The sequence below is a fragment of the Rhinichthys klamathensis genome, unplaced genomic scaffold (assembly GCF_029890125.1).
Source record: "Rhinichthys klamathensis goyatoka isolate OS25496 unplaced genomic scaffold, OSU_Roscu_1.1 h1tg000090l_1, whole genome shotgun sequence".
Classification (NCBI taxonomy): Eukaryota; Metazoa; Chordata; class Actinopteri; order Cypriniformes; family Leuciscidae; genus Rhinichthys; species Rhinichthys klamathensis.
In genome coordinates this window covers 4887540-5126775 of record NW_026606629.1, presented here as the reverse complement: position 1 = coordinate 5126775, position 239236 = coordinate 4887540, and the positions used below count along the sequence as shown (strand labels likewise).

Sequence of the window (239236 nt, the reverse complement as noted above, 5' to 3'; positions counted from 1 at the left end):
ATTACAGTCTTCGGCATTTTATGGAAGGGGAAAACCCTACTAACAGTGACGGTGTTGAGTGTTGTGAAACAATGTCAGACAACATTGTATTGGATTACCCTGTTGAATCAGAATTTGTACAGGCTCTTAAAGGTATAGTTCACTTCAAAATGATAAATTCTGTCATCATATACTCACCCTCAAGTTGTTTCAAACCTGTATGAATTTCTTTCTTCTGCTGAACACAAAGGAAGATATTTTGAAGAATGTCAGTAACCAAACAGTTAACTGAACCCATTGACTTCCATAGTATTTTTTTTTCCTACTACTGTTTGGTTACTGACATTCTTCAAAATATCTTCCTTTGTGTTCAGCAGAAGAAATAAATTCATACAGGTTTGAAACAACTTGAAGGTGAGTATATGATGACAGAATTCTCAGTTTGAAGTGAACTATCCCTTTAAAGAAGCACAAAGTAAGACTCTATGGGCCCTATCTTGCACTCGGCGCAAATGACTTTGTACACTGACGCATGTATCATTCCTATTTTGCACCCACGCAAAGCGGGCTTTTCCCTCCACAGACACACGTCGGTTAACTAAGAAATACACTTGCGCTCCCCGGGGCGGTTCAGCGCAAAAAGGAGGCGTGTTCCCGGCGCAAACTTTCCCTCATGCTATTTTGCTGTTCTCTTACGAGATTATCTCTCGTACTGCGTAATAGCTTACGCTAGGGGAAAAACTCTTTTCCGCGAGATATTGAAGCCAAAAATTATCCTTAATTTTTTATTAATGTAAAATGCTTTGCAGCAGCAAGCAGACATAGGCGAAACAGCTCGCGCGCATATTGGTTGCTCTGCAGCAAATGCAGCAGCCTATCGAGAGAGACTCTGCGTGACGTAATGACCAATGGGGGCAATTCGCGCCCATATCGTCACGTCCCGCCAGAAGGGGCGTGGTCTCACCCTATAAATATGCTCGTTAGGCTGATACAAGCTGATTTTTACCTCTTCAGCGAAGCACACGCATCGCTGGATCCGGAGTGAGAAGCCGCGCCGTCGAAGCAAGCCTTTCAGCGGGACGAGCTCTGGAGTCGCTGGCCTCGCCGCCTTCAACTGCCGTACCTGCTGCGCTTTCCGGCGTTCTATATCCTTTCATACTCTGTGTGTATTTACTCTGTTGAGAGTGTTTGCTTGCTTACTTGACGCGACTCACACTTCTCTCACAAAAAGAGCTGCGTCTTTTTAAAGATGCCTTCCTGTGGCTCGTGCCGCGCCCCGCTCAGCGATGGAGACCGGCACGTCATCTGTGTTTCCTGCCTGGGTGAGGATCACGCGGCTCTCGCGCTCGCTGACGGCGGATGCCCTCATTGCGAGCTTTTGCCCATGGTGACTCTGAGGACTCGCCTGGCATCATTCTCCGAGCCTTCACCGCAGCCCGCCGTGGTGCCGCGCCGCAAGAAGCGCCGCGCCCAGCGCGCTCCCGAGCTTTCTCCAGCCCGCCAAAGCTCTCCGGTTCGCCCGCCAGCTTCGCCGGCTTCGCTCGAGTCGCTCACTGACGGACAACGGCCGCCGCCGCGTCCATCCACGAGTTTGACGAACCCACCGAGGCGTGTTCTCTTCTGGCATCCGACAGCGAGGATTGGGCGAGCTCCGTGGATCTCCCCTCCGCTAGCGTTTCCCGCCAGACCACTGGTAAGAGAGCCGGCATTGAGACTGAGCTGATGCGTCTGCTCTCTCAGGCCGTGGAAAGCATCGGCCTCGATTGGGAGGCGCCCGCGCAGCCGCCGCGCAACAGAATGGACGGACGCTTTCTCGGAAATGACGAGGCTCCGACGAAATCGCGGCCCGCGCCCTTCCTCCCGGAACTTCACGAGGAAGTGACTAAATCGTGAAACGCCCCCTTCTCCGCCAGGCTGCGTACCTCTGCCTCTGCTGCTTTCTCCTCGGTGGATGGCGCGAAGGACAGAGGATACCTTTCTGTTCCTCCTGTGGAACCAGCTGTAGCGTCTCATCTCTGCCCGCCCTCCGCTGGACGGCGCGCTTACACGACGCTACCTTCTAAAGCCTGCCGAGTGACGTCAACCATGCACGGTCGCGCTTACACCGCCGCCGGGCAAGCAGTTTCAGCGCTGCACACTATGGCTATCCTGCAGATCTTCCAAGCCGACCTTCTCCTTAAATTGGACGAGGAAGGACCCGGAGCGATCTGCGTGGCGGACCTGAGAAGCGCTACAGACCTCGCTCTTCGCGCTACTAAAGCCGCTGCACAAGCCATAGGACGAAACATGGCCTCTCTCACCGTGGCTGAGAGACACTTATGGCTGACGCTGTCCGAGATGACGGAAGCCGAGCGCTCTGTGTTCCTCGACCCGCCCATTTCACAAGCGGGCCTTTTCGGATCTGCCGTCAAAGATTTCGCGGACAGATTCATGGAGGTGCAAAAGACTTCGCAGGCCATGAAGCACTTCCTTCCGAAGCGCTCGAGCTCCGCTGCAGGCCACTCAAAAAAGCCGTCTGCTCGCAGTTCTCAGCCGCAGCCTGCACCGCCCGCCGCCGCCGCCGCCGCTTCACAGCGCCGCCACGCCCGAGACCAAAGACCGCGCTCTCGCTCTGCTGGACGCCGCCCCCCTCAGCGCGGGCCCCGGCCGAGGATTGAGATCAAGCCCGAGGCCTCAAAATCTTCCTAGCCATTCTAGGAAAGCGACGGTGTTCAGATCCCGCTGCGGCCGGATTTCCACCAAAACTTCTCGCTCGGTCAGTTCCAAACATCGCGACTGTCCCAGTGTATTTCGCAGTGAGCCAGCCGGTGTCTCAGCCCGTTTGCCTGCGCACAAAAGCCGTTTTTACGGCTACCCAGATAAATCCAATAAAGAGTGCATTTTCTGGTGTTCCGGCCACGGCCGATGGTGTTATAAGTGTTGTAAGAATGCCCACCCAGTGCCCATTCCCACACACAGACACAGCCCGCCACGGTGCAGGGCTAGCACAAATAAAATTGACTCCGGTCGATTGTGCAAACAATGTAGTAAACGCGCCCATGTCACCATGCCCGCTCACACTACATGCTGCGTGTCACTTGGTTTCTGTAAAAACGAAACCAACACACATTCAGTCGGCCATGAACGACAGTGTTTTCATTGTAATAAATGTGCCCGCAGCCCCGCGCCCACATTTTCTCACAGACACGCCGATTCCTACGGGATCTCCCCCGCTCGCTTTTTCTGCACAATCTGCCATAAAAAAGCTGAGCGCGGTCAGGCCGCCCGCTGTGATCAGCGCGCCCCCCGCCTCGAACGCTGTAAACACGGTGTTGTGTTCCCAGTATGCCCGTTTTGCCGCCACCAGAGCCCGGATTTCATTCTGCCCCTAGCTATTCACGCAGATGCGTGGTCAAAGCTTCCCGGGGTATCAGAATGGGTGCTGAACACTATAAAGAGAGGCTATTCGCTACAATTCGTTATCCGTTATACGGCGCGTGTCGAAACTACGGTGAAAAACGAAGTGTCTCATCTACTTCGTGCCGAGATAGCGAAACTACTGAGCAAAGGGGCTATAGAACCTTTATCTCAGGCTCAGAGCGAAGGGGGCCTATACAGCAGATATTTTCTGGTGCCGAAAAAGGATGGGGGTCTCAGACCCATTTTAGATCTACGACAGCTTAACAGAGTGCTTGTCAAACGCCAGTTCAGAATGCTTACGACCAGGAAAATCCTCGCGCAAGTGCGCCACGGGGACTGGTTTATGTCGATAGATCTGAAAGACGCCTATTTCCAAATACAAATAGCGTCCCATCACAGGCGATTCTTGAGATTCGCCTTCGAGGGCCAGGCATATCAATACACAGTCCTGCCGTTCGGCCTGTCCCTAGCACCTCGTACATTTACGAAGTGCATGGACGCGGCGCTCGCACCCCTGAGACTTCAGGGCATGCGAGTCCTGAACTACTTGGACGATTGGCTGATTCTAGCTCGATCACGATCGGAGCTCATAGAACACAGGGCCGCATTACTCGAGCACCTCGAGGAGCTGGGCCTCACAGTCAATTGGGCGAAGAGCTCACTGTCTCCCAGTCAGAAAATTTCCTTTCTGGGAACCGTGTTGGACTCGCTGTCCATGACAGCACGCCTGTCACCAGAGCGCGTGCTAAATATTCAGCGCGGCGTGAAATCCTTCCGCCACGGCGCGATAGTTCCGCTCAAAAGGTTTCAGAAAATGCTGGGGCTGATGGCCTCAGCAGCCTCTGTACTCCAGTTGGGCTTGCTCCGCATGCACCCACTGCAGATGTGGCTGAAAGCGCGGGTTCCACCCAGGGCATGGACAGCGGGTCTGTTTCGCCTCAGGGTCGACCTTCAGTGTGTTTCAGCTCTGGAACCTTGGAAAATAACCGACTGGTATCAGTCAGGTGTGAGTCTGGGGACCGCTTCGAGTGTGAAGGTGGTGTCTACGGACGCCTCCACCTCGGGGTGGGGAGCGCTGCTCGAGGGCAGACCGCTAGCTGGCCTGTGGTCAGAACGGGAAAAGCTCCTTCACATAAACTGCTTGGAGATGATAGCAGTCGACAAAGCGCTACGGCGTTTTTGTCCCCAGGTAACAGGCCACCACGTCTTGGTCCGGTCGGACAACATGTCAGTGGTGGCATACATAAATCGCCAGGGCGGCGTCAGGTCACGAAACCTTCACAGGCTGACGGAACGCCTCCTGGTCTGGGCTCAGCACAACCTGCTCTCACTGAGAGCAGCGCACGTGCCTGGTCACCTGAATGTGGGACCAGACAGACTGTCCAGGAACAATGTTCCAGCAGGGGAATGGTCGCTGCACCCGCAGACGGTCCAGCTGCTGTGGAAAACGTTCGGCAGAGCACAGATGGACCTATTCGCGTCCCACGAAAACGCTCATTGCCCGGAGTTTTTCTCGAAAAGCAAGGACGCGCTGGCTCATGTTATGCCCCGCTGCCCCCTATATGCTTTTCCTCCTGTCTCGCTCCTGCCTCAGGTGTTGGAACGAATCAGGGAGAACGGATGCCCAGTGCTGCTCGTAGCTCCGCTCTGGACAAACCAGACGTGGTTCCCTGCCCTGATGCAGCTGACCAGCACTGCCCCATGGCCTGTACCATTGAGGAGAGACCTCCTCTCTCAGGCGGAGGGCTCGATTTGGCACCCTCGCCCGGAGTTGTGGTCCCTGCACGCATGGCCCATCAACGGGTACCCGCTAGCCTCCCAGGAGTGTTAAACACGATCGCGCAGGCTAGAGCTCCGTCTACCAGGCGGCTCTACTCCTCGAAATGGTCTGTTTTCTCTGCATGGTGTCAAGCCCAGAGCTTTTCACCTGTGGAATGCGGGGTTTCGGAAGTGCTTTCCTTCCTTCAAGAGCTACTGGATAAGGGCAGGACCCCATCCACGCTCAAAGTATATGTGGCGGCCATAGCAACGTTTGCAAAACCGGTGTCTGGCCAGTCGCTGGGGAAAAACGACTTAGTCGTGCGTTTCCTTAGGCGAGCTCGGAGGCTGAACCCTCCCAGGCCCCCTTCAGTCCCGACGTGGGACCTTTCCACGGTCCTGGAGGCCATGAAAGGCGCCCCGTTCGAGCCAATCCAGCTGGTGGACATGAAACACCTGTCGTTCAAAACAGTGTTTCTCATGGCTCTCGCTTCAGTGAAGCGCATAGGGGACTTACAGGCGCTTTCAGTAAGCGCGTCGTGTATGGAGTTTGGGCCTAATGACTCGAAGGTCATTCTCAAACCAAAGCACGGGTATGTCCCGAAATCCCTCAATACACCGTTCAGGGCCCAGGTAATTTCCCTGTCCGCCCTTCCGGTTCTCAGTGAGGAGGAGGATGCGAGTCTCCTTTGCCCCGTCAGGGCATTGAGAGCTTATGTGTCACGCTCGTCTGTTTTCAGACAGACGGAGCAGCTTTTTGTTTTGTTTGGCGGGCGTTCCAAGGGACTCGCCGCCTCAAAACAGAGCCTATCCAGATGGATAGTGGATGCCACTGCGCTCGCTTACTCTGCGAAGGGCCTACAGTGCCCCTTGGGTGTCAGGGCGCACTCCACGAGAGGCGTGGCCTCTTCGTGGGCATGGTTGAGCGGGGTTTCCCTGCAAGATATCTGTACGGCCGCAGGCTGGGCCTCGCCGTCTACATTTATAAAATACTATAACCTGGAGGTACCCGCCTTACAAGCTAAGCTTTTGGCGGTCTAAAATTCAGTGCTATCTGCCCCGCTGTGCGGCCCAGATGCTGAGTTTACTGCAGCCCCATGAGTGTTGACACACGTATGGCCACCCAGATCAGGCTGAAAGCTTTCACCCTGGCTGCGCGTTTTATTGTCATATAATAGCCCCGCTGGGTGCTTTTTTATAGGGAATGACGCTTCCAGCCTCTCTTCCTCCACTCTATGTGAGTTTATGGTGATTATGCACTACATGAGCCCTGGGCTTCGGCCCCCGGGACTTTGGTGTTGGATCCCTGTACGCACGGCGTGTTGCATTGTGTTCCCCTAGCGTAAGCTATTACGCAGTACGAGAGATACTCTCGTAAGAGAACGTACTCGGTTACTAACGTAACCTCGGTTCTCTCTAGAGAGGGAACGAGTACTGCGTATCTTGCCGTGCTTGGAATACGCTCTGGTTCGCTTCAGTGATAAAAACCAGCTTGTATCAGCCTAACGAGCATATTTATAGGGTGAGACCACGCCCCTTCTGGCGGGACGTGACGATATGGGCGCGAATTGCCCCCATTGGTCATTACGTCACGCAGAGTCTCTCTCGATAGGCTGCTGCATTTGCTGCAGAGCAACCAATAGGCGCGCGAGCTGTTTCGCCTATGTCTGCTTGCTGCTGCAAAGCGTTTTACATTAATAAAAAATTAAGGATAATTTTTGGCTTCAATATCTCGCGGAAAAGAGTTTTTCCCCTAGCGTAAGCTATTACGCAGTACTCGTTCCCTCTCTAGAGAGAACCGAGGTTACGTTAGTAACCGAGTACGTTCTATGTAACAAATGCGCCACTGACCAGAAAAAAATAGTCTAAAGTCAGTGGCGCGTTGCGCGTTGTTCATTATGCTATTTTAAGGGCGCATGCTTGGCCATAATCAATGTAGCGTGTGCACAACGCGCATACACTTTGATTCTCTCATCTAAGCAGCAGTTTTCATTTTTGCAAATCATACATTATTACGATAGATAGATAGATAGATAGATAGATAGATAGATAGATAGATAGATAGATAGATAGATAGATAGATAGATAGATAGACAGACAGACAGACAGACAGATAGATAGATAGATAGATAGATAGATAGATAGATAGATAGATAGATAGATAGATAGATAGATAGATAGATAGATAGATAGATAGATAGATAGATAGATAGATAGATAGATAGATAGATAGATAGATAGGCAATTTATTATAAAAGCATACATGTAGCTTACACATTTACCCAAATTATCATACGCCTGTTTAACAGAAGTTAATTTGGGTGGGTTTCTACATCCCCAATGTCACTTCTCTGTGGTTTTACGGCCCTGACGAGAACGTTGCTCTCCTCGGCTGTGAACCGCTCCTGGCGCGCGCCTGGCAAATCCGCCGTTATAATAGGAATCCGCTTTAGAACAAGCGCGCCTGCTCTTAAAGGGAATGTGAGATGACGCTCTGATTATTTCACGTTACGCCCAAACCACACCTATGAATAATGAAGCTACTTCAGACCAACCCCTTTTAGATTTGCGCCAGGCGCAAGAGGCATTTATCCCGCCGGGAAAATAGCAACAGCGCCGGGATCCGCCCACAAAGTTACTTGCGCTTTGCGCTTTGACACTTGCGTTTCAGATCGTTAAAATAGGGCCCAGTGTGTGCAGACCCTTCTCACAGAGGCAAGCAAGGAAAACCCAAATATTGTCATAGAGTTGTCAAATGATGATTGGATGAAAGACCCTGATGTTGAGCTCCCCCCAGTTGTGCTGTTGGGTAAGTACAACACAACCATGCTCTTAGTTGATCTTGAAAATGTATGATGGAAAACACAATGTTAAAGTTTTTCTAGAGTTTGAATTACAAACTTAGCTATATCAAAATGAACAAATTTCTTTCTCCCATCAATCAATACGAATAGGGAGACCAGGTATGGTTGTAACATGGGGAGAGTTGTGTAACACCACCAATTCCACCAACCAGAGTTCTATGATAATTTCAGTTTACTCACTTCCTCCCAGATCCTATATAAATGGTTGTCAAGGCTGGAAATAGGCACATGCAGATTCTATAAAAAAAATCTAAAAAATAAAAAGATTTTTGTGGTAAGAATGAAAATTTTTTGGCCAGATTTTGTTTAGCATTTAAACTTTTGCAGATAAAATAATTTAACTTGTATAAGATAGTTTCGCAGGCTAATTTCAGTATGCTAATATGGCTAGTTAAACACCCAACAAACACAGAACGTTCCCCTAATGTTAGTATTTGGTTCCCGTTTGTTTGTTTCTGTTTTTTTAGAACCAAATAATAACCCTCTAAGAACGTTCTTTCTTTTAGGTTTTATTTTTTTGCAATCATAACATTTCCAGAACGTTGCTGGGTGGTTCTTTTTAAATAACCTAAACATAACTTCGACCGAACCTAATGGTAATTTGTAGGTTATTATTTTTCAACCATAAAATAACATTTCCACAACATTGCAGGGTAGTTATTTTAAATAACCAAAAAAAAAAAAAAACAGACCATCCCCTAATGGTTATTGAGAAGCTAAAGTTCAGCTAAATGCTTTATTGTCACTCCCACATCCTAAAATTAATTAAATGAAATTAAAATAAAGTTGTATGACTCTATACATTTGTAATAATTACACATAATTGGTTTTGTAAATATTTGTAAAGTGTATAAATGCTTTTGAGTGGAATGATACTCATGTTATAATAATTCAAAAAAATGAAAAAGCAACCTTTAGGGGTCATTTGCAAACTGCTTAGACTTGGTCTCACAAATGTGTTGTCTAAGTGCTTTAAGTGAGTTATATGAAAATTCCAATTGGACTAATTTGAGACCAAAAACCATGCTTGTGTCTATGCAACTTGCCCCGGTTTGTAACAAAGGTCCCTGCTCCATATGTTAAATGTGTTTAAAAAAAAATTAAAGACCGCTGCATGAAACCAACACTGCTAGTTGCTTATCACCATGAAAATAACAAACCATTAATTTGAATTTGTCCTCATTGCATTGCTCATTGTCCTCATCAGTACAGCCATAAAATACCCAGTATGTCATCAGCTGTTTGGGAGATGTTTTAAATATAGTTACATGTGAGGTCAGCTAATGACTACTTTCACATGCACCTACACAACTGCATAAGAACTGCCTATAAAAGCAATCAAAACCTCAAAGCCATAACAAATGTTTTGACTTAATTCAAGTAATCAGCACATAATGCTAAATAAACTAATGAATTTTCATCAAGGAGAAATTGATGCCCTTTCACTTATCACTGAATTACAGTTGACAGCTCGGGGCACTTTTGGAATTAAGGTCACAAGGTAAAGCACCTGTGTGGATCAGATTCTGGGCAGCTGTGTGGCCAGTCTGATTGGAGGACAATGCTGTCACACCTCATGATTTGTTGAAACGGAGAGTTGGATTCTATTCCTGGCTTGTGTAGTGGTGATATCACCAGCAATGCTTTCCACTCAGCTGTGCATCTGGCATATTTATCGAACTCAGCCTCTGTGTTGTTGGTGAAAAAAATAATCAAGGCATCCTTGACATGCAATTGCCCTGCACTGATCACATGTCATTTGTACTAAAAATACAGGATATAGAGCAACAGTGATAATATAAATAGCCATAAAACCGGACAGGTAAGAAGTGGAAAGGGTTGTCAATATTAGCCATGCTCTCCCAAGGCGCTGTGAGTCGAAAGGCCACGTTCTTGACAGAGAGAAGGCGGTCGTCTTTAGAAAAGACCAAAGGTCATAGACAACCAGGGTTGGACTTTCTTTGTCCCCCTGTTCTCGATGACCTGTTAACTCACCACCGGAGGGACATGCAGGATGGATTCTCTGATCCAGAGCAACTGAACAAAGTGTTAGAGTTTCAGAGTGATGAACTGCTGTGGACTGCTCAGAAACGGGGTGAGTCAGGTTTGATGAATAAGATGAAGATATCAAATATAATTTTAGGGAAGACAATGAAGAATTGTTTATATTTCAGCATCATTACTTTGGTCTGAAGTGTGCAGAATGTGTAAACTCAACTTTGTGCATTCGTAATGTTTCAGAGAGGACTTTTGCTAATCAAAATAGAAAAATGCAATGATAATCATATCAGTCATGTTCTTGAGTTTCAATATCCTGCTGAAAGGCAGCATATGTTGTGAATAACACCAACCAACAAATGTTGAAGTTTGGATACTGGTTCCCAGAATTGGATTCAGGTATGCTGGTGCAATTAACTGGCTTCTTAAATAGCTTAAATAGGTTTAGTGTTTGTTTTGTCTGCGCAGGACTAGTGGGTGCAGCAAATCAATGTTGTTCACCAGAAAGTGCTAGTCAGTGATGGCATTTTGTTTTCTTCTAGTGAACAACATTGTTTTGCAGTTCAACCAGCTAGACCAGCTAAGAACCAGTTTGTACCAGCATGAAAGGCTGATCTTTTTAGAAGTCTCTTTCTGACATCACATGTAGAAATCATATTCTAAATAAACTTTATTTATAAATTCATTTTTATTTATATTCATTATATGTATTAAAGGGATAGTTCACCCAAAAAGGAAAATGTGTCATTGTTCTTTTGTCATTCGAAACCGTAATGATGAACAGATTTAATTTATGCCTTTATTTGCATATAAACATTGCTCATTGCACATATTTTGAGCATATCACATATGCAGAAGCTCAACCATACTTGGTTGATATTTTCATTAAAAAATATCTTAATTTGTGTTCCAAAGATGAACAAAAGTCTTATGGGTTTGGAATGACATGAGGGTGAGTAAATAATGAATTACCAATTAAATTTGATAGTCTAGTGACCAATAATCAGATTTAACAATTTTGGTAATAATCTGCTATTTTGACAACAACTGGATATTTATATATATATATATATATATATATATATATATATATATATATATATATATATGTGTGTGACGCATACGAGTAATACTGTAATCCAGGCTTCGACTTCGGGTCTGCTAGTAAACCCCTCACATTCCCTACACTCACTCTTGATGAGACAGGCATCTTACATGAGACACACTGACATATTGAAGCTTTTCATGCAAGGATAACAAAGTTTGCGTCTTTTAAAATAGACTATACTTGCCACGCTCTACAAGTCTTTTATCACTTAGAAAGCCCTTAACTTACGGCATTGTGCTTCACACTGTCTGTGGGCGGATGGCACATTACTGAGGTGAGGAATCTGTGTGGAGTTGACACAGGATTTCTAAGGGATTGTGGTAATCTTCTGTGCATATGGATGTCATGCACAGATCAATACTCGAGAGCCCTGATCCCATTTACTGTTTGGGTCGGTCTCCATGCAACACTCCTACTACTCATTCTGCAGATTCCAGTAAAGATTTTCCTGGTGTCCCCTCAAAATAAATGATCTCATACAACCCACAGATTATGCCATTGCAATTAAACTCTGCTTCTACTATAAATATCTAACCTGTTACGCTATAGGCACTTTTTAGCATAGACTACATGGAAGTAGCATACAATTTGATCCGTTTAACAGAGCATGTTTTAAATGTCCCTGAAAGACGGGTCTATTATTCAAATAAAACAAGTCTACAAATGGACATAGATGTTTGCAGCTCAAAGGATTTAGCATCTATCTCATACATCAACAACTAAAAATGGCGCCAGTAAGCTATGATGACCAACTGATGGAGAACAATGGCTTACTAAAAATAGAGGCAAAAAGTGCTTGAAGCCATAGGAAAACATGACTAGCACTATATAAACTCAAGTCCTTGAAAGCATAAGCCATTTGAAAAGTTAGGCGGAGATGCTAAGAACTATGTGCTTTGAGAACCTCTGTTCAACCGTGCAGCTGAATGGACGGCAGGCTCTGCTGGATGATAACTGTGAGTTAGGACAAGATCATTGGGAAAGAGCTCATTTTCGTTCCTTGTGGCTCTATAGAGCTGTAGTGAAGGGAGACTCCAGAGGGCTTCGAACCCTCCTTAAAAGGAACTATATTGATGTTGATGTGTTTTACAATGTGAGCCGGGAGGAACTCGAGTGGAAATCTCAGACAGAAACCACATTTGGACCCTCAGGTAAAAACAGTCATTTGTGGGATGGAAACTAGGTATTTTGAAAATATTGTACTTTTTTGTGTTGTGTTGTTGGATAAAACAAAGGTTGAGTTTACTCCCAGTGCAAACAAAGATTAAACATTTTATTTTGCTACTGTGGAGCATTTATAATTTCAGATTTGTTTTAGATGTATTATATCTCTATTATTTTATATTCTGAGTAGCCTATTTTAAAATCTATTATTTTAAGACTTTACTATCTTATTACTTTCATTTCATTAATTATATTTTATTATTCATTATTACTCTTAAGATATATTTTTTGGCAATTCAACGGAAGTAACTTTTATTTACTTGTTTAGAGTAGAATCTATTCTGTAATATACAACTGTTCAAAAGTTTGGTGCTGCCAGTAAGATGTTTTTTTTTTTTTGTTTTTTTTTTTTTGTTTTTTGTGAAAGAATGCTCTTATACTCACCAAGGCTGCATTTATTTGATTATTTTAATAGATTTTTAATAGAGTCCTTAAGTCCTAATTTTAACATTTTGTCTTATTTTCTGTAAGATTCAGCGTTAGCGACCTGGAGCTATATCTAACACAGATGGATCTCTACCTGTCACAATAATATAAAACTCTCCTGATATTAGAGTAACAATTACAGAAGAATAAAATAAAGCATATGTTGTTACCTTTTGGAGCTTGGAAGGGTTCAGTTTGAGCAGATCTTTTATACCATCTTCCTCGTCAGAGCTCATTTCACATTCAGCATCTGCCTCATATTCGCGATCTCAAACATTCTCAAAACTATCATTTTCAACATCTTTAAAATCAATATTTTGATCACTGACAGCTTCTTCACCAGATCCACCATCAAGTGACAGTGACACTAATATTTGATTGCGTTCAGTACTTGCTTTTTAGTTTTGTTTTTGCCTGCGGTAACTCACTTCATCATTGTGTATCAGACATTACCTTGTGGAATAATTGCACTTATTCAGTCATCAAAGATTGAATTATCGTTGTGCAGAAAAATTTATACTTGCACTGTTACACACCTTGTGTACTTTTTTTTTTTTTTTTTTAATAATGAATTGATTGAGGAATACTAAGAAAGCATATAGGCTACTTTAAAAAATGAACGAGGAGGAAGGTAGTGAATGACGTCCCGGGTCACCAAAGACCTGACGTATGCAAAAAAACATATCACAGTTGTGATTGTCTGGTAATACTTCCCATTTCAGGTCTTTGGTCTTTGGAGTACAAAAGAGAACTGACAAGCCCACTGTGTATTGCTGCTGCACAAGGTTTCCCTGAATGTCTACAGTATTTACTGGAGCACGGCGCACACCCCAACCTTCTCGCAGGAGGAAAAGCAGCACTTCATGAGGCCTGTGTAAACGCCAACACTGAATGTGTAGAGCTGCTGCTGGAACATGGAGCTAATCCTAACCAGATTACAGAGGACGGACTGACTGCCTTACATCTCTGCAGAACACCACAATCACTACGGTAGGCTATCATCATTTGAAAATTATACATAGTCTACTACAGTATAGTATTAATACACCTTATTTTTATCATTATCATGAGTATAATTCAAACGTAATAGTAGCTACTAAATTAAACAAGTATGAATATGTAGTCAAATTATGTGTTGTTTTACATTGATAACTTATATGAAACCCATATTAGTAATATTTTATCTTTAGTGCAAAATGTGCAGCAGGTTCTTCCCCCCAAAAATAATTACACATTGTTTTTGCAGTGCAAGCTGGATTATTAAAAAAGTAGGCCTATCTATAATAAATTTTAGGGAAAAACAAAATCAAAAGAAAAATCAGTTCAAGCTGCAGTGTTTGTATTCTCTCATATTGAGCATTTGCTGTACATTTTTATTGTAGTTGTGCAAAAGCCTTGGTGAGATATGGTGCCAAGGTGAACGTTCCCAGTGAGGAAGAGGAAGAAACGCCATTGCATGTGGCAGCTAGACATGGTCTGCCCCACCATGCACAGCTGTACCTACGATTCGGAACCAGTGTAAACCATAGCAGCTCTTCGGGTGAAACACCACTGGGGGTGGTTTGTGGAGTCGCACCAGAAACGACAGCCAACAGCGAAGATGAACGATACCTCGAGCTCTGTCATCTCCTCCTGGCCTATGGAGCAAACATTAATTTAGCTGATAAAGAGCGCCGCAGTCCTCTACACAAGGCAGCCCACAATGTTCAGCATAAGATGGTGGGCCTTCTTCTGAATCATGGGGCTGATATCAATGCCATTGACTACAACGGATGTTCACCGCTATCTAGAGTTCTACAGTGCTCTGTGGTTCGGCAAAAATGGGAACCTCACATGGTTGTTCAGACCTTGTTAAATCGCGGCTCCATTAAAGTCTGGCCACAAGCACTGCTGAAGGTGATCACTAATAACATTAAATAATGGCATATTTCAATACTCGACAAAAAAAAAACTTCTCATTTCATTACATAACATTTTCTTACTACTGAAAAAAGCTGATTTCAAGTCTTTTAATTTGCTGATGTCTCATGCATTTTCAATCTCTGATGAATTAATTGAATTAATTAATTTAATGTTTTGTTTTGTTTTAAGGTATTGACAGCCTGTGCAGGGGCACCTAAAACTGTGGAAATCCTGTTTAACTCATACACATTTGTTCCTGTAACATACAAATGGGTTGAGGCCATACCTGAGGATACCTTTCATGTGAGTCTCTTATCATTTCACCAGGATCTTTGCATGCATACTATATGAAACCTGTGTAAACATGATTTATAGCATAATTATTTCAAATACTGTGTAGCAAAACCAGGCTAAAGGCTTAAAGGAAAATCAAATCAGCTTTGGAATTAGTCAATGCATGTTTGCATTATTGTACCAAAGTGAAGCAAAATAAATAAATATTAATACATTAATATTAATATAATTCTTTTTTTAGCTTCACCAACCCTTTTATGAGTCTCTTTTTGCACTGGAGTATAGACCACGTAGTTTACAGCATCTGTGTCGGTCCGCACTGAGGAAACAGTTTGGGAAAAACTGCTACTCACTCATTCCCAGTCTCCCTGTGCCAAAGCCACTACAGCAGTATCTTCTTCTGGAACCGGAAGGGTACATTGACTAGACCTAGACCTTTTGGCAAATAAAACTTTAGATAACTTCTGAAGGCTTTTTTAGCGTTATAAATTAAGTAGTCTGACAAAGCTGACTTCCTTACATTTCGCTAGCAGTGAAAATACAGTGATATTTTTAGATAGGGTTTTTGTTTTTCACCTGTCATACAGTATATAGACTGATATATTAGTGTAAGTAGGGTGAATTGCCCTAAAGTGGGCAAATGTCCAGTCATATATGAGGGTAAAGTAATCATCAAACAAGAAACACCTTGTGTGAAGACCACCCAAAGGTCAGTGACATAGCTATTTTTTGGCCTAATGTGCTTATGAAATGTTAAATAGAATACCTTAAAAAATAACAAAAAAAATAATATAATTTTGTATGTATAAACTATATTTTTTACCAAATTTCCTAGTGTAAGAAATGTGGTTTTGAAAAGTGTGACAATATGATTAGCCAAATGTGGGACCGTACTTCTGTCAGTCAAAAATGAGTGGTGGGGCATGGTTTGTGGGACAAAAATGGTTATTTACAGGGTTTTAGTGTTGTTGTGCAATATTAGAATGAATTCTGACTAAAGGTTGAACCTAGCCTAAAGTTTGATCAATCTGGGTTTTTTTTTTTTTTTTTTTTTTTTTTTGGCTTTTTTGCAAGTTGCCAGATTTTATATTTTCAAATAGGCCTAGGCTATGCCTGTTGTGATTGTATCTGTTGTTAAGTAAAATTAACTAGAGAACAGTCAGGAATTCTGACTGCATTTAACTGTTTTCTATATAATAGTTGCTTAATGTCATTATAATAAATGCATCAAAACTATCATATTGTATTATTTGTCTAATGATGTTCAATAGTCCATGTTTCATCCATCCATAACCAAGAGAATTACTAACTTAAGACGATTTTACTATTCTACATGTATCAAGGTGATTGTGGCCTTTTATCATAGACTTTTCAGTGTCCCACATTAGGGACACAACAAGTCTGAAATGCCAAAAATGTCCCATATTAGGGCAATTCACCCTAGCTTTACAATACATTTTATTGTTTGAATGGCAGTGTTATGTGTATGCTATGAATTCTTATTTAGGCCTAATTTCTATAAATATGTAGTTACAGCTCATTTGATATTTTTGCATAATTATTTAATTAAGAAATATTTTTCTTGTTTGTCCTCCAATAAAATATCTTTTGTCAAGTCTCCTTCATTTCTCAGAATACCTTTATGTTTGTGCTTTGTAAGGTGCACTGAGCAGTAGCTACCCAGCAAACACAGACCTTCTAACAACGTTTTAACAACATGGCCAAAAGGTTGCTAACTACGTTGTGTGGTGAAGGTTGGTACAGCGTTGTCACAATGTTGACATTAAACCACTGTTCAGAGCCATTTGCTTAAAGTCGTCATGAAATCAAATTTTACCATTCATATTTTTATATGTAATATTGTAGTGTTTATTATAAATGATTTATCTGTGCACTTTTTTTTTTTTTTTTTAAATTCATGTACCCTTATAATCTTTAATCAAATACGTTACCCTTCCCTCTCCCCTCGAAACGACTTCTCTTCTCTTCCGGTCAAAAACTATTACTAGAGGGCGTGGCTATTGGGGTCTGCCTCGTTTCTGGCCCGCCTCTCAGAAACCTGTTAGTGTCACTGACAGCCAGCAAATATGATGTTTAGGTGCATTTTTGATTGCGCTCCTCACGTCCTCTTTCCTATCCCTAAACAACCTTGTCTGCGTGCCCGCTGGCTCAAATTCCTGCATTTCGAAGGAGGAGGAATAACGGCGAGTTCGCATCTGTGTGCAAGGCATATCACTGAACAATGTTTTAAGAATTTGGTACGATATAAAATGGGATGCTCTCAAGGGTGAACTTGACGATCAGCTGCCTCATCTTGGTTCGCGGGAGGCATGGGGTGATTCCTTCTGGAAAATTTGGCTGCTCATCCTCGTTCTCATCGTCGGGTTCCTAAATTAAAAATTCTTCATGGGAGGGTAACGGTGGTGAGTCCGGTGGCAAAAAAAAAAATGACAAAAAGACACCATAGACATGACGGGGCGCGGGACAGGTTCGTATAGACGTGACGGGTCGCGGGACAGGCTCGTATAGACGTGACGGGATGCGGGACAGGCTCGCCTAGATCTGACGGGTCGCTGGACAGGTGACAGGTCGAGTGACAGGCGCATATAGCGGTGACAGGTTGAGTGACAGGTCTCAGTGGCAGCTGCCCCTGCCACGGAAAGATTTTACCCCCTCTCAGGTGAGTAATCCTGAAAAATGCAGGGAAACAACAAGTGTAATAATTTAACAACATACACAAATTGCACAAATGGCAAATAAACATTGGGTGCTCATAAAAATAGGTATATTCACTATTTAAAGAACAATCTCGATGAGGCCAGTGCTAAGAGAGCTGGGGTGGGTATTGGCCACCCAGATGATTGTTTTGCAATCAGTAGTGTGATTGTATCTGAGAGAGAGCTGTCTCAGGGGCTCAGTCTGTAGGCTACTCTGTACCTGCGGCTAAAATACAACAAAACAAGCATAATTTCTTCTTAATTTTTGACACAATATGGGACATCTGATTACCACAGCACTTGCTTACATCAGTTAATAGTTCATAAACTGTTGCTTCAACTGATCTCTAACTTCTTTAACTTCAGTAAACACACAGAAACGAACCGATCAACTGCACAAACCTCTGCTCGTGCTCAGCCATGAACTGTTGTCGAAAGCTGATGACGTAACATGCAGGTAGGCACGCCCTCACGTGATGTTAATTGGTCGATTGATAAATTTAAATCTGATTGGCTAAAGAGTATGACTGATCCGTTTAGGAGAGGTATGGGATCAAAATCCCGCCAAATGTATTGCGGCCACGGATCAATAAATAATAACCGTGATTCAAAAATGTAAAAACACATGTAAAAATATATTGCACAAACTGAAAAAAAGAATGCAAAATGATCAGAAAAGCAAAAAACATGGTCACGGATCAAAATATAATAAGCGTGAATCAAAAAATAACAAGCGTGAATCAAAACTTTAAACACATTAAAAAATATTTTGCACAAAACTTACATTTTTGTTCATGTTTTTCACTTGTTTTTCAAATGTTGCAGTTCGAGTTTCATGTAAATTAGGGCAGGCTTAAGCGTCACCATTGGTCCATAATTCTAGATTGACAGCTCCTCCTCTAGCCACTCAATCAAAGAGAGGGGTTGACGTCACTCCAATGCGACTCATGCTACTGATGTTCACCAAGGGGGTAATCCACCAGCCGGAAACTGAAGTCTCCCTGTGGGCCGCCATTGGTTAGCAAGCCTTCACCTGCTGTTAGCATTCCATTGACTCCCATTCATTTTGGCGTCACTTTGACAGCGAATAACTTTACATCTTAGGCGTTTAAAGACTCCATTTGTCCATTGTTTATTTCTAAAGAAACACGACAATGTATAAAAGGCTCCAATACCTTGTATCTTACGTTATGGCCCCGTAGAAGCAGTTTTTGTAAAAATAGGCTAACGATTGCGTCATAACACGCGACTCTCTGTCGCACAGTACAGAAATTACCGTATAGATAGAAGGAGAAGCTCGCTCGCAATCGGGGGGATGTGGAGGCATAAAGTCAAGGGAGAAGCCCATAGAGAGTCATAAAGTTGATCCTCCTGCTAGCTCATGGACAGCTAATACTCACAATCTCCGGCTCTGCAAGTTTCGGAAGGGAATAATTCAGATTCCTCTTGGCACAGCTACTAGAAGACGTACAACTGTCAGACAGGTTGCTCACGTCACATCTACGTCGTCAAGCTCAGTTTGAGCATGTGCAGTGCGCTTGGCAATCAGGAAGTGAGTGCTTCTAATTGACTTCACTTTTCTCCGTTGAAGTCTATGGAGTCGCTGTGTCCATTTCTTTTACTGTCTATGATGTTCACTCGTAGCTACAGGTGAAGATAACCATCAGCTCAGCTGGCAAAAATCTTTCTGTGGCAGGACACCATTAAACTATATGTGTCTGCAACTCGACCTGTTACCGGTACATATACCAGGCGATCCGTTATCGTTAAATTCGTCATCCTAACGACGACGACCTGTCACAGTTGTGCCTGTCTGACGATCCATCATATTCACCTTTAATGTCCTGGCCTTACTTCTGGACCTGGCACTGCGAGCGTCGATCTCCTCCGAGCCACACAACAGTGTTTCATCAAAGAATTCCCGATTTGAACGAGCAGTTTGAATGAATGATTCACTCATAAAGACAATAACTTGCCACCACCTACTGGCCGTTTTACTTTTATATTTAATCTATAACATGGAAGGGCAATGTCGGTCCTCCTGGGTGCAGAGTTTAGCTCCTCCAACCCTAATCAAACACACCTGAACCAGCTAATCATCATCTCTAGGATTATTAATACTGCTAGAGTTGACGCTAAACTCTGCAGGACACTCCAGAAATGACGTTGCCTATCCCTGATCTTTTCAATAATTTTCATGTTGCTGTATTAAAAATGTAAGCTATATAAAACATTAATCAAAGTAATATGCAAATATGTAGCTATGTAAATGAACACAATAAGTATGTAATAAATCATTGCATATCAAATCCACCTGGTTTCTGTAATCTCCTCTGCACACTATCATTTTCATTAATCTTTTGTCAAATGGTAGCCTATATCTAGTCTTAGAATTAATTTACCAGGCTACATATATGATCGCTTAACAACAACAATTAAGAAAACATTTGAGGATGGCGTAGGCTATTTAACGGTAACGGGTCGCCAGGTAGGCTGTGTAAGTGATGGCCAAATTGTCTGAATTTACAAGGTCATTATCAATTTAATTGTATAGCTATTTTGAAGGACTTTTATTTTGATACGGCCTTAATGTGTGCCATCATGGGTGTTTAAAGCGCGCTCTGTTTCCGCTATGTGTATGTCCGCACACTTCTGTGAAGGACGCAGCTTGTATACACGAAGGTTTTTCTCTCCCCATGAAGTTTTTGTGCATCCCACTTGAGGGTTATAAGGTAACTAAGTTTAATGTTTATCATTTGTAATTGTATCGTTTTATTGTGATGTTGGTTAACAGGTTTGAGTGATACAGTGTTTGTTTGTATTTTTTGTTTTGCTGTAGCTCTTACGGTGTCTTCATGAGTGTCACGAATAAAAAACTAATGGAAACATCAGTTTAAGGAGTACTTGATCATCATTTCAAGTGGGGTAGCTACAGTAAGAGCTTGGCCATTTCGTCGTTCGAGTCTGCTGTGTTAATGACTGGTGTCCATGCCGACGGGTCTGTGAGAAGTGGATGTTCACGGGCAGCAGGTCGATTTCCGATGGTCAAATGTGGTTCGTTTATGGATAACTACGGCTGAAAACGAGGATTAAACTTACACTACGGATTGAGAAAGACTGTGTTCTTCTTCAGGTGACATTTATCCTTTGACGCACTTCTACAGCAGTAAAAGGACATTAAGCTTAAAACAGAGGTTTGAAATGTTTAAAGCATTTTTGAAAGACCAAATAATTTGTGTTTGAAGAAGTGATATATATACGAGTTTTGAAAGGAAATATTTGTCTTTACAAAGGGTTGTTTTAAAAACAAAAAACACTTGATATTAATGTTTGAGGCTACATTTCTGTTTGGGAATTTGAATAACTTTTTAACTGTGCTGAACATTTTTATTACTGCGTGTGTTAATCTGGTCATTTTAAAATGATTGAGTCAAATTGTTCCTTTGATAATGTTGAATGTGAAGGGTTGATTAATAGTCTCCAACACGATATTGAAACCCTTAATAATGAGTATCAAACATCAACAGAGGGTTTAAAGCGACAACAGATAATAGAGACAATTGAGGCTAAAGAACAATCTTTGAGTGAACTTAAAAGTAAACTCCGAGAAGATTTAGCAAAATCTCAAGGTCCCCGACGTTCTGTTCACCCACGAAATCCCACAGAAAAAATGCTTGCATTTCAAAAGGATGAAATTCAGAAGAAAGAAAGAAAGATAATTTCCATGTACGAACAATGGAAAATGTCGGCACGAAAGGCTAGAGATCAACTCAAGTCTGATATTACTGAGAGCCAGCTAGCAACTCTTATTGATACCTTGGAAGAGGAAAAGGAGAAAGTTATGTGTATCTATGTTGAAGTTCGAAATTATGTCACGCCATCTACTGAATTGAGACGTCGTATTGATGCTTGTGAGGCGGTGACAACAGAAATAATTAAGGTTGCTTATGAAAGAATTTCAGGGATTGATGAATTCGATGTAGAACAAGTAAAACATCGCTTAAAAGATTTACTTGAATCTAGCCATGCTCATTCTATTTATGGCTCCACTGTTTCTCGAATTAGCCATAAGTCTAGTGCTCAATTAAGTCATCGTACTGCATCTTCATGTGTAGCATCAAAACATGCTGAAGCAGCCGCAGAATTGGCGGCTAAGGAAGTAGATGACAAAATGTTAATGGAGGAAAATAAACGGAAGGAGAAAATTCAAGAATTGCAAGAAAGAACCTTAGATGCTCAAAAACGTGAACTAGAGCAGTTACAGGCAGAAAAGGATTTAGAAGTAGCACAGGCAAGGTTCGAGGCCTATAATCGGATAGCAGTCCAAGAAGTTGCTGATCCTTTAACAAACCATGTTATCAGAGAACAACATTGCCTACCTCCAAGCCTTTCTAGCCAACCTGCTAATCATACACCTCCATCTCTAAATGAACTGCCTTTTCTTGTTCAAGCCTTACAAGACAGTATAAATTTGAACAGATTGCCAGCTCCAGAGCCCTTTGTGTTTAATGGTGATCCCATTCAGTATGTTGAGTGGAAGGCTTCCTTCATGTCCTTGATTGATCGAAAGAGTATATCTGCTGCTGACAAACTGTATTATCTGAGAAGGTATGTGGGTGGATCGGCACGCAAAACCTTGGATGGTACCTTTTACAGGAGTGACGACGAAGCTTATAAGGATGCCTGGAGTAAATTGGATCAAAGGTATGGTCAACCATTTGTGATTCAACGTGCCTTTCGCCAGAAGCTTGCAAATTGGCCAAAAATTCAATCAAAGGATGCTATTGGACTTAGAGAATTCTCTGATTTTCTTAATGCCTGCCAAGATGCCATACCTCATGTTGCAAGTCTACAAATCTTAAATGACTGTGACGAAAACCAAAAGTTAGTTCAAAAACTACCTGAATGGGCTGCTTCACGTTGGAATCGACAAGTTACACAAGCCTTGAGAGACAATAATGATTTTCCTGACTTTAAGACCTTTACAGCATTCGTTTCATTAGAAGCAGAGGTTGGTTGTAATCCAGTCACGTCATCTTATGCTCTCAGTTTAACATCGGTTAACAAACAAAATCTCAGAGAGTCTAAAGGAAATAAGGCTAATGTCCTTAATACTCAGACTGATTTGGGTTTTAATAGACCAAAGATCATCAAGGAAACTGTCAAACCTTACTGTGTATTTTGTCAAGATCCTAAACATCAGCTCTATGATTGTTCCAAACTGATGACCAAGACGCTAGCAGAACGACGGGCATACATAAAGGAAAATAATCTTTGTTATGGATGTTTGAAAACTGGCCATAGAGCAAGAGACTGTCGTCATCGTCATTCTTGTAACTCATGTAAAAGGAAACATCCTACTTGCCTTCATGATGATAACTTCACCAAAAGAGAAAGGCTAGTTCCATTAACGGCATCTGCTCCAAGGTCAGAAGATGAGTCAACAGCTGTTCTGTCTCTGAGTGTGGCCGGAAAGGGATCATCTTATACATCGATGGTTGTGCCAGTATGGTTATCAAGCAACAATGCAAGTACGGAAAAACTAGTCTATGCCTTGCTCGATTCACAGAGTGATACAACCTTTATCGACCAAGAAGTAAGCAATGTCTTGCAAGTTGATAAACTTCCTGTCAAGTTAAAACTGACCACCATGACTGGAAAGGATACCATAGTGAAGAGTGAAAGGATTTCAGGACTTCGTGTAAGGGGTTATAGTTCTGCCACTTATATTGAACTCCCCCCTGTCTATACTAAAGACTGTATTCCTGTCAACCATGCGCATATACCTACGTGTGAAACCGCTAAACTTTGGAATCATCTTTCTGCAATTGTTGAAGAGATACCCTCTTTGAAGGACTGTGAAGCTGGTCTTTTGATTGGCTATAATTGTGCTAGAGCACTGGCACCAAGACAAGTGATTTTAGGAGAGAACGATGAACCTTATGCTGTCAAGACTGATTTGGGTTGGAGCATTGTTGGACCTTCATTACCCAGGCTTGACTCTTCAGGTATCACTAGTCTCTGTCATAGACTTTCTGTTAAAGAAATTCCTCCGTTGACTCCAGAAGATGCCATACGCATTTTAGAATCTGATTTTAAGGATGCTAATGATGATGATAAAACTCTTTCCCGAGATGACATCACCTTTTTGAACAAGTTAAGTGATGGTATAAGCAGAAATAGTTCTGGACACTATGAAATGCCTCTACCTTTTAAAGAGAGACCTAATTTGGCAGACAACAGACAACTTGCTCTTGTGAGACTTAACCATCTAAAGAGAAAATTGTTAAAGGACCAAAGGTACAAAGAGCATTATGTGAAATTTATGGAGGAGGTCATTGACAGAGGAGAGGCAGAGGAAGTTAAGGATGGAGGGAGTGAAGGTGGAAAATGGTATGTTCCTCATCACAGTGTTTATCACCCGAAAAAAACAGACAAGCTGAGAGTTGTTTTCGATTGTTCTGCGAGGTATGACGGAATGAGTTTAAAGGATCATCTCCTTTAAGGACCCGATTTGATGAACAATTTGATCGGTGTTCTTCTCAGATTTCGCCAGCACCCTGTTGCCTTAATATGTGATATTGAGAAAATGTTTCATCAGTTCCACGTGCCCGAAGCAGACAGAGACTTTCTGCGTTTCTTGTGGTGGAAAAATGGAGACTTGAAAGAACAACCTTGAGAGTACAGAATGACAGTTCATCTCTTTGGAGCGTCTTCATCTCCAGGATGTGTGAACTATGGATTGAAGCATTTGGCTGAAGGTAACAAGGATCAGTACCCTTTGGGATTTCAGTTTGTAATGAATGATTTCTATGTGGATGATGGTGTTACAAGTGTACAAACAACAGAGGATGCAATTCAACTTGCTCAAGAAGCACGGGACCTTTGTGCCATTGGTGGCCTTAGACTTCACAAATTTGTGTCCAATTATAATGCTGTGCTGGAAAGTATTCCTCCCTCAGAACGAGCAATAAATGTAAAAGAACCTGATCTCTCATTTGATTCCTTGACAGAGTGAACATTGGGGATTCAGTGGAACATGGAACTTGATTGTTTTAAGTTTGATATTTCTCTCAAGGAACAGCCAGCAACTCGACGTGGAATCTTATCTACGATTGCATCATTGTATGACCCATTAGGTTTCTTAGCTCCATTCATTCTTCATGGAAAGAAAATACTTCAGGAAGTATGCAGGCATGGTATAGGTTGGGATGAGACACTGAGAAATGAGTTGCAGCCAAGTTGGGAGTGCTGGAGAAGAGATTTGGTCAACTTGAAGAAAGTGAATATTCCCCGCACATATGCTCCTCCTGGGTTTGGAAAGGTAAAGGAAGTAGAGCTGCATCATTTTTCAGATGCTAGTACCAGTGGCTATGGACAGTGCTCATATCTGAGATTGAAAAATGAAAGGGAAGATGTCCATGTTGCTCTTGTCATGGGGAAGTCTCGTGTATCTCCTTTAAAGATTACAACTATTCCAAGGTTGGAGTTGACGGCTGCAGTAGTTTCAGTGAATGTCAGTAAAATCCTTAAGCAAGAACTTCGGTATACTGACATCACAGAGTTTTTCTGGACTGACTCCAAGGTTGTTCTAGGATACATTAATAATGAGGCCAGACGATTTCATACGTTTGTTGCTAACAGAGTTCAAAGGATTCATTTGAGTACAGTTACACAGCAATGGCGGTTTGTTCCAACAAAGGAGAATCCTGCGGATCATGTCTCAAGAGGTCTTACCGTTGATGAAATGATTTCATCTGACTGGTTCACAGGGCCAAGGTTCCTATGGAATAAGGAAATGGTTATTCCTGCCAATGAGATTCCAGAATTACAACCAAGTGACTCAGAAGTCAGATGTTTTCAAACACTTAACACAAAGGTAGCAGAACAGGAAATTATTGTAAATCGCCTGTCGAAGTTCTCATTTTGGTCTCGGGTAATAGGAGCAATTGCACGCATTCAACGATGGATTCGTAAGGATAAGTCAAACAGACTTTCTACGGTTGAAGAAAGAGAAAAGGCAGAGTGCCTCATAATCAAACTTCTGCAAAGACATGTGTTTGAAATTGAATTGAAGGCATTAGGTAAAGGTATCCAATTGTCATCACACAGTGAATTGTACAACCTTGATCCATTTCTTGATGGTGATGGTGTGCTTAAGGTGGGAGGAAGACTTCGCAATTCTTCTCTTTGTAGTCGACTCAAACATCCTACAATTATCCCTAAAGACCATCACGTTACTAAGATGATCATTGCTGACTGCCATGAAAGAGTTAAACATCAAGGCAAAGGATTTACCATCAATGAAATTCGTTCAAAGGGGTTTTGGATCCCAGGCATCAATCGTGTTGTAGCATCTCATGTGCGTAATTGTGTTACCTGTAGAAAACACAGGCGTCCACTAGAAGAGCAAAAGATGGCTGACTTGCCTTCAGAGAGAGTGAATCCCTCTCCACCATTCACTTACTGTGGTATGAATTGTTTTGGCCCATTTTCTGTGAAACAAGGACGAAAGGTGCAGAAAAGATATGGATTGATCCTTACCTGTCTGTCTTCCCGTGCCATTCACATTGAGATGCTTGATTCAATGTCAACAGATTCCTTCATTAACAGCTTCCGCTGTTTTATTGCAATACGTGGGGCTGTGCGGCAGATTAGATCTGATCAGGGGGGTAACTTTGTGGGGGCTAAGAATGAGTTGGCTGAAGCACTCAAAGAACTTGACACGGAGAAGTTGAATAACTTCTTGGCTTCAAATCAGTGCGACTTTGTTATGAATGCACCAGGCGCAAGTCATGCAGGAGGTGTATGGGAGCGACAGATCAGGACTGTCAGAAGTGTCCTCCAGTCTACACTTTTAATTGCCTCTGAAAGGATTGACGATTCATCTTTAAGAGCGTTCCTTTACGAAGCCATGTCAATTGTAAACAGCCGTCCACTTTCTCACCATGAAATCCACCATTGCCTTACCTCCGCCAGGCAAGTTCACTAGAGATCTTTATGCCAGAAAAAGGTGGCGCCATGTCCAATATCTTGCTGAACAATTCTGGAGTCGCTGGCGCAAAGACTATCTCTCAAATATTGCAGTTAGACAGCGTTGGCACACCCCTAGGAGAAATCTGTTAATAGGGGACGTGGTGATCGTCAAGGACAATGATCTACCTAGACATAAATGGTCATTAGGTAGGATTGCAGAAACGACTATAGACTCGGATGGACTTGTGCGGAGAGTTAGGGTTTATCTTGGGGATAAAAATTTGGGAAAGAAAGGAGAACGTCTAGGGAAGCCTTCTGTTATTGAACGTCCCGTTCAGAAGTTGGTTTTACTGTTGGAGACTTGTTAAAGTTTTTTTTTTTTTTGATGTTTGTTTGTTTCTTTTTTTTTTTTTTGGGTTGTATTGTTTGAAGTGTCATTGTAATTTTGAAATCATTCGTTTATTATAACTCATGATTTGGTGGGAGTGTAAGTGATGGCCAAATTGTCTGAATTTACAAGGTCATTATCAATTTAATTGTATAGCTATTTTGAAGGACTTTTATTTTGATACGGCCTTAATGTGTGCCATCATGGTTGTTTAAAGCGCGCTCTGTTTCCGCTATGTGTATGTGCGCACACTTCTGTGAAGGACGCAGCTTGTATACACGAAGGTTTTCTCTCCCCATGAAGTTTTTGTGCATCCCACTTGAGGGTTATAAGGTAACTAAGTTTAATGTTTATCATTTGTAATTGTATCGTTTTATTGTGATGTTGGTTAACAGGTTTGAGTGATACAGTGTTTGTTTGTATTTTTTGTTTTGCTGTAGCTCTTACGGTGTCTTCATGAGTGTCACGAATAAAAAAACTAATGGAAACATCAGTTTAAGGAGTACTTGATCATCATTTCAAGTGGGGTAGCTACAGGCTGTGCGGTTGTTGTTTTTTTACAAAGGCTACATGTTCATTTTAAATTTTAGTTGTTGTTGTTGTTCTTTGTTTTACATACTCTGAACTGTACCACAAATGCCTTGTATTTGTCTTGTACTTTTTGCGCCTTGTCTGTAATGGAACTAAATAATATATATATATATATATATATATATATATATATATATATATATATATAAGGTAGGCTGTGTGTATTGTTGACAGGTCAAAGTCCTAAAGTCTTCAGACGGTTACAATGGCCGTTTTTAACTTAATTTTTGCAAAGAAATGTAGTGTTTCAAAACTGCAGGATGTTTCACTTAGAGCTGCCTTAGCATATTAACATCATTAGCCAAGTAATATTGTTTAACACCAATTACCAGTGTGCACATTAAAATTCTCATGTAGGCTATCTGAAAGAAGAGGAATTTAATTAATTGTATATGTCCAGATTTCAGATAGCTTTACTGCTTAAAAGTCCTTCCCCGTATGAGTGAAAATCCATAGCATGAGTCGCATTGGAGTGACGTCAACTCCCCTCTTCGATTGATTGGCTAGAGGAGGAGCTGTCAATCTAGAACTATGGTCCAATGGTGACGCTTAAGCCCGTCCTAATTTACATGAAACTCGAACTGCAACATTTGGAAGAGCAAGCGCAGAACACGGAAAGAAGAGCGAAAAACATGAACATAAATAAGTTTCATAAAAAAAGAAATAAGTTTCGTGCAAAATATTTTTTAATGTGTTTAAAGTTTTTATTCATGCTTGTTATTTTTTGATTATGCTTATTATATTTTGATCCGTGACCACGTTGTTTGCTTTTCTGATCATTTTGCATTATTTTTTTCAGTTTGTGCATTATATTTTTACATGTGTTTTGACATTTTTGAATCACGCTTATTATTTTTTGATCCATGGCTGCAATACATTTGGCGGGATTTTGATCCCATAGGAGAGCGCTGCCAGGAAAGTCTCAAACACACACACACACACACACACACACACACACACACACACACACACACACACACACACACACACACACACACACACACACACACACACACACACACACACACACACACAGACAAATCCAAGGTGATTCACACGTGAATGACAATTTGCACATTCACATTCAAGAATAAACTCGTAAATTTTAAACATTCAAAGTTTTTTTGTGCACAGTTGTATATGAAATGTGTTTTGCATTTGTGAAATGTATTTTATGAATATATCATTTTATTTTGGGCATGTGAATAGATTGTTGTGAATATATACATTTTTAACGCACTTTAATTGTTTGTTTTTTTGTGCACGTGACTTTTGTTTCATGCATGTGAAATTGTCTACGCATGTGTTTTGCGTGAATTAATAATGAGACTGATCTGCTTTCATAAAATGGATTAGTTCACCTCAAAATGAAAATTTCCTGATAATTGACTCACCCCAATGCCATCCAAGATGTTCATGTCTTTCTTTCTTCAGTGGAAAAGAAATTAAGTTTCTTGAGGAAAACATTTCAGGATTTTTCTCCACACAATGGACTTCAATTGCAACCAACGTTTTGAAGTCCAAATCAATGCAGTTTCAAAAGACTATGAAGTGCTTCAAACGGCTCTGCGCGTTCCCAGCTGAGCTTATCTAGCGAAACGATCGGTCATTTTCTAAAAAAAAAAAAAATAAACATTTATATACTTTTTAACCACAATACGCTGATTTCACGCTGCCGCCATTTCGCCATTTTGAAATCGAAAGCGAGGCTCCGGTGGGAAGAACCCCGGAAGTACAGTTAGACAACAATGCTTGGACTACCAACCTGAAGCTGCTGCCGCGATTTACACTTTTGGATGTTAATATCCAATATAGGGTATGTATATAGTTCGTTCCTGCTTCTTTTTTTACGTTCTGAATTATATATAAAAAAAAATGTTTTATTTATAAATTAATTTCACTGTATATAGTCTAAAGTATTAAAGAAATGTATGTACATTTTTAGAATAACTAATTTCTACATTAAACACAAAAATACGCCATCGCATTCGCGACTCTCCTATGATTAAAAGCGACACTTCTGGTTTTCTTCCCACCGGAGGGATTTCAAAATGGCGGCTGCGTGAAATCCATAGACAGCAAAGAACGTAGCCGTTTCTCAATGTCAAGGAAGGATCCTCGGAAGCCGGAATTTCGAGGATGCTACGTCATCGACATCCGTCGAAGGACTGTTCCAATGTCGAGGATCCTCAGAATTTCAACCAAGGACTGAGTCCTTCGTTTGGAAAATATCCCATACACAGGAAAGGATGCATATGTGTAGACTTCGCGCTCTTCGCGCTCTCAAATCGCCCACAATCCTATGCGCGTAGCTTTGCTATCTTGTTAAAAAAAATACACAATGTCGGACGTTAGCGGAGTCGGGGCCAGTGGCGGTTCTAGCCCATTTCAACTGGGGGGGGCCAAGCTGGGGCCAGTTGTACTGTTAGAGGGGCCAGTTACATTTAGACCTTATTGTTGTCATATCATTTTCTGCACTGCTGCAGGCATTAACAGGCAAAATACCGTGTTTATACTCATTTTATATTTTTTATATTATATTTATATATACTCCATTATATTTTTACATTTGCATTACATATTCAGTATTAGTCAGAGTACGGTAACTGTAATAGACATGATGTCCTTCTTTCTCTTCATTTTGAGAACTATAGAGCAAAAGCAATGGGGACCAAGAAGCTTATTAATTCATTTACTGAAAATAACTGACTTGATATGTCTAACCGTTTACAGGGTTCCTGCACACTTTTTAAAGTCAAATTTAAGGCTTTTTAAGACCTAAAGAAATCAAAATTAATACCGTACATTAGGGGTGTGCAATATTGACAAAAATATATTTCAATATTTTCAACATTTTGTTAATAATTAGATAATATTTTACTGATTGTGTTTTTGTGCTGGTGCCATGGCTGGTTTAGACCTGTTGTTGACAGCAGCTGACTCACGAAGATATTAATATTTTTCATATTCTATGCAGTGGTCAGTTCACAGCAGTGACAGAAATACATTTTTTAATTAAGAGGCAATATTTGCCACCTTAAATTGATTTCCAGGGGCATTTTCACCTATATATGGACATTTTTTCTAAACTTATTTAGAGTTATGCATCACCTTTTATGTCAAATACTAACATTCAAATTATACAGTAATTATACTTATTTATACAATAATACTTAATTATGCAATAATTATACAGTACCACTGTTACCAGTCAAATTAATTAATCCAATCAAAATCCATCTTTGCAGTGCAGAGGTGACACAGAAGTGGCATTAATATATTTACACTCCATTTACAATAGCATAAATAAAGCTATGAGATTTTTTTTAAATCAATATTTAAAAATGAAATTATTTCTAATTTTAACGTTTTAATTAAAGGATACTTTAAATATGAAACTAAAACCGCCAGTAGGCGGCGGCAAGTCCCTGTAAGAGGGATTCATTCATTCAACCGATTTGTTCAAACGGCTGATTTATTCGGCAATATGCTTTCAAATGTAAATATTTACGTTACCAACCATTTGTTATAACCGTCCGTCATATAAGTAAAGTTTAACGTTTAAATCCCAGTACAAATTACTACCGTATTAATATTAAAAATTATACAAATATGTACTAATTTAATACGTTATTGATGGCTAACTGAACCGGACCTGTCATTTTAACAATTGTTAGCTTGTTTGCCGTCACCGCCATTTCTTTTATAAATAACTACTTAAGTTGTACAAAGTAATGTAACGTTCATATGATACCATTCGGAGCGTAATTCATAGCTTTCTCGTCTTTTTTAGCAGGGACCAACGGACCTTTTCACTGACGTAATGACGCAGTGACGTGCACTTGCTAGTAGCCTGTTCACTGATCTATATAGATGTTATTCGATCTGCGTCATCAATGTTTGCGGCGGCCATATTGTTGACATAGAAACCACGGCAACTGTCAGTCTGTCAATTGACAAGCGAGGCAGCGTCGGTATTATCCATGGTATTATCACTGTATTTTTTATTTTTAAACAGCGTGATGGTGTGTTGTGTAATACACGGCTGTTCTAACAACAGCAATAAGAACCCCGGAGTTAGTTTTTATGATTGTGATAAGTTACCGACTGTCAGAAAGCGTGAAGGGAAGGAGACAGAGTTGAGCCAGCGCAGGAGAGGCTAGCTAGGATAAATAGGCTAAACTTTCAGCCAACTCCCCATAGAAAAGTCTGTTCCCATCATTTTACCACAGGTTTCACACATAATCCGTGTGCAATGCGTGTGCGGTGTGTATACAGTACAGAAGCAGGACGCGCAATACTTTATATGCTGCGTTTGCAGTGCGTAACTGATCCGCGGCTGTACCACAAACACCCCGGTACTCACTATTTTTATTTTAACACATACTCACTATTTCAACAACGTAAGCCAATTATTCCATGCATTACTTCTATATAAGTTGCTCAAGCAAATGTTGGTAAAATATGTAACCATGTACTTATATTAAAATCGCAAACATTTTAAATGAAAACTTAAAATTGACAAAAACAACCGACTCTCATGCCTTTTCTTTTGCATTTACATTTTAATACAACAAATCTTGCATGTCACAAAGAATTTGTTTTTCCACCTCCACGAATGAGACGAGTGTCGTTCATTATGTTGCCTTGTTGAGGTCATGAGGTGCATTGTAGTTTGTACGGATAGCCTACTGTATGAACGAGATCGTTATAAATATCCGGATAAGTTACGGCTGGCAAAGGTGGCAATAAGGACGGATCTTTACTTAAGCTTGATTGGTGTGGACCCACATCAAATAATAGCATTATCTTCTCTTGATACCGACGAGATGAAGCCAGGCTACTGCTCCCCTCAACTCAAATCTGCGCGCGGTTAGGGGCAGCAGGACAGATGTCATGTCAACAATATGGCCACGGTTAGCTACTTCCGGTGTTTGCGAATAAGGTCAATGACCATAGACAGTAAAAGAAATGGACAGAGCGATCTCATTGGAACTCAGTTGAGACAGTTGAAGCCCACTTTTAGCGATTTTTGAGAACTTCCGTTCCTGACGCGCAGACTCAGACCGACTCAAACTAAGCTTGATGACGTGAGCAACCTGACTGACAGACGTTACTCTTATAGTAGCTGTGCGTGAAAACTGCCAACGTTAATCTTGCAGAGACGGGGAACTTGAGCAAAGAGTTCTTTGGCGTGAGTGAGCAGGAGTAAGAATTCCGTTGCTTTTATGGACTCATTATCTATGGGCTTCTCCCTTGACGGGACGTCCCCTGCGAGCTTCTCCTCCTGTCTGTACGGTAACTTCTGTACAGCGCGACAGAGAGTCGAGTGGTTATGACGCAATCGTTAGCCTATTTTTACTAAATCTGTTTCTACGGGGCCATAGTGTAACATAGAAGGTAATGGAGCCCTTTATACATTGTCGTGTTTCTTTAGAAATAAATAATGGACAAATGGAGTCTTTAAACGCCTCAGATGTAAAGTTATTCGCTGTCAAAGTGACGCAAAAATGAATGGGAGTCAATGGAAATGCTAACGCAAGTGAAGTTCTGCTACAACATGGCGGCACCCGGCCGGCTTCAACTTCCGGTCGATGGATTACCCCCTTGTCAATGACTGGATAGCTCATGACGTCATAAAGAGTGAAGCCACCGCGCCGCCATATTGGTATTCCCTAGTGAGCTCACGCGTTCTATTGAATCAATAGGAAATTGTATGATATGGGTATTTGTTTAAAGTCAGAAATTATTCCTGCTTACTAAAAATTAAGTATATGTGAATTATGTACATCTCTTTCTGATTGTGTTTTACAGATAGATCAGTAGTCTGTATAAGTATTTGATTAGTTAGCAAGAACATGTTCAGGAAATGCATAATACAAATGGGTTAATGTACGCCTGTTTCACCTCTTATTTACACTGCACACGTCTGCCGCGCGTTTACAGCTGCGACACGGCTACCGGAGCTGATCGCGCCCACAGATCGGCAAATCACGTGGAAATGCTCCTGGTGTGAGTTGACACCACGTGAAGGACGGAATAAAACATTGTCGGAGCCGTAATGCGCCGCAGATGTGTGCAGTGTAAATAAGGGGTTACAGATAGGCCTACTCCGTTTGCAGTGCTGCCAGTGCATATTATTTACCATACCCATGTTAACAGGTTGGAGCTTCCACTGCACGCGGATGCCCGTCAATAGGCTACATTCCAGGTGCGGAGCGTGCAGATATCGTTTGGATTTTGTTCGGTGGATAGAGACTAAATACAGCAGTGCAGAGATCGTTCCCGGTTCCCGCACCGAGTCTATTTCTGCTGTGCTGCAGGCGCTGAATTAAAGTGACAGCGCATGGTTCGTGGTCAAACTGAACACGGATTGACATGAAAATATAGTAAATTAATGCATTTAATTAAATTAATAAGAAGTAATGCATTGAATAATACGTTCTTTAAGTTTATTGGGTTTAAACTTGAATGTACGTCTGTGAAAGAATGCATATGCTATACACTTTTTTTTATAATTTTTTAAAAATATATATATAAAAGACGCTGATAATAAGAATAATGATCTGAAATAAAAAATAGAGAATAAATGTTGTTTGTGGATTGTGGTACAGACGTAGATCAGTTGCACGCTGCAAACAGCATGTGCGTGCTGCTCCTGCACCGCATAGGCTACGCGTTAGTAACGGTAAATGGACTCTGCACAAAGCTCTTTTGAAGCTGTCAAATGGGGTCGCTATTGGACACTTAATTGTGATTATTGCTGCTCTGAGGTTACTTATCGGCTAACGTTACTGTTGAATGTTTTATCGTTTGTTTGTTTTTAAGAAGAAAACAACCTGCCTCGGAGAAAACAACACGGAAATAGCGACAATTGTGCATATAAATTACTACTTATGGGCTTAAATTACAACCTGTGGGCAGTTTTTCTAGATTCTTTTGTGAACTTCGTTTTACATTTGTATGCTGCACAGCGGGTCATCTTAAAAGTGCCGTCTGAGCTACCAATCTCTGTATAACGGTCGTTGGAGCCCTCTGCTGGTAGGGAATCGTAAGATGGCCGCTCGAACACTTCCGGTGGCTTCACTGCCTGGTGGCAGTTTAGAACGTCATGAGCTATCCAGTCATTATATAGATCAGTGAGCCTGTTCCATTTACGTGTTCTCCGAATGCTAAAGGAGGAGCCTCGCCTAGCCTCTGAAGGAAATGACTTGGAGGACGAGTCCTGCCAAGGAAGTATATCCTTGACATTGAGAAACACCTCGTATATTGACAAGAAGTGAAAGCCAATAGAACGTTCCATTGCAACACCAGCGCCCAGCAGCAGCCCTACGCGTCCGCCATTTTGGGGTGAAAGCGACTCGGCAGTCATATATTATACATATATTTAGTCCAGTGCAGAGGTCATTTTTAGATTGAAATAATTAGGTGATTATTTTAACTCACAACAGTTAAAGCTCCAGTCCGTAACTTTTTTAAGTTAAAAATAATCCAAAATAATTATATAAAAAAAAAACTTATTCTGCCAGTGGTCAAAACTATCTGCTCTCTGCTAGATTCAAAACGGTTAGCTTGTAATAATGATTTTAATTCCAGTGGTACTGGTGGGTTTCCGCGGGAAATTCGAGCATGTCTTTGCGTCATGACGTCACACCCGTACACATAAAGAAGGAGTTTCGGCTAGCCGGCTATACTGCGCGTGACGAGATGTTTAGATGTATAGGCTTTTCTCACAGCACTTTACATAATTAAACTTATGGCATCCAGAAAGATCCAAACAACAATCATCAGTGTCAACTGGAGATTCAGCAGTTATAAAACCCCAAAGACTCGTACTTCGGATTTAAGGTGGCTAGAGAAAGAGAAAGAAACCGTCTCATGCGAACACAAGGATTTAAACATCGGCGGGGCTTTTGAAAAGTGCGTGAACTCCGTGTTTTGAAGGGGTTCAAAACGGAAGAAGAGACGGCTTTTTTCTGCTGAACAAGTAAGACATTTCAATAGTTCAATCGTGTAACAGTACGTTCTTAATTCACACAGTTATGGAGTTTCCTTTGTTGTGCCTTTCTCGTTTTGCTATTATGGAGAATATGAATTCTGAACTACAAAGGTAACCATAAAACACATTAAATTTAACATTAGTCACGCAATGCTGATGTTGTTAACATGAACAATTTGAGAACAAAGTAGGCTATAATTTGCACGGTTGCTGTAAATCGCGTTGATTAAATCTAACGAAGCTTATCATGTCGAATGCTTTTTCCCCCTTAGTTGGTCAGAACAAAAATGGATTTTGTTCAGAAGACATTTTCTTATGAAAATTCTTATGTTGGTCAAACTTTCAAAAAGTGAATCTGTGATTCTGTATGACAGTATCCACACAGCGCGGTGACTGACAGCAGCACTCGCCTCAAAGCACTGCACTGTAAAAAAATTAAGGTTGTCTCAACTAATTATTATTTAGTAACTAGTTCCACAGAATTTTTACGTTCACTCAATTTCTCTCTTCAAAGTGTTGCTTCAATTATTATTTTTTAGTTGGCCTAAACTTGACTCCAAATTAAAAAAGTATGTTTGCTCAACTAGTTTTATAGTTCATTCAACTAAAATGTTTTAGTTGGTCCAAACTTGACTCCAACTTAAAAAAGTATGTTTGCTCAACTAGTTTTATAGTTCATTCAACTAAAATGTTTTAATCAGGATTTTTATTATTTGCTGTATTCAATTTTATACTGAGGTTAACAAAATCGTGGTGTGTATTAATCACATAAAAACACAAATGAAAACACATATTAGCCTTTATTTCACAACAATCTGCACAGACTAAACATACAGGCAAAAGTGCTCAGTTGACAAACATTAAATTCAATACTGCCAATTCCATTTCAAACATTTATGGAACTAAAAAACATTTACTAATCTTTCCCTAAACTGAGAATAAAGCACATTTTAAATTGTAGTAAAAACTACAAACTCTACAAGTAATTAATACATAAAATAATTAGTGCTGTCAAGTTGATTAATCACATCTAACATAAAAGTTTGTGTTTATATATATTTATAATTATATTTTGATATATATTATATGTGTGCACATGTGGGTATATGTAAGGACATCTGCCTTTACAAGTACATGAACTTTAATGACATCCCATTATTAATCTGTAGGGTTTAACATGGAGTTGGCCACCCTTTGCCACTATAACAGCTTCAACTCTTCTGGAAAGGCTTTCCACAAGGTGTAGGAGTGTGTTTATAGGAATTTTGACCATTCTTTTAGAAGCGCATTTGTGAGGTCAGGCACTGATGTTAGACCTGGATAACAGTTTTTGCTCTAAGTCATCCTATAGGTGTTCTATCGGGTTAAGGTCAGGACTCTGTGCAGTAGGCCTGTAGCGGCGCGTCGATGACGTCGACGCTTCGACGTCGACGCTTCGACGTCAAAAATTCGTCGACGTCATATTTTTTTGTCGACGCTTCTTTATTTTTTTATGTATTTATTTTTTTGCACCGTTCCCGGCGGTACAGCTCGCCACACACACGTGGGAGACCGAAACATTGCAGAATCGAGGACGAAACAGCAACCTCTTCACAGAATTCACAACAAAGCCATGCAAAAGTCCCAACAAAAGAAAAAGTCCTAAAAAAACCCAGCTCGCACTAAATCATCGAAGGTATGGGAATACTTCAAATTTAGTCCCAAACGTAAAGGTGTCGTTATTTGCGCTCTTTGTCAAATGGAGTTGACATCCCAAGTCTCCCGCATAGTGATAGCAGCTCCCTGATGACCGCAAATTAGTTAAAATCTCCCGGAATCTAGAGCTCGCGAGCTCCAAACCGTGTAGCGCGCGCAGCGAGGGAGAGAGCGAGAGACCTTGCGCGTGTGTGTGCAAATGTGCGTGTGTGCCTTATGAAGCGCATGTAAACCCCACCCCCGTCAACAAAACCGAAAAATCAGTCCGGATGATTTTATGAGCACTGAAAACATTAAAATGAGCACCACATCCAAGTGTGATAGGGCTCATTTGAGTAGCCTACCAAACATTTTACAGTGTAGATACTCTGTAAGAACCAGATCAAAATTGTTGTGCATTGAATGTGCACTCCTGCAATTTCCATGTTACAAAAAAGAATCGTTCAATTAGTCGTTAGATTAGTCGACTAATCGATAAAATAATCGACAGACTAATCGTTTAATTAATAATCGTTTACCCCAGCCCTACTGTGCAGGCCAGTCAAGTTCCTCCACACCAAACTCTTCATCCATGTCTTTATGGACCTGCTTTGTGCACTGGTGCGCAGTCTTGTTGGAACAGGAAGAGGCCATCCCCAAAGTGTTACCACAAAGTTGGGAGCATGAAATTTTTCAAAATGTCTTGGTATGCTGAAGCTTTAAGAGTTCCTTTCACTGGAACTGAAGGGGGCGAGCCCAACCCCTGAAAAACAACCCCACACCATAATCCCCCCTCCACCAAACTTTACAATCAACAGTTTGGGGATGGCCTCTTCCTGTTCCAACAAGACTGCGCACCAATGCACAAAGCAGGTCCATAAAGGCATGGATAAAGAGTTTGGTGTGGAGGAACTTGACTGGCCTGCACAGCGTCCTGCACCTCAACCCGATAGAACACCTTTGGGATGAATAAGAAACTGTTATCCAGGTCTAACATCAATGCCTGACCTCACAAATGCACTTCTAAAAGAGTGGTCAAAATTCCTATAAACATACTCCTACACCTTGTGGAAAGCCTTCCCAGAAAAGTTGAAGCTGTTATAGTGGCAAAGGGTGGCCAACTCCAAATTAAACCCTACAGATTAATAATGGGGTCATTAAAGTTCATGTGCTTGTAAAGGCAGACGTCCCAAAACTTTTGGCAATATAGTGTGTATATATATACACACACACACACACACATATACATGTATATATCATATATAAAAAAAGATAATATATATATATATATATACACACATTATACACAAACTTTTATGTTAGATGGGATTAATTGTGATTAAGTGATTTGACCACTAAAAAGAACACAACAACAACAACTGGTAACAAAATGGTGTCCGAGATTATAAAAGTATAAAGTATAAAAACCTGAACAGTATAAAGTATAAAAAGTATTGAAAAACAACAACTGAATATTTGGCATCATAACACTCAAGAGAGGTGCAGGGATGATGTCAAAACCCGAAAGTCTAATTCGACACTGGTTCCTCGTTTATTGGTGAAATAAGCTCTGTGGTAAACACAATTTGACAATACTTGAATGGATTTTCTGTTCTACAATGTAAACTACACACACATACACCCCAAACGTTTTTATCATTGTCTTAACATTGTAGAATAAAATATCTAAGTGTCATCAACTTGTTTACCACAAACCTTATTTCACTAACAAATTGAAAAAATATAAAAACATTTTTTTAAAGCATAGGAATATTTTGAGGGAACCAGTGGCGAATTAGTCTTTTGGGTTTTGATGTCATCCCTGCACCACCTCTGACCTCTAAAGAAGACTGTATTTGAGCGGAACACTTCTCACTGTCGAGACCCAGAAATACCTTTTGCACTGCTTCAAAAAGGTACTTCCACTGTTTGGGGTAATCAATATATAGAGTGTAAAGCAGTCCAAAAAGCACTCCAAAGGCAGTTGGTACATCTGAAACGTTTAGTAGAACTTCCTCCACCACCACTGAATCCAGGCCTCCAGCATCAATGACTGTCTCAAGGAGACCAATTTGCATCCCTCTGGTCTGCCTCTCCACATCATCGCCTCTCTGGTTTGAACCACATAGGATAGATGAATAAATGGGAGGGAAAAAGATAAATTGTTATAAGAGATAATAAAAACAACTGTTCATCAAAACTACTTGAACTTATTTTTCAATGAATTTTCAACAGCTAAATGTTAAATTTATAACTGAAATATACTTTGGCTATACAATAAAGCGTTTAAAAAATGTAAGAACTCTAATCCAAGGTTATGTGATCACTAATATAAATCAATTACCAGTGCACGAATTTGAGTACACAAAATAATAGTATCAGCTGATTCACGACCTAGGCAGCTTATCGAGACACCCACTGATAACGGCTTTATGAAATGCCGTCCTCGAGGGGTCAAAACGCTGTTTCAAAATGAGCGCCATTTTATCGTAGATGGACCGTTAGATATTCAGGTTTATGTCGGTCTCTCCACGAGACAATTGCAAAAGTTTTCACAATCTTAACCTTATTCATCACGCTTAAGTTACCCTAAAATAGCGTATTAATGTGTTTAACATTACACGTTTCATAGATTTCAATAACTCGTCGCATCCATAAAAGTGGGCCTAACGTGACATTAGGCTAAAATGATGAGAGAAAGACCGCGTTCTCTTCATATCAACTCTTCACGTTACGGAAACACAAAAAATATCATAAAACATCCCGAAATTAAAGCTATTACACATTATAGTAGTACATTCGACATGTTTTAGGATTTAAACGAGGTAATATACCACGTTCCCTTAGCTAAACGTAGCAGCTACGTTATATGGCAGCCTTCCCCTCGGACATAACGTTAGGCTTAACGTTACGGTTTAAAATGTAACTTACGCTTATAAATATCTACACAAAAACAATTAATATGTTTACGTTGTACGAATATGGTGTACATAATACGTTTTTGTCGATAAACTTGAACATATTCTATAATTTAACATATTCTGTGCCGATTGAACTTGACATAGCAGCTAGGCCTAACGTTACACTTAAGTTAACTTTCTCTCGGACATAACTAATAAAAACATTTCTAAATCCGTCTCAGGACGTAACAACAAAAAACCATCACATATGTTGTACATTTTTGTCGTTATTAGGTTTAAAATCGATCATTTATTCAGAGCCACTTACCTTGAGTTAAGAACGTCTTTGCCAATGTCTCCCTCACCCGCAGTAGCTACCCGGTCCGCAGCCGAGCCACTGCCTTGTAAAACCCGCGAAGTCAAATGCTGTATCCTTCCGCAAAATCAAGCGAGCCATAATCCAGATCCTTCCATTCTCTATAAATGTAGCGATGCGCTTTTATTTTGTGTTTATTACCAAAAATAGACGGCTTAAATTCAAGATTTAAAAAATAAAGGTTTTATATATTAAAGTGTTGTATAGGATCCATCCGCTCTCATAGTGCAGGAACGAAACCTCGACAATTTGATAAATGTTGTTTTGATATATCAAATGTTTATTAAATATTTATAAATGTTCATTTTAACAACAAAACAACAAATATGTTCTGTTTTACGCATTAAAATATTGTATAGCATAGCTGGCCTTATACTTAGCAAATATTGGCTAGATTTGTGTTTATTAGTCCATGCAGTCAACATTAGCCATCCTAAAGTTGACTGGATGTGAAAATATCCCTTCATTTAATTTTTTTTCAAATATATTTTTGTAGACTTAATATAATATGTCTTCTTAACTAATCCCAAGCATGAATATTGGTTCAACTTAAATATTTTTGCTCTTCCAACATTTTATTAATTGGCGTTTTTACAGTGTGTGTTCATCCGCGCTGTTTCATGCCGATTTACAACCCACGTAAAGATGATAATTCCGCGAATCACTGCAGTTACAGATTTCGAACAGAGAGATGGCGACAAAGAGGAAAAGATACGGACTGCAGCTTTAAGTTTGTGAGTTTTATTTCTCCAAATAAAATCAAGGAATAAAGTATTAATGTCATTGGCCATGGATTCATTAACAAAAATAGAAAGTGAAGGGTAAACAAAGCGAGACAGACCCTCGGCTTTTGATAAAAGCACTCTACCATATATCGTTAACTCTCTTTGAAGCCAGAGGTTAAATATATTCTTAGTTTTTTTAATTCTCTCATTAAACTTCAAATGTTGTCTGGCTGAAAGATTCCTGGATATATAAATACCTAAATATTTCACTACATTCTTTACAGGAACACTTCCTATCGAAGTATCTTCACAATCATGCACAGGCAATAATTCACATTTAGATATATTAAGCTTTAAACCTGAGGCTGCAGAAAACTTTTCGACTAGCTCAATAGCTTTTGGTAGCTGATCTTTATCTTTAAGGAAAAGCGTATCTTTAAGCCAGTAGCGAAATTTTAATTTCCCTATCAAATATGGAGATGCCTTTAAAATCAGGATCGCATACAATGTTCCTGGATAACAACTCAACAACTAAAATAAAAAGAAAGGGCGAAATAGGGCAACCTTGTCTAACACCCCGCTTTATATCAAATCTAGGAGATGTGTTGAAATTTACTATCACAGAGCTATTAATTCCTTTACAAAACATATCAATCATCTCTACAAATGTCGTTCCAAAACCAAACAACTTGAGACATTTTATAAGAAAACCATGTTCAATGGTGTCGAAGGCTTTATAAAAGTCTAAAAAAAGGATGAAAGCTTTAGAGTGTATTGAGTCTGCATAGTCCAATAGATCTAATACAAGTCTAACATTGTTACTAATATGCCGTCCCTTAATAAAACCTGACTGAGGTTCAGCAACAATATGATCAAGTCCGGTCTTTAATCTGCTTGCAAAAACTAAGGCCAAGATTTTATAATCAATAGTCAATAGAGTAATGGGCCGCCAATTATCTATTAGTAAAACATCTTTATCAGGTTTTGGTATTAAGGAGATAACCCCCTGTTTCATCGATGTGCTCATTTCTCTCTGACTGGTGCATTCTTTATACATGTAGAATAAAAGATTTTGAATAAGGTCCCAGAAATTAATATAAAATTCAACTGAAAGGCCATCTATACCGGGTGCTTTCCCTTTTTTCATAGAAAAAAGTGCTGTTTTAATTTCATTTAACGTAATCTCTGAGTCACAAAGTGTTTTAAAGTCATCCTTAATAGCAGGCACATCCTTCATTGATTTAGAGATGAAATTTTCACATTTGCAATCATCAAATTTGGAAGCGTAAAGGGCACTGTAAAATGAAGAGACAAAGTTGGAAATCTCTGTTGTATCTGAGCATTGAGTTCCATTAATATCAAGAACATCCAGTGATTTCCTCCTTACATTTCTTTTTTTCCAGAGCAAAAAAGTAACTGGAGTTGGTTTCTCCTTCCTCCAGCCATTTTGCTCTAGACCTTATAAATGCGCCTTTAGCTAAATCCTCATACATTTGATCTATTTTTAGTTGTATCTCCTTTAACTCCATTTCTTCCTCAGAAGATACAGTACTTTTAGTTAAAAGGATGTTAATTCTATTAAATAATTCTGATTATTTTTGATTCCTAAGGAATTTAAGTTCTTTACTTCTCTAATAGCAGCGCATCTAGCCATATATTTAACGTATTCCCATTTTTGCTTGAATTTGCATTTTGTATTATCTTTAAATATTTCTTCAATTATTTTTTTTTATACTATCATTGAAGTTGACGTCCTGGAGAAGAGAGTTATTGAATTTCCAGTAACCTCTTAAGTTTGCAGTTTCCTGTGAATCACCCAATTTCAGAATAATTTGTTTATGATCTGATAAAGGGACAGAAGAAAGAGACACGTTTTTAAGAAGATGAAGAGCATTTGTTGAAATTAAAAAAGATCAATTCTAGATTTACACGACAAACTTCTGTTAGACCAAGTAAAATTCAACATATCAGGATTCAAAAAGCGCCATGCATCAGTCAGAGACAAGTCACAACAAAGTTTTAAAATCAGATTGTTACTTTGTAAAGTAATCTTGGGAGGATACCTGTCTTTTGCATCATCAGCACATTCATTAAAGTCACCACCTAAAATTAAGAGGGAGTTTGAATACTTCTGTAAGAGTTCATTTAATTTTGAGACTATGTGGGAGAAAAGCCCTTTGTTTCGAGAGCGTGAGTTGTGACCATAAACATTGCACACAATAAGGATTGCATTATCCTGCCTAATAACAATAGTTAACCATCTGCCATCATCAGAAGATACCACCTCTAGAATATCTCCTTTAAATCTATGTAGAAAGATAGAGACCCCAGCTGAGTGATTGGTGCCATGACTACAGTAAATTCCATTTCCCCATTGCCCTTTCCAAAACGTAATATCCGATTCACAGGAATGTGTTTCTTGAAGTAGAATCAAATCAGCCTCACTTCTTTTACAAAATAAAAAAATAGCTTTCCTTTTTACAGAGTCCCGTATACCCCTGGTATTCAATGACATCACAGTAAGAGAATTTAACTTAACATCCATCAAATAAATTAGAAAAACAGAAAAACAAAAAAAACTATAAGACACAAACTAAAACAAGCTCTCAACTAGTAACAAGAAATGTAAGAAGTGTTTAAGTAACCGTTGAAGAAGGATTGATACACAACCATTAACATTATGGTGAACAAATAGCGACTAAATAAATGTATATTAAGGCACCATATATTTGATTTGGTATAATAAACAGAATTACAAACTATCCTTAACATAGCCATTTATATAATACTTTTATCAACTTAGTTTAATTATATATATGAACTTAAGGTATTACTTTTAAAGATACTAACTCCTTTAGGAGAACATATTGTATAAGGTTAATTAGAAAATTTCAGAACCAAACATTAGGACCAAATAATCACAAATAACTATATTAGCCAGCCACTAGCCCATATTTGGGTGAGAACCTTTAATTCGTTTCAGGACAAAAACAAAATACTCTTTTACTTTCCTTTAGTTATTTTCTATCCCTTTTTTATATACATACCGACGTTAATGTTTCTTGAACCAAAGGAGGACCCATTATTAGTTCTGCCGGTTTGCAGCTCCGGTGACAGTAAGACCGTTAGATTCACTCTGGGATCATTCACAGGGGATGAGAAATCATCATAGCCTACAACTTCTCGTCCATCAAATGTCAGTTTAGAAAGTATTAATCAATGTCTGCGTAGTTGATCTTTTTCCCATCAATTAGAGCGAGGGGGCCAAGGAAAGAAGCTTTTTTCCCCTCCTCTCTTGCTTTTTTAACTAGGGGCCAGAGCTTCTCTCTGGCAATTCTGTCCTCCGGAGACAAAGCCTCAGTAAGCCGCAGTTTTTTGTCACGTAGGAACCGGCTCCCTTTGGCGCTCTTCCAGACAGCATCACGGATGCGGCGAAGTGCAAATAGAATAATGACAGATCTGTGGGGACCATCCTGTTTTTTAGGGCCGACACTATGGGCAATGTCGATCCCCTCCTCCAGGTATTCCTGTAGCCCAGGTGCAACTTTTCCAATCACGGTAATCACCACCCTTCTCACATCCTCGTTGGCCTCCTCTTTCAGCCCGTGCAGCTTTAGCGCCCATCTCCAGCTATAACGCTTACCCCAGATTTCCACCAACTGCAGAACGTCTGCGGAACGGCTCCGCTGCGTGTCGGATCCGTGCTCCGCCGTCCTTCAATATACCTACCAGATACGGATTTGTTGCGGAACGGCTGCGGCCATGACTGACAGCTGAAGTCACGAGGACATACGATATCTCGCGAATTTACGTTTGATCGCGCGATATAACAGGATTTAGTTTCTATAAACAGAACCACAAAACCAGCAACAGTTTGTTTCCATCCAGAGGAGTACAGGGGAAACAACTCTGTGCTGACCTGCTGATCTCCTTTTTTTTGTGGAGATTATTGGGATTCTAGTACAATATTTATAATTATATAATCGACTTATAAAATGCTAAATGTTTATTTTGGGTTCCTTCTTGAATGAATTGGGAAAGTAGTAGGCTGTGTAAATAAATTTAACTATTGTTCTTGTTGGAAAAGGAAAAAGTATATTTTTATTTTGAAAATTACCGGATGTTTTATTTTGTTTCTGTGCTCGACTTCCTGCGGCGCTCTCCGGCATCTGGCAAAAATAGAAACTTTGCGTATATGCTCCGGAGGGCTGCGGTCGCCGGAGCTGGGACAGAGTCGGAACGCAGCCGTTCCGCAGTCAGTGAAAATACACACATTGACTTGAATGGAAACCTATTGACTCCGCCGCCGTTCCGGAGCAGATCCGCAGCCGTTCCGCAGTTGGTGGAAATGGGGGGTTACAGTCGGCGACTCCTTCCCTCAGGATTCGGTTTTCTTTTTTCAGATGTTCAATCTCTTGCTTCGTGTTTTTCAGTACTTCTTTATGTTGCTCAATGTCCACCACAAGTTGTTGAACAGTAAATGAGAGTTTCTCAATTTGCTTAGAGGTTTCAGTTGTTGTCAGTTCGATGACCGAAATTTTATGGAAAGAGTTGTCAATTTTTTGCCCTAGTTCACCACAACTTTTGGCTAAATCTTGGATAGCAGCCAAAATGTCCGCATGGCCATTCTCTTCGCCGTCACCGTTACCAGTTCGCGCTTCTTCTTCTTTGTGACAGGTTTCTTAGAGATATGAGGTGAGGTGGAAAGAATGTCACCTGTGTCAACGTCAAGTTTATTCGATACATTGTCTTTACCCGAGTCTTCCATTGGAACTTCTGTGGTGCTGACGTTAGAGTTGTCTTCCATTGCTTTCACTCTCTGGCGTGTGTTCCCGTATTGACAAAACTTTAGCCTAACGCTTACCGCCAGTTGTGACTTTTCCCTTTTGCCGGTTCTCCTTTTTTAATGTAGGCTATATGAGCATATTTTCACAACACTGCTGCCTCGTAGCACCAAAAATGGTTTCCCTTACTTTCAAGCCATCATTACACCGGTTTCAAGTCAAAGTAATTAGGTTGTGATATCAAAAACCTCCACTTTTCTGACAGAAGAGTTCAAAACAGCCTCCTCAGACAAGCGCCATCTTGGCTCCCATCGTCATTTCTCTTCTATGCAAAAGAGAGTCGCGTGTTATGACGCAATCGTTGGCGTATTTTTACAAAAACTGCTTCTACGGGGCCACAACGTAAGATACAAGGTAATGGAGCATTTTATACATTGTCGTGTTTCTTTAGAAATAAATAATGGACAAATGGAGTCTTTAAACGTCTCAGATGTAAAGTTATTCGCTGTCAAAGTGACGCAAAAATGAATGGGAGTCAATGGAATGCTAACAGCAGGTGAAGGCTTGTTAGCCAATGGCGGCGCCCGGGGAGACTTCAGTTTCCGGCTGGTGGATTACCCCCTTGGTGAAATCAGCGTATTGTTCATCTTGTGCTGGTCTGCGACGCGCCAGGGATTACGTCATCACGTTGGAAACCACGTCATCTATCTAAGTCCCTCCCCTTCCGGTCGACTGCCATGGGACCTGAAAAATATTGTATGGTAGTCAATGGCGAGAGACAACAAATATTTCGATCTCGTTTGAATTGTGCCCTGAATTACACATATGATGTTTGTCAATTTAAAAGATACATTTTAAAGTCAAGAAAGTCGCAGTTTGCTGTAAAACTGTTGAGGTATAAGACTACAAACCCAAAAGGCCACATTTTCTCTCAATGAATGAAGCTAACTTTACTGAAGCTAACGTCTGTCATTTTTTCTATAGTCTTCTTACGTTATAATCGTAACGTTACGCCGTCATGCCTGAGTGTTCTGTACCAGACTGCACACATACAAGTAGGGGTGGGAGAAAAAATCGATCCATCGATGCATCGCGATTCTCTCTCCAACGATTCTGGATCGATTTCTGAGAATTCCAGAATCGATTCTGAGCTTAGTTTAACCAGATGTGCGATGACGTTGAGTTTGCTTTAGAAACACCCGTATTCTGCTTGCTTCCAATTCCTCACACACATGCACCACTCGAACCTTCCATAAAATAATCTTTCATAAAGTTCGGAAAGGTTGAAGCGAATTACAAGGACATTCACAGGCTTCATTGCACAGGATACGCTGTGAGAGACGCACGCTTTCTTTGATGTTACACTTGAAGTGTGCTGTCTCGCCCGTCGGTATTTTCCTTACAAATGCATACGAAGTCATCATTTATGTGGTTTGGAATGCAGTGGACTTATATATTTAAAATATGAACCTCACCAACAGAAGGCTGCTTTCAATTTCAAATGCTGACGCGCGCTTTGTTTGTGAGACTGCTCACGCATGCGGCTGTGCGACTCCGTGTAGTGGTTTAATGTACTTGTGCAAAATAAACGTAAACACAGCCAGTTATGTCTTAAGGGGTTAAACGGACAGGACACACCGCATTACTTCTTTTATTTCAAAAGAGATGCGTGCGTGAATGCAGCTTAATAGATCTCCCGCAGTCTATGATGTCATTGTAAAAAACAACAGTAAAGATGAAGAAATATCACTCACAGTTCTTGAATGGAAAACGTTCAGATAATCTATAGGCTACTGAAAGCACTTTTTGTTTGTTTGTTATATTTTTCTATGCTCCTCTTTATTATTTGTTATATTAGTTATATAAGTTTAAAATTCTTAACATACAACTGTTTTAATAAAAAAAAATTAATTTGTAAAAAAAAAATTAAAGTACCTAATTACTTATGTAAACTAATGAATTAATAAGAGGCGGAAAGGTAGATAAAGAATCGTTCTGGAATCGGATCGTGACTCCCAGAATCGGAATCGGATCAGATCGTGAGGTGACCAAAGATTACCACCCCTACATACAAGCAGCGGATCTTGCTCGTTGTTTCGCTTCCCGGGAAATGTAGTTCATTGGGCGATTTCCACATAAATGTTACTCTTCTGTTTTTATGACAAACTGCGACTTTCTTGACTTTAATAATTATCTTTTAAATTGACAAACATCATATGTGTAATTCAGAGCACAGTTGACGGAATAAAAAGATAAGTTGTCTCTCGCCGCCATTGACTACCATATTTTTTCTGAAATAGAGCCGGAAGCGGAGGGGAGGGGCTTAGGCTCTCTATTTGTCTGTGTACTCCGGTTAAAAAAGGCAGGGAAGGGCGAAAGACTTAATCGAATCTCTTAATTAGTGTATGAATTGCATCGAAGATCACTTCTTTTGTTATTCCGTCGGTTTGTTTAATTTTGTCTTTTTCCTTTGCTCTCATTTTCTTGGGATTCGGGCTGGGCAGAGGTGTATGGTCACATCTTGTTTTGGCAGTTTCTATCATCATATCTTCGATTTCTTCATCACATGCCTTAGCGAGAGCATTGAAGTTGTAGTCATGGTCATGATCCACGGTATCTGCTTGATTGGTGTTGTTAGCCATCGTAAATGTTTTTTTTTTTTTTTTTTTAGAGGTAACAGTTTTCAATCTAATTTTCCTCAGAGCCTGCATAAGCGTGACCGCTCACCCCACCATCTCCCCTATCCTGGAGAGAGTGAAGTACTAAGTGCTAATGTTGATTTCTGTCTAGATAAACATTTTGCAAAAGAAAACCTCAAAAAGGTTAATTATAGGTTAATTATAGATAAAGTAAGAGAGAAACACTTGTTCACCTGTCATTTTCCTCAGCTGTAGGCAAAGGCAAGCACACATTTCAAATCAGTGCTTTTCCCGGGAGACTAGCGCTAAATGAATCCCCTATCTTAGCGCCATCTACTGTTTTAGAAGAGGAAGTTGCTCAACTGTAGCCTGACGTCGTCATACTCAGATTCTAATCAGAATGTCAAGTCAAGTCATCCTCATTTATATATAGCGCTTTCAACAATGTAGATCGTTTCAAAGCAGCTTTACAGAGATAAACTTAATATAATTTAAGGTAACAGAGATTGGTTTGGTCTTAGCGGTTCTTGAATAATGTTATTTTCCAGCTAAAGTTAGTTTTGATTGATTCACTTCCGTTGAAATGATCATTTGTTATTAAATTAGGGGCCGCTAAGATGACACCGTTCTCTAAACAGACTTTAAACGTGAACCTGTGATAAATGCTGATGGCGTTCACATGCGTATTAAGAATTGATTCTATAGTTATGTGCGTTTGAATATATGTAAATATATGCAATATGTGCAGAGAATGTGAGTCTGATACTGCCCAAGGGGGTAATCCATCAGCCGGAAGTTGAAGCTGCCTCTGGGGGCCGCCATTGTAGCTGGCTATCACCTGCTGTTAGCATCCCATTGACTCCCATTCATTTTGGCGTCACTTTGACAGCGAATAACTTTACATCTGAGGCGTCCAAAGACTCCATTTGTCCATTATTTATTTCTAAAGAAACACGACAATGTATAAAAGGCTCCATTACTTTGTATCTTACGTTATGGCCCCGTAGAAGCCATTCTTGTAAAAATAGGCTAACGATTGCGTCATAACCACGGGACGCTCTGTCGCACAGTAGAGAAATTACCGTAAAGACAGAAGTAGAAGCTCGTAGGGAATCGTTTACTGTCTATGAGGCAATCGGGTGGACCTGGAGGCATAAAGTCAAGGGAGAAGCCCATAGATAGAGAGTTCATAAAAGCAACGGGACAAAATATTTCAACAACAGATTTGTTTCAGATTTCAATTCAGATTTGTCCCGGCACAGCTACTAGAAGGTCAGAACGGTTGCTCACGTGACAACTACGTCGTCAAGCTCAGTTTGAGCCTGCGCAGAACGCTTGGCTATCAGGAAGTGAGGGCTTCAACTCTCTCCGTTGAAATCAACGGGGTCGCTGTGTCCATTTCTTTTACTGTCTATGATACTGCCCTGCCCCATTGGGCCAGTAGCACCTCATTGCAGTACACGAGATCCAGGGGGCGGAGTTGGATCCAGATCTAAGGGGTGGAGATGGGTATGGGGTGGGGTTAGGGATCAGGGGGTGGAGATGGGTAGGTTTAGGTGTGTTCTGCAGTGAGGACCATCTCCATTGGGCTGTGACTATGGGGCGTGTTTCAACCGAACCAGGAAAAAAATTCCTCTGCACTCAATATACCGAATCCCGTAGGAAGGACGGCAAAAACATTTTTCCGATCGACAAATGCCTTGATCGCGGTTCTCTGTTCCTCTTTTAAAATGAATGCGCTGTCTAGATCTTCTATAACAGACGCGACGGCTGAATCTACACATCTAAATTCTCCAGCGACAGAGCCATTCTTTGTTGTAAACGAATTCAACCCAAGCGCTCTTTGGTGACGTGGATGATTACGTGCCTGTTGATCATCTGTCCATCATCATATAGCCTAAAGCCCGCCCTGAATATTTGATTGGTCCGAACAGCTTTGGTTCGGGCATACTTGCTTCACAACGGATCAAGTCCAGACCGAACTTCCCATCCTCAAATGTTGTGGGCGGAGCTAAGTTCGGCTGGCATCCAGGCTAGCTCAACTGCATTTGTGAGAAAATCTGCCTGGACACATATAAGAGAAAATCGAGCCGAGAGATCTCATAAAAAGCCAAGTGTCTCACTATCATAACAGACGCATTTGTATGCATAGATTTTGTTCAAATGTTACATGCAATTTGTAGGATGGTTTGTATTTATTTGTGAAATATTATCTAGGCTCATTTATTTATATTTGAAAAACACAATGCATGTTACTCCACTGCATTTTCTCTCAAATTGGACTTTGTTCTTGCACATTGCTTTCTGTTTGTTTGCGAGTTAAGTTTTCCTTTGCTAATAAGCAGATCGAGTTTGTTTGCGAGTCAAGTTTTCCTCTGCAAAGCAGATCGAGTTTGTTTGCAAAATCCTGGATTTGTTTGTTTAATTATGGCACAATATTAACTCCATATAGGCTAACCAGAAAAGCGCTATATAATTGTAACAAATTATTATTATTATTATTATTAGAATAAGCTTTTTCTAGAAAGAATGTATCTTGTTGCCTACATTAAGCTTTAAGTTATATCTCAAGAGTATCCTAGTAATTTTCTTAATATGTAGAACATTTTGGCAAAATAAACAAATGTGAGTGCGAAATATTTCTGTCGGGGATTTGTCATTGTGTCGCAACGCTTCCATATAATCCATAATGCATGCAGCATCCATATCGATTATGTTTTAAGTTTAATAATGTGTTCGTAATGCAATATATAGCTTTATAGATACTTAAAGTAAGAAGTGTTTTTTATTTATTTATCTTATGTCCACATTTCACGCAGACTGAGTGCGCATGTTTGTCTCATGGTCCAGTGAAATACTCGCTGTGTGCCACCTGGGAGCGGTAAACGCGCTATTGAATTGAATGAACGACGGTGACGCAAAAGCTTCACGAACGAACAAGATCAGACAGACTCTGGCATGTCATTGTTAGCTGTTCCTGTCACCCTTACCGGGGTCGTTTGTTCATCCCAGCTTTAAAAAGTTATTCGCAGTCATTGTGTGCCGACCGTGTACGTGGGCGTAAAGTGCAGAAGAGAAAACGGGAGGCATGTGAAGTTACTGTCTGACACTTTCACCAGTGATGAAGAATTCAGTGGAAGATGAGTGCGCTGATTCAGGAGCGGAGACCGGAGGGTGAGCTATAATAAAGAACTTATTTTGTTAAGATAATTAAATAACGTACTGCGAATATCCAAAATGCACTAGCTTAGACGCCGATGTGATACAAACATCAATGCGCTTAGAAGAAAGAATCTGATTCATTTAAAGTGAGTCATTTGACGAGGATTCTGATTCATTATCCACGCAAGTCATTTAATAAAAAAAATATTTGACAAGACGCCTTATTGAAGTTTTCTTGTTTCGTTTCTAACTTACCTCTTTTGCCCCATTTCTCATTTAACCATCTGTTGTTTGGCATTAACACCTTCTGGCGCAGAGATTTACTGATGAAAAGTAGCTGGAAAGCTAATGAGTTCAGCTGTTGTTGCATGCTTCTAGGCTGATTAGCCCAAGAGAGTGACAGAAGTATCCATACTAATCACATAGCTCTCACATCAGCTCTCTACCTGAGATTTAACTCTTTTATTATTTCAAAGTCATGTGTGATCTGTACCATCATTCTGTGCTTTCAGCTGTGAACGATGAAAAGATGCATCCTGGTTTGTTTTTAGGTATGTCACATCATAATGGCTGTGTTGTAGGTGTAGGTACTGCTTTAGTAGGACTGTAGTCTTGGCACATTGATTAAATCCTACATTCTGGAGTACATGTGACTGTGTATATAATCTGTTTTAGAATATTATTTCTTTAGATATGCTAGAATAATTTGTTCAGAAGAAAATGGCCTCAGCACCTTTCTAATGATTTCAGTGACAGCCTTCCAGTCTTCAATTAGCTGATGCATTTATCCAAAGCCACTTACAGTACACAGGAGCAACCTTGGGTTTAAGTTCAAATGTTGATAGCTTATCCATCATTGAGTTAGAACCACAACATTTCAGTTAAAAAGTTATTTTTTACCACTGAGATTGATCATCTAGTTCTAGATCTATTCTAGATCAAACTTATCCTTTAAATGGACAAAAATGTCTGAAAGAAATTTATCTGACCTAAAAATGCGTTGTATCTCTCGATGATCCGGTAAAAATATGAAGGATTTGTTCCCATTTGTAAATACCGTATAGCCTATTGAATATCTCCCACGTAGTGGTTTTCAGATTAGGTTTACGTGGGAGTTTTATTGCTAATTGTTGTGTGCCTCATATTCTCATTTAGTTTGTTTCCAAAACAGTAACTGACTGTAAACTGCATGAATGGCAGTAGATCAGAGAATTAAAAAAAATGCTTTCTAATGATGCTCAAGAGTTCATTGTTGAAGTGTGAGACTAATAAAAATCAACAGAAAATTCACCACCTCTGTCACCTACATTAAGATTTTCATTGTATACAGCACTCATTGATTCAGGGTTAGCAAATGTAAAACACATTTGATTCACTATAATGACAATATCGGCCACATTTAGAGGCTTTTATGATACTTTTCTTTGTATTAAATATTACATAGAAACACAAAAGTGCATTTGCTGTTGAATGCCAAGTATAGACCATGGTATGTACAATACAGTTTAAAAGTTTTTGAAAGAAGTCTCTTTTGCTATCATCATTCTATCATTCTAATATGCTTATATGATGCTCAAGAAACATTTCTTATTATTATCAATTTTGAAAACAGTTACCAGAGAAACAGGAAAGACAGCAAGAGAGAGATAGGAAAGGAACAAGATTGACCAGAGAGCGATAAAAGAAAAGAAAAAGCATGTACATGAAAAAAAAAAACTCTAGGTCAATAGCTTGTACTATGAACTATTTTAAACAGGTCTCACTCTTTGTTTGTTTTTAACCTTTCTCTGCAACCGTTGAGCTGGGAGCATAGAAGGTTTTTGACACAAAGCAGCTAAAGACACAATCTTTGATCATAACTTTTGCATATATGTGTGTGTACTGTATACACTAGAGGATCTACTACACACACTATATACCATGACACCCAGGATTGTTTGTCCAGATGTAGGACCTTCCTTTGAAACCTTGGGATCCTAAATCACTCTAGCAGTCTCTAACAAAAGTCTCTTTCTGTTTCTCTCTCCTTTCTGTCATTCACTCTCTTCTCAGGTCTGACTACAGTCTTATGTCATCAGCAAGCAGTGAGTACATGTCATTTGTTGGTACATTCCCCTTGCAATTCAGATTAACTTTCTAATAAAACATGTCTTAATCAAACACATACACACACATTTTCAAGTCATATCTGACTGATTGTCTTGTTGTCTTGTTCTCACTGGGGTGTTTTTAAGGGACTATTATTTGCACAGCTATTTCTGAAAAGCACATTAGAAATTACAAGTGGAAGATTTCAGTTAGTTAAAACACTTGACAATTGTTGCCATGACAGTGAGATTAGTTTGTTCTCGAAATCACAGCTTCAAGTGTTTCGCAGCTCTAACACCTCCGCTTGTTTGTGTGTGAGTGCCTGCTTGTGTGTGTGTCTGTGGCTGACCTTTCCATGTGGCTGTGTTGGGCCCAGTCTGTTTCCCTATGGAGGGATTAATGTCCAATATTAGCCCATTAATCTGGGCAGCAGGAAACACTCCTCCCAGTGACAATGCAGGAAGAACTCTCTCACTCACCCACTCACATATAGACACACTCACCTACTCACACACGCATACACACTCTAAAACCTAGAGCCCATCAAGGACACCGCATAATAGACTGTGTATAATTTACTAAAGAATGAAGAAAAGTGGTTCAGTGGGGAATCAGGGACAGAAAATGAAGAAAACAGAATGAGACTGTTTGAGAAATAAGGAGAGAGGGGGAGAAAGAGAGGGTCTGTCTCTCTCTCTCTCTCTCTCTCTCTCTCTCTCTCTCTCACACACACTCACACACACACACACACACACACACACACTCATATATATACGACAGGGTGCAATTTATAATGTTATTAGAGTCATTTTGAATTCATATTCCATTGTCTTTTTCTTTATCAAAACACCTCCACATGGAAGGGAAATGTTTTTCACTTTTTTCCACCACATTTCCCTTTATTGTTTCTGCATTCTCTCTCTTTTTCAACAGTATGACAATATATTTCTTGAAATGCTGCCATGAATAACTGCATACTGGTGCATCATCAGTCATGTCAGCATTTCGTCGCTTCTGCAGCTCATCAGATTTTGTCTGGAACCATGTGCACAACACTTTCCTCTCTATATCTTTGTTTTGTCACATCACTAACAACTTCAATGCACTGCATAAACAGAATCTGGAGGCGAATGCATATTCTCTGAAATCTGTGTTCCCTCTTTATATCTCTGTACATTTACTTTTCTACACTGAAAAAAAGAGAAATGCTTCATGTGGTTACATCTAAATTAATTGACTTTAATTCAAATCAAAAATATTATTTAACATCAATCAGTCAACCTAAATGCATTATGTTACACCAACAAGATTAAATATAAGGGGCAGATAAGAGAGAAATAGCCACAATTGCAGGTCACCACTTTTACAGTGTAGGAACGGCACCAGATTGTGGTGTATATTAGGGATGGTTAAGCTGGTGCTAAACTTATTTAATGGTGTTGCTTAAGTCTCACACAGCCAAACAGATTAAATTCCATTATAGACTCAACTGAGATTACAGATGGTTTAAAGTGATCAAGCTCAAGTTCTTGATACTAGCTGAACGCAGAGCTGCGTCTCATAGTCAGGAAAGATACACAGAAATTTACAGACCAGCTTTCCCTTATTTAGACATATGCTAACATGAGAATATGCTGCTGTATTTCAACCCTGTTACAGTAAGTTTGGAATTTATTAATAATATGAAAAGATAACTTAGTAAATTATGGTAGTATCACTGCCTTGTAATAATTCACAAATTATATAAAAAAAAAAAAAAAAAACTAATAACATTAATGTCACAATCCTCAGTCACCAGACCAGTCCCCTTCCTCCTGGCTCACACCTGCACACACCTCACAATCATTCACACCTGCCATTAATCACCATCAGCTCCACTCTATTTAAGCCTGCTCCACACGCTCATCAGTGTCTGGTCTCGTTGTTCAACACTGTCCATCGAACTGTGACTTATCACTCTCATCACAATCTGCAATCCTGAGACTCACCTGCTAACTTCCTGTGTGTTATTCAATAAACTCTATTCAGATTTTACCTGTGTCTGTATTCTTCTGTTCCGTGACAGAAGACCAGACCTTAAAATGGATTTGCTGATGTGGCTCGTGAGGTTTTTTTTAACTGAAAAATCTTTGACGACAAGACCCTGCCAGACACCTCTGGGCTGAACTGGAGGGGTGCTATCATCCGGTGTCTGGAGAGTGTTTACCCCCGGTCCAGAACACAGCCGTGCCCAGAGTCCATTCCACCACCATCGACCACGTAGGAATCATGTGAGCCCCTCGCAGATGGAGAGCTACCACCCTCCGCGACGCGTTAGCCAGTGCCCGAAGATAAGAGGTCAGCGGCTTTAAGAATGTCTAGCCTTCATCTGCTTCCATCACCACCCTGCTCAGCCAGTCCTCCAGCCCCGCCTCTGCTGGAGGTTGTCAGCCCTTTGTCATCTCCTGTAATGCCAAGCACTCACGTTGAGCTTCAGGTCCTACAACCACTATCAGTGCCTGAGCGGATAGATCCAGTGGCTCCGCCTCCAGCCTCAGGTCATCTCGCTCCGCCTCGGCCCATCAACCTGTGTCGGCTCCACCTTGGCTCCTCCCACCTTCGACTCCACCAGACACCCTCGGCCTTTCAACTCCACTGGGTTGCCTCGTCCCACCGGCTCCCCCTTGATCAGTCGTCACACCACCTCCGCCACGGACTTGCGGATCTTCCGCTACGCTCCATTCCTCCACCCCTATGGCTGCAGCAGGCTCCTCCTTCCCTTCGGTTACGCCTCGGTCCTCCATCACACCGGTATCACCTCAGTCCTCGGGCAGTCTGGCTCCTCCTCAGACAATTGTCGCCGCGGCATCGCCTTGGACTCCTGTGCCAGAGATGTCGCTCTTCTCCATTGGCTCTCCGTCTGCGCCCTGGGATCCATCGGCTCCCCCTCTGTAGGTCGTCCCCCAGTTGATGTCAGCCTCCACCTTGGCTCCTCTCTCCCTCAACTCCACCGTGGGGTGTCGGCTCTGTGTCTGTGCCTTCTGACGGATACCAACATTGCCGCCGGGGTCTCGTCGTCCGTCTGTCACCATTCTTCCGCCGCCTGCTAACACCATCCCTTCGCCTGCTCCTCTTACCATCTCCATGCCCCCCTCCTAAGCCTCCGTCTTCACCTCTTCAAGCCGTGGGGTCACTCCTTCTGGGAGGAAGGAGTACTGTCACAATCCTCAGTCACCTGACCAGTCACCTTGCACTACATTTCCCATAATCCCTCCTGGCTCACACTTGCACACACTTCACAATCATGCGCACCTGCCATCAATCACCTTCATCAGCTCCAATCTATTTAAGCCTGCTCCACACACACATCAGCATCTGGTCTCATAGTTCAACACTGAACCTCTAAGCTCTACCTTACTTACCTGTGGATTACTTACCTGTGCATTGAACTGTCCCGCCCTTCGTCTTCAGTCTTCTTGTGTGTCATTGACTATGTTTACATGTAGCCAATAACCCGTTCAAAACCGGGATATTAGCAATAACCCGGTCGCGCACGGCCATGTAAACACCGGCAAAAACCCGAATATGCTCATATCCCGGATTTTTAAAACCGGGATATGATCCCTGGGGTACCCCTTTTCTAACCCGAATTTTTGGTCATGTAAACGCGCATCGGCATATCCCCATAGTGATTTGTGTTCTGCGCATGTTCTATTTGCAAGGAATCTTGGTCTTTTGAGTAGAGGAACTTCTCAGCGCATACAAAAACCCGCGTGCAGTATACCGGAAGTAAACATGGCGAGACGCAGCACAGCATACTATTGGAGCGAGGTCAGTACCAGCACCAAAGCGCAAAGAAAGGCGATCGCTATCTGCCCCGAACTATTCATTATCCGCGTGTTGCTGCTATTGTTGTTGTCTTTGGATACAGGAAGAAGAATCGGAAATGACGCATAGTGCGTCTTAAGGTTGTCCCAGAGCCATAAGCCGCTTTCCGACCAAGTAGTTACAGGAACTTAGTTATAGGAACTGTCCACTTCTAAATAGTTCTAAGAACTACTGTACCCAAACTCGGTTTTGCTGTTTGCGTTCGCACTGGCCAAGTGGCCATAGGAACTGGTAGGAGGGGTAAGGGAGTGACGCAAGCACGGCGGCGGCGGCGCCACATACAACAACAAACCAGCGTGGAGGAGGCTATCGGAATGTTCCTGTTCTGCCTTGCCGGGACCTTAATAACGCAGTACGAACGGCGGCGTAAAAAGATCTTGAGTTCTGTACAGAGAAACACAGAAGACGAAGGCTCCAGCGTAATATGATCTTAAGTAATATGATGGAAGAAGATAGAAGAGCAGAGCGCAGGAGGCAAACAAAACGACGGGTAAGTTTAGCAAGCATTAGCAATTAGCTGGTTGAATGCGTTATGTTTGTCTTAAGTTATGAGTTAGCATAGCCTACATAGGCGAATTGCAACAGACAGTGAAGAAAATGTGTTGACAGTGGGCGTGACTTATAAGTTGAACCAATCAACGTAGACCTAGGGAAAGGGAACTAAAAAAGTCCTCGCTCTAGACTAGGTACTGAAAGTGTTATAGGAACTACGGTCTGAGGAACTAAAAAATCCCCAACTTAGTCCGGTCGGAACACGCGAAAAAAAGGGTTATAGGAACGTTAGGTTCTAGGAACTGCAAAAGTCTCTCCGGTCGGAAAGCAGCTAAAGAGAGAAAGAGTTGCGACACTCCCATAGACCGCCATAGGAACTTTGGAATGCGGAAGTAACGCGTGTCGTGGAGCAGCCAATAGTTCCAAACACGCATTGAACCCCATTCATTTTCAGTGCTTCGGAAGTACGCTCGCTGATAAATTAATGAAATTACTGTATTTTTTTACTTTTACACACATTAGCCGACCTCTCGTGAATCTAGTCTGTAGAATATAATATTTTTAATAATATTTTATATGTATGTATATATATATATATATATATATATATATATATATAGCCTATATATAATATTATACATACACACACACACACACACACAATTCATTTATTTAAATGGGTTAGGGTTATGCATATACACTCACCGGCCACTTTATTAGGTACCCCATGCTAGTAACGGGTTGGACCCCCTTTTGCCTTCAGAACTGCCTCAATTCTTCGTGGCATAGATTCAACAAGGTGCTGGAAGCATTCCTCAGGGAGTTTGGTCCATATTGACATGATGGCATCACACAGTTGCCGCAGATTTGTCGGCTGCACATCCATGATGCGAATCTCCCGTTCCACCACATCCCAAAGATGCTCTATTGGGTTGAGATCTGGTGACTGTGGAGGCCATTTTAGTACAGTGAACTCATTGTCATGTTCAAGAAACCAATTTGAAATGATTAGAGCTTTGTGACATGGTGGAAGTAGCCATCAGAGGATGGGTACATGGTGGCCATAAAGGGATGGACATGGTCAGAAACAATGCTCAGGTAGGCCGTGGCATTTAAACCATGCCCAATTGGCACTAAGGGGCCTAAAGTGTGCCAGGAAAACATCCCCCACACCATTACACCACCACCACCAGCCTGCACAGTGGTAACAAGGCATGATGGTTCCATGTTCTCATTCTGTTTACGCCAAATTCTGACTCTAACATCTGAATGTCTCAACAGAAATCGAGACTCATCAGACCAGGCAACATTTTTCCAGTCTTCAACTGTTCAATTTTGGTGAGCTCTTGCAAATTGTAGCCTCTTTTTCCTATTTGTAGTGGAGATGAGTGGTACCCGGTGGAGTCTTCTGCTGTTGTAGCCCATCCGCCTCAAGGTTGTGCGTGTTGTGGCTTCACAAATGCTTTGCTGCATACCTCGGTTGTAACGAGTGGTTATTTCAGTCACTGTTGCCCTTCTATCAGCTCGAACCAGTCTGGCCATTCTCCTCTGACCTCTGGCATCAACAAGGCATTTCCGCCCACAGAACTGCCGCTCACTGGATGTTTTTTCTTTTTCGGACCATTCTCTGTAAACCCTAGAGATGGTTGTGCGTGAAAATCCCAGTAGATTAGCAGTTTCTGAAATACTCAGACCAGCCCTTCTGGCACCAACAATCATGCCACGTTCAAAGTCACTCAAATCACCTTTCTTCCCCATACTGATGCTCGGTTTGAACTGCAGGAGATTGTCTTGACCATGTCTACATGCCTAAATGCACGTAGTTGCCGCCATGTGATTGGCTGCTTAGAAATTAAGTGTTAACGAGCAGTTGGACAGGTGTACCTAATAAAGTGGCCGGTGAGTGTATGTGCTTATATGTATTTAGGAACATATCTCTCCGGTTTAATTTTATGAAGAATATTTTTCGGTTGAATATTTACCGAACATTGCTGTATATAGTCGTTGCTTTCTACGTTATGTGAGCAGTCTATTTCCCTCCTAAATCATTCATTTGTACATGCACAGCCTAATTATTTATATTTTATGTTGGTTGGAGTTCTGAACGGACTGCAGACCTCTTTGCGTGATCACGAAGGTAGGCTAATGGCTGAATCGGAATTTATAAGCAAGATCACGGGAATCAATAGCCTAATACAGCCCAGTTGTGCTAAAATAAATATCATGAGACGTCCATCATCAGATGAATGACATGGAAAAGTTAAGTTAGAGCCGCTAAAGCTAGTGCTATACTATGCGAACATGAACACCTAAGCTTTTCCCTCCAAAATTATAGCCTAAAACTTATCTAAGTTGTCACCCTGCCTCTCCAAATGCAAAACTGACATTAACAAAATGCAATAACAGCTTAAAAAGTACTTAGGTGTGTGTTTTATTTTATATCTACCGTTTAATAATGCAATCGCTGCCGTCTGTCCATAGAAGAACATGACAGCCCGCGTATGTTTTGGAACTATTGGGGCTTACATGAACCACGTGACAGCCGTCGCGGCGACATCAAAGCGTGTCGCAACTTTCTGGGTTGTCCGTACGTCGCCGTTTACATCGGGATATTGCAATTCCACAGGAGAAACTCTCTGCTCACGCATGTAAACGGGTTATTCCTAATGTTTCAGAAACCCGAATAGTGACCTTAACCCGACCATAACCCGAAAATTGGCTGCATGTAAACGTAGTAAATGTCTGCCAGTCTTCAGTCCACCAGCCACTTCTCTTCTCTACCTGCAACAGATAAGACTTATCACTCGCATGCCAGTATCACCATCATGATCTGTAATCCAGAGATTCACCTGCTAACTTCCTATGTGTTATTCAATAAACTCTATTCAGATTTTACCTGTCTGCATTCTTCTGTTCTGTGACAATTAGGCTTCTCTTGATGCATTTCACTAGATGTTTCTGCTAATCCTCATACGTTGAAAAATATTTAGGGTTGTTACAGATTGCAATAACCTCAATGTGTGCCGATATTTTTGGAGAAAAAACCCCCCAATAGTGTAACCATTATAATATACTGATAGTGTTCAAAACATGTCAGAATGATCAAAACATTAATTTAAAAGGGGTAAATATCACAGCATAACTTAACATTTGTAAAAAAAAAAAAAATAATAATAATTCCGTATAAGCCATTAACGTGATAAATGGGTACTTGCAAACTGGAATATGAACAAATAAACCAATGAAAAAACAACACTTAAAAAATAAAATTACTTTTATTTTAACATTTCCTTTGAGTTAAATCTATAAAACAATTTGAAGTAGTTCAATATCTGTGATTTCTTAATTGCATTAGTAATAAGTCAAAGGATACCGTTTCCTGAGAATCAACCGTGTGTCTGCGGGGCAAAGTGCCATATCATTCACATTTAATTTCTTCCAGCTGAAAGCTTTTGGCAATTGAAATTATTAACTGGATCACATTAGGTCTGTCGTGAGACTGTCTGCATATGTGTATTCAATCTAGAGGTCATATAGTAGAAAAAATATTGTATGGTTGTAAGTCTGAGCAAGTACCTTTGCTTAGCGAATATATAGGCTACTGCTTAGTTTTTCTACACTGATTAATTGAAAGGATCCTTCATTGAATGATGTGTGTCAGTTACACCTGCAAGAGTGCAGTGCAACTAGAGAAGTGTGTTTACTTGCGTGAGTGTGTTTTTGTGTGTACGTGTGTAAGAGCATAGCGTTCCCTCGGCCTCTGGTGCCCCCAACCTTAAACAACAAACAAACTGGGACGAGTCCCATGAGTCAGGAGACATAGTTGGGGGGGGGGGGAGTGGAGGAAAAGAAAGAGGCAGGTGTCCATGCCCTGCCACTTTCTGCTATATATACTGAGAAAAATGTTTGATTCTGTGTTTGTTAGAGTAGCTATAAACAATAACTGTGTTCTCATAATAACAACACAAAGATATATCTTGCTGCTATAGATTATAGCAGCCAGACGGATGGATATATCAATACAAGGGTTTGCTACATTATGCAGCATTTCTTAGAATGTTGAGAGATCATGTTTTTACATCACGGCATACTATTACAATTGTTTCCTATGAGATTTTCTCTAATTCCTGCTCATGAATATTGAGGTTTGATTTCTGCAATCATAAAATGTCATTGCAGAAATCAAACAATGTCACATATGCCTTTATCACTTTGTTAACTGGGTCTTTTATGAACTTTTGTGCTCAAGGATATTTGTGAGTGTGTGTGCTAGGTCTGGTCAAAGGTTCAGTGGAAAGGCAAACCTTTTTCAGAAGTCCTACAGGGAGCCAAAGCATTTCTCCAGGGTTACTAACCATCCACTAATGCAACTAATGAGGCTGTACTGTTCACTATACAGCCTGATTACAGAACATGAGCACATGGATGAAAAGATTTCATTCAGTCTTGAGAGCCCATCCATTTTTTTTTCATTTCCCGCAGTGCTTTCCTTTATAGAAGTCAAAGTTGAAGTAAGTTTGCCAGAACAAAGCAGAACATGTAACACACAAATACACCTCATATAAATAAAGGCAAGAACTAGTGTGTGGTAGGCATGGTAGCAGTGCACAAACTGAGGGAAGTCTGGGGAAGCATATATCCCAAATAAGGGATAAATGACTTACCATATACTTATTTCCCTAAATATTTTTGCAGTAGAAAACATAATGACAACATTAATTTGCTTTAACCCTCTGGGGTCCTTCATTTCAGGGTCACACTCAGGGTCTTCGGGACCAAATGGTCCGGAAGGGTTTAATTCATATTTATTAAAAGAAAATCATACATATTTTTTTTACTTGTTTTTTATAAAAAAAAATCTTTTATTTTTTGGTGTTTTGAGAAAATTTTATGATTTATAATTAATATTTATGCAATAATTATGACCCATTTTTTCCCATTGAATATAATATAATTTTTTTATAAATATGTTTTTTTTTTTGTTTTTTTTTTAAGCTGTTTTTCATTTTAGAGTCAAGCCTAGGCCTCATGAAAACAATTTTTGAAATGAGATGGATGCCATCTGCTGGACACACTGAGCATTTTTATCACGCAATAGCACATTTTTACCACTAGTGGATTTACAGCTCTCTGTAGAAAGGGTTCAGAATTCTTGTGAGTTTTGCACATCTTTGACAATTTTTTTCAGGTTGTTGATTTTAAAATATAATAACAGATTCTCAAAGACTATTTTTTGTCTTTTTTTTTGTTTGTTTGTTTGGTTTAAATGGTAATTTGAACTGCCAGTTTTACTTTATAATACAGTCAAACCTGAACATTGCATTAGAAAGAGAACAAATGGAAGCATTTTGTTACCCAATGTTTAATTCTAACTTAATTCTAACTTAATAAAAATTCAATTCTTTCAGTCTTAACATATTTTTATTAATCTTTCACAGTAAACATTTTGAATTTAATGAACAGTATTCAATGAACAGTAACTGAAAATTTAATGAACAAAATCAGTGAACGGTAACTGAAAATTCAATGAACAAAATCAATGAACAGTAACTGGTAACATCAAATAATGATCAAAAAACTAAAATAAGTAGTAATAGCAAAAGTATAATAATTATCAAACAGTAAATTAAAGAAATAAAAAAGTATATTTACATATAAAAGTATATAAAAACTATATTTACAGTAACTGGTAACTTCAAATAATGATCAAAAAAACTAAAATAAGTAGTAATAGCAAAAGTATAATAATTATCAAACAATAAATTAAACAGGTGCTGCAATAGGCCTGGAGGTTACTAGGGGAGAATTCCATCCTTTGATCTAATCTCTCTCTCTCTCTCTCTCTCTCTCTCTCTCTCTCTCTCTCTCTCTCTCTCTCTCTCTCTCTCTCTCTCTCTCTCTCTCTCTCTCTCTCTCTCTCTCTCTCTCTCTCTCTCTCTCTCTCTCTCTCTCTCTCTCTCTCTCTCTCTGTGTGTGTGTCAACAGATGCTGTGATTGGCTTCTTGTTTTTATAAACAGGTACTGCATAGGCCTAGTTGTTACTAGGAAATAATTTCATCCTTAGAAATTACTCCAGTGTCTCCTTTATTTGATTCATTGATTTGTTTTCACATATTTTCACATTTCTCTGTTACAGTTTCACATTACCCTATGTCTGTTTGTGTGTGTGAGTTTGTCTATTTTCCAACCTTGATGGCTTACAGACTCATGCTTTCATTGCTGTGCACTTTATGTCTTACATTGATGAATAATTGCTTTTATTTCAGACATTTCCCAAAATTAGCTTTCATTTGTGTGTGTGTGTGAGTGTGTGTGTGTATGTGTGTGTGTCTGTTTTGCACTCTTGATGTTTTAGAGATTCACCCCTTCACTGTTGAGTCCTTTTTTCTGCATCCTGGCTGATTTGTAGATTGTATGCAAAAAAAAAAAAACTCTGACAATTTCCCATTCATTTCCTATGGGGGTCATTTTTGACCAAAGAGCAGAAGTGTGACGACCACTTAGCATGCTTGGATCATGACCTCAATATTTTTTGTTTGTTCACATACCTAATACCATAAAAGTCACCTAGTTTCGTAACATTCCGATGAAGCTGTGATTTTAAAAAATTCAAAACATATTTATGTTATCTGGATTTATTAGTGTGTTTGTGTATAAAAGTGTGTGTGTGTGTGTGTGTGTGTGTGTGTGTGTGTGGATGTGTCTGTTTTGCACTCTTGATGTTTTATAGATTCACCCCTTCACTGTTGTGTGCTTTTTTTCTGGATCGTGGCTGATTTGTTGATTGTACGCACAAAACAACTCTGTATTGTCACATTTTTGTCAATTTCCCATTCATTTCCTATGGCGGGTCCATTTGGACCCGAAGACCCTGAGTGTGACCATTTTTTTTACAACCACTTAGACTATTCAAATCCTGTCCCCAATTTTTTTGGGTGTTCATATACCAAGTACCAACAAAGTCACCAAATTTCGGACCATTCCGATGAAGCTATGATTTTACACATTTTTTTATTTAAATTCTGCGGGTCCATTTGGTCCGAAGAACCCCAGAGGGTTAAACAGTCGGCAAAAGGGTAAATGTAGTGAATTACACATTAATGTGATTTCAGACTGTATTTTCTGTCCCTTTTAAAACTGCACACTTTCCCTTTTGTCTATTTAACCATATTAGATTTGTATTATTAAAATATGAAAAAAATATGAAAAGCAAGAATGGTTTGAGTCCATTTTAAAGGATTGTGTTATAAATTGTGTCCTTAGTTAAAAAGGATTTTAAAAAATAACTTAACTGGATTATTATTACATTTTATTTATATATTACTTTATAAAAATAATTTAAATTGCATGAAATGAAAATTCAATCTATTTTCTAAATGTACGTTAATGGTCTTTGTGAACAATTCATCCATGCATGTTTCATTTTTTAATTAGTAATTTGACCTCGTAATGTTTAATGAATATGTTTAATCCTAACTTTATCTTCCGGTGAAACAACAGACTTATTTCTGCTGATGTATTTTGTACTTCTCCAATTTGGTCCTGTTAAACCCCACACCTTTCTTACAATTCACTGCAATCTCGCATTCAGATCTGCCTCCATCCAATTAACAACCTAAGTCCCCAACCTACATTTTTCTATAATTACAATACACAATACAGAAGAAAAGATCTGTCGCTACATTGTTTAATTGGAATTTATATTATATTGAATTAGTGCAGCAACATTTTTATGGATCATTCTCTTCCTGTCTCTCTATCCACCCACCTCTTGTTATGTCTTTTTGTTAGGTGATTTGTCCATGGGGGACCTACAAGACCCTTTCCTAGTTTCTATCCACATCATCACTGACCCCGGTCAGGCCAAAACGCTCCAGCAAGCTGCTGATCAGGTCCTCTCCTGGCTCCACCCGGAACTTACCCTCTTCAGGGTGTCAGAACGGGCAGGTGGTCTCTCTCGAAAGCCCAAGGCCCACCTACAGCGCGTCACTGAACCGCCATCACACCAGCCATCCTTGGCCGTCATCCTATTTCTACAGGATGAATATGGAGGTGAAGAGAGTCTTAAACGTCTCCACTGTCAGCTGAGATGCCCACCGTGGCGATACCACCACACAGAGCGTGTGAACGGACGAGGGCTGTTACCCCTTTCACCAGCCAGCCAGGACTTTGTTACACTGGCACCAGGCACACCGCTATGGGCACTTCGCCAGGTCCACTATGGCAAAGAGATTGTGCGTTTTACGGTCTACTGTCGCTACGAGACCTACACCGAACAGGTGCGTCTGTACAGGCTGCTCCTGCGCCGAAGGCTTGCCCAGAAGAAGGAGGATTTCTGCTTCTGTGTGGTCTACTCCAACCCTGAGACAGAAATCCAGTTGTCATTCAAGCGGGTGCCCCGAGGCCAGAGCCCCACCCCCACTGAAAATGCTGTGATGGAGATTCGAGTGAGGGATGTCGGTGAACTTGTGCCACTGCTGCCACGCCCCTGCACGCCCATCAGTGACGTCCGCTGGCAAACCAACGATTATGACGGTAACAAAATATTGCTACAGGTAAGACGGAGAGTGTATTATTGGAAAATATAACTTAAAGTAGCCTTAAAAATTTGTACGGCATGTAAATGACATCTCAGATACCATATACTGACTTCTTTCCATGAATTGTGTAAACATTTCAATTACTAAACTATGTGAGTAGAAGTGTATGGAAAATAAAGATTCCGATAGAAAGTTTATGAATCCGACAGTGACATACTAAACTCCATATATTTTACATAGCATTGTATAAACTCTTATTAATCAAGAGACTACATTAAATATTTGTTCTTTTATAAAGTATTATAATTTTTTCACACCACAGTACTGTTGAAATGAACTAGTGAATGCAAAAAGGTGATTAAAATGATAAAAAAACACTTTCCTTTATACATTTTAAATATTCATAAATTGTAACCTAAAAATGTTGATTTAAAAAAGCTCATGACATCAACTAACAGTATACCATTTGAAACCTTTTATCATTATGTTTTACTAAACATGTTTAGTTGAGGAATTCCCAGTAGTATACTACATTACCCACAATCCTATTGATCTCCACGAATCAGATAAGTCACTGTTACCATGGAAATGAGAATCATTGCAAACAGAGTTGTGGTAAGTTTTGTGAGCTGAGACTAAGCTGCCTACCTAACTTTAGTTCATATAAAATGCAGAGTTGTGAATCAGTTTTTTTTTTTTTTTTTTAGATTTAGTGAGCAGCTCATATTCTTTGCATCTCTTGCAGTGGTGTCCTAAGGGTGTTTTTGGTAGAAACCAAAAATGAAAAAAGTGAAGCAGTGTGTTCCCTCTGCTGTCTTCTCTTTCTGAGTCATTACGTAGCTACAGCAGTAAACAACTGCTGCTAGTACTTACATTGATGAAAATAATACAATGTGAATGCCAACCAGAGGGGCTTGAAATTGAAATCAACAAAGCAATCAAACTGGGCATTAGTGTTTAAATATGCACAGATTATAGTGTAATTTAGTATGCTGCAGTTGCATACAGGAAAAAATTATATGCAAAACTTAAATGCTGATGTGTATCCTAGTTGAGATCCAAACACCTCCAGCCTCTTGTGTGTGGACTGGATTCAATGTAAAAGTACTAAACAAACCTAAAGACAGCTTAACACACAAACAGATACAGGTCAATTTTGCCTGACCTGGATTAGCTGCGATCAAAGCAGGTTTGGCTCTCACTCTACAGCTTTTTTACTAATCAACCCCTGCTGGTGCCAAATGGCACAGGGAGGATTTCACACATAATACACATTATCGCTCAAATGAATAAGCAAAAATGTAACTGAGTCTATATACAGACATATAGACAACGTCTCCCACTTAATTCAGTCTCCTCTATATAGTATATAGACTAGTAGCAAATTCAGCTATGCCATCACAATAATTAATTAATCATAGAAATTTACTGTTACTGAATTTTGAGCAAATAAATATTACAGAAGACTTTTTCAAAATAAATCTTACCAAACCCAAACTTTTGAACAGTAGTGTAAATGCATTAAAATACTGTAATTTTTACACTTCAAAACACATGTATTTTGATACTTTACTTTGCCAGTGACCATTTTGTTTACTCACCAAAAACATTTGGTGCTCAGTGAATGTTAATTTGACCCTACAGGAACCCATGAGGAATCCCCAGAGTGAAAAGGAACATAAACTATTCCAAGAGGAAGATATAGCACATACAAATTGTAATTGAATAGAATGACAAAGAGAGAAAAGTATGAATGTGGAGAACGTGGGAAATGTGTGAGTGGAACAGTGAGAAAAAGGGGCACAAAGAGGCTCAAAGATGGATGGAAAACCAAAAAACCTAGAGGAAAATGATCGAGGGAGAGGTAGAGGGATGGAGGGAATGTGCAGTGAGGTGTGAAGCAGAAAACAGTGGAACTTTGTTACTCTCATGCGCACACACTCAAAAATGCTTAAAGAGAAATTTTCCTCTTTTCCTCTCTTACTCTTTCTCTCTCTCACTCCACAGGTGTACAGTTACTTTATCGAAGCCACATTGTGTTTTTTTTGGCAGTTGCAGGAACATGGCTCATTTTCCCAAGCTATTTTTATTTAATGCCAAACTATTATGACGTTACTTAGAAGTTTTAAAGATTTAAAGCAGCTGATAATCAACTTGTTTTGCTTTAGGACCCAGATTTTATTTTTATATAGATTGTCAAGTGGCAACAATTTATAACACAAAAGTAAAAAAATATTGAGATTTATTATATTGCGATGCACTGAATAGGCTCATCAACATTTAAAATTATTAACAGAACACAACACAAACCATATTTATCCTTCAAATTATTTATTTTTATTTTACAGTGTCTTTTGCTCTCCAAAGCTGTATTTATTTGATCATAAATACAGTAAAACATTAATATTGTGTAATATTATTACATTTTAAAATATCTGATTTTGTATTTAGGGATATTTGAGTATATCTATACCTTAGTGCCTACTAATTGCAAATAACACTCTCAATTTGACTTTGTCAGGTGCAGGGTTCACGGTATTACCGCAAACATACCATTGCAAAGTTTTATCACCTTCCTCCTGAAGATCCTCCGGTCACCTCCCTTCCTCCACCAGAGCCGCCCCCTCCTCCTCCTCCACCATACGGTCGCGGCCCTGCCTCCTACCGGAATCGGCGCTACCACCGGAACTCCTCGCGTTTGCGGACCCAGACCCTTCCGTCTCCTGTCACACACGCCTCCAGGACGTCTCCACCTACTCTGTGTGATCAGGAGGGCCGCATGGAGAAGCTCCAGAGGGATGTGGAACTCTTTCGGGCTGGATGGACAGGCCACCGCACACAGTCCCTCTTTTCTCTGCCTACAGATGAGCCCCGCTCCTCGTGTGCCTCCCCGTCAAGCTTCCGTCCTCGCTGCTTCTCTTCCATGGCTGCTCCAATTTTCCGTGTCAATGTCGATACGCTAGTGGGAGCTGAAGAGACAGATGTGGACACAGGACAAACCATCAGCGCCAGCTCTGTGGACCTGTCGGTGGTCTCAGGTTATTCCCATCCACAGCTGAGGCCCCATCTAAAGGCCCCAGCACCACGGCCCAAGTCAGCTCCTCCAACAGATGGAGGTCTTGACTTTGCTGAACTGATCTATAATAACACCTCCTTCTCTGTAAGACAGACTTCTGTGCCGTTTAGAACACAGAGTGTCTCTGCAAAATCCACACCTTGTGTAGTACACAAACCACAGCTGAAGAATGTGTGGGTCTCACAGCCAGATGCGCTGCAGGACAGAGGACAGCAGAACGGCAATGGTATTGCAACAATAGATGACTGTAGTCAAGAAGGCACTGCGGAGGATGAGCAAGAATTTTACATCTGACACGTGCAGGACAGTCATCTCATTAAGATATATGCAGACATTTGGGTAAAAAGAGGGTGATTTTGATGTCTTTTATAATTGTTAGCAGTTGAGTATTTAAATGTGGAAAACCCTAAAAAATAAAAAGATCTGTCATCATTTACTCATCCGCATGTCGTTCCAAACCCATAATACTTTGGGTCATCTTCGAAACACAAAGTAAGATATTTTTAATGAAACCTGAGAGGTTTCTGTCCCTTTCATTGAAAGTCCAGGAGACTAAAACTTAATTAAAAAGAGAATTGAACAGTTTAATCCAAATCTTTTGAAAAGATACAATCACTTTATATGAACAGATTAAATTTAAGCTTTTGTCCCAGTGGAGAGATATTTATGATGACGAATAAATGATGACAGAATTTTGGGGTGAACTATCCCTTTTAAAAGTTTTGATGTTGTTGTAGCAAATATGTTTTATTATCAACATGCCATGCTTAACAATGTGCATTCATAATGAATGACTTTACTTGTTGTATGCGGTGATATTCTGTAGTGTTTCATAATAGTTATATAATAACAAAAGATCAATTGCTGATGTCAGAGAACTCAATAAAGAATATAACTCTACCACCTAGTGGTTGAACATGGCAACTACACAGGTGCTAGACACTTGTATTATGCCACATCACAACTTTATTAGAGAAAAATATGTATTTCTCTACAATTTGTAGAGTTTCACTATTTGTTATATAAGAGTTTAGGAAAATTGTTTTGTTTCTGGCCTGAATGTAATGCTTTACATTATCACATATTTTAAATTATATGTACATACTTTGTTTTAAATATCAGTGACCGAGATTTTATTAGAATGACTTCTGTGCAAAATATCAATGATTATGTGGATAGACAAGAAAATAATCAAGGAATTCATTAATGTTTGCGTTTACAAATATAAAGTAATTATATTATTTTTCAGTTCATGGTGTGAATTACTTGCTATTGATGTGATGTAATAAAACCAAATAATTATTATGTTTATTATAGGGCTTAGCAGCTGTTTCCAGGAGAGAAAAAAAATAAAAAATAAATTGTGGGAAGTTCTTCTCATACTTCTACTACGATTGGTCACTGGGTCTTGTTATAAATTGTTTTAAAATTCTTTATCTAAATGTATTGCATGTTATGTTGCCAATATGTGCACCTGGTCAAACACAGGAAACAAGATTTATACTTCATGGAACTGTGTATGCCTGTTAATCATTATAAGCTATTATGATCTGATTCTGAAATACTGGTGTTCTGCATTAGGTTATTGAGCCATGAAAAAAAAAGTGACTAATTTCTCACGTAGTGTCTCTTTTATTTCAACCACCCTCTGTACATTTTTTCTGAAAACAAAACAATAACATTAACACCAGTCACCTAACTGAATTTCCGTCTCAAAATTATTTCAAAACATGGTTCAATGTAGGGTCAAAGATGTTTTCAACAGTCAAGGCATTCATGTTTCAGTAGATTCATGTATCCTGTTGATGCTCGTGCACATATACATATATACACATACAGGACAGACATGCCTGGGCTCCGTCCTTGTGAGTTGCCCCTCTGTCAGTGCCAGAACACCCCCTCCCCCAACTAATTCCGTGAGCGTACCTGGCACATCGCTACGTCGATACAGGCTCTCAGTGCTAGCGCGCTCCGGCACTGGACTGGGATTCTGTTAATCCGGTCCAGCAGCCACAGAGCTATGGAAATAGGGCAGGAGAGGTGAACGACAGAGAGCACTCACCAAATATCACAGAGCTTTAGTTCCAACACACAAATCTCGGACAGACCATGCTAGAACATAAATCAGCTCTAATAAAGTCAGTTCCTGTGAAGCAGTTGTAAATTAAACATGCGGGGTTTCAATGACAGAATAATCAGTCAAGAATAATTATAATCATCATCATCATCATTATTATTACTACTACTATTAACCTATAACATATATTAATATTACTACTATGACTAATAACCTATTACCTACTATATACAGGTCCTTCTCAAAAAATTAGCATATTGTGATAAAGTTAATTATTTTCCATAATGTAATGATAAAAATTAAACTTTCTTATATTTTAGATTCATTGCACACCAACTGAAATATTTCAGGTCTCTAAAAAATCTAAAAAAAATTAGCATATCATGAAAAGGTTCTCTAAACGAGCTATTAACCTAATCATCTGAATCAACTAATTAACTCTAAACACCTGCAAAAGATTCCTGAGGCTTTTAAAAACTCCCAGCCTGTTTCATTACTCAAGACGGCAATCAAGGGTAAGACTGCCGACCTGACTGCTGTCCAGAAGGCCATCATTGACACCCTCAAGCAAGAGGGTAAGACACAGAAAGAAATTTCTGAACAAATAGGCTGTTCCCAGAGTGCTGTATCAAGGCACCTCAGTGGGAAGTCTGTGGGAAGGAAAAAGTGTGGCAAAAAACGCTGTACAACGAGAAGAGGTGACCGGCGGACCCTGAGGAAGATTGTGAAGAAGGACCGATTCCAGACCTTGGGGGACCTGCGGAAGCAGTGGACTGAGTCTGGAGTAGAAACATCCAGAGCCACCGTGCACAGGTGTGTGCAGGAAATGGGCTACAGGTGCCGCATTCCCCAGGTCAAGCCACTTTTGAACCAGAAACAGCGGCAGAAGCGCCTGACCTGGGCTACAGAGAAGCAGCACTGGACTGTTGCTCAGTGGCCCAAAGTACTTTTTTCGGATGAAAGCAAATTTTGCATGTCATTCGGAAATCACGGTGCCAGAGTCTGGAGGAAGACTGGGGAGAAGGAAATGCCAAAATGCCTGAAGTCCAGTGTCAAGTACCCACAGTCAGTGATGGTCTGGGGTGCCATGTCAGCTGCTGGTGTTGGTCCACTGTGTTTTATCAAGGGCAGGGTCAATGCAGTTAACTATCAGGAGATTTTGGAGCACTTCATGCTTCCATCTGATTTCATTTTTCAGCACGACCTGGCACCTGCTCACAGTGCCAAAACCACTGGTAAATGGTTTACTGACCATGGTATTACTGTGCTCAATTGGCCTGCCAACTCTCCTGACCTGAACCCCATAGAGAATCTGTGGGATATTGTGAAGAGAAAGTTGAGAGACACAAGACCCAACACTCTGGATGAGCTTAAGGCCGCTATCAAAGCATCCTGGGCCTCCATAACACCTCAGCAGTGCCACAGGCTGATTGCCTCCATGCCACGCCGCATTGAAGCAGTCATTTCTGCAAAAGGATTCCCGACCAAGTATTGACTATTGAGTGCATAACTGAACATTATTATTTGAAGGTTGACTTTTTTTGTATTAAAAACACTTCTTTTATTGGTCTGATGAAATATGCTATTTTTTTTAGATAGGAATTTTGGGTTTTCATGAGCTGTATGCCAAAATCATCAGTATTAAAACAATAAAAGACCTGAAATATTTCAGTTGGTGTGCAATGAATCTAAAATATATGAAAGTTTAATTTTTATCATTACATTATGGAAAATAATGAACTTTATCACAATATGCAAATTTTTTGAGAAGGACCTGTATATATAAATATCATAATTATTATTATCATTATTATTAAGAAGTATTGATCACATAATAATAATAATGATTGATACACCGCGGAACTTTTGGCCACTAGTGGCGCTCGACCTGTAACTTTCACGTCTAGCGTCCCTAGAGGCCACAAGCTCCGCAGCACTGTCGCAAAAGTCAACCGGTCAGCCCATAGACAGTGGGTCAGCCTCCCGTGTCTTTAGATTGTGTGTGCTTGCAGTGTTTGAGGCGGGCAGCCTTGCCGCGCTCGATTCCCTTATAGCAGTCTGCTGAGAGAGAGCGAGCGGGGCGAGCCCCGTGGGGCTTAGTGCTAACATGTCTGTGAGTGAATAAGGGGGTAATCCATCGAGCGGAAGTTGAAGCCGGCCGGGTGCCGCCATGTTGTAGCAGAACTTCACTTGCGTTAGCATTTCCATTGACTCCCATTCATTTTTGCGTCACTTTGACAGCGAATAACTTTACATCTGAGGCGTTTAAAGACTCCATTTGTCCATTATTTATTTCTAAAGAAACACGACAATGTATAAAGGGCTCCATTACCTTCTATGTTACATTATGGCCCCGTAGAAACAGATTTAGTAAAAATAGGCCAACGATTGCGTCATAACCACTCGACTCTCTGTCGCGCTGTACAGAAATTACCGTACAGACAGGAGGAGAAGCTCGCAGAAAATCGGGGGGACGTCCCGTCAAGGGAGAAGCCCATAGATAATGAGTCCATAAAAGCAACGGAATACTTACTCCTGCTCACTCACAATAAAGGACTCTTTGCTCAAGTTCCCCGTCTCTGCAAAATTAACGTTGGCAATTTTCACACACAGCTACTAGAAGATTAACGTCTGTCAGACAGGTTGCTCACGTCATCAAGCTTAGTTTGAGTCGGTTTGAGTCTGCGCGTCAGGAACGGAAGTGCTCAAAAATCGCTAAAAATGGGCTTCAACTGTCTCAACTGAGTTCCAATGAGATGGCTCTGTCCACTTCTTATACTGTCTATGGAGTGAATGTGGGCGCGGGACGGCGGGCACATTTACTGCACTAAAAACACCGTCGGCCTGAGCTGACTGTAACTTATGTGTGTTGGTTTCGTTTTACAGAAACCGTGGGACATGTTGTGTGTAGTGTTTGTGGGCACTGAGTCGTGGGCACGTTCACTACATTTAATGTACATTTGACATGAGTCGACTTTTTTTGTGCGAGCCCTGCACTGTGGCGGGCTGTGTTTGTGTGTAGAAATGAACAATGGGCTGTGGGCATTTTATTACACTCATAACACCATCGGCTGTGGCCGGAATACCAGAAAATACTACACTACTTATATGATTTATCTGTCTGGGTCACCTTGGAAACGGCATTTGTGTGCAGGCAAGCGTCAGCATCGGTCGGGCACCCCTCCTCCTCCTGTAGCTCACGCCAGCGAGCGAACGCTGGACCAATGGTGATCCTCGTCCTGGCTTTTCATTTGTCACTATGCCTTTTTCTTTTTTTTAGTGTCCTCTGACAAAACCTTTGCCTTCTTCCTTGTAGCTGTTGGTTCGGCCATGACGAAAACATACAGACGGCAATCAAACGCGAGTTGAGCACTCACGTCAGAATCTGAGGAAGTTGTGGGTGGTGGGGGAAGTGACGTACGGCATACGTCACTTCCCCCACCCCATAAAAGCGGTTGAATTTTGTAGTTCTTTTTGTGCTCGGGTTCCTACCCGAAACCCGAAGTTACATAGTGCTAGGAAAAGCGATACAGACACCTTCAGGCTACGGCAGACGTGTCATTCAACCTATTGTAAGTCGATGTACCATCTCAATGGGTTTTGGTAATATATTATAAAGGTTGAAAAGTTCCACAGTGTGCCTTTAACACTTGTATTAATATTTTGCTCTGAGAATAATAATAATAATGCATATTATTAATAGCTAATATTAGTAGTAGTAGTTTGCTCACCCTACAATATATATATATATATATATATATATATATATATATATATATATGTGTGTGTATTCATATAAATATATTACTATTTAATAACAGTGAGAATAATAATAATAATTATTATTATTATAATTAGTAGTAGTAGTAGCAGTGCTCAAATAATCATTTTATCATAACAATATTGTCAGGCCTCGTTCTACAGGGGTTCTTGCAAAAGCAAAGGCAGCCTTAGTTGATACTGTAATAATATCATATTGGCCCAGTCCCGAATGGCACCCTAAACATTCATGGTCTTCATATATGAGTCCGCGCTTTTGTGACGTAATGGCACTTTGGCTGGATCCCAAATGGCACACTTCATGTGGACTCGCGGTCTTGTGGGCTTAAATTGTGCGTGCTCGCCAAGTGTACGAGTCCGTAGGGTGTCCCATTCGGCATTTCAGCGCTCAGAAGTGTGCTCGCGAGCGCTGCCTTTGTGCCCTCAATGCAGACTTCGGCGAAACCCGCACTTTCGCACCCTCCACACGAGTTACCTACCCAGGGATCATTGCGAAGTTGCGAATGCCCAATCAGGTAATTGAGGGGAGGAGTTTCGTGGCTGTTTGACTTTCGGTGGCATGATGTCATCAAGCCTGTCCCAAAATACACTCTTGCGTGTCCTCATGGACTCGAGGCCAGCGCCCCTTAGGTCTGCACTTCCTGACGTCACCAAGTGTGAACTCGAAGGAGGTCCACAAGGCCGGAGTGTGCCATTTGGGATCTAGCCTTTGACTGTCGGGAAGAAGTGTGCTGCGGAGCTCGCTTCGGTCCGGGCTCTCGAGGCAAGTATGACTGTCCTCTCCGTTGTGTCTATTGTGGGTCTTCAGATGGCTGTAGAGGCTAAACCGCAATCCGCTTACTTTGGTGCAGTGTGGGCAGAGGAGAGTGGTGAGCATTGGTGGTGGTTGAGCCTTTTTGTCTTTCTACTGCATTATTCTAGTGGTGATGCTGGTCATGTTGGCTTCCTCCAAGACGCTGATGTTGGTGTCTGTCCTCCCAGCTGATCCTCAGAATCTTTCGTAAGGATCTTTGATGGTATTGTTTCATGGCTCTCAGGTGCCTGCTGTAGGTGGTCCATGACTCGGCTCCATACAGCAGGGTTGGGAGGACAGCGGCTCTGTAGACCAGGAGTTTTGTTTGGATTGTTAGGTCTCGGACTTCAAAGACTCTTTTCCTGAGTCTGGTTTAGGCTCCACTGACACAACTCAGGTGATTGTTAACCTCAGAGTCTATGTCAGCTTTTGAGGAAAGAAGGCTGCCGAGGTAGGGGAAGTGGTCCACATTTTCAAGAGTGGTGTTGTCCACTTTTATGATAGGCTGGGTAGCTGGCTGGTTGGGTGGAGATTCATATAGGACCTGGGTCTTCTTGATGTTTAATTTTAGGCACAGAGCTCTGTATGCCTTGGCAAAGGTATCCAGGATCCCCTAAATGTCTTCTGTGGAGTGTGCTATGATAACGTTATCGTCTGCGTACTGAAGCTCTGTGACGTGGTGTAGTTGACTTTGCTCTAGGGCTGCAACTAACGATTATTTTGATAATCGATTAATCGGACGATTATTTTTTCGATTAATCGGATAGAAATTAAATTAGATTTTTTTTTATTATAACTAAATAAAACCGTAAATCAGGGTATTTATGTGTAAAAGTGTACTTTAAAAAGTGCAAAAGCCACACATTGAGTTTTACTAATATCAATATTTGCATTGTTTTTAATGATAATTGCTGATGGCAAGTTGACAAACATGATTATTGTTAAAAAAAATGATATCCAACATATTAAGTTTTAACACAATTTTTGTTAAAACAAATTTACACAGACATGTTGTTCAGATGTGAATATCTGAACTAAAAACACACTAAAAACATCTAAAATATATAATTCATTTAATTTTTATTTAAAATTAATTATATATAAGGAATATAAGGATAAAGAATATAATATATATTATATATAATATATAAAAGAATATAATATAAGGATAAATTGATTAAATAAATATAGAAAGACTGAAAACAATTGTGTGAACGTAGAGCCGCAGTAGATCGCATTTGAAAAACAATTAAAACTTAGTAGACAAATGCTATAAAAAGAGAACGGAATGGAGGTAACGTTACCCAGCAAGCTAACAGGCTTGAGTAAAGGACAGGAGAAATTATGCATTAGTGCACAAGCATTCGCTGAAAACCACTGAGTACAGTGACTAAAAAACAATATTTTACTGCTGCTGTTATTAACTGCCTTTGTATTTAGTGCTTCACTTTGTAAACACCGTTTTAATTTAACCTATTTCTGCGGTAGCGCTATTTTAATCCATCACTTACGTTGCGAGCGAACTGATTGCGCAACCTGATGCTCGAGACAAAATACAGACATCCCAAGATCCTGGAAGTCCCGGGAGTCTCTCGCATATTGATTGCGGCTCCCTGATGCCCGCGAATTAGTTCAAACTCCCGAAATCTAGAGCGCGCAAGCAAGAGCGCGCATGCGAGACAGAAGAGACTGCTCGACAGAGCGCCTGAGGGAGAGAGACCTTGCGTGTGTGTGCGTACCAGTAAACGCTCCCCGTGACGTAAGCAGACCAACTAATCGATAATGACATTCGTTGACAACGATTTTCATAATCGATTATCATCGATTTTATCGATTAGTTGTTGCAGCCCTACTTTGCTCTTGGCCTTGAACCTGTTAAAGTTGAAGAGTCTGCCTTCAGTTCTGTAGATGACTGGAATCCCCTCTTCACCAATGAAGTGGAGTATGGCTGCAATGAAGATAGCAAATAGTGTGGGTGCGATGATTTTATCCCTGTTTGACCCCCGTTTCCAACGTGAAAGGCTCGGATTTGGAGCTGCCGTTGCTGAGTACTGTGACTGACATGACGTCCTGTGGAAGCCTCAGTATTCTGATATACTTGTCATGACAGCCGTACCTTGATAGTATGCTCCACAGAGCTTGGCGGTCTACCGTGTCAAAAGCCTTTATCAGCTCTATAAAGGCCATATACAAAGGCTGCCTTTCTTCACTGCATTTTCCCTGTAGTTGCCGTTCTGTGAATATCATGTCTGCTGTACCTCTGGATGGGCAGAAGCCACACTGTAATTCTGGGAGTAATCCCTCAGACAGTGATAGCAGTCAGTTTGCAAGGACTCTTTTTTTGACAGGATCGAAATGCCCCTGTAATTTCCACATTCAGCCTTGTTCGCCTTCTTGAATATGGTCACTATTAAAGTGTCCCTGAGCTCTGAGGAAAGTTCTTCTTTTTCCCAGACCTTGAGGAGTAGGATATTCAATGGGCTAGGACCTCAATATATTGCAGATATGCTCACTGAATATAAATCTAACAGATCACTCAGATCATTAGGATCACATCAGCTAGAAATACCAAGGGTTCACTCTAAACATGGAGGGGCGGTTTCCCGGACAGAGATTAAGCCTAGTCCTAGAATAAAATGCCCCTTTAAACCAGATTAACAGAAATCTGCTTTCTCTGTCATGGCTTTAAATAGTCCTAGATTTAGTTTAGTCCAGAGTTTAATAAACTGATTTCCTGAAGGAAGACTACAGTTACTCCAGGACTAAATTGAGTCTTAAATTGAACCTACCAAGAGGCAGGTTTAACTTCAGATTAACTTTGTGTTTCAAAGAAGACACCTGCATTACTTGCATACACACATACATACATACAGTACATATATTAATATGTCATTTAAACATGTAATTTTGTTTTAACACCATTGTATCGGGTTTCTTGTTCAAATGTGACTAGTTCATGTTAAACTGACTTGAAATGGTCACTCTTTGACTTCACTTGATGTTTTCATTTTGAAATCTGTTTCAATCTAGTAACCCAGTCATACAGGATATTGACTTCCCATCATGCTTTGCACAGGGCTAAAATGTAAATTTTGAAATAAATTGATATTTTATGCAATTGTTTTAGTAAGATGAGAAAACGGAGAGACTTGTTAATGTTTAATGTTCTATTATTATGTTGATATTTAAACGTTTATGTTATGTTAGTATTTTGGGGGGTTACCATTGTGGTGAATTGTTGAGCCTGTGCTTGGACCGAGGACCTGATACCAAGAATTCTAGTTGTATAATTAATAAAGCAACCATGGTAGTACTCTAGTTGAAAGTATTGCTTCTAGACTGTCAAATTTGAACACCACATGTGTAAAGAGATGTTTTAGTAAGTTTGTTATGTACACCACAGGAATAAACAAGAAGCATTAATTATAGAGTTGTTTGAATAATTCATTTTAAATGAAAACCATTCATTGTTAAAGAACACCATTGATTCTAGTTGTACATCGTTGATGTTATATGTATATATATATATATATATATATATATATATATATATATATATATACAAACAAACAGATTTCCCGGCATTTCTTTCCTTTTATTCCATAGCTGGTGTGTGCAGATTATTTAGCTTGCTTAAAAATAATTGTCTCTTGTTAGTAAATGTTTTTTGATTGCAGTCTTTTTCTGATGCCATTGTTTTCCTTGGATTTGCTTCTCAGTTCCATGCAATTTTAAGCTTTTCTTGGTTCATTAGGCAACCTCTGTCATGCTAATTCAGATTAGCACAGTTGGTTTTAATTTAATCTGATTTATTTTAGTTCAGGACTCCATAGTCCAAGTGTAACTAATCTGTACTTAATCTGTGTTACAGAAAGCCATTTTTTAAGACACGATTAACTATTCTAGATTAAGGCCTACTCCAGGCTTAATTTAAACCCTGTCCGGGAAACCGCCCCGGAGAGTCTGCTTTTAGCTATTATGCCAGCCGCAGCTGGAACCAGCTTCCAGAGGAGATCAGATGTGCTCCTACAGTAATCACATTCAAATCCAGACTCAAAACACATCTGTTTAGCTGTGCATTTACTGAATGAGCACTGTGCCACTGTTCGTCCGGCTATTTTTACTGTATTTTATTTTATTTTTTATTCTAAACTGTTTTAATTATTCTTATTTCTTTTGATTATTTAAATGTCTTCTATGTAAAGCACTTTGAATTACTATTGTGTATGAAATGTGCTAAATATATATTAGCCAGCAGCCATATCACCCTGTAGCCCAAGACTGGTTGCCCACTGAAGCTAAGCTAAGTACCTCTCCCTGATACTTCGTCAACTCTGCACAAAAAACTACTACTACTGCAGGCGTGCAGGTCACGTTGGTTCTATTGACGGAAATGACAGGGAGAGGGAGAGGGAGAGGGAGAGGGGGGAGAGGACTTTTCACGAGTGAAGATATTACAGCGCCGAGTCGAAGTGCTCCCAATAAGTGCTATTCCGCCATACATTATAGTTATCCATTTTACCCGCTTATAAAAAGCGCCACATTTTATTTAGTGTCACCATACTTGGTCGTGTAACTACTCGTGTAACTATATTTAAATAGAGAAAACGTGGATGTGTTTGGTCGCTTCTAACTTCATCTCTGTTTGGCCCATATTCAATGAATGGGGCTAAGCTAACTGCTCTCAAAGTTCTCCGCCCGAAAGAGCGATTCAGTGCACGCACTGAGACGAGAGAGGTATGTATCAACTAGTCTTAGATAAGAGAATAACATAGTTTAATATGAAAAAACGGTGGAGTATCCCTTTAATGATGGTGAGGTTGTACTGAGCAGACTTGCTGAGAAGCATTACTCCATCAGAGTTGATGTTCCCGATGCCTTCCTTTCCTACAGTTCCCTTCCAGAGCTGTTGATCCCGGACAACCCTGTCAGAATAAGTTTATCTTCCCTGGGGATTCTTGACAGTGTCTCGTCTAAAGGCCAATTTATACTTCTGCGTCGGGTGCGCGCAGTAGGTACGGCGTAGCATACGCACAGACGCGTACCATACGCCGTACCCTTCGCCGTAACCTGACAGATCACCTCCTCAAAAATGTAACTACAGGTCGCGACGACGCGGACCGCAAGATCTGTGATTGGTCGGCTTGGGAGCATCGCGTTTCCTCCTATGTATTTCCGGCGTGTTCTTCTGCACCGCCCGCCATTTTTAAATTCTAAGTACAGCGAAACTGTAAAAAAAAAAAAAAAAAAAAAAAACCTTTTCCACCTCGATAAGCTCCAACTCCAACATGATCTGCTCTCTTTCAGTCGACATTGCTTGTAGTAACCTAAACTCAAAACAGCCGCGAGGAATCTTCTTCTTCTTGCCGCGAGGAATCTAAACACAGTGGAACATTAAAACCCTCCACCGCCAACTAGCGTTTCGGCGCTGTACTGCAGAGCAACGCAGACCTAAACGCAGAAGTATAAATGCTCATGACGGCGTCGCCTACGTGCGTAGCGTATGCCGTACACTACGGCGTACACTCGACGCAGAAGTATAAATTGGCCTTAAGCAGGTGTAGAAGGTCTCTTTTACTTACTCTTTAGAGTCTAAAATAGGGGCATAGGTGCTCACAACTGTTGCTATCTGGTTGCTGGCAAGCACCAGACGGATGGTCATGAGACGCTCACTAATTCACTAGTTCATAGAGGTGGCTGATGATAAGCTGGTTCCTAATAGCAAATCCAACACCATTTGATCCTGGGCTCATCAGAAACTTTTCCTTTCCAGAAGAAAGTGTAGTCACCATTCTCCTCTTTTAGTTGTCCTTTGTCTGCTGGTTTCAGAAAGGACGGCTAGGTCAATCCGGTATTTTCTTAGCAATGATTGCAGTTCTCCTCTACAGGCTATCTCTGGTTGCACTATCCATCAATGTGCGCACATTCCATGCTCCAAAGTTCATAATTCTGTGTTTCTGACTGCGGTGATCCCTCTGGACGTGGTAATCCAGTCAGGAAGTTTGAAGCAGGCTATTTTTAGGGCACCTTTTCGAGCCCCTTCCCCATGTGGGGTGAGCAGAGTGTATCCTCTAGAGGGTTGCTCAGTTGTGGGTGGAGCTGTGGTTGCAGCGCCATTGACAAAACAGATTTGGCAAACTCTCCAGTGCATATTTGCGTTTGCAATCTGGAGAATGTCAAATGTTTCGTACTTCTAATCTGTGTCAATAATCACATGTTGTCTGAGTAAGTACTAAATTTTTATTTACTTTGCCACCTTTAAAAAAGTATGTAATATAGGCTAATGTAGTATGAATATGGGTAGTATGAATGAAATTGGAACGTACTACGGGCCCTATTTTAACGATCTGAAACGCAAGTATCAAACACGAAACGCCAGTAACTTTGTGGGCGGATCTTGGGCGCTGTTGCTATTATACCGGCGAGATAAATTACTAAAAATTACTAAATTACGCAAATCTAAAATTGGTTGGTCTGAAGTAGCTACATTACTCATAGGTGTGGTTTGTACGGTGGCCGAGAGAGCTCAACGCGCTGCAACTGAAGAAAACGCATGCAAAAAAAAACAAAAAAAACATGCAAATAAAATAAAACGCATGCAAATAGAAAAAAAACGCATGCAAATAGAAAAAAATGCGTGCAAATAAAAAAAACACCTGCAAATTAAGAAAACATCTTCATCAGTTTCACAACACACGTGTGCTCCAAATACTCACAACACCACCAAATACATAAACGCGCTGCAAATAACACAGAGCACAACGGAAACGTTTCCAGGGGAACCAAATAAGTGACGAACCCGGCTGGGACGTGCCGGCATAGATATCCATAAATCTATGCGTGCTGGTGCTTACAGCTTAAAATTATACTTTATTTATTTGTTTATTTATTTATTTGTTTGTGCAAAACATACAGAGATTACATTTTTTATGACATACAACTTGTATACAATGTACAAAATGTATTAACAATATGTTCAATGTCATCAGAATACAAATGAGAAAAGAACAATGAGCTGGAGACTAAAATAAATAAATAAAAAAGATAAAGAAGAAAAACATGAAGGAAAGATATTTATCTATACATCAGTTACACTGTACAAATTGTTTCATGTTATTACATTTTCATAAAGAAAAGTTTCGTAAGAAATGTTAGGTAATGTAGGGTCAAAATTTTTAAAGTTGAGACACAGATATATAACGCATATTTTAAAAGCTTTTTTTGTAAACTAAATATAAAAATGTATTTGCATCCGTTATGTTAACAGCATCATATTTCTGTCGTAAGACCAGCTGATGGACACCGTGCTGCGTTGTCATGGGAACATCCCACGTTGTCTTTAGTTGCTCCCTTCATCAAGTGCGTTCCACACGGCTGCCTAACAGCACACTAGAGCCTTGCTCACTCCAAAAGGGCTCTGCAATCTGCCCTTCGAAGGTAGTATGGCATAGGGAAGCTCACGAGCAATAAGCACGTCTCAGCCGGGTTCGTCACTTATTTGGTTCCCCTGGAAACATTTCCGTTGTGGTCTGTGTTCTTTGCAGCGCGTTTTCTGTATTTGGTTGTGTTGTGAACTTTTGCAGCGCGTTTCCTTATTTGGAGCACACGTGTGTTGTGAAACTGATGAAGATGTTTTTTTTTTATTTGCTGGTATTTTTTTCTATTTGCACACGTGTTTTTCTATTTGCATGTGTTTTTTTCTATTTGCACGCGTTTTTCTCTATTTGCATGTGTTTGCTTCAGTTGCAGCGCGTTGAGCTGTCTCGGCCACCGTAGGTTTGGGTGCAATGTGCAATAAATCAATCAGAGCGTCATCTCACATTCCCTTTAAAAGCAGGCGCGCTTGTTCCATGGCGGATTGCTATTATAATGGCGGATTTGCCAGGCGCACGCCAGGAGCGGTTCACATCCAAGGAGACCAACGTTCTTGTCAGGGCCGTAAAAGACAGAGAAGTGACATTGTATGGGGATGGGAGAAACCCACCCAAATTAGCTTCGGTTAAACAGGCGTATAATAATTTGGGTAAATGTGTAAGCTAGATTTATGCCTATTTTTTCATATCTTCATGGACACCACAATTATTTCCCTCGTGTGGTAATATTTTTCCTTGTAATTATGTATGGTTTGCAAAAATGGGAACTGCTGCATCTGTGTAGGTGAGAGAAGCAAAGTGTATGCGCATTGTGCACACGCTAAATTATGGCCAAGCATGCACCCTTAAAATAGCATCTGAATAGACTAGGTTTTTCCTGGTCTGTGGCGAATTGTTTTCTGAAACTGCAAAATATCATATGGGAACGTTTGTGCCAGAATACGCCTCCTCTTTTCGCTGAACTGCCCCCGGGAGCGCAAGTTCATTCCCTAATTTACCATTGTGCTTCTGTGGAGGGAAAAGTCCACTATGCGTTGGGTGCAAAATAGGAATGATACATGCGTCGGTGTACAAAGTCAATTGCGCTGGGTGCAAGATAGGGCCCTACATCTGCCATGTTGTTATGGTCATGTGACCTACTTCAGCTTCAGTTGTGTTGCTTCCCTGCCATTCATAAATTCCCTCCTGTGGCCTCATGGGATAGAAAGTGTCCTGCAGAATCTCGGCGGAAGTAGTATGTCATCTGGGGACTTTTTGCCTTCTGTTTTTCTAATATGCATTGATTATAACAAATTTTTGAGATTGCGATGAACTGAGATGAGTAAGAGAGAATTTTTTGTGATTATAAGGGAGTGATTTCTAGACTATATAATTCGTAAAAAAAAATAGTTTTTCATACTGCTAAGAGGGCCAACAGCCAATTACACGCTACAAAGTTTTGGAAGTGACAACCACATATAAATGTGGGATTCACTCTCGAAATTGCAATGATTGACACACAGCATGGGACAAAAATGTGTTTAAAAAAAGAGATAAGAAAACCTATACGCATTAAGAGCACTAATTTCAGAAGCATCCTCAGTGATTTGATTCTGGAACCTTTATTTGATTTGATTCTAGATTCTAGAATATATTAATAAGTAAATATGGCTAAATGCAAACACATAATTGTGGAAATGTTACCTGTGTATCTCCCACTTGCCCCTGCCTCTATATCTATTTATAATCCTTCTCCACTACATACTTAATTGTGATAATGTAATGCTGAATTCAGTATGTCCAGGCAGCAAATGTCACACACTGATGTTACTCCCACTTAGGATTGCCCGGTTGTATTTTTTTTCCATAAAGGATTAAAGATGGTGTCAAATTGTAATGTTTTAGACTTTTTTTTTATGTTTTAATGTTTTAGTCCATCAATAGCCTATTTGGCCCATGATCAACCTTCTGTATTCAAAAAATGTTTTCATAGCAAATTTTAAATATCTGACCGTCAAGATGAAAGAGGAGTTGTTTACTTTGGCCGCCATTCCTTTGGGTGCATTGTCCTTGCTCAAGTGACCGTGACTTTCCCATCATCATTTCCCATCTTAAAAATTCAAATTCCATGGACGGAATGCTGGAATTAAAGAATCTGTCTTCTCCACTGACTGCTGCCAAGTTAGCTCTACTAATTAACATGCCTTCTGATGGGCACGATCCAAATACCTGATGCTTTCTAATCATTTCCCGGTTGCAATTTACCATGGGAAATATGCGTCTTCAATCTATTAGGGTCATTTATGGAAACTCCAATTAGATCTGACTTTGACAATGTGAAAATACAATAGTTAAATATAACAATTTCTTAATTTTATAAAGCAAACAGGACTGGTTTTAAATGTTTCACAGTGGCTCTGTTCAAAAGATATGGTAAGATTTTCTTTTTTTCTTGAAAGAAATTAATACTTATATTTAGCATTAAACTGATCAAAAAAAGTGACAGTAAAGATTTTTACATTGTTCAAATAAATGTTCTTTTAAACTTTCTCCATCAAATAATCCTGAAAAAAATATGTATCTCGGTTACCACAGGATATTAAGAAGCACAAAAATGTTCAATTGTGATAATAAGAAAGATTTCATGAGCACCAATTAGAATGATTTCTGAAGGTTCATGTGACACTGTTTTACTGTATTTTTGATCCAATAAACACTTGGTGAGCATAACATTTCAAAAACATAAAAAAATCTTACCAACCCCAAACAATCCAAAATAAGTAAGAAGTGTTGGTTACACTTTATTTTTAATGTGTTCCTGTTACAGTGCAATTACACATTTAAGTACTGAGTATCATTATTTAACTTTGAGAAAATGTTCCTCTGCTTGGAGTCGGGGTCCTGATCAGCCGGTCGGGGTTGTATTCGCTATAACAACCGCTTCGCTCTACATTATCCCTTACATAGGCTATACTTACTATATATAGGGTTAGGATGATGGTTTTGTTTAGAGGTAGTTGCATGTAATTATGCCTAATTTATATTAATTACTATAGTAAATACATGTAACGTGTAACAAGGACACATTAAAATAAAGTGTTACCGAAGTGTTTAAAAACAAATGGCCAAGCACATGCAGATGTTAACAGTAAACCTCACAACGTGCATTACACGAGAATATTAAATATTCAATTGCATCCCATGCGAAAATGCTGATGCAGCATGTTTGCCATTGCCATGTGTTCCTCTGCAGCTGGGATGGCATTTGTCACTCCATCAAAAGAATAAGCTGCTTGTGTAATGACTTCCTCTCTAACTAATATGTGTGTGTGCGCGCGCGCGCGCGCATTCTTTTCGAGTGGGGATTTGCTGGTCGGGCGCATGCCTCCCTCTGCCTGGCTCCTTATAGTGCCTGGCGGGAGGCAGGAATTCTGACCGAGTGGTACGGACATCGCCGCCAGAGACCACAAACACGGAGCTCTCCCTTTAAACAAGGTCTCATGATCGACAACTCTTTCAATCAGTTGTCCTGGCGTGGAGGATCAGGGCGATCGCACGTCTTCCTTCACTTATAGAGCAAAGCGCGTGAGTGACAGTGACAGTGGAACTGAACATCAGCATCTGACACTCAAAGAATCCACAGACGACGAGCAAGAGTAAGAAGTTTTATTAAATATTTTAGTTCAGTTATATACTTTACTTTTAATTAAATATATTTTGATAAATCAATCTATTTAAATGTAATAAAGATTTCTGTTCAGATGTTTAATTGAACTATTTCTGTATTGTGGTTGACGCTTTGCAATTTTGAGTTTTAATGTATATGAATGCTCTTGACTTAAAGGGACTTAAAGTTAAAGTTCACCCAAATATGCCAATTTCCATCATTTACTCACCCTCATTTGGGTGAGTAAGTTGAAATGACATTTACTCACCCAACTTCCAAACCTGACATCAGATAAAGATATTTTGAGAAATGTCTCAGTATCTTTTTTTCCATAAAATGGAAATCTCACCAAAACCAACATTCTTCAAAATATCTTCTTTTGTGTTCTGCAGAAGAAAGTCATGTTTTGGAATGGCATGAGGGTGAGTAAAATATGGCAGAATGTAAGATTAACCAAACTCCTACTGAGAAGTGGGTGATAGTAGAAATGTATTTTTCATTAATCAGTCATCATCATAAAAAAAAAACACTTGAAAAATCATTGAACAGCTCTTTCAGCTAACAACCAGACTGAAATATACCAAATTATTTCAACAAATTATACATTTTGCTGTTTGGTAACTTGTTTGTTTTTTTAATGCATGTGGCAATATCTATTTTAACTGGTTTTATGCTCACAGATATGATTTGCTTCTGAATCAAGGTTTACAACAATGTATACATTTATATAAAATAGATTTGTAACTTTGTCCAGTATAGGCCTATGTTACAGAATACATGATTGTATTCTTTGGATGTCCTGTAAAATGCCTTCACTGTAAAAAAAAAAAAAAAAAAGATCAATACGTTATAAGAATATGTTTTTACATTATTTTAACTCAAAATGAATTAAACAATTAAAAAATATATAGAAGTTATGCAAGATTCAACTAAATTTTTTTAAAGTTTAATGCAATTTAAGTTGAAATGACTTAAACATCCAAGTTGATTGTACTTAAAAATGTAAGGCTTTTTTTGTACAGTGTTCCTGTTGGTTTTATGTTTGCAGATTTTGACCTGTTGATCATGCATCAGCTGTCTGTGATTTCCCTGTTGGCCTGTCTGTGGCTGGTGAAGCGCTGCCATGGCAACAGTAGTTTGGGCAACAGCCTCAATGATCTACACACTCAGTTTGGTGTCAGCCTCTACCAAACGCTCACAGAGATAGAGAACAACTCCAACCTGATCGTGTCTCCAGCCAGCGTCTCATTGTGTTTGGGACTTCTGCAACTAGGTGCCAGGGGCAACACTTTAGCACAGCTTGAGGGAACTCTGGGATATGATGTCAATGGTAAGAGTAAACTATAGCAACACACTTGTAATTAACAGCTAGTGCAAAATCTAAATCAGCAATGCCTGACAACCTGCCTACCTTTGTCCAATACTTGAAGAGGAAACATATGATGAAACAATGGTCTTCTTGTAGATGCTCGTGTACAGGACATTTTGTCTCGGCCACAAGGAGACCTGGGTAATTCCAGTGATGGGGTGCGCCTTCAGCTTGCCAATGCCTTATTTGTCCAGAGTGGTGTGAAACTCCTGCCAGAATTTACCCAGCATGCCTTGGGATGGGGTAATAGTAGTCTACTGAGTGTAAACTTCAGTAATCCCAACTACACTCATAGTCGGCTACAGCAATGGGCACGTTACCAGAGTAAAGGTGAGTGCCGTGACCCTAAAACCACTAGGATCATCATGATTTATATTTAAAATGTCTTTAAGTGATGAATAAGGCATATAAAAAGATTTAGGATCTTTGTATATGAATTAATATATATATATATATATATATATATATATATATATATATATATTGTTAATTATATAGTTATGTAAATATATTATGCAAAATTAAATACTGATTTGAATTTAAATACAATTATGACTTAAAAATATATAAATTATGTAAAATTAAATTTTGATTTGAATTTAAATATAAGTATATATAAAAATATAAATTAGCAAATATTTGTTATGTAAACGTAAATATCGATTAGTTTAAATATAAGTATGAATTAGAAAATATAATTATGCTATATAGTATGTAAAATTCGATTTTGATTAGAACTGAAATATAATTATGATTTTAAAATATAATAATGTAGAAATAAATTATCTCAAATTACATACTGATTTGAATTTAAATATACGTATGAATTAATGTAAATGTATTTGATGTAAAAGTAAATATTGATTTGAATTTAAATGATTACATTTTCAATAATAATTAATTATGACTTTAAAAATATAATTATGTAAATATATTTGATGTGAAATTAAATATTTATTTGAATTTAAATGATTAATTATCATGAATCATTAAATTGACTTTCTAATATAATTATGTAAATGTATATTATGTACAACTAAATATTGATTTCCATTTCAATAGTTTTATTACACATGACACAAGTATAGTTTTTTAAATGATGTAATTATTATGATTTCTAAAGCGGATGACCATCTCCAGACAAGAGCGGAGCAGCTTGGGTCCGGTGAGGCCCAGGAAGAGGCCTCCGGGAGAGACAGTTTGCTGCACATTGCTCTTCTGAGCACGGTGGTGTTCCATGGTGCCTGGCAGAAACAATTTCTCTTCACTGAGACTCAGAACTTGCCCTTCACCCTCTCAGACGGCAGCACAGTCAAAGTGCCCATGATGTACCAGTCAACCGAAGTCAATTTTGGTAAGGGAAGGAACAAAACAAACACCAGTTAGATGGAAGCCTATCAGAATTATATTGGAGGTTTTACCTGTTCACCTGTCTCAGGGCATTTCCGACTGCCTTCAGAGCAGGAATACACTGTGCTGGAGCTGCCATACCTGGATCGCTCCCTCAGGCTTCTGGTGGCGTTACCTGGTGACCGGAAAACCCCTCTGTCACAGCTGGAAAAGCAGCTCACGGCCCGTGCTGTGGGACTGTGGGATACTGGATTAAGGCGCACTAAGATGGATATATTTCTGCCCAGGTAACGTTAAAAAATATTTGATGCAGTTGGGATTCAAAGTGAATAATATTATTTATATCCAGGTCTTGTGTGTATTTCAGGTTTAAGATGCAGAGCAGGTTCAATCTGAAGCCTGTTCTTCAATCTCTCGGTATCTCTGATGTCTTCAGTCCCTCAGCTGCTGATTTTAGAGGCATCTCAGGTAGGAAAGTGGGACTGAAAACAGTTTAAACCCATCACAGATGCTGAGAATATCACAGATATCTTCAGTTGAAATCAGTGATTGCAAGTTTTTCTCACTCTGTGAAGATTAAACCTGTTTAATATGTCTACAGATGGGGAAGGGCTTTTTGTATCAGAGGCTTTCCATGAGGCAAGAATAGAGGTGACAGAGGAAGGGACAAAAGCAGCTTCAGCAACTGGTATGTGATATTTTGCTTGCTGAAAAGGATTAGTAGGGAATTAAAAATAATATAAATGTTTAGGAATACCTCTAGATATCAAGTACTGTCTGTTTAATGTTAATTAAGACTGATCCGATCCTACGTTGACATGCCAGCATCATATTATAGAATTGGAAACATTGCGGTTTTTAATAGAAGTCATGTTACACCTGGAAAGTCACGATAAAGTGGAAGTAGTGTCAGATCTTTTCTTCTGTATTGTGACGTACATCCAAGAGTAACGGATTTTTGGGTGAAAAAATGTATGACAGGGACTTGCTTCTATGGTTTTACTGCACTAAATATTTAGAGAAGTCTTGCATACGTCACCAGAGAGAAGTCATTTGTTTCCCCTGAAGATTGAGTTAAGGCATTTTGATGAAAAATTCCAAAGTCCAAATTTAAATAAAAAAAGAAACATACACCGTGAGATCATACACAATGAGATCAATGACATGCATTTAGAAAATAGGGTGAATTTTCCCTTAAGATGTAATGTCTGTTTTACAGTGGGTACTCAACCAGAATAATACTTTTACCGCCGCCGCTCCCGCGGCGGTAAAATTCGGGTGTGTATTTGCTGCCTTTTACCGCTAAGAGGCGCTACAATCACAGACTGTGAAAAGTGTCAGTTTATTCTCTCTATTGCGTAATCGCCGCAGTGCCGCGGCTCATTCAGAGCAATTGAAAGCTCGTAAGTAACAGATGAATTCAAGTGAAACATTGTTTAAACGAATTCATAATCACACTACTGAAATTAAATTGAATAAATAGTGAAAACCTTTCAACATAAAACATTGCAACAGAAAAACATATTAGGCTATACCTGAGGGTTTGGAATAGCACAAGACAAAATTTAGTAGCTTTCAGACGGTAGCTCAGTGGTTAACGCAACAACATAAACCTCACGGAGCTTTAAGTGATCCGAGATCGAATCTCACTACAGCGTATGCTGTTGGCCGACTTCGTTTATGTGTTACCGTTCTTAATGCTTACACATGGATAATTGTTTATTAGTGAGTTCATTAACTGTTTATTTATTTAAAGTCAAGCGTTTTTGTTTAATATTATTAATGGCACACTACAACATGAATTTGCTACATTTGCTACATGTATATACTCAACAAAGCTACTCCCTGGGGTGAGTGTGTGTACCTGCTTGAGAATCAGTTGTAGTCAACAGATGGGATATAGTTGAACAGTCTGATCAAGCTGTGAATCCACTGGGAAATAATGACAGAACTTTCTTTCTGCATCTTTCTTTTTAGCGATGGTGCTACTGAAAAGATCCCGTTCAGCAGTTTTTAAAGCAGATCGACCATTTCTCTTTATCTTGCGACAGATCAATACAGGTAAATACTAGAAACTGTAATTAGTATTCATGGCATTTTTTTCATATTCTATAAACAATACAGTAAAAGCAGTAATATTGTGGAAATATTATAATTTAAAATACATTTCTATTTGAATATATTTTAAAATGTTATTTATTCCTGTGATGGCAAAGCTGAATTTTCAACTCCAGTCTTTAGTGTCACGTGATCCTTCTGAAATCATTCTAATGCCAATTTAGTGCTCAAGAAACATTTCTTATTAAAAAAATAATTGTAATATATTTTTCATAATTCTTCGATGAATAGTATAACAGCATTTATATTTGTAACATTATAAATGTATTTAGGTTAATGAGTCCTTGATGAATAAAAGTATTAATTTCTTTCATAACAAATCTTACTGTTTTGAAAATTCATTTGTGGGCTTTTATTCCACAGGTTCGTTGCTGTTTATAGGTCGGGTTCTGAATCCAGCTGAGATGTCTTGAGAAGATCCATGCAATCACAACTACTTCAAATTATGAACACACACTCACACTTGGCAAAATCATAAAAAAAATTATATTAACATGACTCCACACACCCCTCCTCCTTCATGGTTGGGTGGTGAGAGGAATATTTGAGGACCATTAGGAGGGTCCACTGACACTTCAGGAAGAGGGATGAGACTTTTGTACATATTTGTAAATAAAATTTTATTACATCAGGGTTTTTTGCACTTCACAGCGTCTACTGTCATTTTTCCCCCTCTGCCCTCAATACATTTCCTAATTTCTGATGGAAATGTTTGGTTACCATTACTAATTTCATAATTGCAGGGTTTTTTTCTTTTTTTTTTCACACATACTGAAAAATGTAAAAAGGCTATTGGATCACAATGTGGCATTTAAGATGCAAAAATATAACATAAAAATAACTAAATCCTAATAGGATTGCAAATTCACATGTGAGTTAAATTTCAGGAATAAAGCTCTGACCATCAAGATAACAGTCCATGTTTAACTTTCCCCACCAGCGTTTTTGAAAAAAGTTGCCAGCCACCGCCAGCATTTTTGATCATTTTTTACAAGTTTCATGGCCACCATTAGCCTGACTTCGTCATACTCATATTCTAGTCAGAAAGAATGTGAGTCTGATACATAGACTGTAAACTGATACTGCTCCATATAGGCCGGGAGCCAGGTCCACTTCTCAGGATGTTTTTTGCTACCTTATTTTCACTATTATTTCCTATTATGTTATACCTTGGGCCATCACAAGTTGATAATGACCACCCCCAACTCGGCCCGTTTGGTCTCAGGGGCCAAAAAACACCCTTTTTGGGGAAATATTTTGGCGGAATGATGTAATTGTGAATATTAAGGTACTGCAGCTACATAAATGGTCATATAACCCCCAAATTTTGCATGGTGTATCCTGACACATAGGGTAAACTAGCAGAAAAAGATTCTGGGGATTGCTGCTTTTTTGCTGTCAAATATCACCCTCAACATACCCCAAAAGACAAAAAAAATGTCTGTCCGCCTGACAAATTGTCATCACAAGTGACCATTTTCAAGCATTTTATTATACATATCACTGCCCCAAATGTACATGAAAAACTTCCCAAGTTTATAAGCTTCAATTTAAGTCCAAGATGACCTTTCTATCTAGAGGATTGCAGCTGGTATAACCAAAGTTCTCCACTGTACCTCCAATCGGAGAAAATGGAACTTTCAAGCATTATCATTCCATAGGGAATTAAAGGTACAATATGCAGGATTTTATAGTGAAAAAAAGGTAGCAAAAAACATCCTGAGGAGTGGACCTGGCTCCCGGCCTAATAGGGCTTTGATTATGAGGCGTCTCTTCTCTTAACCTACAGTCTATGCTCTGAACCGAACCAGAAAAAAAAAAAACTCTGCACTCAATTGGATAGACCTACAACCAATCAGAGCAACGCAGTGTGTTAGCAACATAAGTGTTTTTTTTTTTATGAGCTACGCAAGTTGTCAACAGAACTCACCTGCACGCACGCTGGAAGAAGTAGTAAAATAATGAGTGTTGCTTCTTTTACTTGGTTCTCCATGAATGCGACCAAAGGAGAAACCACAACGACCACAGGGTTTTCATTGCGTCCCATCTTCTTAGCGACCAGCTGATAAATTAAACTTTTGCCGAATCCCGTAGGAAGGACGGCAAACACATCTTTCCGATCGACAAATGCCTTGATTGCAGTTCTCTGTTCGTCTTTTAAAATGAATGCGCTGTCGATTTCTTTTACTACAGACGCAATAGCGGAATCTATACATCTCAATTCTCCAGCTGCAGTCATCTTTCAGGAAAACCAGTTCAACCCAAGCGCTCTGATAACGTGATGATTACGTAACTGCAGATCATCTGTCCATCGTCGTATAAAGCCCGTCCTGGCAATTTGATTGGCCCGACTAATTCTGAACCGAATAATTACTCCTCAGTGGATCGAGTCCAGACCGAACTTCCCGACCAAAAAATGTTGTGGGCGGGGTTCGGGCTGGCATCCAGGCTATGTCTGGATGGCACAATGATCAAAAGATTATAGATGGAGTAAATCGAGTCCCTCGACACCCCCTAAAGCTGTAGCCTACAGTTAAAATTTCGTCCTGGGTCAAAATTTCCTTCAATAACATTCGGCAGTTTTGATTTATATGCTGTTTAATGTTGATGACAGCATAATGTTGATGACAGCAAGAAATGCGGCCGCCATCTTTAAACCGGTCAAACTCCTATTATTGCGTTGCATAGCAGCAGTTAAAGTCCCTGTAAAGGCAATTTCAAAAAAAAATTCTAAACACATTATAAATGTTAGAAATGAATTGATTAAACATATTACAAAGACTGTGAACTGTGAAGTACTGAATTGTGGAGTTAGACCGTTAAACAGTTTTTCACCATTGCTATTTTCCGGATTTTCTGGGCGGGGCTAAAACGGGGTTCGATGACGCACTGGAGCCCTTGAGCTCCTGGACACGCCCCTACTTGATGACGCACTAAAGCCGCTGAGGCTGGCCGCTCCTAACAATATTATAGAGCACATTCACATCAGTTTGCCGCTCATTCGCGAGTTACTGTCAGTACTATTATTAGTAACACAGCCTACAGATTGCTAGCTAGCTATGCCTTTGTCACGGAAATGCGTAACGTTACTACCTGGATGCGATCACCGGATCAGTACAAAACAGATCGGTGTCCTTATTTACATTTCCGAAAAACGATTACATCAAGAAGAAGTGGATTAATTTTGTGAAGAGCCACCTTGATGGAGAGCTGAGGATCACCGCCAAAACCCGCCTCTGTAAGTGATCATTTTACACAGGATAGTTTTATAAACTTTCATCAGAGACAACTGGGATTCACTGATAATCCGCTGTTACTGGTGAATGGGGCCGAACCGACTATCTCCCGCCTCGGCCTTCATCCTCCAGTCGCGCCGACAACTGGTGCCATCATCGGCAGTGCGTGCCCACCGTGCGAGCATCCATTTCGGCTGCAGAGTTGAGTGTGGCGACGGCAGCTTTCCCGCGAGTGGGCGTGGCTTCAGCACAGCCAGCGGACACGCCCCCAGCGTTTGAGAGCAGAGAATACTGCTCATTTTTTCAAGATTTTGATAGCTTATTTTATGTACTTGCTGGCTTTTTTGATAGCTTATTTTATGTACTTGCTGGCTTTTTTATCATTCAAATTTGGCTGGGTGACTAATAACACATTTTTCTGTGGTGTGACAAACTCAGAACACATACTTAATTTTGACTTTACAGGGACTTTAAAGGGGTCATATAATGCCATTTTTGTACAAGCTAATATGATTCTTTAGGGTCTAAATTAAAAGTTTGTAATATACTTTAATAAAAAATTCTCATTACTATTGTAAGAAAACTTATTTTACCTGGTCAAAAACAGCTCTGTTTTCAGCACGCCGTTTCAGTGCATATGACTTTAAATGATAATGAGCTTTGCTCACCCCGCCTCTCTGTTCTGCGCATACACCGTTTGTAACACAATAACACAATAACCACGCGTTGTTCATTATAAACGTGGGATTATGAATTATATTGAGAACGTTGTACATAGAAAACGAATCGGTTACCTAACGTAACCTCGGTTCTCTCTAGATGAGGGAACGAGTATTGCGTAAGCTAGCTTACGCTGCGGGAAAGATTAATCTTTTCTGAGAAATTGAAGCCAAAAATTATCCTATAATTTTGTATCCATTGTCAACGCAGTTCAGCTGCAGCAGAGCATGAGCAGGCTAGCTAGCAGCTCATTGGCTCGCTCACAGGGAACTGCTTAAGCCTATGAGGAGACACGAATGAACTCTCGGCCAATGAGAGTCTGACCTGCTCTCATTGCGTCAGAGCCCGCCGAAACGGGCGTGGCCAGAGAGTATAAATTCGCCTCTCAGGCTGTAAACTCTGGTTTTCATAGAATGAAGCGAGAACGCTAGTAGCACAAGCACGGCCAGGAACGCAATACTCGTTCCCTCATCTAGAGAGAACCGAGGTTACGTTAGGTAACCGATTCGTTCTCTTACGAGAGGTTCTCTCGTATTGCGTAAGCTAGCTTACGCTGCGGGAACACCTGGTCAACGCCGTGCGTGCTAAGCATCCACTATGAGTCCCAGGGGGGACCCCGGGGAACCCTTATGAGTGGGAATAAAATATATACATGTGACAAAGGCCAGCGGAGCGGGCCGGGGATTTGTGAAGTACATAAGCACATGATAAGGAGGGACAGAACGAGACCGGTCTGCGTGAATAACTCCCTATAGTGCAGCTCAACCAGAAGAGCTGTAACATACTAGACTGCTAGTAGTTTAGCCTGCAAGGCGGGAACTTTCAGATTGTAAAATCTGATAAAGGTGGAGGGGGAAGCCCATCCCGCTGCCACACAAATATCATGAATGGAAATTCCGCTGGACCAAGCCCACGATGAGGCCATGCCTCTAGTGGAATGGGCCCTGATGCCCAGAGGGCATGGCAGGTCTTTTGACGCGTATGCGGCTGCAATGGCATCAACTATCCATCTGGACAGAGACTGTTTCGAGGCGGCCAACCCCTTGGTGCGCCCACCGAACGAAACAAAAAGCTGCTCAGCTCGTCTGACCGGAGCAGTGCGAGTAAAGTATAATCTCAGGGCCCTGACTGGACACAGGAGATTAGAGTCAGATTCGCTATCGGATGCAGGCAGAGCCGATAGGGAAATAACTTGTGCCCTGAATGGGGTACCAATCGCTTTTGGGACATAACCATGTCTAGGTTTGAGAACGACTAAGGAGTCATTGGGCCCAAACTCCAGACAGGAAGCGCTACTGGACAGCGCGTGAAGGTCTCCCACACGCTTCACTGACGCGAGCGCGAGCAGGAAGATAGTCTTGAGCGAAAGGTATTTGAGCTCCACGGTGTTTAACGGTTCGAATGGGGGGGCTTTCATAGCTTCGAGAACTATGGAAAGGTCCCAAATCGGCACCGACGGGGGGCGTGAGGGGTTCATCCTTCTAGCTCCCCTGAGGAAGCGGATGACTAAGCCATCTTTGCCCAGTGACTGGCCGCGCCGGGGTTCAGCGAACGCTGCGACGGCTGCCACATACACCTTGAGAGTGGAAGGGGACCTGCCCTTATCCAGCATCTCTTGGAGAAAAACTAGCAAGGAAGGAACCTCGCATGACCGTGGGTCCAAATTTCTGTCGGTGCACCACTTAGAGAACACAGACCATTTAGACGCATAGAGCCTTCTAGTAGAAGCCGCTCTAGCCTGCATGATCGTGTTTAACACTCCTTCTGGCAAAGCAACGGGTAGTCGTTGATCACCCACGCATGAAGTGCCCAGCGCTCTGGGTGGGGATGCCAGATCGTGCCCCGAGCTTGGGAGAGGAGATCTGTTCTGACTGGAATGGGCCACGGGGCTGTCTGTGACAGCTGAGTGAGCTCCGGAAACCAAGTCTGACCTTCCCAACGCGGGGCTATGAGGAGCACCGAGTGGCGTGTTTCCCTGATTCTCTGAAGCACCTGTGGTAGCAGAGAAATCGGAGGGAATGCATAAAGCGGGCGGCTGGGCCAGGTCTGGGCTAGCGCGTCCTCGCGTTTTGAGAAAAATATTGGGCAGTGGGTGTTTTCTTCTGAGGCGAAGAGGTCCACCTCTGCTCTGCCGAATATTCGCCACAGCTTTTGGACTGTAAGAGTGTGCAGGGACCATTCGCCAGGGGGAATGGGGTTCCTGGACAGACTGTCTGGACCGTCGTTCAGATGGCCCGGCACGTGCGTCGCTCTGAGCGAGAGCAGGTGACACTGGGACCAAACTAGGATGCGTTCTGTCAGCCGGAAGAGAATTCTGGATCTGACACCGCCCTGACGGTTTAGATAGGAGACCACAGCCATATTGTCCGAACGGATCAGCACATGGTGACCGTGAATGCGCGGCAGAAAGCGCGTGAGCGCGTTCTCGACCGCCAGCATCTCCAAACAGTTTATGTGGAGGAGACTCACCTGAGCTGACCAGGGGCCGAAGGCCGGTGAGCCCTCGCAGACCGCACCCCAACCCATGTTGGATGCGTCTGTCGAAATGACTTTTCGGCGAGAAAAGGTCCCCATGGAAACGCCCCGCTGAAACCATTCTGTCATGGTCCATGGCTGCAGAGCTGTGATACAGGTCTGCGTTACCTTTATCAGCTGGCGGCCCGTGGTCCACGCGCGGTGAGACACACGGCTCTTCAACCAGAACTGAAGCGGGCGCATGTGCAGTAACCCCAGCTGGAGCACTGCGGAGGCTGAGGCCATGTAACCCAGCGCCCTCTGAAAAGTTTTCAGAGGTGTGAGTCTGTTCATCTGAAAGGATGCGGCGAGACGCTGCACACGGCGCGTGCACTGTGTAGACAGGCGAGCCGTCATCGAGACCGAGTCTAGCTCTATACCCAAGAAGGAGATAGTCTGACTGGGTTGAAGTGCGCTCTTTGTCCAGTTGACAGAGAGGCCCAAGCTTTTCAGATGGTCGAGGAGAACTGTACGATGAGACAGTAGCTCCCTCTGTGATTGTGCCAAAATCAGCCAGTCGTCCAAATAGTTCAGTATTCGCAGCCCCTGACTCCGCAGGGGGGTGAGCGCCGCATCCATGCACTTCGTAAATGTGCGGGGTGCTAGGGATAGGCCGAACGGGAGGACGGTGTATTGATAAACCTGGCCTTCGAAGGCGAAACGTAAGAATGGCCTGTGAAGGGGATTTATCTGAATCTGAAAGTAGGCATCTTTCAGATCTAGTGAAATGAACCAGTCCCCCTGGCGCACATGCACGAGGAGTTTTCTGATAGTGAGCATTTTGAACGGTCTCTTCATGAGAACTTTGTTCAGAAATCTGAGGTCTAAGATTGGTCTGAGGCCGCCGTCTTTCTTTGGAACCAGAAAATAACGGCCGAAAACCCCGACTCGCTCATAGATAGAGGGACTCTCTCTATAGCCCTTTTGCACAATAGTTTTGCTATCTCTGAACGGAGCAGAGTCACTGCTTCTGGGTTCACAATAGTCTCTAGCCGCGTTCGGAAACGTGGAGGGCGGCGGTGAAACTGTAAGCGATAGACTAGCCTTATTGTGTTTAGCACCCACCGGGAAATTCCCGGAATAGCTTCCCACGCTTTGAAGCGTAACGCTAAGGGGTGAATGGCTACATGGTCCCCGTTGCTGCACACAGCGGGCCGCGCGGGCGCGCTCATCGTGTTTATGACAGCGGGACTTACACTCAGAGATGAGTTTAAGGGCCGTGTAACAGAGTGGGCAGAGGTGGGACGCGCACACGGGCTCGTGGGCGCGCTTATGTACTCTGAAACTCGAGCGGGTAGGAACCGCTTTATGAGAGTGGGCTCTGTGAGACACACGGGAACTGAAATGCTTTTGTGTATGAGTGAACACAGTGTTGTGGGCACATTTTCTACACGTGAGGCTTTTATGCTCTTTTTGAGATTTCTCTGGGTCGCCGTGAAAACGGCGTTTGTGCTCATGCAAGCGGGAAAGGGAACCGGCTTGGTAATGGCGGGGTACACTGCTGTAGTAGCCGCGTGAGCGGGGACTAACAGAGGGCGAAACTTTGACGGCGGTCCGGCCTCGGCGGGAGAGCGCCGTCTTTTTCTCAGCTGTGCTAGGCAGACTTTGAGTGATCAGGTTTCAGCGTGATCCTGGACCGAGGCCCACGGGGAGGCGGCGGTCTGTGGCGGCTGTCGGAGCGAGAACGAGGGCGGCCGCCCTGGCGTCGCTGAGAAGTCTGACTGTGCTGAGCTGGGCGCTGGGGTGGGGCTCGTGCAGGAGGCTGGTCACGTGAGCGGCCTGCAGAGGAGCTAGCGCGACGAGGCAGAAAAAGATTCATGGCCTGGGAGGCTTTCTGCACTTCGGAGAAACGGTCAACGATACCCGTGACAGCAGATCCGAAGAGGCCGGACGGAGAGAGCGGGGCGTTGAGAAAAGCGGCGCGCTCGGAATCTCCCATGTCGGCGAGCGTGAGCCACAAATGTCTTTCAGACACGCAAATGGCGGCCATACATTTCCCCAGGGCTTGAGCAGCAGACTTTGTAGCGCGAAGGGCAATGTCCGTAGCGCTCCTCAAATCCGCGACTGAGGGGGGATTTTTTCCGCTCTCGTCCCACTCACGCAGTAAATCACCCTGTAAAATCTGGAGGACGGTCATGGAGTGAAGTGCAGAGGCTGCTTGGCCGGCGGCTGAGTAAGCGCGCGCGTGGAAGCTTCGAAGTCGCTCTGCAGGCTTTAGAAGGAAGCACAGGTGATGAGCGCCATCTCGTGGAGGGCGGGCACAGATGTGCGGCGACCAGGTCCTCTACAGGGGGAATGGAAAGATAGCCCTTTTCTGCGGCTCCGTCCACAACGCGAAGCGGGGCGGAAGAGTCGGAGCGAGTTCTGGCAGAGAGCAGGGGAATTCCAGGACTTTGTGAGTTCCGCGTGCAGTTCGGGCAAGAAGGGCGCGGCCCATTTAGTGACGGGAGTCGAGCGCTGGCGGAAATAGCTGCCGTCCATACGGTTGATGGTCTGCTCGGGGGGAGGAGACCAATCGAGCCCGAGGCGTTCGACGGCCTGTGAGAGGAGGCGCACTAATTCCTCCTCAATTCCAGCGCGGGTCCTAGAGCATTCTCGGGCCGAAGAGGCGTGAGAACCGGACCAATCCTCACTGTCTGAAGCGAGAAGCGAACATGTCTCCTTGATGTCCGCGGCGTCGTCGGAGGCGACAGAGCGGCCACTCGGCGGCAACTGTATGTCCGGAAGCGGCGGAGAAGGAGAGCGGGAGGCGACAGGCTCCGGCGGGATGAACGCTTCTGGCTGGGGTTCCGGCGGCCTTTGCGAGCGGCGTTTCTTCTTACGCGGCGAAGTCGAAGGCGGCGCGGAAGCAGCTTTTGTGGCCTGAAGTCGAGCCCGCAGGGTCGACAACGGCATCTCCTCGCAGAGATCGCAGCCGCCATCGGCGAGGGCGAGCTCGGCGTGCTCCAATCCGAGGCAGAGAGCGCAGATGACGTGGCGGTCTCCAGTCTCGAGGGGAGCGTGGCAAGAACCGCAGGAGGAAAAACGAGACATCTTTACAAAGACGCTCGGCTCTTTTAGATACACACACACACAAAACAAGAAGCTTTTGATAAAGGATATGAATCCGTCGGATGGCGCTAGCTTGCAGGACGGCTGAAGGTGGCGAAGACGGCCGGCTTCCTCAGTCTCCCAGATGCTCGCTAGAAGGTGCCTTTTCCACGACGGCGGCTTCTCTCAGGATCAGCAGATGCGTGTAGCCTCTCTGAAGAGATGAAAATCAGAGTTTACAGCCTGAGAGGCGAATTTATACTCTCTGGCCACGCCCGTTTCGGCGGGCTCTGACGCAATGAGAGCAGGTCAGACTCTCATTGGCCGAGAGTTCATTCGTGTCTCCTCATAGGCTTAAGCAGTTCCCTGTGAGCGAGCCAATGAGCTGCTAGCTAGCCTGCTCATGCTCTGCTGCAGCTGAACTGCATTGACAATGGATACAAAATTATAGGATAATTTTTGGCTTCAATTTCTCAGAAAAGATGAATCTTTCCCGCAGCGTAAGCTAGCTTACGCAATACGAGAGAACCTCTCGTAAGAGAACATGCTGTAATGTACCCTGAGTGTAAACCGACGCATTCATCGTGAAGCGTGCAGCTGGCGATTTGCAAAGATTATATAAATATTAATATAAAGATTAATAAAACGTTACACTCACTTTAGTTTTTCTGAAGGTTCAGCAGGAAGATGAATAGGTTCCGATCCTTTATTCAGGTGCAGCTTCTCAGCAAAACCAGCTTTACACTGATCCTCGTTTATAAAGCAGTCCACTGAGAAATGATTCGGCAAACATGAGAGCTGACGTTGCTCGTGGGGAATATTCCCTTCGAAAACAAACTCAGCCACTGCGTCTTCAGCGGTTCGGATTTAGGAACATTAAAATGACTGCTGTGTTCGTTATTACACCCAAGAACAGAACACCACAATCGCTTAGACGCCATTCTGCTCATAGACAGTGCTCCAGCATATCAACAATGACCGCGCCGATCCGCGCGGACTATGATTGACAGGACGAGCGAGGGCGGGTCTGTGTTGAATCACTGTCAATCAACAATCGCGGGAGGGGCGTCCGTTTTATTGACGTCACAAAAACGAACGGCTCAATTTGAGGCAGGGGAAAACATATAAGGAGATTAAAACAAAAACACTGGATGGATTTTTATCATTATATGATGGTTGTGTACAGGCACTGCCAACACACATTTCAGTACAATCAACTTGTAAAAGTGCATGTACCATTATATGACCCCTTTAAGATGCCAGAGCACTGTGCAACATATTCCTGTTCAAATCGCCGGACCATCGCAAATAGGGCTCGGGGGATTACTTTTCTCAAGTAAGATTTAACATTACCGTACTAATGGTTGTATTTTGTGAATAGAATATTACCAGAGAGAGGTGAGAAGGAGCAAGGATCTTTGATATTACTGTACTGAAATCGTAGCCAGCTAGCTAGGCTATGTTTACTGCACCGACCAGTGTTCACCCGGCTATGAACTGAGACTTGTTAAAGGGTTAGTTCACCCAAAAATGAAAATTAAGTCATTAATTACTCACCCCCATGCTGTACCAACCCCGTAAGACCTTTGTTCATCTTCGGAACACAAGTGAAGATATTTTTTATTAAATCTGAGAGCTGGATCACTGCTATAGGCTGCCAAAGGGAATGATACTTGACGGCCCAGAAAGTCATTAAAGAAAATGTTTAAATATTTCATGTGCCTACAGTGGCTCCACTATAAGTTTATCAAGCGACGAGAATACTTTTTGTGCGGAAAAACAAACAAAAATAACGACTTTATTCGACTATTCCATTGCTTCCTTGTGGGCCTAAGACGACGGTTCAAGAGATTTCCAGGACGCATGCGCGAGAACTGACATTCTTCTTCTACTACACACTACACAGCGCGCGTCTTACGCCCGTTTCACACATACTCCGTTTGCAGTGCGTATGCGGTGCGTATTTTTTTCCGTACCCATGTTAACAGGTTAGAGCTTTCACACTGCACGCGGATGCGGTCCGTCGATCCGTTCCAGTTGCGGTGCGTATACAGCAGTGCAGAGATCGTTTACGCACCGAGTCTATTTTTGCTGTGCTGCAAACGCTGAATTAAAGTGACAGCGCACGGTTCGTGGTCAAAATGAACAAAGACTGACCTGAATATGTAGTAATTTCACCATAAATGCATTTAATTCAATAAAATGTAGTAATCTCACCATAAATGTATTTAATTAAATAAAATGTAACCATAAATGCATTTAATTAAATACTACTTTGTTCACAGTCATCTTTTTACTTTAAGACCGGGGTAAAGCAAAGAAAGCTACAATTTACTTCAACAAGGCCCCATAATGAACGACACTCGTCTCATTCGTTGAGGTGGAAAAACGTCTCGGTTACGGATGTAACCCTCGTTCCCTGAGTAGGGAACGGAGACGTTCCGTCGGATGACGACGAATGGGGGTTTCGCTTAGAAAGCCAATCGACTTCGAGTACTACAAAACGAGCCAATGGCAAAGAAATGCCATGGGTCTGCGGAATTTGCATAGCGTAACTCCGCCTCACCTCGTGGGTATTTAAGGAGGACGCTGGCAGCAAATAGGCATGTTTTCTTCGCTGAGGAGCCAAGACTGAGCTCAGGCGATCCCCGCGGTACAGCGGAAGTGGCAGACAGACGGAACGTCTCCGTTCCCTACTCAGGGAACGAGGGTTACATCCGTAACCGAGACGTTCCCTTTCGTTGTCACTCCGAGTTCCGTCGGATGACGACGAATGGGGATACCAGTCTAATCACGCCACCTTCCCAGCTGTCTTCCAGTGCCCTGCGTAAATCTGAGATCCCTGTCGTGAGACTAGCACGGACGAAGGACTCCTATTTAACACAGGAATACCAAGGTACACTGGGGAGCATATCCCAGATCTTAGGGAAGTATGCAATTACTGCCAACCCAGAGGGGGGGACTTAAGAATACACATATGACCCGAGGGATGCATATGGGGAATCACTGGGGTGTCCAGCCGCAGGTGGAATATTTCAACCCCAGGGGTGGCAAGGTGGCTTGCCAAGGGAAAGACACATGCTCAGAGAGGCTTACAGTGGGAATACACATGTGGGGGTAGCTCAGGGAGGTACCATGCACACGGGAGGCACCTAGCCGACGCGCAGGCAAGAGACACTGGCGCCGACGTCAGGAGTGCTGGAGGAACTCAGGGCTTTCGGAGAAGCTCACCTGAGGAGAATATCGCACGTATCCAGTCCGTAGAGTGGAATGGCGAGCAAGCGAAGACACCTGAGCGGGTCCGGTACTAGCTGGTTGAAGCGAGTACATGAGAGGACACAGGCTCCACTCGGAGATTGTAGAATCTGGCGAATGTGTTAGGTGTCGCCCAGCCTGCAGCTCTGCAGATGTCTGTTAGCGAGGCGCCATGCGCTAGAGCCCAAGAGGATGCCACACTCCGGGTGGAGTGGGCAGTCACACCAAGGGGGCACGGTCGACCTTGCTGCTGGTATGCCAAAGCAATGGCGTCCACTATCCAGTGAGACAACCTTTGCTTGGAGAGAGCCTTTCCCTTCAGCTTCCCACCATAACAGACAAAGAGCTGGTCTGAGGTCCTGAAACACTGCGTTCTGTCTACATAGATGCGAAGAGCACGTACTGGACAGAGCAGTGCCAAGGCTGGGTCTGCCTCCTCCTGGGGCAGCGCTTGCAGGTTCACCACCTGGTCCCGAAAGGGAGTGGTAGGAACCTTGGGCACATATCCAAGCCGGGGTCTCAGGATCACGTGAGAGTACGCCGGCCCGAATTCCAGGCACGCTTCGTCAACGGAGAATGCGTGCAGGTCCCCTACCCTCTTAACGGAGGCCAATGCAGTCAGAAGTGCCGTCTTCATTGACAGGAAGTTAAGCTCGACTGACTGTAAAGGCTCAAAGGGAGCACTACGCAGGGCGGTTAAGACCACTGCGAGGTCCCAAGAGGGTACGAGAGAAGGGCGAGGAGGATTCAGTCTCCTCGCTCCTCTCAGGAACCTGACGATCAGGTCATGCTTCCCCAAAGACTTACCTTCTAAAAGGACATGCTGTGCGGCAATAGCGGCGACATAGACCTTAAGGGTGGAGGGAGACAGCCTTCGCTCCAACCCTTCTTGAAGAAAGGAAAGCACAACACTGATCGAACAACTCCGGGGCTCTTCTCGGCGAGAAGAGCACCAGCTGACAAAGAGGTTCCACTTCAACGCATAGAGGTGTCTCGTGGACGACGCTCTAGCGGAAGTGATGGTAGCCGCCACCGCTGGTGGCAGGGTACTCAAACCTGCCTCGTCCCGTCCAGGAGCCACACGTGGAGGTTCCACAGATCGGGACGAGGGTGCCATAGGGTGCCCCGTCCCTGAGAAAGGAGGTCCTTCCTCAGAGGAATCGGCCAAGGAGGTGCTGTCGCGAGGAGTACAAGTTCGGAGAACCAGGTCCGGGTGGGCCAGTACGGCGCGACCAGAGTGACCTGCTCCTCGTCCTCCCTGACCTTGCGCAGGAGTTGCGCAAGAAGGCTCACTGGGGGAAACGCATATTTGCGGCCCCGCGGCCAGCTGTGCGCCAGAGCATCCGTGCCGAGCGTGCCCTCGGTCAGGGAATAATACTGGGCGCAATGGGTCGAGTCGTGAGAGGCAAACAGATCTATCTGTGCGTCCCCGAACTGGTCCCAAATCAGCTGAACCGACTGGGGATGGAGTCGCCAATCTCCCGGGAGGGGCTGAAACCGTGAGAGCTCGTCGGCTGCACAGTTCAGAGCTCCTGGAATATAGATGGCACGAAGCGACCTCAGATGCTTCTGACTCCAAAATAGGAGGTGGCGGGCGAGTTGCGACATACGGCGAGAGCGCAGACCACCTTGACGGTTGATGTACGCTACAGTCGCGGTATTGTCTGATCGGACTAGTACATGCTGGCCCGAGAGCACGGCTCGGAAGCGGCGCAGGGCGAGCTGTACAGCCAGCAACTCGAGGCAATTGATGTGCCATAAGCGGTGGGGTCCTGTCCAGGAGCCCGCGGCAGCACGTCCATTGCACATGGCACCCCAGCCCGTGGTGGAGGCATCTGTCGTTACAACAACATGCCGGGAAGCTCGTTCCAGAGGCACTCCTGCCCGTAGAAAGCTGAGGTTCCCCCACGGGGTGAAGGTCTGACGGCAGGTCGGAGTAACTGGTACTCGGAGCGTGCCGTGTTGCCATGCCCACCTCGGGACTCGGTCGCGAAGCCAAAGCTGAAGCGGTCTCATATGAAGCAATCCGAGCGGCGTTGCCGCGGCAGCAGATGCCATATGCCCCAGGAGCCTCTGAAAAAGTTTCAGTGGAACCGCACTCTTGCCCTCGAACTGTCTCAGGCAAGTCAGCAGTGACTGCGCGCGCTCGCTCGTAAGCTGCGCGGACATGGCGACCGAGTCGATCTCCATACCGAGAAAAGAGATCCTCTGCGCGGGGCAAAGTTTGCTCTTCTCCCAGTTGACCCGAAGGCCCAAACGGGCTACATGGCGGAGTACCAAGTCCCTGTGTTCGCAAAGCTGATCTCGAGAGTGAGCTAGAATCAGCCAGTCGTCGAGATAGTTCAGAATGCGAACCCCGTGTTCCCGGAGGGGAACAAGGGCTGCCTCGACGACCTTCGTAAAGACGCGAGGGGACAGGGCTAGCCCGAATGGGAGAACTGCGTACTGATATGCCTGACCCTCGAAAGCAAACCGAAGGAACGGTCTGTGTCGAGGGAGAATGGAGACATGAAAGTAGGCGTCCTTCAGGTCGATCGCTGCAAACCAATCCTGGTGCCGCACACATTCGAAAACGCGTTTGGCGGTGAGCATCTTGAACGGCAGCCTGTGAAGGGAGCGGTTCAGAACGCGCAGGTCCAGGATTGGCCGTAACCCACCGGTTTTCTTCGGGACAATGAAATACGGGCTGTAGAAGCCGGTCTTCATTTCGGCTGGAGGGACAGTCTCGATCGCACCCTTCGCCAGCAGGGTAGCAACCTCCGCTCTCATGATAGGGGCATTGCCACCGACCAAAGTGGAGCGGACTCCCCTGAAGCGGGGAGGAGACCGCGCGAACTGAATCGCGTAGCCGAGCCTGATCGTTCGTGCGACCCAGCGGGACAGGTTGGGAAGCTCTAGCCAGGCTCCCAAGGACTGAACCAGCGGGGTCATGCGAACCACAGACTTCCCGTCGGTGGGGCAGCGAGGCGGTATGACTGACCCAGACGTGGACGGCATAGCGGCCCGATGTGGGGGTGCAGTCATGAACCGCGCCCTGACAGAGGAGACCAGGGAAGGACGAACGTTCCACGGGGGTCTGCTCTGCCAGGGGTCTGGCGACAGAGGGGGATGAGAGCGGCATGGTCCGGGGACGGCGCGCACTGTCATCCGGCTCTGGGACAGAGGAGGACGAGGGGTGCACGGCCCGGGGGCGGCGCACCGTGTCGTCCAAGAACTCTGTATGCTCAGGGATGAATGTGTCACTTCTCTCAAGATTCTCCCCCGGCCCTCCACCGGGGGAAGGAGTGGTCCTGCTACCACCTCCTGAGAAGTGTACATCATCCCTGAGCAGCCCGTCTCAGGAGCGCCGCTTGACCCGGCATTTAGCGGGGGGCGGGACTGGAGAGGGCTGGGGCGCCTTCCTACGGCCTCCTCCGCGACCGGGCCCGGGTGAAGGCTGCTGCTTGGGCCGGGCGGGAGGGGTGGGAGCCGTAGGAGGGCGCCCTCGGCGGGAAACAGACTGAGTATTCTGCCCGGTCGGCTGAGTGGAGGCAGCAGCGGGCCGTCGGGGCAGAATGTGCTTAATAGCCTCAGTCTGTTTCTGGGCAGTCGAGAACTGTTGGGCAAAATCCTCGACTGCACCGCCGAAAAGGCCATCTTGCGATATGGGGGTGTCGAGCAGCCGGGACCGCTCGGCATCCTCCACATCAGCAAGATTAAGCCAGAGGTGTCTCTCCTGGACCACGGCTGTGGACATCACCAAACCCAGGGAGCGTGCGGTCACCTTCGTCGCTCGGAGAGCAAGGTCGGTGGCGGCGCGCAGCTCATTGAAGAGCCCCGGGTCTGTCCTGCCCTCGTGCATGTCCCTGAGCATCTGGGCCTGGTAGACCTGCAGAATGGCCATGGCATGCAAAGAGGCGGCTGCCTGTCCCGCAGCTCTGTAGGACTTCGCCACTAACGCAGACGAGTACATACAGGCTTTGGATGGGTGCTTAGGCTCACCACGAGAAGAAGCGCTCTGAGGACACAGTTGCATCGCAACAAAGCGTTCAACCGGGGGGAGCCCAGTGTACCCACGGGCAGCGGCCATATCGAGGGGAGGAAAGGCGGATGAAATCAGCGAGCGGTCACGGGAAGACATGGGAGTCTTCCAGGACTTCGAGATCTCACCATGCACGTCCGGGAAGAAAGGTATCGGGGCCTGACGCGGACGGGGGTCTGCAGCCTGACCCAAATACCAGTCATCCAGCCGCGAGCGCTCGGGGCAGGGCGGAGGGTTCCACTCTAACCCGATGCTCGCGGCGGCTCGAGACAGCATGGCCGTCATCTCTGGATCAGACTCTAGCACAACTGTATTCACACCCGAAGGTGGCAGCTGTGATGAGTCTTCACTTCCAGAAGACTCAGACCCACCTTGTGATGCTGCGATAGACATCGCGTCATCCTCTGGAGCGTCAAAGGAAACCCGCGGGACACCCGAAGATGATCCCGCCGGAATCCCCCGAACACTCACGGGTTGCAGCACTGGAGAGGATGCGGCTGGGCACGGACTGATAGTCGGCGCTTTGTTCCAAACCGTCATCCTCAGATCACCCTGGCCACCAGCCGAAGTACTAGCTCTATTTCTAGAGTCAGTAGATCGGGGTGTGGATGAGGGGATGCTGCGATGGTCATGTTCCCACAGAGAGAACATGAGTCATCCACGAGTGCTGCTCTAGCGTGATTAATGCCCAAACACACTATGCACCACTCGTGCCCATCAGAGTCATCAACGAGTCTACCGCAACCAGAAGTGCACGGGCGAGGCATCTTTAAAAAGACGTGCCGCGTGCAAGCTCTTTTGTGAGAAAAAGAAACTCTGACTGTGTTGAAGCGCCCGGGGAGAAACACACTCGCTGTCGAATCACGGACAGAAAAGCAGGAAGCGCGTCCTCGCCGGAGATCGCCGTCACACCAACACCAGAGAATCTCGCTCGTCTGCAGAACTGACAGTACAGGAATGGCTTGTGGAGCGAAGGATCACCTTGGCTCCGAAGCGAAAACATGCCTATTTGCTGCCAGCGTCCTCCTTAAATACCCACGAGGTGAGGCGGAGTTACGCTATGCAAATTCCGCAGACCCATGGCATTTCTTTGCCATTGGCTCGTTTTGTAGTACTCGAAGTCGATTGGCTTTCTAAGCGAAACCCCCATTCGTCGTCATCCGACGGAACTCGGAGTGACAACGAAAGGGAACAAGTTAATTGTGACATGCAAGATGTATTGTATACAGATTTAAATTATGCAAAAGAAAAGGTATGAGTCTGCTGTTTTTGTCAATTTTAGGTTTTAATTTAAAATGTTTGCGATTTTAATATAAGTACATGGTTAAATATGTTACCACTTGCTTGAGCAACTTAATATATAATCTAGGCCTATATAAAAGTAATGCATTGAATAATACGTTGTTTAAATTGTGTTTTAAACGTGAATAGGCCTACAAAGAGAATTGCACTGGAGGCAAAAACTTTTGCTGCTGATAACTTGATTTGATTGATGATTTTTTTAAATACAAATAGAGAGTAAATGTGTTTGTGGTACAGCCGCGGATCAGTTGTGCACTGCAAACGCACGCAGCATATGTGAAAGCACTATAGCGCGTGCTGCTCCTGTACCGCATACGCACCGCAACACGCACCGCATACGCACTGCCGCATACGCACTCAACAGATGTTTTAGTTGAACAGAGTTTTGTTGAAGAAAGGTTCTAAGAAATGTGAAAGAAGAAAATAAGCTTGACCTCCTTTGTGAAAGGTTTTTGTGTAGACTCTTCCAAATCTTCCATTTTCATTTTGAAGTGTAATGGAGCTCTACTGGTTATGAAAATTAGTCACCAATATGGGGTGTCTAGTCAGGACACGGAAGGCAGGGATATTCGTTGAATGGTTTAATACTTTGAAATACAGATGCACAGGCACTATTTCTTACTAACTTTACAGTGTAGGTGTGGTTCTAAAGGAAAGGAAATAAACATCGATATTAACTAACATAAACACAATTGAGGCTAATAAGTCTCCATAGCTACTTAAATAAACAATGCTAAACATGTCCTGAAACATGAACTACAGTAATAATGATATACAAGCTACACATACAACAGAGATAAAGGCTGTCACTGACTATAAACTTTAACATAAAATACTAACATTAACTTATCTATTTTATTTAATTGTAACTTACTTGTGGTCACTGACGCACACGAACACAACCTGAAGCTTAACTTATAAAGTGAAACTAAAAACTGACGGCCATTCTCTGCAAGCCAGGGCATGTCGTAACATGTCAGAAAAGGGGGTGTGGTCTGAGCGAACACTCGCTGTACATGCTCAGTCCAGATTCACATCACTTGAGCCTTTTGCACAGCCGCCCCATAATTCACAGTGTGAATTATCTCCTGGAAAGGCTCAACTATCCACAGGAGCTGTTGTCGAGGCATTCTCCGGGATGGCTGGCAGCTCAATGAGCTTGGCCACTGGTCTGGTATAGGTCCTCTTGTCCACCTGCACCTCAGCAGTCCTCACTTCCCCATCGACACTCTTAATGGTCTTCGTGACTCGTCCCACTGGCCACAATGCCCGAGGTAACCTTTGGTCAATTACCATCACCACTGTACCAACAGTGAGGTTCTCTGTGTCCTTTACCCAATTCTGCCTTGACTGCAAGAAAGGTAAGTAGTTCCGTATGAAGTGAGTCCAAAACTGATCAGCTAACACCTGACTGTGCCGCCATCTTCTCCGACTGAGAATCTCAGACTCAGGGTACACCACTTGAGGAAGGGAAGAGTCGGGCCGCCCCATGAGGAGGTAGTTGGGGGTTACGGGATCCACATCAGCTACATCTGTCGACACATAGCCTAATGGCTTGGAGTTGAGGATTCCCTCTACCTCAATCAGAACTGTCTGCAAAACTTCTTCGGTCACTGTCTGTGCTCCCAGAGTAACGTAGAGTGCAGCCTTAATGGATCTGACTTCCCGCTCCCAGGCTCCACCAAAGTGAGGTGCATTTGGTGGGTTGAACTGGAAACGGATCTGGTGCTTAGCCAACTTGGTCTGCAGCTCTTCGCACATGGCCTCAAAACTTGCTTTGAGCTCGTGCTCCCCTCCGCGGAAGTTGGTCCCACAGTCAGAGAGAAGCTCAAAGGGAGTTCCCCGTCTAGCCACGAACCTTCTGAGTGACATAAGGAACGAGTCGGTCTCCATGTTGGGCAGCACATCTAGGTGAATGCACCTGGTGGTCATACACTTAAAAACTATTCCCCATCTCTTTTCCGTACTCCGACCTCGCTTGACCTGGAACGGGCCGAAGCAATCTACTCCTGTTGAATAAAATGGAGGCTTCAGGAGGCGGAGACGACAAGGGGGCAGATCTGCCATCTTAGGAATAACAGGCTTTCCTCTCCATTTCTGGCACTCCGGGCAGGATCTCTGATGACGCCGCACAGCTTCGCGGCCTTGGAGGATCCAAAACCTGCGCCGGAGCTCTGCAAAACCCTCTCTGATCCAGAATGGAGTAACTTGTTGTCATACTGTCGTATGATAAGTTTGGTAATATGGTGCTTAGGTTCTAGCACAATTGGGTGTATGACATCTTCTTCCAGACTTGTAGAACGGCGCAACCTACCACCTACTCGGATAAGGCCCTTAAAGACGTCGTACTCGGGAGCAAGTGACAAGAGCCGACTGCTGGATGGAAGTGCTTTCCCTGTTTTTAGGCACTTTACTTCGTCTGGAAAGCTATCATATTGCGCTCTCTGAAGGATTCGGAGTTCTGCTTCTGCGTAATCATCTGCACTGAGGGCGCTTGACTGGGAGGCCGCCGCATGCAGTGACCGACTTGTTGCCTCAAGGAGATCTCCAAAGGTAGAGTGGTCTTCAACGGCTAGGATCTCTGCAGCAGTAATGGCTGACATAATGCCACAGAACGCAGACCTCTTCATCTCTGTCTCATCTGGGACCTCCACGAAAGAAGTTGTGGCTGGCCAACTCTCACGTGGTAGCCGAAGGAAGGCAGGACCTTGGCTGAACTGGTTTGGCTTGGCTAGGTTGAATAGTGTCATCCCTCTGGTGATAGCATCTGCAGGGTTATTCTGTGTGTCCACATACCTCCATGACCGGTGATCCGTTAGCTCCTGAATCTCAGATACACGAGTCCCTACAAACACCTTGTATCTGCAGGACTCTGACTGTATCCAGGTAAGTACTGTGGTGGAGTCAGACCACAGCACTGTGTCACTCAACTGAAGGGTGAGCTCTCTCTGGATCATCAGGGCAAGCTGAGCTCCGGTAAGGGCGGTACAGAGCTCAAGCCGTGGCATTGACTGTTGTTTCTTCGGTGCCACTCTTGAGCGTGCCAGCACAAAGGCTACATGGACTTGGCCATGAGGATCCTCGCCACGTAGGTAAGCAACTGACCCATAGGCGGACTCTGATGCATCACAAAAGACGTGAAGCTCGAGGGTGATGGCAGTTACATCCAAGTCCAGTGGGAAGTAACTCCGGGAGAGACTGACCATTGGGAGCTGAGGGAGCTCTTCTTCCCATGTAGTCCAGGCTTGCAAGAGGTCGACCGGTAAGTTTGGGTCATCCCAGTCGCGATCTTTGGCCCACAGTCTCTGGACCAAAACTTTGGCCCTCGTGGTGAAGGGCAGGATATGACCTAGGGGATCATACTGGCTTGCTAGTATCTTATAGATATTTCGCATGGTCGTCTGACTTGGGGCAACCGGTCGATGCCTGTAATGGAGTGTATCTTCCATGAAGTGCCAACTGAGGCCCAGCGTCATCTCTTGAGCTTCACCATGCGTCTGAGAAACCCATCTTTCGCTGCTGTCAGACTTGGCCTCCTTAGGCAGGTTGCGAATCACCTCTGGTTGGTTACTGGCCCACTGTCGAATATCGAAGCCACCTGCAGATAGAAGGGTTCTAAGCTTTGTCACAAGGTCACTGGCTTCTACTAAGGTGGGTAGACTCTGCAGGCAGTTATCAACGTAGAAACACTGTTCTACACTGTGGCGGACATTTCCCCCTGGTTGACTTGACTCATTGACGTGTTTCTGGAGAGCAAAGATCGCGCAGCAGGGACTGCACGTCGTCCCGAACGGCAGGACCTCCCACTGGTACACTGATGGCTGTTCGTCCGTCTTTAGATCTCTCCAAAGGAACCTCAGCAAGGGCTTGTCTCTGTCCAGCAGGCGGACCTGGTGAAACATCCCTTTAATGTCTCCACTTACTGCGACTCGATGCTCTCTGAAGCGCAGGAGGACTCCAAGGAGTGAAGGTCCTAAGGCTGGACCAGGAAGGAGGTAGTTATTCAGACTTTGTCTGCCAAGCTGGAAGCTGCAGTTGAAAACAATCCGTTCCTTGCCATTGTGCCTGACCATGTGGTGGGGCAGAAACCACGACTCCTCTGATGAGTCCGCCTCGCAGTAAAGGAGTCAATCTTGGTGGCGTACCCAGCAATCTCCAGTTTCTTGATCTCCTCCTGGTAGGTAGATGCACGCAGTTGGTCTTGTACTAACCTCTTCTCTGTGTTTCGCAGGTTCTTCATCACACCTTCCTTTGAAACTTGCAGCTTCGGCATGTTTGGGACTCGTAGAAGGGGTGTAGCGTACCGATGCACTCCATCTACTTCTACACGGATGGTCTCGGCCTCTAGTAGGTCCACTGAGTACTTGTCCTGTCTGGATCTGGTCACCAATCTCTCACTTTTGAAAGGCAGTGTATCTAACTGCCACAACCGCTCAACTTGACTGAACAGCTCAACAGAAGGGGAGGAAACTGTGGTGAACAAGCACTGTGTGGTGGGAAGCTGTTGCTGCAGGGATTTTGCTGGACCCTGGAGTGTCCAACCAAGCTTGGTCTTGACTGCTGCAGGACCACCAGGGGGACCCAGATGAACTGGCTCAATTGGAACAATCAGATCAGCATTATTCGATCCAATCAGGAGGGTTGGCTGAGCTCCATCGATGGAGGGGTTTGCCAGACCTTGTAGATGCCGATATCTTCTCTGGAGCTGGGTAACTGGGTAACTGTACTGAGAAAGGCCTAAGTGTTCACCTGTGAATGCGCCTTGGATGGAGAACCTCTTTGTTGGTTGGGAGGCTGGAGTGATCGTAAAAGACACGTGAGCCTGACAGTATCTTGATGTCTTGGCGGATAGTACGGAGTGTGAGGTCTTCTGCTTGACCCTGTACTCCCAGGCGGCGTGCTGCAGATGAAAGCAGGATGGTTCTCTCAGAGCCATCATCTAACACTGCATACGTGTCGAGCACTTTATCCTGGTATTGCAAATTGACTCTGACAATCTTTAACAGCACCTGGCTATATCTATTTGGCTGATCCAGGTAATGAGTCTCTGCTGTCGACATGATGGTGGGCTCGTTCTCACTCCTCTGGTTGACTTCATGAAGAACGGAGAGGTGTTTCGACTTACAAAGGCGACACGGCTTCTTGAGGTCACAGGCAGAGGCTAGGTGAGAACGTCCACATCTCCAGCACCTCCTCTTGACTTTAATCCAATCCACCATCTCTGATTTGGTAAGCTTAGCAAAGCTCTCACATTGGCTGAGGTAGTGTTCTGCCTCGCAGTAAGGGCAGTATATCTTACCCTTCCCTTGGGTTCGAATAGAATGAGCTGCTTGAGAGGGTGTGTCGGATGGATGGTTACTGGAACTGCCTGTCCCATGCATAACAGTAGTGATCTTAACCTTGGACTTATGCTGCTTAAATTCTCTATTGTCTTTCTCACTGTGAGCTTGAAGTGAGGGCTCAATGTCCAGGCATCTGACTTCTGCCTTCAACCACTCTGAAAAGTCAGTGAGCGTTAACTTCAGTTTATCCGGGTCCTTCCTATACTGTTGACGACGAAATCTCTCTTGCTGGTGCTTGGGGAGCCTGCTTAGAAGGCGCTTCCCATTTGAGCCGCAGTGGAGTTCCTCATGGCCTTCACCTCGGAGAGCTTTCAGCATCCCGACAAGCGACTGCACTCTGATAGAGAACTCGTCAAGAGCTCTATCATCTCGGATGAGGGGTATGCATTCCATGTCCTCTATCTCCTTCAGCACAAACTGATATGGACGTCCATAGCGTTCATCCAGTGCTTTCAGAGCTTCAGAGTAGGGCATATTAGACTCTGCATGAGCTAGCACGAGGCGATGTGCATGTGGCACCTTGACATGCTTCAGCAAGATGGCATACTTGAAATGCTCGGAGTGAGAAGGATGAAGAAGTGTGCTAAGGGAAAGGCGTAGCTCCACATATTGAGCTCTATCCTCCTTGGTGAAGTCAGGAAATGTTGGGCCTTCTATATTGGGGGGTGCATGCTGATACCCGGTGGAGGGATAATGAGCCAGCATGGCTGGGTTCCCTTGGTAGAAGGGTTGGGGTACATAAGTAGGCTGATATAATGACTGGTGCACGGGTAGAGGCCTTATCTGATCGAGAGCTGGATTTACATTTAGCGATCTGGGAGGATCCACATGTGGGAGATAGATATGAGGTTCAGGTGGCACCAGATGTGGATTTCCCAACTGAGGCTCCCTACCTTTCTCGTGTTGGCTGCCGGGTGCAGCTGAGTTGGGCTTACAATTACTTGAAATGGGGTAAGACGAGAGTGAGCTATATGATGAGGCATTTCTTAGAAAACCTACTGAATGCTGTAGGCCCTGGGGTGACCCCTTGGGATGGCTGGGCTGAAGGTGAGCTGGTGAATCATGTTCAGTATCCTGCTTGATAGCCTGAACATCATAGCGTGGATCGAGCGTGTGCCTAGGAGGTTGAATGACTCGGCTAAGAGGTGGAGGAAGTGTCATTTGTTCTAGCTGATGGGTAAGGTCTGCAGCTACGCTTGGGTAATCCTCAGTTCTGTGGTGGTAAGGAGCAAGGGCTGGGGAAGGCTGTGGTTCACCTCCTCTGTCTGGGTAGAGTTGGCGTACTGGGGTCTGATGCCGTGATGACCTCCTTGACCACCGAGCTGAGGTCTGAGGGGAATGGTGCTGCAGGAAAAACTCCAAAAGCTCTGTTTGTTTCTTGGCCGTTTCACTCTGTTGCCGTGCTGTCTCCAAAGCCTGATGAACAATGGCTTCATTTGCATTCTGCATCGGTGTCATTGCGGATATGCTTTTAGCAGGACTGAGTAGCTTTCTCTCCTCTCCGTGCCTGTGCATCTGCGCTAAGCTATGCTGTTCGGTATATTCAACTAAAAAATCATCCAGATATCTTGGGCGTTGCACTGAGCGTTTGGGGCGCACAGGTGAAACAGGGAGGCTGATTCCTTCTTTACTGGTTGCCATATCGTTGACTCGATCCGGCTCGAAGGACCATAAATTGTAATGGAGCTCTACTGGTTATGAAAATTAGTCACCAATATGGGGTGTCTAGTCAGGACACGGAAGGCAGGGATATTCGTTGAATGGTTTAATACTTTAAAATACAGATGCACAGGCACTATTTCTTACTAACTTTACAGTGTAGGTGTGGTTCTAAAGGAAAGGAAATAAACATCGATATTAACTAACATAAACACAATTGAGGCTAATAAGTCTCCATAGCTACTTAAATAAACAATGCTAAACATGTCCTGAAACATGAACTACAGTAATAATGATATACAAGCTACACATACAACAGAGATAAAGGCTGTCACTGACTATAAACTTTAACATAAAATACTAACATTAACTTATCTATTTTATTTAATTGTAACTTACTGGTGGTCACTGACGCACACGAACACAACCTGAAGCTTAACTTATAAAGTGAAACTAAAAACTGACGGCCGTTCTCTGCAAGCCAGGGCATGTCGTAACATGTCAGAAAAGGGGGTGTGGTCTGAGCGAACACTCGCTGTACATGCTCAGTCCAGATTCACATCACTTGAGCCTTTTGCACATGAAGGTTTCCCAAGGACAAGGATGTGAGGAAGAAGTGGGAAGTGGCTTTGAGGAGAGAAGGATTCACTGCAAGTTTTTCATCAGTGCTTTGCTCTCAACATTTTAAGCAGGGCGATTTTGATAGGACGGGTCAGATTGTTCGACTCCGATATGTTGTTATTCCATCCGTCTTCAGCTTCCCGGTTCACCTCCAAAGAGTAGGTGTATCATCATAAGGCTATTAGCATTCATAAATGTAAATATTCTATTATCAATCACAGGGAAGGGGGATGTACTTATCCCTTTATATATGTATTGTATTATGTATTATGCTTCTTCATTTTAGTTGGAAAAGGGCAGGGCTACGTCTACCTCCAGAAGAGCTGAAGAAAGCCTGTCCGTGGCCTCTCAGGATTCCCAAGAAACGGCAACCTCACACCCACAACCTCAGCCTAATTATGTGAATATTTCTACTTTAAACATCATATCATAATGTTCCTGGACATATTAAAATCTCACTTATTTGCTGCAACTCATATTAAACACACTCACAAATAACCCCATACACACACAATTGAAGACACGATGAACATGCATTCCTGACACACACACACACACACACACACACACACACACACACACACACACACACACACACACACACACGGTGCTGGCAGTGGCTTTGACATGGGATGACTATAAGAAAGATTGTGGGCCATAAACTAGTGGTGTCAAAGTGATGTTTGTGAAGTGAAACATTACTCAAACCATGTTCATCCCTCTTTCTACTAGGATCATGGCTATGCCTTGCCTGCTTCTCCTGCCGCTCTTAAGACCAGACTCAATAAAGCCTTCACAAGAGTGGAAAGTCTGGAGCGAGAGAAGAATGCCATGGCCAGAGAAAAGAGGTCAAAGACCACAGTGAAGAGTATTTTGGGTGATTTGAGGGAAAAGAACCTCATTAATGAAGAGCTCAAAGAGAAGCTTGAATTCTACTCCGCTAAGACAAAATTAGCATTTTGAAATACATGTACATGTTATTCTTACTCTCTTTATAAAACTCCTTAGTTATTATCTTAAGGGGACTTATTCATTTTAAATCATAACATTTCAGATCTTCAGATAGACCTCATGGCAAAGCAGGGCCATGAGTACACAAAGGACTACAGAGAGTTTGCGCTCACGCTCCATCTACAGGGTCCAAAGGCACACAAATACCACATGGTGCTTTCTTGGGGTGTCTTGTTTCGCCATGATCAGAGTAATAAAACTTTTTTCTTTTGCAGGTACTTGTCGGTCATCGGATTTGTCATCAATATCGACACGTTGATGCTGATGATTCCTGAACTGCTCCAAGTTCAGCGGTATGTGCCCACCTACAGGTTCAGCCAGGATCACTTGGAGCTCTTATTTAATTCAATCAGAGCGTCAGGTAGGGTTGGTGCTCTTTAAATTACAATAAATTCTGAAAATATACCTAATGAATATCTTTATGTCTTGTGAGTAATGTATGTATTGTGTGCCTGTTTTCCATACAAGGCGACTGGAATAACAATCCATCGGCACGCCAGTTCCAGGCCATCTCCCGCCGTCTGATGGTTCGGTGTGGTGTCTCATCTGGTAAGACAGACAATGTGGCAGCCCTTAGATAACACTGTTTCCCTGTCTGCTGTGGAGATGTCCTCTGCTGAAGAGCACCCATCTCCATTCGCCAACATTTCGCCGTGTGTGTGTGTGACCACAGTTATCTCCCCACTCGGTTTGGTGGTCTGGTGGTCAATGCTCTGGTCTACATAGCAGGGTTTGTATTCCGGCAGATTCTACGAAAGGTGTCCTGTGATGTGTGCCGTGCGAGCTTGGTCAGAGATGCTGTACCATCTTCATTTGAAAAGAGCAACCACCTTCTAGCCCTGAAAAACGACGGCGGCCTAGTGATTCCATCACAAGGCACAGTGAAGGGTTTTTTTTTTTTTTATCTTTGTAAATTAAGGTTGCTTTGTTCTTATTTTCTCTGTTCTATAAAGTGTCTTTGAGTACTGTGTAAAGCACTATATAAATATAATGTATTATTTTGTTTATTATTATTATAAAGTGCTGATAGCTGCAGAGAGGGTGATCCGCCGAGCTTCAACGGTGCAAGCTCCTAAGGTGTCGACAGTCACACACATCGTCCGGCAGGAGATTGGAACGGAGGATGTTTTTCTGCTTGGGGAACACATTGAGGAGACAGTTTGGCATCGACAACCATCATTCTGATTTGTTGTCATTGGTTGTGTCTGTGTTTCTCAGGATAAGGCTGCACCACATTGCCAAACTTACCTCTCTTGAACTGCAGAAAGGGAGCACCAGAAAGAAGCTCTGCAAAACAGTCCTGTTTTAGGGTTTTTAGCTCATGTAAAGCGTGTGAGTGGGGCTGCTAAATGTCAAGGGCTGGGAGGAGATGGATGCAGAAGAACGTGGTAGTACAGTGTGTGAGACAGAGAGAGACAAATATATATAAAAAAAATCAAGTAGACTATCATTTAATCATATTGTTTCTTCAAATTATTAAAATATCTAACTTTACTCTCACTATCTGTTTCTGCTTCTCTATCATATTTATAGTGTGTGATTTGCAAAATACCCATCATAGCCTACATCACATTTCATAGGGTGACCAGACATCCCTGTTTTTGGTTGCCTGTCACTGGCTAAATACAGGAAAAAAAAACTACCTCTGTCCCCGTTTTGTATTCTAAGACACAACCGAACACTGAACATGGTAAGCTTTGCAATCCTTTTAATGACATCGTGCCACTGAGAAATTAATGACAGAAAAATGTCATTTATTTACATGACTATTCACAGTGTAAAATAGACTTTATTCAAATACATACAAAAAAGGCTTTCCACCAAAACATTCTCTTAAATAATATTTTCAATGTCACCATGTACATATATACAGCATAATAAAAATACTTTTTTTTAAAGAAGCCACAGATTTATCTATAACATTTATGATGAAGATTTGGTCCCTACAGGGTGCAGGGTTAGGAGGGTGAGAGGCACAAAGACCAAAAGAAGCTAAGGGATACTGAAAATTTGGCAGTAATGTGGGAATACATTAGCAGCAACTTCCCATGTCAATGAGTAAGTGGCTCTTGACTATCATAGATGTTTAAATAGCAACTATACATCATTTCATTATATCCTTCTGGTTGTTACTTCAGTAAATCAAATTTGGTCACTTAATGCAGAACTGTCATTTGCAATTTTCAGCAAAGATATCAAAGTTCATATACGTGTTACAGTCCTTATTCACAGAAATTTGCCATGGTTCCGTGTTCTGAAAACCATATGACATGAACCTCTTTTGCTAGAGGCAATGTTATCGAAGCCATGTGGAATAATGATGGGTGGTTTAAGAATGAAAAAAAAAAAAAAAATAAGTTCAAGTAACTTTTTTTTTATATATATAGATAAGAGCTTTTTTAGAATATCAGGCAAACAAAACTTCAGAAAGATGTTGTTCTCCTGCCAAAAGCGAAATCTTTTGCAACAACATCATTCCTGAGATTTTAGTTTATAATCAACAATGATTTTTGGAGTGTACAAGACTACATTTAATTATAAAACCTCAATGTCACTCAAACCTCCAACTTTAAAGAATTGCTTTGTAACTCGCCTTTTTATTGGTGGAGAATATTGCTGATAAAGATCTACTTTCCAGTAAATAATCTTGTCTGAAACTGAATGCAGCAGTGAGTTTCCAGACTCTATTCTTGACTGAAATTAAAATTTTGAAAACATATTGTTGATCAATGCCACGTGTCAAAATGTCACAGGGAACTGTGGGAGGAGAATACAAAAATGCAAATGAGATGAGGCAGAATCTGATGCCATTCAACCAGTTCTCTTTGGCACAATTCGATAGGAAAAAACGTCTAAGAAAAAGAAAAGGAGCAGTGCGTTTATGACCATCTGACATAGAAACATTCCCATATCCCCCCAGTCCTGAGGTTTAGAGACAACCCACCAAGTCCTCATCGATAAAATCAGCTTCAATACTGCTAAAAACTGGAGACACACGAGTCCCAAGTAACGTTACATAAATAGTGCAGATCTGTGCGCGAGTATTTCAAGTAGGGCAGATGGAGTGCTCAGAAACCGTCCAGATGATTCATGCTGTTGGCTCTTAAGTGAATCTCCTCTAAGAAGTTCTCCAGCTGCTCAATCAAGACCCTCTTCTTAAACCTGTGCACACGCACACAATGTAATTAATTAGTAATAAGATATATTAATAGAATAGAAGCATAATTATGGCTTAATGCATTGGAAGTGCATATACGTGCAGGTGCAGCAAACATGTACCGAAAGTATACTTCTTTTGATAGCACACAAACACATGCACACCAGAAGGCTTCATCCTTGTCCAGTGTCTGTACTATTTCTCTCCACAAGTTGACCAATTAAAAAAAAAATACTTTGAGGCCATCCTTAAAAATATTCTTGTTTGCCGTAACCCGACCGACCCTGTCAAATTAGGACCGACCCAATTATTTATTTATTTTCCCTTTTAGTCCGACCGACTTGCCGGTTGTAAACTTGCATTAAGACCGACCGATTTTTTTTTTTTACTCTTCAAACAACTAATACAAATGCAATAAAATAATATACATTTATTATAGTAAGTATTGTGAATATAAATTGCGTAGGCTACGTTCTTTCTTTTAAATAAAAACCCGTGGCGTCATCTATTATGATTATGTTTACACCATTGGTTTACGCATGTCACACTATGGCCTGTGCGTTCGCTTCGTTTCATTCACTGTCAATGGTTCGCGCTCGGTGATGATGGCTGCGGCGCGGCTGCTTGTGAAATACGTCTGTATGAGCCTACATTTAGTCGCTCATTATTCGAAATTCTTAATGGTTAAATAGGGAATCGATGTTAACGGCCTTTTCTCGGAGCCCGTCCAGCTCGTCATGACATGCCCACCGTGAACGCGCGTCACACAGCAACTGCAGGCTCTGACAAACAAACACACATAAGTGTGGGAAGCCAAACACACCGAAAGGGGGACGAAACGGCGCGGTGTGTTACAGAGTTCGCGCTTGCGCTGACTTGTAATCTGCGTGGCTCAATGGACAGAGACGCGCGAGCGCGACAGACTCGACAGCGCAGAGAGAAGTGTTTGCTTGCGCCAGCCAATGGTCAGAGCGGCGGGAACTAATCTCACCAGCGCCGCGCTGACCAATAAAACAGCACATCCCATACCGAAATGTACTAAATTGCACAAAAGAAAATCGACCATTCCATAATATGTCAGGACTACTTAATCGGCCTATAGTTTCCTACAATGCGCCTAGCTATTTGACCTCACTGATTTCCGTTAACAATAGCAGATGTTTATGGGTCAAATCTCTCACTCTCTCCCTGCAACTTTTTGTTACCCTCCTTTCCTGCCCCTAGGCCAGAAAGGGGGCTTGTAACAGTATGGGTCAAATGTAAACGAATGGTGCCAAACGCGCTGTTTTATTGGTCGGCGCGGCGCTGGTGAGATTAGTCATTTTAATTTATTTGTTTCCCTCTGAAAATCCACTTTCATTGAAATCTAGTGGCTCCTTTTTTTTTTTTTTTTTTATTCTGCCTATTTTTTTCCAAATGAATGCAGCTGGAATTAATGCAATAAATATGTTTTTTTTTTTTTACAAAGATTTCAAATTGTTTGTGGTCTATAACCTGTATCAAAATGAGGTTCGCAATGGTGCGCCCGAAGGCATGGGGGTTGAAGACCCAGTCAGTGACGTCACGATATGCAAATTTGTTTAAATTCATACCGACCTAATCACTATGACCAAAATTATCCTTTTTTTTTACATTGAATCTTGAAAAAAAAAATAGAGACCTACCTACCGACCCTTTATTTTTTTTTTGCTGTTACTGCAAACCAAAATATTTTTAAGGATGGCCTGAGTTTTGTCAAACTCTAGTCTAAATGACTACTAACAAAGTATATACTGTATGCATGTATATTAGATATAATATATATACACATTTACACACAGCGTTTAAGTCCATTTCTCAGATGCAAGCCATTGCTTACGCAGCACAAGTGCCCAATACTGGTGGGACCCTTGCAATGTGTTTAAATATAACGCCCTAAGCCCTTGATCACTTGCGGGTAAAATAAGTGCGAGCAAAGTGAGATGCTGTTGTGAAGTCACAGTTGTGTTGTATTGTTGTCTATAGATCTGCATGAAGTGCACATGAGTACAGTGGACTCGCTTCCCCCAGTCAGAATCGAGGGTCTGTCCAAATAAACTTCCCTCGTCCACTAGAAGTTGAACGCACTTCAAAATGGTGGCTGGGATTCCACCGAGGAGAAGTGCTTAGAGAAGTTTGCGAATGCATGTCTAAAAGTGGAGAAAAACGCAGGAAATGCATGCACCTATTGTTGCGTCTCCAGTAGTTTGTTGTTCTGTCTGTTTCTTTTTTGACTGCGAATCCAGTGCTGCCACCTTGTGGACCAACTGATTAGTGGCAAAAAAAATTCAAGGCGCATATGAACTGAGCATAGAGTGAAAATTCTGGCTCCATGCATTCTTAAAAAAAATGTACATATCATACACTGCAAGTATATCCTATTGTGTATGCATAATTTTTTTTAAAATTTGGGCTTTACTCTTCGTACAAATACCAATATGTAGTTAATCTACCTCATAATGTTGAATCTGGAGAAAGGATTTTACCTGGCAGCCTCTTTGATTATGCTTTGCAGGAAGATCAGACGTGTTTCCAAACTGCCCTGGATTTGCTTGAGGAGGTAGAAGATTTTTTCATAACCTGCGTTAAGGACGGGGGGTGGTAGAAAGGTTTGATGTATGGTGTCATGAGCAATGTCCAAAAATAATTGTAAAACCACTGGAACAAATGAATTTCCCACGACCGGTAATATTGTACAATGTATAAATAAATAGAACAAAATGGAACCCAGCTGTAATAATATTACAGATTTTCACATTTAGCAAAAGACGCCAACAGTGGATTTCACAAGACAAAGCGTTGGTGGGGGAGACCACCCCTCCTTCGCTTATTGGACGCCATCCAGGAAAGAGCATTAAGAGAGGAAATGATAGAAACACTTTAGCAGTGTTTAGTTGCAGACATCTGCACGTGTTGTTACTTACGTCTTCCAGGTTTCCGGATCTCCTTGGTGATGAGCACTCGGAGTTCAGAGTTCAGCTCCTGGCTCTCTTCGTTTCTGATTTTCTTCAGCTGGCAGGGGGAAGGGTAGCGGCACGGGGCCTCCTCTTCACCCTCACTGCCCAGAGAGAGCTCGCTCTCGCTGGACTGGCCGTTTTCCTGAACTCCGTCCTGCTGGTTCTCAATCTCATCTGACTGGAGGTGGTTCCTTTGCTCGATCGGTTCAGACTCTGGCACAGGACTCAGCTCCTTGTCCGAGTTGTTGTTGTTTGACTCGAAATGGTTGGTGATGTGGTTTTCCAATTCTGTGTAATCATTATCTGCTGCTGTGTTGGATCAGACAAGAAACATGCACAAGTAAAATTGGAGCTTCCATGTTTTAGACACCAAGGAACCAGAATTAAGTTGGATGATTGTAACACCTGCTACTAAAACTTTATTGGTTACTTACTTCTGGGTGGTGTTTTGGGAGGTGTATATGCCCGTCCCGGCCGAAGCAGTGGAGACATGCAGCGCCTGCGTTTGGGGGCCCCTACCCCAGCAGGACTACTGGACTCTCCAGGACGTTTGCCTTTGCCTTGAGTGCCAGTAACAAATTCATCTGCCTCATCCACCATCATCGCCTGACATGAAGAGAAAAAGTGCTATTTGCCTGAAAGTCAAATCTATGTAGTGCTTCTTTTTGAAAGCCTGAGATCTAAAATTACCTTCTTGTCCAATTTGAAGGGGTTACCAAAAGTGTGCAGACGTTTAGGCTGATCGGGGTCTGCCTCTCTCAGAGGGGCTGGGCAATGCTTCAAGAAGTCCTGATAGTTGCCCATCTGAGCTATAGGCACACTGTGAAGCTGATCTAGAAAAAAAATACAGATTTGAAGTTACATAAATAATGTTCAAAAATGACCATATAAATGGCATCATGAAATTAAACTTATCATATCACAGATTGAAGTTAAAGGCTTGCAGTTCTTTCAGAAATCAAACTAAATGTAATTGAGAGAATCGTCCAGACATTCAAAAAACTGCTCCACGGAAATCAATAACCATTTATGGCTGACTGTCTGAGCATTACCTTGATCTTGTCCTTTCAGAATGCAGATGCTAGAATGCAGAAGGTTCCGCCTCATGCGACTCAGCTGGTCCAGCAGATGAGCTCTTGGGATATCATAGGGGTTCCGCAATCCTTGTGGTTTTAATGCCTGTGTTGTCAAAGAGAATAATGATAAAGATGAGGGATTCGAATTGGTGATGAGGGATCTGAACTGACCATGGATAATTTGCTAAACAATACCCTGTTGAAAAGTTGGTTATGCACAAAAAATGTGATTCTAAAAAGCAAATGTTCCATATATACTCAAAACACTCACAGTCAATTCCAGCCTTTTAAACATTAATCTCACACTGACTTGATTTAAATTTAGAGAGGTCATATGTATTCTTTGTGGATCTCCTGGTCTTGAGCACATGAAAACAGTACAAAACATCTACAAAGTGTGCAGTAGTGTACATGCACGCACTTTATTCAGAGCAGCTAATTGAAAGCCGGCAAACTCCTTGGTGTTTGCCTCCATTGGCAGAGCTGGCCCATCTCCTATGATACTTTGTAGCAGCTGTGTGAAATCCTTTCTGTGGGCCAGAGAGAGGGCGGAGCTTCTGCAGCGAAGTTTAATCCCACCTTCTGGCACCACCTTTTTCCCTACTGATGCACAAACTCTGTCTGCCTCGACCTTCGTCTGTAATATACACAATTTAATAATTCATAACTTCATAAAGCACTTTAAGAACAAAGCCATTAAAAACAAGCTATATTAGTACCCACCTGCTGACTGAGCTTTTTGAGATACGACACAACACTGTAGCTGAGGCCGTACTCCATGTTGTCAGCCAACAGGTTTGGAGCTCCCATCATTCTTAGTGCTTTCCGCAGGGCCTGAAAGAATCAGGATGAAGAAAAAAAAAAGAAAGAAAATAATTTAATTTAATTACTTTTGTAATGTTAAAATGAACATGAGTGATTCCATTACTTACAGTGATGTAGTAGGGTGGCATTGTTTTAAGATAGTTTTCAAAAGATTGTCGCCACTTCGCTGGAGGCTTGAACTTATGCACAGTAATCAAGTCATCTATAAATGCATGATGAACAGTTATATAACTTAAATCCATCAACAATCGAAGAAAATACAAAAGCAAATACAGAGCGTCAAATTCTGATAAATGAGATGTTACTAATGACACTTACCAAGCAAAGGCAGCACCACAGGGTAGTTATAGGGCATGACAAACAGGTTGACACAGGTTAGAGCTGTGCTGGCCTTCAGATAGCCAAATGGCTGCCCGAGTTCCCCGTATTTAGCACTATTACACACAAAAACCTGAGAGAGAATAAAACGTCACAGCAATAAATGTTCAGCCATAGTAGAGGTGCAAGTTAGTGAATTCTGAGGGTGCTTTCACACTAGCACTTTTGGAATTATTGAAATTACTATCAGGGATTTCACTGTTCTCATCTTTGAGTTTCTTGTTTTACCAGTTTTCTTAAAGTAGACACAGAGTGTTAATTTATATGATACATATCCTAAAATAAATAAGTACACTAGATGAGGTAAAATAGTTGACAAAAAAGTTGACATTCTCTTGATTTGTGTTTATGGTGAAAGTGCAATAATTATGATGTAATGTAAAAACACTAGGGCCGGGACTTTAACGCGTTAATTAAGATTAATTAATTACAGACTTTAACGCGTTAATTAATTACACAAAAAATAACACGTTAAACACTTATTTTTGCACCGCGGAACGTTTCTCACTGGATGAGTTTCGGCGGACCGATTATACTGGAGCACCAACTAGCGTTCATGATGACTTCAGACAACAACAAACCACAGTGAACATGAACGAAGAAGCTGACGAGACCGCTTTGGTTGGCCCCGTGGATGGGACATTTTGTTATAAAAAACGAACGGATGGAAGCGTCGATAAGAGCATGGTTGTGTGCAAGCTATGCAACAAGGAATAATTAGCTATTGCTATTAGTGTAGTGTAGCAATATGCTACTGCTACACTTAATGGTCAAAATTGCACTGGTCTGCTGGACTTGGTTGAACAAAAATAAACAATATTTTGTTGCTTAAGCTTATGTATTCAGTCATTATTCAATGGTATACTAAAAATCCATGTGAAAAATTACTTCTCCCTGTTCTCAGGTCAAATATTTATGCAATTAAAATGCGATTAATTTCGATTAATTAATTACAAAGCCTCTAATTAATTAGATAAAAAAATTTAATCGAGTCCTGGCCCTAAAAAATACATTTCTCAAATGACAACAATCTTTGCGATTATAATTTTGCACAAAATAATCCTTTTCAGTTTAACCATTATGCAGCATGGTGGAACAAAAAAAAGTTACTAGACAAACAGACTAAGATGAAATAAAAGTTGACAAAATTAACTAGTTCTCACTCATTTTCCTGACTAAGCAACAGGGGTAAACAGCTGCTGCTTTGATTATGAAAATGCACCACAGTTCAGACACAAATACTATAATGTGAACAATCCAGCGAGGGTAGGGGGGAGCAATCAAACTCCAGCTCAGACCAGGCAATCGAACCAAGTGTGAAAGTACCCTGAGTGAACATACATGTTCCCCGATTAGCATGTATGGCACTAAAATATTGATTCTAGCAGTACCTGCCAGCAGGTGTGCGGTGATTTCCTCTCCAGTATATACTGAGTGAGCGGGGAAGGCTCTAGCTCGTACTTGTCAAAGGGCACTTTATCAACCACCATGGGCTCTGAATCCACACATGAAAACTTTACTTGTGGGTGAGATGCACGTGGAGGCTGCAGAGGAACACAGGCAACTGAGCAGACAGCACACTTACAAGTTTAGAAAAAAATACAGTTTTTATCATTTAACAACATACCAGCATCAAAGTTTATGTTCATGGCAAACTCAAGAGTAATAAAATGTACAATAGTCATAATAAAAATTATATTTCAATTACTTGTATACAATCATTTACATTACACTAGAAAAACCTAGAGCATATACACATTACATTAGATATAAAAAGGACTGAACAGATGGTACAGCATACACAAATTGAAACATGTTTTTCTCGTACCAAAGTAGGAGAGTTCTGGTCAGGCCAAAAGGACTCTGGGATAGGCCAATGGCCAACAGGAACACCAGTTTTAGGGTTGGGTCTGACATAGATCAACTTATGACAACTGTGCCATGATTGAGGTCCATATTTCATCTCTGCTGGACCATCTGGAATAAACAAACAGTAGTGTCATTAATAATGGCTTGGTTTAAATTTTTGTAAAGGATACACTACCGTTCAAATGTTTGGGGTACGATTTTTTTTCTTTGTTTTGGGAAAGAAATTAATACTTTTTTTCAGCAAGGAGCACTAAATTGATCAAAAGTGACAGTTAATTTTACATAGTTACAAAACATTTATATTTCACAATATTACGGTTTCATTGTATTTATGATCAATTAATAATTAGATTTATCATTAATAGGTGCTTTACTGCAATACTTCTGAAAACTACAAAAGCCTGGTCCTCCTTTACCTTCAGTAGGTGGAGGATCAGGTCCAGTCTTCTCAAAATTGATGACGACACCACTCTGGATCTTCTGCACCAGAGACTCCAGGCACTGGTTCAGCATTCTCTGGGAAAACACGCTGTACGAGCGGCCTAAACAGAGCGGGAAAACAGTTCAATTGCATCTGACGTGAGATTTAACTTGAGTGCTTAAATGTAGGGATGCACCGATATGAAAGTTTTGGCCGATACCGATAACCCATAATTCTTCACAATTGAAAGTTGATAACCGATATATTGGCAGATAAATCTAAATTGATAAAATTGTCTAAAATGTATATACTTTGATAGCCTGTATAACAAACAAAAGGCTTACCATTAAAAGCCAGGTCCCAAAGACTTCAACATAAATCAAACATATACAATACAGTAGCCTACTTTGAACCAGTGTAAGATTCCTTAACTTTTATAATTAATTTTACACTTGATTGGCCAACTTTCTTTATTAAAAAATGGTAACGCTTTATAATAAGGTTTCATTTTGTTAGCATTAGTTAACATGAACCAACAATTAATGAACAATACTTCTACAACATTTATTAATCTTAGTTAATGTTAAGCTCAACATTTTATAAAGACATTTTTAAGATCCAAAGTTATCTGTTAACATTAATTAATGCACTGTGAACTAACATGACCACAAATATTTTATTAACCAACATTAACAAAGGCTATTGCTCTCTGTTAGTTCATGTTAGTTAATCTATTGCTTAACAAATTTTTATAAAATTCCTAAATAATGCAAACAAGTCATTGGATAACACTGGGCTGCATATCAAGAAACAAAATGCATGTGCCATGGATAAATAAAATGGAATCGCCTCCGCACGGACAATAAGGAAATTACTTTAAACAAACCATATTGTTGATGAAAATAATACGAGAACAAAAAAGAGCTAGTTAATAATAACGCATCAATGTTTTTGAAAAAAAATTAGCATTTTTAATTTTAGTGTGGCGAGCAGGACGAGGCCAAAGGACGTGAGAGAACGGCGTGAGGCCGGTGGCGTGAGTGATAATGAATGACACCTGTGAGACGCACCGGTCTCACATCTCTCACGGAGGAGTGGAAGCATAAAGGAGGAGCGACGACAGTGAAGATTGAGAGAGGAACAGGCCTGAACCTGTGTTTTGATGGTGTTTTAGTATGTGACAGCAGTCGCCCGTGAGAGATGCGAGACCAGTGCGTCTCACAGGTGTCATTCATTATCACTCACCCCACCGGCCTCACGCCGTTCTCACGTCCCTCGGCCTGCTCGCCACATACAGTAATAGAAAACATCTTTAATATTAGGCTTACTGTTTCAAATTACATCATTACTGTTTGAGCTGCGCGCGCTGAAGCGAATTACCGTTAAACTGAACCGCTTTGCTAGAAGGTCAATCAACTCAATGGTTGCTGAAGAATGCAACTAAACCCAAATTGTATTACAATAGTATATACAATTATAATGATATGACAGTCCCAACCATAGCTTTTAATGTTTTGCATTGAAGCTGAAAAGGAGCACAGGCAAACTGAAGAACTTTTCTAGCAGGTTGTTAAAATCAACGAAACGCATCCTGTCAGAATCTGGTGTAACCACCATTTGCCTTACGCAGTGCAACATCTTCTTGGCATAGAGTTGATCAGGTTGTTGATTGTGGCCTGTGGAATGTTGGTCCACTCCTCTTCAATGGCTGTGCGAAGTTGCTGGATATTGGCAGGACCTGGAACACACTGTTGTATACGTCGATCCAGAGCATCCCAAACATGCTCAATGGGTGATAAGTCCGGTGAGTATGCTGACCATGCAAGAACTGGGATGTTTTCAGCTTCCAGGAATTGTGTACAGATCATTGCAACATGGGGCCGTGCATGATCATGCTGCAACATGAGGTGGTGGTCGTGGATGAATGGCACAACAATGGGCCTTAAGGATCTCGTCACTGTATCTCTGTGCATTCAAAATGCCATCAATAAAATGCACCCGTGTTCGTTGTCCATAACATACGCCTGCCCATACCATAACCCCACTGCCACTATGGGTCACTTGATCCACAACGTTGACATCAGCAAACCGCTCACCCACACGACACCATACACACTGTCTGCCATCTGCCCTGTACAGTGAAACCCGGGATTCATTCGTGAAGAGAACACCTCTCCAAAGTGCCAGACGCCATCGAATGTGAGCATTTATCCACTCAAGTCGGTTACGACGACGGACTGCAGTCAGGTCGAGAACCCGATGAGGACGACGAGCATGCAGATGAGCTTCCCTGAGACGGTTTCGGACAGTTTGTGCAGAAATTCTTTGGTTATGCAAACCGATTGTTGCAGCAGCTGTCTGGGTGGCTGGTCTCAGACGATCTTAGAGGTGAAGATGCTGGATGTGGAGGTCCTAGGCTGGTGTGGTTACACATGGTCTGCGGTGGTGAGGCCAGTTGAATGTACTGCCAAATTCTCTGAAACGCCTTTAGAGACGGCTTATGGTAGAGAAATGAACATTCAATTCACGGGCAACAGCTCTGGTGGATATTCCTGCAGTCAGCATGCCAATTGCATGCTCCCTCAAAACTTGTGACATCTGTGGCATTGTGCTGTGTGATAAAACTGCACATTTTAGAGTGGCCTTTAGCCTAAGGCAGACCTGGGCGGCAGTGGCTCAGTGGTTCATCTAGGTTGTCTGCGAACCGAAAGGTTGGTGGTTCAATCCCCGGTTCCACCTGACCAAGTGTCGAGGTGTCCATGAGACACCTAACCCCAGCTGGATGGCGCCTTGTATGGCTGACACCATTAATGAGTGTGTGAAAATGAAAATGTAAAGTGCTTTGGTGGCCATTGGGTCTGTGAAAGCACTATATAAATGCAGTCCATTTACCTGTGCAATAATCATGCTGTCTAATCAGCATCTTGATATGCCACACCTGTGAGGTGGATGGATTATCTCGGCAAAGGAGAAGTGCTTACTAACACAGATTTAGACAGATTTGTGAACAATACTTGAGAAAATAGGCCTTTTGTGTACTTAGAAAAAGTCTTAGATCGTTGAGTTCAGCTCATGAAAATTGGGGGCAAAAACAAAAGTGTTGCGTTTATCATTTTGTTCAGTATATATACATGAATATCAGATGATGTCATCACCAACGTCTCCTCACTGACGTCACTCACTTCTAAAACTTGTCTTCCGCCATCTTGAGTACCTGATTCGGCAAGATCGATACGTCAGTCGCAAAGGAACTAGAGCTTAGATTATCTGCCCGAGCCCGAACTTGGTCGGGTCGGGCCGATATTTCCCGTCACTATCCTCGGGCCGGGTCGGGCCTTGATCTAGAGACGTGCACTCCCAACGCAAAAGAGTGCGGCGCGGGACTAGATTTGATGGCCGAGTGCGGGCGCGGGTGGTAATGCACTCACTCTGTGTGTGCGGGTTGCGGAGAATAAAACGATTCGCGGGACTCCCGCAAACTAGAAAAATCTATGAATAAAACATAAAAACCAATACATTTTGGAACATTACAAAATAGAAACGATTTACAGGCCAGAGTTTCTTTTTATAACATATTTGCAGAATTGAGCGATTTAGCCAATCACAGACATATGTGTTGATTTTTTGAACGCAAAGGCCAATCAGAAGCATTTAGATTAGATAGACTCCCCTCACCGCTCAAAACGGACTTTTTGTTCAGAGCTGAATTCTGTATGCTGGAAAATCCTCTAATTATAACAAACAAAGTGTATATATTATGAAAGAATTATTGTGCAGTCAGCTTCATTGTTGATAACAAATGTGTGAGATCGCGATGAACTGATGTCAGCTTTTTAGGAATGATTAAGGGAGCGCACTTTGCGCCCATTCAGTCAAATTCCTTCAGTCATATCATGCCAAACCATGCAGGCAGTAGCCTGCTTGCTTTTATGTTATAACAGTGGTTTGTGTGTGCAAACTCTCTGTGCAGTGTTCATTTTGTCTGTGGTGAGTGGATGTAAATATATTGTTAATGAGCTAACGCTAGCTTAGGGGTGTGCGATATCACGATTTATGATCGTGGACGATTAAAATATCTCCACGATCTGCTTTTGAAGAAATGCCGTAGTATCGTGCATTATATCAGTTGCATTTCTGGCGCCTCCGTCTTAGCATAGGCTACAACGCGACGTATATTCACATCAAATGTTAGCGCAGAGGAAGGGACACTGTAGTTCACAAAAGTTAATTATTTGCATGTGCTTTAAAGCCTTGCCGCCGGTTAAACAAGTCATTCACGTGTTGATGCGCGGTTCTTACGTGCGCTTTTCTGAGCGCATACACCCGAAGCGTACATGCACTAAGCCTGTCTAACAACAGCGCCTGGTTACTGAACTAAGTTATCTTTCTAGTCTTATTGCGCTAATACTGTCAAATACACACAAGGTTTACATAAACAAAGTTGGTTATGTATAAAGTGAAACAAAGAGAAAATTGAGAGAAAATCTGCTTGTCAAATGTCAGAGGCTGGAAGTAGCTACTACGCATCAGGTATCACGTAAGGATCACACCCTAACGATGATATTTTTTGAAAGTAGCATTTCTTTTCATGGTAATCTAGGTGCGAAATGTTGTTTTCGTAGCCATTTACTGTATCCATATGAAGCTCTAAATCGTAGCAAGCTAGATAGCTAATGCTTTTCAGGTACTCAAGATGGTGGCAGTCAACTGGAAAAAGAGCAGATGACGTAAGGGGTCACGTGACTGACATTCATGAATACACAAAATAAACATTTCAACTTACAATGGCACAAAAAGCTGCGAATGCTCAAGCGAACTTGGCTGTGCTTGTCATGAAGACATAACTCCATAGACGCGCTCTTTCCACCACAACGCGCTTGTCGCGCTGAAACACTGGCGAACAAGAATTCACAACATTCTTTTACAGGCGTTATAGCGGCTGTAGACAACGCAAAACAAAAACCTGCAGCCGCGAGGGGCTAAACACTGAGAGACGGAAAACACTGTGACGCGCAGCAACTCAGTTCCACTCGACGATCTCATTTCAATCCTTTATTCGACTTCGACACATAAAAGTACAACAGGCACTGCAGTTACCATGTCATAAGAATTCCGTGGAAGTGCGCGAGTGCGAGTGCGGATGCGGTCAACAGAAAGTGTTCGCTCCCAGGCTCACCCCCTCTCTCTGTCAAAGCCATAAAACCCAGGTGATCCAGTGAAGCAAACATATAGGCCACTATCACTTCCGCCCAAACTCCGGTGGACACGCCCACCACCTACAATACGAGTGCTGTGAATATTATGAATGAGACATAGAACACATGTGAGACTTACGCTGGCTCCTACATTCCGGCCCCTAATTATTTTAACACAATAATTATACAACTGGACATTATGTAGGAGATCAACACACATTTTTTTTTTTTTTTTTAGGATAAGACAGTCCGTTTAAAAGTGTCCTTTCTTCTTTAGACCAAACGAAATAAAGAGACAGAGTCCTTTGTCTTTGTAAAGAATAATCTTCACAATCAGAGTCAGTCATGTAAAAGAAAAAAGGCCCGTATGACAGTCAAGTTTAAAGTCAAAGTCTATGAAGTGCAAAGGTCAGTTGGATATCCTCATGGCTCCTCTACTTCCTGTAAAAGACAAATCTTAGTAATAGGTCTGTCCAAATAGCTGGTCTTTGTCCTAATTCGCACTTGACGAACAAGTCCTCTTCTGTCAGAGATAGTTTGCACAATCCTTCCTGTAAGCCATGAGTTGCGAGGTGCTGAGTCGTCAACTATGAGTACAATATCTCCAGTAAGGAAGTTGCGGTTGACACCAGACCACTTCTGACGCTCCTGAAGAAGAGGCAAGTATTCCTTAATCCAACGTTTCCAAAACAAGTCAGATGTACTGAACTTGTTTCCATCTGCGACGAGCGTAGATGTCCTCCTTTTTGAACTGACCCGGTGGCAAAGATGGCATGATCTTGAGTAGCAACAGATGGTTAGGGGTTAGTGGTTCCAAGTCGTTGGGATCAGTGGATGCCTTAGTAATAGGACGGCTGTTAATAAAAGCCTCAGCTTCACAGAGAACTGTGTGAAGACTTTCCTCATCAAGGGTCTGCAACTTCAGGGTAGAATTCAGGACCTTCCTCACAGACCTTATCAACCTTTCCCACACCCCTCCATGATGTGATCCTGTGGGAGGATTGAAAACCCACTTAATTCCTTTCTGAAGGAGAGTGTTGTTGATTAAAGCAAGATTCCAACCTTCCATTGCCTCTCTCAATTCTCTCTCTGCACCGACAAAGTTGGTTCCATTGTCTGAGCGCAGCTCTAATACTTGTCCACGTCTTGCTGTAAAGCATCGAAGAGCATTAATAAAGGAATCTGTGTCCAAGGACGATGCAACTTCGATGTGGATTGCTCTTATGGAAAGGCATGTGAAGAGAACCCCATACCTCTTCAATGTACTCCTTCCTCGCTTAACTTCAAAAGGTCCGAAGTAGTCAACTCCAACCCGAGTGAATGGAGGTTCATCTGGAGAAACTCTATCGCGGGGTAAATCTGCCATCTGCTGCTGCCCTGGAGCTGCATGCAGTCGTCGACAGACAATACATTTAGACAGGGTTTTCCTTATAGCCACACTAGCCCCAAGGATCCAATATCTTTGGCGCAGGCTAGCTAGCATGTGATTACGACCACTGTGTCCCACCTCCTGATGTATGTGCTGAAGAATTGTCAGAAATGTGTAAATCTTTTGTCAATATAGCAGGATGCTTCGATTCTTCCGGCATGGCCGCTCTGCTAAGTCGTCCTCCAACTCTCAGAACACCATCTTCAAGTATTGGATTGAGCTTGTAAATGTGACTAGTTCCTTTCACACTTTCTCCCTTTTGCAAGCTGTTGAACTCTCCTGGAAACCTCCTTCTCTGACAAAACTTAATAATCTCCATCTCAGCTCTTCTGAGTTCATCAACTGAAAGAAGACCACTACCAGTTTGAGCCTTGATATTCTGCATCTCCTTTTCTATTTATTTTCCTTGTTGGTCCTTATCCAAGCCAGAATGAGCAAGAGTCATGCTCATTTGCTTCCTCTTCTGACTGAAGTACAGTAATAGACTCTTCAGCTTAAGGAACCAACCAACCATCTTCTTCAGACAGATCCAAGAGGAGAAGTAATTAGTCAAGCGAGTGACTGCATCGATCTTCTCTTCAGCCTGCACGGCATTCACAATCAAACTCATCTTGACCTCAGGGTCATCTGGCAGGATTCTCATAGAGCCATCTGGGTTTTCAGGCCACCCTTCTTCAGGCCCAACAAGGAACTTAGGTCCAGACACCCATGTGTTATCTTTCAGGAGTGATGTCACCTTTACTCCCCTGGAGGCTAAATCAGCAGGATTGCTTGTGGTGTTAACATATCTCCACTGCGATGGATTTGATACACTCAGTATCTTTGAAACCCGGTTAGCTACAAAGGTACGAAACCTTGTGGTCTCATTGCTGATGTACTTCAGTACGGAAGTACTATCAGTCCAAAAAATTGAGTCCTGAAGTTGCATCTGCAGCTCCTTCCTCCACAGCTCATCCATTCGACCTGCAACCATGGCAGCCTCCATACGAGGGATGGTGATTGGTTTTAATGGAGCCACTCTAGCTTTACCCATTATGAAAGCACAGTGAACTTGTCTGTCTATGTTGTTTAATAACAGGTAAGTCACTGTTCCGTAGCCACTCTCACATGCATCAGCAAAGTGATGCAACTGAGCAGAAATCACTTCCCCAAAATCCATTGGTTTTAGGCATCTGTCAACTTCAAACTTTTCGAGCTGCCAGAGCTCTTTCAGCCAACTTCTCCACTCCTGTGCAGACAAGTCTGGTATGAGGTCATCCCAACCAAGGTCCTTTCTGCACAAGTCTTGAAGGATCTTTTTGGCAGATAAGACCACAGGTGCCAAGATTCCTAAGGGGTCATAGATTGAACTGACCGTGGAGAGGATCCCTCTTCTGGTTAAGGGTCGATCTTTGATGAGGACTTTGAATTTAGAAGTGTCGGACTGAACACACCACTGTACGCCCAATGCTCTTTCTACAGGAAGTGAGTCATTGTCCAAATCCAAATCCTTAACCTCTTTTACTCTCTCTGTTGCTGGTATAGCTGCCAGCACGGCACGTCTGTTGCTGATCCACTTCATGAGTTGAAAGCCCCCTTTCGAACAAAGGGCACGAAGGTCTTGGTAGAGTGCTATCGCCTCCTCCTCAGAAGCCACTGATGTAAGGCAATCATCCACATAGAAATTGTGCAGGACTGTTTCTATTACTTTGGAGCTGAATTGCTCCCGATTATCTTCCGCACACTTTGAGAGCAAAGCTTGCACAACTTGGCGAAGATGTTGCTCCGAACAGATGCGCAACCATTCTGTGCTCCACCAGGCTCTGCTTATGGTCTCCATCCGGCCACCAGAGAAACCTCAACAGATCCGAATCCTCAGCTGGTACTCTGACTTGGTGAAACATAGCCTCGATGTCTGCCATGAGTACAACAGGCTCCTTTCTGAATCTGGTCATGACTCCAATTAGCATGCTGGTTAGATCGGGTCCCTGTAGGAGCTGAGCATTCAAAGATGTTCCCTGGAATGTAGCACCGCAGTCAAAAACGACCCTGATCTTTCCTTTCTTCGGGTGATATACACCATGATGTGGTATATACCATACCCTGCGGTCGCTCCGATCCAGATTCTCAGTTGGTACCTTCTCTGCATAGCCCTTGGAGATGATGTCATTCATAAATGCTGTGTAATCAGCATGAAACAGGGCATCCTTTTCAAACCTCCTTGTGAGACACATAGCACGCTGTTCAGCAACTCTTCTATTGTTTGGCATATTTACATCCTTTTTTCTTAAAGGTAAGCCAACACTATAATGGCCATCCACCAACTTAGCAGATTTTGTAACATACTCCATGAACTGACAGTCTTCTCTTGATAACCCCATCTGCTCATCCTGACTACATTCAGGAAAATCTGCCTTTAGCTGCTGTTTCCACAGATCGTTGAGGTTTGCAATAGAGATCCTATTGACAGTGACATCTGGCCGCCCACAAGAAGTTTCTCTACTTTCATAGCCCCTAAGAGGTCCATTTACAGTCCAGCCCAGCATTGTTTTGACTGCGTATGGGCCCCCCTCCATGCTGCGAACGACTTGCCATGGCTCCAGTGCTCTGGGAACGTTGGTTCCAATCAGCAGGTCTATATGTGAATCAATCTCCCTTATATGGACATGTTTCAGATGTGGCCATCGCTGGAGGTCTTTCTGGCGAGGAATGTTGCCTCGATGAACTGGCATGCTTTTCTGTGTGTAAATATCAGGCAGTTCACAAAAACAATCACTATCTAATTCAGCCACTTCTAAATCTGAAACAATATGGCTTCCAACGACCTTCTCCTGGCCCATAGTCCGAAGGAGAATACCAGTTCTTCGTCCCCTGACATTCAGCTTGTTCATCAGCCGCTCTGTACAGAATGAAGCTGAGCTCCCAGGATCCAAAAAGGCATATGTAATCAACACCTTATGCCCTTTCCTAGGTTTAACTTGAACTGGAACTATGGAGAGTGTACAGTCTTGGTCACCGACCCCAGTGAGACCACTGGATTGAACAGAGATCAGAGCACTTCCCACTGCTGTCTCAGATTCTCTTTTGGTTTGCACTAAATTAATTTCTTTCTCTTTTGGATAAATGTGGAGTACAGTAGGGTGCCTCAGACTGCATACTTTGCATGAGAGACGCTTCCTACAGTCTCGGCTCATGTGCCCAATGCACAAACAGCCAAAACACACCCCCTCTGTCTTTAAGAAAGTAATCTTCTCATTATGCATCCTCTTTTCCAACTGGCGGCACAGATCCAATGTGTGCTCACCTCCACAAAACATACAAGCCTTCATACCAGCTGAACTTCCCTCTTTTAATTTTGTTACAGGTTCAACTTTCCTTCCCACTGTTGCAATGGTGGTAGCAAAGCTACTCCCCTTGGCTCTAGAGCGAGGCTCAAACCTAGATTTCCTTACTGTTTACTGTTGTTGATGGTGTATCCTGTATATCCCCGAACAGTGGATCACTTGCGATCTTCACTTGTCTTTCAATGAAGCCAACAATTATCTGTAAATGTGGCTCTCCGGCCACTCCTTTCCTGCAACTCACAAGCCACAGTTCTCCATCTGTCCCTATGTTTGTAGGGCAACTTTTTTACGATGGTCAGCATAGTGGTAGGCATGTTCAACTCTTCCATATATCTAACATCTTCCATGGCGTTACAACATCCTCGTAGAAAAAGACTATATGCCTGTAGAGATTTCACATCTTCAGGTCTTATTGGTGTCCATGAAAGAGCCTTTTCCATGTACGCTGAAGCAATTTTCTGTGCATTACCAAAATGCTCTTGTAGCAAAGCCTTAGCCTTGGCATATCCTCTATCTTGTGCCGCATGTTGACAGCTTCTGACAAGCTCCCTTGGCTGCCCCCTGGTGTACTGTTCTAAGAAGTACAAGCAGTCTTTAGGATTGTCAGCCTTCTCTTCGATGCTGTGTTCAAAAGCCCTCATGAAGGTATGATATTGCAAAGGATCGCCGTCAAAAACCTGAATGTCTCTTTTAGGCAGAAATGAGAGATTGCTGCTGAACCAATAAAGCAGTTATTTCATTTTGTTTTTCCAAAACCGTAATTATTTGATTTTGATCACTGCTGCTTGTCACCAGTGTTGCCGATTGATGATTCCTGTGCTGAAACAGTGGACGTGACTGTACTGTATCTTGAGGTCCCATGGCTTCGGGACGTCCTGATGATGTGAGTTGAGATTGTGCTGGTTGTATAACATTTTTCACTTGAGGTTTTGTACCCAAGAAATGTGGATTGGGCTGTCCCAGTATTGGGATATTCCTATCAGGCACAAATGTTTTTGCATCAGCACTAAGTGTTTTGGTTTTCCTTTGTCCCCTTTCTAGATAAGAATTCATGCCATTGGACTTCACAGATAGATGACTTGAAACACGAGACCCTCCTGAGCCTCTCAGCACATTCACTTTAGCCACTGATGCAGCTATTTCCACTTCAAGTTCAAACTCTTCACGTTTTTTCCTTAGCTGTTCCTCTTGTTCTTCTAATGCATGTTTGTCTTTTAGTAGTCTTTGTCTTGCAATGAGAGCAGCCATATCTGCCTCGGCTTTAATGCGTGCTGATGATGTTGTTGACACACTAGACCTTGATCCAGCCGAGCTCTGCCTACCATTAGAACATTTGCTTCCTGTGTTTGACACACTATCACTAGGTTTGACTTCATCTTGTGTGACGGAGGCTTGAACATCTTGCTCAGCGTGATTTGAAACATTGGGCTCATTATCATCATGAGGTTCAACCAACTTGTGCATTGATTCCTTTTGTGATACGGGAGCATCACTTGTGACAACGTGAGCAATAGTACTGCTTGTTGGTCTCCCCAGTTCAGAAAGCCATCCTTTTGCATCCTCCATAAATCCATTGTGGCATTTTAGTACATTTACAAACCATTCATTTTGCTTTTCCTGCTCCTCTTCAGGAAGTATGGGAATCACAGACTCATGTAACGCAGTAGTTTCATCCACCATTTGACTCATTTTCTCAAGATGAGATCGCACTTGTGGGGCATTGTCATCCTTTTGCATGAGATCCTTTATTGTCTGTATTAGACCTTTAATTTTATGAAAATTTTTTCTACGTTCCTTTTGCAGTGTTTCAATTTTATTCACCAAGGCCTTGGAAGTGAGTTTGATTTCTCTCCTTTGTTCGTCCATCTCTGAACCATTGACATTTAAATTCAATTTTGATCCACTTGTTGCCATTTCCCTATGTACCACAAATCATCCAAGAACCACGCCGTTCAATCAATCAATCTTTTCTTCAATCAATCCACCGCTGCATCATAAACCACGTCCAAAGACCAACAATAAACAACACCGGCAAGCAACAATACATCCCCTATGGACAAGCGGCAGTAACCTATTCACACTGTGTTCAAACAAACAACTTACACAGCACAAATTGTCAAGTTACTACATACCGCTTCAGTTGCTGCGTTGATTGTGGCCGGGTCTTTATCCTCCGAGTGGTAACGTTAATGAATGAACCGCCATCCAATACAGCGGTGCTCCAAACATTTACGTATTTCCTCTGATATCCAAAGCGTTCCGTTGTGATCCGCGAAATCCGTGTGAACGGCTCGTTTCCGTAGAACAACACTCTGGTTTAAAACATTTCTGTTGACTAAATATAGCGGCTGTAGACAACGCAAAACAAAAACCTGCAGCCGCGAGGGGCTAAACACTGAGAGACGGAAAACACTGTGACGCGCAGCAACTCAGTTCCACTCGACGATCTCATTTCAATCCTTTATTCGACTTCGACACATAAAAGTACAACAGGCACTGCAGTTACCATGTCATAAGAATTCCGTGGAAGTGCGCGAGTGCGAGTGCGGATGCGGTCAACAGAAAGTGTTCGCTCCCAGGCTCACCCCCTCTCTCTGTCAAAGCCATAAAACCCAGGTGATCCAGTGAAGCAAACATATATGCCACTATCACTTCCGCCCAAACTCCAATTCACAATTCAAACACTATTTCATAGCACTTAAATGTCACCCAATAGGTATGATCTGACATTTACTCAGCAGGGCATGTCCAGCTCCTGAAAGAGTAGGGCTGCCCCTAACAGTCGACTAAAAGTTAGTCATCGAGAGGAGGCTTCGACTAAATTTTGATCAGTCAGTTAGTAGTAGAAAAACAACAACAAAAACTCTGCAGGAATTGGCAAAAGGAATTGTCATGCAGTGACAGATCACTAAAACGGTTTATGCGGTGATATGCCGGGCAGGAAATCCAAAGTGTGGGAACATTTCGAGAAATACCTCAAAAAGGTAACAGGACCTCAAACATGACTTGCAACATGCAAGTAGTAGCCTAATGTAAGCCACTTTACATGGCTGCTCACTCCATCGTTAACATCAACCTAGATAAATGTGCGCTAATAAGGCGAATATCCAAGTGTTTGTGTGGAGTGTAGAAGCTAAAGTAGTACCACACTTATTGCACGACATGTTTAACTTAACTTCCACGTTCATGCCATTCGAGCGCATCTTCTCAAAGGCCAGCTTCATTGTGAGCAAGACAGAGCTAACTTCTCTCCGACAATGTAGACAAACGTATGTTCCCTTCTCATAATATGAGAAGACTGAAGGTGATACACAGGGCAACTTTGAGCAATGTTGCCGTCAACGGGCAACCAGAGGAGACACAGGGCCCACGACCGATCTAAATTATCCAGATAGAAATGTATTGCCCATTTTCAATGGGAAAGTGCCCAAGCAACAATTGCTCTGCAAGATTGCCCAGCAACATTGCTCAAAAAGTTGCCCTGTGTATCATCACCTTGAGATCGGAGGAAAGAAAATAGTGACGATGAGTCAGATATAGGCTTAAATGAATGACTAAGTGTCGACAAGGAAAATCTTGTCGATGGCAGCCCTATTAAATAGTGACCCAAATCTACTTTTTCTGTAAGCCTGAAGCTATACAATTTTTTTTATCCATAACAGGGGTTTTCCTGGCTCAAAACGAGGTGGTAAAATCCTGATCATGTACGTATTTTAATAATAAGATAATTAAATTAGTATTTTTCGTAGACCATCACAGTGTTTCCCACAGTATATTTGTGAGTGGAGCTCGCTTCAAACTTAAATTGTCAATGTTTCATTACATCACTGTTGGAAAACACAGAATATATTTTTTTACCTTTATAAAAGGCATTTTCCCCCTAATTTTATTAAATGTATGCTCCATCTTTCATTTCAAATACTTAGGCTAAATTTGATCCTTTTGAATTTACATTGAACAGTTACAACTGTATGAGATTATTTTAAATATTTTTTGAATATACAAAAAAGAAATGTTGAAAAGAATGATACTTTGAAATTAAACCGCCAGTAGGTGGCGGCAGACGACCGTCTTAATGAATGAGTCAATGGCCCTGTCCCATTTCTCCCCCCTTAAAACTTCCACTTGGTTTTGAGTGCCCTCGAAAGTAAAGTCCCCTCAACGAGGGAAGTGGAGTTGAAGATCTTTCCCTATGAAATGGGACACCACTATATGCAAATTAGCGCGGCAATCCTCAATACGTCACGTGCAGCGTCAAAGTGTCTACTACTTCTACTACTATTTTCATTCATAAAATTGCCGGTTCCAGTTGTTGTGTTGCCTGTTGTGTGGGCTGTTTTCGTTTATCTACATCTGATGAATCAACAGAGAAGACATGTGGAATATAGAAGACGCATTTCCGGTAATTTTGCCATATATTTGTTTGTATCTAATCGTTTAGAAGCGCACACAAAACCCAAAGTTTGCTTGTCTAACGTTAGTTGCAATCCGTTTCCGAACGCGCGCGCGCCGCCATGGGAACCGGGGCAACGTCTCTTGCGCGGATCATTGTGCTTTTAGTAGCTGTTTTTACCACCAACGTCCCGCAATTTAGAAACCGCAGACACTGCACTTTACAACAATCACCGATTGTGCTCAGTGCTGATTCTGACGTTAGGTTTGGGTTTAGAGAGAAATGACAGCGCGCTGTGAAGGGAAGATGATGCGCTAGACGAACGCGGCTAGTTTTGAATAATTTTACCTCACATATCTTCTTTTTATAATCCTTGGAAGCCAAAATCGAAAATAAAATTAGATTTACTAACTTACCCAGATCAGATGTATATTTGATTTGCTTTTGAAGCACTCGGCAGATATCATATGAACATCGTCAGATAGCTTCGTGAAATATTTTCTAACATTAGTGTTGAAAACTCAACAGTCCATTGGATGTGCGCATCAAACTAACATATTCCAACATATTTCGACATTTTAACATGCGTATTTGCGAAAATATACTTAAAATAAAATTGTTCCTTTCCAGCGGTGTCCGCCATCTTAGTTGAAAAATTTGACCGGCTCGCTGAGTTCGCAAGGTATCCTGGGTAATTTCATCTTCCACTTCGTTTTAAGCCTGCATCGGACCGCACTATGTTTTGAGGGTTGATTTTAAGGGGAGAATAGCACTCCCCCTTGCTCTTTGGAGTATTGGGACACCCTACCCCTACACGAGAACGCGCAAAAACAAGGGTTAGGGCAGAAATCTAGGGTAAGGGGAGGTATTGGGACGCAGCCAATGAGTCATTCATTCAAACGCTGATTTATTCAGAATGAGGCAGTTTATGAATGGGTAATTGAATCTTTGACTCAACCGATTTGTTCAAAACGCTGAATCATTCAGTAATGAAACACGGCTGAGTGTTCCTGTGAGATGTGTTGGTTATGCTGTGATCTTTGTTTGGAACTATTTTTGCTGCTGAAAAAGAACAAAAACAGTCATTGGGTCAAAAATGTAAGTGACTTAATTTTAACTATTTGTTTATTGAACTTATGAAATATAGTGTCTCGTTTTCAATCGTGATGGTATTTAGGAAAACGGCACTGGTCGTGTGATGTTTCTTAAGCTGCCGTCGGCAACATTTTTTTTATCATATTCAGTGAAATCGACACTATAATCTGACAGAACAACCTAAATAAAGTGGTTTTAGAAAAAAACCCGAGCTTCTAACTCCACCTGGAGCGTGTTATTTGTTTAGCAAAAATCCACAGCTCCCGGTTCATCATGTCCAATCAGCGCAGGGGGGTGTGAGATCTGACTGTCAATCACAGATCGGGCACACGCCACCCCTCGCGCACGTTAGGGCACACGCCACCCCTCGCGCACGTTACAATCACATGCACACGCCTGAAGTTCGCGCAGTAACGAAGAGTGATGGCGGAAAATCAAGTACGCTCATTTAAGGTATAATTGACGTTAGCAATTGCAATCTATCGGTAGATTAGCCAGGACAGCATACCTCCAAATACTCCATGGTGTTGATGGATGCTGATGAGACGGGCTCTCAAGTTTTGAAGACAGGTAAGAGTGACACCCAGCCGACGGGGGGTTGGATACATTTTTGTCATTGGTTGTTGCGTTAAATCTTACCCAGATACAATAGTGCTATTTTCTGATTGGCTATTGTGTAGCTCGACGAACAACACCAGAGGAAACACGCTTGATTCATGCCGGTTCCACAGTGAGAGCGGCGCGGCCAGAGTTTTGGGCGCTGCGGCATATTAAATATATTTCAAATAGTTTTTCAGCGTGAGAAATACAATGTGTGGCGGGAGAGCGTGACAAAAGACCGAAATGAGTGACTGTCACGCTCAATGCGTGACACTTGAGAGTCCTGGCGTTCACTGAAAATCTGGTGCACACGCACTGACGAGCATGAACTGGGTGGGAGGGTATCCGTTGATAGTGGGGGAGGGGCATGAGAGTTGTAAACATTCAAAACTTTCCTAAATCCACTCAATCTGCCAGACTTGCCGACTGGAGCTTTAACTGTATAGGCCAATATAATAAATGCGCGAGCCTCAACAGCACAACTGTTACCGTCTATTATTATCATCAACTACGCTATCAATCGGCACCTACATTAAATGAAATAAAACCAGAATCATCCTCGCGTTTTCTGTGATTCCCTAGTTATTTTTTATTTTATTTTTTTGATATTGACGTTTTAATCAGGCCATGTGTCCGGTTGGGCAAATACAATTCTTTCTCTTGTCCCTTCAAAAAAACACACGGGTCGAGCCCTGGCATATGTTTTCCTTGGTTGGTTTTCCCTTAAGAGAATTACGTTGTTGAAAACGAAAGTAAAAGAGTGACGCGCGTTCATTGCGTTTTACTGTGATGTGAGTTCCGTGTCTTTATTAAACTCAACACATTATAATGATTCATCCCTCTCATCCACCCTTGATTAATTGGAATGTTATTTTTTTATTACTTGGCCCGCCCGACCCGCGGATATAATCGCAATCCACGCATCACTATCGGCAAACTATATGGTTTGATAGTGGACACAGGCTGGGAACCCGCAACAGAAGCGTCACGGTGGGTATCTGAGCATGTGACAGTGACTGCCTATCTGAGTTTTGGCACCAAATTTGACGGAGGCGGCCGCCTCATAATTCTCTATGCAGGAAAAACCCTGCATAAAAATCTTTTTCAAATTCTTATTTTAAATGCAAAGACCTCCTTTGTGATCTCAAACATACTTGATCACAAATAATTCTCGCACACACAATCCAACCAAATATTTCATGGTGGCTATATAGAACCAATAAACATTGCCAGTCTACTTAAAGGGGTAGCCTACTTCTAAGCTGAGAAAATGGGCTTTCAATAAAACTTGGCTGCCTATGCAGTAGAAATGTGAAAAAAGAAAATTGAAATCTGTGCCAGAGTCAAATTCCACCTTGCTTTAGCAGGAATTACTTCGCAATCATTTAGTTATAATGGTGTCGACTTGTATTATTCCCAGGTGCAAGAATTCAAAGAGTAAACGTTTAGCGGGAGTGAGTTACTTTTGGTTTCCAGTGAAGGATCCAGTTCGTTGTAAGGCAGTGGCTAAAGGCTGCAAAGAAACAAATATGGAGAGGATGACCAAGAACACAGTGTTTTAGGCCAAACGGAAGGGAAAACTGAAAGAAACTGCTGTTCTGTCAGTTCCACCCAACATCCCCCCCAAAGCAAAACGCTGTTGCGTACACTACAGGAAAGAAAGCTGTTGCCGTAGTGTGTGTTTTTTTAAACTATAATGCTGTTTAAAAAGTAGACATAGTACGATGCAATTTTAAGTGATGGACCTACCCTTACAATAACTGTTCTGTTAAACCCTCTGTCGATCTGACAGTCCGCGGGTGGGAGATAAAAATGCAAAAGTATAGGCTAATCTGTAGTTTTCATGAAAGCCCTGGAGCTGTCAAAAGTCTGCCGGATGAGGCGTTTTGAATTTCTCGGTCCAGGTAACAGTGAACTAATAAACATTATTCAGGGCTCGACATTAACGCTCGTCTGGGAGAAGTGGATTTTTTGAAGGGACAAGTAAAAGAGGAATCACTAAAACGAGACAATGATTCTGATTTTATTACATTTATTGTAAGTTGCAATCGATAGTGGATAATAAATGTATTACTGACGGTAACAAGGTTGCGCTGTTGAGGCTCGCGCAGGAGAAATCTTAACAAATTAGCACAGCATACACAAAAGAAACTCAGTTAACAACATACTGCCTATAAAAATTCAAAATGTGGAGTTTTTATATTTTGAACCTCTAATGACGAGTGGCGTTTTCCTGAATACCATCAGGATTGAAAATGGGACATTGATTTCCTACAACAGTTCAATAAACAGTAAAAATTAAGTCACTTACATTTTAGATGCAATATTGGCTGTTTTGTTCCGTTTCAGCAGCGAAAATAATTCCAAACAAAGATCACAGGAGAATTATAGCTCATCTCACAGTAACACTCAACCATGTTTTCATTACTGAATGATTCAGCATTTTGAACGAATCAGTTGAGTCAAAGATTCACTGACCCATTCATAAACATCTGTCTCATTCTTGAATGAATCAGCCGTTTGAACAAATCGTTTGAATGAATAAATCAATGACTCACTCATTAAGACAGTCTTTTGTTTAAAAGTAGTATCATTCTTTCCAACATTTCTTATTTGTATATTTAAAACAATTTCATAACATTATTTAATGCAATTGTAATTTTTCAGTGTAAATGATTTAATTTGATCAGCCCTACAAAGGGTCACAGCCCTATGGTGTCTTATTCTAAATAATTGAATTTATTGATCAAATTTAGGAATTTAAAATGAAAGATGAAGCATACATTTAATAAGATTGGGGGAGGGGATGCCCTTTAAAAGGAGCAGATATTACAATATGCAGATTTAAATATCTCAAAGCTGATTGAACACTGATGAGAAAATTGCTTCAGAATAATTTATATTTACAACACAAAAAAAGAAAGAAAGAAGAACTGCAGATAAGCAACTTTTTTACTCTGACACTTGAATGACAGATTTACTTGTCCGAAGGACAAGCACATGAAAAGGCTTAATGTCAAGCCCTGATTATTAATTTTTATATATACTACCAGCATTGTAACAAAAAGCAGGTGGAAAATCGACGATGTTACACTTTAATTTGAGTTCACTTTTAAAACGTGCAGTCCATTACCTTTTCTATTCTACACCTTTGTCTTTCTGTGATAAAATTTTAACTTAAATAGGTAAAACGCATACACACCCCCGGTGACCTCACACATGGGTGTAATAGGAGAAGAGTCAAGAGGAACTCCACCCAATGGTTCAGGGTCAGGAGAGGAGTGGCCTGGAATGCGGAGCACTAAAGAGAAGAGTCGCTGGTCCCATCTGAAGGGCTCTTTGGTCAGCTCACTGCCAGGCAATGGTGTTGTCAGGGGTAAATGCAACTGGAGCAGAGAAAAAGGATGAATTAATTCACATGTCAACACATAAATGGAAAAATCCCTGGGGGAACAAATTCCTGTAGGAGACACTGACTTGGATATTTCTCATTTTACAAGCTAGAGACTGTTACTTTTACAGATCTACAAGTCATACTGTTAAAGAGAACAACGGAAGATAGATATGGGAAGGAAGGAGCAAACTATATCAAGAGGAACACGTTTAAGTGGGGGGGAAAAACAAGCAGGGGATAGAAAGCACAAAAGAAAAATAGGAAACCCACGACTAGACAGGATGTTATCATGAGTCCTTAAGTCCAGCCCATACGGACATATGACCCACCTCATCTTGCACCCCAGAACTGCTGGTTAGCTTGCTGCCATCAGTTATGGCCAAAATGATAGCTGGCTCCAAGAAAAAAGGGTTTCTACCCTGCAAAACACAAGACAAAATAAAAATAATAAAAAAACCCATAAAAACTGAGCACCTGCAGTGGAGCTCATTAGACAAAGGCATAGCTTCATACACCCACTCTTTTTGATGTTAACACACTGACTTCATTATACGAATCTAAAATATGACATCTATGCACTGATAAAATAATGTATACTCAATCAGTTAAATGCTCTGCTCTTTCAATGATTACATTAAATTGTATCTTCAGCACAGTGCAGATTTTATGGATGTCATTCTTAAACAAACACGTAAACCAGAAACAAAAGAGATTCATTACAATGCAATACAATAATATAGAGAGTTTGAGTCTAAATTTACCACAGGCAGGGGAAAGATTTAATGACCCCGTTTTTCTTGTGTCATGTCACTACATGCAGCTCTATTACATGCCAATAATAAAATCAGAGACAGAATATATTGTCATAACCGAAGCATGATATGTTCTGGGTAAGAGATAGCAAACCCAAAGGTTTGCAGACCAATCAGCTGTAAGCAAAGTGACACAGCTCTGATGCAATAAAGTCACTCTCCCAGTTTCTCTTGCTCCAAATAAAAGGTCATTACATAGAAAAAATTTAAGGCAAAATCATCTGGCTTTCAGTGATGATAATAATTATTTTGTATGATTTATATAATTATTATACCCTTAATCCATTAGACATGAGAAATTTTAGTTAAACGATTACGCATTTAGTTTAAATGTTTATAAATGCATACAAAAACAAATATCAAAGCTTTAAAAAGTAAAACATGAGCTTACATGTTCATCCACTATATAAACTTGACAACTTTCCCTTGTACTGATAACGCAAAATGTTTTCTTTTAGTTGTCCTCTTTCATAGACAAGGTTCTTCTTGCTGTTTAAATACATTTATATAATTTATATTCTTCAATCTCTTAATCTTCAGTCGAAGATAAATGAATCGCGCCGACTCTTTTGTGAGAAGTAAATATTTTTAAGGCATGTGATTGGCTGTTCACTACTAATGTCACTTTCATGTGAACAAATTTCATGAACTCAGGATCAAAATCTGAGTAGAGAGGAAGTTGATGATCAGTGTCATGGTACTACAAACAAAGCTTAACCGGATAGTTTTGGTTTTGTCAACGCAAAACTAATCTCGTAACCCTGAGTTTGTTCAACTACCACAAAAAAAAACACTAAATCTGTGTGGGGAAATGTTGCATTTTCCCAGCTCAACATGCAGAAATACAAGAACTGTCCTCTAGAAAATTTCTGAGAATTTTGTGTTTACAACCAATGAATTAAAATGACACTCAACCTGGAACAATTTTAACTAGAGTACACTTTCACAGCATAATCAGGTTCCACTTCAGTTAGCCATCGCCCTTATTTGCATCCACGATGTAGTTTACTTATTACTACAGTGTGTCACCAGGGGCCCTTGGGATTGTGTTGGCACAGTGTTGGCACAGTGTGAGCCTATTGGGTGCTTGTTTAACTGTGAGATGTTGGGGATGGGCTCATGGGGTTAGGCCACAGACTTTATACCAGTCCCTGGTTTATAACATACCTGTCCATAGTTGTCTATCCCCGAAACTAATCTATTGAGATTGAGCAAATCAAAAGAGGTCCTTAAAGACTGGCCGATCGATGTCAATCCAACTGCTTGCAGGTTCCTCAGCTCGGTCATAAAAGTGGCATGACTGTCCTTCCATCCTGCCTGAAATATCAAGACACAGCAAATGATTAGTTATGCTTCTAACGAGATCCTCACATCACATCCCTTCAGGCAGACACATTTATCTGAAACTGGCTGAGGCAATAATGTAGAGTAGAGAGTCCTCTCTCTCCCTCTCTGGGTGAGAAAACTAAGTTAGTCCCCCATCTCTCTTTCCTCAAACACACAAACACACACACACACAGCTCTCTGCTGCCACACTGAACAAAATGTCGGCCATGTTTAAACACAAATTCATGCTGGGCAGAATGTTTTCACAACACAAATTTAGACGTGGTGTTTTGAAACGCAAACAGATGAAGCGAGTGATTAAAGTGTCTGGAGTGAAATAAAACAGGTTTGGAAAGAAATAAAATAGTTTGTACCTTAATTCCTGCCGGTGCTTCCTCGAAACTCACTAACATGTATCTGTCTCCCCTGCTGGCCGGATCTCTGCTCCTCAGCTGTGGAAAGTGGATGGAAACGTAGGTTTTTTATAAGTTTTCAGTAAAGTAAGAATGTGGAGCAGAGACGTGTATTCATTTACCTTCAGGAAAGTCTCAACTGCGCCCTTCGCTATGTCCAGATAGCTAGTGCCCAAGTGGGAGCGCTGGTTCATGGAGGCGGACGTGTCTATCAAAAAAAGTAACACGGGCATTGTGTTGATAATCGCCCCTTCTACATGGACCGAGTGTCAATGCAAGCGGACAAATGCCGAGAAATCTTTTGTTCGCCTCCTGTCGCTGCTGTCAGCACGCTGCTAGCCGGCTAATGCTAACTGTCTCGCGCATTCTTTCTGTCAGAGTGTAACTGTAGTTAGTGTTGAAAGATCGATGCCTTGTAAACTTGAGCAAACCTCAGACCCTGGGGGGAGAAAGGTTGTTGATTTACAAGGGAAACGGGTGTTGTTGTTGTAATTTGAAAGAAATGCCTAACTTTTATCATGGTAACTTTCTGTTTAGTTTACGTCCATGATTCTCCTCACTCTGAGATCTGCTCGCGGGCTGCAGTGGTTTTATTCTGCGTTCAGCACTTGACTCCGCCTCCAAAGCCCTGCCCGAGTAGCGTGCGTCCAAACGCCTCAGCTGATTGGCACCTGAAAATCAATCATTAGCATATTCTCAAAAAACGAAGCTCAACGGGAGCATGCGCATTTGTAAACATTTAATTTTTTTATTGCATACACATTAGATGCACTTTCAAATGCAGATACTGGATTATGCATCCAAAAAGAAAACATAAAAAAGAAAAAACTAATACAAAAATAAATATAAAGTATTTATTTTTTACAATGGTATTTATCAAATAAATACTCTGTAAAGCTCTCAAACTTTTAAAGTCTTTATAGCTTTTTTATTCAAAGAGTCTCTAAGTCTCTACTAAAAGTTAGACAGTTTATACAGTTTATATTTTTTACTTCTTTTTTAATTTCTGTAAATAATGATTTGCTGGATAAAATCAGTTTATACTCATTTATATATTCTATGTTTGTTTTTTGCTAGTAGTTGTTGGTCTTTGGAAGCCCTTGCTCTCTTTTTATACGAAGTGACAAACAGCAGGGAACTTCTTTAAAACAAAGACAACAGAAGAACACATTTATTATGTTACCAAACAATATGAGCCAGCATGTGTGCATGAATGACATGTTTATTGGTGACATAATCAGCTAAATGATTTGGGATATAAAAAACCTGGGAGAACACTTACAAGACAAAACTCATTAAAAGTAAGGGATGCAGACATTTAGTTAGGCTTTCTTGTAGAGATAAGAGAATGAACAATAGTTCTGTGGTGTCTGTATGCACATGATATAAAGCCGAACTATAAATAGAACAATTTCCACTCTGTGTTTTTATTGTTTAGATCCAAGTATTATTTAAAAATGTTGAGAAAAAAAAAGAAAACAGACTAAACTAACATAAAGGATTAAATTAATTATACACGCATTGAACAAATGTACAAGTTGCACCTTTGTACAAGATTTGGTGCAATTAAACAATGCTTATCTTGTACAAATGTCGATGTCAATGAAGTGGAAAAAAAGAATGACGTTCAACTTCCTGTTCTACACATTTGGTATTCGTCAGAGTCAACACTGCACATCGCAAACGCATACATCTGTGATTCATTCAAAAGTCGGATCGTCTGGTTACACGGGCAGAGAGAGAGAAGAACACGCTTATGTATTCAGATAACATGGCATAGAGATCGTGTTTCACTAAACAAAAAATTGTGTGAGAGGTAATCAGCTGACCTGCAGCATCCCTGCTCGTCACACTTCACCGTGCTTGCAGGTCTAATAATCGACCTGCGCTCAGCGCTCAGGCTCAGAGAGCGAGCGTGTTATGCAGCCGAGAGAGGTGGATTCAGGTGACGGAGAAACAACAGCGCCATGGCGGCAGAGATTCCCCGTCCGCAGACGCGAAAGCCCGTCCTGTTGAGTAAGATCGAGGGTTTCCAAGATGTGGTGAATACGGCTGTGATCATCCCCAAAGAGGACGGGGTTATCAGCGTATCTCAAGACAGGTCAGCAGCACGCGTATGATTAGAAACCCAAAGCAATTCCTAAAATTACAATGCAGAATACGCAAAACACGTCATGTATACAACACTCTTATAAGCAGCACTGGCACGCACAATAATACATTGTAACATAAAATACATGTGTCCTGTATGATCGATTTATTTTTTGTTTTGGTTGAATAAACGATATTCGGAGGACTAAAGAATATGCTTGTCATAGCAAATGGAGGATAATAATGAAGAGGCTGTAATATGCAAACACGTACAGCTCATTTGCTGCTGCTATCGATGATCTCCGTTTGTACGTATTTGCTGTATTGCTGATCATTCGCCTGCGGATCTTTTCTGTGTCGTGGGCGAATCAGTGTATTTGAGAGAATCTTTTAAATGAACGATTTTGTGAACCCTTTGAAGCGCGTGACTACCTTTTCCTGCCAGTTTAAAGACTGACAGAAATGATCAGAAAGCCCTAACTGAAAAAAAAAAAAAAATCGCTGTTTTGAATTACAAAAAGATTCGGAGCGACATTGAATCTCTTTCGTGAACGAACTGGCCGAACGAAACATTTTGTTTGTGAACGATTGCTCGCTGTCAGTCTAGTTTCAGGGCTATTAATAAAGTATAAAAATGATTAATGACCATATAAATGATGAATGACCATATTATGTATGATTTTTTTGGTTAATGGATTAAAGAGTTATGTGTGTGTGTGTGTGTGTGTGTGTGTATGTGCGTGTGTGTGTGTGTTTCATATTTTCTTGTATCCTTTTTTCTTTAAAAAATAACTAAACTTAAGAAACACCAATGATTTTGGCAACCCTTATCCTGGCTATGTTTTTATTTTTATTTATTTTTACTTGGCAGCCAAATTTAATTTGAAGTCTTATTGTGTCTGGCGATTAAGGTTTTAGGACTTAAATCTTAGCCAGCGACGTGTTCTTAACTGTCCGTCTGGGTAATTTGTGCAGTGTATTGCATGTCATGTTGCAAGTATAGGTTCTGCTAAATACAGGTCCTTCTCAAAAAATTAGCATATTGTGATAAAGTTCATTATTTTCCATAATGTAATGATAAAAATGAAACTTTCATATATTTTAGATTCATTGCACACCAACTGAAATATTTCAGGTCTTTTATTGTTTTAATACTGATGATTTTGGCATACAGCTCATGAAAACCCAAAATTCGTGTCTCAAAAAATTAGCATATCATGAAAAGGGTCTCTAAACGAGCTATTAACCTAATCATCTGAATCAACTAATTAACTCTAAACACCTGCAAAAGATTCCTGAGGCTTTTAAAAACTCCCAGCCTGTTTCATTACTCAAAACCGCAATCATGGGTAAGACTGCCGACCTGACTGCTGTCCAGAAGGCCATCATTGACACCCTCAAGCAAGAGGGTAAGGCAGAAAGAAATTTCTGAACAAATAGGCTGTTCCCAGAGTGCTGTATCAAGGCACCTCAGTGGGAAGTCTGTGGGAAGGAAAAAGTGTGGCAAAAAAACGCTGCACAACGAGAAGAGGTGACCGGACCCTGAGGAAGATTGTGGAGAAGGACCGATTCCAGACCTTGGGGGACCTGCGGAAGCAGTGGACTGAGTCTGGAGTAGAAACATCCAGAGCGCCCGTACACAGGCGTGTGCAGGAAATGGGCTACAGGTGCCGCATTCCCCTGGTCAAGCCACTTTTGAACCAGAAACAGCGGCAGAAGCGCCTGACCTGGGCTACAGAGAAGCAGCACTGGACTGTTGCTCAGTTTTGCATGTCATTCGGAAATCAAGGTGCCAGAGTCTGGAGGAAGACTGGGGAGAAGGAAATGCAAAAATGCCTGAAGTCCAGTGTCAAGTACCCACAGTCAGTGATGGTCTGGGGTGCCATGTCAGCTGCTGGTGTTGGTCCACTGTGTTTTATCAAGGGCAGGGTCAATGCAGCTAGCTATCAGGAGATTTTGGAGCACTGCATGCTTCCATCTGCTGAAAAGCTTTATGGAGATGAAGATTTCATTTTTCAGCACGACCTGGCACCTGCTCACAGTGCCAAAACCACTGGTAAATGGTTTACTGACCATGGTATTACTGTGCTCAATTGGCCTGCCAACTCTCCTGACCTGAACCCCATAGAGAATCTGTGGGATATTGTGAAGAGAAAGTTGAGAGACGCAAGACCCAACACTCTGGATGAGCTTAAGGCCGCTATCGAAGCATCCTGGGCCTCCATAACACCTCAGCAGTGCCACAGGCTGATTGCCTCCATGCCACGCCGCATTGAAGCAGTCATTTCTGCAAAAGGATTCCCGACCAAGTATTGACTATTGAGTGCATAACTGAACATAATTATTTGAAGGTTAACTTTTTTTTTTTGTATTAAAAACACTTCTTTTATTGGTCACATGAAATATGCTAATTTTTTGAGACAGGAATTTTGGGTTTTCATGAGCTGTATGCCAAAATCATCAGTATTAAAACAATAAAAGACCTGAAATATTTCAGTTGGTGTGCAATGAATCTAAAATATATGAAAGTTTAATTTTTATCATTACATTATGGAAAATAATGAACTTTATCACAATATGCTAATTTTTTGAGAAGGGCCTGTACATGAAATTTTATAATCAAGATTATTTATTTATTTGCTTGCTTGTTATAATTTTTAGGACAATCCGTGTGTGGCTGAAGAGGGACAGTGGTCAGTACTGGCCCAGTGTCTATCACACAATGCCTGGTGAGTCCAACACAGTTCCTGGGCAGCTTTCTGAGAGCCAAAACAGCTACATAGATCTCAACATTATGGGACATGCAACCACATAACTTCAGGAATTTTACTATCAAAGTAAAAAGGTGAAGTGAAACCAGTATGGGCATGAACTTCTGCTTGTGTTCATGTTCAGACAGCAGTTTTATTTCTCAACAATGATGTCACGGTTTTGCTTGCTTTCTACTTAACTATTGCAGACTATGGCTAAGAGGTCACTGACTCTCAGTAGAGGGTTTATGTTTATAGTTGAAAAGCGATCGATGGATTTTGTAGGATAGAAGAATCTCGTATTCATTGTCTTTCTTATGTTGCAGTGGCTTGTTCATGTATGTCATTTAACCCAGAGACAAGGAGGATCTCTGCAGGGTTGGAAAATGGCACAGTATCGGTATGTTCATTAAATATTTATTATCGTCAACCACATTATAAGTGGCACTGCTGCAGTATTCTTACACACACCTGTTTTCTATGTAGCAAAATGTCTCTAGCAGGTTGTAAGATACATTCCTAAGCTTCATTAAGCCAGGAGTTTCTCTTTCCAGGAGTTTATCCTATCAGAGGACTACAACCAGATGACTCCTGCGCGAACATATCAGGGTGAGTCACAAATCTAGTTTGTTTTCTTAACTTAATATAAATCATATGAACATGTGGAAAAAGGCCTAATTACTAAAGCGTCTGGTCATTTTGGGGATTAGCTTTTTTATTAATCATTTTAATCCTTAAATGGATAGTTCACCCAAAAATGTAAAGTCTGTCATTACTCGCCCTCATGTTGTTCCAAACCTGTATGACTTACTTTCTTCTGTGGATCCCACTGAATTTCATTGTATGACCACTTATATATATAATTTTTTTTTTTTTTTCAAAATATTTTGGTGAACTATCCTTTAAGTAAATATAACTAGTTTATTACTTGGGGTCTTTTTGGATGTTATTCTAAAACATACAGATGATTCATATTCCGGTTCCATTCTTATGACAGCAACCAAAGAACAATAGACGATTAATCCTTTAATAGCCATGTACCTAATTGTAGTCAGTTCTGTATAAACCAATATATATGCAGGGCAACTTTATTATTCAGTACGTACTCTGAACATTCAGCTCTCAATCACAGTGTGTCATTATGGCCTAGAATGACATTAGTGTGAAACAGCTAGCTAACCTTCTTTAAAACGCAAGGCATTAAGTAATGCTCTCAACACAGATAAATGAAAACATTAATGAAGTAAACGCACAGAGTGAAGTATAATAAGTGCTGTGGTTGTAGTCCGCTGGTTCATTACTGAAATTCAATCTCTGATATTATTTGACTTTCTGCTGTATTATTAATATTATATGTGAAAGCATAATTCCATGTAATTTTTTTTGAATGTGGTAAAGTGCTCCCTTCCTGCTTTGTTTATTGTGTTTTGTCTTTTGTTTGCGTTAGCTCATCAGGGTGTCGTGACTGTGGTGCTGTTCGTCTTAGAGATGGAGTGGGTTCTAAGCACAGGTCAGGACAAGAGCTTTACATGGCACTGCTCAGAGAGCGGACAGCAGCTGGGCACGTACAGGACCACAGCATGGGTGTCTGGACTACAGTATCCATTCATACGCCACTTCAGATATGAACTATCTCACAAGTTTTTATTCAGTCTTTATAAAATATGGAATCTTACTTACTATTTGCAGTTTGTGTTGTCTTCTGATGAAAGACTTGATTTGGTTGAATTTACTTTTGCTTTATTATAGGAAATAAGCTTCCTTAAATTAATGCTTGTTTTTTCTGCTTGAAATCACAACAACAAAAACACCAATTATGTGTAATTTATATTACAAATATAACTAGATAAAAAGATAGTTCACCCAAAAATGAAAATTCTGTCATCATGTACTCAGCTTCATGGTGTTCCAAAACAGTCTGTGGAACATGAGAAATGTCTCACAATGTTTTTGACCATCCCAATGAAATCAATGATAGAAGATCATTAATGGATAAGAAGAGATTCAGGAGGGGTTCTGAAATTTTATAGCGTGGGCTTCTTGACGATCTGTGTAAGATTTGATGTGGAGACCAGACATGCCTTCGTTGGAGATCTTTCCGGACAAGTGACAATCCTGAAGCTGGAGCAGGACAACTGCAGCCTTGTTACCACCTTTAAAGGCCACACAGGTGCTTCCGCAAACAGCACTTTACAAATAGACACACTTTTCACAGGTGTCAGCACAATCTTTCACCATTAGCCCAGACACATTTTTCCATTGGCTGGTCAATTGAAGTGTAGAGATTCATTCACACATCTCGAGGACTTCAAGCAAGTGAATGAAGTAAATACTTTATTGGGCTTCAAGTACAAACATAAACTAAAATATAATTATTTCCCCATTTAAGAAGCCTTCAAGTCCTCATAACCACATGATACACAAAATATACTGATCTTCATGCATGCATCCACATAATATTGTATAATGGAAAGAAGTATCCCATTACTTGCACTGTAACTAACTAACCCTGCACACTGTAAATGTACATCTTATTGAATCGTTTAACATAGACCCTGTATGTGTGCAGGCAATGTTACGTCACTGTCTTGGGATCCTGTGCAAAGGGTTTTATTCTCTGGAAGTTCTGATCATTCAATCATCATGTGGGACATTGGAGGCCGTAAAGGCACAGCCATTGAACTGCAGGGACACAAGTAGGACATGGATAAATTGTTGTCATGTATTTAAGATTTGAGACTTAAGAAAGCATGGGTGTCATGTCCTAATATTTTTGTCTGTGTGTGCGACAGTGATAAAGTGCAGGGCTTGTGTTACGCTCCTCACACTCGTCAGCTCATTTCCTGTGGCTCAGATGGAGGAATAGTTATCTGGAACATGGACGTCACACGACAAGAGGTGAGAGAGATGTAGAGCTAGAAAGTATTATCTAGGACAAAAGGGATTGTCTCTGTCAACAGGATGTGTGATATTTATGTTAGTTACATATGTCTATTTACATAGTTTCAGCATGTCCTCATCTGTTCTTTATCTCAGACCCCGGAGTGGCTTGACAGTGACTCGTGCCAGAAGTGTGAACAGCCGTTCTTCTGGAATTTCAAACAGATGTGGGACAGTAAGAAAATTGGTCTCCGGCAGGTACTGCACACAAAAACATAGATTGTACATGAAAAAAATAAGTTAAAGGGACAATGTGTAGGAATTTCTCCCATCTAGCGGTGAAAATGTATTTTGCATTCAAACGAATTGTGCTCTCCAGCGCCTCGCTTTTTCAAATGCGCGTTGCGTCTACGGTAGCCATTATGTACCAAATAGCTATGACAGGATGTCTTCTAATAGCACTTCGTCGAGTGTTCTTTCGGCTGAACAGGTTTGTTATTTCAAACAAACAGCAACTTGACAACGAACAAACGAATGTTACAGTATGAATTACTGACTGTGAAAAACATGAACTATTGTAATAAGTGGTTATGCCTTCTTTATTCGTTATATTTTCTGAAGTACGTGCATTGTTAGATATCATCATCAACTTTTAACTATAAATGTTCATCTGTCTATAAAATAAAGTACACAACCAAACAATGAAAAAAAGCTTGTAATTAAGACTGTAACATTGACTTACCAGTCGAGAAGAAAGCAGGCAACTTCAGCGTCTCTTTTGAAATCTTTCTCCTGCATTAGCTTTTTGTAATCTCCGTTCACGTTTCCTTTTACGATCTATTTTGGACTTTTCTGGCGATGAGGATTTGCAATGCAGCCTTTTAAACTTGCCGGGGCAGTGACAAGCACCTCTCACTGCTCTGCTCCTCCGCTTCTGCTGCTTTCAGTTACGTCACGCTGGCTCTGAACGAAAACGCGCTGTGAAAAAAACGCGTTGGCCTAGTACTTTTTGTCCCTCTCTGCTATTATTTGTTTTTCAAGATGGCAGAACTACATGATGGAAGCCTCCGTGGACCTACCCTTCCCATGTGTATAAAGATAATAAATTCTTCGTTTACGAGGATAAATCAGATAATTGGCAGAGGTATTTGAACACCATTGAGGACATATTTATGAATAAAAATATTGATTTTAAATAATAAAATACATAAAAAAGTACACATTGTCCCTTCAATAATAATTAAAAATATATATATTTTGTCTTATTTTACAGCAAAATCTTAAACAAAAAATCTAAACATCTTTAAAACAAGATACATTTATTTGAAAATCTAAAGACTTTTATAGAATTTGCAGTACAATAAAAAAAAATATATATATATATTTATGCTTATGTTCACCAAGGCCACATTTATTTGAATAAATTAATACAAATATAGTGAAAACAATAATATTGTGTATTTTTATTTAATTTTATATATTTTAAAATGTAATTTATTCCTGTGATGGCAACGTTTTAGCATCATTCACCAGTCTTGAGTGTCACATGATCCTTCAGAAATCATTTTAATATGCTGATTTGCTGCTCAAGAAACATTTCTTATTATTATCAATGTTGAAAACAGTTGTGCAGCTTGAAATCTTTGTAGAATCATTGATATTTTTTCAGGATTATTTGATGAATAGAAAGTTCAAAAGAACAGCATTTATTTTAAATAGAAATCTTTTGTAACAGTAAATGTCTTTACTGTCACTTCAAATTCATTTAATGCATACTTGTGTGTTTTATTTATCTCCAGTTTTATTGACCCAAAACTTTTGAACCGCAGTGTGTATTGCATTAAAGGGTTAGTTCACCCAAATATGAAAATTCTGTCAGTAATTACTCACCTTCATGTTGTTCCAACCCTGTAAGACTTTCGTTCATCTTTGGAACACAAATGAAGATATTTTTGATGAAATCTGAGAGCTGTCTCACTCCTTCATAGGCTTCTAGGCAATTTCATTCTGCCGGTCCAGAAAAGTTAGTAAAAACATCGTTAAAAACAGTGGCTCAACCTTAAGTTTATCAAGCGACGAGAATACTTTTTGTGCGCAAAAAAAAAAAATGACTGACTTTATTCAACTATTCATTTTCTTCTGTGTGGGCCTCTGACGTGAGTTCACGAAAGCACCAAGACCCATGCGCGAGAACTGAGAAGATGACGCAGATGGGTCTCAATAGTGTTTAAAATTGTTCTAAAGTGTGCATTTCCTGGATGTCCGAATCGTGAGAAGCCAACGAGAAAACGTAAAAGTGCCTTACCAATGCCGCAAAATGAATGGCTTACCTTTCACACTTTCCCATCAAATGATCGTGAGCTTATCTTCTCAGTTCTTGCGCATGGGTCGAGGCGCACTCGTGAACTCACGTCAGAGTCTCACACAGAAGAAAATAAATAGTTTAATAAAGTTGTTATTTTAGTTTTTTTGCACACAAAAAGTATCCTCGTCGCTTGATAAACTTAAGGTTGAGCCACTGTTGTCACTTGGACAATTTTAACGATGTTTTTACTATGAAGGAGTGATCCAGCTCTCGGATTTCATCAAAAACATCTTCATTTGTGTTCCGAAGATGAACGAAAGTCTCACGGGGTTGGAACAACATGAGGGTGAGTAATTACTGACAGAATTTTCATTTTTGGGTGATCTAACTCTTTAAGTTTAAAAATATGTATTAAAACAAGTTTTAAAATACAAATCTGTAATTAAGCTTAAAAATATTTTAGCATCAAATAAATCGATCTGAGGACTGTAAATGGTTTTCAGAAAATATATCTCAAATTTAGTTTTTCTGGTTTAGTTAAATGGTTGTTTGCAGTACTTTATTCAGCCAAATCTTGAATATAATTTGAAGCAGCTTAATTTTGCTCTCTTTCCCAGCATCACTGCAGGAAGTGTGGCCAAGCCGTTTGTGGAAAGTGCTCCTCTAAACGTTCCACGATTCCTCTCATGGGATTTGAGTTTGAAGTGCGGGTTTGTGACAGTTGTCACGACTCCATTACAGATGAGGAGTAAGTACAATTTTTATTGTCTTCAATGTTTTGACTATCTCAAATGATAGGATCACCCAAAGCTTTCCTCTTATCCAGACGGGCGCCCACTGCAACGTTCCATGACAGTAAGCACAGCATCATACATATGCAGTATGAACCAACCAGAGGCTGGCTGCTCACCTCCGGGACAGACAGAGTCATCAAGGTCGGTCACTGTTCTCACACAAGAGTGTGAGTGTACTGTTTGATAAATTGTGGTTGGAGATTGAAATCATTTTAAAATCTGTGGTGTGTTTACATGCAGCTATGGGACATGACTCCAGTGGTATCATGAGAATTATCTCTATCGTCTGCAAGCAAGAACTAAGAATCCGTTCTGAACCTGAACCACGGAGAACGTTCAGAGTTCAGGTCCCTTTCCATGGGCAGCTTCATCTCATGGTGGAAAAACTCAAGGATATCATGAGATTTAAATGATGGTTTAAACTGAGCATGTGCATTTGTATGTATTTGTGCATGTGGGTTATGGAAACAAACATGTAAATACTTTCCAGTCTAAAACTGTTTAGTTCTAATTGTTTATATTGACATGACCTAAATGTTATGTTGTCTGTAAAATATTCTTTCATCATCTTATGTCTTATCCCAAACACAAATGAATCCTCCTGATATTGCATCAAAGCATGCTGGAACTGTTTTTATATTCAAGTGCCTTTACCGCACATCAATCAGTGGTTTTGGCATGGGAAAATACTGTCTGCTATTGACTCTTGGTCATGATCTGTTAATCTTGACTCTTTAAATGTAAGCACTTAATTTTACTGGTATTTTTACACCAGGAAATTTAATAGGAGAATTAAGGATACACATAATCACAGATGTTGTTTATACAGGGTAAAATTCAGTAATGCTTTATTGTAATAATATTGTGTTTGGTTTGATTAAAGCTGATGTTTCATAGACATCTCATTACTGTAAGAAACATTCACTGTATTTCATTCTTTCAATGGCAATGAGAAATTGGATGTCTTTCCTCAGGCACAATTTTTGCTGTATGTTAAATCAAGCAAGGCTTCCATAATGACTTGCAAAGTGAGTGTCCTGTCCTATAGCACAATATGGACATTTGAGCATTTTTAAGAGGTCACTGTAAAGCCACAATATGTGAAACGCTACAGCTGAATGATTATGGCGAGGTTAGTGTTTTTGAAAAGGACTCATTTGACTTATATGGATACTGGTTCATTTTAAAGCAAATCATTGTAGTTTGGGGTCAGTTTTTAAAAAATGTTTTTGAAGGAAGTCTCTTATGCTCACAAAGGCTGCATTTATTCTATTTGTATATATTTTAAAAAGCAATTTATTTCTGATGGCAAAGCTGAATTTGCAGCCACTCCAGTCTTCAGTGTCACATGATCCTTCAGAAATCATTTGAATATGCTGATTTGGTATTCGTTAAAAAAAATATCAGTGTTGACAGTTGTGCTACTCAATATTTTGTGGAAACTGATGCATTTATTTTCAGGATTCTGTGAGCAAAAGAACAGCATTTATTTTTTTATTTGTAAAATTATAAATGTATTTACTGTCACTGTTGATTATTTTAATGTGTTCTTGCAGAATAAAAGTATTAATTAAAGAAAATCTTATTGACCCCAAACTTTTGAACAGTAATGTAAGTAATGGGAGTAAAGTCTTTGTTCACCTTGAATTAAAAGCCCTTATTTTTTGTCACATGATAGTCAAATTCTTTGTTTGTAATGGCTCTTTAATTCTATGAATATGAATAATTTCAAATCCTACATAAACATGATTTGATCAGTTGTTTTGATAAGAAAGTCTAATGTAAAGCTAATAACTGTTAATAAAAATGTAAATAAATCATGATTTGCCTAAAAGATTCAGACAGATTCATTGCTTTTATATTTTATTAAAAATCACAGTAATAGCCACAAATTGACTTAAAAGTATAGTAATTTTTAGTCAATAATTAGCTAGTTAATTATAAACTCATTTGTAAGTGTGTATAAGAGGCAAACACACATTTATAATATTTGTTTATATGTTCATCTTCACATTTGTTCAGTTTGAAATTTGTTTACATAGTCATCTATTTGTATGATAGTGTGAGTACGGGTTACGGGTAGTGTTGTACATCATGTTCTCAGACAGCTGTTCAGGTTTGATGTCAGTTTCTTGGCCAGCCTGTGAGGCTAATTCAAAATTTGGGGTTTTATGGAACAGCAGTTTTAGATTTATGAATCAAATAATCTGTTTTTTACAGACTGCAATAGTTGTCCAATTCATCAATCATGCAAACTCAAAACCTTGTGGTAGTTGAACTCACAGCTTTAAAATTCATGTTTGGGGTATGACTGTGTGCAATTTATGTAGAAAACACATTTGAATAATGTTAACCACAGCCATTTTACTTTTAAATCAAGAAACTCATACAACTTCCATTCCAAAAAGCAGAAGTGCATGTATTAGTTTCTAGCCTTAAATTAGTATAATAAAAATATTTAGGAGTGTATTTGTTCAGAAGAATGGACAATAAGTTTGAAATATTTTAAATATACATTTTAGGTTGTTTTGGTTAGCCTGATTTGGTATAGAAATCATGAGCTTCTCACATCTCTGCATTATTAAGAATGAATATCACAATCTCTGTGAGGAATGATTCGGCCAATAACTCAACCGCTTAACACTTGAATTTCACAGCGAGCTCCTCCAACGTGGTCATCAGCTTCTGGTCTTCAGCTGGAGAAGACCCGGAGAAGGCCAGAGGCAGATGCGTAGAAACAGCTTTTCTGTCTGCAGATGAATCCGTTTGTGGAAGAGAGGTATTAAAGAGATATTTAGTCTGCTATACATAAAGACATATTCAAAAGATGTGATGAGCAAACTAACACACACTTTCTGCTAAACAGTGCTGGGTAAAGTTATTTTTAAAAGTAATGCATTACAATATTAAGTTACTTCCTAAAAAGTAACTAATTTTGTAACTTCTCACCTGGTCTAGGCTTGCTTAATTGGTTTATAATAAGTTCTGTTTTTGGCAAAAGTAAAGGCTATTTTACACCACAAGTTATATGACGCAGGAGAAGAAAGTTCAACACTCTTTCTTCAGCAATAAAAAAAGAAGCACAAATGTGCTGTTTATCTAAAGCCATTTCGCTAATTAGTATGGTTGAATTGGATCATCAAAGGTCAGCAGCAAAGACATTGGTTAATAAAGTGAGATTAATTACATAAAGTATACCTGCGTTATTTAAAATATTTAAATACAGCAGGTTTGTTTAATATTCTGAATTTGCTTTTCACTGTTTTTATTCATTTTGAGGAATACTGAATCTGTTTTTGTACAATAACCATCATGTTTACCATCAGTAGATCCTTTTCCTATTTAGCACCTAAACTCTGGAATAGTCTTCCAAACATTGTCCGGGAAGCAGACACACTCTGTCAGTTTAAATCTAGACTAAAAACATATCTCTTTAACCTGGCATACACATAGAAAATTATACATTCCTATTATTCAAATCAGTTAAACAATTATTATGCTGCATAAATTAGGTCAGCCGGAACCGGGAACACTAGCTATAACACCCAATGTACTCGTTACATCATAAGAAGAATGGAATCTACGCTAATGTTAGTCTTTCTGCTTATTCCGAGGTTTACTGTAATCAGCTGGATCCAGGCCGTATCCAGACCCGATGGAGGACCTGCGCCTAGACACGACCACAACGCATGATGTAGTCAGCCGGATCCGGGCCGTATCCAGACCAGATGGAGGACCTGCGCCTAGATACGACCACAACGCATCCCTAAAGTGTCAGCAGAGATTGTGTCAACAAGACTCTCATCGAAGGCCTCATCGACACAACAGCCATCACCACTGATCCTCAACAAACATGTCTCCATCCCGGTGTGATGACTCTGATCTAAACCAGATGGAACTGGATACATTTTCTGATTGTTCCTAACCAATCTGATTTCTGACCTATAATGCTGCCTGAATCATAATCATACACTGTTCGTTCATTGGCTAGAGGAGAACTGGCCCCCGGCTGAGCCTGGGTTCTCCCAAGGTTTTTTTTCCCATTCTGTCACCTGGTGAGTTTTGGTTCCTTGCCACTGTCGCCTTTTTCCACCTTTGTTGCCATTGGCTTGACTTGCTTAGTTGGGGACATTACATTTGACATTTAATTTAATATTCAACAATAATATTGATCTGCCTGCATTGACACTATTATACAAGAACTGAACTGAGCTGGGCGATGACATCACGGTTTACTCCAGAGCGGCTATATATATATATATATATATATATATATATATATATATATATATATACACTCACCGGCCACTTTATAAGGTACACCTGTCCAACTGCTCGTTAACACTTAATTTCTAAGCAGCCAATCACATGGCGGCAACTCAGTGCATTTAGGCATGTAGACATGGTCAAGACAATCTCCTGCAGTTCAAACCGAGCATCAGTATGGGGAAGAAAGTTGATTTGAGTGACTTTGAACGTGGCATGATTGTTGGTGCCAGAAGGGCTGGTCTGAGTATTTCAGAAACTGCTAATCTACTGGGATTTTCACGCACAACCATCTCTAGGGTTTACAGAGAATGGTCCGAAAAAGAAAAAACATCCAGTGAGCGGCAGTTCTGTGGGCGGAAATGCCTTGTTGATGCCAGAGGTCAGAGGAGAATGGCCAGACTGGTTCGAGCTGATAGAAGGGCAACAGTGACTGAAATAACCACTCGTTACAACCGAGGTATGCAGCAAAGCATTTGTGAAGCCACAACACGCACAACCTTGAGGCGGATGGGCTACAACAGCAGAAGACTCCACCGGGTACCACTCATCTCCACTACAAATAGGAAAAAGAGGCTACAATTTGCAAGAGCTCACCAAAATTGAACAGTTGAAGACTGGAAAAATGTTGCCTGGTCTGATGAGTCTCGATTTCTGTTGAGACATTCAGATGTGGTGGAACGGGAGATTCGCATCATGGATGTGCAGCCGACAAATCTGCGGCAACTGTGTGATGCCATCATGTCAATATGGACCAAACTCCCTGAGGAATGCTTCCAGCACCTTGTTGAATCTATGCCACGAAGAATTGAGGCAGTTCTGAAGGCAAAAGGGGGTCCAACCCGTTACTAGCATGGGGTACCTAATAAAGTGGCCGGTGAGTGTATATATATATCTAAAAATGAACTAAATTAATAACTTTTTTTAAAATGAAAATGAAAAATCACTGAACTTACTTCAGCTGGACTGTGATGCTATTTTCTTTTGGGAACAAACTTTTTTGCATTATTTTCCTGTTATCTCTGTAAAGCTGCTTTGAAACAATCTGTATTGTAAAAAGCGCTATATAAATAAATGTGACTTGACTTTTTACACAGCGCACACAACGCCTCTACATTACTCACAATTTCTCTCAACATGGGCACAGGAGTGCTGTTGCTCAATAAAAAAGGGAAAACAAAGTAACCTGCGTTAATTATTTGAAAAAAATATTTTGTTGTAAATTTAAAAGTAATGCATTACTTTGCTAGTTACTTGGAAAAAGTCATCTGATTGCATAACACACGTTACATGTACTAATGCCTTACATGTACTAATGTACATGTACCAACACTGCTGCTAAATGACAAATAACTGCACACTTTATAAAGATGCTTGACCTTGGAAGAAGAGGCCACTGGGCTGTCTGCTGGCAGCATCTGATATAGCCAGCCACACCACTGTGTCAGCGCCCTGAGCTTCAGTACGGAGCTTATTCTTCATTTTCGCATGGAAATCTGGCATGGATGACTGTACCGCTGTGGACAGAACACAAACCCAAAACAATATTTTAGCGACTGAGATTGCACAATATCTTACTTTATATAACTGATGTAAACACGCTGCCCACCTGGGGTGTCTGCCCAGCCGGGGTGCATGGAAGAGAAGTGGATTTCCTTGTGCTGAGCTGCCAATTGCTCGGTCATGATCACCTGTTGCCTCTGAGAAAGGTCATAGTTTACACTAATCAACTCTAGTATTTTTACTGAAAACATCAAAACAATATTTTAAATCCTTTTTTTATTTTTTATAATATAAACTCAGAAATAACATGAGGACAGTGAATCAGGCTGCACGATGTATAAAAGCTTACACAGTGACAATAATAAATGATGGTCATTGTAACAAAAGCAGAGTGGTGATGCTGCTGGAATATGTTGTCTTGTGCCACTATTATTTTTTATTATTGATGGACTGGATTGGTTTAGGGCTGCAACTAACGATTATTTTGATAATCGATTAATCGGACGATTATTTTTCCGATTAATCGATTAATCGGATAGAAATTAAATTAGATTTTTTTTTATTATAACTAAATAAAACCGTAAATCAGGGTATTTATGTGTAAAAGTGTACTTTAAAAAGTGCAAAAGCCACACATTGAGTTTTACTAATATCAATATTTGCATTGTTTTTAATGATAATTGCTGATGGCAAGTTGACAAACATGATTATTGTTAAAAAAATGATATCCAACATATTATGTTTTAACACAATTTTTGTTAAAACAAATTTACACAGACATGTTGTTCAGATGTGAATATCTGAACTAAAAACACACTAAAAACATCTAAAATATATAATTCATTTAATTTTTATTTAAAATTAATTATATATAAGGAATATAAGGATAAAGAATATAATATATATTATATATAATATATAAAAGAATATAATATAAGGATAAATTGATTAAATAAATATAGAAAGACTGAAAACAATTGTGTGAACGTAGAGCCGCAGTAGATCGCATTTGAAAAACAATTAAAACTTAGTAGACAAATGCTATAAAAAGAGAACGGAATGGAGGTAACGTTACCCAGCAAGCTAACAGGCTTGAGTAAAGGACAGGAGAAATTATGCATTAGTGCACAAGCATTCGCTGAAAACCACTGAGTACAGTGACTAAAAAACAATATTTTACTGCTGCTGTTATTAACTGCCTTTGTATTTAGTGCTTCACTTTGTAAACACCGTTTTAATTTAACCTATTTCTGCGGTAGCGCTATTTTAATCCATCACTTACGTTGCGAGCGAACTGATTGCGCAACCTGATGCTCGAGACAAAATACAGACATCCCAAGATCCTGGAAGTCCCGGGAGTCTCTCGCATATTGATTGCGGCTCCCTGATGCCCGCGAATTAGTTCAAACTCCCGAAATCTAGAGCGCGCAAGCAAGAGCGCGCATGCGAGACAGAAGAGACTGCTCGACAGAGCGCCTGAGGGAGAGAGACCTTGCGTGTGTGTGCGTACCAGTAAACGCTCCCCGTGACGTAAGCAGACCAACTAATCGATAATGACATTCGTTGACAACGATTTTCATAATCGATTATCATCGATTTTATCGATTAGTTGTTGCAGCCCTAGATTGGTTAGCCACCAAAAGTATGATGGTTTTGTAGTCTATGGACTATGGAAGTAATAATAAGAGTAAAAAAAAAATGCAATGCAAAGTTTTTACTGAAGAAGTTTATAATTTATAGTAGTACCTTGTTCTGTGCATAAGCCATAGTCCCGTCAAAAGAGCCTTTCTCAAACTGAAGGTCCTCTACATTCAACTTCTGAACCAGCATCCCACCAGATGACACAGTGATCTGTAATAAAACAAAATGATAATTAATAAAAAAATATATATAAAATAAAAACAATAATGGTAACACTTTACAATAAGGTTTCATTGGTTAACATTAGTTAACTACATTAACATGAAATTAATTTATAAAAAGTATTTTCATAACAATGAAAATACTTTTACAGCATTTATTAAATCACAGTTAATGTTAATCTCAGCATTTACTAATACATTGTTAAGTGCAAAAGCTGTATCTGTTAAGTAAGGGATAATGTAGAGCGAGGCGGTTGTTATAGCGAATACAACCCCGACAGGCTGATCAGGTCTTGAATCAGCCTGAAGGGGTTGTATTCGCTATAACAACCGCCTCGCTCTACATTATCCCGCTTATTACATGGCTACCTACCAAATAAATCAATAATTTGACAAAAATATTGATTTAAAAAGGAGTTTATTGATTTAAAGGAGTTTATCCTCCAGAGTGAACAGAACTGTGTCCATGGCAAAACTCTGTTTTTGATGGCAACGGTGTGTTTATACTTAGCAGCGGTCTGTTATCAAGAAATAACAGACCGCATTCTACATTAGAATTCAACCAAGCCATGTAATAACATTAGTTAATGCACTGAGAACAAACAAACATTTTATTAACTAACGTCATAAAGTTTAATAAATGCTGTAAAAAGATATTGCTCATTGTTAGTTCATGTTAATGCATTAACTAATATTAACAAATGAGACCTCATTGTAAAGTGTTACCACAATAATAATAAAAAAAACATATTAAAAATAAATAAACATAATAATATATGAAAACAAGGAAATTTGAGGGGAAATTCTGAATCTATCTATATACATAAACTTGCCAATATGTCACTGCATGCAAGTCATGCAAGTTTTGTAACTAATTAAAAATAAATAAATAAACAAACATAATAATAATAAATACGTTTTGGGGAAATTCTGTTGAAACATCAACATGACATCATGACTTTGCGTAAACATACACGCCACTTTCAATTCAAGTGGCGTGTTATCTATACGCATTTTGAAATATCCGCGTGTATGTCCACGCCGAAATCTTTTGCGTGTATGTCTACGCCATTAAATGTCCGAGTGATTCCGCGTGTATGTCTACGCCGTTAAATGTCCGAGCGAAACGAAGCAAAATCTATATCTACATCTGTGGAGCGATATTTCTTTTCCTAGGATGGTAGGAGAAGACTCATAAATGGTATTAACCCCAGTGACGGGTAGGTTTAGGGACGGGGTTGGGGTAGGTCATATATTTATATATGCATAATACAGTAATATAACGTTAAGTCAAAGGCGTTGATAAACACGCTGAAAAGCGATTATGCGTGTTGATAGCACGCCAAAAATGGAAATACGAATTGGCGTGTCATACATACGCCATTTCATGAGATCAGTCTGGAAACATTCATAAAGTTGCCAACATGTCACTAAAGTCATACTTATCTGGTGTAAGTGTAAATGTGTTTGGAAACAGAGATAAATGCTGGCACTGTCTCTGTTTGCAAACGGCGTGTTTATTACTCTACTCATTAGGACGCAGGAGAACAGATGCATTTCTTCACACTCACCACTCTTGGATTCTCTGACTTCTTCAGTGTAGGAATCAGTGCTGTCGTCAGAATATAAGTCCCTGTAAAACAAACAAGATCAGTGTGCCAAATGGTCTCTTTTATCTTATCTCTAGATTTTAAGTGGTGACCCTAAAAACATTCTCTACCATAAGGGATATCCTCTGACCTTTGTAACTCAGTATTATAAATAAGTAGTAAGAGCTCATACTGTGTGGTCCCTATTGGAAAAATGTTAAGATATGATCAATATCAGATCAGAAAAAACATGAATTAACTTTCCTACCAAGTGTGTTTGTCGCAAAGTTTTTCTCCAGACCATCCTCAGTCAGTTCTCTCTGATTGACCATGCAACCCGCATTATTGATCTATGGCAATAAATCACATTTCAAGTACAATAAATCACAAGTGGAGACAGCATGACAATGTACAGATGACACATGTTTTGTTGTACACTGTAAAATGGATAGTTCAGACTAAGAGTTGCCACACCATTTTATAATAGTGCTGTAGTCGTCACATTATAATAGCAATACAGTGATTTTGCTATGCACTCAGCCTCTCGTGACTTATTGCTTTAGCTTATTATGGAATGTTGATATGTCCAAATTAAAACCATTTACCAAAGCATGTAGAATGTGTTTCTGAGAGAATCCATTGGCAAACTCCCACACTTTCCTGGGGCTGGACATGTCAACTAGGTGAACATGGACATTCTGAAAGCACACGAGACAAACTCAGACCAGAGTTCACTGCTTCCATTTCAGACGCATGTGAAATAATGATTTAAAGCATAACATTTACCTCATTTTTACTTTGCTCCACGATCTCTTTTCTTGCCTCCTCCGCACGATCTTTATTTCTGCACAACAGATGCACTGTCCCACCTGAAGAAAAACAAAATCGTTTGAAAGACCTTTGAATTGCTGCGGTTTTTAGTAGCACTACACATCATTTACCAGTAGGAGTTACTGTTGTGTCCCTTTTGTTGAACCGTCCAATTGTCATAACAAAGGTGACAGAATGTACAAGATCTTTGAGAGTAGAAGTGAATGGCAGTCGTCTTTGTTCTCACCTCTTTTTGCGATTTCGTAGGCGGTGGCTTTGCCTATGCCGCTGTTCGCTCCGGTGATGATGAACGAGCGGCCGCTCACACTCACTTCCAGATCCGCCGCGCTGAAGCGCCTCTCTGCTGCCTCATAACCGCCCCTGATGACAATAAAATGGACTTTAACTAGAGCACTGCACAAACTATCGATGGTGATATTAGGGAAATTAACCGTTTATATGTCAAAGTGATGGGCAGGCTGCGGCGAAAATAGACAGACCGATTATGACTTACTTTGTATATTCCTGAAGACCCTTCAGGAACCAAACTGTGTTTCGGTAGAGAGACATGAGTACGATCCATAGACTGTAAAAAGTACGATATCACTCGTTTCCACTCGAAAGCGGTGTCATAAACCACGAGCACGTTGGTAATCAGAGCCCCGCCCCTGTGGCGTTTAATAACACATCACATGTTGAATGTGTTGTAACGCAGGGTTGCCAATTCCGCGGTTTTCCAGCACAATATCAAACTTGACGCGAGGTTGACATTGATTGCAAAAATTATATTCCCGAATTCGCCTGAAATGCTTGTAAATATTTATATTCTACTAATGATAAAACTGTCCTATTATAAGTTTTGTGAGGGAGGGACACTAGCCGGCTTTGAGCCTCTGTGAGCTCCTTTATGAAAACAAAATATGTTAATGATTACTATAGCGATTTTCAAGTTAAAATTGTGGGAATAACAAACAGTGACTGTAAATATGTATTTTAGGTATGGGGAGTGGCATTTTCAGTTTTTATATTTGGACTAGGGTTAGTTTTGAGGTAGTTTTGATTGGCCATGGATTGGTTTTGTTACGCAGACCTGGCAACCTTGGTTGTACGGGCGGTTACAATACGCATGCGCAGTTGCGCATATTCCTCAGAGCCTGTCGTATACTTCATAAAACGATAAACGTGTCCTTTGCTCAATGAAAAAAAATAGTTTGTGTGCTTATTTGGAAAAGTTTTAAAACATAAATGATATACATAAATTATTAGATCCAAGTTCCACCACATAGTGGCGTCGTATTTTCTTTAGGCCAAGTCGTGTGTTTCAACCATAGACTGTAAAAAAAAGGTTTCAGCCTAAGTATATCTGTATACCTAAGTGCACCGGCGCGCAATTTTATATCTTGAGTTGTATATCTTTTCAGAAAACGTTGACAGTTATTAATCAAATTGATACTGGTGTGTTTTCCTATAATTTTCAGTGTCAGGATGGCCGAGTGGTCTAAGGCGCCAGACTCAAGGGTTGAAACCTTCCATACAAACATGGGTATTCTGGTCTCCGAATGGAGGCGTGGGTTCGAATCCCACTTCTGACAATGATTTTGATTACTACTGGGATAAAGGATTCCTCCATAAAATGTATTTTAAATTCATTTACATACTTAAAATGAATGCAAGTAAGCGTACATGAAATGCACAATTAATTTGTGGTTTAAACTATAACATTTAATAAAAAATATTATTTTTTATATCATTCAATTAATCAGCATTCAAGACGGAACGACAAAAAAAAACTGTTAATACATTTTCATATAGAATATAATTTAATTATATCCAAATGTGTTTTAATCATGATTTTTCATATGATACAATTTCCAATGGCCTTTCTGTGTAATTCGTTCATCAATTTGGAGAAATATGCAGGCCTGTGTGTAGTATAGGTTATTCGGTTTTAACGCCGCCTTCACACCTTCAGTCTCAACATAAATGTATTTAATTAAATACAACTTTTTTTCACAGTCATATACTTAACCGGGGTTAAGCAACAAGGACAATGAACGACACTCGTCTCATTCGTGGAGGTGAAAAAACAAGTTCTTTGTGACATGCAAGATTTTTTGTATTAAAATTAAAATGTATTGTGTTTAAATGTGCATACGTCCATTCAAGTTTGTATGTAGCTATACAAAGAGAATCGCAAAGCTGACAAAACTTTTTTTTTTTTTAAAGTTGCTGCATAACTTCTGGATTTGAAATACAAATAGTGAGTAGGCCTATGTGTTTGTGGTACAGCCGCAGATCATTGGCTATAGGCTACGCACTGCAAACGCAGCGTATGTGAAAGCACTATAGCGCGTGCTGCTCCTGCACCGCATATCCACCGCAACACACGCACCGCGCACTGTAAACGGAGTATGTGTGAAACGGGCGTAATAGCCAACAATTACACAAATACAACTCCACTTCCAATCCAGGTCACAGTGTTACCAGTGTCACAGTAATGCTCTTGTATTGAACTGCAATGGCTTCGAAGCTCCTCGAGATGGCACAATTAAGACAAACAAGGTTTATTCAATTTGTACAAACTTAGTTGGGTTCTTGGAAAAAACAAGACTATAAATCGCATGAAAGGTAATGTACAACAACGACTTAAAGTTTCACGAGTTCACACTTACATCAATTAAACAGAGTAAAGATTATGCGTATTTGGCGTGCTGTCCGGGGGGAGGGCTCCGAGCTCGGAATTTTGCCCGAACCCAGAGTACTCCCCCCGTTGTTGTAAGAGTATTAGGACTATAAGTGAGGAGATGGGGTGGTGGAGGGATGCTGTTAAACTGTCAATGAACGGAGGTAAGTTTGCTGTATATATACACAGCGCTTAACTCGTTGATTAAGCACCACTCGTGTCTAATTAGGTTTGGTTATCTGAATGTGCTCCACGTGTGTTTAATTAGGTTTAATTATCTGAACGTGCTCCTCCCGAACTTTGTTAATAAAACATCATTTAATTAATAATAATTATTTAAAACCTTGTTAGGGACACTTTTTGAAATCTTGAAAAATCAAATATGCTTTATTTAGGCTAGGCTATATATTTCACATAGGCGTTGAAACGGTAACACTTTACAGAAGATCCCATTAGTTAACATTAGTTAATTAACTACTATAACAGCAATAGCCACTTATGGTAGGCTATTTAATAATTAATGAAAATACAACTAGTTTATGTTAGCTCAGGTCCAAAATTTGATTAAAAAAAAATATTAGAAGCCTGTAAATGCTGAAATGATCATTATTATTAAACGCGTTTCCTTGTTAGTTTATGTTGTTAACTAACAACTAAAATTAACAACATTCAGCACGCCATGCATGAAATAAAGATCTTATGGGCTATGGCGTTAATTTCCACTACCAAATATAAATGTTTCTTCAAAATCATTGTTTTCTTAAATGTTTGGTGTAATAATAATGACAGCCTTATATAGACAAATAAATAAATAAACCAAAAAAGTGCACATAAATATGAATTATAAATAAAGGTAGGCTAATAGGAAACTTTAAAATGCTGGAATGTTTTAATTAAATAGACAATAAAAAGTTTAAGCTATTATAATCTGTCATTTCAACTAATATGATTCTTCTTCTGTTGTTGTTGCTCATTTCTTAATGTTTCTTTAAAATACTGTTTCAGTATAAATCTCGGCCGCGCACTCTTTATCAGCTAATTAATGATGTTGTCTCTATATACTTCCACGAACAGACAACTTTACATTTTCAATCGTTTTGGTTTCGAGGCAGATCCTGTTTGTCAACTTTACTACATGAACGAGTTTGTACTTTTTCTCACACAGAGAAAAGGGAGGAATTTAGGCGTGTCTACTTATTGGCCATGCCAGGTAAAAAGCCCAATGGATGGGAAACACGGAAGTTCACAAAAACTGACAGAGCCTTCACAATCTCAGTTGGAGATCGTGACGGTCACCTGTGATGATGCTGAGCGCATCTCGGTAAATTTTCTGTTTACAATCTCGATCTGATGGTTGGATTTGATCTCAAACAGCCTGTAAAACCGACGTTTGTTTAGCGATCGATCGACAGGCGATGATGTGAATTCAGACGCTCGCTACTTCAGACGTTTAAATAAGAATCAGGCTCCATAGTCACAATGAGTGCTCCAGTCACTGAGGGTCAAGAGCCCTCCACCTCTGATGGAAATCCAGAGGGACTCAGTGTAAAGGATGTCAATCAGATGATCATGGAGTTCATGATGTTCATGATGCAGGCGATTATCCTGTGCTATCCCGTGTACCTGACCGGCTCGCTTGGACTCAGCATCAGTTGGATTCTTCTGAGCATTCTGATGTGGACAATGTGGAAAAACAACCGCAGGTGGAAAGATCGGAGGATCGATACAGCCATTGACTTTTTGGAAAACGAGAAGGACGTGATCAACACTGAACTCAAGTCCATGAACATGCCAGCTTGGGTGCGTGGTCTTCTTGACATTTTTACTGACATGTCCTGGGATAATACTCATTTAAGTGCAGCGTGCAAAATATACATTTGTAAGTTGATTCTGAAGATGCAAACTAATGCTGGTGGGTAAATACTGTACTGTATTTGTGTATTAGCCTACTGCTTAGTATCCAAACAATACTGGATGGTATTAAACTGTCAAAGGTGTGGCTTCTTGTTGTGTTGCTTTGGGAACATCACACACAAAGATGTCAGCTTGAGCTTTTTAATTAAAATACCCAGCCCTTCATACTTTAAAACAAGAAACTGACACACCCTTTAATATGGTACTAAAGTTGAAATAAATAAATAAATACAATGGGTTATGGTGTAGAACCATTTTAGTGGACCTGTAAAGTTTCAAATTACAGTCTTTACATTGGCTACAATTACTCCAATCTAATCTTAAAGGGTAGTTTAAAGAAAAGAAAAGGAGACGTGAGGCTGTCAAATATCTGAAGAATGTTAGTGACACCATAAATCATTTATGACAAAATTTTCATTTTGGGATCTCATTCTCTACCCTATGTAACAAAATAGTAAGCCTGTCTCAGGTTGTCAGGCTGCTCTCTAAAATAACAGCGTGAAATAATAACACACCTGATCTTTACCGTTGACTTTGATATAAAAAGATTACAAAGGCACACATATCTATGATACCATAAAATAAAATAAAAAATGCCTGACTGAAGGTCTAAAAACCTGGTGTTTTCTATTTAAATAGCCCATCTGAGCATAATAAAGTTATTCATGAATATTGATCTTTTCACAAAAAAAAAAATATATTTCAGTGGCATTCAAACTTGTTTAGGAATTAATCTAATTAATATTTCATTAAAAAACTGAAAAGAAAAACAGAATTAAAGGGAATTAGTTTAATATGGTGAAAATGAATTCATATTTAAACAACTTGATCTTGAAACTGGTCTTTTAACTGAAAGTGTCCAATTATTGTGTTCCTTATTCTTTGCCCTGATAGATTGATTTTGCAGATGTTGAGAAGGCTGCTTGGATTAACAAGGTAAGATTTCTGCCGCAGAAGTTAATTTGCCCTTGACATATTTTTGCAGACCTCTAGTCTTTTTCATAAATGTGTCTGCCTGTGGGAGTTTAGACTGTACTATTTCGATATCTCTACCTTAAATGCGTGTCTCTAAATGTGCTTGTTTGTTGTAGATTCTTCAGCAGGCATGGCCGTTCTTTGGCATGTACATGGAGAAGCTTCTCATTGAAAACATTCAGCCGGCCGTAAGATCATCCAGCTCCCATCTGAAGACCTTCACCTTTACTAAAGTTCACATGGGACAGAAGGTATAATTCCACAATCTGAGGCTCTGTGTCCTTAACTGCGAATAGACCATAACTATTTCAGCAATCATTATAGAGTTTACAAGGGTGTGTTTGTGTTTCAGGCTCCAACTGTTTCTGGAGTACGAGTGTACACACATGAGCTGGAGACAAGAGAGGTCATCCTTGACTTCAACATTGTGTAAGCTATGACTTTAAATGTCATTTTGATACATGCTTACCCATATGACTGCTATAAATGAAGTTTTATGTAACAAAGTTCGGGAGGAGCACGTTCAGGTAATCAACCAATCAGCTCAAGAGGAAGCCGGTATAGATAAAGCTTTTCCTCACCTCCTGTCTCACGACAAGTGTCTCAGCATCCCTTCACCACCCCATCACCTCACACTCGGCTGGGTCTACCCCAATAGGGGGGAGTACTCTGGGTTCGGGCAAAATTCCGAGCTCGGAGCCCTCCCCCGGACAGCAAGCCAAATACGCATAAATACAACTTTAGATTTCATGTACGTGTGAACTCGTGAATGAGTGGTTTTATCACTACAGTCCATCACTTCCTGAAATGTTTTAAGACTCTCTTTTTCTTTCATCTGCTGTAGTTACGATGCTGATGTGGACATTGATGCAGATGTTAAACCAGCCATCAAAGTAGGAGTCAAAGGGCTTCAGGTTAGTGAAGGAATGTAATGAATGTTAAAATACAGTAGAACAGTAATATTGCTAAATATTATTACAACAAAAAAAATTGTTGAAATGTAATTTGTGATGCAAAGCTGAATTCTCAGCATCATTACTCCAGTCTTCAGTGTCACACGATCCTTCAGAAATCATTCTAATGTACTGATTTGCTGCTCAAGCAACATTTACTATTATTATCAATGATGAAAACAGTTGTGCTGCTCAATATCTTTGAGGAAACTGTGATAAATATTTCTCAGAATACATAGAAAGTTTAAAAGAACAGCATTTATTTAAAATAGAAATGTATTGTGACATTATAAATGTATTTACTGTCACTTTTGATCGATTAAATGTATCCTTGCTGAATAAAAGTTTTAATTTCCTTTAAAAAAAATCTTACTGACCACAAACTTTTGAATAATAGTGTACAGGAGTTTTTTTTAAGCTCATCTTGCAGAACCCTCAGCCACAATGTTCCAAAAAATGTATTATCTGTGTCCAAATGTTTGTTTTTCATCATTTGAGAGTATTTACAGGAAATGCACCAGCATCTAGGAGAGTCCACACAGCACAAGTTAATGTATAAAAGTTTGAAAATGTCTAACAACTATGAATGTGTTTATTTTTTTTTCCCTTCAGCTTCAGGGGATGCTACGTGTAATTCTCGAGCCTCTGATTGGCCAGGCACCCCTTGTAGGTGGAGTCACCATGTTTTTCATTCGCCGACCCGTGAGTATGGATATTGCAAGCAATTGGCATGTTCAAAGTAAAAAAAATAACAAAAGTGTCATGAGTTCATTAGCATAACATGAACATTTTAAATTACATTTCCAGGCTCTGCAAGTCAATTGGACTGGAATGACTAACCTTTTGGATGGTCCAGGGCTAAGGTACGTTCACAGATATTAATAGTTTTGATTGTCACTCAATAATATGTGTGTAGATCCTTAAAATGTTGAAATGTCCTTGTGCATTTGTTGTATTTATGAAAATCTGTCAGAATAATGGGATTTTTTTTTTTTTTTGTAGTTAGATACACGTTATCTTAGAAGTATTAAAGTATTATTATTGCATTATTTCATAACTAAAGCACTTTGTTAGTTGTGCTTGAAATTGTGTGTATACTTTGTGTTATCAAGCAGCCAACCCTGTAATATATAAGCATGAGCAACTCAGTCACATTAAAGCTGGAGTGGCTAAACAAAAAAAACAAAAAAAAAAAGTAAACTAGCTGGCCACCAACACTCATCCTCAAAACTGCTTCAGGACATGGAATGTTGTCATACAAGTTTATATATAGACGACTGTGTATAGCCTGAAAGCCTCCAGTGTGTGGAGGGATAAATAGGACAGGTAGTAATAATATGGATTAAAGGTGTCCTTTTTCCAAAAATGTTATTACGGATTACCTTATTGTGCTCTTTGTTCCTAGTCTGCCATAATTGTATATGTAACACATTACATGCTGTATCAAAACAACAATTTTTCATTATTAGTACAAATTGGAAAAAACAAATGTCATTTTTGCTAACTGTTAACGCATTAATCTCTATAACAATCAGAGATATGCCCATATATCCTGCAACCCAGGACAGATTTGACCTGGCTGTAAGACTCTTGCAGTCTGAGTAATCCAGCCACATTTAATTGATATGTAACGTGATATGAAGTCTTCCTCAACATCTAAATCTGAATCTCTATTTACTCTTTAGTCAAATGTCAGAATCGGCCATTGTGGACATCATCGCCTCTCTCATGGTTCTGCCCAATCGGATGTGCATCCCTTTGATTGACCAAGTCAAGGTTGACCAAATGAAGTTTCCTCTTCCTCGGGTAAGACTGGCAATGATTGGTTCCCATTACCAAAATCAGTCAAAAAGCTTTTTGTGTGTTTGTTTTCAAACTGGAGAATAAGTTACACCATGTGAACATCTTTAGGGTGTTGTACGGGTCCATGTTTTGGAGGCTCGGAATCTTGTAGCAAAGGACACGCACATGATGGGACTAGTAAAGGGCAAGTCAGATCCATATACTGTGCTGAGGGTCGGGAACAAGCAATTCAAAACAAAGACCATCAAAGAAAATTTGAATCCACGCTGGAATGAAGTTTATGAGGTAATTATTATGAGCGGTCCTTAATCTATCTGTATAATATTCAAGGTCCATTCCACCGAATGGGTGCCATGTGCTTGTGTAACTCTTCAAGTGTAAAACATCATTTTAAAACTGAATCTAATAACACTTATATTTAACCATTCAAAATATGTATTGGTCCATCTTAGGTCATTTTATTTAATTAATTTTTTTACAAGGTTTTTAAGTGGAAGATGGATGCATTTTTCTCAGTCCTGTTACCAAAACTCGTGTCTTTTAAAAAGAATGTTTAAAAACATGTCAACTAATTCCTTTTTTTTTTTTTACATCAAGGTGTTGTTTTCTAAAGACATTGTTAACGTGTGCCGTTCTAAAAGATTTTTTTTTTCCTATTAAAGGCGACTCAAGCCTCAAGTTTATAATTGTTTTTAATAATGCAATTTATTAAACAATTGGATTAATGATGGACTAAACATAATTAAAAAAATGTGTTTTAACTTTATTTTATTTTTATTTATTTTTTGAAAAAAACTATTTAGTAACAGGAATAAAAATTGGGTAGCAGGAATTAATATTGGGTAACAGGAATATGTGGCCATATGTGTATACAGGTTTGACTACACTTGTGAGGAGTTAATATGAGCCACACCTTACTGGTAAAAAGGCTTATAAATCGGTTAAATCATGTTTCTATTTAAATCTAGTGTTTTGAACAGGTGTCTGTAAGGGTTGTGGTTTTTTGTTTTGTTTAAAAAAAAATTAAGCACAGATGGGATATGGAGGCACACAACAATGCCAAAAAAAAAAAAGATTTCTGACGGATGTTAATCATATTTCATGTTAAAATGTAGCATTAAAGTGGGGGCAGGTAACATGCTACAGTTTTAAGTAGTTAATAATTCATGTTTTAAATTATATATTTGACATTTTCTGTTAGATTAAAGTGCAGGACACTTGGCTTAATAATAAAATGTATCTTAGAGTTAATTTTTATGTATATTTGTATATATAATGTCCTGGGGACAGAAATGGAACCCACACGTCATTTCAGATGGGAAATAGTAAATTTGAAGGGATCTCATTAATATTTGATTTCAATAGTTTGTCATTCATGAAGCTCCTGGACAGGAGTTGGAAGTGGAACTTTATGACGAAGACACAGACGCTGATGACTTTTTGGGCAGGTAATGATGATTATGCTCAGATGCTCATAGTCATTATTTTACCCATTTTATGTGATAGACTTTGAGATGTTGGATTGTCTGCTACAGGTTCAGTTTGGATTGCGGAGATGTGAGAAAAGACAGAGAGATAGACGAGGTGAGCTTTAGAAAGATAGAATCATAATGCTCCTTTACTGATAGTTGATTGGAATGAGATAAAAAAAAAAAGAAGATATACTTCTCTGAACATTGACAAAAAAGTACTAAAATTTACCATGATATACTGTAATCAAGTTTTTTTTTTTTTTTCACTAAGTTGTGACTTTGATTTGCAGTGGTACACTCTGGAGGACATCGAGACTGGTGAGATACATATGAAATTGCAGTGGTTTTCCTTGCTCACAAATCCAGAACTGCTGAAAGAGGTAAGCTTGTATTTATTGCATTTATAATAGTTACCTTAGTTGCCTGTATTGATTTAGATACTGCGGCAGATAGTTGAAAGATGTGCCGTGATTTCAGTGGTGTATTTAACAAAATATGTGTTATGTGAATATCTAAAGAAGCAAACTGTGTCTGGGTCAAATTTAAGTTTCTTTTCATGTTTTCTTCTAATTTGTTTATTTTCACCGTTCAGACCAGTGATGGGCTCGCTTGTGCCATGCTGGCAGTATATCTAGATAGTGCCTCCAATCTGCCTGTGAGTATACTTGCACAATGAGAGCACTTCTAAAAGACTGCCAGCCTATTATAACAAACACAGCACTTGAAAACAATTGTAATTAGGTTTTCATTTTCTTTGACTTCAGAAAGAACAACATGAATTCACCCATAATGAGAAGCATGGAAAACAACCCAAAGTGGCTCGGGTAAGAAATTGCCTCAACACAGTTTGCAGTCATTTCTTCAAAAACTTCATTTCATCCACTATTGTCTCTGACTTTATGGGGGAAGAATCTACTTTTAAGCTTCTCAGAATCAATCCAGACACAGCTTACATGGGTAAATTAACAAACTTTACAGATAGGCTTAATGCAATGATGAAAATGTTGTCATCATTTACTCACCCTTGTGTTGTTACAAACCTGTGTTGTTATTTCAGTGGAAGACAAATAGAGTTTAAAATAAATAAAGAAATAAAACTATGGTTTATTGTGGCCAGCTCCAAAAAGGTCCCATAAAAATACCATATCAAGCTTCTGAAGCCAAACAAGGAATAAACTGAAATTAAAATTCACCATTAATAAATGGATGTGAGTAAATGATAACCAAATTTTCTATTATTTTAAGCCTTTCTGAAAAGTTTGTCTATTAGGCTTACTCGTGAACTAGGTGATTTTTTTTTTCTTTTACTGTTGGTAGGTCAAAATGCTAGATATCTTGGAATTTGACTCTTATTCCTTCTCATGTGTTTGGAATGCAGCCTCCTGCCATGTTGTACTGAATAGAGAGCATTCCAGAGATTATATCATATCGTTTTAACTGTGAGCATGATAAAGTCAAGGCGCAGGTTTTCATTTCTGCTTCTGCTTCTTTCTGCTTGTAACGACCTGTTCATCTGGTTTCTACCAGTGGCTCAGCTATGAAAATGATCACGTTAACCACATATACACATCATGCAAATCAAAAGGTGAAACATTAGGACTTTTTCATGATGTGAGTTCCATAATCATAATATCACCTCATTGTCAGTGGATTACAAACCTATTATTTTGACATTTGGCCGGATCTTTTTTTAGAGTAATCTGCTGGTCAGGACATTTTCCTGTACACATTCTCTGAATTTTTTCTTCTGTCAAAAATATATATATATATTTTTTGCAGATGCCAGAACTGGTTTTGGCATGATGTGGTTTTTAATGCACAGCTTGCTAAATCATCCATAAGCTGCATTCCAGTCAGGACGTTGTTTTTTTTTGGTCTCACTGTCGACGTTTATACACTGATGCGCGTAATTGTTTGTCTATCACTTGAGTTAGTCACTCCCTGACTTAAATGAAAATCTGTGCTAGATTTGTAAAAAATCACAAACATCTGGAAAGTTTAAGGAAAAGTCATGGGAAATCACTGATGGAAAAAGCTTGGGAACCATAATGGTTACTTGGAATATACATCATCAAAATGTGTATTTCCCTAAATAAGCTTTATTTACAACTGTGTCCGTTTTTAACTTCAGCTCACCAGAAGAACTAATGATCCCAACTCATACGTGGAGTTTTCCATTAATCAGCAAAGTCAAAAAAGCAAGGTATTTAACTTATTTGGATTATATAATTCTAATGCCAATCCCCTTCAGTTTTTCCTCTTTTTTTAACATAGTGGATCAGATATTTAGAAGCTGCAGTGTTTGTATTTGTTTTGACAGATTGTGTATGCCACAAAAGACCCGACTTATGATGAATGCTTCACATTCTTTGTGCACAGTGTGAAAAACCAAGTGTTGAATGTTGAGGTAAACCAGGTCTTAAAATAATCAATTTTACAATTTTTCTTGTTCTTCCATACAAAAGGCTTGATAAATATAACAAACATCAGGAATTGATAGCATTATTATGTAGTATATAGAAAATAAATCTATATTCTAATTTGTATGTGACCTCAGGTAAAGGAACACGAGAAGAAATCCTCATTGGGCAAACTCACTCTGCCATTGGTCCGGCTGCTCAATGTGTCTGACATGACAATGGACCAGCGTTTTCAGCTTGAGCGCTCCGGAGCCAATAGCCAGATCAAGATGAAAGCTGTTCTCAGGGTGAGTGATTGAACTAAAGCAGCATTTTTTTTTTCTTCAGCACCTTTTTATTTTACAAGCTCAAACACCGTACTAAAACTTAAAATCAAACATTTAAAATTAATATATTTATTATATTGGTTACACTTAATAGTAAGGTTAAATATGTTAACATTAGTTAAAGTATTAGGTATCACAAACTAACAATGGACTTTACATCATTTATTAATCTAGGTTAATATTAAAATGTTCAACATTACAATTGAACGTGTTACCATTATATTTGTTATTCAATTCCTACAATACATTGTGGTTGGCACAAACAATGTTTATCTTTGTTGCAAGTGAACCAGTATTGGTTATTTTTTTATGTTATATATACTATATATATATATATACTATATTTACATCAAATCATTTCTTTAGAGGGAGACTCCAACCAAAAATTTTAATTCTCCTATCATTTACATATACATATTATATATGTATATATATATATATATATATATATATATATATATATTTGCATATACATATATATATATATATACAGTATGGTATATATATATATATATGTATATGTACATTTTTGGTTGGAGTCTCCCTCTAAAGAAAGGATTTGATGTAAATATAGTTCTATTGTATATATGTTTTATTGTATATTAAGAAATTAATAATGAATATACTATTTGCTGGTAAATATTTAACATGACTTCACACCTTTCGCTTCAATTAGATCCTTACGTTGGAGAAACGGGAACCAAAGGTTGTCACTCCACCAGCTCAGGATAAGGCAAAAGTCTCATCGAGCCAAACTCGCCCTGAGCCTCCAACTCCAGTTCCAGTTCAGTCCGTACAGAGCAACCTGAAAGAAAAAGTGCCCGTTTCATCTGTCCCACTCTCCAGAACACAGACTGTTCCTGCCCCTATGCCATCTACAGTCAGCTCCTCTAATGAACTGCAAGCAGAGTATCCCCCCTACCGACGAAGCACTTTCGTGAGCACAGAGGCACTGCATTCGAGCCCGTCCACCCCCAGTCAAATGCGTCGCTACGATTCCCACAGCCTGTTGTCAGAGAACTCAATAGCTTCTTCTCGCTTTGATCTAACAGACACTAGTGTCCCTTATCCTGAGTATGTATATGGTGACACTTACATTTATTTATTTATTTATTTATATTGCGCTTAATACAATACAGATATGAAGCAATGCTATGAAGTAAACTCAGTTTAACTATAAAGCAGCACAGTATCTTTATTCAGTTCAAGTCAGTTCAGTTTTGATTCAGTTTAGTTGTGCAAGTTAATCAAATTATGAAACAAGCTTATTTCAGCTATAAGTAAGTCTATAGAAGACAATAATGTAGTTATTTAGCTCAAGTCAGTTCAGTATTGATTCAGTTCAGTTCAATAACAGTTCAAATGTTTTGTTCTACAAAAATCTTCAAAATTTCACCAATGAGTTTATATGTTAATTTAAAGGGCCATCTTGAATCATCAGGGCAGCTTCGGGCAGATCCAACTCACATTGCGTTATGCCACCTTAAGGAAGCGGCTCATCGTGATGGTCAACAGCTGCAAGTGAGATGCCTATGTCTCCTTTTTTACATATATACCTTTGAATTATTTTACCACACAGCTGAAAGAATCATAAAAACTATTATCTTTCTTCATGACTCCTTAGGGATCTGTTCTCCTGCAGCGAGAATGGCTCTGACACGTACGTCCGCATGTATCTCCTGCCTGATCTGACGTGGAAACACCGCAAGCGCACTCCGGTTAAAAAGAAGACTGTGAACCCTGTCTTCAATGAGATGTTAGAGACATTTTTCATATCTTGAAAAGCAAGTATTTTCATTGTTTGAAAAGATCTCTAAAATAACTCTTCATTTCAGATTTGAGTTTGCTGTGTCACCGGAGGAAGCAAGAACCAGAAAGTTGGATGTCGCAGTAAAAAACAATAAAATGCTTCACAAAAGAGAGCGAAAGGAGATTGGAATGGTAAGTAGATAAATTACGTGGATTGACATGAATATATGAGGCAGCGATAGACTAAAAGCATTATCAGGATGTTGACATTAAAAATGTTATTTATATTTTTCAAAAGGTTTTGATTGATATGTCTGAAATGGATCTGATCAAGGGCTCCACAGAATGGTAAGGACAGCAAATGTGGTCAAGGAAATTTGTTGTGGCATTAACTTTTACCCCACAGCATTTTTTTTTTTTTTACTAAAACGGTTTAAGCATACAGATGGTTTGTGTTTATGTATAACTTTTTCTCTCAAACAGGTATGAACTCTCTCTCCCCGGGCTAAAGAAGACAAACTAGCAGAACAGAGGTCAACTAGTTGCAAAATAACTTAGAAAATGTATTATTAATCTTATAATTTTATCTTGTACCCATTGCTGAGTGCTACCCAGATGAGACAGACTGAGCACTTTGACACTGACCTTAAAGGTGATTTAAATACATAATTCCTAATTCTACACAATATTTCCTCTTTATTGCTTATGTTGACCATATGCCATACTGTAGGATACAATTTTATACATGATCTATTTTCACATTTATACTTTGAGTTTCATTCATTTTCAGTCTTTTTTATGTGATACAGTGATTCTTGACATGGCTTTCAGTCTTTTTCCATCTTTCTGTCCAAGTCTTCAAAACAGGTTTCTTCTTTATTGCTGTTAACAATACTTGTTCATTAACTTTTTTTATATATATAAATATCAGTATGAACTCATGAAATGGTAGCAAAACTTCTGGAATTCCTGAATATAGAGACAAATATGATTTAAAAGCATCTTAAAGCATGAAGTATTATCTTTGGTTGTTACAATGGAATTCAAGATTCCTAAGATCTATTTTTCCAACAATATGTCTTTCTGCACTAATAAGAAATATAATTGTATTGATTTGTTATATTTGTAACTAAGATGTGGAATAGCAAATACACGTGGATTGTGCCTATACGCTTTTTTGAATGTCAAAAGTATCAGTTGTATAAGGGTGTAAGAAATTACAATAAAACAATTTGAAGTTTTGAAGTTCTTTATTTGCAGTGCAGTTTGTTTAAATGTGCATACATATTTGTTTGTGCATATTTAGTGAAAATATCATCAGAATTAAACAACAATTTTGTAAACTTTACAGTTAAACATTTTACAGCAGAAACAACAGAAAAATATTTATTAAGGCATTATAAGGCACATTTTCCGTCATTAAAGCCCTTTCGATTTTTAATGATTCAGTAAGGAACATTATGGGAACTACAGTACAGTCATTTAAAAATCTTCTCCCTGATTGTGTCTGATGTGATCAAGCCCTCAGTTTCACTGTGTAAAATGATTGATCTTCAAATGACTAAGTGAAAGTGATTAAATATTCAGGATACGCATTATCATCACGAAATACCACAAAAATGGTAGGAGCAGCAGGGTTGTCCACAACTGTGTCGTACAGGTCACAGTTGGTATTTTTTGTAGGTGGCACAATCATCCCACCTGCTCCTTTAGTGAAGTCTCCCGCAAGGACTCTGCAGAGGTACATGTGCTTATGTCCCTGAGCATTAGGCACGGAGTATGTGTTGCTAGAAGAGTAGCTTGCATTACGTGCAAAGTAAGTGCCGTTTCCATATGCTGCAGCTGTAACAGGAAAAATTAAGAGATGACAAATACATATATACACCACTTCAAATATAATGATGGAATGCGAATATTATAATGATTGTAATAAATGATTTACCATTTTTTCCTGCATAACTGCGATTAAATCCACTCTTATTTATGTGATTGATAGTCTGCTCACTGGTTCCATGAAAGAGTTTTTCCTCATTCTTTTGATGACCATTCTTTTTTTCCATAACACTTTTGTTATTCTGGTAGTTCTTCCACATCCCAGGATTCTGGATTCGTTCAATCTATAATAAAAAAAAACGGGTGTAAAAACCAGACAAGAATCCCATAATGAATACGAGTATAAAATTGAGTTGTCTGTGAAGTTGTCATGTGTTTATTTCCTTGTCATTTACAATTTATTGCACTGCCGTTCTAATTAAAAAATTAGATCCACCGACACCCATTCTAAGAATTCTATCTTAACTGGGGTTGGAATCCTATAAAATTGAATGAACTGTTCATAAAACACTAAAAAACAATACAATAAAATGAAACGCACCTTCAAGACTTTGTTGTTTGGACAAGTGGCCTGAAAGCGCCCCAATACGTCTTTGTATTCTGTGCTGGTCGGTTGCAAATTAAACTTTTGGTACAAGTCATTAGGTGCCATGGCATCCCAATGCTGTGGGATACTTTCAGTAGCTGGAGAAAAATAACTACTCATTTAAAATTAGTTCACATCTTTTATTTACAAAGATAATAATTTACACATTTATTCACTTTAATTGAGTTTTTATATATGTATTATTTTCTTTTTTCTTATTGATAAATGATACTACACAGCAAATACCTTTCAGTCTGTCAATGCGTTGGATGTTCATCTTGTTTCCTCCAGTGGTGCTCACCGCAGGACCCTCAGGCAGTTTGACCTGGTACGTTTGGCCTTGGAAGGAAATTTTGATGTCTGGAGCTTGGCTGCCGAGGGCCTTTTCCAACTCCCAATTTGTACGTTGATCAAAACTTTTATATTGCCCACCTTGTTCATACTGCCAATCCACAAGTTCACTTGTGTAATCCATTTCTTTTTTGAGTATCTCATCCTCTTTGGCTGTTTTGAGCATTTCTTGGATTTCCTGAGTGGCTTTTAGAACATCTCGGCTGAGACCTTGTACTGTGAGTGTGGCCTGTCCTGAGGTCCCTTCTGAACCCTTATGGGCTTTGTAGTCTAACCTTATAGTCACATTCATAGTGCTTTGCAGGTCCTGGATTCGCTGTTGGTCTTTGTCTGAGAAGTTAAGTATGGCTGTGTCTGTGATAGACTGGAACACTTGTTCCTGAGTGATCATATCCTCTAAGAAATGCTTTGTTTTGTCCACTTCTGCTTGCGATGGTCCACAGATAGAAAGAAACACTGGATCTACTTGCACGCCTTCAATGACAAAGTCTTTGCCACCTTGTTGTTTCATTTCTTTCTCCCAAGATCCACTGATGAGGGATTTAGCATATGCTGCAACATTCACAAAATTGGAATACAGAAATCAGTCAAGTCGCGTTTGATATCTTTGTTGTGCATGACCTCATTAATATGCACTTCTAAACTACACAGTTTTATGAATTAAAATTGTAATGTTTTAAAGGCTACTCAAAAAATTACATGTTCTATGAAATTAGGTTGAAGTGAAAGTGATGAAATTCATACTTTTGATTTTTGACCATGTACTCTCTTTCTCTTGTTTGGCAGGTCCATTTTCTCGATACTGCATGCTTTTGAGGAATTCAGGGAGCATGGGGGCCTGGAACACAACCAATCTGACCAGCTTGAGAGTGGACTGGGGAGATTTTCCTATCATGTCCACCACACCATCCATCATGGAGTCTGCTACTTGACCTGGAGACAACCCCGCTTGTCCTAAGAAAAAGAAAGAAATGTGACTATGAACCATGTTCATGTTTTTAGTGAAAGTCATGTTTTTATTTTTTATATAAAAAATATTGTAAGAATGTGGGCTGCCAAAGTTAATGTAAGATAAAAAAAAAAAAAAACCTTGTCACCAGTTCACCACTTATTTATATATAATGCTAAACCAGAATTTGAGAAAATAATGTACTGTATGGCTGTATACTGTAATGTATTGTACAAATAATACATACAAATATGTTTTTAAAAAAACAAGTGAAGTGGAAAACTAATACAGGTATATTACTTATAGAAATTGTATTCATATGCTTTCTTTATATGTAAGGACAGTCATTGTGTGACATATAACAATATCACTTTCCCTCTCATCTGTTCTCACCTGTGCCAATAGCTGGGAATGCAATGGAGGTTAACTTTTCCTTGGCACACATTTCCAGGGCCTTTTTAACATGTTTTTGGATCATAATAGCATTGCTTTGTGCTGAAATGTGGATGATCTTTTTACACTGTAAATTCCCCGCTTGAGTCATTATCAGTCCACTGTTAGTCTTGGCCGCTGGAAAAACACATTGAACCAGAATTATAAAGCACCACCTGCTCTGTTCTGTGTGCTAAACTGTGTAAAATTTCAAGACATGTGAAAAGATTATTAAAAAGTATTATTTAATATATAATTTATTTATTAGTTAAATCTTATAAAAATATTTTAGTTTAGGAAATAAAACATGCTTCTCACCAAGCTGCTGGCACTCAGCTTCTACGTTTGGACCAGCCTTCTCCATAATAGCCTTTGAGACACCTTTACAGTTTGAGATAAAAGTTTGTTTTATTTAAATCTCAGCTCAGTTATTCCTATCTTATAAAATGAAGCAACAAGCAATTAAAGGCCAAGTGCTTGAAAAGTCATTAGTAACGTATAAAAGCATGATCAGCCCTCTACTAACTCAGAATTAGTAACTTTACCTGATTTCAGTGTGAACTCTTTATTGCTGGAGTTTACAATGACATCAGTTTTCTCTGTAGTAATATCACCATTCAGGACCTGAAGTGTTATTCCTCCCACTGTAGTCTCATGAATCCCAGATTTCGTTGTGACCTTTGAGAAGGGGCCTGTGATTTCATTGTAAAATAAAACAGAACTAAATATCATATCAAGGGGAACTGACTTTATACATCCACTAAAAATTACATTGAGACCAATTAATTATAAGTTTGAGGTAATTTGTATATGAAAAGTGAAGTTTTGGGCACCTGTGCTCTGTGGCTGTGTGAAGTTTTGAGCAGCTGTGCTCTGTGGCTGTGTGGGGTTACTCGCTGAGGCAGACTGGCCTATGAACCTTTTGCTGAACTCATCTGTGAATGCCTGTTGTGAACGACATATAGTATTACTGGGGTTAAAATAACATTATTATTGTACAAAATCTGCAAAATGCGGAATTGTGACTCCATATGGATCTAAAAAAAGGCTGATATGAGATCATATATCAGATACCTGAATGGTTTGGGTATCTTTGGGGTGAAGAGCAAATACCACTTCCTTCACGTGCTTTGAACTTCTTTTACTGCTAAACGTGAAGGCCGAGTCCAGCATTGTACAGACCACCAGTGGCTTTGGAAATCCCAGGTTTCCTGTGCCAATGGCAGAGAAAACAATGGAGCTCTGCTGACGCTGCTCTGCCTGACCCAAACACTTATCCACGATATCCTCCAGCATCTGATCAAAGAGAATAAAAAAAGTCATCAAAAGCATCAGATTTTGAATACTAATCTCTAAATCAATCAATGAGTACTACCTTTGACTCGTTCCCTTGTCCCTGATTCCAATGTGGTACAACTGCATGGAACACCAGTTTGTTCTTCAGGTTTGCACCAGCTGTTTCAAAGACTGCTCCGACGTTTGCAGAGCCTGTGACTTGCTGATTGAGCAGAACCTGAAGCTGTGGACCAGCTGCTTTGAGAAGGGCAATTGAAATAGCTCCTACACCAAGATTCAGGTCACTGCTGAGAGTGTTCACAACAACATCCATCTATACAAAAAAAGAGCATTTATTTACAAATGATTAGTTTGCTCAAATCATGCTCCAGCATTCACTTAGGAACAGGACCTAAGACCTTCTTGAACAACAACAAAAAAAAACCTTCTTATTTTAGAAAAAAACTAAATCTCTAGACATTTTGATATTTCAAATACAAAAATGCACATCAGAAAAAAACAATACACCAAATAATATTATGCATAATCTGTAAATATTTAACTCACTGTTGTATCCTCAATGTTTCCTTTCATAAGTGTGATAGTTAAGCCTTCTTTTGTCTGAAAACTTTGTGATGCCCCTTGAAAGAGCGCAGTTATCTGGTGTTGGCTTGGAGAAGAGCTTGCTTGGATTTGCTGCTGGCTGCTTGAACTGCTTCCAGCTGTTATGATTTGGGTAGGTGAACTGACCCCATAAATTTTCTTCACAGCAGCTTCTAAAGCTTGAACCGTTTTATCATTATTGTCAACTAGGTGAATCTTCCTCAGTGCAATGTCCCCTTCAACAAAATCACAGAACTCTTTTATAGCTTTCACAATGGTGCATGCACAAAGGTCCAGAGGGAAACCAAATGCACCAGAGCTAATGGCTGGGATTGCCAACGACTGGAAGCTTTCTTGATCTGCCACATTCAGACTCTTCTTCACAGCCTTCTTCAGGAGCTTTTCGGACTCCTGAGGTTTTGAAGGATTATATTGTGGTCCTATTGCTAAGATGACATGCTTGCATCGCAGCCGTCCTCCTGCATCGAGGAGAACTGCATCACCTGTTGTCAACTTCCGTCTTTTGACAAGCTTGTCGCAGGCATTCTGAAGTTTAGGACCAGCAGCATCTGAGAGTGCTTTTGCTAAACCTCCATCCAGTAGGAGGGTCTCTTTGCATGCACCGACCACTGCATCCGCTTGAAATGAACACATGTCAGCTTTGTTGACTGTAATTTCAATTCCTTCATGTGATTTATATTGATAAGCAGGCTTTATTATCTGTGATTGAACAGTGTCATGTGGGTGGTCATACTCGTCTATTAATTGGACCAAACAATTCATATTTGTCTTGGCACATGTCACACACACTGACTCTTTCTCCTTGAAGAACTTCTTTGCCCCTGGTTTAACTATTTTCATGGTGCAGTGATGCGCAGACGTAAGCAAGTCCTCAAATACAGGTACACACTCAGTCACATAAAGCTTTGGGCCACTGATCATGATGGTTTCATCTTTGAAGTCCACATTCACTTTACCTTTCACCTCTTCAAGCCAATCCTGCCTTTTGTGATCCTTGATGAATGTGACAACGGTCTTGTGAGCCTTCAGAGTTTTCTCTATGTGTGAGTTTTTCTGAACAAAATCATTTAACTCTTGTTCAACATCCTTGATAGACTCTACAAAACCAGAAACCACCACCTGGTTGATGGATGTCTGTATTGTAACATTTTTAACATAGTTTTTTATGTGAGAGACAAGGTCTTGCCAATCTGATCTTGTTAGAACACTGGGATCTTCTACGTTGAAGCTCAAATGACCCAGATCTGTCTGCAGTCGCTTCTCACCAACATCCAAGTCATTGTCTGTTTTTCCAACAAGCAAAACTCTCTTTCCATCAGATTCTAATGCTACATTAATTTCTTTGTTAAAAAACAAAACTTTGGACATTTCCTCCAGATCCTTCTTGTGTAGAAAATCTAAAACAGATTGGTGGAGCTCAATTGGTTTACGAATTAAATTAAGAACAGCCTCCAGTATATCGTTCTTTGTTTCCAGCATCTCATCTTTTAGACCGTAAAGAGTTAACTTTTGGCTGTGCGCATGGTATGTTATGTCCATTTCTGGAAATTTGTCTTGAATTTGCTGTTCCAAACCATCACAGAAAAGAAGCGTGTAAATGGATGGAGTTATTTTTATTTCATCAGTCTCACTACCCTTCTCCCTTTGGATTCTTTGGGTGACTCTCTGAACAGTTTGTCTCAGAATTCCCTCAATCCTGTCCACATCTTCTTTCAGTCCGGCTACAGCTATTGTCCCTTCATCTGTGCAGGGAACCAGTGTGACTGCCTCTCCCATCACTGTATTTTGAATTTCAGGCTGTATCTCTGTCCATGCATCCTTCTGAATGTGGAGCTCAATGGATTTAAAGTTAGACATTGCCACTGAGAACCCAGAGAGGGCATTTTCTTTCCATGTTTGAATGAGTTTTCTTGTCTGCCCGCCTCGGTTAAGTAAAGATGATGAAGGACTGATCTTTACTGCTGAGGATTGAAAATCCATCTCACAAAAATGACTGGACATAGCTTGGGTGACTAAACCCAGAGATTTTTGGTTTTCCTTAAAGTGGTGCCATATAGTCTTATCAATCTTCTCAGTAAATTCCTCTGGAAGTCTCAGAGTGGGTCTATCTTTACCATATAGAGCTGTTTGTAGTGTTTCGTAGTATGGTAGTACTCTGAAAGGCTGCTTTTTAATCTGATGTTGATGGTTGATGACTGTTTGCACATCTGAAAAAGCACACATTGTATAGTTTATGCATATGTCAAAATTAAATTCAATAAAAAGATTTTTATTGTAACCACTTCATGTACCTTCAGGATTTTTAAAAGTTATTATTGCTGACTGATACGTTTCCATTGTAACCCCATCATCCTCTACTTCTCCAAATTTTTCAAAATAGAGCATGAGGTAGTCTAAGTTGGTGTTCGGGGGTAAGCCTTCAGCTTTCACCTTTGATGTCATCTCAAGTAATCTGACTTTTATGTTTTTCCTCTTAATAATTCCATTGCTTGGGCAGGATACAATGAAGTTGTTTGCATCTATATGGAACAAAATATAAGTAACAGGAAATGTGGGTTAGAGGCAAGGTGATCAACACCCAGAACATTCCCCCCACCCCCTCCAATTTTGCATGTACATCTGAAGAGTATACTCTACTGGGAAACACAACCCATGTCTTACCCTTGCTATAAGAAAAGGTTACCACAGCACAATTGCTCTCTGGTATCATTTCAATGCTGAAGTCATTTGACTCGGCAGAAGATCCTTTCAGCACATTTTCCACCAGCATTGTCAGAAACTCTTGACCGCTGTTTTGGATGTTTTCAATTACAGCTGATCTATGGGTTGTATCTTCTTCTTTTTTCTCAGGTGGCTCAACCGTCTCTTCTTCTTCTTCTTCTTCTTCTTCTTCACAGTGGGGTTCACCTGAATATAAAAACATCATTCATCTGAAAAGTTTCACACAGTGTCTCTTCAATGGTGGTGAGTGGTGCGACTCAACGCAGCAAAAAACAATAGAATCCATTATAATCAGTGATGCTGTCTACACTGGATGCAATGTGGTGCAACATTTCTCATGAACTGATGCCCCGTTCTATTTCTGATGTGCTCCAAGCACCTATGCCATTTCTGACACAAAGAACAATTGGATTTGCAATGCTTTGTCACGTCTGGTGTAGACAGACTGCAACTTCCTGTTGCAGCACGGTGTGTTCTATACGGTGTTAGTTGTGCTGCTGATACAAATATATAATTAACTTAAGGATTTCTAAAAATAACATTTATTACGCTTGGTATCCTTCATTTGCAACTGACCATGCTAAAGCTGAATAAAATCTATTAAGTAGTATACTTATCCCTTTTTGTCCACGGCTATAGAATACTTGATTCTGATTGGTCAATCACGCCACCCAGTGATCAGATTTTCCTCATATGAACAGTCAGATAACACTAAACCCCATTCTCTGAACCACATTTTCAATAGCCTAAACCGATTTGTCAAATAAATCACTCTTTCTGTTAAACCTTAAACAAGTGCAGGCAGTTAGACACCATTTGCAAATCTCATGCACTTTTTGAAAAACATTGAAAAACACTCTCACTCACAACAACACATATCACACTGTGATGCACTTGTGTTGCAAAATGCTAAACAAGGCAGGCAAGGCAAAAGTTTAACACAACTGCAATACACTTGTCATCGTTTATACACAACGACTCAAAATTGTTCACACTTATTTCTAATGATGTGATCAAACCAACTGTACAAAATAAGTCAGTTCAGAGTGCACAGTTGCACTGAATGTTGATACGAACAATAGATGGAAACACTCTGAGACGGAGAGGAGGAAGAGTATGTGTAAGAGGTGGTGGAAAAGGAGGAAGAGGATGAGGACAAGAAAGAGCAAGGTGTGGACAGTGTTGTCAAGGCTTGAACCGGCACACCACAGGGTTTTTCCTTTCGCCTCGCAAGAGACATTATTGCCTGTAATGTGGACAAAATCCTCAGGCTGGAGCCAACACGAAGAAGAGATGCCGAGGCAGAATGAATCTCTCACTAACTTTGATTTTGCAGTTGCACAACTCTTTTGAGTGTACTGTTACATGCTTTTCATTTAGAGTTATTTAAAAAAAACTTTTTGGCTTTTGCAGTTGGACTACTATAATTTACAGTATGCAAGTGTTGAATACAGACATTCAGTTGAATCAGTACTATACAATATTCAGTACAAAATACTATACTTGCAATGCATACAGTATACAATGTATGCACCTTACTGTAAGTTACAATTACTAAACTTTTTATTAAAGTAATAGCAAAATTAATTTACTGTACTTTTTTCTGTAACTGCATGCTTTGGATGCTGTGTTCTCCATTTTTTGATGTTGTGTCTAATGAATGATCTGTAGTGTTTATATTTTGACTGGCTGTGTTTGATCTGAAAGCATTGTTTGATTTTGAGCACAGATATAATGTTTGTTTTTTTTGCCAGAAGAGTCAGATGTTCTTTGAATGTAGTTTGGTGATTTGGTATTGTGTTTAAGGTTTTTCAGAAAGTGGTTGATTGGTTTCAAGAAATGTGTTTTAGAAATTCAGAAAAACTGTAATATATAGGGTACAATGAGGCTAAAGGTGCACCGAGGCATTTGATTTTAAACTTCTTAAAAACACTACATGGCACAAAAACTTGCCGCAGAACTTTCCTAAACATCTGCATTTCACAATGTAAGTGGAAATGTGGCTGATCCTTGACGCAATCGTGGGCTGCAGTGCAAAGTTGATTATAAGCTAATTGATCTAATATTTTGTATTTTATAAAATGTTACAGATTTAAATTATAGATACAATTATTGAATCTATTTTGAGACAAAGGTCTTGTTAATGATTTCAGATTTCAGTTTTGTTAAAGGTAATTAAATCAACACTTTTTCAACAGCTGAAGAATATGTAAAAGTATGTTATTTGGGGTAAAAAAAACCCCCACCCCTGCTGTTGGGGATAAAGGCACAATCATTAACATGATAATAAATAGCTGGCTGACTTTTCCATTTGTTGACATGACATGGTTAGATAAATATGAAACCATCATATTTAAAAATATGATATTAATCAAATCATTCTGTTTCCAGAGTTAGTTCATGGGTTCTTCTCAATCAGCTCCCTAGATCAGTGACCACTGATCAGGGAGTCGGCCATTTTGAGGGCTGTCTCAATTGCAAAATCCTTCCAGTGCACTGAAACGTTCACCCCTTAAAAAGTCCCACAATGCACAGTGAAAACCAGGGAGCATCGATGCTCACTATGCTCACTTAATAGAAATTCTGAAGCATGAAACATAAATCATGTGAGGCAACTTACTACACATAATGACAAGCGATAGATGTTTTTTAAAATACAAATCATTATTTAATTATATTTCAGCATAAACATACATCGCTAGACAGGTAATGAACATAAATAAGCTAACATTTATAATTTATTTATGGTTGAAATGTTGCACGTATATGTCGTCCCAATAATTGAATGGTGTGTAAATGTTTTTAACCAGTTGTTTATGTCTATGTAATGATGTTTCTGTTTTTTATGTTAATGTGTGCCGTAACTTTGATGTAAAAACTGTCTATGTAAACTCAGCTGCCTATCTTGGCCAGGACACTCCCGTAAACGAGGTTTTAATCTCAGTGAGTCTTTAAAGTATTTATATCAATATTGGGGGCTTTATTGCACCTAAGATTTTTAAGCAAAACAAACCACTTTAATGATTTATTATGCCACAAAATGTGTTGTTCCATCAATGTTGATCAATCAATATGTATATATATATATATATATATATATATATATATATATATATATATATATATGTATTCCTTAACATTTTACTTAAGTTGTGCCTTTAACCCCATTTAACCCCATTGTATCATTGTAACGCCCCAAGTGTTCTCCTTATTTGATGGTGGCAGTCTGTGGAAGTTTTGAGTCACTCCCCCGTGTTAATTGCTAATTAGGGAAATGGAGTGTATAAGTGCTCGGAGTTTTCATTTGGTTAGCACCCTCTCTTTGTGGGATAGTTTCTCACAGGCGCAGCTCTTAGCATCTCATTGATTTTCTTTCTATACGTATCTTATATCATGTAGCTTTAATATTTTGTTGTAGTTATTTTGTTTGTTATTTCTTTGTTTCTTTATTTTCCCTAGACTTATGTTTGTTATGAGTGGTTATTGTTATATTTAAGGAAAATAATAAAAAAAATCATTCATTGAACGCTGGTGTTTGATCCCTCGTTTATGTTGCGGCTTGAAACGAGCTGGCCGCAGAAGAAAGATAACTTGTTATTCAATACATCATGTTATGTTAACAGTTTTTTTGTGTAAAGTGCTACAGAAATAAAGGTGACTTGTATGCATATTCAGTATATATTTACAAAATAAACAGAAATGCAAGAATCAAAAATGTATTTGTTTCTCAAAACATTAAGTTTGGATTTCTAAGTGAACAAATTAGGTATATTTACACTATAAACAAATACAAGAGGGTACAAATAATTTCTTTTCTGAAAACATTGAGTTTTGATTTCTAAGTGATCAATTTATGTAAGTGTTTTTTTCACACATGATCGTTGGGTGTGGGTAATTGGGAAAAGATTGTGGTATTTAATTGGCAGTGTTTAATAAATTAAACACAAGAGCTGTTAGTTTTAAGTGATCTGTCTCCTGTCTCCTTGTCTGCTTTGTTTCCAGACAAGACTTAGAGAAACCTGTTCATGCTTTCATCACCAGCAGGGTGGATTATTTTAATGGACTCCTCACTGGCCTTCCTAAAAAGACCATGAGACAGTTGCAGCTCATGCAGAACGCTGCTGCCAGGATTCTGAGCAGAAATATCACACCAGTCCTCAGGTCTTTACACTGGCTCCCAGTTACATTTAGGATTGATTTTAAAGTATTACTACTAGTATATAAATCATTCAATGGCCTAGGACCTCAATATATTGCAGATATGCTCACTGAATATAAACCCAAGATCACTCAGATCATTAGGATCACATCAGCTAGAAATACCAAGGGTTCACTCTAAACATGGAGAGTCTGCTTTTAGCTACTATGCCAGCCGCAGCTGGAACCAGCTTCCAGAAGAGATCAGATGTGCTCCTAGCCACATTCAAATCCAGACTCAAAACACATCTGTTTAGCTGTGCATTTACTGAATGAGCACTGTGCCACTGTGCGTTCGACTGATTACACTATATTTTATTTCTGCATTCTCCGTTTGATTCTAAACTACTGTATTCTTCCTTTTGATTCTAAACTGAACTCAAATGGCACTGATTGATATGATGAACTGGTGTTTTGCACTAAATCCTGTGGTGGAGTTTGAGAGGGATTGACTCATGACGGTCAATGGAACACTGTGGTGACTAGAACGGATTACTGGTCTGGATTGGTACAGAATCTGGTGGGCTCAGATACTACTGAAAATCCACAGATGAATACTGACCGTCATGGGGAAATCTCAGAGTCAAAATAAGATACACCGGTGTTTTGCCAGATGAGAAGTTTATTCTATGTATAATCTTTTTACTATTTTAATTCATTTTCCTCTAATTAATTTTATAACTGTATCATTTATCTCCTTTAATTCCTTTTATAACTGCATTAATTCCCCCTGCTTTCATTTTGTGTCTATTTTCTATGCAAAGCTCTATGAATTGCTATAGTGTGATTATTATAATTATTTTCTATGTAAAGCTTTTGAATAACTGTTTGAATTTTCCTTGCTTTTATTTTATGATTATTTCCTGTCTATGTAAATCACTTTGAATTGCCATAGTGTATGAAATGTGCTATATAAATAAACTTGCCTTGCCTTGCCTTGCCTAGAGAACGTCCTGGTTGTGTATGCAACCCCCGTTCCCTGAAGGAGGGAACGGAGGATGTAGTCGACGTCGACTGAATGGGGATCACGATTGGCCCTAGCGTGATCCCCAGTCAGTCGACGTCGACTACATCTGACGTTCTCAATTAAAAGGGAACTGTGTTTGCAAAACGTTTGTTTTACAAATGCAAACTCAGTGTAAAGCTGCAGTTTTGCAGACTTGGTCTGAAGATTAGGTATATGAGTTTTGCCAAGTGGGCCTTAAGTACTACTTTTAGTGTGAAAGCATTTTTAAAAAAAAACTGTAATATTACTGTAATATTGTTGTAGTGTTCATCTTATTGCAACTGCTAATTCTATTGAAGCTATGCTGAAGTGGACAATTTTTTTCTCAGCGGCAACTTTAAAACTGTATACAGGTGAGGTAAAATTTCAACTCAAATCAAAATTTCAACTCAACTCATTCAGATTGAATGATGAACAAACCTTGTTCCATTAACGTTTACAAAATGGTAGCACAAAAACATTTATAAGTTGTTAATGGAATTTTTCCTGAAATATTTGTAAATGTTATTACTTAGGCTACTACTTGTTTCAGAACGTTAAGAGAACAATCAAAAGTAAAGTTTCCATAGCCTAATGTTTGCAAAGTTATAAAATAGAACGTTCCTTTAATGCTTTCTGTTTATTAACCATGGATTTTTTTTTTTTTTTTTTTTTTTACTGGACAACACTCAGAAATAACGTTTGACTTAATGGGAACTTTAACCAAACGTTCTTAAAATTTTTGTTAGCTGGGACTTTTAGTCTATGGCTGGGATACATTGTGGAAGAAAGTGTTCATGCTGGCATGACCAGCAGAGGGCAGCAGAACAGGGTTTATTATGAAGTATCGGGACTTACCCGTGATTGTGCTGACCGAAGAGGTTGATTCCTAGAAAACAAAGTTTAGTTTTTACTTCATGTCAAAGTATTAGCCATTCATGTTACTCGGTTGTGATATTGAATACTCACATGAGGAACTGAAGCGTCTGATGACGGAAGACTCACAATGATTTTCACTGTTTTTTGACCAATCTTGAGCTCATGCCTTTGTTTGTTCAGAACTCGCTGTCTCACTGAGAAAAAAACATCAGAACATACATTGAGCAAGCGTAGGCTGTTTATTTTGGATCATTTTTTTTTCCAGATCAGTTTCGTTTCATGGTCTCCTCCCACGGTAACTCCACAACATCTTTCGACATAGGCCTAAGCAATATTATGAAACTTATAATATTAAACGCATCACTTTACGATTTATGCGTGATATGTAGCCTATAACAGGGAGTCAGAATTCGTAAGGAGTTTAGGCTAACTTCACCTTCCTCTGTTTTGAATCGAACAGTTGCTGTTTGTCTGTCAGAAACGCCGTATTCCACCTCACAGTCGCCTCCGTCGGATTTCTTACTCTGGAAATAGATGGTAAGTTTATTTTTTAGTTTGGGAGTGTTTGGGTCCCACTGGCCCTCCACGCAGAGAGCGTATGGGAACTCTCCAGCCATGTCCGTCTGCCCTGTGACTGAGGTGTTTGTCGAACCCAGTGTAAAAGGCTGAAACCAGAGAATGTCTAAACTTTCACTTTTGATTTCCTTGCAGCCTATGGTCATGCACGAGGCGGGGTTTTTTCCCTAACAACAAAAAAATAGTTTCAGCTTCAAGCAGAACCCCATTTAGTGGTCTCTTTTCGAAACGTGAAACCATCGCAGTTTTGGAAAAAAAACTAGGAAAATATTGCAGTAAATAAAATAAAAAGGTGAGTAAACAGATTAGCATAGGTTATTGAGTAAATCGACCTCTGTTCGCATTTAATGCATTGAAGGTCCCGCAACTCTTTTAGCTTTCGATTTCAATTCAACGAACTTTTTATGTGATGTTTGACAGTCATTGAAAGCTGTTTTGATAGAAGTTAGTCAAAACTACGATAAGATGTGTTTGTCATTTCAAAAACAAGTAGCCACTTCAGTTCTACATGGAACTTTACTTCCTGATCTATGATCAGGATTTGTTGCAGTTTGACGACGCGTTTCAGCATTATCACGGACACGGATAAAACACGGCGTTTATGCTTTAAATTGTTGATTGCAAAACCATAACTTAACTAGCTTTACTCCCTTAATTTTTAGTGTTTGTAAATCGAATTTTATCTGGTTCTTATGTTGCGGAATTGTCCAGTTCTGTTATTGTTGTGCAGTTTAAAGGGATAGTTCATAAAAATGAAGTCATCAGTGCTCGCCCTCATTCCTATCTTAAATTCTTTCTTTGTGAAACAGAATATTAGAGACTAGGTGTTAAAATATTTTCAGTTAGCATGAATCACAGTTTTTTTAAAATCTAATATTAATTCTTTTTTTCTTTTCTTTTTTTTTTGCGGTAGGCAGCTATGCCACCTATTTCTATGACTTTACTGTCAAAGATTAACTGTCACAAAAATATTGACAATAATATTTTTGGCATATCACCCATAGTAGCATTTTATTTGATTCCTAAAGGAGGCTTAATTGATCCTAAGTAGGCCTAGTATCCATTAGGATTGGTTCCAAATTATGAAAGACATTCCAATATAAATCTTGTACAAATTCCATTATGATGTTTCCACTAATGATTCTTTGGTCAGATATTTTTGTATAATTGTCAATACTTCATTTTCCCCCAAAGCCATAGTGGTCTGTGTCCCGAGGAAGCTACAAGCCATGAGTGACATACAACAGATTCCACTGGTTGCAGAGCAGGCTGCCATTCTGGGAAAATGTCAAAGTACCTTTTGCCAAGCTGTTCAGGCAAAATTTAATTGCATGGCTATTCTCCATAATATGGAAGAGGCTGGCTCCTTTGGTAGCACAGGTCATGCCTTATGTGGTGAGAAGAGGTACTCCACAAAGCTGTCCGGCGAAGTGGAAATATCAGTCTGGAAAGATGATCTTACCCGTCATAAAGTGGTTGCTGTGGTCAATGCAGCCAATGAGAAGCTAAAGCATGGAGGAGGTCTTGCACAAGCCCTGAGTGATGCTGGGGGACCAACGATTCAGAAATACAGTGAGGATATTATTAAGCAAGTAGGAAAAGTGAAAACCGGTCAGGCAGTGTTCACTCCTGCTGGAAATCTCCCTTGTGAATGTATCATACATGCTGTAGGTCCCCACGTGCCTCCAAATCCATCCCAGAAGGAGCTTGATCAAGCTGCACCCTTGTTACATAATGCTATTATTAGTATCCTACAAATAGTTGTAAATGAAAACATTCCCTCTGTTGCAATTCCTGCTCTGAGTTCTGGCCTTTTCAATTTTCCAAGAGATCTCTGTGCAGAAATTATTGTAAAGGCTATAAAGCAGTTCCATGATTATAAAGGGTTTTATGGCAAGAATGTGGAAATCCATCTGGTCAATAATGATGAACCCTCAGTCCAAGAAATGGAGAGAGCCACTAGAGCGAATTTAGATCCGGCCAACATCATTGGCTCATACAGTGGGGCCGTGCAAGGCCATAGCATGCCATCCTCTTCAAGGAACAGTTTGCAGTGTGGCAATGTAACACTGCACCTTAAAAGGGGCTTTATTGAGGAGGAAGAGGTAAGACTAATGTCAAGCACCCAACAATGCTCAGTGAGATGTTGTTAGTTGTCACAACTGTTTTATATAATTATAACAAACTGCTAACATCTCATGACTTTTAAATCTTTTAATACAAATTTGTTTGAATTGTACAACAAATTAAAATTGTGGAATTATGTGCAACTGAGTGACAGAAATATGAACATTTACTTTGCTTCAATCTCCAGGTTGATGTAATTGTCAATACAATTTCGAAAGACCGTGTTTTGTCCCATGGAGAGATTTCAAAAGCTATTTGGATGAAAGCTGGCAGAAAGATTCAAGATGAGATTAACAAAATAAAAAACTCCACAAGGTTCTCAGGTGGTGATCTCTATATGACAAGTGGAAATTATCTGAAATGTACAGCAGTATATCATACTGCATTGACAGATATGTCCCATAAGGTAGATGGCATTTACAAAATATATATATATATATATATTTATCTGTGATTCATATCTTTATGCCTGTCAATATCTGTACCCACTGTCTTATGTTGTTGTATGTAGTCTCTTCAAAATGGCGTCTCAGAATGTCTGAGGAGAGCAGCTGCTCGGGGATACAAGTCCATCTCCTTCCCAGCAATTGGTACTGGTAATCTGGGCTTTCAGAAGCGAGATGTTGCTGGAATCATGACAGAGGCTGTGGCAGAATTGGGCAAACAGAGCATCAATAAACTGGATGTATACTTTGTTGTGTTTCCAAAGGACAATGAAATGTTGGAGGTGACATATTCTAATTGTGTACTATGCTTTTCAGTGACAGAATTCTTCAATCTGCATTTGGTTACTAATATGAAAAAAGTGAATATATAAAAATTATGTGCAGCACAGTTGGTAAAATTAATCAAGCACAACTGAAATTAAGTAGAAAACTTACTTTTTCACACATTTGTTTCTTCTATAATGTTTAGGCTTTTGATAACGAGATGAAAAGGAGGAAAGGACAGGCAAAGTCCTCAGAAGCACGCATTGATGTGACAAGTGAGCAACATATATTACTGTTTTTATTTACTTTCATGTTTCTGATTTCAAAAGTGTCACACTTTGCCCAGCTACTCATGAAAACCACTGAGATAAATGTTCTTATATCACTCTCAAATGCTTTCAGGCTTTGCTTCTGCATCCAAAGAAACCACAGCAATTGAAACACCCACTGTTGAGTTCCAAAGTTCCTGCGGAGAAGCCCTGAGAGAAGCAAAAGAGTGGACAATTAATATGCTAAAGCCATCAAAAAACAAAACAATAAAGAATAACCATGTCATATATCTTGGACAAAGAGACCATGAACACCTGCTCTCTCTCCAAACAATGTTTGATGTTCACATTGAAGAGTTCTTCAGGAGTGGTAATGGCGGCATAACCATCATTGGAAGTCCTTCAAATGTCAGCTGTGTGGCAATTGAGGTGGAGTTCATGCTTTGTAAAGCCCAGGAGGACTTCGCCCGAGCTGAAGAACAAGACATTTTGTATTCTGTGGTTCGCTGGAGCTGTAAAGATGAACCTTGGATACAAACACCTGAAATCAGTGCAGTTTTGGAGAAAGCTTATCTGGCAGGGATTGAAAACCGTGCGTTCAATAACCACAAATTCAACTTGAAGGCCATGATTTTGGTTGACAACAGTGGAAGAATAAGCTCCATGAAGCGGACATGTATGTTTTTAATATTTCTATTGAATTTATTTAATACATTCAGTAATTACTTCAGTGTAGCATAACATCTGCTCACCTGATAGAGTCTTCTTTACACCACAGGCCTGTTGGCTCCTTTCAAAGGTTCATTTTATGCAAGAACTCCTGTGAGCAGAGAGTATTTTGAAAAAGAAGGAAGGAGAGCCTTGGAGGATTTTGGGCGCCGAATCATCAAGGTGAATTCGTTAACATCATACATACAATGCTACATTTTATTTTTAAGTGTTTATCAATCTTTTATAGGCCATGCAATTTTCTCTTGCTTTTTTTTCATCTTCATTCAACAACAACATACAAAGGCAGCAATGAGGAAGTTTAGCATCTAATAGCATGTGGTTGCACTGGTTGTTGCAGGTGGAGAAGCTAGAGAACATCGTGCTGAAGCAGCTGTTCGACAGGAATGAGCAGAGAGTGAAAGACAAACCCAAGTGCCTCTACCAGCGTGTGCCAGCTCAGTTCTGTGATCTCATCTGCAGAGTTGGCTTTCAGAAAGAGTTCGCCCCTCCTGCAGGTAACACAAATGTGAAGACATTCAGAATAATAATTAGGGTTTTGTATTCTTCTCTGAAGGCATTTCTTGTAAAAGTGAATTTACTATGTGTTTTTAAGGTACAGATGATGTTTTGATGTTTGGCATCAGGTTACAATATCTTCATTAAAGATGTTTTCCTTCATTTCTAGAGCAAAGGTATGGCAGTGGAATATACTTCAGCAGTACAGTGGACGGAGCCCTGAGGCTGTGGAAGGAACAGGAACATGAGCAGTACATCTACATCATTCAGGCCCAGGTCCTCACTGGGAGATGCACGATTGGTTCTCCAGATTTAATTTTGCCCCCTGCCATGAAGGGAGACCCTTTGGATCGTTATGATAGCGTGTCTGACAGGGCACAGACTTGTGTCATCTTCAGCGGTCAACAAGCTCTTCCTGAATACCTGATCATATGTGACAAATCCACCGCTGTGTAGCTGCTCACAGCAATATGCAATTACAATGCACATAAAAAATAATTATGGCAAATCTGGCCACACAAGAAATACAGAACTTTACAACTAAAAAATAAAGGTCTTCATAAACATTAGTCTAAATCATATTACTAGATTATTGATTGTAATATTTGCCAGTGAAAATTATTATTATTATTTTGATGTTCCCTAACCTGCTTTGAGAACTACTGCCTTTTTCTTTCAGATAGCCTCTTAAGGTCTTTTTGAAAATATGCATTTATTAATATTAACAGGTGTTAGGTGAAGAAAAATAGATTTCTTGTGATAAGTTCATCAGTTGAACAGAAAATAATGCAAATGAGGGTAAATAATTTAGGTGGTGGGTTTACAGTTTCAAAGTATATGCTGAAATTCATGAATGAATTAATGCAAAACAAATGATCTCTGACTGTTTATTTGATCAATAATCAAGACATTCTTATTCATGTATGTGATCTGCACAACTGAGTTATATCGAAAGCTTTGACTTAAATAAATGCCAAATTTCAACCAAAATTCTCTCTTGTGATGACTTTTCTGTACAGCAATGAGCTATATATAATGCATCTTTCCTTAGATTTAGATAAGAAAATATTTATTACAGAAATATAACAAGACCATAGCGAGACATTTTTTAACATTTGTAGTGTACGAGTTGCTCTACATATAAAAAGATGAAATACATCAGGGTCAAATTAAGATTTTAACAGCACATTGAGGTTAAATTCAATACTGATGTCACCATTCTACTTTATTTAAATGAAAAAAAAAACACCATTTGAATACAAATCAAATTTCCATTCTACTAAGAAAAAAATATAAAATAGTTTTTTTTTTTACATTTCTTAGGGAAACATAGCTTGATTCATATTTAGATTCAGATTATTTTTCAGTTCCACACAGTATGTCATGATAAAATATTTTCACATTTAAGATCATTGTTTCAGAAGGAAGCTGATGTTAAAGGACTAACACGTCACAACATCTTAAATTCACCACAATCACCAGACACATGAAGACTGAATGAAAGAAAATATCTTGCTTGTCACAAGGCCTTGAGCCAAAGTGTCTAAAAACACAGTCACATTACAGTATATTTCCAGAAGAAAGTTATTGCTGAAGTCTGACCCTATTTGGAAGTCGGTGGGTGAGATTCTGGACAGAATATTCGAAACAAGTACACGTTCACATTTAATTCACATGGAGACCACTCTATGCTATTAAGAACATGATTGTGCTACCGCACAAAGAATAAACAATTTGACATCAATAGCCTTGTCTATACATGGCATGATGGCCATCATAACAAACTATCAAGTAAAGGTACAGCCATCCTCACATCTTTACGTGTCAAAGTTAACTGCAACTTGAGAAGAAAAAAACACATTGACATCACTTCCAGAAATTAAGAAATTAACCGTTTAAAGGGTTAAAACACTCACTCTAATGTTGCTGTGAGGTATTATAGAAATATTACTAAACTGTCAGTTTGGTAGACACATCTGTCTCTCATGCCTTTAAAATGGCCCATTACTGAACCAGCACATGCTGATCTGTGGTCAGAACATGCTATTTCAACACTTCTCATGAGGATGGATAATCCAAACACACTCACACACTCATTCATCCACACAGATCATTCTGACTCTGAGATTTCCATGCCGTCCACCAGCATTGTGTGAATGATGCCATCTCGTCTCTTTCCGCTGCTCACAGCCTTGATGCAGCAGTCGTGGTCACCCAGAGAGAAGTGCGTCTCTGTGCCGTCCTCAACAAACTCACCCTGAGGAGCAGGAAAGATCAATGTTTTTCTCTTCAATGAATGCTAGTTATGGTAGTTACGTATGTTGAATAACCGGTACGCTCAGTAGGGCTGTGACCGTCTACTTTGACAGTGTCAAACATCAGTCACTGTGAAAAAATCGAAACTATCTACATTTTTACATTCTCTTTACCCTGTTGATGTCAGGGGAATTAATCGAACCTGTATTAGATAGTTGTGCAGTACTGTAATTTTAGAGTGAGAGAAAATAAATCCTAGACTACTCTGCTGATTTTACTACAAATAAGTTGCACAAGTAAGCTGATTCAATCTGATGGGATTGTTTTTCCACCAGTGTACCAAAACTGCAATATATGATGTGTTGTTGATCTGAGACTGAATTAAAGGCTGATCAGCTGCTGTTTACTGTAGTCATATCCACTTTAAAGAGCAAGACCTTTATTGACAGGTGCTAAAGTGCCCCTATTATGGTTTTTCGAATATATTCTCTTTCATGCACTGTAGCTGTTTGTGAATGTAAACGTTCTACAAAGTTGTAAAGTCGAAAGTGTATGATAAATAAAGTTATTGTCTCCCAAAAAGAAAGAAATACTTTAATGTATTTGCTAAAACTAAGACTAGGGTTGGGGTTGTTATTATTTACAAAATTATTTAATAATAATAATAATAAAATAATATTAACACTTTACAATAAGGTTTCATGAACTAGCAAAGAACAACATTTTTTACAGCTTTTATAGTCTAGGTTAATATTAAGTTATAAATATAATATTGTTCATTGTTAACTTATGATTGTTCATAACACATTATGTTATTTTATACAACTTGAAATGTGAAAAGTTAAAATAAGCAGAAAAATTAACAGTAGAAATTAACATTAACCTAGATTATTAAATGCTTTAAAAATATTTTTCATTGCTAGTTACCTAATTGTTAAAGTGTTACCAAAATAATATAAATAACAGCTTAAAAATAAATGAAAATAAATAAAGCAACTGCTGGACTTACAGCTGTTTCCATTTTCTGTCCATTGCACCATATATCCATGGTATCTTTTTCTGTTGATGGAAGAGTTTATAAGTGATGAATTAGCAGGTTGCAGGATGAGTGATCAAGATAAAAAAAACAGCAATATGAATAGGCCTACTGCTTCACCATACTTTCAGTCTTCATACTAGCCTCACTGACTATTTAGTGAGACTGTTGCTGCGTTCCAATTCGCCTACTTATATGCCCTAAAAGTATGTACTGTTTTTATGAAGAAGAAGTACATAGTTTTAAGTGTGTATCAGAATAGGCAAGCTTTGGGACATACTACTAGTCATAATAGTCCGTGAGGCAAACCCCCACATTTCAGAAATTTGTCTCATAAGAGGGCACCAATGCTACTCTTTTTTATTCAACAGAGGGATGTCCCTGGACCACAAAAATGCATGATAGCAATTCTTAGTGGGTAGCTTAAGGGAAAAAAAAAATCACCAATTTTATGTTTGACCCCCCAAACATTTGGCAAATTCCATTTACGGTCGGTTATTTCTATAATTCATTATTTTTGGTACCAAACCATTCATACTTGGTGATATCTAGGTTGGAATTTTGTCGAAATTTTAACTTGTTTAAAAAATATTGTTATTGTGATTTTTTTTTTTTTGCAGAAAACATAGTGGTGTACAGCTTTAACTCATTGTTTTAAACTTAAGACCAGTCTGTAAATGCCTCCGTTTAACAGGTAAGAATGAATTTTGCAATGAGGGCGTGGCTATCGAACAAACGCTCTCTGGCTATTCAGCGACTCGCAAGCTCGTTTAGAGCGGGGACCAAGAGTCCCCACAGAACCTTTCTGAGGATGCTAGGCCTCATGGCCTCTGCTTCAAGTACGTCCGCAGAGTATGCTACACATACTGCAGTACTGGCTAAAACCACAGGTTTCCCCCCAATCATGGCGCTCAAGCCATCTCTATATCAGGGTAAACAATGACTGCACCAGAGCCCTGGTCGAAACCCAGTCTCTTGGAGTCAGGGGTGAGCTTGGACCAGCACGGAGGGACGGTTTCATATCAACTGCCTAGAATTGCCGGTGGTTTTAAAACCTTTCTACCACGTTTGTCAGGTCACCATGTCCTGGTCCACATGGACAACACAACAGTAGTATCCTATATAAACTGCCAGGGGGGGGGCTCAGGTTGAGACGACTGTACGAACTGGCCAGAAGTCTCTTCTTATGGGCAGAAAACAACCTGTGCTCGCTGAGAGCAACGCATGTTCCACGGAAACTGAACCAGGAAGCAGATATGCTGTCCCGGGGCAATGCGTCCCCAGGGGAATGGACCCTCCATCCCCAAACAGTTCAAATTATCTGGAGTGTTTTTTTAGGAGGGCAGAGGTCAAATTCTTTGCCTCCAAAGACAACTCTCACTGCCCAATATTTTTCTCGAAAAGCAGGAATGCGCTGGCCCACGAATGGCCCAGCCTTCCCCTGTATGCCTTTCCTCCAGTCTTGCTCCTCCCTCAGGTCATAAAGAGGATCAGGGAGGGCAGACACTCAGTCCTACTAGTGGCCCCTCTCTGGCGGACCCAACCTTGGTTCCCCGAGTTGATACTGCTGCTCACAGCAGCCCCATGGCCAATACCCCTGAGGAAAGACCTAGGCGAACAGGAAGATTTGGCACCCCCCGTCCCAAACTATGGGCCCTCAATGTGTGGCCCCTCGACGGGAGCTAGTGGAGCTCCCAGCGAGTGTCCTGAGCACAATCAATGAGGCTAGAGCTCCGTCCACAAAGACGCCTCTATGCTCTTAAGTGGTCTGTGTTCTCTGGCTGGTGCTCAGCAAGAAACCAGGACCCAAGCCTATGTGAAGTGTCACCAGGACCCAAACCTATGTGAGGTGTCACTGATACTTTTCTCCAAACTCATTCAACCCTGTTTAAAGCACAAGTGATCACTCTCTCTGCTCTTCCTACATCGGAAGATGAGCAGCAATTACACCTACTCTGCCCGGTACAGACGCTCCGCTCAGTACAAACAGTCAGAGCAGCTCTTTATGAGCTTCGGTGGTCGCACAGTGCTTGATCACAAAGCAAAGATTATGCCGATGGCTGGTGGATGCTATGGCTTTAGCATATGCCTCTATGGGTCTGCAATGCCCCATAGGCATCACAGCTCCCTCCACTAGAGGCATGGCCTCCTCCTGGGCATGGTCCAGTGGAGTATCTATTGGCGATATACACTCACCGGCCACTTTATTAGGTACCCCATGCTAGTAACGGGTTGGACCCCCTTTTGCCTTCAGAACTGCCTCAATTCTTCGTGGCATAGATTCAACAAGGTGCTGGAAGCATTCCTCAGGGAGTTTGGTCCATATTGACATGATGGCATCACACAGTTGCCGCAGATTTGTCGGCTGCACATCCATGATGCGAATCTCCCGTTCCACCACATCCCAAAGATGCTCTATTGGGTTGAGATCTGGTGACTGTGGAGGCCATTTTAGTACAGTGAACTCATTGTCATGTTCAAGAAACCAATTTGAAATGATTAGAGCTTTGTGACATGGTGGAAGTAGCCATCAGAGGATGGGTACATGGTGGCCATAAAGGGATGGACATGGTCAGAAACAATGCTCCGGTAGGCCGTGGCATTTAAACGATGCCCAATTGGCACTAAGGGGCCTAAAGTGTGCCAGGAAAACATCCCCCACACCATTACACCACCACCACCAGCCTGCACAGTGGTAACAAGGCATGATGGTTCCATGTTCTCATTCTGTTTACGCCAAATTCTGACTCTAACATCTGAATGTCTCAACAGAAATCGAGACTCATCAGACCAGGCAACATTTTTCCAGTCTTCAACTGTTCAATTTTGGTGAGCTCTTGCAAATTGTAGCCTCTTTTTCCTATTTGTAGTGGAGATGAGTGGTACCCGGTGGAGTCTTCTGCTGTTGTAGCCCATCCGCCTCAAGGTTGTGCGTGTTGTGGCTTCACAAATGCTTTGCTGCATACCTCGGTTGTAACGAGTGGTTATTTCAGTCACTGTTGCCCTTCTATCAGCTCGAACCAGTCTGGCCATTCTCCTCTGACCTCTGGCATCAACAAGGCATTTCCGCCCACAGAACTGCCGCTCACTGGATGTTTTTTCTTTTTCGGACCATTCTCTGTAAACCCTAGAGATGGTTGTGCGTGAAAATCCCAGTAGATTAGCAGTTTCTGAAATACTCAGACCAGCCCTTCTGGCACCAACAATCATGCCACGTTCAAAGTCACTCAAATCAACTTTCTTCCCCATACTGATGCTCGGTTTGAACTGCAGGAGATTGTCTTGACCATGTCTACATGCCTAAATGCACTGAGTTGCCGCCATGTGATTGGCTGCTTAGAAATTAAGTGTTAACGAGCAGTTGGACAGGTGTACCTAATAAAGTGGCCGGTGAGTGTATGTATAGTGGCCGGCTGGTCCTCGCAGTCCATCTATGCCAGGTTTTATAACTTGGAAGTCCCTGCACTGCAGGCACATATCCTTTCTGTGTGATGAAGTCAGCCTCAGTGAGCCAGGCCCATCATAATTAGGGCTTTTGCCCGTTCAACACGTCATGCCAAAAGGCCCTTGCTTCGGACCCTTATGCAAGCATCCTGACATCAGAAGATGTCGTTGCTCTTATCATAGCACAGCTTGATTGGGTTGGTTCCCCATAGTGTATAGCTACGCAATACATATGACCGTTCGAAGGGAGATATATTGAACCATATTTGCACAAAATATTATTTTGTGTTAATATAATTCCAAAATTGTGTTATATTTTCCTTATTTTGTTGTATATTTTCTGTCCTAAAGAGCATATATATTTTATTTTATTTTTAATTTCACAGTGATATCTTATCATAAAAGAGAAGATCTAAAGCAATAGATATGTCAATAAAACATGTTTATCAATGTTGAGATTTAGTTTGCATAATTAGAATTTTTCAGCACAATTAAATGTAAAATTGGTATTTTTCATACCTTAAGACTTAAGCTACCTACATGGCACTGCTATCATGCATTTTTGTGGTCAGGGGGCATGCCTGTTTTGAAAAATAACCATTAGAATTGGTGCCCTTTTTGATACCAATTTTCTCCCCGCCTCACGGACTATAATTGTGTCTTTAACAGACAGCTCTGTCGCTTAGTTATGTGTATCCTTTCAATTATCTTGTCACAGTTAAAATTCTCCACATTCAATTTAATTTAATTACCTACTGTTTCGGAGAGAAATGTAGTAGCACTTTGATCTGCTTGATCATGTTTTTTTTTATGCGGAGACTCTCCTCATGTGTTTGCAATTTGAATAATGATGCATTTAAAAGTTAATGACCAAACGTATATTTGCAAGAGTTTACAATGCTTTTGCAAATTAAATATAATGTAGACAACATTGAATAAATATTTACCTCTCTAACCGTCTGACTCGCACATATGCAATGTTTGTAGTTTTTTAACACTTATTCAACACTTTATTCGTGTTTGTAGTTCTAATAGAATCTGGATCTGCACATTGGATTCTAACCGGTAAAAGTCAACCATCCGGGTATCTTTGGAATACTCATTTCAATTCTCATTTCAAATACTATTTAGGACGGATAGTGTGCGAATAGGAACGCAGCATGTGACTTCCTGTAAATCTAGAACCTCAGCCTTATTTTATGAATTTTTGTTACATTCTTGTGTCTTGTGCTGAGCCTTTCTTTTTGACACTTGACTTGTCCTATTAACTAGCTTATTTGTCAGATATTTTCATACAATACCTGTGCATCATTGTTGTTTAAAAGCACAAGCCAAATTATCGCAAGTAATGATTAACCTTAATAACATTATATTATATGGTGATAACATGCAGTTGGGAGGATCTGAAAAATGAAGAGTTCTTAATATCAGCCTGTGCTAGTTTTCAAACAGTCCTGGCCCAACATTTGTTGCTACTCCCTGGATGAGCCATATAAACATATAAATCAAAGGTCTGGAAAGTCCCTTGGAAGTTTCTCTTCCACAGTTAAGGCCATCTGCTCACTAGCGCCCCCATCAGGGTCACAAGACTGTTTGAGAATGTTTGTGTTTTTATTATTAGAAGTGCCTCCTATTGTTAAAGGGATACTCCACTTTTTTTGGAAATAGGCTCATTTTACAACTCCCCCAGAGTTAAACTGTTGAGTTTTACCGTTTTTGAATCCATTCAGCCGATCTCCGGTTCTGGCGGTACCACTTTTAGCATAGCTTAGCATACATCATTGAAGTGGACAAGACCATTAGCATTTCTAAAAAAAAAAAAGACCAAAGAGTTTTGATATTTTTCCTATTTAAAACTTGACTCTTCTGTAGTTACATCGTGCACTAAGACCGACGGAAAATGTAAAGTTGCGATTTTCTAGGCTGATATGGCTAGGAACTATACTCTCATTCCTGCGTAATAATCAAGAAACTTCACTGCCGTACCATGAGTGCAGCAGGCGTAATGATATGACGCAGCGCCTGAAAATAGGCCACCTTCCGTCAACACAACGGAACTATTTTCAGGCGCTGCGTCATATCATTACGCCTGCTGCTCTCATGGTACGGCAGTGAAGTTTCTTGATTATTACGCAGGAATGAGAGTATAGTTCCTAGCCATATCAGCCTAGAAAATCGCAACTTTACATTTTCCGTCGGTCTTAGTGCACGATGTAACTACAGAAGAGTCAAGTTTTAAATAGGAAAAATATCGAAACTCTTTGGTCATTTGTTTTTTAGAAATGCTAATGGTCTTGTCCACTCCAATGATGTATGCTAAGCTATGCTAAAAGTGGTACCGCCAGAACCGGAGATCGGCTGAATGGATTCAAAACCGGTAAAACTCAACAGTTTAACTCTGGGGGAGTTGTAAAATGAGCCTATTTCCAAAAAAAGTGGAGTATCCCTTTAAGAACTAATTAGTTAAAGCGATTTGCAATCTTTTTTTAAACCTTTATTTAACCTAAAGTTAATCACTGCTGCTGTGCGGCCGGTCACAGAGGCTAAGTGAGGAAAGGCTTTCAGCATTTCAGAGATCAGCTGTACTTTAGGGGCAAAATAGAGGATTGCTTTACACACTGTGTTTATCGTTAACAAGTTGTCAGCTTATTTCTATTAAAATTAATACTTGCTTTTGGATGCTACATTCTAGTAAAATACAGGAGTGGAGGAAACAAGAGGGACAAACTTCAGATCACAGATAAATCAAACTCCATATTTTTTTGAGGAACCTTTGATCAGGTATTTCTTACCCAGAACCACCCTGCAGTCGATGCCATCCAGGTTAAGGAGCCATGTGCTGGTAACTTTGGAGCGATTCTCCATGTACTTCTTCAGGCTCTGTCCGTTGATCTCTAGAGTGTACTCGTATGCAAAGCCACTCACTGCGTCTATGTTAATAGTGGCCTTCGTGTCTGTGCCACCCACATGAAAAGCCTCCTTTCCAACCAGTTTGAACATCCAATCTCTACGTATGACTTCCTGTGAAAGTCACGAACAAACCGGTGAGACACCTGCACTTATTTTCTAATCATCATTATAAAATACACGTCACATATTTCTGTATAATCATCACCATCTTCTAGTGACAAATAAAATCCATAATCACACAACTCTCTGGAATACAGATTCTTAACTGCATTATTGATCACATAATTGTCCCTGGTAACCACTTTTCTACATAGATTTTCATCAATTATTTAGAGTGCTCTAGTTTGTTTGCGAGAAAATTTATGGTAAAACTATATCAGGTTTTACAATCAATCTTTGCTAAAAACTCAAAAACTGTATTTGGTTTAACTTTATAAAAAAATGTATAAGAGTGGTAACGGAGTAAAAAAAGTTTTTCACAGGGTCAAAACCAGCACAATCTAATAAAACATGCGGGTTTTGACAGAAAGAACATGTTGGCGGATCTTCTCCTAATATTATGTCATCCTGGTATGGCCTATTCGGCAACGGGTATAAACAATCTGGCTTAGTGTGCACTAGAACAGTAGTGTACACTGTCGTTCAGAGGTTTGGTTTAAAAATTTGTCCTGAAAACATGGTTTACATGGTTAAAATGGTTTACACAAAAATATTAACTGATATAAATATTATGATAATAATAAGAAATGTTTCTTGAGCAGCAAATCAGCATATAAGAATGATTTCTGAAGGAGCATGTGACATTAAAGACTGGAGGTATGGAAAGCTGAATTGTCAGGATCATCACAGGAATAAATTACATTTCAAAAATATTCAAATATAAAAATGTAATTTTAAATTGGAAATTGTATTATTATTTCATTATTATTCATCAATTATTTTAAAATATTTTTTTATTTTATAATTATTAATTGGCAACTGATCAGTGTTGCCAGATGTACGATAATTATCGTATTTGTACGATCAATAATGAAAATCCCATAATGTACGATAATTTCAGAATTGTGTGACACTTCAAATGATGGTCGTTGTAATCATAGAGCTTCTATACTCATTGATCTAGCTGTGGATTCTACGTCTACCGTGAGAAGAACGTAAACGTGGTGTTACGCATGTCTTCCATCTCATCTCACGTTATGTCTTCTCGGCCAATCATCGTGGAGAATGACTCTCTCATGAGCACAAGTTAATGTTCTTTTTGTATATTGTAAATAAAGTTGTATATCATTAACATGTCATCTCAGTATGTTTTGCAAGAAGAAGAAAAAAGTTAAAAAAAGTAAGTTAACGTTCCTTCCCCGGCGCTTAGGTCAGTTTTTTCCAAGCTGAGGTCGATATTTTAGCAATAAAGTAATTTTCATGTTGTTTCAAAAGTTTGTTGGTGGATAAATAGCTGTATTCTGTACGTTTGACTCATGTACGATAGTTTTCTTCCAAATACTATAATTTTGAGCTTCTGGTACGATACTTGGACATTTCCAATCACTACAACACTGCAACTGATTTTCTACATAGATTTTCAAAATAGCAACACACTAACTGCAACTTTTTTCATCCAATTTGTGTCCATCCTTGGTTTGTTTCCGTTTAATAATTATTTTGTAATAACAAGTTTTCATTTTGTAATTTGTCATTAGTGGATTCTACAAGTACTACTACTGAAATGTTACACGTATTGTCCTCCTGATTGTCAGCTATGTGTATTAAAAGATTTTTACCTTTCCATCAATGTAAATAACCCGTTTTCCTGTGGTTGTGCCATGTTCAAATTCAATCCTGTGCACACCATCACACAAAGCCACTTCCCACACAGCTACAAGATCTCCAGACATCCTCCAGAACCTAACAGAGGTATAGATATGAGTGAATCGCTCATTAGATCACATGGATAGTAACATTAGTAATAGAATAGTCAACACGAGAATGGACTGAAATGAACAGAGAACAGAGAATATGAGAAACGTTACAGAGTAATTGCAGATGTAAGTTAACGTTACACGATAGAGGAAATACATAAAGAGAAACTGGCTTATATAAAAATACAATAACATTACGTATTTGATATAAATAAATAAGTGTGTGCAATGATTAGCTAATGTTTGACTTGATTTACTGCGATAAATCTGTTGCAAATGTAACTACAAATCAGCACTGGATTTTGAGCGACATAAAAAGTCTTGTTTCATACCCAATAAACGCTAAACATTACGTATAATAAAGAATAAACTCTAACAGCAACAATCGCGTTGTTAAACGGCCTTACGTAGAGAAATGAAATAATTGTGGTCTGAAAATAATTTGGTTAACGTTAACGTTACATGACTTACTATTCTTTGGTAAGAACATTTAAAAACCTTGACTAAACGTGATCTGTGATAGCTGTCGGTCGTTTAAAACACAGATTCAGAGCAGTAAAGACAGTAATTAATACATAACGTTAGTTACCGATCCCTGTCACAGCAGAAATAAACCGTTTCTCTGTATATTTGACAAGACAGCCGATTTTAACACAACTGTCGCCCACAGCATCAAAACACTAGCTAGCTCCAAATTAGCCAACAACAAATCTGCTCCAGCTAACAACAGTAACTATAGCAACAGCTTATTCTCCTTCTGTCCGCGGTTCTGTGAGTTTAAACGCCACCATTGACTTTACTGACATCTATTGGCAGTAACTTACTGTACTTCGTTAAGATGCACGATGTGACGCTGCTGCCACTGGAATGCCACACATTGTCCAGCACACAAATGTGAACATACATTTCTTTTCGGGGTTTCACATGTACAATGAATATCTACAAAGCCAATTTATCTCTGGACTGTGCGCGATCTTAGCACCCATAAACCACAGGAAATGAGTGTAGCGCCATCTGGTGGAGATGGACAACTAAAAATTTCACATATTTTGGTTTTGTCACAAAGAAACCACATGATGCGCCATGGTCAAAAATGTCCTCAGTGGTTATTACCTCAACTTACTGTAGATATGACGCTATAAGGGACAAAAAATAAACCAAATGCTCAAATACCATAACACATAAGTATACAGGATAATAATTATTATAGTTATGTTCAGGTATATTCAGATGCATCCAAAAATATAGACAACAAGGTTGTGGCATTCACAGTTCCAGAATTCATTGTCAAAATCAATAAAATAATTTCAGATAATTGATCAGTAGCCTATATACGGAGGAAATGATTGCAATCCTAATGGTAGTACAGTGGGTTGAGGAGACTAGACCACTGAGACCACTGAGGATTCAGATGATGGGATTAGAAGTGAATTTCTGCTGGGTACCAGCTCATGTAGGAGTAATATATTATATATTACTCCTACATGAGCTGGTACCCAGCAGAAATTCACTTCTAATCCCATCATCCACTTCTAATCCCATCATCTGCTTCTTCTTGCTTGTTTATGGCGGTTGGCATACAACTTTTTGGTGCATTACCGCCACCTGCTAGTTAGGAGTGTGGGTCAAGGTGGCATCATCCATTGTACTATTACTCCTATATATATATATATATATATAGGAGTAATAGTACAATGGATGATGCCACCTTGACCCACACTCCTAACTAGCAGGTGGCGGTAATGCACCAAAAAGTTGTATGCCAACCGCCATAAACAAGCAAGAAGAAGAAGAACCACATGACGCACCGATGACGCAAAGCTTTCGCGACGCGACACAGAGATCCTTCGGCGACATTGAGGATCATCAGACTCGCTGGAGTTTCTGAAGTTTCGCGATGTCGTTGCGGTTATTTCGGCTGGTTGTGCCCTCGGGTGCAGCAGCTTGGAAAGCAGTATCGCCTGTGTCGACGGTAAGATTGAAAAAACAGCCTCTACACTCCAGAACGAAAGGTTCATCTATTCTGTCGGGCCTCATGTAGTTCAGACTGAAGGACAACAGCAGAACTACAGTTGTGGAAATCACTACTTACTGTCAAATTAATGCATCTATTCATATGTTTATTAAATCAATGCAACTTCAGACATGACCAATATTTAACAATGGATCTCCGTGTGCGACTGACACTAGTTCTGTCAAAACATAATTGTTGTATAGTTTTCTATTAAAGAAACGTGTCAGCAGTAATTAATCGCTTGAATCCATATGTAGATAGATACTTCAACTGATCAGGACAACATATGTACTTGCTGTCAGACTACATCACCTTAATGGTAGGAAACATAACAGGATATTTTGATGCCCTCCAGGCTCAAATCCACACAAGTGCTGTCAGTAACCTGCGGTATGGATGGTGGGCTTATACTCTGGGGGAGAGGACAACCTCCCGCTTCAAGGAAAACAGCAAGATCATTTCCATTGATGGCAACTTGGCATCTGGAAAGGGAGCACTTGCACAAAAATTGGCTGATAAACTGGGTAAGACAATTTCTGGCTCCCTCGTTTTTTAAAACTACACACACACACACACACACTGGGATGTACTGTAATATAATATTTTCTATTCTATTCTTTATTATTCCTATTTCCTAGAAGTATTTGTTCAGTTTTCAATGTTTCTCTCATTAGGGATGCTGTACATGCCAGAGCCAGACACACACTATGTTGACAAAATGACAAAGGAGAAAGTTCCTCTAGATCAGGCTTTTAATGGAAACTGCAGTTTGGAGAAGTTCTACTTGGAGCCCAAAGCGAGTGACGGTAACTCTTACCGCCTGCAGTCTTGGATGTACCTCATGAGGCTGCTGCAGTACTCTGATGCTATTGAACACCTGCTCTCTACAGGTAACCAAAGCTGTTGATATTGTGATTAAAAATTAAAACCCTACAGCATGAATGGATTTTCCTATATAAAAGTTTAGGACATTTATGTCATTCTCTCTTCTCTGTTTCCCTTGCTCAGGACAGGGAGTTGTTCTGGAACGATCTCCATTTAGTGACATGGTTTTTTTGGAGGCCATGTTCAAAGAAGGCTACATCCGCAAGCAGTGTGAGTGATTATGTCTGAAATTCATATGATAAAGTATTAGAATGCAGGCAAAATGCTGTTGGTGACTGAAGTCGTATTGCAACTGATAATATATCAAAGCTGTTTTTTGTTGATTGAAATGAATGTATGTGTTGGTTGCTATTCTGCAGGTGTGGACCACTATAATGAGATTAAGAATATCAGTATCTGTGAGTTTCTGCCCCCTCATCTGGTCATCTATGTCGACTCACCTGCTGAAGAGGTCCAGAAGAATCTCAAGGCATCAGGAAAGGTGTGTGTGAGAGAGGATCACGTTGGTCCAAATAATTAATATTTTGATTATAATGTGTAAAAATGACACGCTGACAAAGATTTTCATTATCACACAAAATAATTGATTACAAAATGATTAAATTATGGCTGGGTTTAATGTATAGTTTTGTTTTAATTTTGCGTAATATTTTTAAAATTCCATGTTTTTCTGCATGGAGGCTTTTATTTAAGGAGAATATATTTCAGGAGATTTTGATTAATTCAGGAAGCGCTGATTATACAGTGATGACTGAGTGACTAACATCACATCAGTGAATTAAAATTTTCATTGCCTTATACAGTCATACCTCCAGAATGTTCCTTTAAGCTACCTGAAGAGCATTGAGACTGCATACAAGAAGACCTTCCTTCCTAAAATCAGGTCAGCACCTAATATTCATTATATGTATTAATGTAAATAAATGTTATAATTAATATAAGTACTGTAATTATTTGTAATTGTATAAAAACATTAATAATATTATATAAATAAATGATCACACTTAACTAACAATTAACCACTCAATAAACTACTAATACTGCTTATTAATAGTTTTAGTTTTGAAAAACTGCCTCTCATTTTCAGTGAAGAGGCAGAGGTTCTTGTCTATGACGCAACCCAAGCCCAGGACATTGAGAGGGTAAGGTTCAAACCTGTATGTGGAGCACATTGTGGCAGGCAAATGTCACTGCTCTATGACTCTACTTTACCTTTGCAGGTTGCAGAGGATATTGAATACTTCAAGTTTGAGAAGGGCCCTTGGCTGGAGCAAGATGATGTCACTTTCCACCATATGCGAATGCTGTAAGTGCTTTATTTACATTTCACTCATGTTTTTTTTTTTTTTTTCTTCCATAGACTTTTGCTAGTATTGGCTGTAATTATTATCTTTCCAGCTTGGCCACATCCTTGAGCACATTGAATAAATGTATTCTTTTCCCTTATTCACTAGGGTGGAAGACAAGCAGAGGGTAGCCACCCTGACCTGCGTCCCCATATATCTCCCAGAGGTCACAATCGGTGCTCATGAGTTTGATGCTGCCTACTATGCTTTCAAATCGGTATGTGCCCCCCACTGAAACTGTAACAGTAAACGTAAAAGACCGTTTTGCCAAACAAAAGAATTTTGAACAATGTTGGTATTCAAACGGTTGACTTTCGTAGTATTTTTATTTTTTTTCATGCTATGGAAGTCAATGGGGCCCATTAACTGTTTGGTTACCCATATTTTTCAAAACATCTTCTTTTGTGTTCAGCACAAGAAAGAAATTCATACAGGTTAGGAACGACTTGAGTAATGACAGAATTCAAATTTTTTGGAGAACTCTCCTATTAAGACCTAATTATGGCCATGTGCAGCTATGCATATCTTGCTTAAACTATTAGCAATTCCAAAATGCTTATTTTTTATTAGTAGTGACGGTTAATATTGACTAGATTCCTCGATTAAATTCGAGTACTTGTTTAAAAAATTACCCGTGTCGAGTAATCGGTAATTACCCTTCACCATACCTATAGATTGGCATGGGTTACTACTTTCCATAAGATCATCTCTCAATGCAAATCAAACCAGCTATTAGGCTAACTGAAATAAATCCATGCCAATCTCTAGGCATGGTGAAGGGTGTGTGATGATGTGGGGCTATTTTAATTCCGAAGGCCAAGGGAACTTTATCAGGATGAATAGTATCCTGGATCCATGAAATAACTGGCCTTTTAAAATAAAAATATGCCTGCCTCTATGGGAATTTAACATAGGGGTGTCCTGACTTATGAACCCTGTATTTTAAAGGGGTCATATAATGCCATTTTTGTACAAGCTAATGTGATTCTTTAGAGTCTAAATTAAAAGTTTGTAATATACTTTAATTAAAAATTCTCATTATTATTGTAAGAAAACACTTATTTTACCTGGTCAAAAACAGCTCTGTTTTCAGCACGCCGTTTCAGTGCATATGACTTTAAATGATAATGAGCTTTGCTCACCCCGCCTCTCTGTTCTGTGCATACACCGTTTGTAACACAATAACACAATAACCATAACGCGTTGTTCAGTATAAACGTGGGATTATGAATTATATTGAGAACGTCATACATAGAAAACATGCCGTAATGTACCCTGAGTGTAAACCTTAGACGCATTCATTGTGAAGCGTGCAGCTAGCGATTTGCAAAGATTAAAGGTGCTCTAAGCGATGTCACGCGTTTTTTAGGGCAAAATTTTTTTTGTCACATACAGCAAACATCTCCTCACTAACCGCTGGCTGCCTGTCCCCTGAACACACTGTAAAGAAACGCGATCTCTGTAGACAGCCCAGGCTCCACAAACAGCAACAAAAGCAAACTGCAGCGACCCGCTCCCTGAAACATAATAAACTATTCCAGCCAATGACCGACAAGAAGGGTTTGGGGGTGTGGTTTGGGGGGTTAGTGTGCGGATGAGGAGGAGGGAGGGTCTAGCTAGCCTCCGTTTTGTTTGACAATAGTTCGAACGTCAACAAGAAGTGACGTCACCCAGGATCGCTTAGAGAACCTTTAATATAAATATTAATATAAAGTTTAATAAAACGTTACACTCACTTCCGTTCTTCTGGAGATTCAGCAGGAACACGAATAGCTGGTACCGATCCTTTTTTCATGAGCAGCTTCTTAGCAAATCCAGCTTTATACTGATCCTCGTTTATAAAGCAGTCTGGTGTGTGAAATGATTCGCGAAAACTTGAGAACATTGACGTTGCTCGTGGGGAATATTCCCTTCGAAAACAAAACTCAGCCACTGCGTCTTCAGCGGTTCGGATTTAGGAACTTTAAAATGACTGCTGTGTTCGTTATTACACCCAAAAACAGAACACCACAATCGCTTAGACGCCATTCTGCTCATAGACAGTGCTCCAGCATATCAACAATGACCGCGCCGGTCCGGTCCGCGCGGACTATGATTGACAGCTCCTTCACGAGCGAGGGCGGGTCTGTTGAAACGCTCCTGTCAATCAACAATCGCGGGAGGGGCGTGCGAGCTTGTGACGTCACAGGCTCGAACGGCTCAATTTGAGGCAGGGGAAAACATATAAGGAGATTAAAACAAAACCACTGGATGGATTTTTATCATTATATGATGGTTGTGTACAGGCACTGCCAACACACATTTCACTACAATCAACTTGTAAAAGTGCATGTACCATTATATGACCCCTTTAAGGAAGAACATTTATTTATTTACGATACATTATTCATTCACAAAGAAAATTTGTGTCCTTAAAGGATGGATTTTTCCTCATTTTTTTTTACTTAAGGCATTAAGATCAATTTCCAAAAGATGATTTTTTTTTCTCTCTTTTCAGTCAACTTTAGCATGGGTGTACTGTATTCACTTATGCTAAACACTGTAATTAATCGTCTCAAACTCCATCTCTGCATATGGTGTGAGTTTAGGTTGCTTATAACGCTCATCTTGGATTTCATCAGATTTGTAAGATAAATAATTTATAAATCTACATCAATATTTTTCCAAATATGCAAAATGTTCATTGCGTTTCAAAATAAGTTTAAACCCTCGCTCTGAGTTTGCATGTTTTGATGTCCACACATTCTTGTTCAAGAAATTACAGTGACTATCGTTCTATCGTAAAGAACTGGCCAAATATTAAAGATGAAGTTAACATTAATTAAATGTCGTTTGACCAATATTAAACAAGGATTTGATCATGCTGTAAAGTGTAACAACACCAGGCCCCCTTTGCAGGCATTTGTTATGATGTATAATGTGCATAAGATAATTGTTTATATTATGTATTTTAAGTGTCGTTCTATAAAACCATATGATTATTTGCTTTTGATACTTTATTTGAACCAATTATGATTGCCTCTTTGTTATTATATAATGTATGAATTAAGTCATTTTTTTGTTTAGGTTTATTTTTATTACAAAAAAAAAAAAAACTCTATTAATCATCAAAATAATTGATCAATTACTAAAATAATCGTTAGCGACAGCCCTAATATTAAGTCTATTTATTAAATAGAGTATGAAAGCAGTGATGCTTTAGGTGCCTCGCTGATGATAGATCTACCTTAAATGATGTTCCTGTCAGATACATTTGTGTACACGTAATTGCATATGTCCAGGAGCCCAAACAGTGTCCCTTCAAATGCCTGCACAATGATTGAGTGTTTTCACAGAGCAGGAGTGTCACCTGAGGACATTCAGTGATGTCGGTGGCATTACAAAATCAGTAGACAGATAGACTTCTGGAGTGGGTGACAGAAGCACTTTGTATGGCCATTAGTGATTCCTGGCAATATTATATTGATCTTTGGGAGCGCTGTGTTCAGCCATCAGATTTTTCATCTGCTCATCTGATCACCACCTTGTCAGTGTTCGCGCTAAAACATATGGAGCTTTACCTTAGCCCAGAGAACATGTGGAAGTGGAGCTCATGAATATAGATTAAATATCTAGTCTTTTACTCTCTATTATTTTCAGTGCATTTCTTTAAAGGTCACAGTAAAATGTTGCCATTGCACACCAGGGCTTTAAAGAATCTAACATGTGATATGAAAATCTCTCCTTAGCTCCCAGGAAAGCAGTACGCTGAAGGCTATAATGAAGACGTTGGTGACAAAGGCATCTGGCTGAAGTGAGAAACGCCAGTGTCGCTGGAGGGAAGGACATCTGAAAGACAGATTCCTTGGGGTATTTCAACCATTTGTCCATGTCCCGTGGAGAAAGATGTATTCTGCTCTTCTGCAGCTGAGGATATCATTGTACATTGCTATTAAAACATTTATTGTATATGTTAAAAAACGGTTTTCTTTCATTTCGAGTCAGTGTTGTTCGTGGCTGGATCTTTTTGAGTTAAACTCAAGTTCTGGTTCCAAGGTCATGGTCCAAGGAGGCCCCTGGGCATGACTTTGCGCCCACTTATACGTTCCCGCTCTATGCACCAAGGGGTCCAGGGCCCCTGGTGGTTTGTTTCTGGCTATACAAATATAGGGGCGCAGGACAGGTCAAACTGAATGTGCTTAGGACACTGGTGATCATCTTCCTTTGGCAGTTTCAGGCCATGTTGCTTTAGAGGCCCCTGGCAATCAGAGGCCATTAAAACTAGATATGAGACTAAAGTACAGTTAAGTCACGTATTATTATTTTTATATATCGTAAAAAAAAACCAAAATTTATGCAATGAATGTGTTGAATCTAACTGAGGTAGTAGGGAAGGGAAAAATCAATCTGCCGGCCGATATCTTATTTTGTTTCATTGCGGTGAGACAGTGACTAAACACCCCAATTAAAATACTTTTTGTTTGAAATAGCACAGTGCAAACTGGCCGCAGCTCATTAGACACCTGAAACCAGTCGTTTCTCGTCACTCAGATGAGATGAGAGGAGATGATATGAGTCTGCTGCCGGTAAGAGAGCGGCCGCGGGTCCAGGAATAGACCCGCTGCTCATTTGTTCCTGAGCGCATCTCATATTACTATCATTTCTCATATTCTGCCCTTTATGGGTGATTATTCACCAAAATCTGCAATGACGCTGAAATAAAAGTGGCTGTTTGGACAACGCCGGCCTTCAGATTCCCTTAGCTTTCATCAATTTTTACACTCCACTGAGTCCCTCTATAAAAGGGAATGGGATTCCATAATTTTAGATTAATTTAATACTTTGGGAGAATCTGTTTTCCTATTAAGCTGAAAATATTTGAGTGGAGAAAATGAAGAAAAAGACCTACAAGTTCCAAAATTAGTCCCAAAAGGAGATCCAACTGGACTGTAAGTACAAGTTTATTTAATTTTAAAATGGCTAAGAATATCATTGAGGTGTGGTTGTGTTCGCCGCCATAATTTCCCATTTGTTGTTTGTTGTTAATCAGCTTGGCGTATTAAATGTCATTGCAAGTAGTTTAGGATGGAAACCACCAGAGGGCGCTTAACATAGTTAGAAAATTACTAGTGCCACAAGAGAACTGTTATCTTACCTTTTGCGTTTGCCGTAAGCCCTATATGAAAGGGATATTTCACCAAAAAAGATGCAACAAAAGTGAATGGTGATTAAGGCTGTCAGGCTCAATTCTGCAATGATTTTAAATTTAACAGAAGAAAGAAAGTCATAAGGGTTTGAACAAGAAGCTAGAATGTTAATTATTGGATGGATGTCCCTTGAAGTTATTATTACTTGTCTTGCTTTCCTCAGAGGAGGGCACTGTTGTACTTCCATCCTAAAGAAACCACTCTTCAAGTCTCTTATGGATTCATGTCTCACATAGCAGAACACTTTCCCATTCTCCTTCACTTGTTTCTTGTGTATTTGACTTGAGGCTTTTATTTTGACAGCACTCTTTTAAATACATACATATTTCATACACATAGATCCTCCCACAGCTGTTATTATATGTGCTCTTTCAGTGCAGGTCTATTAATGACTTGGCACGGGAAATAGGACTCTGAATTTAAATTTAAAGTGGTTCGAAAAGTGCTACATTTGAATTAAACTATGTTAATGCATTTTCAAATAGGGGTTAAAGAGGCTGAATTAAATCGGTTAGTTCTAGTGAATTTGCTGGATCTCTGTATTTAGTGCTGCTGTGGATGAAGGACTGTCACATTGCTATTTGAGTTGTCGGTTATTGGTGGTGTTATCAGGCAGCTTGGAGGGGTGGTCTGCTAAATGAGGAGGATGGAAAGATAAACAAAGCTATTGTAACAGTGCTGACAGACAATAGACACACAGCAATGACCTGAAGCAACACGAATGGATGCAAAATGAATGACGTCAATTACAAAGCAAAATAAACTCAACCATAACAGTGGTAACATAACAGTGACAGCTTCAACTTCTGCCTATGTGCAACATTAGTTTTCTTAAAAAAAAAAAAAATAACAGCTTATGACACAGCACTAAAGGTTTGGGGTACTACGTTTTTTAAAGACATTCATAATTTTAATCTGCATTAATTTATTAATTAATTTCGATTTGCCATCAGAAATAAATTATATTATAATTATAATATAATTATATATAATTTAAATTGTAATTATATTTCACAATATTACTCTTTTTACTGTATTTTAATCAAATAAATGCAGCCATGTTGAGCATAAGAGGCTTCTTTCAAAAACATAAAAAAGGTGCTGACCCCAAACCTTTGAACAGTAGTGTATGAATGTGCAACAGATGAATGCTCACTAGCATTAGAATAAATGTGCTGCTAAATCAATACATTTGCAGTGTATTCAGAATATCTGAACCTTGACATTGACTATAAACCAATCATATCAAATATGACACATGTTTTAAAATACTGCATTATAATTTAAGAAAGAGCCCAAGGTCACGTTTAGTTACATTTATCCAGCAGTTCTATATCTATTCTATATAGTTTTTTGATAGTATGAATTTGCTGGAATATATGATAATTCGGCCACACCTGAAAGTTCAAGACCTTTTGTGTCCCTCTAAAGAGAAGCTTTCACACTGCTTAAAAAACCTGGGGCCACAATTTCACAGTCAGACCATCATGAGTGTGTCTCCTTTTGACAACTCTGTTTTTCCTCATGTGACTTTAATCTGATTTCACACCTCGTTTTAAATGAATCATTAACATACCAGGACAGGAGAGAACACTATTTGCTGGCTTTGATTACTTGTGTTCTCTTGTCAAAGTGATTGTGGGTTATTTTTGAATTTCTGGAGACTTTTCTTCTTTTTTTTTTAAACGTAAGACGAGTTTTATTCAAGTATAGCTACCAAACATGAGCAGAATTTGTTGAGAACCAATATGCTGCCACAGTATGTATTCACATAAACCGAACACAGTGAATATTTAGATAAACTGTGACGCAACTGTGAGGTTTCTGCGAGCGTTAACTTAGTTCAGTATACTATAAAAACAGTAGACCCCTAAATACATTTAAAATTAGCTTACAAATAGTAAAATGATGTAAATGTGAGAGAGTTCTTCAAAATCATGCCAATTCCAAATTAGCAACTCATGACAACATACAAACTAGCCACTCAGTAATTGCTATAATGGTCAGTCTACTTTTATAGGTTATGCTATCACCTTTGAGAACAGAGTCAGATAGCTCTCTTTGATGTCTCTCAGCGTCCATATTTCTCATGTTATGTCAGACTTGTTCTCGATGATTTCTACAATGTTACATGCATGGGTTCTAAGCTTTGATGAAAACCACTTTCATTATCAGGTATTCTTACCTCATCTGCTATCAGATAAATCATTTGTCAAAAACTGTTCAGGTTGAGGTGCTTTCATGTCAAATCTTCAAATCAGGGTATATGGCTGAGATTTTTGTCAGACCTTGAAGTCACTGATATTAAAAACAAGTGCACATATTTCAGCTCCCATTAACAAATTCGTTCACATACATTTTTATCGTCTGGCCTTTAAATAGATGCTTTAATCATATTTCCATATGTTAAACACACTCAATGGGAAACAAGGGGGAAGCTTCTAGAGGGAATCTCTGGAAATCCAGTTAATTTGCTCTCTGGCTAGAACTAAGCCCGGAGCCATCATAAATTACCATTTCATTAAGATTCAGAACCCAAACAGATTTAAATATTCATGGATTCCCTCCTTTCTCTGATTAGATTTTAATTACACGATATTGTCTTAAACAAATGAGGGATGTTCGCATAAAGGAGCTATTTGTTTTGAGGGATAATGAACACCTGAAAGGTAGAGCTGCTTCAAAGAGCAGAAGCATTTACCCGCCGAGACACAAAGGGCCCCTCTGAGCCCTGGGTTTTGTCTTGTTTCTGTCAAAGAAAAAAGACAGAAGGAAATAAAATAAAAAACCCTACACCCCAGAGCACTCTGTCACACCTGGTCAGAACCTCCCCGGTTTGTTCTTCAACCCATTCATTCATTCCTTCCTTTCCTCCCTGCCTTTGTTGAAAATTTAATGACCTCTAGTAATTATTCAGACTGGTGCGATACAGGACTCGTGTACATGATGCTTTATTTTATAATGCAAGTTACACCCATCAGCTTTTCGGCTCTTTTCCCCAATGAGTATTCAGATATTCATGTAAATTTCTCCATTTTAAATTCAAGGCAAGAGAAACATGATACACCTGTCGTGACCAAGGTCGATGTAGAGGTTGCTGTAGACACAATGTTTGCAACAGGGTTAAGGGCATTTACTTTCTGTAACCAGAATAGCATTCTTCTTTGCTTTTTTTAAGAAAAATGTTAAATTATATTTTTACTCCCCCACTGTAGCTGATTAAATATTTACAAAGCTCTGCACGACCATTCATTCATTTAATAAAACGCCTTTTTATCTGGTGTCATATCATCTTTTTTTTCAGCCACGATGCTGTGATGTTAAACCGAAAGCAAAGTATGAATGCTTATCAACTTTTACTGATTACTTTGGTTTGAAGCCAGGCGTCACAAAAGCAATATCCAAAGGTTACAAATAATTGCTGTAATACAGCAGTCCCATCTTACAGTACCATGAATGCCTCTCTTCACAACAGAGATGTCAGCTCTTCACTGCAATGGCCTCATTAAATTCACTTGCAGGTGAGCAAAGTGTACAATGCTGTGAAGGCATATCAAAGCCACAGCGTGTTTGCCACAATAGTGCTGTCCAAAAATGCGAACGAGCACTTAAACGAGCATGTAGCTTGTTTAGCCCAATATTTATGAAGTATTCACACAGAGCTGAATGTCCAGGGCGGCCACATCCACCCATTACAAACACAGCACCACTTTCCCAATAAACAAACAAATCGGCTGCTCTTTTCCATAAGGCGGCTGTCTTGCCCACCTAGCACTCTTGGTTTCAAGGAATAATAGGTTGTGATGAGCGGAGATAAATCAGCTCATTCAGGTAATTGTGCCTTATGGGGATTTCCAGCCTCTGTGTAATGGCCCTCTTAAACACACCGCATACGATGACCATGGCTGACTCATCAGGTTTGAGCCGACTGCACACATTTTCTTTCTCAGAAAATATCCTCTGCTTGAAACTGTTCGACGGTTTTACTGCCCATTGTGTGCTGGGAGAGACTAAAACCTCTGATTCATGCGGAGCGAGTCAGAAGTGTGGAGCAACACTTTGAGTTATATGTTGAGAGGCAGTAGTGGATTTTAAAGACTCTCTGTGAATGAATTGTTAATAGTTTGCATGTGTTGTCTGGGCTGTTTTAGTGCTTGGTTCACTAAAATAATTATGCAAGTGAGGTTACCAAAATATTAGTGCTGAACAGAACGCAATTTGCACAGCTCAGTGATGGGTATTACGTTATGGAGGATGCAGCAGACTACTGCTATCTGATATACTTAACAGTGACTTTAAAGCATCGCTTCACCACTGTGAGCCAGACACCTCAAACAGGCCTTTAAAATGATGAAAGTGCACTCATGCATCGGTATTTATGCCAATTGTGAGGCTTTCAGTACATCATTGAATCATCATTTGATGAATTATTGCTGCCGTGATCAATAGAAAATGTATGCAAACATCTCACCAGATACAAGGGTAAACTGCTCAAGTTTTGGAACGAGCAAATAGTATTTTAAACAATAAGGTCTTATCTGTAATGAAACAAATTTACAGTAGCACCTTATTTTACAGTCTTGTTCACCATGTACATACTATGTACTTATTATAGTAATTACAATAACTGGGTAATAACTAAGTACTAACTCTGAACCTACCCCTAAACCTAACCTTAACCCATGTAGTTACCTTATATTACCCAGTACTTTATTAGGTAAGTACACTGTACACTTACAGTAAGTGCACATACTGTAAAATAAAGTGCAACCAAATTTACATATAAAGGAGGCATGTTTGTTATTAAAAAATGACACTGATTAAATTTAAATCTTTTAAATAAAAAAACAAAATAAACATTTATGCTGAGATAGTTTTATTGAATTTGAACCTAAACGTCTACATCATGAATTCATTGTTTGTCTGATGCATAAAAGGTGAACTAAGAAATATAATTTTGTTAACGAATGTCAAATCAAAAGAATGATAGTCATACAGATTTGTTTTAAATATAGCTTTAATGCTTCGATTTCTGTCCAAGAGTTCTTAGTGGAACTTAGCACTATTCTTCAAGAAGACAAGGCTACATTTTTTCTAGCTGAAAATCTGCTTTAAAACATCCATTAGAGCTTCAGATCTGGTCATTGGGGAGGTCAGGAAAAGTTCTTTTCTCAACATGGTGCTCATGAAACCAAATTCTAAATTCTTAAATGCATTTAGCAGTTTTTATGGGGATCCATCGTCCTGGCATATTGGAATATCATGGGGTAACCATGTTTGGAACATATCAGACCTGTTCCTGTAAAAACCTCATATTACTTGGCTGAGCAAACATCAGATTTAATGACTTTTCCAAGACAACTGCCCACACCAGTACAGATCCCTCACTACATTTAACACCTAACATCTTTTGTCCAGATGTAAACCTGTCTGGGAGTCTTGGTTACAAACGGTTTCCTTTTTCATATTGTGTTTATGTTATTTCATACATCCTCTGTACTGTCTAATGATCTGTGGTGAGCAGTTTGTTTCCTCTAGAGTGTTAACACTGTTCAGGAATGCTGACTCAATATGGAAATTTCATCAGGCGTTTACAAAGTGTCCTTTAAGGACCATTGGCCATTTTTAAGTATTTGCTGTCTCAATATGTTTCTTAAAAGAAAAGCCAGACAAGCACTGTCACTGGCATCCTTTTCTGAGAAGAAAATATCTATATAAGATAACAGGGATTATTTGTTCAACTTTTAAGTTGTATTTCATTAAAATACTGTAACAGTATACTGATGCAATAGGAGACGAGGACTGTGTAGAATGTTTTCACACATTTTGCATAATTTGACAAAAATTACAGCTTGAATAAAAATAGATTTAAAAAAAGCGATTTCTGTACCTTGTTTTGTAGTTCAACTGACATTGTTGTCTTGCTAAATTATAAAGAAATGTAATTAGATAATTAATATTTAAAATTAAAAACAAACTTTAATACGGCCTAAATTGTTTGTTGTGGCCTAAAAACAAACACACACACACACACACACACACACACACACACACACACACACACACACACACACACACACACACACACACACACACACACACACACACACACACACACACACACACACACACACACACACACACACACACACACACACACACACACACACACACACACACACACACACACACACACACACACACACACACACACACACACACACACACACAACAAATCCATATGACAACTCAAAACAAATAAAAATAATCAATTAAATACATCCGTTACACACCCTTTTTTGTGTAATTAATTTCAAAGTGAAAGACCAGTTGTGTTCATCTCAGTTGTCCTTTGATCATCTTGATTTAAAAAAACAGAACCAAAAAAGATTCATTCCAAAAATTCAGTCCAAAAAAGCTGCTCTCCAGTGTCCACCCACCTGAGTGAGTAAAGTTCTCTGACAGAGGAATCAAAGCACCTTGGCTGTGGATTTAAGCGAGTTCAATAAACATAGCCAGGCCACACTCTCCTGTGGAGCTGCAGAGGGCATCAAGGTCGCACTGAGTCACAGTCATTTTCAAGATGAACAACCTTGTCCTCATGGTCTAAATATATCTGCCGGAATTCCAGTTGTGCAGACCAGCTCCCTCAAGCCACCCCACTAAGGACAGATGTCAGCCTTCTGTGACCCTGTCAGTGACACACAGCTGGATGGGGCGAGCAGATCTGGAACAGTCTCTGCAGTGCAGTGGCTGAAGATGGTATGTTGTTTTGAGCATTATGTCGGTGTGTGATCCCAGTGCACCGATGGCTGAATTCAGAACGAGGTGGGGAAAGTAGGTTAATGGAAATCATAATGTGCCTCACCTTCTCTTCCTCTCTTTCTCATATAGGTTTGCAAAGACATACAGCGGGGTTCATTATGGCTACATTTAGTCGTACAAATTTGAGGTTTACATCCGAGGACACGTGAGGTTGTCTGAAGCCAAAGGAAACTGTCTTGCTGCTTTGCTGCCCAGTCAGTCAGTGACTTCACAGGCAACGTGTTTGTATGAGGGAACCTCCTTTGGAAACTGCTTTTAGACAGACTTCCAATGCACCATAATGTCATGTCTAATGATCAAACACAAATTCAAGTGAGTTTATATAGGAGCCTCAGAGCCACACGTCTTTGCATCGGATTAATGGTAGTTTATAAGCCGGAGCAAACTTTTCTGGAAATCTCGCTGTGGCAAGTTGTTTCGAACTCCAGAAACAAGCTCCAAACGAACTTCGTTTTGGCCTGTTTTTATTTTTTTTAAATGACATCACACAAGTTTGTTCTTTGATTTCACTTGAAGTATATCAGGGCCTTAAGCGAAGAATGAAAAAGGCCTTTAGAGATAACCAAGAGAACATTGAATGACTACAATGCTTGTTTGTCATTTGTACTGGAATTGTCACCTTAAATTAATATCAATGTTGAAAACTGTTGTGCTGCTTAATATTTTTGTAAAAACAATGCTTTTTTAGGATTCTTTGATAAATAGAAAGTTGAAAATAACTAAATTAATTTAAAATAGAAATGCTTTTTGCTGAATAAAAGTGTTTATTAAAAAAAAAAGTCTTAGTGACTTAGTGTATGTGCCCTTGTGATAAACGAGCAAACTTTACACACTTTTTAAAAAGATGAATTGGGAAAGCAGCACTCTCTATTGAAGCTGTAGCTTTGATATTCAACACGTGAAATAAAAAAGCCTGTCAAGCTTTAAACTCAGTTGGGGACAGTCTTGAGACTTTATTCCCCTCCATGTTATATTTGTAAAATCAAAATATGTTACAAAAGCAATTTGTTTGGCATGAGCTACCGTATTGAAGAGATATTCTGAATACTCAATCATCAGAAATGTCACAGAGGAGTGTTCTGCTTCAAAAGTGGAAAACTGATGTGCTGATGATGGCTTCTTTCTGCTCATTTTTGTTTCAGTTTTATGTTCACTTTTGTATTGTTTTGTTAACAAATCCATGTCTGATTTCAAGTCTGAAAAAAACCCCTGCTTTATTGACATTCTGCTAAATTGCAATATAATTGCTGTGTAAAATATACTGTTCAAAAGTTTAAAAATGATAAATATACTATTAAAATGTTTTAATGTGACTCTTGAGGAAGAAAGGCACCCTTTAAGTCACCATGAAATCTAAATATTTTTTTAGGGATACTGCAGTATTTACTATAAATGATTTATTTGTATACATCTTTTTTTAATGAATGCAACCAGTCACTCACATGAGATCACAGTAATAGCAAACCACAATGATCCAACAATCCAGTCAATTCCCGATGGACAAAATCAAGTCCCGTCCTAAATATTTTCATGTTCGAGAAACTGTTTCACTCGGACATACCTCACAATAGGGAAGAAAAGTCTATCGCAACGTCCGTTTCATGCCGACTTTAAAAAACACATACACAGAGCATTGCTGCACTATAGGGCAGGTCTTACAGTTCATTTCAAAATGACCGCCAGGTGTTTTTTAAGCATATGGAGTGTCAGATTTGCTCTGGTTTTGCCTCTGGCTTTTTGTTGGGCTGTAAAATAGACAGTAAAAATAGCTAAAGGTTCTCCCAATCTCCTGTGGAAGCAGATTCTGAAAGGCTTGCAAATGATGTAAACACCAATATTCTTCAGTTAATTTGATCATTCTTCAAATAGCAAAAATAGCAACAAAAAAATTTAACCCTTAACCCCGGGTTTTTAGTGACCTGGGACGTCATACACTACCCTCCTCACTTATAATTTTTTTTCAAGTTAGACATCAACCTTCTTATTATTCCTCAGTCAATTCATTATAAACAATATAAAAAATATATACAATTATTAAAGAATGCCTGTTTTTCCATTCATTTTTTGTAAAAATGTTATAGGGTCGCTAATGACAGTATAACAGTATAAGTATATTTTTCTGCACAACTATAATTGAATCTTTGATGAAATTTGATGAAAAGTTTATTCCACAAGGTGGCAATGTCTTATACACAAGAATGAAGTGACGTTTCACTCTTAATTACCGCAGGCAGGAAACAAAAGAATAGGAAGTATCATAAGCAAAACTTGAAATGGCTCAGCGATTTACTGCAGAGCAAGTACCGAACGCAGTCAAATATTAGTGTCACTGTCACTTGATGGTGCATCTGGTGAAGAAGCTGTCAGCGATCAAAATATTGATTTTAAAGATGTTGAAAATGATAGTTTTTGAGAATATGTTTGAGATCGCGAATATGAGCCAGATGCTGAATGTGAAATGAGCTCTGACGAGGAAGATGGTATAAAACATCTGCTCAAACTGAACCCTTCCAAGCTCCAAAAGGTAACAACATATGATTTATTTTATTCTTCTGTAATTTTTACTCTAAAATCAGGAGAGTTTTATATTATGACAGGAAGAGATCCATCCCTTATAGATCCGGGTCACTAAAGACCCGAATATGCAATAATGATCGGCGAAACATTTATACATTTAAGGGTTAATGTGTGGTGCAACTGGCTAGATTTGAATGTATCCAATTTAGTATTAGGAAGGAAGGAAGGAAGGAAGGTAGGAAGGGAGGAAGGAAGGAAGGAGTATAGCCTATTTTTTCAGAGCATATTTCCTCTTTTTTATCTTCACAGTTCACTTTTGTTAAGCTCTGGGAACACATTTGAAGTTTAAAGTATAATTTAGGTTTTCACGAACAGTTAAGAAATTATGAAGCGATGTGACTGTAGGAAACACGTTTATGTTGAAGCATTGTGGGAGGTGATATTTGTGTCCTCATGCACATCTCACTCCTGTTTGTGGATTGTTAATCATAGAGGTGTCAGTGTTGATTATCAAAATATAAGTGATGGCAGGCATTCTAGCTATTACGCAAAATTGTCCTTAAAAAAAAAAAAAAAAAGACCCAGTAGAAACCTTTAGTGGTGAGGTGTCATTAATCAAGAGTGGTGGACGGAGGAAGAGGGGGGTGAGAAGGTGAGATGAGATTTGGTGCTCAGGGCTTATTTTCAGCCTCCATCCTTGAAGCAAAGAATTAATCAAAAGAAAAATATCTCTCACTCGTGTCGGATTCTCGCGGTGCCGCTCACCTCCAAAGTGTCTGGCATTTTCATTTTGTTGCATCAGCATCTGTACTGGCCTTTGGATAATGTGTACATTTTTCGGTAAAAATCTTCCAGAGGAGATCTCATTGAAAAATGATTTATCACGGTACACATCGACTGAAATCATATTTTATCACGTCCCACTGCCATGCAAACTGTTTGCTTGAGATAACATTTCTGTTTCCCACGAGTGAATAACGCAACACCTGTACTAATTACTCCCCCATGTAGAGGAACTGAATCTATCAATGGCCCGAGGCCTGGTTGCTTGATCCAAAATCACTATACACACAGAGCTCACTTTACCACCAGTAGCTGTGAGCTTAAAGGAAATAGTTCACCCAAAAATGAAAATTCTGTCATCATTCCAAACCAAATATTTCTAAACATGTATGACTTAGTTTTCTCTATGGAACACACCTTGGGCCCTATCTTGCACCCAGCGCACAGCGGACTTTTCCCTCCACAGACGCACGTTGGTAAATTAGGGAATGAACTTGCGAAAAGAGGAGGCGTGTTCCAGCACAAACGTTCCCTGGTGCTATTTTGCAGTTTCAGAAAACAATTCCGCCACAGACCAGGAAAAACCTAGGCTAAAGTCAGTGGCACGTTATTCAGATGCTATTTTAAGGGTGCATGCTTGGCCATAATGTAGCGTGTGCACAACGCACATACACTTTGCTTCTCTCATCTACACAGATGCAGCAGTTCCATTTTTTGCAAAACATATTACAAGGAGAAATATTACCACACGAGGGAAGTCATTGTGGTGTCCATGAAGATGTGAAAAAATAGGCACAAATCTAGCTTACACATTTACCCAAATTATTATACGCCTGTTTAAAGCTCCAGTCCGTAACTTTTTTAAGTTAAAAATAATCCAAAATAATTATATTAAAAAAAACGTATTCTGCCAGTGGTCAAAACTATCTGCTTGCCATAGCTAGATTCAAAACGGTTAGCTTGTAATAATGATTTTAATTCCAGTGGTACTGGTGGGTTTCCGCGGGAAATTCAAGCAAGTCTTTGCGTCATTACGTCACACCCGTACACATTAAGAAGGAGTTTCGGCTAGCCGGCTATTCTGCATGTGACGAGATGTTTAGATGTATAGGCTTTTCTCGCAGCACTTTAGATAATTAAACTTATGGCATCCAGAAAGATCCAAACAACAATCATCAGTGTCAACTGGAGATTCAGCAGTTATAAAAAAGACTTCGTACTTCGGATTTAAGGTGGCTAGAGAAAGAGAAAGAAACCGTCTCATGCGAACACAAGGATTTAAACATCGGCGGGGCTTTTGAAAAGTGCGTGAACTCCGTGTTTTGAAGGGGTTCAAAACGGAAGAAGAGACGGCTTTTTTCTGCTGAACAAGTAAGACATTTCAATAG

General features: G+C 40.3%; 12 protein-coding genes and 1 non-coding gene across 17 annotated transcripts; 9 read left to right on the top strand and 4 right to left on the bottom strand.

The window, feature by feature from the left end:
- Positions 1 to 9839: 9839 nt before the first annotated feature.
- asb18 (ankyrin repeat and SOCS box containing 18) lies at positions 9840 to 15518 on the top strand. 2 transcript variants are annotated; one of them, XM_056251937.1, is made up of 5 exons: positions 9840 to 10095; positions 13479 to 13746; positions 14139 to 14652; positions 14848 to 14961; positions 15194 to 15518. In XM_056251937.1, the coding sequence occupies exons 1-5, from the start codon at positions 9855 to 9857 to the stop codon at positions 15377 to 15379; spliced, it is 1323 nt and encodes a 440-aa protein (XP_056107912.1). In that variant the 5' UTR covers positions 9840 to 9854; the 3' UTR covers positions 15380 to 15518. The 2 variants fall into 2 exon arrangements, with proteins under 2 accessions (XP_056107912.1, XP_056107911.1); XM_056251936.1 differs by lacking the exon at positions 9840 to 10095 and adding an exon at positions 11480 to 12257.
- Positions 15519 to 51593: 36075 nt separating this feature from the next.
- Positions 51594 to 71337, top strand: LOC130085924 (protein FAM124A). 2 transcript variants are annotated; one of them, XM_056251935.1, is made up of 5 exons: positions 51594 to 51895; positions 52396 to 52434; positions 53936 to 53967; positions 66122 to 66885; positions 69392 to 71337. In XM_056251935.1, the coding sequence occupies exons 3-5, from the start codon at positions 53952 to 53954 to the stop codon at positions 70238 to 70240; spliced, it is 1629 nt and encodes a 542-aa protein (XP_056107910.1). In that variant the 5' UTR covers positions 51594 to 51895; positions 52396 to 52434; positions 53936 to 53951; the 3' UTR covers positions 70241 to 71337. The 2 variants fall into 2 exon arrangements, with proteins under 2 accessions (XP_056107910.1, XP_056107909.1); XM_056251934.1 differs by lacking the exon at positions 52396 to 52434 and having other exon boundaries at positions 51595 to 51895.
- A 15960-nt stretch (positions 71338 to 87297) lies between these two features.
- Positions 87298 to 93100, top strand: serpine3 (serpin peptidase inhibitor, clade E (nexin, plasminogen activator inhibitor type 1), member 3). Of its 2 annotated transcripts, none has more exons than XM_056251747.1 (9): positions 87298 to 87604; positions 88664 to 88945; positions 89081 to 89314; positions 90108 to 90338; positions 90423 to 90621; positions 90702 to 90802; positions 90936 to 91022; positions 92312 to 92395; positions 92816 to 93100. In XM_056251747.1, the coding sequence occupies exons 2-9, from the start codon at positions 88681 to 88683 to the stop codon at positions 92863 to 92865; spliced, it is 1251 nt and encodes a 416-aa protein (XP_056107722.1). In that variant the 5' UTR covers positions 87298 to 87604; positions 88664 to 88680; the 3' UTR covers positions 92866 to 93100. The 2 variants fall into 2 exon arrangements, with proteins under 2 accessions (XP_056107722.1, XP_056107721.1); XM_056251746.1 differs by having other exon boundaries at positions 88638 to 88945.
- Positions 93101 to 103208: 10108 nt separating this feature from the next.
- Positions 103209 to 120386, top strand: LOC130085810 (THAP domain-containing protein 6-like). Its single transcript, XM_056251765.1, has 8 exons — positions 103209 to 103288; positions 118118 to 118310; positions 118439 to 118552; positions 118885 to 119087; positions 119202 to 119336; positions 119379 to 119524; positions 119632 to 119712; positions 120382 to 120386. The coding sequence occupies exons 1-8, from the start codon at positions 103209 to 103211 to the stop codon at positions 120384 to 120386; spliced, it is 957 nt and encodes a 318-aa protein (XP_056107740.1).
- Positions 120387 to 121572: 1186 nt separating this feature from the next.
- Positions 121573 to 152423, bottom strand: ints6 (integrator complex subunit 6). Of its 2 annotated transcripts, none has more exons than XM_056251931.1 (18): positions 151967 to 152423; positions 151806 to 151883; positions 151273 to 151422; positions 149623 to 149712; positions 149102 to 149285; positions 129860 to 129985; positions 129403 to 129551; positions 128966 to 129118; positions 127515 to 127647; positions 127304 to 127398; positions 127095 to 127205; positions 126793 to 127008; positions 126348 to 126474; positions 125986 to 126128; positions 125730 to 125901; positions 125263 to 125604; positions 124825 to 124918; positions 121573 to 122325 (listed from the first exon to the last, which is right to left on the bottom strand). In XM_056251931.1, the coding sequence occupies exons 1-18, from the start codon at positions 152075 to 152077 to the stop codon at positions 122232 to 122234; spliced, it is 2568 nt and encodes an 855-aa protein (XP_056107906.1). In that variant the 5' UTR covers positions 152078 to 152423; the 3' UTR covers positions 121573 to 122231. The 2 variants fall into 2 exon arrangements, with proteins under 2 accessions (XP_056107906.1, XP_056107907.1); XM_056251932.1 differs by having other exon boundaries at positions 125263 to 125601.
- A 1313-nt stretch (positions 152424 to 153736) lies between these two features.
- wdfy2 (WD repeat and FYVE domain containing 2) lies at positions 153737 to 164372 on the top strand. The gene is made up of 12 exons (XM_056251930.1): positions 153737 to 153945; positions 156597 to 156664; positions 157012 to 157085; positions 157240 to 157294; positions 158133 to 158283; positions 158743 to 158855; positions 159255 to 159381; positions 159478 to 159583; positions 159722 to 159823; positions 162488 to 162618; positions 162697 to 162805; positions 162905 to 164372. Exons 1-12 carry the CDS (start codon positions 153812 to 153814, stop codon positions 162932 to 162934), a joined length of 1200 nt encoding a protein of 399 aa, XP_056107905.1. The 5' UTR covers positions 153737 to 153811; the 3' UTR covers positions 162935 to 164372.
- A 281-nt stretch (positions 164373 to 164653) lies between these two features.
- Positions 164654 to 173362, bottom strand: dhrs12 (dehydrogenase/reductase (SDR family) member 12). Its single transcript, XM_056251929.1, has 10 exons — positions 173209 to 173362; positions 172942 to 173075; positions 172671 to 172753; positions 172490 to 172582; positions 172153 to 172234; positions 171867 to 171928; positions 170180 to 170284; positions 168540 to 168630; positions 168310 to 168447; positions 164654 to 165414 (listed from the first exon to the last, which is right to left on the bottom strand). The coding sequence occupies exons 1-10, from the start codon at positions 173262 to 173264 to the stop codon at positions 165302 to 165304; spliced, it is 957 nt and encodes a 318-aa protein (XP_056107904.1). The 5' UTR covers positions 173265 to 173362; the 3' UTR covers positions 164654 to 165301.
- Positions 173363 to 174173: 811 nt separating this feature from the next.
- Positions 174174 to 174286, top strand: trnal-caa (transfer RNA leucine (anticodon CAA)). The gene is made up of 2 exons: positions 174174 to 174211; positions 174241 to 174286. It is a non-coding gene; the product is annotated as a tRNA-Leu (tRNA).
- Positions 174287 to 176626: 2340 nt separating this feature from the next.
- esyt3 (extended synaptotagmin-like protein 3) lies at positions 176627 to 187887 on the top strand. Its single transcript, XM_056251928.1, has 23 exons — positions 176627 to 177177; positions 178186 to 178227; positions 178383 to 178517; positions 178619 to 178695; positions 179111 to 179180; positions 179832 to 179921; positions 180027 to 180082; positions 180905 to 181025; positions 181131 to 181307; positions 182388 to 182470; positions 182558 to 182606; positions 182785 to 182874; positions 183087 to 183149; positions 183259 to 183318; positions 184626 to 184697; positions 184815 to 184901; positions 185052 to 185201; positions 185917 to 186314; positions 186663 to 186761; positions 186865 to 186996; positions 187076 to 187181; positions 187288 to 187337; positions 187473 to 187887. The coding sequence occupies exons 1-23, from the start codon at positions 176857 to 176859 to the stop codon at positions 187510 to 187512; spliced, it is 2568 nt and encodes an 855-aa protein (XP_056107903.1). The 5' UTR covers positions 176627 to 176856; the 3' UTR covers positions 187513 to 187887.
- A 525-nt stretch (positions 187888 to 188412) lies between these two features.
- Positions 188413 to 202477, bottom strand: parp14rs1 (poly(ADP-ribose) polymerase family member 14-related sequence 1). The gene is made up of 17 exons (XM_056251926.1): positions 202258 to 202477; positions 201912 to 202015; positions 201801 to 201831; positions 195701 to 195946; positions 195331 to 195558; positions 192983 to 195246; positions 192516 to 192749; positions 192215 to 192436; positions 192012 to 192085; positions 191686 to 191837; positions 191459 to 191521; positions 191102 to 191278; positions 190504 to 190713; positions 189655 to 190311; positions 189364 to 189506; positions 188932 to 189106; positions 188413 to 188831 (listed from the first exon to the last, which is right to left on the bottom strand). The coding sequence occupies exons 1-17, from the start codon at positions 202436 to 202438 to the stop codon at positions 188551 to 188553; spliced, it is 5442 nt and encodes a 1813-aa protein (XP_056107901.1). The 5' UTR covers positions 202439 to 202477; the 3' UTR covers positions 188413 to 188550.
- On the top strand, positions 201865 to 207214 carry parp9 (poly(ADP-ribose) polymerase family member 9). The gene is made up of 9 exons (XM_056251927.1): positions 201865 to 201882; positions 203614 to 204502; positions 204712 to 204930; positions 205036 to 205251; positions 205440 to 205509; positions 205637 to 206179; positions 206282 to 206394; positions 206573 to 206729; positions 206900 to 207214. Coding segments are annotated over exons 1-9 (2496 nt in total). The 5' UTR covers positions 201865 to 201880; the 3' UTR covers positions 207187 to 207214.
- Positions 207215 to 208787: 1573 nt separating this feature from the next.
- faima (Fas apoptotic inhibitory molecule a) lies at positions 208788 to 219044 on the bottom strand. The gene is made up of 5 exons (XM_056251924.1): positions 218882 to 219044; positions 218155 to 218278; positions 216259 to 216487; positions 209996 to 210045; positions 208788 to 208987 (listed from the first exon to the last, which is right to left on the bottom strand). The coding sequence occupies exons 2-5, from the start codon at positions 218266 to 218268 to the stop codon at positions 208841 to 208843; spliced, it is 540 nt and encodes a 179-aa protein (XP_056107899.1). The 5' UTR covers positions 218269 to 218278; positions 218882 to 219044; the 3' UTR covers positions 208788 to 208840.
- Positions 219045 to 220183: 1139 nt separating this feature from the next.
- On the top strand, positions 220184 to 226497 carry ndufa10 (NADH:ubiquinone oxidoreductase subunit A10). Its single transcript, XM_056251923.1, has 10 exons — positions 220184 to 220264; positions 220662 to 220830; positions 220981 to 221196; positions 221315 to 221401; positions 221551 to 221672; positions 221995 to 222074; positions 222279 to 222333; positions 222412 to 222497; positions 222646 to 222754; positions 226266 to 226497. The coding sequence occupies exons 1-10, from the start codon at positions 220190 to 220192 to the stop codon at positions 226332 to 226334; spliced, it is 1068 nt and encodes a 355-aa protein (XP_056107898.1). The 5' UTR covers positions 220184 to 220189; the 3' UTR covers positions 226335 to 226497.
- Positions 226498 to 239236: the final 12739 nt, after the last annotated feature.

Coding starts and splice junctions, on each gene's coding strand:
- esyt3 (XM_056251928.1), top strand. CDS start 176,857: ATGAGTGCTCCAGTCACTGAGGGTCAAGAGCCCTCCACCTCTGATGGA. Junction 180,083..180,904: donor TTGGATGGTCCAGGGCTAAG/GTACGTTCACAG, acceptor TTTACTCTTTAG/TCAAATGTCAGAATCGGCCA. Junction 186,315..186,662: donor ACTAGTGTCCCTTATCCTGA/GTATGTATATGG, acceptor GTTAATTTAAAG/GGCCATCTTGAATCATCAGG.
- asb18 (XM_056251936.1), top strand. CDS start 11,984: ATGCTAAGAACTATGTGCTTTGAGAACCTCTGTTCAACCGTGCAGCTG. Junction 13,747..14,138: donor AGAACACCACAATCACTACG/GTAGGCTATCAT, acceptor TTTTTATTGTAG/TTGTGCAAAAGCCTTGGTGA. Junction 14,653..14,847: donor GGCCACAAGCACTGCTGAAG/GTGATCACTAAT, acceptor TTTTGTTTTAAG/GTATTGACAGCCTGTGCAGG.
- LOC130085810 (XM_056251765.1), top strand. CDS start 103,209: ATGCCAGAGCACTGTGCAACATATTCCTGTTCAAATCGCCGGACCATC. Junction 118,553..118,884: donor CACAACCTCAGCCTAATTAT/GTGAATATTTCT, acceptor TCTTTCTACTAG/GATCATGGCTATGCCTTGCC. Junction 119,525..119,631: donor TAATTCAATCAGAGCGTCAG/GTAGGGTTGGTG, acceptor TTTCCATACAAG/GCGACTGGAATAACAATCCA.
- ints6 (XM_056251931.1), bottom strand. CDS start 152,077: ATGCCCGTGTTACTTTTTTTGATAGACACGTCCGCCTCCATGAACCAG. Junction 129,119..129,402: donor ACCAGAACTCTCCTACTTTG/GTACGAGAAAAA, acceptor GTTCCTCTGCAG/CCTCCACGTGCATCTCACCC. Junction 127,399..127,514: donor TGTGGTGCTGCCTTTGCTTG/GTAAGTGTCATT, acceptor ATGCATTTATAG/ATGACTTGATTACTGTGCAT.
- wdfy2 (XM_056251930.1), top strand. CDS start 153,812: ATGGCGGCAGAGATTCCCCGTCCGCAGACGCGAAAGCCCGTCCTGTTG. Junction 157,086..157,239: donor TGGAAAATGGCACAGTATCG/GTATGTTCATTA, acceptor TTCTCTTTCCAG/GAGTTTATCCTATCAGAGGA. Junction 162,619..162,696: donor GACTCCATTACAGATGAGGA/GTAAGTACAATT, acceptor CCTCTTATCCAG/ACGGGCGCCCACTGCAACGT.
- parp9 (XM_056251927.1), top strand. Junction 205,510..205,636: donor AGCACGCATTGATGTGACAA/GTGAGCAACATA, acceptor AAATGCTTTCAG/GCTTTGCTTCTGCATCCAAA. Junction 206,395..206,572: donor TTGGGCGCCGAATCATCAAG/GTGAATTCGTTA, acceptor TGGTTGTTGCAG/GTGGAGAAGCTAGAGAACAT.
- dhrs12 (XM_056251929.1), bottom strand. CDS start 173,264: ATGTCTCTCTACCGAAACACAGTTTGGTTCCTGAAGGGTCTTCAGGAA. Junction 170,285..171,866: donor AGTCAGAGAATCCAAGAGTG/GTGAGTGTGAAG, acceptor GTTTTATTACAG/ATCACTGTGTCATCTGGTGG. Junction 165,415..168,309: donor CAGTGGCCTCTTCTTCCAAG/GTCAAGCATCTT, acceptor ATTCATCTGCAG/ACAGAAAAGCTGTTTCTACG.
- LOC130085924 (XM_056251934.1), top strand. CDS start 51,843: ATGAAGAATTCAGTGGAAGATGAGTGCGCTGATTCAGGAGCGGAGACC. Junction 51,896..53,935: donor TCAGGAGCGGAGACCGGAGG/GTGAGCTATAAT, acceptor CTCTCTTCTCAG/GTCTGACTACAGTCTTATGT. Junction 53,968..66,121: donor TCTTATGTCATCAGCAAGCA/GTGAGTACATGT, acceptor TCTTTTTGTTAG/GTGATTTGTCCATGGGGGAC.
- ndufa10 (XM_056251923.1), top strand. CDS start 220,190: ATGTCGTTGCGGTTATTTCGGCTGGTTGTGCCCTCGGGTGCAGCAGCT. Junction 220,265..220,661: donor CAGTATCGCCTGTGTCGACG/GTAAGATTGAAA, acceptor GATGCCCTCCAG/GCTCAAATCCACACAAGTGC. Junction 221,402..221,550: donor AGGCTACATCCGCAAGCAGT/GTGAGTGATTAT, acceptor GCTATTCTGCAG/GTGTGGACCACTATAATGAG.
- parp14rs1 (XM_056251926.1), bottom strand. CDS start 202,438: ATGGCTGGAGAGTTCCCATACGCTCTCTGCGTGGAGGGCCAGTGGGAC. Junction 192,086..192,214: donor AAGATACCCAAACCATTCAG/GTATCTGATATA, acceptor CGTTCACAACAG/GCATTCACAGATGAGTTCAG. Junction 189,507..189,654: donor ACGCATTGACAGACTGAAAG/GTATTTGCTGTG, acceptor ATTTTTCTCCAG/CTACTGAAAGTATCCCACAG.
- faima (XM_056251924.1), bottom strand. CDS start 218,268: ATGTCTGGAGATCTTGTAGCTGTGTGGGAAGTGGCTTTGTGTGATGGT. Junction 216,488..218,154: donor TTATTTACATTGATGGAAAG/GTAAAAATCTTT, acceptor TGACTTTCACAG/GAAGTCATACGTAGAGATTG. Junction 210,046..216,258: donor CGACTGCAGGGTGGTTCTGG/GTAAGAAATACC, acceptor TTCCATCAACAG/AAAAAGATACCATGGATATA.
- serpine3 (XM_056251746.1), top strand. CDS start 88,654: ATGTTTGCAGATTTTGACCTGTTGATCATGCATCAGCTGTCTGTGATT. Junction 89,315..90,107: donor GGCACGTTACCAGAGTAAAG/GTGAGTGCCGTG, acceptor TGATTTCTAAAG/CGGATGACCATCTCCAGACA. Junction 90,339..90,422: donor GTCAACCGAAGTCAATTTTG/GTAAGGGAAGGA, acceptor CACCTGTCTCAG/GGCATTTCCGACTGCCTTCA.